Source organism: Scyliorhinus canicula, chromosome 9 (genome assembly GCF_902713615.1).
Source record: "Scyliorhinus canicula chromosome 9, sScyCan1.1, whole genome shotgun sequence".
NCBI lineage: Eukaryota > Metazoa > Chordata > Chondrichthyes > Carcharhiniformes > Scyliorhinidae > Scyliorhinus > Scyliorhinus canicula.
The window spans coordinates 82,485,152-82,756,739 of NC_052154.1; the positions used below are offsets into that span (position 1 = coordinate 82,485,152).

General features: G+C 49.2%; 2 protein-coding genes and 2 pseudogenes across 6 annotated transcripts; 1 reads left to right on the top strand and 3 right to left on the bottom strand.

The window, feature by feature from the left end:
* Nucleotides 1-2,801: 2,801 nt before the first annotated feature.
* LOC119971487 (F-box/LRR-repeat protein 2-like) lies at nucleotides 2,802-33,982 on the top strand. Of its 4 annotated transcripts, XM_038807068.1 has the most exons (8): nucleotides 2,802-3,006; nucleotides 5,814-6,035; nucleotides 18,729-18,830; nucleotides 20,215-21,195; nucleotides 21,807-22,022; nucleotides 23,948-24,088; nucleotides 27,022-27,239; nucleotides 29,222-33,981. In XM_038807068.1, exons 2-8 carry the CDS (start codon nucleotides 6,003-6,005, stop codon nucleotides 29,403-29,405), a joined length of 1,875 nt encoding a protein of 624 aa, XP_038662996.1. In that variant the 5' UTR covers nucleotides 2,802-3,006; nucleotides 5,814-6,002; the 3' UTR covers nucleotides 29,406-33,981. The 4 variants fall into 4 exon arrangements, with proteins under 4 accessions (XP_038662996.1, XP_038662998.1, XP_038662999.1 ...); XM_038807070.1 differs by lacking the exon at nucleotides 23,948-24,088 and having other exon boundaries at nucleotides 29,222-33,982; XM_038807071.1 differs by lacking the exon at nucleotides 21,807-22,022 and having other exon boundaries at nucleotides 29,222-33,982.
* Nucleotides 11,213-11,425, bottom strand: LOC119972051 (annotated as a pseudogene).
* Nucleotides 33,983-35,201: 1,219 nt separating the features above from the next.
* On the bottom strand, nucleotides 35,202-242,386 carry elmo3 (engulfment and cell motility 3). Of its 2 annotated transcripts, XM_038807072.1 has the most exons (21): nucleotides 242,218-242,386; nucleotides 188,365-188,496; nucleotides 186,682-186,722; nucleotides 175,929-176,001; nucleotides 173,234-173,284; nucleotides 162,997-163,166; nucleotides 151,078-151,177; nucleotides 126,790-126,941; nucleotides 123,698-123,776; nucleotides 122,542-122,592; nucleotides 121,326-121,448; nucleotides 98,878-99,009; nucleotides 94,775-94,879; nucleotides 91,893-92,001; nucleotides 86,353-86,489; nucleotides 67,745-67,908; nucleotides 59,830-59,942; nucleotides 47,248-47,352; nucleotides 44,728-44,810; nucleotides 40,817-40,897; nucleotides 35,202-40,130 (listed from the first exon to the last, which is right to left on the bottom strand). In XM_038807072.1, the coding sequence occupies exons 2-21, from the start codon at nucleotides 188,440-188,442 to the stop codon at nucleotides 39,918-39,920; spliced, it is 2,160 nt and encodes a 719-aa protein (XP_038663000.1). In that variant the 5' UTR covers nucleotides 188,443-188,496; nucleotides 242,218-242,386; the 3' UTR covers nucleotides 35,202-39,917. The 2 variants fall into 2 exon arrangements, with proteins under 2 accessions (XP_038663000.1, XP_038663001.1); XM_038807073.1 differs by lacking the exons at nucleotides 86,353-86,489; nucleotides 91,893-92,001; nucleotides 94,775-94,879; ... (10 more) ...; nucleotides 188,365-188,496; nucleotides 242,218-242,386 and adding an exon at nucleotides 82,127-82,578.
* On the bottom strand, nucleotides 102,146-102,625 carry LOC119972000 (annotated as a pseudogene).
* Nucleotides 242,387-271,588: the final 29,202 nt, after the last annotated feature.

The following is a 271,588-nucleotide window of genomic DNA, read 5'->3' on the forward strand; positions in this document are numbered from 1 at the left end:
TGGCTGGGTTTATTAAATTGGAGAGGATGAAATTTGCCTTAAGGGGATCTTCAGGCGGTGGCAGCCGTTCCTAGACTTCCTGGCGGAGTGTTAGGAGATGGTCAGCAGCAGCAGCAGCCCGGGGGGTTCATGTTTGGTTGAGGATTTACTATTGTTTACTGGTTAACGTTTATTTGTTTATCTATGCACTTTTGTTCTTGTTGTTTTATTATCTGTGTAAAGGGGCAGGGGGGGTTCTATTTTTCCTTTCTGTTATTTATAATATGTGAAAAGTTTGAATAAAAATTATTTAAAAAAAAGAAAAGGAACTGTGGAAAGCTACACCAACAGGACTGGAGTGACCCAATGGATAGAGGATTTGTAGAAGTGTGTCTTGCTGATGATAATCATACCCTTGAAACCTGAAGGTGAAAGCTTTTTGGAAAAAAAACCTTTTTATTTTTCCAATTAAGGGGCAATTTAGTGTGGCCAATCCACCTACCCTGCACATCTTTGTGTTGTGGGGGTGAGACCCACGTAGACACGGGGAGAATGTGTAAACTCCACATGGACAGTGGCCCGGGCCTGGGATCACACCCGGGCCCTCGGTATCGTGAGGTAGCAGTGCTAACCACTGTGCCATCCTTCTGAAGATGAAAGTTGTTGTCAGATTGCGCTCTTGACCCATTCTACACAAATAAAGAACAGCACATTGTGAAATTGTGTAATGCCATACATACTGCCAGGGAATGCTTGCAGTATTGTTACATGTGTCTTTGTTGTATTGACTATTTAATGTGAAATTTACATTTTAATTTGTAGTTAATTCATGTTAAATTTGCATTGCTTCTGCTTTGAGTTCAAGTCAAAGCTACAAAAAGTGTAATCTCGCTGGCAATTTGTTCACTAGCAACATCCTGGGGTTACCATTAATCGGAAACTGAAGTGGACTTGCCAAATTACTACTGTGGCTACCAGAGCAAATCAAAGGCTAGGAGCGGAATTCTCCCATCGGGAGACAAACAACCGACGCCGGAGTGAAACCCGGAGTGTTTCACTCCGGCGTCGGAGGCTGCTCCTCGCCCCCTATTCCCCCCCCCCCCGGGGGGGGGCTAGGAGTGGCGGCGCGTGAATCTCAGGCGGCGGGCCTTGACGCTTGCGTCAAAGCAGCGCGCCGGGAATGACGCGGCCAGCGTAGCCTAAGTGACGTCAGCCGCGCATGTGCGGTTGCTGTCTTCCCCTCCGCTGACCCGCAATACATGGCGGCTTGATCTTGCGGGGCTGCGGAGGGAAAAGAGTGCGTCTTTTAGAGATGCCGGCCCGACGATCGGTGGGCACCAATCGTGGGCCAGACATCTCCTGGGTACGTGGTGCTCGATCCTCCCTCTGCCCCCCCACAGGCCCCACAGAGGTCGCGCGCTGTTCACGCCGGCAGCGACCAGGTGTGGTTGGCGCTGGCATGAACCGGTCGGGTTCGGCAGGCCACTCGGCCCATCCGGGCCGGAGAATCACCGAGCGGCGATTCTCCGAGCGGCCTGTCGAAAAACGCGACACGTCATTTTGGGGGGGGGGGGGGGGGGGGGGAGGAGAATCGTGGGGGGTGCCAGGGCGGCGTGTCGTGATTCGCCCGGCCCTCCCGCGATTCTCCCACCCGGCGTGGTGTGCGGAGAATCACGCCCTAGGAATCCAACGGCAACTAACTCACCTCCTGACCCTCCCTTTGGATTGTGGGAGGAAACCGGAGCACCCAGAGGAAACACATGCAGACACAGGGCGAATGTGTAAACTCCAGTCACCCAAAGCCGGAATTGAACCCGGGTCCCTGGCGCTATGAGGCAACAATATTATCCACTGTGCCACCGTGCCAGCCAAACAGCCTTCCCCAACCCATTTTAAATATTTTTATATCCGGTGAATACAAATGTTCAAAGACTATTTTAAAAATATCCTGATTTTCTTTTCCAGGGTGCCACACAACAGTGTCCTGGAGATTGATCTTCAATGCCTGGACACTTCAGGACAATCCTGGAAGGTTTGCAACCTCATGCTCGATTGATTTCCTCCCATTGAACCGTGGAGCATCGAGAATCTTCCGGGGTGGAACATTCCAAAGATTCCCAACCCTTTGAGTGAGTGAAGTAATTCCTCCTCATCTCAGTCCTAAATGACCAATCCCTAATCCTGCGACTGTGGGGCAGCACGGTGGCTCACTGGGTTAGCACTGTGGCCTCACGGTGCCAAGGTCCTAGGTTTGATCCCGGCTCTGGGTCACTGTCTGTGTGGAGTTTGCACATTCTCCCCGTGTTTGTGTGTGTTTTGCCCCCACAACCCAAAGATGTGCACAGTAGGTGAATTGGCCATGTTAAATTGCCCAAAAATTGAAAAAATTAATTGGAGAATCTAAATTTTTAAAAAATCCTGCGACTGTGAGTTTCAGGGTTGGAAGACTGCAATAATTAATTAACTGATTGAACAGTGGGGTTCTTTGCCAGCAGTTGATTGTAATAAAAGCAGAGGAACAGGCTTTCACTGATCAGGGTTGGCATTCTGGTTTGATAACGTTAGCGCTTTACCAACATGGCTGCAAGTAGCACGATACGCATGCGTCCCATTACGAACATGGACACCCGCTCATCCTCTCCCGCACTGAAAGCAGACGGTCCTTTATCAACATGTCTGCTCCTGCCGTCACCTGTAGGACGTTACGCCTGCGCTTCATTCAACATGGCTGCGAACCGCCACCTGTAGCACTGTACGCATTACCAATATGGCCACCCGGTTTTCACCACGCACTTTATCCTTTATCAACATGGCCGGTCTGCTGTCACCTGTAGCAGCGTTCCCGTTTACGAACACGCCCCCCCGTTTTAATCTGCAGCAGAGTGCTTTGAGCTCCTTTACCAACATGGCCACAGAGCTGCGGGGCGCAGGCGCGGATAAACAGCAACCCCCGGTGTGCATAGCGGCAGACCCAGCGCTGTCATCACCATGGTTACGATGGGGCAGCGAGAAGAGGTTAAGAGGGAGGTACGATGCGAGCCAAAGTACATTGGCAGGGAAAGGAAACTGTCTCTCTGAGTTTCAGAGAGTGTTCACGTAGAGGAAATTATTCATACTGAAGCTGTAGTTTAGACAGGCTCAATATGAGAAGAGTAACAAGACATAAGCCAGTGTGTTCCAGCATCACTGCGTGACCCAGAGACATGTATGGCCAAGCCAGAGCTGGCCACAGTAACTGGATGTGGTGGTAATACAGGGGCACAGATTGCATAAGTATCAGAGCGTGGTTATAATGCAGAGAGGTCAATGAAACACACAGGTGGAGGTGCAGTGAGGTTTAAACCAGGCATTGTCAAACTCGGGGGCGCGACCCGTGGGTGGGTCGCGGGCGGGTGTCGGGAGGGTCGTGGAGCCGTCCGTCGTTGTGCTCCCGATCACGCAAATCTGCGCGCAGCAGCCGGCTGTTAATAACACCTGCTGCAAGCGGCCTTCAAAATGGCCCTGAACATGAAAAAAAATGCGGCCACGCTGCGCATGCATGCCAGATCATCGGCGTGCATGTGCATGTGCTGCCAATGATCGGGCACACATACGCAGTACGGCCGCTTTTTTAAAAAACGGTCGCAGATTTTTTTTTACAAGTTCGGGGGGCTTTTATTTGATAAAATGTTACAGGAAAAAATGCAGAACTTTGGACAGTTGGAGACTCCATACTTTCCGACACCGGAAGGCTTCACCTTCATCCAACAGATTCCATTGGAGGAGCATGTACGAGGGCCAAAGGGACCCAAATCCATCTCCTCCATTTTTGTCCAGTAAGAAGTCTTACAACACCAGGTTAAAGTCCAACAGGTTTGTTTCAAACACGAGCTTTCGGAGCGCAGCTCCTTCCTCAGGTGAATGGAGAGGTATGATCCAGAAACATTTATATAGACAAAGTCAGAGATGCCGGACAATGCTTGGAATGCGAGCATTTGCAGGTAATCAAATCATTACAGATTCAGAGAGAGGGATAATCACAGGTTAAAGAGGTGTGAATTGTCTCAAGCCAGAACAGTTGGTGGAATTTTGCAAGTCCAGGCCAGATGGTGGGGGGTGGATGTAATGCGACATGAATCCAAGTTCCTGGTTGAGGCCGCAGTCATGCGTGCGGAACTTAGCTATAAGTTTTTGCTCGGCAATTCTGCGTTGTCGTGTGTCCTGAAGGCTGCCTTGAAGAACGCTTACCCGGAGATCAGAGGCTTAATGCCCTTGACTGCTGAAGTGTTCCCCGACTGGAAGGGAACATTCCTGCCTGGTGATTGTCGCACGGTGCCCGTTCATTCGTTGTCGCAGTGTCTGCATGGTCTCGCCAATGTACCACGCTTCGGGGCATCCTTTCCTGCAGCGTAAGAGGTAGATTACATTGGTCGAGTCGCACGAGTATGTGCCGCGTACCTGGTGGGTGGTGTTACCACGTGTAATGGTGGTATCCAAGTCGATGATCTGGCATGTCTTGCAGAGATTGCCCTGGCAGGGTTGTGTGGTGTCGTGGTCGCTGTTCTGAAGGCTGGGTAATTTGCTGCAAACAATGGTTTGTTTGAGGTTGCGCGGTTGTTTGAAGGCCAGTAGTGGGGGTGTGGGGATGACCTTGGTAAGATGTTCATCTTCATTGATGATGTGTTGAAGGCTGCGAAGAAGATGTCGTAGTTTCTCCGCCCCAGGAAAGTACTGGACGACGAAGGGTACTCTGTCAGTGGTGTCCCGTGTTTGTCTTCTGAGAAGGTCGGTGCGGTTTTTTGCTGTGGCGCGTTGGAACTGTCGATCGATGAGTCGAGCGCCATATCCCGTTCGTATGAGGGCATCTTTCAGCATCTGTAGGTGTCTTTTACGCTCCTCCTCATCTGAGCAGATACTGTGTATATGGAGGGCTTGTCCATAGGGAATGGCTTCTTTAATGTGTTTTGGGTGAAAGCTGTAGAAGTGGAGCATCGTGAGGTTGTCTGTGGGCTTGCGGTAAAGCGAAGTGCTGAGGTGACCGTCCTTGATGGAGATGAGTGTGTCCAAGAATGCAACAGAATTTGGAGAATAGTCCATGGTGTGTCTGATGGTGGGATGGAATTTATTGATCTCATTGTGTAGTCGTTTTAGTGATTCTTCGCTGTGGGTCCAAAAGAAAAACATTTCATCGATGTATCTGGTGTATAACTTCGGTTGAAAGTTCTGTGCGGTGAGGAAGTCTTGTTCAAACTTGTGCATGAAGATGTTGGCATATTGAGGTGCGAATTTGGTCCATTTTTGTCAGCAGCAAACAAGGTAAGAGAAAATGGTGGTCCGCGCAGGTCGTCCGGCGTGGGTCCTGCAGGTCGGCCGGGTTGGGTCCCGAAGGTTGGCCAGTTGGTAAAAATGGGTCCCCGGAAAAAAGTTTGAGGAACACTGGTTTAAACCCCCACCTCACCCAGACTTACAGAGACGAATATGTGACTGAGGTCCATACAGAGTGTGAGGAAGGAGGGATATTCAAAAAAGGAGGGAGTGGGTGTTAGGTGGTGGTATACCTATCCCTTGCTGAGTGAAGAATACATAAGTATGTGCTAGAGTTTGATTCACAGCAAGCACCAGTTGATATTCAGGGCTGGGTGTGTGAAATGTCCATATTATGGTAATTTGAACAATGGAAATAAACAGTCAACTGTGCAAATGTAGATTATGTTCCCAGCATGTAATGTATTTTTTTGAGTTTTAAAACGTATGAGTTAAATACAAGTCTGCCGATAGGAGCGACTTGATACAATTAATTAAAAAGTAGCAGAGCTCATTGCTTATACATGATTTTTAAAATTCCCTTTCTCTAGAATGTCGGGACCAATACACAATTAAATCTGGTAACAATATGTGCAAGAGTGGAGGAGTAGTTTCAGCAACTGTGCAAGCCAGGGTAGGCCCATTGGGCTGTTCAACTGTAGACTTAACTTGGCTGTGGATTATACAGAGGGAGGTTTGTGTTGAACTTGGAATCAAATGCTACAAAGTCATATGATAAAATGGAGAAGGAGGCACCAAATTTACCTGTAGAGGTAAGGCTATTTTATTTAATTGTTCTTTTAATTGGATTTATCTTACAAATTTGTGCCTACCATGCCATTAGCTCCAGACTTGACTATTGAATACTTTCCTGGCTGGCCTCCCATCCTGCACCCTTTAAACTTGAGCTCATCTGAAGATCTGCAAAAAGTCCCGTTCACTCATCATCCTTTTCCTTGCTGACCTAGCTTGGTTCCCAGCCAGGCAATGCCTTGATTTTAAAATTCTTGTTCTTGTTGGATTTTGTACTTTGTTTATTGTCACATGTACCGAGGTACAGTGAAAAGTATTTTTCTGCGAGCAGCTCAACAGATCATTAAGTACATGAAATAAAAGCAAATATATAATAGGGCAACACAAGGTACACAATGTAAGTACATAACACCGGCATCGGGTGAAACATACAGGGGTGTTGTGTTAATGAGGTCAGTCTATAAGAGGGCTGCTTTGGAGTCTGGTAACAGCGGGGAAGAAGCTGTTTTTGAGTCTGTTCATGCGTGTTCTCAGACTTTTCTATCTCCTGCCCGATGGAAGAACTTTGCTTGTTTTCAAAGCACACTATTAGTTTTACTATATCATAGATGCATATAAGTGGCAGTTGCTCCTTTCTTTTGTTATGGTCCCTGACCAGACCCGGGGACATTGGGAGAAATCCAGTTAGCGTTCAAAGTAGATACAGATTGAGATTCAAGACATTTTCTTTTGGAATAATCCTCAATATTTGACGGGTTTGGAACAACAAAAACAAACGTTATATAAATTCAGAAATCTAAAAGAATTTACAGTATCTATTTTATACTCGAACAATCATGGTGAGTGTTCACCACCTGGGGTGGCCACTGCCCAACACAAAATGGAAGATTACAAAGAATGCAGGGAAAATGGACATGTTGCAAAAGTAAGCAGCTTGCAAAAGCGCTTGTGTATTCTGACTGCTGCAGAAACCAGACAGCCCTGTGAAAAAAAACAAGTTAGCATACTAATGAGGCGATACCCGCTGATTCCCAGGTACAATGGAAACAAGTTAACTCAAATCGCTACATTGAATAGAAGTCCAAAACATTAAGCCCCAAGAACCGCCCAGTGATCGAGGGACTGACCCGTTATTGGGGAAATTCAAATCAATCGATTGGGAAGAGACCCAATCGATTGCGAGTGTATAGAGGGTCCGCCCAGGTGGGCGCGAGACCCTGGGAGAGGTATAAGACAGAGACCCCGATCCCAGCTCGCTCTCTTGACCAGCTCCTCTTAGCCAGCGCTCTCCTTGACCACCGTTGCAGCAGAGGACCTTGAGAAGGGGAGGCCTGGTCAGCAGCCGCCATCAAGTCAGTGTCATACAACGCATGCTACGAGAGTAGACACTCCTGACCCCTTTAGTCCCCACCGACCGGAAGCCTGCGGATCCAGGACAAAGCTAGAGCCCGTTGTTCCCTGATCCGGCAGTTCCCTTATCCAGATAAGTATTTGGCCTGTTAGTGATAGGATTAGCCTAGTCTTGTAATTTTATATGCACAATTAGTAGATAACTGTATTATAATAACTGTATTATAATAAACGTGTCTTGTTTGAACTTACTAACTGGTGTATGGAGTTATTGGTCTGAACTTGAACTTGAAACTTGTGGCGGTATCTTAACGATACCTGGCGACTCTAGAGCTAAGGAACGAAACAGAGCCAAATTGAGTGTAAAGCACACTCACCCAGAACGAGCAACAGATGCATGTGAATAAACAGACAAACTGTGGTCAAACACACCACAATACAGAATAAATGACAGATGCAACCAAGAGAGAGTCCATGTATTTCTTAAGAACCAATCCGGTAGCAGAAACACCAAGTCAAACAATCTCATTGAAACTCTGTCTCACGAGGGATTCTCAGCTTCAGCTTTGAAGATCTCTGAGCAGCACGGTGGCGCAGTGGGTAGCACTGCAGCCTCTCAGCGCCAAGGTCCCAGGTTCGATCCCGGCTGTGGGTCACTGTCCGAGTGGAGTTTGCACATTCTCCCCGTGTTTGCGTGGGTTTCGCCCCACAACCGAAAGATGTTCAGGCCAGGTGGATTAGCCACACTAAATTGCCCCTTAATTGGAAAAATGAATTGGGTACTCTAAATTTATAAAAAAAACAATTTGAAGATCTCTCTTTGGTACTCTCTCCAAAAGTCGCTCCCACTCGGACGGCTTTAACAATGGACCACCTCACAGGGTTTTAATATTTCCCTTTGAGATTCTTTCTCTCTAGATTTCTGAGTACACTCAAACTTTAGCTTACAAGCACACTTTTTGACCTCTATGGTTGTGCTAATCAGGATTCAACTGCTCCAAAGGGGTACATCCAACACCCTCTTTACTGAAAGTCTGCTCCCTGCAGCTCGTTGTTTAACTTAACTGGGACTTGGGGCCGGCGCGGTGGCGTAGTGGTTAGCACTGCTGCCAGTGGCACTGAGGACCCGGGTTCAATCATGGCCCCGGTCACTGTCTGTGTGGAGTTTGCACATACTCCCCGTGTCTGCGTGGGTTTCACCCCCACAACCCAAAGATGTGTAGGTTAGGTGGATTGGCCACACTAAATTACCTCTTAATTGGAAAAAAATAATTGGGTACTCTAAATTTATTTAAAAAAAACTTAACTGGGACTTGTTTCTGACCCTTTTTGTCTTGTGACCCTTGTTGGCTGGCAATCTGCCTCAAGAAGATCACTGATCCTTAAACTCATCTGGGGACATATCAAAACACTCCCAGAGGTGCCCACCATCGTCAGTGGGCAGGATCCAATGTAAGAAGCATTGGAACATCCTGTACCTTAAATGTTACAATGCTCACAGATTTCTAAATCATGCAGATCATTGGCTTTCATGATACTTTGCTGGAGCATGTATTCCTTTTTTTGAAAATAAATTTAGAATACCCAATATTTTTTTCCTGCTCCCTTAGAGTTGTTGCCTCTGACTTGGAGTGTTGCTTCTCGCCAGGTTTGCCGAGTTGACGGTTTTTCACGTGTGCGCGCCTCGTTGGTCAGTGTGAGCAGGCTTGTCACACCCTGGAGGGATGAGTTTGAGCATGCCTGCACGCCAAGGGGCAGCAAGGGGTTGAACCTTACTGGATTGTACCAAGGGAAACTTGGCTACCACTTGATTTCCTCATCTCATTGCTCTGTCTGAAGCTGAGATCTTGATAAACTACAGACCAATTCAGGTATAAATCAGGCATGGTAGATGCTAGGGTGGCACGTGGTGCAGTGGTTAGCACTGGGACTGCATCGCTGAGGACCTGGGTTTGAATCCCAGCCTTGGGACACTGTCCGTGTGGAGTTTGCACATTCTCCCTGTGTCTGCCTGGGCTTCACCCCCACAACCCAAAGATGTGCAAGTTAGGTGGATTGGCCATGCTAAATTGTCCCTTAATTGGTAAAAAAATAATAATAATTGGGTACTCTAAATTAAAAAAAAAAGGCCTGGTGGATGCAGTGCTGTATCTTTACTTGTTCATCTTTTACGCAGAACATCTTTTACACATGACGTGGGCAGCACGGTCGCATAGTGGTTAGCACAATTGCTTCACAGCTCCAGGGTTCCAGGTTCGATTCCCGGCTTGGGTCACTGTCTGTGCGGAGTCTGCACATTTTCCTTGTGTCTGCGTGGGTTTCCTCCAGGTGCTTCGGTTTCCTCCCACAGTCCAAAGATGTGCAGGTTAGGTGGATTGGCCATGATAAATTGCCCTTAGTGTCCGAAAAAAAAAAAGGTTAATGGGGGTTGTAGAGTTACTGGTATAGGGTGGATACGTGGGCTTGAGTAGGGTGATCATTGCTCGGCACAACATCGAGGGCCGAAGGGCCTGTTCTGTGCTGTACTGTTCTAAATTCTAAATTGTCCAAAATTGCCCTTAGTGTTGGGTGGGGTTACTGAGTTATGGGGATGGGGGGGGGGGGGGGGGGGGGGCCTTGGGTAGGGTGCTCTTTCCAAGAGTCGGTGCAGACTTGATGGGCCGAATGGCCTCCTTCTGCACTGTAAATTCTATGAAACTCTTCCAAACAGTTCTGTTCTAATATCTCTGAATCCTCAAAGAGTGCCCACTCTGCCAAGGTGTGGATTTGTTTTGGGTTTTGAGGCTTGACAAACCTAATGATTCTCTTTACCTTCGGGTGAACATTGGTTATCTCTCTACAAGATGCTGTGTAGCTGCATCTGACACCGCCTTGCATTGACATCCCTGTACACAAATATTTCCCAGCTGCAAATTGGATGTGGGAGAAGGTCGAGGATGCTGTTAGTGTGGAAGGTCAATTGCTAACCTCTGCCACTCCCAGCGGGAGACAGTTTGGGCTATGTAGTTAATTTCAGTGTGTACATAATCTGTCGTGGATCTCAGTTGACTGCAAGCTCAACCTGCACTCGGTTGCTCTCATGATGTTCGTTGAGTAGATTCACACATAAGGAATAAGCACCTGAGTTGCTGGTGATCTTTGTAACTCAGTTATTTGCTGCAGTGTACTTTGGCACATTATAATGTGAAGCTTCCTCCACTCATTCTGTTGGACCTTGCTGACACACTGAATTTCCAACATTTGCAGGTTTAATAACATAAATTTTGCTGGGTTTTCTAAAATGTATTTAAGACACAAATGAGTGTTAATGCTGGTTGTGTTTTACAATTACATTTGACAACTCCCTTTGGTTTAGCTGGTTTAGCACACAGGGTAAAATATCTGGCTTTGAAAGCAGACCAAGGCAGGCCAGCAGCACGGTTCAATTCCCGTACCTGCCTCCCCGAACAGGCACCGGAATGTGGCGACTAGGGGCTTTTCACAGTAACTTCATTTGAAGCCTACTTGTGACAATAAGCAACTTTCATTTCATTTCATTAAGTATCAGCATTAGCAGGTACTGGTGGTACCAAAGGTGCATTTGCATTTCAACCCACATCCGAGGAGTTGTCATTTATTTCCATTGTCTCATCCATCAGGGAAAGTAGGAAAAAGAAGCAAAAATAGTTATAAGTGATCTATAGTTTGTATTGTTAAATATTAGAAATAAGGTATTAATTTCAGTTGGTTTAACTTAGTATTTTTGTGCAGGATAGGGTACGACTCTAGTTAGATTTATGTTAGACAAAGGTGTTAGCCTATGTGTTTTTTTGGTTTCAGTTGAAACTGTTTCTATTCTTTTTACAAAAAACATTATTCCTTTCTCAGAGTTACAAAGCCCAAACATAGAGTGATAGAGGCAAACCCTAACCAACTCCTTTTTTGGTCCAAAAGTCAATTCAAATTCAAATTTAATCCAATTCATGGTCCCCACAGGAGCGACATACCAGATCCAAGCTGACAAGAATAGGCGTTACACCTGATCTCACACTTGATCTTAGCCAAAAGGCCGAGAAGCAATGTTTCCATTGATCTGAGAGAGAATTTACGACATGTAAAGTAGATATGAGCTTGGGGAAAGAATGAGATATTGCTTAACAGCCAGGGGCCACTTTAAGTGAAAATACCTTTTTAAGTTTAGTTTTAATTGGAAGCCAGAGTAGAAGGAGCTTAGCAGTGTGAAAAGGAACATCTCTCACAGCTTTGCCAGAAGAAAAGTCATACAATGAAATATGGGGAAATAAAACAAATGCCAGAAATCTAAAGAACAGGTAGTTAAGGAACCCAGAGAAATTTAGAACATTTCCAGGAAGTCTGAAGTTAAAGGAATAGAAACTGGAATTGGAACGGAGCTCTATTTTAAAAAATATAAATTTAGTGTACCCAATTCATTTTTTCCAATTAAGGGGCAATTTAGTGTGGCCAATTCACCTACCCTGCACATCTTTGGGTTGTGGGGGCGAAACCCATGCAAACACGGGGAGAATGTGCAAACTCCACCCAGAGAGTGACCCAGAGCTAGGATCGAACCTGGGACCTCGGCGCCGTGAGGTAGCAGGGCTAACTCACTGTGCCACGGAACAGAGCACTATCGATTGAAGTAACAGGCAGAGCTAAGAAAGAGTTGCAAGTGAGAAGCCGGAAGAATATCTGATGTGATTCTAAGGTTGAGGCCTTCGTAGGCAGTAATCTCTTCAGAATGTGAGGTGTTGAACCGTCTGTTGGTTTGGATCTTCATGCTGGACCACTCAGGTTGGATTCTCAGGCTGTGGGACAAGCTTCAATTTGTGTTGAGCTGAGCCTTACCCTCGGAAGATGAAGTTCCAGGTCTGCTCAGATTCTAATATGTGGTCAGCTTCAGCAGACCCACCAACAGTTTGTCTTTGTTAAACACAATATCAGTCCAGCAGTTTTCACAAGGCCTTCTAGTGGTCTGGTACCTTTAATGGAACAGGAATCCGGAAAGTTCCCCAGAGCTATGTTCAGGCTTTGAATTCTCACTAACTGCTCTGTTTACCTGAAGGGAGTCCGGATACAATTTGAGAGAGAATTCCACCTCTTCTGGGACAGAGATTCAAAAGGATTCTGCTTAGCTCTGCAGCTCCAAACAAAACCGAAACCAAAAAACACAGAAAGGCACCCAGCAGGGAATTCCAAAATAAAAAGCACCAAACCCTGCCGAGGTTCTGCTTAGCCCCAGGATTGCAATGGAGTTCATTGGTTGCTAGTGAAGTCCATCAAAATGATATCACAGGTTATGCCACATAACATACTGATTCAAGGGAGCTGAGTGGTCAGTCCAAATAGCAGTTTGCATTGGAGGTGGGGCGGGAGGGTGAGTTTCAGCTCAGAATTAAAGGTCTGGAATGTTGCATGACAGGAGTTTTTTAAAAACACGAAACAGACAAGGATTTAATACATTCCTTACACTGTTCCTTCAGTGTTGCTGGGTCAAGGTCCTAGAATCCCTATAGTGCAGAAGAAGGCCATTCAATCCAATGAGTCCGCATCGACCCTCCGAAAGACCACCCTGCCTAGACTCACTCCCCCACCCTATCCCAGAACCCCCGCACATTCATCATGGCCAATCTCCCTAAACCGCACATCTTTGGATTGTGGGAGGAAACTGTAGCACCCGGACGAAACCCAGGCAGACACAAGGAGAAAGTGCAAATTTCACACAGTCACCCAACGCTGGATAACTCCCACCCAAACAGGATTGTGAGTGTACTTATTCCAGATGGATTACAGTGGTTCATGAAGGCAGCTCACCACCACCGTCTCAAGGTCAATTAGGGATGGACAACTACAGCAACATCAGGAACCCATGGAAGAAATAAAAAAGGCAATCAATTTAGATTAAAAACATGAGGGAAAAGATAGAGGAGAAATATTCATTGTAATAATAATAGATTTGGTGGAGGGATGTGATTCAATGAAGCATTGGCTGTGATATATCTTGATATTCCAACTCCACTGTGCATGGACTTAAAAATCACAACATGCCCAGCTTTTTTCACACCGCTCCGTAAAATAGATGTTATGCCTGGTCAGATATTTGAACAGAGGAGCCAGCATTTATTGAATTAAATATGTTAGATTGGCAATTCTTTTTCAGTTTCAGATGCATTTAAATTCCCCTTTTCCAGGTCAAGTTCTGAAAAATGTTTGTCAGCCTTTTCTGTGCCAATTAGGCACTGGATACTGCAAAGGCAATAGGTCCTGACAATATTCCAGCAATAGTCCTCAAGACCTGCACTCCAGAACTTACAGTGCACCTAGCCAAGCTGTTCCAGTACAGCCACAATACTGGCATCTACCCGGCAATGTGGAAAATTGCCCAGGTATGTTCTATACACACAAAATAGGACAAATCCTGTTGTGTTATGTACTCTGGGATAACACAGGCTGCAACTCAATGCAACTTTGACCAAAAGATACTCCAGACTTTGAAGTAAGTTCAATGTGATTTATTGAACCATTAGGACTGTTCTCTATGAGTTCGACTCCTGCTAATCTTGCTATAGTAACTCAGTCTAACTAACCAGTCTGCTCTAAGCCATGCGGTGGGTGTGATGCTTCTGATCTATCCCTGTCCTACTCTCTAAGTAGGTTGCCTGTGGAAAGAGACAGAGCATGTGTGCCCTGTCCTTGTATATGGGTTGTGTAATGCCCCCTTGTGGTAGTGTCACCTCTGGGTGTCTTGACTGCCCATTGGTCATGTCCTATTCTATGTGTTCATTAGCTATATGTCTGCATGCCATGACGTCTCTGGTGTTCCCTCTATTGTTTACTTAGTTGTAGTGTATTTACATTAACCCCTTGTTTATTTCCAGTGATGCATATCACCACAAATCCAACCCGACCAATTATTGCTCTATTAATCTACTCTCCATCATCAGTGAAGTGATGGAAGGGGTCATCAATAGTGCTATCAAGCAATACTTACTTAGCAATAACCTGTTCACTGATGCTCAGTTTGTGTTCTGCCAGGATCACTCAGCTCCTGACCTCATTACAGCTTTGGTTCAAACATGTGCAAAAGAGCAGAATGGCAGAGTTGAGGTTAGAGTGATGACCCTTGACATCAATGCAGCATTACATCGCGTATGGCATCAAAACCTTGCAGAAGAGACAATGGGAATGAGGGGGGAAACTCTCCGATGGTTGGAGTCATAGTTTTTTTAAAATTTAGAGTGTGTGGTGAATCATAATAGCATAATTCACACTGTTATCACACATGTTGTACCATGCCTCTGTAAGCTCGGCACACGAGCAGTTGCGCGGCTCTGCCCCTAGGGGGAGGTGTACTGGGAATGTACGGAAGTTTGTACTGGGCTCCACCCGTGGCTCCGCCCATGAGTCCTCCCCCCCCCACTGGTTGTATAAAGCTTGGCAGTCGGAGCCTGCCTGCCAGTTCATCTAGAGTTCATCTCATCACAGGCAGGCTCTTTTGTAAGACGATTAAAACCACTGTTCACTTCTAACCATGTGTTGCGTGAATTGATGGTCTTATCAGAGTGCCCGATTCATTTCTTTCAATTAAGGGGCAATTTAGCGTGGCAAATCCACCTAGTCTGCACATCTTTGGATTGGGGGGGGAGATGAAATGCACGCAAACACGGGAGACTGTGCAAACTCCACACGAACAGTGACCCACAGCCGGGATCGAACCTGAGACCTCAGCAGCGTGAGGCGGCAGTGCTAATCCACAGCACCACCGTGCTTCCCATTAGAGTCATAGTTAGCACAAAGGAAGATTGTTGGAGGTCAATCATCTCAGTTCCAGGACATCACTGCGTCAGCTCCTCCGGTTAGTGCCCTAGGCCCAACCATCTTCAGCTGATTCATCAATGAGATGTTTGTTGATGGTTCACGCAGCACCATTCATGAATCCTCAGATACTGAAACAGTTCATGTCAAAATGCAGCAAGACCTCGACAATATCCAGACTTGGACTAACAAGTGGCATGTAACATTTGTGCCACACAAGTGTCTGGCATGACCACCTCCAACAAGTAAGTACAGTAAAGTTGCCATAGTTCCAGATGACCATAGGCTGCTTTCTCCTTAGAGAGGGAGAGCTGACTGGTGGTGATTTAACCTGAGGATCATCACACCTTAGGCGAGTGGCAGAGATGAGAAGGCAGGGCCTTCATGAATAACCTCAGCCGGTACAGGAATTGAGCCCGTGCTGTTAGTCTTGCTGTGCATCATGAACCAACTGAACTAAACCGGCCGCCCAGACAATGACCATCTCCAACATGAGAGGATGTAACCAACATCCTGAGAGGTTACCATTGACTAGAAACTGAATGGGGTTGCATGTGGTTCGCACTGCTGCCTCACGGCGCTGAGGTTTGATCTTGGGGCCCTGGGTCACTGTCTGCGTGCAGTTTGCACATTCTCCCCGTGTCCGCGTGAGTGTCACCCGACAACCCAAAGATGTGCCGGGTAAGTGGAGTGGCCACGCTAAATTGCCCCTTAATTGAAAAAAAATAATTGGATACTCTAAATTTGAAAATAAATAAATAAAAAGGCCAGACACTGAACTGGACTAACCATATAGTGGCAGCATTGTGTATCATCTACAAGATGCACTGTAGGAACTCGCCAAGGCTCCTTAGACAGCACCTTCCAAGCCCATAACCACTACCCTCTAGAAGGATAAGGACAGCAGATACCTGGGAACACCACAGCTGCAAGTTCCCCTCCATTTCGTTCACCACCCCGACTTGGAAATATATCTCCTTTCCTTCACTGCCACTGGGTCAAACTCCTGGATCTCCTTCCCTAACAGCACATAGACTACATCGGTTCTAGAAGGCAACTCACCACCACCTTCTCAAGGGCAAGTAGGGATTGGTAATAAATGCTGGCCTAGCCAGTGATGCCCACATCCAATGAATGTATAAAAAAAGGTTATCTGTCTGAAGATGAAGAAACTGTAAATCAGCAACAAGCTGCCGTGTAAAGGATAATATTCAGAAGCCTTGGGTCAGCTCCAGTTTGCATTGGACAATCATGCAGTTTTCATTATTATTTTCTGTCTTCCAAGGAGCACCAGTTAATCATTATATCTGGTCACTTATTACATCATGATCACAGGATCATTATATCTGTTTGCTTCTCCCATTTAATCAATTTGCCAGTTCTTACCTTTTTTTAAAATAAATTTAGAGTACCAATTTCTTTTTTCAATTAAGGAGCAACTGAGCATGGCAAAATATCTGTGTGGAGTTTGTACATTCTCTCCGTGGGTTTCACCCCCACAACACAAAGATGTGCATGGTAGGTGGATTGGCCACGCTAAATTGCCCCTTAATTGGAAAAAATTAATTGGGTACTCTAAATTTATTTTTAAAAAAAGATCGAGAGGAGACCTGATTAGGGTGTTCATAATTATGAGGAACCTAGATGGGGTAAGGAGAAAGAAACTGTTCCCGTTGATGGAGGGCCGAGATCCAGTGGGCACCGATTTAAGATGATTGGCAAAAGAAGCAACAATAACGTGAGGAAAATCTCTTTACGCAGAAAGTGGTTAGTATCTGGAATGCACTGATTGAGAGGGTGCTGGGGGTAGATTCAATCACGGCGCTTAAAGAAACAGACCAGGTACCTGATTTACTTTGGACATGCAGTGAAGAATGGTAATGTCATTAACAAAGTTTTTGTGGAAGTGTTACTGCCAGGACAATTGCTAACCATAGGACACAGATCTCCTCCCACCCCAGCCCAATTGATTGGTTAACACACACATACCAAGAATGGAACCTGAGATTCCCAGATCCAAAGGAATAGCTGCTCCATGAGGGTAGTTCACATGCCCCCTCAGCTGCCAGGGGATGATGGAATACTCTCCAATTGGCTGAATGAGTCCGGCTTCAAAACCTCCCAAGACGCTCAACATCATTGAAGACTGGCACCCCGTCTACCACCTTTGACATTCAATCCCTTTATCATGGCACGGTGGTACAGTGGTTAGCACTGTTGCCTCGCAGCGCCAGAGCCACAAGTTCAGTTCCAGCCTTGGGTGACTGTCTGTATGGAGTTTGCTCATTCTTCCCGATTCTGTGTGGGTTTCCTCTGGGTGCTCTGGTTTCCTCCCACAGTCATTTGGAGGGTCGGTGCAGACTTAATGGGAATTCTAGGGATTCTATGGAATCACCGATGCACAATGGCAGCAGTTTGCACCATCTACAATATGAACTGCAGGATAGCACCTTCCAACCCATGGGGCGGAATTCTCCGACTCCCCGGGGGCCCCCGCCGTGTCCTGACTTCTCCGCCCCCCCCGAGATTCGGCGGGGGCGGAAATTGTGCGTGCCGGTCGGCGGGTCCCGCGCGGCGATTCTCCGGCCCGTGATGGGCCGAAGTCCCGCCGCTGACAGGCCTCTCCCGACCTGACCGGCGGGATTGGCGGGCTCCGGGGTCCTGGGGGGGGGGGGCACGGGGCGATCTGACTTCGGGGGGTGCCCCCACGGTGGCCTGGCCCGCGATAGGGGCCCACCGATCGGCGGGCGGGCCTGTGCCGTGGGGGTACTCTTTTTCTTCCGGAAGAGACCCACTCCCCTGCGCATGCGCCGGTATGATGTCAGCAGCCGCTGACGCACCGATGCATGCTCGAACTTACGCCGGCTGGCGAAGTCCTTTCGGCCCCGGCTGACATGGCGCCAAAGGCCGTTCACGCCAGCTGGCGGAGTGGGAACTACTCCGGCGCGGGCCTAGCCCCTCAAAGTGAGGGCTTGGCCCCTAAAGGTGCGGAATTCTCCGCACCTTTGGGGCGGCCTGACACCGGAGTGGTTCACGCCACTCCGACACGCCGGGACCCCCCGCCCCGCTGGGTAGGGGAGAATCCCGACCCTGGTCTCTGCCGCCTAGAAGGTCAAGGGCAGCAGCTACAGAGGAACACCACCACCTGCAAGTTTCCCACTAAACCACACACCATCCTGACTTGGAACTATAGCACTTTTCCTTCAGTGTCGCTGGGTCAGAGTCCTGGAGATCCCTCCTGAACAGCACTGTGGATGTACCTACAATTGTCTACTTTGGTTCAACAAGGTGGTTCATGACCACCTTCTCTAGGGCATTTAAGGATGTTTGCCACATGTACATAGTGTGTGTACCGATTGCACAAGGATGCACCAATCATGTTGTCTGGACATAATACTCTGTTGAAAATGATGGCTGCAAGTTCTCCCTCTCCATATGAAAAATGGTTTCTTAAACAGTTTTTAAGAAGGGTTGTAGGTACCCTGAAATCCTACTCAATATAACATTAAAAAAAATAATAGCACCAATCTCTACTGTTCTTCTCTGAACAGGTGATCTCCTACATCCTGCATTTCCTCTCCACATCTGATAGGAAGGAGGCTTCATTGGTGAATAGAGCCTGGTATGCTGCCTCTCTGGACCAAAGTCTGCAGGTAACTCCCTTTTAAAAATAAAACACAATTTAGATTTCTATTTAATATTCTCCTCCTGAAGGCACTGACTCTTTCAGGACTACTATTCCATGAGCAGCAGTTAGATAGGGATATCTTGCCAAAGTCACCTTGAGTGTTGGAAGGTCTTTCAAACAAGATGACCTGACCTCACCCTCACTTGTTCTGCAGATGTCTCCAGTTCCCAGGAAGGGTCATTAGCTGGCAATCTGCATTGGGAATGCTGGCTGATTTTGTCCCCTTTGTCCTAAGGTATAATGCATGGACAATTCTAATCAGTCCTGCTGCTACCTCACCACTGATCAGATAGCTTATCACCAGCATCCACTCCAGTTGTACTCTTCATGTTTGGGAATGTTCAGGAAGACCCGGGGAGTGGGAATCGAGGAATTAACTATATGGCGCATTGTGGTCAGAGAGAAAGGAGAAACTGTATTCCAGGTGGAGTAACCCAGTGCTAGGCATAGAGAGCAGGACGGTGTTGGGGGATGGGGGAAGTGTTGGACCATGTTGTGAGATGGGGGAGGACAGTAGTGCAAACCCAGTTGGGCGAAGATAAGAGTGCAGAACCCTGGGCAGCACGGTGCCGCAATGGTTAGCACTGCTGCCTCATGGCGCCGAGGTCCCAGGTTCAATCTCGGCTCTGGGTCACTGTCCGTGTGGAGTTGCACATTCTCCCTGTGTTTGCGTGGGTTTTGCCGTCACAACCCAAAGATATTCAGGCTAGGTAGGTTGGCCACGCTAAATTGCCCCTTAATTGGATAAAATGAATTGGGTACTCTAAATTTATAAAATAAAGAGTGTAGAACCCTTTATGGGGTGGGGGTGTGTGATGGAAGGGTGAGAGTGCGGGACTGAGTCATGCAGTGGGGAGGGGTGTGGGATTGCAGTACCATGTTGGGGATAGGAGGTGGGTCGGATTTCAGGACTGTGTCATGGGGTGGGGAGAGGTGCAAGTATGGGAGTGTGTCGGGGTTAGTTTGATTGCGGCACTGTGTTGGCGGTAGGGTGAGGATCGGATTTCAGGACTGTATCATGGGATGGGAGTTGGGGAGTGAGGAACTGTGTTGGGGTAGGGGGAGCATGGTTTGCGGGGCTATGTTGGGAGTTTGGGGGAGGGTGTGTGTGTGTGACTGTCAAGGGGTAGGTCAGCCATTGCTACCTGGAGACCCCTTGGAAATGAAAGGGCGATAAAGATCGGCCCCACCCTTGGTTATAAAGCCCCATACAGATATAGGTTATTTTTGTTTCTTTGAAAATAAGATACCTGACATTACCTAGTTTGAAGTACTGCCTGGAATTAGAAGGGATAGTACTTATCCAAGATGGCTAGGTTATCTGACTATTGTTTGCTTTTTGCGTACAGAAAAATGTCTTCTATCACCTCCAAGGAACATCCGATTCCCTTGAGTTCATCAGAGACTTGGGGCAGAGGCAGGCTTCCTGTGTGGCTCTGAGTGACCTCGATGCATCAGCTACTTCAAAGATGGTCGTACAGAACATTGCGCTCCACCTGGCCCCACATCTGAAAAAACTCTTCCTGCGGGACAGCAACATCACTGAGAGCTCCTTCATGGCCCTGGTTCCATCCTGCCGCAACCTAAGGGGCCTTGACCTCAGTGGCTGCAACAGCCTTTTCCTGCCTGGCACCTTGCTGTCAACGGAAGAGAGCAAAGCAAGAACAGCCAAAGCACTGGTGGACCTCCGTGAGCTCAATCTCTCCAACCTCCGGTACCTCTCTGACTTAATCTTCAATCGACTTACTGAATGCACCCCCAAACTCCAAATGCTGGCTCTTGCTGCCTGCCCCATTGCCTTTGAGTTTGATCCCTACCGAGGATTAAAAATGTACAATTCTACCGGTATGCTGACGCTGAACAGCATCCTGAGTTTGCTATGCAAACAGGCTGCCACACTGAAGTGCTTAAATTTCAGCCGGACCAGCATCACGAGCGAAGCAATACAGTCAGTCGTCCAAGTGACTGGGCTACATCTGGAGGTGTTGCTGCTTCGGCATTGCAAGGACTTGACGGACGATGCAGTCTGTGCCATCTGCATGTGCCAGCCGGGGCTCACCACCCTGGATCTCACCGGCTGTGCCGAGCTGACCAACAGATCTGTCTCAGCAGTAACGGGTCTGCCATACCTGGAACATCTATTCTTGGGCAAAATCAGACTCCTGACAGATAACGGGTTGAAGAACCTGTCAACCATCCCAACCCTGCAGACGCTAGACTTGTCTGAGTGCTACCAAGTTAGTGGTCTTGAACTGGTCAAGGGCTTCGTCTTGCCACAGGCCAGGGCGAGTTTAGTGAGTCTCAACTTCAGCTGCTGCACCATGGTGAAAGTAAGTCACTCTACAATGTTACTCGCGCTATACTGAATGCCAGAAAAATAGCCCCAAAATTTCTAGATTGTTGCGGGTTAATATGATCATGGCATATGAGCAATGAGCTAATTTTACCATGACTTTTCAGCCCTTTTGTTTTGTGATACCAAGTTCCAGCAGAAGTGGGAGATGGGTGCCTTTTTTTGCGCTTGGTTACCCAGTGAAGGCTGTCAGTAACCATGATTGTATGGTGATAGTGCCTCTACAGTGACATTGGGTGGGAAATTCCAGGATTTTCACCCAGTGGTAATAAAGGAACGGCAATGTATGTCCAAGTTTGGGGTCTCTATTTATCTCTCCTCGTCTTTCCAGGTCAGTGAAATTGAAGCGGCAAATAACTGGCACTGAACAGCGATTTGACCTTGGAGTGCCTCACATTTTTACCTTAAACTACTTCTTTCCAAAGAAGTACAAATGTGTTTTACGCTCTGGTAATAATAGATTAAAATGGCAAGCGTAATTTCTAACCAGGCATCAAATTTACAGCAGTGAGTATAAATCTCATTGACCTCTTGTTGGTATTAGGTGATATTATTGCTCACTCTTGTGTTCATTTTAAACTTTTGTAGGATAGCTGTGTTTTCTCAATGGGGACGATCCTATGTGAGAGCCTGCAGGTGCTGGACCTCACCTCCTGTGTGTACATCACCGATTTCAGTGTCTGCGTCATCACCAACTACCTCAAGGGTCTGACAACACTGCGTCTTGGCTGGTGTAAGGAGATCACGGACAAGGGGCTGCTTGGATTGAACATAGCTAACAACAACCGCCAACTGGGCATGAAGGTCTTTTAGTCGCTAGTAAATCTATTGCGGCCCCACATGTGAGAGCCAGTCTTTACACACAACTTTGATAGACGCTGTGCTCAAGCTAGCAGCCCGGGCTGCCGAGTGGCGGCTAATGGGTGCTTCTTGAACTTTAGTGCAAAAAACATACATTTATCCCTTCGCTTCCGGCTTTCCAAGTATTCTGTCTGACATTGTCGATTTCTAGATTTTCACTCCCTTCTTTTCACACTCTTCCTGCCTCTGCATATTTTCTTTTCTTGCATGGAACAAAGAAAGACTTCTTGTAAAACTGAAAGCAAACCAGGAACATTTTAAATTCAACATTAGACATTTGAATCGGGCATCAATACTCGGAAAATCCACCACATCATCAGGGAAATCTAATATGAAGAAAATCATAGAGATGCACTTAGAAAAGCATAGTATGATCAGACACAAACAACATGGTTTTACGAAAGGGAAATTGTGTTTAACAAATTTGTTTAGCGTTATCGCTGATGCAACTAGTTGGGTCGATAAAGAGAAACCATTAAATGCAGTGTACCTGGATTTCCAAACGACATTCGATAAGGCACCACTCAAAAGGTTGATGTACACGATACGGTTTCATGGAGTAGGGGGTAATGTGTTAGCGTGGATAGAGGACTGGTTAATGGACAGAAGGCAGCGTGGGAATAATCAGGGCATTTTCAAATTGGCAGGCTGTGACCAGTGGAGTGTAGCAAGGATCAGTGCTGGGGCCTCCTCCGTTTATAATCTATGTTAATGACTGGATGAAGAGACAGACAGTTGTGTATCTAATTTTGCTGACGATACAAAGCTAGATTGGAATGTAAGCTGTGAGAGGGCCGCAAAGAGATATAGACAGGTTATGTGAATGGAAAACAAAGTGATGGATGGAGTATAATGTGGGGAAATGTGAAGTTATTCACCTTGGTCTTAAGAATCATAAAGCAGAATATTTAAAAAAGATGTGAAGTTTTTAAGCGTGGATATCCAGATAGACTTTTGTGTCTCCCCATTGATGAAAGGATAGAATTATATTGGGGGCACTAGTGAAAGATGCCAAATAAATTGGGTCTGTATTCTCTATAGTTTAGAAGAATAGGAGGTGATAGCATTGAAACATACAAGATTCTTAAAGTGCTTGACCGAGTAGGTGCCAAGAGGTTGTTCCCTGGCTGAGGAATCGAGATCACGCTGGGCGGCAAGGTAGCACAGTGGTTAGTGCCATTGCTTCACAGCTCCAGGGTCCCAGGTTCGATTCTCAGCTTGGGTCACTGTCTGTGCGGAGTCTGCACGTTCTTGCCGTGTCTGCGTGGGTTTCCTCCGGGTGCTCCGGTGTCCTTCCACATTACAAAGATGTGCAGGTTAGGTGGATTGGCCATGCTAAATTATCCTTAGTGTCCAAAAACGGTTAGGTCAGGTTACTGGGTTACAGGGATAGGGTGGAGATGTGGGCTTAATTAGGGTGCTCTTTCCAAGGGCCGATGCAGACTTGATGGGCTGAATGGCCTCCGTCTGCACTGTAAATTCTATTCTATTAATGGTGCTTAGAAGATTGATCTTGCTACCACAAAGAGGTGGTTGAAGTGAGTAGTGTAGATGAGACGAAGCTAGATATATACACGAGGTAGAAGGCGTCAGAAGATTATATGGATAGGGTGAGGTGAAGCAGTGTTGGCTCGCGTGGACAATTAACACCGGAATAAACCCGTTGGGCTGAATGGCCTGTTTCTCTGCTGTAAATTTTATGTAATTCTAAGTAATCTTAACATGTTTGAACATGCTGATTGAATGAAACTTAGAAGAGTGACACTGTCCAACATGTTACTTTTATCCCCCTCTTTCTAAGGTGATAATGAGCCAATGTTTAGCTGAACCTTAACTAACTGAAACTTTTTGCTTCTCCCAAATATCAGGATGAAAAGCCCCAGATTACAACAGAATCTGACATGGAGCCTTCCAAAGAGAAAGAAGGAGCTTCGCTTAAAACGTTGACATGTCTTAAGGAGCTCTGTTTGACCGCATGTACAAAACTAACAGATGCCAGCATAACCAGGGTACTCTACGCAGGGCACTGTTGAGGGTGTGATGTATATCCGTGTAGAATGGATATATGGGAGAATGGAATAGAGTTGATAAAATAATTTCTCCCTGATAATTATCAGGGAAGCTTGCAACACCGAAGGCCATTCAACCCATCGTAGCTGTGCTAGCTCGTTGAAACAAATATCCTAATTAGACCCAATCCCTTAACCTTTTTCACAGATCTGCAATATTTTTCAAACACCTGTACATGTCCAATTCAGTTTTCAAAGTTATTATTGAATCTGCCGCCACCACTCTCTCAGGCAATGCATTCTGGGTCAATATCTGCTGTTCTCCCCAACTTCCCTCTGCTTTTGATAGTTAGCTTAAATGTTCTTGGCTCACCAACCCTCTTGTTGCTGCAAACAATTTTCATCCATCCATTCTCAAAACGTTTCATGGTTTTTAATGTCTCGATTGGACAGAATATAAAACCAGCAAAGGATAACTGATCAAATAATAAGGGAGAAAGTAGAATCTGAGAGAAAGCTAGCTAGAAACATAAAAACAGTATGAGTTTCTAATCTACAGGTATTTAAAAAGGAAAGGGTAACATGATGGAAATAACAAAATGGCAGGTGCCACACTAAATTGCCCCTTAGGCGCGATCTACTGACCACTTGACGCCCGAACGGGAGCATAGCTTGGCCGGCAGATGCCGGGGAGCCCTCCTGCACACTTCCCTTTTTAAAAAATACATTTAGAGTACCCAACTATTTCTTTCCAATTAAGGGGCAATTTAGTGCAGCCAGTCCACCTACCCTGCACATCTTTGAGTTGAGGGGGTGAGACTCATGCAGACACGGGGAGAATGTGCAAACTTCACATGGACAGTGACCCGGGGCCGGGATCGAAGCAGGGTCCTTGGCACCGTGAGGCAGCAGTGTCAACCACTGCGCCACCGTGCTGCCCTTCCCGCAGGCTTCCTGACAGCCAGTAAGTCTTGCAAGATCTACCCAAGTTTCGTGAGGTGTCCCGATCAGGAGCACGCCCACAACGGGCGGGACCAAACTTTGCACAGATAAGTAGGTTTAAAACCCATTTAGGGGTGCTGACCCAGGACCTATTGGGCTCCCGGCAGCTACCTGCCTCCGCAGGGAGACCCCAGCTGTGCGCCATTCAGTACTGGTCCACACAAGCGTGGACCAGGCGGAACGGCACCCGGGGTGTCTCTTCGAACGTGGGCACCTCAGCACTGTCAGGCTGGCACCTTGGCATTGGGGGGGGGGTTGGGGTAAGCACATGTCTGTGGGGTTGCCATTGTCCATGGGTGAGGGAACAAGCCCACCACCCTTTCAAAATGGTGGCCTGATCTCTGATGAACCGGTTTGGCCAGCTCCCCAATGATGAAAATAATTCTCAGTGTGGGCTGGACCTAGGAGAAACTCCCCATGGCCTGTAAAAGTGACTAAAGGTGCTCTTGCTTGAGCAAAACAGGCAACGAGATGGAGGTTGGGGATGAGGAACAGGTCGCCACCTCCGAGGATGAGAAGGACGAGGGTGATGAGGTGGTGCCGGACCAGCAGGGGCTGGAGGATGAGCCCAGGGAGTATCTGGAGGCTGCAGGAAAGGCGGCAGCAGCAAGGGTCTGGCAAGCCTGGAGGGCCAGGGAAGCCCTCCCACTCACCCAATTCACATAGGACGTGGCCTGGTCCATCAGTGCTAACTCACCCACCACCCACCCCTATTTCCCACCCTCCCAGGCTATCTGTCACATCACTTCAGGATGCTGGGTCTGTGTCGGCACCATCAGCAGATCATGGCGAGGGCAGGGGAGTGATGATAACCCGCAGAGAGCTGAGTGCCAGCCTCAATCTATGCCATAGTCGGACCCCAGCCTGTCCACTGAGTGCTCGCTCACACCCATCATTGCACATGGTGTGCCCAGTGGGGGGTAGATGCCTGGAGAGATGGGTTAAGAGTTTGCAGGTCGGACCGCATTGCGGGCGAAGGTGACAGAGGCATCATACTGGTTGTGCACAAGGGTGTTTAATGTGTAATATAATTTCCCAATCTCCTGATGGTGACGCGCCCCCCATATCCTCCCCCTCACTCCCTATCTACGCCCCCCTCCCCCAATGCTCTCAGTGATCCTCGATGTGCTTTTCCTTGCTAGCTCTACTGCTACGTCTAGGTGTGTCCCCAAGATGCCCATCAGAGATGAAGGCAACCAGCTGCTTACCTCGTCCCGTGGCCTTCGTTGCCCCTGGCGGACATCCTCTGGGGGCTGTGGGGCCAAAGGCGCACTTGTTGGCGGCACATACACAGCCGTGGATTGGCCGTGCTAAGTTGCTCTTTAGTGCCCAAATGGTTAATTGGGGTTGCAGGGTAACAGGGACAAGGTGGGGGAGTGGGCGTGGTGGGGTGTTCTTTCAGAGGGCTGGTTCAGACTTGATGAGCCAAATGGCCTCCTTCTGCACTGTAGGGATTCTATGACATCTATGCAATCAGGGTAGACCCAACTCATGGTGCCTAATGAAGTTGAAGTTCTGCCGTGCGCAGCAATAGTTGGCGCTCAGCATTCAGAAATTCTAATTTGAGAAGGTGCCCTTACATAACCAAAACCAGCTGGCATTCCTCAATGCATACAGATCCTTTTGTGTCTGGCAGAAGCAGGTTGCAGTGGTGTGGGAGAGTCCCATGCATATACCATGACCAGCACCAGAGAATGATAACAAATGAGAAAAGACTTTGCTGACCAGTATTGTGACATAATTGCCAGGCGATTGTTGTCGGTTTAGTATGTAGCTGAGGAGAAGCATATAGGCAGGAAACTGGATATCCATCTCCTCTCCAGACCCTGGGAAAGGGTGGAAGCAAATAATTTAGGGAAAGATGTGCAACATTAAACAAAAAAAGATTTTTATCTGGCCTGGCACGAGCTCTTTTTCAATTGCTTCTCTAGGAAATCCGCTTTCAGGAACTAAAGACCTTGACGCTGAGCATGGTCCGCGAGATAACAGACGAGAGTGTCATCTCCATTGCAGCACACTGCCGTAGCCTGGAGGGACTGGCCCTTAACCACTGTGCCCACTTGACTGACCAAGGGATGATTGCTGCTGCATGCCACATGAAGAGGCTGACAAATCTCGAAATCTCCTGCTGTGATAAAATCACCAACCAGTAAGTAACTTGCTTTGAAGTAAAATGAAGTATTTGGGACTCTGCCGTACCAAATTGAGGTCGGACTCCATTTATACCAAAATAAAATCAAATTACTGAGGATAGTGGAATCTGAAAGAAAACGGAAAATGCTGGGCAATCTCAGCAGGTCTGACAGCATCTGTGGAGAGAGAAGGGCCCGGGGGGGTGATGGGGGTTACACGAGAAGCAGCGGGGCTAGATAGAGAGCCAGCTGTGGAGATTGACAAAGATGTTGTGGACAAAGGGAATGTAAATGTGTTGATCATGGCTAAGAACGGGGCTGATAGTGGCACACTAAGAGTCCAGAATGTGTTCATGGCAGAACAAAGGTCAGCAGTGTCAGTGTCAAAGGACAACTTGGAACAGGGAACAGTTGCCCTGGTGGGCTTCGGGGGGGGGGGGGGGGGGGGGGGGAATGGTGAGGAAAAAAGGATCGATGGAAGAAATGAAAATGAATTGATAGAAATAAAAATGGGGTGAAGGTGGGGGAGAGAGTTCACAGTCTGAAGTTGTTGAACCCAATGTTCCATTTATGCCATATTCGGGTTCTAAAGGCCATGGGTGTACAGGGCAACGGGGTTCGTTGTGGCCTGCTTGGTTACCTTCTTGAACAGAATGTTCAGTCCCAACTCCAAACATTTGAGCACAAAGTTTAGACTGACTGACACTTCCAATACACTATTGGGGGAATGCTTCACTGTCTGAGACACTTACTTCTGTTTGAATGAGACATTAAATCTCCCCAATGGATGCAAGCAGAGCAGGAGAGTTCTTCCTGGTATTTTGAGCAAAATCTATCCCTTAACCTCCAACACGTTAAAAATGGCAATTATAGGGCAGCACGGTGGCACAGTGGTTAGCATTGCTGCCTACGGCGCTGAGGACCCAGGTTCGAATCCCGGCTCTGGGTCACTGTCCGTGTGGAGTTTGTACATTCTCCCCGTGTCTGCGTGGGTTTCACCCCCACAACCCAAAAGATGTGCAGGATAGGTAGATTGGCCACTCTAAATTGCCCCTTAATTGGAAAAAATAATTGGGTTCTCTAAATTTAAAAACAAAATGGCAATTATCTGATCACAATTTTGTTGTTTGTGGGATCTTTCTGTGTGCAGTTTGGCTGTTGCGCTACTGACAGTGAAGTATTTTGGGATGTCCTGAGGCCAAGAAAAGTGCTATATAAATGTAAATATTTTATTCCTGCATTTAAGCAGACTTTTTCTTCAACATTGTCGTTTCCACATTTTTCGCAGCACGGTTTCCTAGTCTCTTTGATAAGTAGCTCAGGAAAGTCACAGATTCAGGCCCAGCCTGTGCAGAGTAAGCCTGTGTCGGCCACGATGGCAAGTAAGGGTGCCAACAGTTTGACTCAGCATCACTAAGTCAAGGCAGTGTAAAATCATCCATGGTACCTGCTTCAGACCCCAAGCTGACAACCTCCTTTCTCATGTGTCTCACGGGACAGTGTCTCCTCCTTTTCTCCCCTCTCCCTCTCCCACTTCTGAGCCAAATAATGTGAGGCAAAGCTTCTGCACAAACAGTGATCATTGGAGAGCCACTGGGGCCACTGGGGCTAAAACCCAGAGAGAGTGTGGGGTGAAGGGGAAATCATAATTGTTTCTAATCTGCCTGTTTCCACTCGTGGATCAGTCCAAAACTATGAAACATTAAACGTAAGATAATCATTCATAAATGCAGTCAGGGATTCATGAGAAACTCCTTTAACCAGAGACTGGTGACAGTGAGCTAGAATATGAAACTGTTGAGGCAGAGAGCATGGATATATTTGGGCAAGGAAGATTCAGCACAAAAGGATTTTCTGGTAACTGGATGGGCGTGGGCGGATGCTCGTCCAATGCAAGAACTCTGGTTTGGACCTTTTGAGATTGTTTGTGTGCTGTTAAGTTGGTGTAAATCTATACCTGTGATTGTCATATCCCCATCACACTGCCTCTCATCCCCAGGGCTCTGGAGGTTCTCATGCAGCAGTGCAAGTGGCTGAGGAGTCTGGATGTCTCCATGTGCGGAGGGCTGCTGATTGCAGACATTGAGCGGCTCCAGCATTTTCATCCCAGACTTACCAGCGTAAAGGCTAAGTACATGGGGGTGTGGACCTGTGTCCCAGACTCCTTAAATGAGACTGGATGAAGAATTATATGTGTGGACCCTGAAGGACATAGTTCAGAATCTTCTTGCAGCCAAAACCAGGCTCTGAAATGCTGACTGAGTGCTGTGACTCATGAATTTAAATTGAACAATTCAAGACTCAACATTCAGCTCTTCATTTTTGCTTCTGTACAGCTAATGTATCGTTGAAGTTACTTTAACATACATGACTTGGGTTTGATGAAGTAAGATACGATGAGGCTTATGTGAAGCAGAGTGAGAAATCATTGTGTTCCACTAAAACCTTGTGCCTTTATTCTGTCCCGAATATGTACAATGTGACCAGAGTTTACTATGTGATACTCTATGTAAAAGAGTCCTTTTGACATCTCTAACATGCCTCAAGAAATGACCGTAATCACTTCCAGGTATGTTTTTTTATTTTACTCTCCATTTTCTTCCCAACCCTCCTGAATATAATGATTTCCTTCCCAGGTTATACTGCCTCATGTGGTTGTGATGATTTTGATGGTGAATGCCAGACTCTTCACCTGTGAGGGGCATCGCGATGGTTCCCAATATACATGCTGCCTAACATATGTCCATGCACTGCCACCAGGATTTATGTGGTAGTGAGGAGGACTGTTATCTGGCTTTCCTTTTCTTCCTTATTCTCATTCCACCCTAAGGGCCAATAACACCTAGTCAACAACACTTTGTTTTTTTTATATAGAAAACACCGGATCTCAGCATAACCTCACCTCATCTGCCAGATCCATTATTTTATAGCTCCTGATTGTTTCTTCCCTCACAGTTCTCAGCTTTTCTTCATACTTGCTGGAAGAATGGGGAGTTGGCTTCAGACCCTGGTGGACATTAACCCTGCCAACCATCACAGTGTCCCACAGAGATGGTACTGTACACTGGCACCATCACAGTGTCCCACAGAGATGGTGATGTACACTGGCACCATCACAGTGTCCCACAGAGATGGTGATGTACACTGGCAGACATCACAGTGTCCCATGGAGATGGTACTGTACACTGGCACCATCACAGTGTCCCACAGAGATGGTACTGTACACTGGCAGACATCACAGTGTCCCACAGAGATGGTGATGTACACTGGCACCATCACAGTGTCCCACTGAGATGGTGATGTACACTGGCACTCATCACAGTGTCCCACTGAGATGGTGATGTACACTGGCACTCATCACAGTGTCCCACAGAGATGGTGATGTACACTGGCACCATCACAATGTCCCACAGAGATGGTACTGTACACTGGCACCATCACAGTGTCCCACAGAGATGGTGATGGACACTGGCAGACATCACAGTGTCCCACAGAGATGGTGATGTACACTGGCACCATCACAGTGTCCCACAGAGATGGTGATGTACACTGGCAGACATCACAGTATCCCACAGAGATGGTGATGTACACTGGCACCATCACAGTGTCCCACAGAGATGGTGATGTGCACTGGCACCATCACAGTGTCTCACAGAGATGGTGATGTACACTGGCACCATCACAGTGTCCCACAGAGATGGTGATGTGCACTGGCACCATCACAGTGTCTCACAGAGATGGTGATGTACACTGGCACCATCACAGTGTCCCACAGAGATGGTGATGTACACTGGCAGACATCACAGTGTTCCACAGAGATGGTGATGTACACTGGCAGACATCACAGTGTCCCACTGAGATGGTGATGTACACTGGCACCATCACAGTGTCCCACAGAGATGGTGCTGTCCACTGGCAGACATCACAGTGTCCCATGGAGATGGTGCTGCCCACTGGCAGACACCGCAGTGCCCCATAGAGATGGTACTGTACACTGACAGACATCACAGTGTCCCACTGAGATGGTACTGTACACTGGCACCCATCACAGTGTCCCACAGAGATGGTACTGTACACTGGCACCATCACAGTGTCCCACAGAGATGGTGATGTACACTGGCAGACATCACAGTGTCCCACAGAGATGGTGATGTCCACTGGCAGACATCACAGTGTCCCACAGAGATGGTGATGTCCACTGGCAGACATCACAGTGTCCCACAGAGATGGTACTGTACACTGGCACCATCACAGTGTCCCACAGAGATGGTACTGTGCACTGGCACTCATCACAGTGTCCCACAGAGATGATATTGTACACTGGCAGACATCACAGTGTCCCACAGAGATGGTACTGTACACTGGCAGACATCACAGTGTCCCGCAGAGATGATGCTGTACACTGGCAGACATCACAGTGTCCCACAGAGATGGTGCTGTACACTGGCACCATCACAGTGTCCCACAGAGATGGTGATGTACACTGGCAGACATCACAGTGTCCCACAGAGATGGTGATGTACACTGGCACCATCACAGTGTCCCACAGAGATGGTGCTGTACACTGGCACCATCACAGTGTCCCACAGAGATGGTGATGTACACTGGCAGACATCATAGTGTCCCACAGAGATGGTGATGGACACTGGCAGACATCACAGTGTCCCACAGAGATGGTGATGTACACTGGCACCATCACAGTGTCCCACTAAGATGGTGATGTACACTGGCAGACATCACAGTGTCCCACAGAGATGGTGATGTACACTGGCAGACATCACAGTGTCCCACTGAGATGGTGCTGTACACTGGCACCATCACAGTGTCCCACAGAGATGGTACTGTGCACTGGCACTCATCACAGTGTCCCACAGAGATGGCATTGTACACTGGCACTCATCACAGTGTCCCACAGAGATGGTGATGTACACTGGCAGACATCACAGTGTCCCACAGAGATGGTGCTGTACACTGGCACCATCACAGTGTCCCACAGAGATGGTGATGTACACTGGCACCATCACAGTGTCCCACAGAGATGGTGATGTCCACTGGCAGACATCACAGTGTCCCACAGAGATGGTACTGTACACTGGCACCATCACAGTGTCCCACTGAGATGGTGATGTACACTGGCAGACATCACAGTGTCCCACAGAGATGGTACTGTGCACTGGCACCATCACAGTGTCCCACAGAGATGGTACTGTACACTGGCAGACATCACAGTGTCCCACAGAGATGATGCTGTACACTGGCAGACATCACAGTGTCCCACAGAGATGGTACTGTGCACTGGCACCATCACAGTGTCCCACAGAGATGGTACTGTACACTGGCACCATCACAGTGTCCCACAGAGATGCTGCTGTTCACTGGCAGACATCAGTGTCCCACAGAGATGGTGATGTACACTGGCACCCATCACAGTGTCCCACAGAGATGGTACTGTACACTGGCACCATCACAGTGTCCCACAGAGATGGTGATGTACACTGGCAGACATCACAGTGTCCCACAGAGATGGTGCTGTACACTGGCACCATCACAGTGTCCGGCAGAGATGGTGCTGTTCACTGGCAGACATTAGTGTCCCACTGAGATGGTGATGTACACTGGCACCATCACAGTGTCCCACAGAGATGGTGATGTACACTGGCAGACATCACAGTGTCCCACAGAGATGGTGATGTACACTGGCACCATCACAGTGTCCCACAGAGATTGTGCTGTACACTGGCAGACATCACAGTGCCCCACAGATACGGTGATGTACACTGGCAGACATCACAGTGTCCCACAGAGATGGTGATGTACACTGGCAGACATCGCAGTGAAATGGAGCGGAAAGCAAAAACATAACAGAATTAGTTTTAAAAGCATTTCCTTTGAGTAAGTTTCAGCAATGGATTATATTGCTGAATATAACAGTCCCAGGTCCTGTTGAACGTTTCTTTATTATTTTGGGTATGTAAAGAGGAGCTTAATGAACAGAGCCTGGGTTCTCACATTATGACCCCCCCCCCCCACATTCTGAGTGTGTCCAGCCTTCACAAATTGTATAATCAGACCTGCTAGCCCATATTTCAGAAGTATTCGGTGCTGTGATGGAAGGCTCCTCTCGTTAGTAAAAGCTGCTATTAGTTCCTGACTATAAGCAGCCAAACCCACTTCAAGCCATCTCTTAGATTGACCCTACTCCCTGCCATGGAAATGGGTGACTAACTTGTACAGCGTTCAACATTCAATTTCCACCCCCTGCAGAATTAGATTCATGTCAGGTCAGAGTATGGATGATACCTATTGACCCGAGTGTAGAGAGACCAGGAATAATTAGAGTTCCTGATTAGCTGCCCAATCTGTAATACTGCATGTAGTCAAACATCTAACTGACTGCCTAGCTGGCTGTTAATAGAGAATAGCCACTTAGACAAGATATTGGAAGTCAATGGGCAGCCAGAGGCTACATCAGTATTGAGAAAAATAGTTTAAAAATAGCTGTTTTCTAAATACAAACAGTGGCATTTGAAATGCTTAAAACCTGCATTTTATTTAGTGTCATGAGATTCCCTGCAGCCAGTTGTCTGGCTCAATACTGTATATATTTTGGTTTGCATTGTAGCTCTGTTAGCAGCTATGTTTTGCAAATTTAATTGTGTTATTATTTAAATTTTAGAAGGATTGTATTAATGCTATTGAAGATTTGGTTCTGTTCTGTTCACAATGGTAAATTAAATAAAAGTTGTAAAAAGCTTGAGAGTCCGATTTGTGTTTGTGTTCTGAATGAGTCTGATTTGGGTTTTCTGAATGAGTGAGGGCAACTAGTGATGGGCAATAAATGCTGGCCTCGCCAGTAATGCCCACATCCTGTAAATGAATGATAAAAAAAATCCAAGGCTGCAATTCAGCCCGGGTCCTGTGACCTTGCTGCCCATTTGGTAGTCTAGTTCCTCGTATTTCACCTCTGTAACTCACATTAGTAACGAACACCAGTCTGCATTCTCAGCTGTGACCAATGATATGCTTCTCCGGGCAGCACGGTGTCCAGTGCTTAGCACTGCTGCCTCATGGTGCTGAGGACCCGGGTTCAATCCTGGCTCCTGGTCACTGTCCGTGTGGCGTTTGCACATTCTCCCCTTGTTGTGGTTTCACCCCCACAATCCAAAGATGAGCAGTGTAGGTGGATTGGCCACACTGAATTGCCCCTTATTTGGAAAAAAATAATTGGGTACTCTAAATTTTAAAAAAATGATGTGCTTCTCCACTGTTGTGATTTTTCGGAATGTGCTGATAAATCAGCTGGTAGGACGACTTGAATGAAACCCGTTACATGCATGAAGTGAACGGATTGTCAGCTGGGAATACTGCACATCAGGCCATGGGATAGAGTTCGTACCTTCCCACAAAGTACTTAGCTAGTGGCTCACTTCTCCAATGTGTTCCCATTTTGTGCAGCCCGATGAGCTCCTTTTATTACATCCAAAATGAGCAGCAGGAATTGAGGAGTGCAGCGACCGGAGGGATTTTCAGGGATGGGGTAGGGTGAGGCCCTGCTGGGATTCAAACACAAGGATATAAATTTTAAAATGGAGGTGTTGCCAATGTAAGCCAGTGAGCATAGGGGAGAGAGGGAGGGTGGTGTCTCTCTCTCCCATTCCATCATTAAGGGGCAATTTAGTGCGGCCAATTCACCTACCTTGCATACCTTGTTTGTGGGGGTGAGAACCACGCAGACATGGGGGGAATGTACAAACTCCACATGGACAGTGACCCGGGGCTGGGATTGAACACAGGTCCTCAGCGCCATGAGGCCGCAATGTCAACCACTGTGCCACTGTGCTGGCATTCAAATTGTCAAGTGGGAAATTTCTCATCCCGAAGTGAGGGGCTGCCAAATGAGGTGGGGTGGGTGCAATCATCTGTAATTATACCAAGTTGGCACAAGCTTCATCCCACTTGCAACCAAACACAACCATAAATACTGTGGGAGGTTTATTGTGACACTGAGTGCAGTCCTTACAAAAGAGGCATATTTTATTGTGAATCAGCACTCCGGCTGGATGGTTAGTGCAGTGTAAGAGCTATTGCTGACTGCTCAATTCACAGCAGAAAGATGGGCATCTTTTTTTCATAGATTTCTCATAAAACATGTTACGTTTTTTTTAATACAAATATGTACACAAAAACCCAAAGCAGTAGTGTCATTGTAAATAAATTAACCAGTACCGGCTCCTGGAGTTTGATCCAGTGTATGTCTACGGCTGTATACACTGTCAGAAAACATCCTGTAACTGTTAGCAGTTCCAATTCGCAGAGGATGAGGATTAGCCACAGGAACAGCCTCTTGCCACTGCGAGACTGCATCATCTTTACAGACACACGTCGAGATGCTCATCTTTTTTGGCACTGCCATCAGTCTCTGAAAGTTCCTTATTCCCCCTTTACCCTCCATTTCAAAGGCCTCTCAGCTCCAGGGGCTGCAGGTGTCCCTTTGCACACTTGCCTGATCAGCCTAGGCTAGTGAACATGGCAGGCTGCACTGTCCTGGTTTAAAAGCACACACATCACAGGAGTCCTTGGAGATTCTGTTTGATGCAGTACCCCTTTCAGGAACTGCATTTTAATTCATCCCGCAGTCCGTTGATTTAGTTTATTCTGTTCATCAAAAGAAGCACACACCAGAAGTGGTGAATGAATGCAAATCCCCCTCTGAAGGCTTGAGTGTATAATCCAGCTAACTCTCCAGTGCAGTACTGAGGGAGTGCTGCAGTTGCTATTGAGCCAGGGTTCCCCGCTGACCTCTCAGGTGGGTGTAAATAGTGCTATTCCGAAGAAGAGCAGGAAAGTTCTCCCTGCTGTCCTGGTCAATATTCATCGCTCAATCAACATCACTGAAAACACGATGATCACATTTATCTCACTGTTGTTTATGGGGTCTTGCCGTGCACAAATTAGGTGCTGCGTTTCCCCCATTACAACAGTGCCTTGAAAAGTGCTCCTTTGGTCGTAGTCGCTTTGAGACATACAGTGATCATGAAATGTGCTACATCAATGCCAAGTCTTTCTTTATCCATCACCTTGCACTCAAAGTAACCTTGTCACCCAACATGACATCTTGTGCAAGATTCAGCAAACCCAACACCTCCCGCAAAATTCCGCACTTGATTCTGCCCACAATATTTGATCAAGTCAGGTACTACACAGTGTAACTCCACCAGAACGAAGCCGGGCTTAAGAGGGTTCATTTGCACATATTGGTTCCATAAACATGGCTTGTGTGCTTTGAACATCAACAGTTGACAAGTAATCTGACTGAGTGTCTAAAACGTTAAAAGGATTCGATAGGGAAACTTGTTCTTCTGAAGAACTGAGTGTCTAAAATGTTAAAAGGATTAATAGAGAAACTCGTTCTTCTGAAGAACAAGAGAAAGATAATCTTAACATTAAAATCAGGAAACAATTTTTTGCACATGCCAGGGGAAATGTGAAGATGCTCCCACCACCCCATCCTAAACCCAAAAGATAAAGGGTATCAAGGATAAGAAAAGTTAGATGGATCAGATGTGCACCAATTGATTAGGGAGGGGGAGGGCAACAGGATTGAGCAGCTGAATGGGTTACTCCAGTCTTTATGTTCCTCTTGTTTCAGTGGATGCTGAATCCCATTGCTTTGCTTTGTCTTTGAATGTTTCCCATTACCCTCTGACAACAATTGCTCACCACAAAATAAAGGGAGCTTCACTGCTTTGTTTCTCCATGGATGTGTCTCACAAGCCTCCACTTTAGCCTCCACGTGAGCAAAATGACTCGCACATGCCCAATTCCCAGCCATCAACCTCTCTGACTTGAGGCACCACTTACTTCAGCTAAGTATTTCAACCAAGTAGCCCTTCAGTTAGCTTTCAACTGCAAATGGCGCCTGGGATGATCATAATTTTGATTTCGCCCAATATCCATCACACACAAAAGCACCAAACTATGACCGCGGATACTTTTCAGCAGAGATCACTAAAGATCAATTCAAGAGCTTAAACTCCGTCCTCTTCCCTCTCCACAGCCCAGTGGACAATGAGGCCTTTTATAGCCATTTTCACTTGATTAGGTCCAGCAAACTAGGCCCTTTACTGTCCTGGGTAGCTGAATAATCAGCTGGATCCATTAATAAACAAAATGTGTGGAAATAATGACTGCAGATCTTCAGTCTTGTACGAAGTGGTGCAACTTAGGTGACTAGCCCCCCCCCCCCCCCCCTCCCTGGCACCATAGCAACTGACCGAGTATTGATACTGGGCCAGTTAATACATGGATACAGGCTGGTTTTCCCACCCTCTACACACCATTGTCAGAATGCTGAGTTTTTAAAAAAAATCACAAGATAAAGTTCTGTACAAATGTCAGAGAGTTGGCAATATCTTAAATATGTAACAAACTGTGCACTTTAACAAATATCTGAAGCAAATGAAAACAAATTGCAAAGGGAATATATTCTTCCACGTTTCCCTTGGTGCACTCGAAGAATGCTTTTCCTTTTGGATTTTCTTCCCCTTCCTCTCTCTCATTGACCTATATTGGGATTATGGCTATAGATATCTTATTGGAGGGCTCAATTGCTCTCAATTTAAACTCAATAGTTTTTTTATTTGTTCTCAGGATGTAGATGTTGCTGCATTTATGGGCCACCCCTAATTTCCCATGAGAAGTTGGTGGTTGGCTTCCCTCTTAAACTGCTGCAATATGCACATATTTTGCTTTCGCCCGGAATTACAATCTGCCACCATTTGAAGAAGGATCATAGAAAATAGGAATAGGAGGAGGCCATTCAGCCCTTCGAGCCTGCTCCACCATTCATTATTATCATGGCTGATCATCCAACTCATTCGCCGAATCCCACCTTCCCCCAATACCATTTGATCCTCTTCGCCTCAAGAGCAGGAAGCCCCTTCCCTCCAGCGCACCCATACATTAGGGTTGGTTGAGGCCAATCATACTTTTAAGGCGGAGGTAATTGGATTCTTGACAAGCAAGGAGGGTGAAAGGTAATTGGGGAGGGGGGGGGGGGAAGGGGTTCAGGCAGGACTGTGTTGAGGGCCTGAGTGACCCATTCCTGCTCCTAATTCATATCTTCATATATATGCTTGTGGTGGCCCAAATGAAGTCCCCAGTCAAGGTCAATTAAAGTCAGCGCAGACCCTTCTGGCCTGAACGACCTGCTGCTATCCTAGTCTCTACCAATATCCAAAAGGGGGAAAGCTGAAGATTGGCTCAAAACCTGTTACCGAACCTAACTCGACACAAAACCAAGGAAATACTGTCGGTAGAGAGCAAATAGATCAACTATTGTATTCCTTCAAAACTGACTTGTGTTTGAGATCATATACAACCATGGACAGCCCACTTGAATAGATCCACCTCCTCGTCTCAGCCTCATTGTTTAACTGAACTATCCACCCATTGGCAAATCAAGGCTTCACATCTGGTTCACTTGCTCACTCACGTCATATTCATTTCACTGCAGGGAAGGCAAGTTTATGCCCTAATGTTTATGTAACTCATTCGGCCACAGGCTAATGAGATCAATGGAAACTTTAAGTGTAAAAATGTAAAACATGTGGAACTTCCCAGTGACGCGTCACGCAGAGGAGTACCATTGGTCGATTGGTGGGCAAGATTATAATTTCTGCCAGATGACCTTGACAGAAGAGTTGAGCTGCCGGTCCAGGAAGGAACCCACTGCCGCCCCATCACCCCCTTCCCACGATGCCTTCTACTCATTGCCACAGTTGTATCAGCCCCTCCCCCGAGTCCAGGTAAAATTCAGGGCACTAACGGGCAACATCACAATCCCAGCAGGCAGACAAATTCAGTCGTTTTGTGAAATACTCCTGCCTCCTTACATGTTCTGTGAATGGAGAACGTGAGAAGAATAACAGTCAATACCAGCTCTGTCAGCCAGTCCCCGGCAGTGGGGGCTGTGCCCACATGAGACTCCAGGATAGTTGGAGTTTGCTGTTAGTGGCCATGACTGAATGGGTGGAACATGCACAGTTGGGATGGGTGTAGGGGGTGGGAGTGGGCAGTCTATAAACAATCAAGGATTAATCAAGGTGTTAACGTAAATCTGCCAACACTTTCTCTCTCACTCTGGGCGGCTGCAATGATCCCAGCTTCACAACCTCCCTTCGAACAATTGTAGTGAGAGTAACATAGGGCTAATGCTGCAGTTCAATGACCTTTGGTGGGTGAAAGGTCACCAGCCATGCAAACGTCACTGGTCCAATTAGTCGCTCCTAACTTGCTTTCTTCACAGATGCTGCCTGACCCTGTGGAATGTTTCCTCCATTTTCTGATTCAGATTTCCTTCCTCTCTCGGGGATCGATCAGTTCTTGTGAGCTGACCTCCACCCATCCATCGCCCCATCAACCCTGCCCACCAAAAATTCCCCAGTAGAATCAGGGCTCTTATCCCCATGGCAATTGCCAGCTGGTGTGCACCACAGCATCCTCTCTTCAGTACCATTGTTTCTTTTAGAATATTGCACATGAAAAGTACTTGAGTCACTGCCTGTGTAGAAAACCTATTTTGTACATGCCAACGTATAAAACCCACAATGTCCCCTCTCCACCGACCCCCCCCCCCCCTTGCCAAAACCCGAGGAAGTGCTGGCACATTTCAATGTGACTGGGTCCGGATCCATTCAGTGCTCAGTGTGGCTGAAGTCATAGCAGAAGTTGTAGTTACTGGGTGCACTGGGGACTGGCGGGGCAGCATCTGGGATGGGGATGTTCTCCAGGTCCAGAAGCCGCAGTTTGACCTCCATGGAGAGCAGGATCTCCAGCTCACTTTTGGTCTGCTCGCTGTTTAGCTCCTTTCCCAGCAGGACATTCAGGCCATCAGTCCAGAGACAGAACTGGAGGGAGAGGGAGAGAGAGAGAGAGAGAGAAGTAAAACGCTGTCATTTAATGAGGAAAATTCAAATCATTTTAGGATTCAATAGAGCTTAACCTGTTAACCAAACAGCTAACTAGATGGTGAGAACTTAATTGAATCATAGTACAGGGCATAATTTGGCTCCAGGGTCAAGGGTTGCGGGAACATTCAATTGGATTGGATTTGTTTATTGTCACATGTACCGAGGTACAGTGAAAAGTATTTTCCTGTGAGCAGCTCAACAGATCATTAAGTACATGAAAAGAAATGAAAAGAAAAGAAAATAACATAACTGAAAAGAGGATCTGTTAGGGAGAGCTCGCAGAGAGTCGCCACGCTCCGGCGCCATCTTGTTGCAGATTCGTAGCGCCTTTCCCATTCTTCCTGCCAAAAAGCATCACTTTCCACTTTGCCGTGTTAAATACATCTGCCCTGTCCTGTGTCTGGTCATTTTCCCAGTCCATGTTCACCTGCAGACTGGGATTATCCTCTGCAATACTATATTTTCGTATGTCTTTCCTGTGATACATTAAAAATAAATAAATGATGATAATCTGGTTTGCACTGATCCTTTCGAACAGTAGCTCCACATTCACAGACTGTGGCCCACATGGACTACACCCCCCTCCCCTCCCTTGTCACAGGGAGGGTGCCAGTGCCACTCACATCATATTTGGTTGGCGCGATAAAGTTCAGCGAGTAGTCCTCAGCGTCATACAGGATGGAGAAGGCCAGATCCAGCACCTCCTAGGAACAGAAAGGAGTTCCGGTTAGTTTCAAAATAAAAACAAGGGAAGAGCGAGAAAAGGGGAAGGGGAAAAGGGGACATAGGAACAGAAGATGTAGCAGAAATATGCAGCAGTCTGTCAGCACTGGAACAGACAGATTACTATTTGCAATGGAGACTTGGGTGACTGGAGGGCATCACCATCATGAAGACAGAGGACAGGGGTCAGCAGTTTAAAGGTCATTGGCCAGAGGTCACACAACAACCTCTGGTTGCCACAGTCCACAAAGGATGTTGCAGTTAGTGAAAAGATATGCAAGTGAGCAAAGAGATTGCATAGAATCCTTACAATGCAGAAGGGGGCCATTCAATCAACGAGTCTGCACCGACCTTCTGAAAAAGCACCCCACCTAGGCACACTCCCTCGCCTATCCCTGTAACCCCACCTAACCTGCACATCTTTGGACTGTGGGAGTAAACCAGAGCACCCGGAGGAAACTCTCGCAGACACAGGGAAAAGGTGCAAACTTCACACAGTCACCCTAGATAGGAATTGAACATGGGTCCCTGGAGCTGCAAGGCAGCAGTGCTAACCACAGTGCCACCCTATAGATTGATTGAGAGATTGGTTTAAGGGAAGCAATTATATAAATTGAGCATGTTCTCAATGGAAAAGAGAGGTGGAGAGGTAACACAATTGATGGTTTTTGATTCTAAAGATATTAGATAATGTTGAACAGAAGGCTCAGAGAACACAGCCAGAATTTGAAGGGGTAAATATAAAATCAATCTGTAGGAACAATATTGCAATGAGTGAGAGCCGTTCATCTATGGACCGAGGCCCTTTGGGAGATAGTGATTCTTAGTTTTGATTCATTCAAATGTACGCTGGGTGGAATTCTTTCAGAAAATAACATTTTAGATTTAGATTTATTGTCACGTGTACAGAGGTACAGTGAAAAGTATTATTCTCGGGCAGCATGGTGGCGCAGTGGTTAACCCTGCTGCCTCACGGCACCGAGGTCCCAGGTTCGATGCCGGCTCTGGGTCACTGTCTGTGTGGAGTTTGCACATTCTCCCCGTGTTTGCGTAGGTTTCGCCCCCACAACCCAAAGATCTGGAGGGTAGGTGGATTGGCCATGTTAAATTGCCCCTTAATTGGAAAAAATGAATTACGTAATCTAAATTTAAAAACAAGACACAGCAAGAGACAAACAGGGAAAACTCTGCAATGAAGACGTAAATGTTACAGATACACAGCAGCTCCCTCCGTCCACTGGAAGGTGAAGACCATGTGGGGATCTCTTTCTCCTCCTAAGGGCCAGCCCAGGATCTGCAGGGGTGGGCTGGGAATGAACTGATAAGAACCCAGGTTGAGGGTCGTCAGAGTTCCTTACGGAGCTTCTGGACTAATTACTCACCCATGAGAAGTCTGTTTTTTATCTCCAAAATCTAAGTGGGCGGGATTCTCCGAGCCTCCGTGCCGAAATTGCAAACAGCGCGGGGGCGGATAATGGGCGCTTACGCCAAAATCTGGTTCAACACCGCTCCCGCGATTCTCCGGGGAATCACCGCGAATCGCGCACGTGAATCACCGCGAATCGTGGTCTACGCGGCACGAGTAGCGGGCCATTGACAGAGTCCCCCCCCCCCGCGATTCTCCCAGGAAAGCTGGCCGAGTTCCCGACGGCGTGGTTCTAACCACGTTTCGCCTCTCGGGAAAGGCTGGTGGCAGCTGCGGACTCAGTTCGCGGCCGCCCTGGTGGGGCGGGGGGGGGGGGGGGGCTCACAGATGGCCAGGGAACCGAATGGGCGGCACCAATCCCTGGGCATGCGCGGTCTCAAGGGGACCGACTTTGTTCAACATGGTCTGCCATGTCACATGGAGCGGCCGGCGCAGGCTGCTGGCGTGCGCATGGACGGACTCCCGACTGGAAGTGCAGGGCCACATATACACAGCCGGAACTGCGAGGAGCAATCCGGGGTCCTGCTAGCCCCCTGTAGGCACGAGAATCACTCTGGACTTTCTTAAGGCAAATGCAGAGTGAAACACCCACGTTTTGACGCTGGATTGGGGACATAGCTCTATTATTGGAGAATCCCGCCCAGAGCCTCTGACTTCTGAGGTGGAGCAGTCAGTTATTAATCATGCAGCTTAGTTAACTTGAATTGGCAGCATCGCAAACATCAGGACCCCAGCCATGATCAGCTGTGATGTCCATCCCTGCCCTGCTCCTCTTCCCTAGGATCCCGCAGATACAGGCCTATGTATAGCCAATCACTGAGCAAGACCTGTAATCCAAATGGATGCATATGGGTCTTCGATGTAAATTCTTTGTGTGATCAGGAAAGATTCATGGCACTTATTCAAAGGGGGGAGGGACTCCTCCTGATGTCCTGGTCAATATTTCCCCTTCATTGGCACCAAAACAGATGGTATGGTCATATCTCACCTCTGAGTGAGGAGGATCTGGGTACAGGTCCTACTTCAAAGACCTGACCACATAATCCAGGCTGACACTCCAATGCAGTATTATGGGAATGCTGCACTGTCAGAGGGGATATCTGTTGGATGAGAAATGAAACCAAAACACATCTGCCCTCACGGGTAGATGAAGAAGATCCAAGAGATCAAAGACGACCAAGGGAGATATTCCCAGAGACCCTGCCAACGGTTATCCCTCAACCAATATCACTGAATATAGATAGTTTTATCCCCATCACAATACTGTTAACGGGATCTTGCTGCGCATGCATTGGCTGCTGAATTTCCACATTACAATGAAAATATAAATTGCAATTAATTGACTGTTTAGTGGTATTAGACGTCCTGAAATCACAAAAGGTGCTATATAAATGCAAGTCTTCACATCACAATTGAAAAAAAAAGACACACAGGACAAGCCAGCATTTATTGTCCGCCCCTAATTGCCCTTTAGAAAGTGGTGGCGAGCCCTGAATCCACAGTGCTGTTATGGAGTTCCAGGATTTCGACCCAGCGACAGCAAAGGTTCAGAGATATATTTCCAAGTCAAGATGGTTAATGATTTAGAGGGGAATTTGCTGGTGGTGAGGTCCCCATGTCCTTGTCCTTCTACGTGCTAGTGGTCATGGGTTTGTAAGGTGCCGTCGAAGGAGCCTTGGTGAGTTCTTACTGCGCATCTTGTAGATGGAAAACTCTGCTGCCACAGTGGTCAATGGTGGAGTGAGTGAGTGTTTAAATTGATGGATAGAGTGGCAATCAAGTGGGTTGCTTTTCCCTGGATGATATTGAGCTTCTTCAGTGTCGCTGGAGCTGTACTCATCCAAAAAAGTGGAGAGTATCCCATCAAGATCAAAGGGAGATGGTTAAATTCTTTCTTGTTGCAGATGATCAGTTCCTAGCACTTGAATTTTATTTTTAAAAATTTAGAGTACCCAATTAATTTTCTCCAATTAAGGGGCAATTTAGTGTGGCCAATCCACCCACTCTGCACATCTTTTCAGGTTGTGGGGGTGAGACCCACGCAGACACGGTGAGAATGTGCACACTTCACATGGACAGTGACCTGGGGCTGCGATCGAACCCGGGTCCTCGGCGCCATGAGACAGCACTGCTAACCACTGCCGTGCTGCCCCCCCCCCCCCCCCCAGGGTTTTCTTTTTATCCTGAAGCCACTCGAACATTCCGACAGTGTCAACACTTCAGCCATTTTGAGGCACCATGGAGCTTCCTGTCACAGCTTGCCGGATTCATTCAGGGTGGCTCAAAGGGTGTCTGTCCGTCAGCATGGTTGTTCTAGGGGTGGGAGATGGGTCACGTTCCAACAGGTCTTTGCGATACCTGTGCTTCCTCCCCCCCTGTACTCACCCGGTTCTGTTTCAGGGTGCTCTTCTCCTTCATATGGGGACAATCCTTTCCAGTCACCAGAGCCTTAATATCAGCCACAGGAACTGCAAGGGAGGCAGAGTGTTTAATCAGCTGGTGCTGCTGTTCAGAATTTACCCATTCTGTCTATCCCACCCCAAAATCTAACCCAAGGTCTCAGGCATGTTTACTGATTCTGGTGTCCCATCTGTGTCCCATGTCACAGGCCTCTAGCTGGAATCTGGCCTAAAAGCAATCAGAATCAAAGAGTGATACAGTAAAGGAGGCTATTTTGCCCATCATGCTTGAGCCAGTTCATTGAGTTGTCCAATTCATCCCACTCCCTTGCTCTTTTCCCATTGCCCTGTCATTTTTTTCCCTTAAGAATTTACCCAATTCCATTTTAAACGTTACTACCAAATCTGCTTTATCACCCTTTTATGCAGTGCATTGCAGATCACAACAACCTTTTTTTTTCTTTCTTTTAAAAAAATAAATTTAGAGTGCCCAATTCATTTTTTCCAAGGGACAATTTAGTGTGGCCAATCCACCTATCCTGCACAACTTTGGGTTGTGGGGGCGTAACCCAATGGGCAAACTCCACACGGACAGTGATCCAGAGCCGGGATCGAAACTGGGACCTCGCCGCCGTGAGGAAACAGGGCTAATCCACTGAGCCACCGTGCTGCCCATACAACAACCTTTTTTAATTAATTGGATGTGGCTGTCACTGGCTGGGCCAGCATTTTTTGCTCAACACTAATTGCAGATTTGCCCTTGAACTGAATGGTTTGTTAGATAATTTTAAGAGTCAACTTTAAGAGTCATCTGCTGTGGCAGATTTCCTTCCCGAAAGGATATTAGTCAATCAGTTGTGTTTTTACGACAATTGCCAATGGTTTCAGAGTCGTCACTAGACTTTTAATTCCAGAGTTTTACTGAATTCAAATTTCACCATCTGCTGTGGCAGGATTCAAATTTAAGTCCCCATGGCATAACCCTGGATCTTGGGATTACTAGTTCAGTGATAATACCACCACACCAGCTGCTGAGTAGAAAATTGCTTCCTCATAGTTAAAGGGTCACTATTTTCCCAAAACAATTCGAGAGGAAAGATGTGAAATATTGCATCATCATTTCAGTATCCAAGTCACCACACTATCCTGGACCTCAGATGCCATCATGAGGTCTACAATCGGTGATGTCACCAATTGGTGATGACACCAACGTATTAGCTGCCTATAATGTCACAAATTGGTGATGCCATCATGATGTCTATAATCAGTGATGTCACCAATTGGTGATGTCACCAATGTGTTGCCTGCCTGTGATGTCACTGATCGGTGATGTCATCAATGTGTTGCTTGCCAACCTGTGATGTCACAAATTGGTAATGTCATCAATGTGTTGCCTGTCTATGATGCCACCAATCGGTGAAGTCATCAATGTGTCACACGTCCAAGATGTTACCATTGTGACATGGATATGGAATTGGTCAGGACAAAGAGGAGGCAATGGATTTCTAATCCAATTGGCAACAGATAAGAGACCAGGGCCGGGATTCTCCCCTACCCGGCGGGGCGGGGGATCCCGCCGTGTTGGAGTGGCGTGAACCACTCTGGCGTCGGGCTGCCCCAAAGGTCTCCGCACCTTTAGGGGCCAAGCCCTCACATTGAGGGGCTAGGCCCATGCCAGCCGGGGCCGATAGGACTTCGCCGGCCGGCGTAAATCCGCACATGCTCCAGAGCGTCAGCGGCTGCTGACGTCATCCCGGTGCATGCGCAGGGGAGGGGGTCACTTCCGTCTCCGCCATGGTGAAGATCATGGCGAAGGCGGAAGAAAAAGAGTGCCCCCACGGCACAGGCCCGCCCGCCGATCGGTGGACCCCGATCGCGGGCCAGGCCACCGTGGGGGCATCCCCCGGGGTGAGATCTCCCTGCGCAGCCCCCAGGACCCCGGAGCCCGCCCGCGCCGCCTGCTCCCACCAGTAAGGTAGGTGGTTTAATCCACGCCGGTGGGAGAGGCTTGTCAATGGCGGGACATCAGCCCATCGCGGGCCAGAGAATCGCCGCGGGGGGCCCGCCGACTGGCGGGGCTCCCGCCCCCGCCGAATCCCGGGTGGCGGAGAATTCGGGACATGGCGGGGGCAGGATTGACGCTGGCCCCGGGCAGGGGGGTCTGAGAATCCCGCCCCCGGTCACCTAGTGAATTACTCTGGAATACAGTGACTGTTGCCTTTAGATTTTCAACATCTACTGGTCCGTGTCTGAGTTAATGCTCCATAAAGCCTTTCCCTACACATTTCTCCCCTCACTCTAACAGCATATCCTTCTAGTCCTCTCTCAATAATTTAGGATCCTCGCCTTAAAGCAATCCATGCTATTCGCTGCAACCATTCTGCATTGTAGCAAGTTCCACATTCTAACTGTTCATCTCAACGAAAATAAATGTATTTCATAATTAGATTTTAAGGAGAGCCAACGATGGAATTTATTTCTGGAATAGTCCGGGAGCAATACGCACTCTTCTCCTGCAGGCATTCGATGGTTGGATTGTCACCTCCTTCCTCCACATCTCCATAGTGAAGAACCTTGTGATTGGGCGACAGGCGACAGTACCACAGCTTGTCTGTCAGATTAAACACAGTAAAACATTAACCTTTTGCACCTCTGCTGCAATCCTCATTAAAAGCCCCTTGGGCCACTGGTAGCATCCCATTTGATACCCAAGTTAGCCGGGGTTAACCCTGGAACGGATTTCACATGGGCTCCACTCGAGTACCCATCAAATGGCCAGCCTGCATCACATCGTGTTTACAACGCAGAAACAGGCCATTCAGCCCATCTGTTTATGTCTCACCCAAAGCATTCTTTACCCCAGAGGGTTGTGGAAGCTCAATCATCAAGCATCTTCCAAACAGAAACCAATAGATTTCTGGGTACTAATCACATCGAGGGATAGGAGAATAGTGGGGCCAAATGGCAGATGTAGCTGTTCAGCCATGATCTGTTTGATTGGCAGAGGAGGCTCGATGGGCTGAATGGCCTCCTCCTGTTCCAAAGCCTCCTCCTACAATATTGCATCTCACAATCAGCTTTTCCTTCTATTTCTTTCTCCCTCGTGTACATAATTAGTTTTCCCTAAATGTATCTATTCACCAAATATTCCCTGTGGTAGCAAGTTCCACATTCTCACCACTGTTTTAAATGAAGAACGTTTCTTGAATAATAATAATAATAGCTTATTGTCACAAGTAGGCATCAATGAAGTTACTATGAAAAGCCCCTAGTCGCCACATTCCGGCACCTGTTCAGGGAGGCTGGTACGGGAATTGAATCCACGCTGCTGCCTTGTTCTGCATTATAAGCAAGCTGTTTAGCCCTCGTGCTAAACCAGCCCTTAGTGACCATCTTATTTTGATGGCCTCTGATTCTGTTCTCCCCCACGGGTGCAATAGCTTCCTTACATCAAACCTTTTCATAATCGTCACAACTTCATGGGCCGGCACGGTGGCACAGTGGTTAGCACTGCTGCCTCACAGCGCCAGGGACCTGGGTTCAATTCAGGCCTTGGGTGACTATATGGAGTTTGCACATTCTCCCCATGCCTGCTTGGGTTTCCTCCGGTAGCTCTGGTTTCTTCCCACAGTTCAAAGATGTGTAGGTTAGGTGGGGTTACAAGGGAATAGGGTGCTCTTTCAGAGGGTCGGTGCAGAATAGATGGGCCAAATGGCCTCTTTCTGCATTGTAGGAATTCTATGATTCAATGATTCTATCAGGTCACCCCTCATAAGGAAGGCAAATGGAATATTGGCCTTTATTTCAAATGGAATGGAGTGTAAAAATAGTGAAGTCTTGCTAAAACATTACACTTGTTAGACCTCACCTGGAATACTGTGAACAGGTTTGATCCCCTTATCTAAGGAACAATATACTGGCATTGGAGGCAGCCCAGAGAAGGGTCACTAGGTTGGTCCCAGGTATGAAGGGATTTTCTTATGAGGAGAGGTTGAGTAGGTTGGGTCTGTACTCAATGGAGTTTAAAAGAATGAGAGGCCACTTTATTGAAAAATATAGATTCTCAGGGGGCTTGACTGGATAGATGCTGATAAGTTGTTTCCTCTTCTGGGACAGTCTGAGACTAGAGGGCATAATCTTAGAGTAAGGGGTTTCCCATTTAAGACACAAATAAGGAGGAATTTCTTCTCTCAAGAGGGTAATGAACCTGTGGAATTCTTTACCGTAGAGGGCTGTAGAGGCTGGGTCGTTAAGTATGTTCAAGGCTGAGATAGACAGATTTTTAATCAGGAAGGGAATCAAGGGTTACGGGGATAAGGTGGGAAAGTGGAGTTGAGGATTATCATTTCTGATTAGTCATGACCTCGTTGAATGGTGGAGCAGAGGCGAGGGGCCGAATGGCCTACTTCTTATGGTCTCTTTGCTGGGGAATTGAGCCTCTGCCTGTCTAACCTTTTCTGACAGATAGAACCCAGTTATGGCCAGAGCTCTGACATTCTATCCGTGGTCAAGCCAACCCCCACCTGATGTGCAGCTTGCCCCTGACTAAACTGATTGACCCCTCCCAAACCAGCCTCGACATTGAATCTTCCTGGCTCATTGTGTTTCAACAAATTGGCAGCAACGGATCTAAATCCCTTATGGTCAAACACCTCGAGCCGATGCAGGTTGGCGTGCAGTGGCAGCTGCTGTAGGCAAGGTTCAAAATGGGTGATTTACAGCCTGTTTGCAGCAGGTCTGCCAATTCCAATTAAATCCGATTGCATTAACACCGGGATGGAAATTAAAAAGTGCCTAAACTAGGTCCAACGACACACGCTTTCAATGAGACACCACAGCTTTCAAAGGCCAAGGCTTAGATTTTCAATTTAATCACATTGATCTCTCCTTGACCCCAGCCCTCCCCCACACCCCTCGAGGGTTATAGTGTCGTACATTAGTTTTGCTCTCTAATCTATCACTTCACAGCAATGAAATGCTGTCAGGGGGAAGCAGTGAACAGCCATAAATGTTGCCGCCCCCCCCCCCCCCCCCCCCCCCCACACACACACACACTGTCAGGGCTATATATTTCCTCTGTGCAAACTACTCGTCAGTTTTACCACAACACCTTCTCCGCAGGAGACCACACATCTGACCTTTAACCTTAGCCGTTAACTACGTCAAAGCTCAAAGGCAGGCAGCAGCAGAAAGTCACATGGGTGGGGCCAGCCCTTTAAATATAACACCTCAGGCTTAATCATAGAACATAGAACAGTACAGCACAGAACAGGCCCTTCGGCCCTCGATGTTGTGCCGAGCAATGATCACCCTACTCAAACCCACGTATCCACCCTATACCCGTAACCCAACAACCCCCCCTTAACCTTACTTTTAGGACACTACGGGCAATTTAGCATGGCCAATCCACCAAACCCGCACATCTTTGGACTGTGGGAGGAAACCGGAGCACCCGGAGGAAACCCACGCACACACGGGGAGGACGTGCAGACTCCGCACAGACAGTGACCCAGCTGGGAACCGAACCTGGGACCCTGGAGCTGTGAAGCATTTATGCTAACCACCATGCTACCGTGCTGCCCATTATCATAATCATACCATAATCATAACCATTAAAACCCATCGTCCGATATACATGGGTTGATACCATCATTCTCCTGCAATCCCACAACCCTCTGAGGGAGCGGAGTTTTGCTAATTAATCAATTTACCACCAGTGCCTTCAGCCGCTGAGGCCCCAAGCCCTAGAATATCTTCCCTGCACCTCTTTGCCTCTCCAGCTCACTTTCCTACTTTAAGACACTTGTTAAAACCTACTATTTTTACTAGGCGTCTGGCAATCTGACCTAATATTTATGTGGCTGAGTGTCAAATGTTGTTTTTCACCTGTCAAGTATCTTTGGGTGTTTTATTTCATTAAAGGTGCTATTTCAATGTAAGTTGTTGTTGTTCTCTCCAACACGTTAACTGTGTGAGCTGCCCCTTCACAGGTGGCTTTACTCGAAGTTTTCCCAACTCCTTCCTGTCACATTCCCAGATTTCTTCCTTCCCTGCCCAAAGGTGTTGCCTCTCCCTGGGCACAATCCACTCCATCTCACCCAAGTACCCATTTGTCAGTTGTGACTCTGGGCGGAACTTTCCTATGGATAGTCCAACATGAGGTGCATTAACCGTGGGCAGCCATTGATAGTGGGAACCTTAGAACATAGAACATAGAACAGTACAGCACAGAACAGGCCCTTCGGCCCTCAATGTTGTGCCGAGCCATGATCACCCTTCTCAAACCCACGTATCCACCCTATACCCGTAACCCAACAACCCCTCCTTAACATTACTTTTGAGGACACTACGGGCAATTTAGCATGGCCAATCCACCTAACCCGCACATCTTTGGACTGTGGGAGGAAACCGGAGCACCCGGAGGAAACCCACGCAGACACGGGGAGGACGTGCAGACTCCGCACAGACAGTGACCCAGCCGGGAATCGAACCTGGGACCCTGGAGCTGTGAAGCATTTATGCTAACCACCATGCTACCCTGCTGCCCCTGTGTAACCCTTGTGTAACTGTTTTCTCTCTCTCTAACCCAGGGACACTAAAAGTTCAACTGTTGCCAGCAAAAGCACACTCCCTGAAATCAATAGAAATCTAGAGGTGAGAGAGGAGAATGAGCCAGAGCCCAAGTCAGAGTCAGTGCCTGAGCCAGGGTCATGTTGAGAATCAGGGTCAGAAGCGGTTCCAGAGCCAGGGTCAGACCCGGTTCCAGGGCTGGGGACAGAGCCGGGGTTAGGGTCAGAGCCAGGGTTAGGGACAGAGCCAGGGTTAGGGACAGAGCCAGGGTTAGGGACAGAGATAGGGTTAGGGACAGAGCCAGGGTTAGGGACAGAGCCAGCCAGGGTTAGGGACAGAGCCAGGGTTAGGGTCAGAGCCAGGGTTAGGGTCAGAGCCAGGGTTAGGGACAGAGCCAGGGTTAGGGACAGAGCCAGGGTTAGGGTCAGAGCCAGGGTTAGGGACAGAGCCAGGGTTAGGGACAGAGCCAGGGATAGGGACAGAGCCAGGGTTAGGGACAGAGCCAGGGTTAGGGACAGAGCCAGGGTTAGGGTCGGAGCCAGGGTTAGGGTCGGAGCCAGGGACAGAGCCAGGGTTAGGGACAGAGCCAGGGTTAGGGACAGAGCCAGGGTTAGGGACAGAGCCAGGGTTAGGGTCGGAGCCAGGGTTAGGGTCGGAGCCAGGGTTAGGGTCGGAGCCAGGGTTAGGGTCGGAGCCAGGGTTAGGGTCGGAGCCAGGGTTAGGGACGGAGCCAGGGTTAGGGTCGGAGCCAGGGTTAGGGACGGAGCCAGGGTTAGGGACGGAGCCAGGGTTAGGGACGGAGCCAGGGTTAGGGACAGAGCCAGGGTTAGGGTCGGAGCCAGGGTTAGGGTCGGAGCCAGGGTTAGGGACGGAGCCAGGGTTAGGGACAGAGCCAGGGTTAGGGACAGAGCCAGGGACAGAGCCAGGGTTAGGGTCAGAGCCAGGGTTAGGGTCAGAGCCAGGGTTAGGGTCAGAGCCAGGGTTAGGGTCAGAGCCAGGGTTAGGGTCAGAGCCAGGGTTAGGGTCAGAGCCAGGGCTAGGGTCCGAGCCAGGGTTAGGGTCCGAGCCAGGGTTAGGGTCCGAGCCAGGGTTAGGGTCCGAGCCAGGGTTAGGGTCAGAGCCAGGGTTAGGGACAGAGCCAGGGTTAGGGACAGAGATAGGGTTAGGGACAGAGCCAGGGTTAGGGACAGAGCCAGGGTTAGGGACAGAGCCAGGGTTAGGGTCAGAGCCTGGGTTAGGGTCAGAGCCTGGGTTAGGGTCAGAGCCAGGGTTAGGGACAGAGCCAGCCAGGGTTAGGGACAGAGCCAGGGTTAGGGACAGAGCCAGGGTTAGGGACAGAGCAAGGGACAGAGCCAGGGTTAGGGACAGAGCCAGGGTTAGGGACAGAGCCAGGGTTAGGGACAGAGCCAGGGTTAGGGTCAGAGCCAGGGCTAGGGACAGAGCCAGGGCTAGGGACAGAGCCAGGATTAGGGTCAGAGCCAGGGTTAGGGACAGAGCCAGGGTTAGGGTCAGAGCCAGGGTTAGGGACAGAGCCAGGGTTAGGGTCAGAGCCAGGGTTAGGGTCAGAGCCAGGGTTAGGGACAGAGCCAGGGTTAGGGACAGAGCCAGGGTTAGGGACAGAGCCAGGGACAGAGCCAGGGTTAGGGTCAGAGCCAGGGTTAGGGTCAGAGCCAGGGTTAGGGTCAGAGCCAGGGTTAGGGTCAGAGCCAGGGTTAGGGTCAGAGCCAGGGTTAGGGTCAGAGCCAGGGTTAGGGTCAGAGCCAGGGACAGAGCCAAGGTTAGGGTCAGAGCCAGGGTTAGGGTCAGAGCCAGGGTTAGGGTCAGAGCCAGGGTTAGGGTCAGAGCCAGGGACAGAGCCAAGGTTAGGGTCAGAGCCAGGGTTAGGGTCAGAGCCAGGGTTAGGGACAGAGCCAGGGTTAGGGTCAGAGCCAGGGACAGAGCCAGGGTTAGGGTCAGAGCCAGGTACAGCGCCAGGGTTAGGGTCAGAGCCAGGGTTAGGGTCAGAGCCAGGGTTAGGGACAGAGCCAGAAACAGAGCCAAGGTTAGGGACAGAGCCAGGGTTAGGGACAGAGCCAGGGTTAGGGACAGAGCCAGGGTTAGGGTCAGAGCCAGGGTTAGGGACAGAGCCAGGGTTAGGGACAGAGCCAGGGTTAGGGACAGAGCCAGGGTTAGGGTCAGAGGCAGCGTTAGGGTCAGAGCCAGGGTTAGGGACAGAGCCAGGGTTAGGGACAGAGCCAGGGTTAGGGTCAGAGCCAGGGTTAGGGACAGAGCCAGGGTTAGGGTCAGAGGCAGCGTTAGGGACAGAGCCAGGGTTAGGGACAGAGCCAGGGTTAGGGACAGAGCCAGGGTTAGGGTCAGAGCCAGGTTTAGGGTCAGAGCCAGGGCTAGGGACAGAGCCAGGGTTAGGGTCAGAGCCAGGGACAGAGCCAGGGTTAGGGTCAGAGCCAGGGTTAGGGACAGAGCCAGGGTTAGGGACAGAGCCAGGGTTAGGGTCAGAGCCAGGTTTAGGGTCAGAGCCAGGGTTAGGGACAGAGCCAGGGATAGGGACAGAGCCAGGGCTAGGGACAGAGCCAGGGTTAGGGTCAGAGCCAGGGACAGAGCCAGGGTTAGGGTCAGAGCCAGGGTTAGGGACAGAGCCAGGGTTAGGGTCAGAGCCAGGGACAGAGCCTGGGTTAGGGTCAGAGCCAGGGTTAGGGTCAGAGCCAGGGTTAGGGACAGAGCCAGGGTTAGGGTCAGAGGCAGGGTTAGGGACAGAGCCAGGGTTAGGGACAGAGCCAGGGTTAGGGACAGAGCCAGGGTTAGGGTCAGAGCCAGGGTTAGGGTCAGAGCCAGGTTTAGGGTCAGAGCCAGGGCTAGGGACAGAGCCAGGGTTAGGGTCAGAGCCAGGGACAGAGCCAGGGTTAGGGTCAGAGCCAGGGTTAGGGTCAGAGCCAGGGTTAGGGACAGAGCCAGGGTTAGGGACAGAGCCAGGGTTAGGGACAGAGCCAGGGTTAGGGACAGAGCCAGGGTTAGGGTCAGAGGCAGCGTTAGGGTCAGAGCCAGGGTTAGGGACAGAGCCAGGGTTAGGGTCAGAGCCAGGGTTAGGGACAGAGCCAGGGTTAGGGACAGAGCCAGGGTTAGGGACAGAGCCAGGGTTAGGGACAGAGCCAGGGTTAGGGACAGAGCCAGGGTTAGGGTCAGAGGCAGCGTTAGGGACAGAGCCAGGGTTAGGGACAGAGCCAGGGTTAGGGACAGAGCCAGGGTTAGGGTCAGAGGCAGCGTTAGGGACAGAGCCAGGGTTAGGGACAGAGCCAGGGTTAGGGTCAGAGCCAGGTTTAGGGTCAGAGCCAGGGCTAGGGACAGAGCCAGGGTTAGGGTCAGAGCCAGGGACAGAGCCAGGGTTAGGGTCAGAGCCAGGGTTAGGGACAGAGCCAGGGTTAGGGTCAGAGCCAGGGACAGAGCCTGGGTTAGGGTCAGAGCCAGGGTTAGGGTCAGAGCCAGGGTTAGGGACAGAGCCAGGGTTAGGGACAGAGCCAGCCAGGGTTAGGGACAGAGCCAGCCAGGGTTAGGGACAGAGCCAGCCAGGGTTAGGGACAGAGCCAGGGTTAGGGTCAGAGCCAGGGTTAGGGTCAGAGCCAGGGTTAGGGTCAGAGCCAGGGTTAGGGTCAGAGCCAGGGTTAGGGACAGAGCCAGGGTTAGGGACAGAGCCAGGGTTAGGGACAGAGCCAGGGTTAGGGTCAGAGGCAGGGTTAGGGACAGAGCCAGGGCTAGGGTAGAGCCAGGGTTAGGGACAGAGCCAGGGTTAGGGACAGAGCCAGGGTTAGGGACAGAGCCAGGGTTAGGGTCAGAGCCAGGTTTAGGGTCAGAGCCAGGTTTAGGGTCAGAGCCAGGGCTAGGGACAGAGCCAGGGTTAGGGTCAGAGCCAGGGACAGAGCCAGGGTTAGGGTCAGAGCCAGGGTTAGGGTCAGAGCCAGGGTTAGGGTCAGAGCCAGGGTTAGGGACAGAGCCAGGGTTAGGGTCAGAGCCAGGGACAGAGCCTGGGTTAGGGTCAGAGCCAGGGTTAGGGACAGAGCCAGGGTTAGGGACAGAGCCAGGGTTAGGGTCAGAGGCAGGGTTAGGGTCAGAGCCAGGGTTAGGGTCAGAGCCAGAGTTAGGGTCAGAGCCAGGGTTAGGGACAGAGCCAGGGTTGGGGACAGAGCCAGGGTTAGGGACAGAGCCAGGGACAGAGCGAAGGTTAGGGTCAGAGCCAGGGTTAGGGTCAGAGGCAGCGTTAGGGACAGAGCCAGGGACAGAGCCAGGGTTAGGGTCAGAGCCAGGGTTAGGGTCAGAGCCAGGGTTAGGGTCAGAGCCAGGGTTAGGGTCAGAGCCAGAGTTAGGGTCAGAGCCAGGGTTAGGGACAGAGCCAGGGTTGGGGACAGAGCCAGGGTTAGGGACAGAGCCAGGGACAGAGCGAAGGTTAGGGTCAGAGCCAGGGTTAGGGTCAGAGGCAGCGTTAGGGACAGAGCCAGGGACAGAGCCAGGGTTAGGGTCAGAGCCAGGGTTAGGGTCAGACCCAGGGTTAGGGTCAGAGGCAGCGTTAGGGACAGAGCCAGGGTTAGGGACAGAGCCAGGGTTAGGGACAGAGCCGGGGTTCGGGACAGAGCCAGGGTTAGGGACGGAGCCAGGGTTAGGGACAGAGCCAGGGTTAGGGACAGAGCAAGGGACAGAGCCAGGGTTAGGGACAGAGCCAGGGTTAGGGACAGAGCCAGGGTTAGGGACAGAGCCAGGGTTAGGGTCAGAGCCAGGGCTAGGGACAGAGCCAGGGCTAGGGACAGAGCCAGGATTAGGGTCAGAGCCAGGGTTAGGGACAGAGCCAGGGTTAGGGTCAGAGCCAGGGTTAGGGACAGAGCCAGGGTTAGGGTCAGAGCCAGGGTTAGGGTCAGAGCCAGGGTTAGGGACAGAGCCAGGGTTAGGGACAGAGCCAGGGTTAGGGACAGAGCCAGGGACAGAGCCAGGGTTAGGGTCAGAGCCAGGGTTAGGGTCAGAGCCAGGGTTAGGGTCAGAGCCAGGGTTAGGGTCAGAGCCAGGGTTAGGGTCAGAGCCAGGGTTAGGGTCAGAGCCAGGGTTAGGGTCAGAGCCAGGGACAGAGCCAAGGTTAGGGTCAGAGCCAGGGTTAGGGTCAGAGCCAGGGTTAGGGACAGAGCCAGGGTTAGGGTCAGAGCCAGGGTTAGGGACAGAGCCAGGGTTAGGGTCAGAGCCAGGGTTAGGGTCAGAGCCAGGGTTAGGGTCAGAGCCAGGGTTAGGGTCAGAGCCAGGGACAGAGCCAAGGTTAGGGTCAGAGCCAGGGTTAGGGTCAGAGCCAGGGTTAGGGACAGAGCCAGGGTTAGGGTCAGAGCCAGGGACAGAGCCAGGGTTAGGGTCAGAGCCAGGTACAGCGCCAGGGTTAGGGTCAGAGCCAGGGTTAGGGTCAGAGCCAGGGTTAGGGACAGAGCCAGAAACAGAGCCAGGGTTAGGGACAGAGCCAGGGTTAGGGACAGAGCCAGGGTTAGGGACAGAGCCAGGGTTAGGGTCAGAGCCAGGGTTAGGGACAGAGCCAGGGTTAGGGACAGAGCCAGGGTTAGGGACAGAGCCAGGGTTAGGGTCAGAGGCAGCGTTAGGGTCAGAGCCAGGGTTAGGGACAGAGCCAGGGTTAGGGACAGAGCCAGGGTTAGGGTCAGAGCCAGGGTTAGGGACAGAGCCAGGGTTAGGGTCAGAGGCAGCGTTAGGGACAGAGCCAGGGTTAGGGACAGAGCCAGGGTTAGGGACAGAGCCAGGGTTAGGGTCAGAGCCAGGTTTAGGGTCAGAGCCAGGGCTAGGGACAGAGCCAGGGTTAGGGTCAGAGCCAGGGACAGAGCCAGGGTTAGGGTCAGAGCCAGGGTTAGGGACAGAGCCAGGGTTAGGGACAGAGCCAGGGTTAGGGTCAGAGCCAGGTTTAGGGTCAGAGCCAGGGTTAGGGACAGAGCCAGGGTTAGGGTCAGAGCCAGGGACAGAGCCAGGGTTAGGGTCAGAGCCAGGTACAGCGCCAGGGTTAGGGTCAGAGCCAGGGTTAGGGTCAGAGCCAGGGTTAGGGACAGAGCCAGAAACAGAGCCAGGGTTAGGGACAGAGCCAGGGTTAGGGACAGAGCCAGGGTTAGGGACAGAGCCAGGGTTAGGGACAGAGCCAGGGATAGGGACAGAGCCAGGGCTAGGGACAGAGCCAGGGTTAGGGTCAGAGCCAGGGACAGAGCCAGGGTTAGGGTCAGAGCCAGGGTTAGGGACAGAGCCAGGGTTAGGGTCAGAGCCAGGGACAGAGCCTGGGTTAGGGTCAGAGCCAGGGTTAGGGTCAGAGCCAGGGTTAGGGACAGAGCCAGGGTTAGGGTCAGAGGCAGGGTTAGGGACAGAGCCAGGGTTAGGGACAGAGCCAGGGTTAGGGACAGAGCCAGGGTTAGGGTCAGAGCCAGGTTTAGGGTCAGAGCCAGGTTTAGGGTCAGAGCCAGGGCTAGGGACAGAGCCAGGGTTAGGGTCAGAGCCAGGGACAGAGCCAGGGTTAGGGTCAGAGCCAGGGTTAGGGTCAGAGCCAGGGTTAGGGACAGAGCCAGGGTTAGGGACAGAGCCAGGGTTAGGGACAGAGCCAGGGTTAGGGACAGAGCCAGGGTTAGGGTCAGAGGCAGCGTTAGGGTCAGAGCCAGGGTTAGGGACAGAGCCAGGGTTAGGGTCAGAGCCAGGGTTAGGGACAGAGCCAGGGTTAGGGACAGAGCCAGGGTTAGGGACAGAGCCAGGGTTAGGGACAGAGCCAGGGTTAGGGACAGAGCCAGGGTTAGGGTCAGAGGCAGCGTTAGGGACAGAGCCAGGGTTAGGGACAGAGCCAGGGTTAGGGACAGAGCCAGGGTTAGGGTCAGAGGCAGCGTTAGGGACAGAGCCAGGGTTAGGGACAGAGCCAGGGTTAGGGTCAGAGCCAGGTTTAGGGTCAGAGCCAGGGCTAGGGACAGAGCCAGGGTTAGGGTCAGAGCCAGGGACAGAGCCAGGGTTAGGGTCAGAGCCAGGGTTAGGGACAGAGCCAGGGTTAGGGTCAGAGCCAGGGACAGAGCCTGGGTTAGGGTCAGAGCCAGGGTTAAGGTCAGAGCCAGGGTTAGGGACAGAGCCAGGGTTAGGGACAGAGCCAGCCAGGGTTAGGGACAGAGCCAGCCAGGGTTAGGGACAGAGCCAGCCAGGGTTAGGGACAGAGCCAGGGTTAGGGTCAGAGCCAGGGTTAGGGTCAGAGCCAGGGTTAGGGTCAGAGCCAGGGTTAGGGTCAGAGCCAGGGTTAGGGACAGAGCCAGGGTTAGGGACAGAGCCAGGGTTAGGGACAGAGCCAGGGTTAGGGTCAGAGGCAGGGTTAGGGACAGAGCCAGGGCTAGGGTAGAGCCAGGGTTAGGGACAGAGCCAGGGTTAGGGACAGAGCCAGGGTTAGGGACAGAGCCAGGGACAGAGCCAGGGTTAGGGTCAGAGCCAGGTTTAGGGTCAGAGCCAGGTTTAGGGTCAGAGCCAGGGCTAGGGACAGAGCCAGGGTTAGGGTCAGAGCCAGGGACAGAGCCAGGGTTAGGGTCAGAGCCAGGGTTAGGGTCAGAGCCAGGGTTAGGGTCAGAGCCAGGGTTAGGGACAGAGCCAGGGTTAGGGTCAGAGCCAGGGACAGAGCCTGGGTTAGGGTCAGAGCCAGGGTTAGGGACAGAGCCAGGGTTAGGGACAGAGCCAGGGTTAGGGTCAGAGGCAGGGTTAGGGTCAGAGCCAGGGTTAGGGTCAGAGCCAGAGTTAGGGTCAGAGCCAGGGTTAGGGACAGAGCCAGGGTTGGGGACAGAGCCAGGGTTAGGGACAGAGCCAGGGACAGAGCGAAGGTTAGGGTCAGAGCCAGGGTTAGGGTCAGAGGCAGCGTTAGGGACAGAGCCAGGGACAGAGCCAGGGTTAGGGTCAGAGCCAGGGTTAGGGTCAGAGCCAGGGTTAGGGTCAGAGCCAGGGTTAGGGTCAGAGCCAGAGTTAGGGTCAGAGCCAGGGTTAGGGACAGAGCCAGGGTTGGGGACAGAGCCAGGGTTAGGGACAGAGCCAGGGACAGAGCGAAGGTTAGGGTCAGAGCCAGGGTTAGGGTCAGAGGCAGCGTTAGGGACAGAGCCAGGGACAGAGCCAGGGTTAGGGTCAGAGCCAGGGTTAGGGTCAGACCCAGGGTTAGGGTCAGAGGCAGCGTTAGGGACAGAGCCAGGGTTAGGGACAGAGCCAGGGTTAGGGACAGAGCCGGGGTTCGGGACAGAGCCGGGGTTAGGGACAGAGCCGGGGTTAGGGACAGAGCCGGGGTTAGGGACAGAGCCAGGGTTAGGGTCAGAGCCAGGGTTAGGGTCAGAGCCAGTGTTAGGGTCAGAACCAGGGTTAGGGTCAGAGCCAGGGACAGAGCCAGGGTTAGGGTCAGAGCCGGGGTTAGGGTCAGGGCCAAGGTTATGATGAGTAAGAGGGAGATAAAGAGCCTAAGAATGAACAGGTCACCGCTAGCTGGCCTGTCAGTTCTGTGAGGATCTACCTTGGCGTCTCCGACTGCTGATTTTACGGAAGAGCGTCCCGTCACACAGGCGGTTGAGCCGCTGCTGTTTGATCAGTTCCATCAGCTCTGGCTTCAGCCTCTCTCTCAACTCCCTGCGTGATAGAAGAGATGCGTGTTAATAGCTTCTACAGACCCGTGAGAGCATGATACAAACATTTTTTTCTTAGCACCATACAAACATGCGTGCACATAAACATGGAGACACGCAAAGATGTACACATGAACATAAGTGTACACCTACCGGCACTAAGGAAAACCCATGAACTAAAGTTAACTTCCTCACTGGGGTTAAATGTTGCTTCAATATTTTTTTTTATTGAAGTGAAATTTGGAGTGACTTCTGGTTATGGCCATGAGGTGAACAGTCACACACAAGGTGGTTCCTGCTTCCGGATTCGATTTTGTCCCTTTTTGCCTGTTTAACAGGTGTTGTTTGGAGAGAAAAGTGGTGCAAGTAGAAAGCTTTGGTTCCTCCTCTGATTTGGAAGGCCCTCATGTCGCAGGACAGGAGAAAATGCGAAGGACCCTGTGCCATCCTTACCCAGGAGTTAACAAACACAGACAAGTGGTCTCTGATGACCTGGCGAAGGTGATTGAGGTGGGGGCGGAAGTCAGTCGCATAACTTTGGACAGGGTGGAACAACGGCTGGAGGTACATAGAACATAGAACATAGAACAGTACAGCACAGAACAGGCCCTTCGGCCCTCGATGTTGTGCCGAGCAATGATCACCCTACTCAAACCCACGTATCCACCCTATACCCATTACCCAACAATCCCCCCATTAACCTTACACTACGGGCAATTTAGCATGGCCAATCCACCTAACCCGCACATCTTTGGACTGTGGGAGGAAACCGGAGCACCCGGAGGAAACCCACGCACACACAGGGAGGACGTGCAGACTCCGCACAGACAGTGACCCAGCTGGGAATCAAACCTGGGACCCTGGAGCTGTGAAGCATTTATGCTAGCCACCATGCTACCGTGCTGCCACTACAGGGCTCGACAATCAGAATTTCATAAGTCTCCATGAGATTCCCCCCTCGTTCATCTGAACTCTAGCGAGAACAGGACAGGGGGAGACGGTCACTGAGCGGCAGCACGGTAGCACAGTGGTTAGCACTGTTGTTTCACAGCGCCAGTGTTCCAGGCTCAACTCCCAGCTTGGGCCACTGTCTATGCGGAGTCTGCACGTTCTCCCCGTGTCTGCATGGGTTTCCTCCAGGTGCTCCGGTTTCCTCCCACAAGACGTGCTGTTATGTAATTTGGACATTCTGAATTCTCCCTCTGTGTACCCGAGTGTATGCGCCAGAGTGTGGCGACTAGAGGCTTCACCCAGTAACTTCATTGCAGTGTTAATGTAAGCTTACTTGTGACAATAAAGATTATTAAAAACAAGCATAGTGATCGGATTGCCTCTTCGGAGGCACAGGTGGTGTTGTTGGCAGAGAGGCAGAAGATATTGAAGACCAAGGTGGATGATCTAAAGAATTGCTCCAGACACCAGAATTTGAGGATCGTCGGGCTGCCGGAGGGGAGAGAAGGAACGAGTGCCACAGAGCATGTGGCAAAAATGTTTAAAAAGCTGGTGGGAAGGAGGTCTTGGCGACCCCTCCCCAAGTTAGTTGGGCCCACCGGGCGTTGAGACAGGTCTGGGGACGTGCCACAGACGATTAGGGTATGACTCCACAGATACTTGGATAAGGAAAGGATCCTGAGGCAGGCGAAGGACATAATCTAGATTTGAGGACCATCCTTTTTTAAAAAAAATTTAGATTACCCAATTATTTTTTCCAATTAAGGGGCAATTTAGCGTGGCCAATCCACCTACTCTGCACATTTTTGGGTTGTGGGGGCGAAACCCACGCAGCCACGGGGAGAATGTGCAAACTCCACACGGACAGTGACCCAGAGCCGGGATCGAACCTGGGACTTCAGCACCGTGAGGCGGTTGTGCTAACCACTAGGCCACCGTGCTGCCCATTTGAGGACCATCCTATCGGAATTTATCAGGATGTCGGGACAGAGCTGACAAAAACACGTGCAGGGTTTAATGAGGCCAAGGCAGCTCCTTACAAGAGCAAAGTGCATATTGGAGTCGTGTACCAGCCTCGCCTCCGGGTCATGTTCAAAGATCGGGACTTTTCCTTCTGGAAATGACTTCAAAAAGAAGCATGGATTGTAGGAGAAATGTTTTTTTTATATAAATCTTTTTATTGGCATTTCCCATATTTATATACAGTGTAGGAGAAATGTTATTGATTACACCGGATTGTTGTTTTAAAAAAAAATGTGTTTTGCTATTTCTTTGCCTTCTATGATGGGGTGTAGATTAATTTGTTCTTAATCGAGGACAAAAGTTCGGCACAACATCGTGGGCCGAAGTGCCTGTTCCGTGCTGTATTTTCTATGCTCTATGTTCTTTCTAGATTTGTGGTTTGTTGTTTTTTAAAAAATGTGTTTTGCTATTTCTTTGCCTTCTTTCTGGATTTGTGGTTTTGTTTGTTTTTTTCTTTTACCCTACTGGTGGGAATGTTTGGGAGAGGGATTGCGTGTGGGTTTGTGCGCTTTTTTCTTCCCTGAAATGTGTGATATTTAAGACGGGTTCGGGTATGGAGGCTTTTTGATGATCATTGTGTTATAATCCTGATTTTCCCCCAAGCAGGGGGGGGGGGGGTCACCCTGCCAGCAATCACGCTTGTTACCGTGAGCAAAGTGGGGGAGAGAGCTGTAGCTAGTTACCAGGGGGTGGAAGGGGGGGGGGGGGGGGGGGGGGGGGGGGTGTTGCTGCGGTAACAAGCCAAGGTTGGTTGGGTTTTCTTTGTTAGGGGTGGGTGTGGGGCTTGTTGGAGCTGGGTGGGTTGTTTGTTTGGTGCTTGGGAGGGGGGTGGGTAGATTGCCGATGATGAATGTTTCTTTGTTTATGTACTGCTCTGAGGGTGTGGGGTGAAGGTGGCCGTCTTGTGTGTGCCTGCAACTGGTGTCGGCTGGGGTCCTGGTGGACTTCCTTGTGGGTGGGATGTGGATGGTCATAGTAGAGGGGTTACATGGAACATGCGGGGGTTAAATGGGCCAGTTAGGGTGCACTTGACCAGACACGTATGAGTATGGACGGCACGGTAGCACAGTGGCTAGCACTGTTGCTTCACAGCACCAGGACCCCAGGTTCGAGTTCCAACTTTGTTCACTGTCTGTGCGGAGTCTGCACGTTCTCCCCGTGTTGGTGTAGGTTTTCTCCGGGTGCTCCGGTTTCCTCTCAAGTCCTGAAAGACGTACTTGTCAGGTGAATTGGACATTCTGAATTCTCCCTCTGTGTACCCGAACAGGTACCGGAGTGTGGCGACTAGGGGATTTTCACAGTAACTTCATTGCAGTGTTAATGCAAGTCTACTTGTGACACTAATAAAGATTATTATGATGAGTGGGTTCTTTCCGGGTGTAGAGGAGAGGTCTGAGCGTTGTTCAAGGGGGGCGACAAACCCCTCACACATGTTTGGGCCTTGCCCTAAATTGGTGAAATTCTGGGCTTCCTTCTTCAAAACAATGTTGGAGATTTTGGGAGTTACAGTGGAGCCGTAGCCAATGGTGGGGATCTTCGGAGTGTCAGACTTGCCGGGGCTGCAGCACGGGAAGAAGACTGGTGACTTGGCCTTCCGCTTCTTAATAAGGCTTCGGCAAAGTTGGGGGATTTGTCGGAATTCCTGAATTTGGAAAAGATAAAGTATGCTGTTCATTACTTTTTTAAAGGAGCTAGTTGTCATCAGCAATTAGGGTGGGCTTGGAGGGGGAGGGGATGGGAGGATTCTGGGTAAATACAGGATAGATGGGGCTGAATTATGGGGATATTTTTATTAAAATGTTATAAATTTGTTTGACCATTTTGTATGTTATAATTGAAAATCTTTCAAATAAAAATAGTGAAAATGTGGAATTTAATACCAACATGCATATGGATTAAGAGCAGGAGTAGGCCATTCAGCCTGTTGAGCCTGTTCCACCATTCAATAAGATCATGGGCGCAGTTTTCCGGCTATGCAGCGCCCGAAAAGTAGCTCACTGTGGCGCAGCATGGCCGATAGAAGCCAAAAGCTCCTGGGATCTACCTGGCTCGCAATGCTGCAATGTAAATCTTGCCCATTGTTAGCAAATTTACACATTAAAATGAGACAGCTAGTCTCACTTTAATGTGTAGATTCCCGAGTTACCCAAAGCGTGGGATCTTTTGTCCGGTGAGTGCCGTTCAGCACTGGTCTCCAAAAATAGGGCCCAGTTGGAATGGCACTCATGGAGATCTCTAGGTGCATGCCCTCTGGGCAGGGAGATACCCTGGCAGTGCTGGTGCCACCTGGGCACCTTGGCAGTGCCACCCGAGTACTAGTGTGGCACTGTGAGGGTGCCCGGGTGTTACTGCCAGCTGCCATTGGCACTGCCAAGATGCCAAACTGGCATTTGTGTGTGCTGATGATCGGGCTGGGGTGCCCTGCATGGGTTTCCGGTGGGGGCTCGGAGATTGGGACGTTGTTTTCAAATTGCATCCAGCTGCACTGAGGAGATCCGGTGAGCGGAGATCCGGTGAGTGGAGATCCGGTGAGTGGAGATCCGGTGAGCGGAGCTCCTCAGTGCACAAAACGGGGCCATGTGCGGCCTCGGCCGCGTGTTACCCGCTGAGTCCCCTATCAAATGCGAGTGGCGTTTTATAGTCTTGTGTTTCTCCGTACTACGAGCCCCATAGTTGATCTGATTGGGTCTTCATCTCTACAAAATCTGGGTAGGAGATGAACACAGAAGACCTCCTTGTAGATGCAGTTGTAGAGCGTTACAACACAACTTGCTCTCACCAAGTAGTTGAATCGCTGGATTCATTGTGAAAGGACATGTAAAGCAATTTTGCCTACACTGTCCTAAATGTCACATCCTACTGCACCGCTCATGTCATCTGCCTGTGAATCTATGGAGATAATGAACAACTTTACTTTAAAATAAACAATGGCATATGGACAATTTACCACAATCCGAGGTGGAGTTCATGGGGTCAGGTGACCTTTTGGGATTTCTGCTCAGACATGGACTAACTCATGTCTCTGGAAAGTCATTAAATTGTAAATGGCCATATGTAGAGGACCCTCTTTTGGAAAGACATTCAAAGTGCAAGTCCGTTTATGGAATTTACAGCTCCTTTCGTTTGGATATTTACAGAAGCTCAAAAACAATTGTACTGCCCCCCTCCCACACCTCTACCCAAGACACCTGCCCATTCACTCCCATTGTATACAATCCCAACGGACTAAACACCTTCCCATTCACTCTCACTGTAAACAATCCCAACAGACTAAACACCTTCCCATTCACTTTCACTGTAAACAATCCCAACGGACTAAACCCCTTCCCATTCACTCCCATTGTACACAATCCCAACGGACTAAACCCCTTCCCATTCACTCTCACTGTAAACAATCCCAACGGACTAAACCCCTTCCCATTCACTCCCACTGTACGCAATCCCAACGGACTAAACCCCTTCCCATTCACTCTCACTGTAAACAATCCCAATGGACTAAACCCCTTCCCATTCACTCCCACTGTACGCATTCCCAATGGACTAAACCCCTTCCCATTCACTCTCACTGTAAACAATCCCAATGGACTAAACCCCTTCCCATTCACTCCCACTGTACGCAATCCCAACGGACTAAACCCCTTCCCATTCACTCTCACTGTAAACAATCCCAACGGACTAAACCCCTTCCCATTCACTCTCACTGTAAACAATCCCAACGGACTAAACCCCTTCCTCTTCACTCTCACTGTACACAATCCCAATGAACTAAACCCCTTCCCATTTACTCCCACTGTGCATAATGCCAACGGACTAAACCCCTTCCCATTCACTCTCACTGCAAACAATCCCAACGGACTAAACCCCTTCCCATTCACTCTCACTGCAAACAATCCCAACGGACTAAACCCTTTCCCGTTCACTCCCGTAATGATTCTAAAGGATCTCTTTACTTCCAATTTATTCCTATTACGGGGAATTCCAATGGATGAAACCCCTTCCCATTAACTCACTGCAATAAATCTCAATGGATCAAACTTTCTCCCATTGCGTTCATTATACCAATCACTTCCCATTCCCTCTCACAGTCAAGAATTCCAATGGATTAAAAACATTCCCATTTTCACTTACTATTTGGATTCCTGATAGGCTCAACTTGTTCGAATGATCCCCGGTACTGAGAGCCCAGTCATGAAGTGTGAGCTAAACCGAAACTGGTTCTGACTGTCCATCGGCATATGGACACCATCTACCAGGGAGGTACTAGGTAGTAATAGGGAGCAGGAACCCTGTGATTTGTTCTCTCTCTAACGTAGCACAGGATAATGTAAAAATAATCAAATATAATTTGAGGGATTTAGCAGAGTAACACAAACTTTGTCTATTGGGTCAAACAGCTCAGACTCAACATAATGAAATGACTCACTGATGTTCTCGATTATTCTCCAGTCACCACTTGTTTTGGCTCCAGAAGAATGTAGACTCAATATCAGGGGTGTGAAAGGTCTGGTACATTCTTGCCCCAAGAGCATGATGGAATATAGACACTAGGATATGGAGCATATGATTTGGAGCGCAGTTTGGGGTCGTTGAATCTCGGGAGAGGCTTCTTCCGAGACTTGCAATGCATGAGACGTCTCCCGAGATTCAACCAAATCTTGCGGACGTCGTGATCTGGATCTCACCTCTGCTGGGCGAAATTCAGATCAGCATATTTAAATGAGCCGCTCCTGATCCTCAAATGTGGACCATGCATAACAGTAGCTGGGGCTTTCCCAGGCCATTGGAGACCCCTGGGTGGTTGGGGACAGGGCAGGATGGTGCCCTGGCTCTCCCTCTGTCAGGGTGGCACTGCCAGGCTGGCAGGAGCAGTGCCAGGGTGCTACTGTGGCAGTGCCAGGGTACCCAGGTTCCAGGGCGGTACGGCCAAGATCAGGACCTGAGGGGGGCCATGCCCATGAAAAGGGAGGATGAGGGGGGTTTTGAAGGGGACTCATAAAAGTTCGGGGTGGGGTGGTTAAGGACAGGGGTCCTGAATTGAGGGGGGAAACCCGAAAGAGGTTTGCCTGAAAATGGAGAGGGGACCTCAGCGACCCCATAGTGGGATGTCCTCACTTGGGACATTGTGGGAAAATGCCCAAGTGTGAGGAGGGTGACATTGCCTGTGGACGGGGAAATGTGGGGAACCCTCAAGCTCACTTAGAGATCGAGACACTCTTTCAAAATGGTCGCCCAGTCTTGCCGGCAAGATCAGCTCTCCGCCATTGAAGACATTTCTAAGTGCGGGCTTGATGGGGAGAAACTCTCCAAGGCCCAAAAACATGATTTTGTGACGTTGAATAGTGGTGTGAATCTCACCAAAATGAGAAACACCCCACCAAACTCACCCACAACGACACTTAGACATTTTTTGATTGAATTTTGCCTGTGTTCTTATATAAGGAGCAAAATAAAAATGGCTGTCAAGGGATGTGGTGCAAGATAGGTAAAAGGTCAGTCATGATCTCATTGAATGGCAGATCTGGCTCGAGAGTCAATGGCGTCCTCCTGGCTCTTAATGTGATTGAACAGAATTGTGTTCGGTTTTTTCAGTGTTGAGTTTGATGGTTTGAAAGCTCTTCTGGCCGTGGTTCCACCTTCATAGACACCAGCCGGTGCCCAACCCACGACCTAACAATGACGGGATTATAAAACCAGAAAGTGCCAACAAAGTTTGGAGAGGCATTTGTTTTTTCCCGGCACGTTTAGAGGCAGGCCAATGTGAGCTCCAAGTGGTTCAAATCTAGTTACAAAACCCATTTCACGTTATATCTAACAGCTATATCAAGGCCTTACAGGACTGGTGGTGCCAGGGTCTCCTCCTGGTGCATCCTTTCAGTCTGCCGCAGTTTGAGGATCTCACTGTAGTTCAAAGCGTTCACCTTGTTGCGGAAGAGCTCGAGGGAGGTGGGTTTGGAGGCCAACGTTCGCGTGATCTGCTCCCGTACCACCTGCATAACCTGGAACAGAAAGCACAAGAGCACAGCTCACAACCCGTCGGGCCTTTCAACAAGTGGATGTCTCCCTCCCCTTCTCTCAGTTCTTGGGGTATTGCTCACGAATTGCCCACATTCCTCAGGGTACTTACCCACTTAGCCACAGTTACACCAAACTGCCCGACCGCTCTGGGTATACTGCTTCATGCAGCAACGAGGGAGTAATGTCCTGTCAGTGGTCATAGAGTCTTAGAGGTCCACTACACAGAAAAGACCCTTCAGCCCATTGCGTCTGGCCTGTCAAAATCAACCACCTAACTATTCTAATCCCATTTTCCAGTACTTGGCCCGTAGCCTTGTATGCCTTGGGATTACAAGTGCCTGTCTAAATACTTAAATGTTGTGAGGGTCTCTGACTTCCACCACCCTCTGGGTGAAAAAGCTTTTTCTCACATCCCCTCTAAACTTCCTGTCCCTGCCCTTAAATCTATGCACGTTTATCATTAATCTCTCCAACATGGGGAAAGGTTACTTCCTGTCTACTCTATCTATGCACCTCATAATTTTATACCTCTCAATCATGTGCCCCCTCAGTCTCCTCTGCTCCAAGGAAAACAATCCCAGTCTATCCAATCTCTCTTCAGAACTGAAACTCTCCAGCCCAGGCAACATCCCGATAAATCTCCTCGGCACCCTTTCCAGTGCTATCACTTCCCTCCTTTAATGTGGATTCCAGAACTGCGCACAATACTGTAGCTATGGCCTGACCAGCATGTTCCACAGTTCCAGCATAACCTCCCTATTCTTAAACTCTGTGCCTTGGCTAATAAAGCAAGTGTACCAAATGTCTTCTTTTTTATTAAATTAAGGGGCAATTTAGTGTGGCCAGTCGATGTACCCTGCACATCTTTGGGTTGTGGAGGTGAAACCCTACCATATGCCTTCTTAACTACTTTATCCATCTGCCCTGCTCTCTTAAACAAACATGCAAACCAAGGTCCCTCTGATCATCAGTGCATCCCAGGTTCCTGCCGTTTATTATATATTCCCTTGCCTTGTTTGTCCTGCCCAAATGCATCACCTCACACTTATCTGGATTGAATTCCATTTGCCATTGATCAGCCCATCTATAACCTCCTGTAATGTAAAGCTGTGCTCGTGACTATTTACCACCACACCAATTTTCATATCGTCCGCAAACTTACTGATCAACCCTCCTACATTCAAGTCTAAATCATTTATATAAACCACAAACAGCAATGGCCCCAACATTGAACCCTGTGGGACCCCACTGGACACAGGCGTCCAGTCAGAAAAACACCCCTGAACTATCGCCCTCTGCTTCCTACCACTCAGCCAATTCTGGATCCAATTTGCCAAATTTCCTTGGGTCCCATGGGCTCTTAACTTCAATATCAGTCTCCCATGTGGGACCTTGGCAAAGGTCTTGCTGAAGTCCAGGCAGACTACGTTAAATGCATTTCCCTCATCTCCACACCTGGTCACCTCTTTGAAAATTTCTGTCAAGTTGGTCAGGCATGACCTCCCCTTAACAAAACTACGCTAACTGTTTTTGATTAATCCCTGCCTCTCCAAATGCAGATTCATTCTTCTCCCAGAATTACTTCCAATAGTTTCCCCACCACTGATATTAGACTGACTGGCTGTAGTTTCCTGGTTTATCTCGTCCTCCCTTCTTGAATAATGGTATCACATCGGCTATCCTCTAGTCCTCTGGCACCTCTCCTGTGGCCAGAGAGGAATTGAAAGTTATTGTCAGCGCCCCTGATATTTCCTCATTGCCTTACTCAACAGCTGGGATACATTTGATCTGGCCCTGGAAGTTTATCTATTTTTTTTTTTACACCTGGTAACCCACTCAGAACCTCCTCTCTGTTTATGTTAATTTCTTCAATTTTATCTTAGTCCTTCTCCCCGATTTCTATACTCACACTGTCCTTCTCCCCAGTGAACACTGAACCAAAATATTTAGGACCCTGCCTATATCCCCAGCTTCACACACACACATTACTACTGTGGTCCTGAAATGTAGTGCAGAAGGGGACAGAAGTAAACGGGGTCTTTAGGGACTTTTACGAGGGATTGTACCGGTCGGAACCTCCGAGGGGGAGAGAGGGGATGGAGAGCTTCATGAACAGGCTATGTTTCCCAAGGGTTCAAGAGAGGCTGGTTGAGGGGCTGGGGGCGCCGATAGAGTTGGAGGAGCTAGTCAGGGGGATCGGGCAAATGCAGTCAGGTAAGGCCCCGGGGCCGGACGGGTTCCCGGCAGAATTTTACAAAAAATATGCGGACCTGGTGGGTCCCCTGCTGGTGCGAACTTTCAATGAGGCGTGGGAGGGGGGGGCTTTGCCCTCGACGATGTCGCGGGCACTGATCTCTTTGATCCTAAAACGGGATAAGGACCCCTTGCAGTGCGGATCATATAGGCCTATTTCACTCCTTAACGTAGACGCTAAGTTGCTGGCGAAGATCCTGGCTACCAGGATAGAGGATTGTGTGCCAGAGGTAATTCATGAAGATCAGACAGGGTTTGTCAAGGGGCGGCAGCTCAACACGAATGTGCGGAGACTGCTCAATGTTATCATGATGCCGGCAGTGGAGGGGGAGGCGGAGATAGTGGTGGCGCTGGATGCAGAGAAGGCGTTTGATAGAGTTGAGTGGGGGTACCTATGGGAGGTGCTGGAGAGGTTTGGATTTGGGGAGGGATTCATCAAATGGGTGAGGCTGCTTTACGCGGCGCCGATGGCGAGTGTAGTCACAAATGGAAGGAGATCGGAGTATTTTAGGCTTTATCGTCGACCAGGCAGGGGTGTCCCCTGTCCCCCCTGCTCTTTGCACTGGCGATTGAACCGCTGGCCATGGCGTTGAGGGAGTCAGGGAAGTGGAGGGGTCTGGTGCGGGGGGGGGGGGAGGAGCACCGGGTATCGCTGTATGCAGACGACCTGCTGTTATATGTGGCGGACCCAGAGGGGGGAATGCCGGGGGTGATGGAACTGTTAGCGGAATTTGGGGGCTTCTCGGGCTATAAGCTGAACTTAGGAAAGAGCGAGGTATTTGTAGTGCACCCGGGAGATCAGGAGGAGGGAATTGGGAGGCTCCCCTTCAGGAGGGCAGTGAAGAGTTTCAGGTACCTGGGGGTGCAGGTGGCCAGGAGTTGGGGGGCTCTTCATAAGCTTAACTTCACCAGACTAGTGGAACAGATGGAGGAGGAATTTAAAAGGTGGGACATGGTGCCGCTATCGCTGGCGGGCAGAGTGCAATCCGTCAAAATGACGGTTCTCCCGAGGTTCTTGTTCCTCTTCCAGTGCTTGCCCATCTTTATCCCTAGGGCCTTTTTTAAAAGGGTGACCAGCAGCATCATGGGATTTGTTTGGGCGCATGGCACCCCGAGGGTGAAGAGGGTCTTCTTGGAGCGGAGTAGGGATGGGGGGGGGCTGGCGTTGCCCAACCTCTCGGGGTATTACTGGGCGGCCAACGTGTCGATGGTGCGTAAGTGGGTGATGGAGGGGGAGGGGGCAGCATGGAAACGAATGGAGAGAGCGTCCTGTGGGGATACAAGCCTGGGGGCCCTGGTAACGGCGCCGTGGCCGCTCCCTCCCACGAGGTATACCACGAGTCCGGTGGTGGCGGCTACCCTCAAGATTTGGGGGCAGTGGAGGCGACATAGGGGAGAAGTGGGGGGCTCGATGGAGGCTCCGTTAAGGGGGAACCATAGGTTCGTCCCGGGGAACATGGATGGGGGATTTCGGGGATGGTATAGAACGGGCATTAGACAGCTGAAGGACCTGTTTATCGACGGAAGGTTTGCGAGCCTGGGGGAGTTGGAAGAGAAATTTGGGCTCCCGCCGGGAAACATGTTTAGATATCTGCAGGTAAAGGCATTTGCTAGACGGCAGGTGGAGGGATTCCCTGCGCTCCCCGCGAAGGGGGTGAGTGACAGGGTGCTCTCGGGGGTCTGGGTCGGGGAGGGGAAGATATCCGATATCTACAAGCTTACGCAGGAGAAGGAAGAGGCGTCAGTAGAGGAGCTGAAAACGAAGTGGGAGGGGGAACTGGGGGAACAGATCGAAGACGGGACATGGGCTGATGCCCTGGAGAGGGTAAATTCTTCCTCCTCGTGTGCGCGGCTTAGCCTCATCCAATTCAAGGTGCTGCATAGGGCCCACATGACTGGGACGAGGATGAGTAGGTTCTTTGGGGGTGAAGATAGGTGTGCCAGGTGCTCGGGGAGTCCAGCGAACCATGCCCATATGTTCTGGGCATGCCCGGCATTGGAGGAGTTCTGGAAGGGGGTGGCGAGGACGGTGTCAAGGGTGGTGGGATCCAGGGTCAAGCCAGGATGGGGACTCGCGATCTTTGGGGTTGGGGTAGAGCCGGGAGTGCAGGAGGCGAAAGAGGCCGGTGTGCTGGCCTTTGCGTCCCTAGTAGCCCGGCGAAGGATTTTGCTACAGTGGAAGGACGCGAGGCCCCCAAGCGTGGAGACCTGGATCAATGACATGGCGGGCTTCATTAAGCTTGAGAAGGTTAAATTCGCCCTGAGAGGATCGGTGCAAGGGTTCTTTAAACGGTGGCAACCTTTCCTCGACTTTCTGGCTCAACGATAGGGTACAGGGACAGTAGCAGCAGCAACCCGGGGGGGGGGGGGGGGGGGGGGGGGGGGCGTTGATTATGTTAGCTTATTTTATTTAAATTTGATTTATCTAATTTTAATTTATGGTTAAGTTCTCTTGTTTGGGGGGGGGGGGGGAATGTGATACATGTGATGTTACGGTATGGGGGGAATTGTGGGTGTTATGGGGCTGTTAGATGCATATTACTGCTTTTTGCTATACTTTTTGTTATATTTTCTGCAAAAAATTCCAATAAAAAAATTAAAAAAAAAAAAACAAACTACTGTGGTCCTTAATGGGCCCTGCTCTTTCCCTAGTTAGCCTTGAACCTTTAATATAGGGGCTTTAATATAGGGGCTTTTCACAGTAACTTCGTTGAAGCCTACTCGTGACAATAAGCGATTTTCATTTCATTTTCATTTCACATTTGCAAAATAACAAGATTTTCCCTCATTTTACCTGCCATTATCCTTTTATGCCCCCCATTTACTCTCCTTTTTTAAGTTCCCTCTTGGTCATTCTATACTCCTCTAGGGCTTCTGCAGTTTTGAGCCCTCGATATCTGCCATAAGTCTCTCTCTTTCTCTTTATACAATGCTGTATATCCCTCGATATCCAGGGTTCACCGCATTTGTTGGGGCCACCCTTTTTCTTGATTGGTGGGCCGTGTTCTCTCCCTATTTCCTTCTTGAATGCACCCCACTGCTCTGTCACAGAATTACATAAAAATCTTGGCTCCCAGTCCACTCTGGCCAAATCATAATTGATCTTATTAAAATCAGCCTCTCCCAAGTTTCAAACTTTGATTTCAGTTCCGTCCTTGTCCTTTTCCATAACAATCTTGAATCTAACGGAGTTGTAATCACGGTCTGAAAAATGCTCCCCCAATGATACTTCAACCATTTGGCCAGCTTCCTTACCGAAAATTAAGTCCTCGATCACCCTCCTATCTTGTAGGACCTTCTACCTACTGGCTTAAAACATTCTCCTGGATGCATTTTAAGAATTCTTCTCCCTCTGAACCTTTCAAACTGTGGGCGCGATCCTATTACCATGCTGCGCCTGAATGTCAAACTGTGGGCGCGATCCTATTACCATGCTGCGCCTGAATGTCAAACTGTGGGCGCGATTCAATTGCCATGCTGAGCCTGAATGCCAGCTCACCTAGGTGCAACGTGGTCAATAGAAGGTGGGAGACCACGCCCCCGGAATCTACCCCGGGGTAGCAATGCATCGTGAGATCCAACGCAATCTCGCGAGACGTTGCAATGTAAATCCCGTCCATTGTGACAGAGACCGGAGGTTCAATTGCTGGCAGAGTCCAGACGTGGCAGCACCATGGATGCTGGTTGTTGAGAGTTGAGATGGCATGCGGGTGAGGTTGGTGGGAGGTGAGCCGCAGAGCGTAGCAAATGGGTGGCACGGTAGCACAGTGGCTAGCACTGTTGCTTCACAGCGCTAGGGTCCTGGGTTCGATTCCCGGCTTGGGTCACTGTCTGCGCAGAGTCTGCATGTTCTCCCTGTGTCTGTGTGGGTTTCCTCCGGGTGCTCCGGTTTCCTCCCACAAGTCCCGAAAGATGTGCTGTTATTGGACATTGTGAATTTTCCCTCTGTGACCCGAGCAGGTGCCAGAATGTGGCGACTAGGGACTTTTCACAGTAACTTCATTGCAGTGTTAACGTAAGCATACTTGTGACAATAAAGATTATTATTATAAGAATTGGAGCTGCTTTGGGAAGCAGGTTGATTGGAGAAGGGAGAAGAGAAAAGTACCAGGATGTGGAAGGAGTCCGAGAAGACAGAGATCTTCGTGCCATTGAAACACTGTTTACATCAGGAGGAGGCTACTCTACCCATCAAATTGGTGCTAGAACAATCTAAAACTAATTCCATAGCACTGTCCCATCCTCTTGCTTAAAATGCCCACCGAACATTTGCTTAAAACGATGATTTCTGCCTCAAATAATGCTTTTTGTAAGGTATACCTTGCTCCAACAGCTCGCTGCAAAGAAAATGGTGCAGAGTGATGAAGCAATAAATGTCAGATCAATTTGGAGAGAGTCCAAAATGGAAGTATATCAAACCACTGCTCTCCAAAGAGAAGTTTTAACTGGTTGGCACAGAGTATACGATGAGATCAGAAACATGAAACAAGACCAGGTTAAAGAACTCTCAGGCTCAAATCCTTCTGCGCTCGGGTACAAATGTTATACCCTCCCTAAAGACAAGTCAAGCAAAACTCCATTTGCTCCATTCAAGAGCTGTTACCTTCACATGGCTTGGCTCCCAGTCGATCAGGCACCATCTGTTCCCTGTATACAGCTCCATCAGTGAATGCCCCCAGGCACTCCCACATCACCAGAAGATGATTAAAAGCTTACAAATTGAGGTCACCTCTATTATGTGGCAGACCGAGCAACACAATTCCTGATAAAAAAATATTTGGGATTTTGGAATGTTTGCAGTAGCATAGTCCAGATGTTTGCTCACTTTCATAGTGGAGGACAGGAGCTCAGGTGTTAGCGTTAGTCTTGGTTAACCACTGGGCGGGCAGCGCTCTTTTTGAGTCAGAAGGTTAAGGGTTCGACTACCATGCCAGATATTTGAGCACGCAATTAGTGCTCGATTGAGGGATTGCCGCAGCATCCGAGGTGCCACATTTGGATCCTCAGCGCCGTGAGACAGCAGTGTTAAACATTGCCCAACCGTGCCGCCCTGTGGACACGAAAGATATTGAGACCACCGTCTCAAATTCAGGGCCCAGTCCCCAAAGTGGGCCAGTATTCCTGTGTGAACCTAGGCTGTGGGTTCACTCACTGAGCAGCGGAATGTGGGTGGTGGTGTGGGGTGCGCAATACAGCTGACCCCTGCCCTGGCTGGAGGCTCACCTGCTGGACTCTTTCAAGCAGGGGTCGTGACCTAGCAAACTGATGTGAAAACTATGATGTCTCCATGCCCCTCGCTCACTGTCAGGGCACTGCAGCTAATTGTAACACTCCTACTATCACTCCTGTTGAGATTGAAATACGGACAGGGGAACCCGGGGCCTTCTTGATCTGTATGGCTTAATCCCCATTTACCATTATCATCACCAACGGACAGAAACAACAGGGTGGAGGCACGGTGAGGGAGGCAGGGAGACCTGGGTGAAGGGGCAAGAGGCAGTGTGAAGAGTTGGGGGAAAAATAGGGGAACAGTGAGACTTGTGCAAAGGTTGGGGGACGTCGAGAGGGTTGATCAACATTTTCAACAAAATGTTGATCTCATCAGCCCCACGCCAAGTAAAGGTTGACAGTGCTGAGCAACAGTAACTGTCTGGGACATCCTGATCAATGGTCAATGTAATGATATGTATAATCTAAGGAGAGTAAAGGGTTAACAAGATGATGTTAATGCATATCAACACTCGATGGAATCACTAAGTAGTCTTATAAATGGCTGTGTCTCGAGGCATTCTGGGAGAAGCTGTTGGAGACGTTGACGTAGAAGGATAGTGTGAAGTTCGGTTAGAGTGTAGGTTATATATTAGAGTGATAATTAATTACTGTATCAATACTATTATTTTGTTACCTTTTACTCAGTAGAGTGTGCAAACCAATTTAAGTAGTGTAAAATAAACTAGTTTTGATTTAAACATATAGCTTTATGTTCTTTGTCAACACTACAACTTTGGCTATCTTGGAGAACAATACAAGGAACATAACATGCAACCAGTAGTGGACAGCCATAACAGTCAATGCAGAGGAAAAGCACAAGAAATTGGAAAATGAAGTGATAGCGTGTCAGGACATGTGCCCAAACATTATTAATCTGTCGATTGCTAAATAAGTGTGCTTTTTTATTAATTGCTGCTGGTTCAGTTGTGGTTGGTGGAGGGGTGAAATTAGCCTGGCATTGTGATTCACCCGAATTAATTAACCAAACTACTCTATAAATATCAGCCTTTTCAAAGTGAAAAATACAGATTTTGAACCCAATCCCTAGGCTGCTGGTGGCTGGCAGTGAGGGGCCCGGCAGTCAGAGGCTGGGGGCAAGATCGGGTGGGATTCCCTTTTTCACTGCACTCTCGTTGTAACTGCTTCTTTTCATGTGTCATGTAAGAGGCAAAAGGGGATTTTTAATTGTTAACAAACAAAAGCCCCTAAAATGCCCATGACAAGTGTAACAAAAAGAGGGTTTGGCAAAGATTTTTATCTTGCCACTGGTGCGAGGGGAAGGGTTTCAGATTCCTGGGACATTGGGCCCAGTTCTGGGGGAGGTGGGGTCAGCACAAACTGGACGGGCTACACCTGGGCAGGACTCGGACTTATGTCGTCGGGGGGAGTATTTACCAGAGTGGTTGTGGAGGGTTGAAATTAAAATGGCAGAGAGATGAACATCTATGCAAACGTCAGAGGAGGGGGGAAGTACAGACAAGAACAAAAGACAGAAAGGAGAAGAAGAAAAGTGATAGGCAGAGAAATCAAGGGCCAGAAATGAAACAGGTCCACAGTGAAAAATAGTGGGAACAGGACAAGGAATGTTAAAAAGACAAACCTTAAGGCTTTCTGCCTTGATATGTGGAGCATTCACAATAAAGTGGATGAATTAATCTCGAACAGGTATGACATAGTCCCGATTACGGAGACATGAATGCAGGGTGACTGGGATTGGGAACTGAACATTTAGAGGTATTCAGTATTTAGGAAGCACAGACAAAAAGGAAAAGGTGTTGGGGTTGCATTGCTGGTTAAAGATGAAATTAACTCAATAGTGAGGAAGGATAATAGCTCTGACCATGTGGAATCTGTATGGGTACACCTTCCCAAGGGCAAGTAGGGACGACTAATCAATGCTGGTCTAGCCAGTAATGTTAACATCTCGCGAAAGAATAATAATAATCTTTATTAGTGTCATAAGTAGGTTGACAGTAGCGCTGCAATGAAGTTACTGTGAAAGGCCCCTAGTCGCCACACAACGGCACCTGTTCGGGTACACTGAGGGAGAATTCAGAATGTCCAATTCACCGAACAAGCACATCTTTCGGCACTTGTGGGAGGAAACCGGAGCACAAGTCGAAAATCCATGCGGACACAGGGAGAACGTGCAGACTCCGCACAGACAGTGACCAAAGCCTGGAATCGACAAATGAAACAACTTGCATAGTGGGCAACATGGCGGCAGAGTGGTTAGCACTGCTGCCTCACAGCACCAGGGACCCGGGTTCAAATTCAACCTTGAGTGACTGTCTATGTGGAGTCTCTACATTTTCCTGGTATCTGTGTAGGTTTCCTCTGGGTGCTCCAGTTTCCTCCCACAGCCCAAAGATCTGCAGGTTAGGTGGATTGGCCATGCTAAATTGTCCCCCAGTGTCCAAAATGTTAGATCGGGTTACAGGGATGGGGTGGGGGCATGGGCCAAGATGGGGATCTTTTTCAGAGGGTCAGTGCAGACTCAATGGGCCAAATGGCACTGTAGGGATTCTATGATGTATGGTGTCTTTCACATTGTAAAACTCCAATGCAAGTCAGTGAGCACTGGCATGCTGAGTGAATGGGACTTGATGTAGCAGAGTTTTAGATGTGACTAACATTGTAGTAACGTCCACAACAGCCTTGATGAACACCATTCTCAGGTTGTACATGTGGTGATATGCATCACTGTAAATACACAAGGGGTTAATGTAAATACATGTAGACTAGATAGACGCTAGAGGGAGCACCAGAGACATGACACACAGGCATTCAACCAATAGGTCAGTTAGATAGGACACGACCAATGGGCATTCAAGAAACACACAAGAGGTGACACTACCACAGGGGGGCATTACACCAACCCATATATAAGGGCACAGCACACATGATCTTCCTCTTTCCAGTGGAGACGCTAGTGTGTACACAGGGTTGATTGAAACACATCACACCCACCACGTGGATTGCAGCAGACTGGTTCGTCAGTCTGAGTAGCTCTAGCAGGATTACCAGGAGAGTCTAATCCAAGTAGGAGAATTGTTAACAGTTTAATAAATGTGTTAAAGCTATCTCCAAGTCTGAACCTTCCTTTGTCAGAGTGCAGATCAAGGAAGCAGCTTATGCTATGTCAAGAGCATATCAAAACATGGCACCAGTGTGTGACTGTTAAATCCATATAGTTACAATTCAGCGAACAGTGACAACCAGCGACGGCACCCAGGCAAGATGATGTTCGTGATTCCGGTTCCACAGCAGCTCAGGTACCAAGGCAATCTCAGTGAAAACTGGCGTGCGTTCAGGCAGAGATTTGAGATCTACCTGGTAGCGTCTGACCTAAATGGCGTGGCGGATGCAGAGAAAATAAAGCTTCTACATACCATCGCGGGTCCAGAAGCAGCTGAAATCTTCCAGACCTTCAAATACTCAAAGGAGCAAAACAAGAGCGACTTCCAGGCAGTCCTGGACAAATTCCAGAAATTCTGCGAGGAAGATACTAGAAAAAAAAGTAAAAGAGGCGCCAAAACTCACCACGAGGTAGGCTTGCAGCAACAAACGGCAGTTTTGATTTGCAGCCATCTTGGAAAAGGTGCTGCACATGTGCAGTTGCGCGAAGAGCGCACGAGCAGCCGCACATGCGCAATTGTGAAAAAGGCTCCAAGTAAAGGAACAGCGATCTGCGCATGTCCAATCGCTTCCTCCGACCTACGTCACAAACGTCATTACGTCAGAGGCCCCGGACCACGCCCACTTAAGGGGAGATGTCCCAAAACACAAAAAAAAGTTTGAAAGCTGTAAAACTCGATTCTTTCACCTGGAACAACAGCACAATGCCTGAAATTCGACCAGTAGCTGAAAGTAACCTCCGCAGAACCCTGCAACATGCAGTAAGCACCGGCCTAGAAGGTGATATGGTCTTGGAAGACAACAACTCAGACGAAGATTTCATCTTGGGAGGTGGCTACCCCAGTGCCAAATCCGAACCGCAACTAGAGATGTTGTACTTTGAAGACCCCGATGACGAGTTCTTCGGATTGGGGAATCCTGAGCCCAGCATATATGACATCCCAACTCGTGAGTGCAGGATTATGCTGCGACCTGACGCCAAGAGACAGAGAGCGGTACAAGCCCACAGAGAGCGGCCTGCTGCCACACAGAGAGTGGTCCACGCACCATGAAGAGTCCCCGACTCCACACAGAGTGGTCCGCGCTCCACGAAAGGTCCCAGCCTCCACACAAAAAGCAATGAAAGACTCCACAGTGAGACAACTGCATGTCTTCACACAGAAAGTGACTCCAGTGACACAAGCCTCCACAGTGCGCTCGTGGACAGCCTCCATGATAGAAGCAACGCGCGACCCCAGAGCGCAGTCCTTGCATGAACAAGAAGTGATGACAGTCTCCACAGCGAGACCAATGCACGATTCCACACAGTGAGCGCTGCAAGACTCCACAGAGGGAGTGATACAAGCCTCCACAGCGAGCTCGTGGACAGACTCCACGATGGAAGGAACGCAAGACTCCAGAGCGCAGTCCTTGCATGAAGAAGACCATGAGGGTCTAGCAACCTCCTCTGAGAAATAAGCAGCAGACGGTGCAGGTCTACCATGCTCCAGTGAACAACAAACCGACTATGGCAGTCCACCCAGATTGTTTGAGCCACCAGAAGAAGACTCTGACAGTCTACCCAGCTCAAGTGAATGACAAGAAGACACTGAGGCTCTACCCACTGTATGTGAGACAAGTGACGACGTCATCCCACTTCCCATACAAGATGTGCAATGTGACAGACCTCAGCTAGTGTGTACAGAGGCACTCGACAATCACAGTGAGACTACTGGTGACTCGGGTGACACCACGTTACTTCAAACCTCATTTGCTCGAGCCTCTCCACAAGCAAATGCATTCCTGACTGTTTTGACCCTGGACGGGGAGCATCACGAAACTTCAGAAGATTCAAGTGAACCTGAAATGACTCCAGACGGGAAGCGGCAAGAAGCCCCGAAACTGACTCAGGTGAAACAGACCAAACTCCAGACGGGGAGCATCGACAATCCAAAGCTGATTCAAGTAAGCCGGACATGACTCCTGACAGGGAGCGACACGTAGACTAGATAGACACTAGAAGTAGCAGAGACATGACACACAGACATTCAACCAATAGGTCAGTTAGATAGGACACGACCAATGGGCATTCATGATACACGCAGAGGTGGCACTACCACAGGGGGGCATTACACCAACCCATATATAATGACACAGCACACATGATTGTCCTCTTTCCAGTGGAGACACTTAGTGAGTGTACAGGGTTGATTGAAACACATCACACCCACCACGTGGATTGTAGCAGACTGGTTAGATAGTCTGTGTAGCTATAGCAGGATTAACAGGAGAGTCGAATCCAAGTAGGAGAATCGTTGACAGATTAATAAATGTGTTAAAGCTACCTCCAAGTCTGAACCTTCCTTTGTCAGAGTGCACATCAAGGAAGCAGCTTATGCTACGTCAAGAGCAGAACAAAACAGTACATTTTACAGGAACAGAGATTTCAAGGTAGTGTTCTTTGCTTGAAATGTCTCCTCCATAATTTTCTATATATGTACTCATTTGAGTTTAGAAGAATGAAAGGGGACCTTATTGAGACATATATTATTCTCAGGGGTTTGACAGGGTACATGCTGAGAGGATGTTTCCTCATGTGGGGGGAGTCTGGGACCAGAGGGCAAGATCTCAGTGTCAGGGGTCACCCATTTCGGACAGAGATGAGGAGAAATTTCTTCTCTCAGAGGGTAGTGAACCTGTAGAATTCTTTACTGCAGAGGGCTGTAGAAGTTGGGTGTTAGGTATGTTCAAGGCTGGAGGCACGGTGACGTAGTGGTCAGCACTACTGTCTCACGGTGCTGAGGACCCGGATCAATGTCCATGTGGAGTTTGCACATTCTCCTCTTGTTTGTGTGGGTTTCACCCCAACAACAGAAAGATGTGCAGGCTAGGTGGATTGGCCACGCTAAATTGCCCTTAATTGCCTCTAAATTTAAAAAAAGATATGTTCAAGGCTGAGATAGACAGATTTTAAAATTGGTATGGGAATCGAGGGATAAGGGGATAAGGCGGGAAAGTGGAATTGAGGATTATATCAGATTAGTCATAATCTCATTTAACGGTGGAGCAGCCTCGATGGGCCAAATGGCCTACTTCTGCTCCAACGTCATCTGGTCTTATTGCTTAGAGCCCCTCCATCTGCCAGCTTGTCTGTTGACATAATCGAGATGGGGAGACCCAATTGGATTCCAACAGGGTCTCAACTCTGCGGATGGGCCTAGTTACTGCAATCCGCATCATGAGGACCATTAAAGATTTGTAAGATCCCGGATAAGAAAAGATACACCAAGATACGCTAGCTCCTGCTGCGTCCAGCAAATAATTGTATTAGCTGTGAGAATGGAGGTGCTCGGTTCAAAGGACGTGATGAACTACCTAGGAATAAAGAGCTGGATCATTTTCTGTCTGTTAAGGGTGTTCCATTCACACTTTCCAAGTTGCCACCTGCAAACACAGTTAAACTTCCAGGCTTTGCATTTTCTCCCTGTTCCTGGCTAAATCAGGTTTCTGAGGCACTGACCCATTCAGAAAGGGAGCAACAGCAAATGATGTCCTTACCTTAGAGAAGCTCAGCCAGAGCCAGCATCGTCTGCAGCTGTCCACAGTCAACCCAAACTGTGCGGAAAAATACTCACAACTGCCAAATGCCAGCAACAACCAGCAACTCACCCAATTCATAGAGAGCGCTCATCTAAACACCTCATAAATCTGATCCATAGTGAAGAGAAAGCACAACTTTTCCCCTTTGTACAGCTCCAACACTGACCCTCACTCTCTCACTGATTCTCTCCTTCCCTCACTGACCCCCTCTCGCACTGACCCTTTCTTGCCCACACTGATCCCCTTTCTCTTCCACACTGACCCCTCTCACACTGACCCTTTATTGCCCACACTGATCCCCTTTCTCTTCCACACTGACCCCTCTCACACTGACCCTTTCTTGCCCACACCGATCCCCTTTCTCTCTTCCACACCGATCCCCTCTCCCACACTGATCCCCTCTCTCTTCCACATTGACTCCCTCACTCTGACCCTCTATCTCTCCCCCACACACTGACCCTCTCTCTCTCCCACTGACCCTCTCTCTCTCCCCCACTGACCCCCTTTCTCCCTCCCACACCGACCCTCTCTCTCCCTCCCACACCGACCCACTCACTCCCTCCCACACTGTCCCTCTCTTTCTCAGTCTCTCCCGCTCCCACTCATCCTCTCTCTCCTCCTCCCTCACACTGACTGTCTCTCTCCCACACTGACTGAACGCTATCAGCTCTCCAACACTGACTCTCTCTCTCTCTCCCCCTACACACACACACTCAGTGCTGCCCACTACATGAGCTCAATGAAATAACTCATTAGATAGTTATATGCTCAGAGTGGAGGGAGAATACAAAGGTCAGCCCACAAGTGAGGCCTTGGCTAAATAATGACAACTGCTTTGTTAGCATTGGTCTGCTTGGGGGTGAAATTTGGCGGACTAGGCCCTGCCATGATACCAGGCTGTATTTCAAAGGTTTTTAACCCTTTAATGTTCCCTCCTCTTCAATTCTGAACAATAAGTTAAACGGGCATTGCACTGTAAGAGATTCATTTTTTGAAAACAAATTTAGGGTACCCAATTATTTCTTTTTCCAATTAAGGGGCAATTTAGTCTGGCCAATCCACCTAGCCTGAATATCTTTGGGTTGTGGGGGTTAAACCCTCGCAAACACGGGGAGAATGTGCAAACTCCACACTGAGAGTGACCCAGAGCCGGGATCGAACCCGCGTCCTCAGCACTGCGAGGTAGCAGTGCTAACCACTGCACCACCATGCTGCTGAAATTCATTTTAACCCATTGTGTACCAGATCTTTTGGAGGTCGACCATTTGCTAATCTCCCTACTGCTCTGAAGATGCTGACAACTATGGTGCGGGTTCTGTACGTTAAAGCTGCCCCTGAAAGCACCTCACCTAAGAGGCCTGCCAATAGGCCGAGCACCTTTAAATATGATTCCTCATTGTCAAATTACCTCAGTTCTCTTGGGCCCTCAAGCCAGGGTCACGATTATTATGGGGAGCAGGAACTTCAGGTTGTCAGCAGTGATCCAGTTTCAAGCGCTCTCGCCCAAGTCTAGAGACTGTGGCTTTAACTTCCAACTCCAGAAACCCGAGCACTCCAGACCGTCATTTAAATTAATTCCTGATGGGAGTGCTACATGGTCAGACCTTCCGTCTTCTGGATAAGACTTTACACCGAGGTATTGTCTGCCCTCGCAAGTGGACTTACAAGATCAAATGGGGAGGAGGATAACTCCACGGGGCTCCGGTCAATATTTTTCCTTCACCTAACATCGCTAAAAACAGATGATCAGGTAATTAGCAGATTGCTGTCTGTGGGATCTTGCTGTGTACAAATCGGCTGCTGCATTTTCCTGCATTAAAAAACTGACTGCACTTCCAAAAGTACTCCATAGGCTTTTGGACGTCTTGTGTTCGTGAAAGTCACCATGTAAATGGGAATTTTTCCTCCCGCATATCCCTTTCCCCATCTATTTATGTCAAACTTCAAGAATCCCCATCGCGCTCCTGATTTTAATCTGCATAGAAAATATCAACTGAACAATCTTAGATTGTAAAATTGTTAAACAAAAGAGGGTGTGAGACAGTCATTACTGATTTGAGACAGTGAGGAACTAACAGCTGGCAGTCTTTCTCCAATAGTAATTCGCCTCCACTTGACCACAAGGCTTATTTAGCCTTGACTCGCTCATAGGACCAGGGTCAAGCCCAGAGGAAACGCTCAACTCCACCTTCATAACAAAATATCATAATTGTGCTCCAGATCCCACACGAGCTGCGAGCAATGCCACAGGATATCCGCCAGCATTTCCAACTCATTTGTTGATTGACAAAAGTGCAGCAAAAGTGACTTGCTTCGGAAGAGGATCACAGCCGTAAGAATGATAGCGCCGTTCATGGGAGAGGTTTGTAATCGGGAAACCATCGCCCCTATTATTGGGCCCATGGAATGAAGGCAGAGTGGGCGATATAATGGGTTCAGGGTCTGATCCACCACTTTACCTCTCAAATGGTGAGATGAAAATCCTCCAAGCTCTTCCCTGATGTTATTCATGGATTTTAGAGGGGGCGCTCTTGGGAATGTAAGAGATTGAACGGCCGTTGGTGGGTTTCATAACGGTAACATCCGACCCATCGCCAATTTAAACAACTGATAACTGACGGTGTCCAGATGATGGCGGCATTCCCCTCCTTGACCTTACTGTCCTTGAACACTGGGAGTCGTTTACTGTTGAGTGAAGTGACTGATGAGGAGAACGTGTGCATCCTCCCGTCTCTCACTCCGAAAGGAACATCCGTAACTCACCACCATTCACGTCCAGCGTCATTCAATGCCCCGGATGGCTGAGCAGTTTGGCAGAAAGTAAAATGAAATCTTCCTGGGCAGCAGTTCATTAATTTCTCTGCAGTGACTCACACCACGCAGGCTGTGCTGACACAAGCACATTCAAAGCACAATAGGGCCTGGTACTATCCAATCAGGCCTCGGCCTAACCCTTCTGTCTCAAACCTCTAGCACAGGGAATATGTCACCCATTCACTAGAGGTTTAAGTCAATAAACCCCAGCGTTTACATGCCAGAAAAGCAAAACCTGTTTATTTTAAAAATCCATTTCAAATGAACAAAAACAAATTGAAGCAGATACCCTCAGTCACCATAGCGATGTGTTCCGAGTGCCTTCCCCATGCATGGCCTGGATTAATACAGATACTCCAAGGTTCAGCAAAGCATATTCATCGAGTCCCTGATTTGTCCAATGTCTGACCTGGGCTCAATTAATTGACCTTGCCCGCCAGGCAATAAAGGCAGCTTTGTTTTCACTGCTGAGGCTTGTGCAGCAATAGGATTGGACTCCGCCGAGTTTCCTCTAGGGTTGAATAGCTGGCACTCACCGTCTCCCTTGAGTTCACAGGTTCAAGGGCGGAGGCTCCAGAAGGTGATGGGAACCTCCAGGGTGCTCACAGCTCAGCCCAAGGAAAGGTGGCCCTGTAGAAAGTGAGGCTGAGGTAACTCATTCATTTTCCAGCAGGGATGTGACCAGGATAAACACAGCACCCAGTTGGCTACAGTGTGGCAACATTGCCCCTAATTTCTCCTGCCTCCCTGACCCACCCCTCAGCAGAGCGGGAACAAATGCCAGGGTGAGAACAATTAATACAGTACAGGCTTGGGATCAGACAGCAATGGGCTATTGACAATAAAACATCTGTCAGAGGTTTGCCTCCTGATGTCCACAGGTTAATCCTGGATCCAAAATCATCAGCTTGGGCAGTGCTGAACCACATCCATGACATGTCCACCGACACTCATCTGTTTAGCCTTTCAGGTGGTGAATAAGAGTTTGACTGAGGTTTGGGAGTCCTCCAGGTACCTACAAGTCAGTACCACAGCAGGGCCACAGGGCAGAACCAGTGGGCAAAGGAATGAAAACAAAATACACCTTTCCAAGTAGGTTTAGCACCTGCCTGGCTCTGTATTGAGACTGTTCAGTGTTTGACTGGACTCTCTGAGAGTCACTTTTTGCCATGACCATTCACTCTATGCACCAATTCAATCATAGTATGTTACGGTTATAGCGCTGGAGGAGGCCATTTGGCCCATCATGCCTGTACTAGACTTTTGAAAAAAAAAATGCATTCCTGCTCTTTAACCCTGCACATGTTTCTGTACCCCCCCCCCCCCCCCCCCCCCCCCCCCCCCACCAAAGTGTAATTTGGAGGTGTTACCTTGTCAAAGTCCTCCTGTGTGGCTCGCATCTCTTTCCATGTCTTGTTCAGCAGCAGGATGCAGATGCAGAAGAACTCCTCAAAAACCCTGTCCTGGGCAAAGAACATGGGGTAGAAGTCCTGTCCTGTCTCTGAAGCTGCAAAGGAGAAGCAGAGATATTTTAGGAAGGCAACAACATGGACACTTAAAGCTCCACTCTTTATGATGTCTTACTTTTAGCTCTTGTGAACACTGTATGGAGACATTATTCGATAAGGTAGCAGCAACTCAATGTAAAATGATAGCCCACCTTAAACGGAGTTCTGTCCACTTAACAAAGAGGAATCTAAAGAGAAAAGTTTGGTTGCTAATTCTGATGGTAATGGCTGGGGACTACAGCTATCCTGTGGCGATGGAACACCTTAAACCTTGACCTTGTAGGATTGGAGTCTGAATCCAGCTAACCTGTCTGCTGGAGTCAGGATCCCAGGGTCGAACAGGAGTAGCCATTTAACCCCTGGAGTATGTTCCGCCATTTCAATTAGATCGTGATTGATCTGTCACATTGTCTCTTTGCCTCATGTCTGTTTAACACCAGTGCATAATAAAAATCTCTCATCTTGTTGGAACCAACAATTCTACGGACACGTGCTTGTAGGATTAGAATAGCGGTTTTAATATACTCACAACAGAGCCAGCCGGTTAGCCATTGAACTTTCGGTGAACTGGCCGGCTGACCATGTTGCACTGAGCTTTTATACAGGAGCTTCCGGGGGAGGAGTCCTGGGCAGAGCCAAGGGAGAAGCCCCATACAACTCGAGCATTCCCAGAGCTACTCCCCCTGGAGGACAGGTAGTGCAACTGCACTTACAATACAGACACATGTATATACAGATTACAATCCGGTGTGAATCACATTCACCACACATCTCAGATTGAACTAGGATCAATTGATATTTGTGAAAGAGAGTTTGAAAGTTCCACCATACTCTGTAGGTACATGCGTTTCCCAATTTCATTCCTGAAAGATCATGCTTTGTTTGGATTTGAGGAGATTGTGGCAACAGACTGGGACCTATAACATTCTAGACTGATGTCAGAGAATGCTGGGAGCCACCTCACAAAACACAAATTCCCTCAGTTCTGTCGCTGGCTTCAAATTCCTGTACAGGACTCGGCTCCCTGTCAACACCCCCTGCAAATTGATTTCCATACTGCCTGGCCTGCTCATTTCATTGCATGGTACCTGTGGTGATATGCATCACTGTAAATACACAAGGGGTTAATGTAAATACACTCAGCAGCGGCCCTAGGGTTGCTGGCGCCCCGGGCAAGCTGAACTTCGGCGCCCTTACAAGTGCCAATTTTAAAGGCCTCCAGCGCTGTGCTCCATCACCTTTCCCCGCTGCGGATAGCCTTTTCCTGCTCCCCTTGGCGGTCCTCCTCCCCCCAAGGACCCTCCGTGCAGCCACTGCCTCACACAGACACTGAGCAGCCGCCAGCGGCTGAACCAGACCGGCAGGCGGCCGAGGCCAATCAACATGGCGGCCGCACAGGGGGCGGGGCTGGGGCCGGGGCTGAAGGAGCACCCCACGTGACTCCGGACTGCGCGTGGGCAGCTACTGAGCATGCGTAGCTGCCATCAAGCGGAGGCAACATGTTGCAAATGCGCAGATCGTCCTTAGAATCTTACAACCTCAGTACTGATGGCCCCCTAGCACATGGCGCCCCGGGCGACTGCCCGAGTTGCCGGTACCTTGAGCCGGCCCTGAATACACTACAACTAAGTAAACACTAGAGGGAGCACCGGAGATATAACGACATGCAGACATACTGCTAATGAACACATAGAATAGGACACGACCAATGGGCAGTCAAGACACCCAGAGGTGACACTACCACAACGGGGCATTACAAAACCTATATATAAAAGGACAGGGCACACATGCTCTTTCTCTCTTTCCACAGGCGACACTTAGAGAGGACGGGGCAGATCAGAAGCATCACACCCACCATGTGGCTTAGAGCAGACTGGTTAGTTAGATTGAGTTATTATAGTAAGATTAGCAGGAGAGTTGAACTCAAGTAGGAGAATTATTAACTGTTTAATAAATGTGTTAAACCTATCTCCAAGTATGAACCTTCCTTTGTCAGAACATACATCAAGGAAGCTGCTTATGCTACATGAAGAAGCAAAACACAACAGTACCGTCTGGATTACTGAGGTGGAGGTGGTAGCGTAGTGGTATTGTCACTGGACTAGTAATCCAGGAACCCGAGGGTAATGATCTGGGGACCTGGGCTCGAATCCCACCATAGCGGATGGTGAAATTTGAAGTCAAAGAGAAACTAATTTCTCTTAGGAGAGCATGGTAGCACAGTGGCTTCACAGCGCCAGGGTCCCAGGTTCGATTCCCCGCTGGGTCACTATCTGTGCGGAGTCTGCACGTTCTCCCCGTGTATGCATGGGTTTCCTCCGGGTGCTCCGGTTTCCTCCCACAGTCCAAAGATGTACAGGTTAGTTGGATTTGCCATGCTAAATTGCCCTTAATGCCCCAAAAAAGGTTAGGAGGGGTTATTGGGTTACAGGGATAGGGTGGAAGTGAGGGCTTAAGTGGGTCGGTGCAGACTCAATGGGCCGAATGGCCTCCTTCTGCACTGTATGTGTATGTTCCAATGATGACTATGAAACCATTGCCTATTCTTGTGGAAGAAAAACCCCATCTGGTTCTTCAGGGAAGGAAATCTGCCGCCCTTACCTGGTCTGGCCTACATGTGATTCTACCACAATGTGGTTGACTCTTAACTGCCCTCTGAAATGGTCTAGCAAGCCACTCAGTTCAAGGACAATTAAGGATGGGCAACAAATGCTGGCCCAGCCAATGATGTCCAGATCCCGTGAATGAATAAAAATAAAGCACACACATCTTACAGGAAGATAGCTCACCTTTAAACAAATATATGACCAAATTACACTTGGAGAGGCTGCAGGGATGGCTAGTGGGGAAATGGGACTGTCATGTTAGATTAAGGCGTACTCTTCTAAATTTGGGATTAGGGTTTACCTTGAAGAGCTCATAGGGAACTTAACTCTGTACCTAACACGAGCAGCATTTGTACTCCTTGGCCTGGGCATGCTTGATGCCAACACTTGGATGTGAAAAAAAACGGAAGCATAGGTGCAGGAGTGGGCTATTCAGCCCCTCGAGCCTGCACCACAATTTAATGAGACCAGGGCTGATCTGTGACCTAACTCCATATTCCTGCCTTTGGCCCATATCCCTTAATATCTTTGCTTAACAAAAGATTATCTATCTCAGATTTAAAATTAACAGCTGATCTAGCGTCAATTGCCATTTGTGAAAGAGAGTTCCAACCTCTACCATCCTGTGTGCTTGGATTCCTGATACCTCTCCTGAATAGCTGGCCCTAATGTTTCGCATTTTTTACGACCCCCTGGCGCCACCAGCGATTCTGCCCCTCCCCCCCCCCCCCACCCCCCCCCCACCCCCGGCTCGGACAAATCGCCGCTCGCCGTTTTTCACAGCAAACGGCAATTCTCCGAGCCCGATGGGCCAAGCGGTCGGCCCTACACGCCCGTTTCACCACGGCAGCAACATTCGTGAAACGGGCGCCAGATGCCTGTTTGGGGCATCTAGGGACCCAATTTGGATGGGAGCACCGCGACTCTGCTCGGGAGCGTCCAAAACAGACGCACTCTTTCCGTTCCGCCGCGCGGCAAGACCAAGCCGCCACGTCTTGCCGGGCGGCGGAGGAGAAAGACGGCACCTCGCATGCGTGGGTTCGTGTCGTCTGTGCGCTGATGTCATCCGCGCATGCGTGGGTTGGAACCGGCAACCCGCGCATGCGCGGATGACATCAGAAAAGCGCCATTTCCGCGTCATTTCCAGCGCGACGAGGTCGCAGCCGGGAACAACGGGGGTCCGCTCCTAGCCCCCCGGGTGGGGGTGAATTAGGTGCGGGGAGCGGGCCCCGAGGCCATCGTGAAGCTCGGCCGATTTCACGACGGCCATCCCGATTTTTATCGGGAGCGGAGAATTCCGCCCAAAATATTTTTGTTGGCATTTTTGATTTTATATACAGTTGCATTTTATGTATGTTATTCTGCAGTATATTAGATTCTTTGTACCTATTTACATTTTATCACCATCTGTCTCGATGCCCCCCGCCGCCTGAGTCCCCCCTTGGTATCCTCCCTGACCGCTCGGGGTGGTGCCCCTTTTACTTCCGCTCTTGCCCTCCTCCTACCCCCTTGTTCCCTTTGTTCCCCTCCTGTTCCTTCCTGATTCCCGCCCCTCCCCCTGGGTTGTGTATTCCTGTCAGTCCTCTTCTAATCTTTTTCTTTTCTTCCTTTCTAGTTATTGTTGGCCTTGAAGTCCTGGAACTGCCCTCATGCTTTGAGGAAGCCTCCCCCGACTGTCGGATGGTGTGTTTCATCTTCTTCAAGTGGAGAAATTCCGCCAGGTCAGCGAGCCAGTCTGCAGCTGTGGGTGGTGCTGCTGATCGTCAGCCGAGCAGGATTCTCCGGCATGCGATTAGGGAAGCGAAAGCAAGGGCTTTGGCCCCCTTCCCCACGTGTAGCTCTGGCTGCTCCGATACCCCGAAGATTGCCACTATTGGGCATGGCTTCACCCTCACCCCCACAACCTTGGACATTGCCTCAGAGAATGCCTCAGAGAAGGCTGTCCAGAACCCGACAAGTCTGGGGCAGGCCCAGAACGTGTGGGCGTGGTTGGCCGGGCCTCTCTTTAAAATTTTTTTTTTTTTTAATTTAGAGCACCCAATTCATTTTTTTTTCCAATTAAGGGGCAATTTAGCGTGACCAATCCACCTACACTGCACATCTTTTGGGTTGTGGGATGAAACCCACGCAAATACGAGGAGAATGTGTAAACTCCACACGGACAGACCTGGGATTGAACCTGGGACCTCGGCACCGTGAGGCACCAATGATAAGCACTGTGCCACTGTGCTGCCCTGTGCCAGGCCTCTCTGGCACCATTCACATTTGTCCTCCACCTCCGGGTGGAACATATTCATTCGGGTTGCTGTTAATATCTTGAAGACTTCGATCAGGTTATATTTCCCAGCACTGAAAGCCTCCTCCATTCCCTTGGACATTCACCTTAAGTTAGTTTTGATTTTCCTATTTAACCAAATGCTAAGCTAGTGATGGATTGCATGGATGTTACTTTTCTATTCCTGAAGGTAAAGATTTCCCCACCAATATATCTGTTGGTTCAGCTGTTACACATGAAGCTGCGTAACAAGAAAAAGGTCTCTGGCCTACCAGGCCCATGCCTTTCACAGTTGCCAAGTCAACCAGTTCAATTCTTGGGAGGGCAAAACTTCCCTTTGAGCGCTCCCGGCCCAGCCCCAGAATTTACCCAACATGCATTCTTCTCCTCACACGAGGTGCATTCCACGGCAAACTCCTCCAATGTCCCAAGGATGATTATTCTTCCTTTCTTGCTTTGGATAAATATCCGTCACCTCTTTACAGTAACTAACAGCAACACAGGGTCTTTGGTAAACTTACGTGGGTCTCCGATCTTCAGTATCTCACAGAGGATTATGGTGAGCTGAATGCTCCCACGGCCGAATGGACATTCGTGCTTGTCTTCACGGCTGCTGTTCTCAAGGACAAACTGTCAAGGAGAAAGAGAGAATGTTTTTCCCTGAATTTTGCAACTCTCTCCACTTCTCCAGAAAGCATTGGTGATGGCTCTATACGTTGGCCTCATTTCAGTGTCTGAACCAGGAGACCATTCTTGATATTTCATAACACAATGTTGTTCTGAACATACAAACAAACCTACACACAGGCCACGCACGCGTGTGCTTGCACACACACACAAGTTTTATTGAATAGTCATTTTTTTTTTTTAAATTTAGATTACCCAATAATTTTTTCCAATTAAGGGGCAATTTAGTGTGGCCAATCCACCTACTCTGCACATTTTTGTGTTGTGGGGGCGAAACCCACGCAGACACGGGGAGAATGTGCAAACTCCACACGGACAGTGACCCAGAGCCGGAATCGAACCTGAGACCTCAGCGCCGTGAGGCGGTTGTGCTAACCACTAGGCCACCGTGCTGCCCTTATTGAATAGTCATAAGGAGAAAGGGGCCATTGGGCATGATTTGATGGCCATGCTGTGCTCTTAAAGCAGCTCGCCATGTATCCGATAGAAGTTGTGAGACACCATCCCGGGATCTACCCGGCTTGCAAAGCCACGTGAGATTGCATTAGATCTCGCAAGACGTTGTCAATGTAAATCCTGCCCATTGTGGGCGAGATCACCTTTTTTAGCAAATCTGCATATTAGTCAGTGGGGTTGGAGGGGGGGGGGGGGTGGTTACCTTGGTGATCTATGGGAGAATTGTTAACGAGGATATGGTGTCTCTGGAGGGGGTTATGGTCAAGTGGCAGGAGGAGCTGGGGGTGGCACTGCAGGAGTTGGGGTGTGAGGTGCTGCGTAGCTGAATGCCTCAATCTCGTGCGCAAGACTGGGGTTAATGCAGCTAAAGGTGCACAGAGAGCACCTGACAAAGTCAAAGATGAGCTGATTGTTTGAGTGGAGGGTGTGTGTGAGCGGTGTGGTTGGGGCCCCGACAATCACGTACACTTGTTCTAGTCCTGCCCGAAGTCGGAGAAATTTTGGAGGTTGTTCTTCAGCACCATGTTGCCGATCTTGCACGTGGATTTAGAGCCCCTCTCTGGGGGCCATATTTGAGGTGTCGGACTTGCCAGAGTTGCAGACAGAGTGGGGGCAGATGTTTTGTCCTTCGTCTCGTTGATCGCTCGCAGGCTGGTCCTGTTGGGGTGGAGGTCAGTTTCTCCATCCTGTGCCTGGGTGTGACTGGGGGATTCAATGGAGTTATCGTACTTGGAAAACGCTAGGGTGGAGAAGAGGTGACGAGGTGGGGAGGTTGGTTAGGGTGTCAGTTTTACTTTGTAATGTGAGTTTTAAATGTTAAAATGTTAAAAACCTGAATAAAAATACATTTAAAAAATCTGCATATTAAAGCAAGACAGCTAGTCTCACTTTAATGTGCAGATTCCAGACATACCCGAGGCGTAGGATCTATTTCCTTCGTATTGGAGACCTCGGAGGAGCACCATTCAGTTCTGGGCTCCACAAATAGGCACCAGACCGAATGGCACGCATGAGGATGTCCCAGGGGATTGGAGGCCCCCCAGGTGTATGCACTTTGGGCAGGGTGGCAGTGCCACCTTGGTGCCAGCCTGGTGGTACTGAGGAGCTAGGCTGGCATTTTTTGTGTTGTGGCGATCTGGCCGGGGGTGCCCAGTGTGGGGTGCCCAGTGTGGGGTGGGGGGGGGGACGGGGAGATGGTTGGGTACCTCCAGAGAGAGGTTGGGATGCCATTTTTAAATAGCACCCGATCTCTTGCTGCAATGGTGAGTTCCGGCGGGAGGAGCTCCCCAGTACACAAAATGAGGCTATGTGCGGCCTTGGTTGCGGGTTCCCTGCTGAGGCCTCCTATCGAACGCGAGTGCCATTTTATGGTGCGTTTCTCAGCACTGCAAGCACTGGGAAACACGCGGCTAAACGCACTCACTATGGGACTATTGCAGGCAAACGTAACAGCCCCCCCAGTGGTCTGGCAGACACCAGCAACTTCCGACCAACAACAAAAAAGTTGGGAATGGGGTCTAGTCCCCTCGTGCTCTGCAGGCCTCAGAATCGCGCTATATAGTTCTTTGAAAAACTGACCTCTTGACTGAGCTGAGAGACAGAGAAGTGTGAGATGGAGAATTGCTCCAAGTAATGCCATTTATTCAGTCGACCTGCACCAAATTGTGAAGGATCAGATCATTATCATCAGTCTACAAGGCCTCTAACCAGTTTGCCTCAGAAACGGAGAACCTTCTACATCCAGTGAAGGATTGTGATGAAGCAATAAACTTTTTTTCTGTGAGGCGAGTGTAGTTTTATTTCTCAGAGCCCGACCGGGTTGAATGCCCAACATTCTGCCATCGTTTTCCTGCTCCAATGTTCATCCTCATTCCCCTCCTCTCCCATTCTCTGCCCCAATGAGAATTCTGTGCACATACTCTGTCTACCCCAAACATCCCCATTATTCACCAACCCAATGGCAGGCACGGGTGAAGGGGGATTGGCAACAAGAAACTCCGGCCTATTCCCATCCCCGTCCAACTGGTTGGTAATCCTCAGTTAGGTTGTCTCCCACAACGGTGCATAAAAAATTCATCCATGTTTCCTCATGTGCCCAACACCCTTCTTGCATAGCGATAATTGCTTTTAATCCTACCTCCTACACTTTAAGGAAAAGGTTCCCTCTCAAATGGAAAGCAACGCAGCTGACTCAGAGTGGCAGTCTAAGACTTAAACAGTGTCAGCTGCTGGTTCTGACAGTGGGAGGGTGCCAACTTACCCGGTTATAGGCATCAGAGTGGTGTGAGGCAAAGTAGATCATGTTATCCAGAGGCAGCAACCCAGGAGGTGTTCGACTGAAGTCTAAGGAGGGATTGGCATTGTTCTGGAGGAGGAGCAGACAACAGATTTACTGGGAGGAAACTGGTTGCATGAAGATATTCCTCGCTCGCGTGCTCTCTGTCCCCTGAAAGGCCTGCATCCTGTCGCAGTGCAGCCTTCACTTGGGCAGGACTGGAACCGATGTCCTAGGGGGGGTGTTTTCTAGAGCTGTTGGGGAGGGTTTAAACTAATGTGGCAGGGGGATGGGAACCAATGCTGGAAGTTGGAAGGTAGTAAAACAGGGACAGAAACAAAAGGAAGTAAGGGGAAAAGTGCAAGGCAGAGAAGACATAGTCAGAAATCCATAAGGGCGACAGTACAAGGTACAGTGACTGAGGGGAGCACAGTGAATAGGCCCAGTAATAACAAAAGGAATAAAACTGGAGATGTTAAGATTCAAAACAGAGGTAAAAAAACCAACATAAGTGTACTTTACCTGAATGCTCGTAGTATTCGGAATAAAGTAAATGAGTTGGTGGCACAAATCATCGTGAAGGACTATGATTTAGTGGCCATTACGGAAACATGGTTAAAGGATGGTCACGACTGGGAGTTAAATATCCGAGGGTATCAAACTATTCGGAAGGACAGAGTGGATGGTAAGGGAGGTGGTGTTGCTCTGTTATTTAAGGATGACATCCGGGCAATAGTAAGGGATGACATCGGTGCTATGGAGGATAAGGTTGAATCCATTTGGGTGGAAATCAGGAATAGTAAGGCGAAAAAGTCACTGATAGGAGTAGTCTATCGGCCACCAAATAGTAACGAGATGGTGGGGCAGGCAATAAACAAAGAAATAACTGATGCATGTAGAAATGGTACAGCAGTTATCATGGGGGATTTTAATCTACATGTCGATTGGTTTAACCAGGTCGGTCAAGGCAACCGTGAGGAGGAGTTTATAGAATGTATCCGCGATAGTTTCCTAGAACAGTATGTAATGGAACCTACGAGGGAACAAGCGGTCCTAGATCTTGTCCTGTGTAATGAGACAGGATTGATTCATGATCTCATAGTTAGGGATCCTCTCGGAAGGAGCGATCACAATATGGTGGAATTTAAAATACAGATGGAGGGTGAGAAAGTAAAATCAAATACTAGTGTTTTGTGTTTAAACAAAGGAGATTACAAGGGGATGAGAGAAGAACTAGCTAAGGTAGACTGGGAGCTAAGACTCTATGGTGGAACAGTTGAGGAACAGTGGAGAACCTTCCAAGCGATTTTTCACAGTGCTCAGCAAAGGTTTATACCAACAAAAAGGAAGGACGGAAGAAAGAGGGAAAATCGACCGTGGATATCTAAGGAAATAAGGGAGAGTATCAAATTGAAGGAAAAAGCATATAAAGTGGCAAAGATTGCTGGGAGATTAGAGGACTGGGAAATCTTTAGGGGGCAACAGAAAGCTACTAAAAAAGCTATAAAGAAGAGTAAAATAGAGTATGAGAGTAAACTTGCTCAGAATATAAAAACAGACAGTAAAAGTTTTTACAAATATATAAGACAAAAAAGAGTGGCTAAGGTAAATATTGGTCCTTTAGAGGATGAGAAGGGAGTTTTAATAATGGGAAATGAGGAAATGGCTGAGGAACTGAACAGGTTTTTTGGGTCGGTCTTCACAGTGGAAGACACAAATAACATGCCAGTGACTGATAGAAATGAGGCTATGACAGGTGAGGACCTTGAGACGATTGTTATCACTAAGGAGGGAGTGATGGGCAAGCTAATGGGGCTAAAGGTAGACAAGTCTCCTGGCCCTGATGGAATGCATCCCAGAGTGCTAAAAGAGATGGCTAGGGAAATTGCAGATGCACTGGTGATAATTTACCGAAATTCACTAGACTCTGGGGTGGTCCCGGTGGATTGGAAATTAGCAAACGTGACGCCACTGTTTAAAAAAGGAGGTAGGCAGAAAGCAGGAAATTATAGGCCAGTGAGTTTAACTTCGGTAATAGGGAAGATGCTGGAATCTATCATCAAGGAAGAAATTGCGAGGCATCTGGATAGAAATTGTCCCATTGGGCAGACGCAGCATGGGTTCGTAAAAGGCAGGTCGTGCCTAACTAATTTAGTGGAATTTTTTGAGGACATTACCAGTGCAGTAGATAACGGGGAGCCGATGGATGTGGTATATCTGGATTTCCAGAAAGCCTTTGACAAGGTGCCACACAAAAGGTTGCTGCATAAGATAAAGATGCATGGCATTAAGGGTAAAGTAGTAGCATGGATAGAGGATTGGTTAATTAATAGAAAGCAAAGAGTTGGGATAAATGGGTGTTTCTCTGGTTGGCAATCAGTAGCTAGTGGTGTCCCTCAGGGATCCGTGTTGGGCCCACAATTGTTCACAATTTACATTGATGATTTGGAGTTGGGGACCAAGGGCAATGTGTCCAAGTTTGCAGATGACACTAAGATGAGTGGTAAAGCGAAAAGTGCAGAGGATACTGGAAGTCTGCAGAGGGATTTGGATAGGTTAAGTGAATGGGCTCGGGTCTGGCAGATGGAATACAATGTTGACAAATGTGAGGTTATCCATTTTGGTAGGAATAACAGCAAACGGGATTATTATTTAAACGATAAAATATTAAAGCATGCCGCTGTTCAGAGAGACTTGGGTGTGCTAGTGCATGAGTCACAGAAGGTTGGTTTACAAGTGCAACAGGTGATTAAGAAGGCAAATGGAATTTTGTCCTTCATTGCTAGAGGGATGGAGTTTAAGACTAGGGAGGTTATGTTGCAATTGTATAAGGTGTTAGTGCGGCCACACCTGGAGTATTGTGTTCAGTTTTGGTCTCCTTACTTGAGAAAGGACGTACTGGCGCTGGAGGGTGTGCAGAGGAGATTCACTAGGTTAATCCCAGAGCTGAAGGGGTTGGATTATGAGGAGAGGTTGAGTAGACTGGGACTATACTCGTTGGAATTTAGAAGGATGAGGGGGGATCTTATAGAAACATTTAAAATTATGAAGGGAATAGATAGGATAGATGCGGGCAGGTTGTTTCCACTGGCGGGTGACAGCAGAACTAGGGGGCATAGCCTCAAAATAAGGGGAAGTAGATTTAGAACTGAGTTTAGGAGGAACTTCTTCACCCAAAGGGTTGTGAATCTATGGAATTCCTTGCCCAGTGAAGCAGTTGAGGCTCCTTCATTACATGTTTTTAAGGTAAAGATAGATAGTTTTTTGAAGAATAAAGGGATTAAGGGTTATGGTGTTCGGGCCGGAAAGTGGAGCTGAGTCCACAAAAGATCAGCCATGATCTCATTGAATGGCGGAGCAGGCTCGAGGGGCCAGATGGCCTACTCCTGCTCCTAGTTCTTATGTTCACAGGAGATTGTCCCGCTGCTGTGAGCCTGGACAGTCAGTTCCACCCAGACCGCAAGAGGCCACACAGTCCTTGCTGCCATCACACAACTTCACTGTTCAGTGTCTGGTCCAATAACTCACTACCAGACATGGCAAAACAAAGGTTATGGGTCAAGTGTTAGTGCTGAACCAATGGTACTTCATTCAATACATTTCAGTCTCACTGTACAGTGCAAACACAGAAATTTTGCTGCTCATTTACTGGCCAGATATTAATGTGGCCCCTCAGCAGAATTTAACAAAAGAATACATTCCAATCATTAAACAACATGGAAATAGTGATTCAACTAAATTGACCAAGCAGTTTTAATTTGCTGTGAAGAAGGTGGATTTGAGGAATCTTAATGAATAAACAGTAATGTTTTAACTGCCAGCAACACATTTCGGATAGGACTTAACTGCAACCCAACTTGGGCAAAATGGAGCAAAATGGCTGGAATATAGACAGGACAGAAAACCAACCACTTTTCCTTTGCTTGGGGGACATGATGTTGTAAGGATTTGACCAAAATCAAATTGCACCAGAGTCTCAATCCATAAGGAGATTATTCAATTTAATTGGTGGAAGTCACCCAGTTAGATGAGAGTCCTCAGGCAACACACGCTCCCCTTAAAAAAGAGAAAGAGATGCTCAAACTCACGGGGAAACCAAGCTTCCTGAACTCTCTGGCACACAAAGACTTTCGTCGGTCCGTGTTAAAGTTCCCGGTCAAGGTGTCAGCATCGGATTCGAAGGCAGCTTGGCGCAGACTGTGCACCATTTCCCTTTGCTCCTAAAAGGGAAAGAGACAACCATGAAGAAAGTGGAAATTAAGCATGGATCAATAAAGCATTGCAGGTCATTAGTAAAGCTAGGATTGGCGGCGGTGGGACGGGACAGCGGAGTGGGGGTGGGTCAGACATCGGAGTGGGAGCTGACAGTTGCGCATTGTTTTCTCCATGGCAACACTCTGGCCAGTCAGAGTCAACTCACCAACCAATCAGCACCTTTTTCTCTTGTAGTACAAGTTGATCATTTGAAATTTGTTAGTCTTGCATTTGTCCTGATGAGTAAGGGATGAAAAGCTTCAGCAACATGTCTCTTTTTTCAGCAATTTTCAAGTTCTGGACCAGGGAGATGCAACAATCCAGGTGAGGCCAACTCAGTATTTTGTTTAAATTTAAAAAAAATTTAGCGTACCCAATTATTTTTTCCAATTAAGGGGCAATTTAGTGTGGCCAATCCACCTACCCTGCACATCTTTTGGGTTGTGGGGGCGAAACCCACGCAGACACGGGGAGAATGTGCAAAACCCACACGGACAGTGACCAAGGGCCAGGATTCGAACCCGGGTCCTCAGTGCCGTAGGCAACAGTGCTAACCACTGTGCTACCGTGCTGCCTCCAATTCAGTATTTTAGGCAGGTTTATCATAACTTCCTTATACCTCCAGCCCTGCACACACCCACTGCACCCCCCTCCCCCACCACCTTTACTGTCTTTCTGCTTTCCTTCCCACCAGAGTGAGGCATTTCACACTTCTCTGCCTCAGATTTCAACTGCCATTTGTCTGTCTATGCCCCCAGATTGATTTTTAAAAAAAATTTAGAGTACCAATTCTTTTTTTTCAATTAAGGGGCAATTTTAACGTGGCCAATCCACCTACCCTGCACATCGTTTTGAGTTGTGGAGGTGAGACCCACGCAGACATGGGGAGAATGTGCAAACTCCACGCGGACAGTGACCCGGAGCTGGGATTGAACCCAGGTCCTCGGCGCCTGAAGCAGCAGTGCGAACCACTGCTCCATCGTGCCACTCAATTGCCAGATTGATAGCTGGCACTGTTTTGCTCTGTGCAGCCTGGTCAGATCTAGTACAGATCAGAACTGCCTTGAATAACTAGACCAGGACGAGAGTTTCCATATTTGAATTTAATTAGTGGCCCTGCTTGTACGTCTCTGATGATTGGCTATCTGACATCTTCAGCCTTCCAATGCCTGGCCAGCTTCTTGGGAAGCAAAACAATGTTACCACAGCCCCAGAGCCCCATAGGCTGTTCTCACCTTTGAGAGCCGACTGGTGGTGATTTAGCCTGAGGGCCACCACACCTCAGGTGAGGCAAGATTGAGAAGGTGCGGCCTTCACGAATAACTTCAGCCAGTACAGTAATTGAAGCCACGCTTGTTGGCATTGCTCCAAGCAACTGTGTGCGTGCGTGCACATGTAGAAGTGAAGGGGAGTGAGAGACAATTCCATGGATCTCTGGAGGTTCGCAAGTCACTGAATTACTGCTTTCCAGACTGAATCCAATTGGATGCTCATGACCATTATTGGACGATTTGATGGAAATGATTTGCTCAGCACATTTTACAGATGCTTAAGACGTGCGAGATGTTGGTGCAATGATTTTGAGCAGTTCGAAGGGAAATAGAAAAATGATGTCATTGCGACTGTAGGAGGCTCCTGAATGCAGGAAGGGAGATTGTAAGGTGGGGACATGCAATGATTGTCTAAAGTGTAAATTGTTTAATCGACCTGAAGGCCACTGCACCGAATTGCAAGCACCTTCACTACCAACTGATCTCTTGCATTCTCACACACTGACTGCTATCGAAAGACAGTCCTGGAGTCCTGTATTTCCCAACCTGGGCTGTGGCTGTCCAAACACAAATCACTGGACACTCCCAGTGCAACCACCCAATTGACAGCTGCATTCCAATGAGTCCACAGCTCTGCTGAATTGACACATCCCTTAAAATTGAATGAGGCAAGCAAACTGAGCACAGCAAACAGTGGGTATCATCGAAGCCCATGGGATTAAAAGACAGTGGCAATGTGCAGATGATGTTGGCTGCATGACAGAAGCACGGGACTGGTGGTGAACGCTTGTTTTTCAGACTGGATGTGGCAGACAGAAATATCGCCGGGGATCCGTATTAGGCTCACTGCTCTAGTTCATTTTTATTAAGGATATGCATTTGGGAGACATGATTCCAAAGTCTGACAAAAAATTTGGCAACGTGACAAACAGTGAAGAAGATTCAAACAGACTTCAGGTGAACGTAGGCTGATGCATTGGGCAGACACATGACGGATTAGATTGAAGCAGGCAGGAATGGAGAGAGGCCTGGTGTGGGGGCATGTAAACAAATATTTGAACTGGCAGGACAAGTTGAGAAAGCTGCTAAAAAGCGTACGGGATCCTTGAATACAAAATCAATTATGCTAATCTTTTACAAACCACTGTTTAGACCTCAACATACGACTGTGTGCAAAAGTGAATGGGTTATCCGAAGGTAAGGTGAGCAATCCCTTTATACAGTTCAATATGGAACGTCAACATAAACGCTGCAGTCACATTAGCGAACATATTTAGGAGGGATGTAATTTTTTTCTTAAGCTATGTGGAAAGATCAGATAGGCTGCTGTTTTTTTTTATAAATTTAGATTACCCAATTATTTTTTCCAATTAAGGGGCAATTTAGCGTGGCCAATCCACCTACTCTGCACATTTTTGGGTTGTGGGGGCGAAACCCACGGGCTGCTGTTGAACAGAGGAGGCTGAGGGGAGATTTAATTGAGGGTCCTGGATAGAGTGGAGGGAAAGGACCTGTTTCCCTTAGCAGAGAATGTAGTCTAAGTCAGGGTCTGATATGCACAGAGTTAATGTGCAACTGAGCACAGGACCACCCACACGGTGATGTAAGAAGACACATGACCCAAATCTAGGGTCAGTGCGGTGTTGACCAGTGACCTGTTGAGAGTTAGACACGGAGATTGCTCCATGCCTGCACCCTTCACTGTGTACATCATTACAAGTAGCCAATAAAGATTTGCTGTTAACGTACAGAAGACTACAAAGTCTTCTTTAAAAGACACACACTGTAACCAACACCATTACAACAGAAGGGTAAATTATCAGGGCACAGATTAAAAGTAATTCCGTACACCACACTTTAAAAAATTTTTTAAATTTAGATTTATTTTACAATTGCATATCTTTCCATTGGGAAACCAGGCAAGATGGTTGAAAAGAAACATTCTTGTGCCATTATTTTTTATTAAGCTTTTTCCTTCACAGTCCAATTGCTCTACATATGACGGCTTGGTAATCAGAGACTCCAGTGCCTTCGCCACCTGCTCGGGGTTCAAATTATCCAACAGTACATTTCTCTCTCTCCCAAACTCATATCGAGCCCAGGCTTTAGACTGTACACCGGCACATTCTCAGAATAGAATAGGAAATTCTGGATTAACCTTGTTCAATGCCACATAGTGCTGCTCGATGAAATCCCTGGTACCCTGGCTGGCCGTCGAGCTCTGACACAGGTGGATGCGGACCTCCCGCAGTTTTTTGCTGAGTTTGGAGCCAATGCCTCTCACCACTGCACCCGCCGTGGCAGCCGCCATCTTCCCGTACACCGCATTTTAGAAAGTTGTCAAGCTCTCAGAGATGATACAGAAGAGATTTATCGAATGGCACCAGGGAAGAGGGGATTTCAGTCACATGGAGACAGGCGGAAAAGCACAAATCATTCTCCTTAGAATCATAGAATAGTAATAGTGCAGAAGGAGACATTGCAGCAGAGAAAGTTTATGGGAGATTTAAAAGTGGCGTTCAAAGTTATGAAGGGTTTACATGGAGTGGTGAAGGACAACGTGCTTCCAGTGGCAGAAAGGGGACACAGCTTAAGATAATTGGCAAAAGAGCCAGATGTAAGTTGAGGAGAATTGCTATCCAGAGAGTTGTTGTCATCTAGAATGCCCAGCTGCCTGAAAGAGTGCTAGAAAAAGATTCAATATTCCACTCCAGCATAACATGCTACGCTTAATACTCATTTATTTATGTTCCATGCTCTCATTATTTTATTCTTAGCCTTCATAAAACCATAACCAACACAATCCATTTTATATCATTTTCCTTCTCGGTGTCCTATCATAAATATTGGGCTGGATTCTCCGATTCTGGGGCTATGTGCTCATGCCGGTGTCGGAATGGTGGCGTTTTTTCCCTGTTTTGCTGGGGGCTATGTAGCCACTGTAGCCACCTAAAATGGACACTGAACCAAACAAAATGGAGAATCGCTAAGACTGTAGGGAAAAACAGTTTAGCAAAGACAAACAGCCTGCAAACACTCATTAGCATTTTGCAAGCAGCAAAACCAGTTTCTGGCCAGGTGGAAGATCTCCAACCAAAGGTGATAATGGCAGAACGTTCTACATACTAATGAGGCAGTCCAGATCTAGGCACACACAATGGCAACATTTGCGTTTGAATAAGATACTTTAAGTGGATGTCCAGACAGAGCGGCACCAGAAGTATCCACTATAGAAACCGCCCCCACCATCGAGAAAGACCCTTACATTGGAGGAATTCAAAAGATATCGATTGGAAGCTATCCAATCGATACCTAGAGGTAAAGCCCGCCCAAGAAGAGGGAAGGACATTGGGGACCCCTATAAATATAGACCCCCACACATGGTCCTGTCTGTTGTTTCGTGCTCCGGCCCTGACCAAGAACTTGAACCTGTATCCTGACTCCAGCCGTTGAGCACCAGCCGCCGAACCGTAAGTGCCAATACGACACTCGCTACGCGAACCAAGCCCGCTAGACCCCCAGTGACCAGCACGCTTTCTGAAGGTTGCAGCCCAAGACCGGGACGAAGGCCTCGCTCCCTGACCTTGCCTGTTCCTGTGTAGTTAAGTATTCTGTTTGCTTAGTTTAGTCGTAGCTTAGTCCCTTAGTGTGTGCATGCGTATTTATTATAATTGTATAATAAATATTGATCGTTTGGAACTTACTAATCGGTGTATCGTTTTATTACTTTGAACTTGACCTTGAGATATATGTGAGTTGTCTATATGGCAACTGGCGACTCCTGAGCTGAAAAATACATAAGACAGAGCCTAGTGGTGTTAAGCACACGGCCTTTAACACAGGCAAGTTAATACACCCCAATAAACGCGTTTTACACTCATAGCAAAACGTGCAACATTTAGTGGCGACTTCCTGACGGGACACGGTTACAAGTGGTACCCCCACTCCGTCGAGGACCCTGAAATTTGAATTGGAAATCTGGTAAAGAAAACGGAAAGAAATCACAAATATTCAAGGTGTTCAAAGCAATAAGCGTAATTCGGAAGTGTGTTTAGTGCATGCGTACTAACAGGGTTGTAAGGAAAACCTGAAAGCATTTTTGTTGCGACAAACTTTCGGTAGTTTTGTGAACGGAACATAGCGTAAGCCTTACCCGTTTCGTGAGACATAACCTCAACACCCCCTGTTCCTAAATTTAAAAGTGAGTCAGAGAAAATGGCCATGCAGGCAATGGAACGTCTCATGAACCCAGAACGGTTTGTGGTCGCAGCGACCAGCAGCAGTAGCAGGGTAGGTCAGTGTCCCATGTGGGAGCTGGAACTCCGCAAATATCTGCAAGGAAAGGGATGGCCCCTTTGGAAAGAGTTTTGTTTGAATGAGGAGACAGGTCCCGGAAGTATAAGACATACTTGGTGGGAGAACCTCTCTCAAATTCACAAGAAAAACATGAGTAAAGCACGTAAGCCGATGGCGATTGTGTCCTGTTTGGCACAATTGCGAGGCACAGAGGAGGTCGTTCAGACGCTCCGGGCAGAATTAGAAGAACGGAATAGAATGAGTAAAGTGGATGTCAGGGACATCGAAAAGGAAAATATGGATCTAAGAGGGAAGTTGGCAGAGAAAGGTAGAGAGGTGGATGATGCCAAGAGGGCACATCAGTCTTGTCTAGCCCATCTCAGCAGTTCCCAGACCCAGTACGAAAAGGCCTATCAGGATGTGCAACGTGCCGTCCTGATAAGAGAAGAATCAGAGAAGCAGGTAGAGGCTTTGCAGAGGCAATGCTCTGACCTTAAAGCAGCTTTGAGAGCACTCCATGCTGCAACCACAGAACAAAGGCAAAGTACAGTAGATCACGCGAAATGCAGGAAACAGATTGCAGAGCTGCAATCGCTGCTTTCGGTGCAAAATGGGTTTCAAAGCACCTTTGGAACCCAGTTAGATGAGGAGAATGCCCCAGACTGGAAAGAGTTAAGTGAGACAGCGCAGCGTTATGTTCAGGGAACATGTGCGCCAGCAGCGCAGCAGAAGAGGCAAGCACCCCAACCCCCTACAGATCAGCTCCTCACCATTCCAATGAACCCAGTCACCACCCAGAGAAAAGCGACCATAGACGGCGCACCCGATATAACTTACACCACCCCCTTAACGGTAACCCAACTCAGGGACGCGTGTGAGAAGATCACTCCGTTTCTCCCCACCGCAGACCCCCACCAGTTTTTCGCTAAGGTAAAACAACAGGCTACCATGTACGGCCTGGACGAGAGAGAGCAGGTCAAACTCACAGTTCTGAGTTTGGACCAATCGGTTGTAGCAGCCCTCCCCGACCCACAGAATGTTGGCGGAGGAACCCTAGAGGAAATGCACACCTCCATTTTAGATGCCATAGGGTATAATCGAGGTGACCCCGTAGAAGGACTGAATAAGTGCCGGCAGAAGAAATCCGAGCACCCCACAGCATTCGCCGGAAGGCTGTGGATCCATTTTAATGCAGTATTTGGCGATTTAAATAGAGCCCATTTGAACCGCGAAAACATGGTTAAATGGACGCGCACCATAATTTCACATGCAACAGAAGCAGGACAGAGCGCTTGCAACAGCTATGACCCCTCAGAGGAAGCCCATAATGAGAAGTGGGTCCTGAAAAGATTGTCCCGCGCTTGGGAGTAATCAGTTCAGGGCAAGAGTAGAGTTCAATCCCCAGAAGAAGCTCAGGCTGCAGCAGACATACAGGCAGTGAGAGAGCACCAAAAACCCGCATGGGTGAATGAGGGAAAGAGCAGCCCTCCACAGAAGTCGCAGGAATGCTACAACTGTGGACAGTTAGGGCATTGGGCAAAAGAATGTAATGGACCCCAGAGATCACAGAGAGGCCAGCAGACAGGCACTCTGAATCGGAATAAAACAAAACCGATCCATAGTATAGGGATACAGTCAGGACAGACCGATATGGAAGGAACGGACTGACGGTGTTCGGGCTCCCCCACTTGGGTCTGTGACACACTATGGGATCCATCAGGAAGACCGGTAGTCACGGCAAAGTTAAGAGGGAAGCCCATAGAGTTACTTTGGGACACAGGAGGCTCCCGCACCACAATTAACTCCACCACCACGGCACACACAGACACGTGGCCGACCACCTCCACCATCACACTTAGCGGGTTCACCGGACACTCGCAGCAGGGACACATTACAGCACCCGTAGCAATCCAGCTAGGGAACATTTCCACCAAACACCCCGTTGTTCTAGTAAATCTTCCCCGGACAGCAGAACACATCCTAGGGATAGACTTTATGAATGCCCATAGCCTGTCGTTCGACCCAGTGAACCAGTGTGTCTGGCGAATGGCAAGATCGGACAGAGCACCCGCTACTCTCACAGTAGGAGAGTACGCTAACAGGATTAGTGCAGTAGGAGAATACTCATTTGACCCGACTACACTAAACACGGACAGACAAGTTAAGGCAGTACTGAATAAACACAGGACAGCATTTGCCAGTCACCGGCATGACTGCGGCAGAATGGCTGGACAAATTCACGTTACCGGACCTGACCCCAGACCACAAAAACAATATAGATTTCCCCTAGAAGCAGAGGTAGAAATAGAGAAAGTGATAGGTAGCTTATTGGAGCAAGGTGTGCTTAGAACAGTAGCCTTGACCAATAATGCCCCTATTTGGCCAGTGAGAAAGCCCGACGGATCATGGCGTCTGACCATTGATTATCGGGAACTCAATAAAGTAACCCCAGCAGTAGCCCCCACGGTAGCAACAAGTCCCGAGACCATGCTCAAGCAGGGACTCAACTCCAAATATTTCACGGTTTTGGACATTAGCAATGGCTTCTGGTCAATCCCATTGGCAAAGGCGTGCCAGTACAAATTTGCCTTCACTTTTAAAACACGACAGTATACGTGGACATGCCTTCCACAAGGATTCCACAATTCCCCCTCCATTTTCCACCGACAGTTGGCGAATGGCTTAGAAACATTTTCCCGCCCCGAATGTCTGGTACAGTATGTAGACGACCTACTACTGCAGACAGACACAAAGGCAGAGCACATTACGCTTCTGGCCGAACTCCTGGAACTTTTAACCGAGATTGGATGTAAAGTTAACCCAAGAAAGGCCCAGATTTTGGAAAGTAAAGTGATGTATTTGGGAACAGTCATCACACACGGCAAACGCGAGATCGAATTCAAAAGAATTGATTCAATTGTCAAATTGCCCCTTCCCCAGAATGTTTCAGCCCTCCGGTCGTTTTTAGGACTGGTTGGTTATTGTCGGAACCACATCGACGGATTCGCGACAAAAGCCGCCCCACTCTCAGACCTCCTTAAGAAAGGAGCCCCCTGGGAATGGCTTCCGCAGCATACAGAGGCTGTGGAAGAGTTAAAGAAAGCCCTTAGCGCAGCACCCGCGCTACAAGTCCCAGACCAACTCTCCCCATATGCAATAGAGGTAGCGAGCACAGATCTGACCCTCTCGGCCGTGTTACTTCAGGAACGGCACGAGCAGCTAAGACCAGTGGCTTATGCCTCCTGACTGTTAGACCCAGTTGAACAAGGATTTTCAGCCTGCGAGAGGCACCTCCTTGCTGTCTTCTGGGCAGTGCAATATTTTTCGTACATTACCGGACTCAACCCCACCACCATTTTGACCGAGCACACCCCCACACAGTTACTCCTAGACGGTCGACTGAAGGACGGTTCAGTTAGCCAGATTAGGGCAGCTAGGTGGACACTACTTTTACAAGGACGGGACATTACAGTAAAACGGACCCGCACACACACATTTTTAGCCGACAACCTCCAATACCCAGGACAGCCCCATGAATGTGAAATTGTAGCCCCCTTACATAACACAGGACCCTTTATAGCAAAGACACCCCCCAGGAAGATAGGGAACCCAAAACAAAGCCCCCAACCCACAGACACGTGTGGACCACTGAGGATTTACGTAGACGGTTCATCCACAGTTTTAGAAGGTGAGCGTATCACAGGATGCGGCATCTATGTGGAGGACGCGCAGGGGCGCGCTCTCGAAGAGATAGCTTTAAAATTACACTTAGGCGCGCAGGCAGCAGAGCTCGCGGCCATAGCTTATATAGTGGACCACCCCGATTCTTTCCCCAGCCCAGCGGACATATATTCGGACAGTTTATATGTCTGCAATAGTTTAACCGATTTTCTGCCCCTGTGGAGGACACGAGGTTTTGTCTCCGCAGATGGGAAACCCCTTCCATCAGCCCCTTTACTCAAGCACATTTTGGAGAAAGCGAAGGACAGGACCTTCGGCATCATCAAAGTAAGAAGCCACCATAGGTCATCCCCCCCCTGGGAATGTAAAAGCCGACGCACTGGCTAAGGCAGGTTCCAGGCGAGGACACTTATGGACACCCCCAGCTAGCGCACCAGCTAGCGCCCCTGTGAGCGCAGTCCAAATCTCACAGACCAGTATTAAAGATTTAGTCGCCGCACAAAAGCAGGATGAGGATCTCAGGGAGATTTTCAAAGGCAACTTTGTGCCACAGTATGATAAATTCAGACACGCACTGACCACACATGAGGGTGTGATCATAAAGGATCAGCTTTATGTGGTCCCGCAGCAGGACAGAAATGAAATGATTGCTTTGTTCCATGATGGACACGGGCACCAAGGGACCGACGCAACCACGAGGCACCTCAGGCAGCTCTGTTGGTGGCCTAACCTAAGGACAGATGTAGGTCACTACATCGAGAATTGCCTTATTTGCGCCCAGAATAACCCGGAGAGGTATTCTAAAAAGGCACAACTTCGGCATACTCGACCAGTTAATGGCCCCTGGACAAACCTCCAGATCGACTTTATAGGACCATTGCCCCCTTGTAGGAATGGCTATAAATACGTTCTGGTGGTCATCGATACCTTTACCAAATGGGTAGAGGCATTCCCCTCGAGAACGAATACAGCTAAGACAGCTGCAAAGATCCTGACCCACCACATCTTCACGAGATGGGGTTTACCCCGTAGCATTGATTCGGACCAGGGATCTCACTTTACAGGACGGGTCATGAAGAACGTCCTGACAATATTTGGAATCAAACAAAATTTTCATATTGCGTATCACCCACAGTCCAGCGGGATTGTAGAGCGCATGAATCGGACCCTAAAATCTACGCTTAGAAAAATGGTTCAAGAGAACAACTCCACATGGGATTCAGTGCTCCCATTTGCATTAATGTTCATTAGAAATACAGTTTCTACTTCCACAGGATACACACCACACACACTCATGACCGGACGCCCTATGAAAGGTACAGAATTCCTTTTAGGACTGGACATGACTAGCCCCGAAGTGACGGCCCTCACACACGAAAAGACGGTTAAAGACTTGGTTGAGACTGTGAGGTCTGCACAGATTGCAGCCGCAGTTCAGCTAGGGAAACGCCGTAAACAACGCACAGCTTGTTTTAACAAGACCGTACACCCCACAGAATTCCAGGTTGGGCAACAGGTAATGCTATCTGTATACAACCCCAGCAGTTTTTTGGCACCAAAATATTCCGGACCATACTCAATTTCGGATAAAATTAGCCCCTCAGTCTATAGGATAAAATATCCTAATGGTAAGACCGCGTGGTTCCATATCAACCAGTTAAAGGCATATGGAACACAGGCCAACCATGCACACCATGTCCTGCTAGACGCAGCATAACACCTCACCCCACCCACTAGAGACACGTTTCCACCATCCCCCTCACAGACCAGTTCTTCATCGGACTCGCCCACGACTCCGCCCACTGACCACGACAGACCACGCCCCGAAACGCCCACAAGCTGCCGCGGCAGAGACAGCGATGCAGACACTGACTCTGAGGACAGCCACAGCACACCACACTACAGCCCACATAGCAGCGACTATGACCCCGACTACAGTGACCCAATGGAAGTCACTTACATTAAAAACCCAGACCCACCACCCGACCCCGACGACCCCTACAATACCCATTCACTTTTGGACCCAACACTCTGGCACAGGGACAATTCGTACCGACTTGTCCGCAACGATGAAAGTGACCCCCGGTCACACAATTCAAAAATATCATGCCTGATCCACACAAGGGTGTGGGATCCGGGAGAGCAGGACGACACGGTGTCTGAATCCCGATACGGCAACCCCTTTGTGACCCTGTTCACAGAGACAGAGGAAAAGTGAGGTGTCCAGATGATGTAAAATAGGAATCGTTTGAGGGAAGCGATGTCCTTTCTGATGGAACCTGCACGTATGTTTGTCTATCGTTTTATGTTTGTTTGTCTTTCAGGAATGTAAATGGTTCAGTTGGAGGATGGACATCTTCTTTTCAGCTGAAAAGATTGTGACCACCTCACACACACGTTAGCTTGTCCGCCGATACCTTTGAGAACTTCAGTTCCCAAACCCGTTTGATTGGAGATCTTTTCAAGTTGTAAGGCTTGTGACCGCCTTACACACACAATAGTTTATCTGCAGATACGTCTGAGAACTTCTATGGTGAGCAGCTCCCCTTATCGTCTGAAATGTCTGAAGCCCAGCTCATTTCCCAAAAGGAGCATCTTGGCTCCTCCATTGTTTTTAGGTGCCCCTCTATTCGGCGAATAGAGGCTGCAAATCCATGGTTAACACATTCTTACCCGTTTAATCCAGGTTACTCAGGCAGTGGACAAACGGCACTGAGGACCCGCCCTGTCTGAGAACCCACTTTGGTCAGCCAAGCTCGGGTATGGCACAGCACCGCCAGGGGCCTCACGGTAGCATGGTGGTTAGCATCAATGCTTCACAGCGCCAGGGTCCCAGGTTCGATTCCCGGCTGGGTCACTGTCTGTGTGGAGTCTGCACGTCCTCCCTGTGTGTGCGTGGGTTTCCTCCGGGTGCTCCGGTTTCCTCCCACAGTCCAAAGATGTGCGGGTTAGGTGGATTGGCCATGCTAAATTGCCCGTAGTGTAAGATTAATGGGGGGATTGTTGGGTTACGGGTATATAGGTTACGTGGGTTTAAGTAGGGTGATCATTGCTCGGCACAACATCGAGGGCCGAAGGGCCTGTTCTGTGCTGTACTGTTCTATGTAAGCACGCCCTACCCGGGGATCCCATCCAACTCGTACCCGTAGTGGCCCATACGCAACCCATTCGACCTTTCATTTCAAATTTGTTTTCATTTTCGTTAGGCAGCCCTTAGGCCGCCATCCCACATGCTATTTACATCCAGGAACATTCGGATGGTAAATGAGCAAAGCCTGCGAGACGGCTCGCAGGAGGAGAGTTGTTAGGTGTATTGTGTTCATTAAATTCGCTTTTGAAAAAAAAAATGAGGGGAGTCACAGGGTGTGACTTGGCCAGTCATTTTTAATGGGTCAATTGGAATTGAAAGACAGATACACTAACAAGTACGGATATTAAGCTGTATTGACAGATACTGTGCTTGATCCCATAGCTTTCGAAGGACGAAACAGGGACCACAGCAAGGATCGGCCATACAGGAGGAAGAAAGAAGGAAGAACAAGTTGAAGATGATGGAAGCTCACCTATTGCTTTTAAATGTTATATTTGTATGTGTGGAAGCAAGACACGTTTCCCCCACAACCCCCACCGTAAATGTTTCACTTACAGCAACTCCCCAGTGCTCAGCTCTGATCAGTGAGGTTCAGACCTGGTGCACAAAATTTATGACATGGTACTCCATGTCATACGTGATTGAATCACTGCTAGTGATTGCGATCCTCGCCATACTTGTACAGACCCTCAGGTTGAGGAAGTGGAAGAGGAGAGCCTCCCGTTCCTGCCCCTCAACCGTCTATGGAGTTCAATCTCCTATCTTCGGCTTTCACCAATCCCCCCAGCCCATAAATGAATAAAGCACTGTGTAATGAATAAAGAAATGTACCCATGTATTATATTGTCCTGAACTCGACTGCCGAGTCAGGAAATGTTATGTGATGTGGTATGAATGGATGAGGTTTAGTCTGTAAGGAAATGTTTAAGTTAAGTTAAGGATAATTGTGATAGGTAGAGGTTCCCGTTTGTGGTAATGCATGTCCCCTTTGACATAGCGCCAAGTAGAGATGTAAGGTAAAAAATTTTTCTTCCCATAATTAAGGACAGAGTAGACGCTCAGGAGCTTGCCGAGGTCAGGGAACACAAAGAAGGCAACCCAGATGCACTCAAGGCAACGTACATAGGTGATCCTTCACAATATTTTGATTGTGAGGATCACAAGGAGGGAATGTAGCCACTGTAGCCACCTAAAATGGACACTGAACCAAACAAAATGGAGAATCGCTAAGACTGTAGGGAAAAACAGTTTAGCAAAGGCAAACAGCCTGCAAACACTCATTAGCATTTTGCAAGCAGCAAAACCAGTTTCTGGCCAGGTGGAAGATCTCCAACCAAAGGTGATAATGGCAGAACGTTCTACATACTAATGAGGCAGTCCAGATCTAGGCACACACAATGGCAACATTTGGGTTTGAATAAGATACTTTAAGTGGATGTCCAGACAGAGCGGCACCAGAAGTATCCACTATAGAAACCGCCCCCACCATCGAGAAAGACCCTTACATTGGAGGAATTCAAAAGATATCGATTGGAAGCTATCCAATCGATACCTAGAGGTAAAGCCCGCCCAAGAAGAGGGAAGGACATTGGGGACCCCTATAAATATAGACCCCCACACATGGGGGTCTGTTGTTTCGTGCTCCGGCCCTGACCAAGAACTTGAACCTGTATCCTGACTCCAGCCGTTGAGCACAAGCCGCCGAACCGTAAGTGCCAATACGACGCTCGCTACGCGAACCAAGCCCGCTAGACCCCCAGTGACCAGCACGCTTTCTGAAGGTTGCAGCCCAAGACCAGGACGAAGGCCTCGCTCCCTGACCTTGCCTGTTCCTGTGTAGTTAAGTATTCTGTTTGCTTAGTTTAGTCGTAGCTTAGTCCCTTAGTGTGTGCATGCGTATTTATTATAATTGTATAATAAATATTGATCGTTTGGAACTTACTAATCGGTGTATCGTTTTATTACTTTGAACTTGACCTTGGAATATATGTGAGTTGTCTATATGGCAACTGGCGACTCCTGAGCTGAAAAATACATAAGACAGAGCCTAGTGGTGTTAAGCACACGGCCTTTAACACAGGCAAGTTAATACACCCCAATAAACGCGTTTTACACTCATAGCAAAACGTGCAACAGCTAGCAGGACGACAGTATAGAGCACCTGGCTCTAGCTGCCGATATGCCCCAGAGAATTGGCGGGTCCGTGGCTGCGCATACGCATGGCGGCGGCCTGTAGCGGCCGCACTGTGCTACACGGCGGCGGTCGCTTGTGGACCCGGCACGCAAAACAGCCCCCCCTCCGGCCGGCTCACGCACCCCGGAACCCCCCCCACACAGTGCCCCCAGCCCTGAATAATGTCCCCCCCCACCCACAGATCGGCCCTCTCCCGGCTGTGGAGGCGCTGGACTGAGTCCGCAGCTGCCATACCGAGTTCCCGACGGGTGAGACCACACATGTTCCACGCCATCAGGAACTCGGCCGGTCGGGGGCGGAGCATAGGGGGGGCGGGCCGCAGGCAACGTCCTGTGGTCGTTGATACATGGCGCGACGTACTCCTAGAGTACGCTGCATTGGAGAGTGCCGCCCCCGATTCGGTCGGGAACTCGGATTCTACGGTTGGTCGCTGAACACGATTTTTTTGTGGGCTGGTGAAAAACCCAGTGTGGGAAAACGGCATGTGGCTAGACGCAATAGGAGGCAAGTGCACCATCAAGTCGACTTCACAGGAGATACTGTGAAAGAGAAGCAGGGCACTGAATAACACTTTTGGACTAAGGGGCAAGGAAAAGTGGAGGGGGAATAATTGGCAAATCAGGGGCGAAATTCTCCCCTACACTGCGGGGCGGGGGGGCCCCGACGTAGCGGAGTGGCGCCAACCACTCCAGTGTCGGGCCTCCCTAAAGGTGCGGAGAACCGCACCTTTAGGGGCCAAGCCCTCACATTGAGGGGCTAGGCCCGCGGCGGAGCAGTTGGCACCACACCGACTGGCGCCAAAACCGGCAACAACGGCCTTTGACGCCCGCCTTCGCCTTTGACGCCGGTTCGCGCATGCGCCGGTGCGTTAGCTGCCGCTGACGTCACCACCGGCACATGCACGCTGGGGGATTCTCTTCTGCCTCCGCCATGGTGGAGGCCGTGGCGGCGGCGGAAGAAAAAGAGTGCCCCCATGGCACTGGCCCGCTCGCCGATCGGTGGGCCCCGATTGGGGGCCTGGCCACCGTGGGGGCGTATCCCGGGGTCCGATCGCCCCGCGTCCCCCCCAGGACCCTGGGGGTCCGCTCGTGCCGTCGATCTCGCCAGCACAGAGGTGGTTCAAACCATGGTGACGGGAGAGGCCTCTCAGTGGCGGGACTTCGGCCCATCTGGGCCGGAGAATAACGGCAGCACAGAAACCCGTAGCCTCCCGCCGGCCCCCACCATTCTCCGAGGTGGGCGGCTGGATTGGCGGCACGCCGACTTTTTGCGGGTGGGAGAATCTTGGACATGGCGGGGTGGGATTTTCAGCGGCCCCGGGCGATTCGTCGACCCTGCTGGGGGTCGGAGAATTTCGCCCCAGATCTCTCACTTGGGAGTTTCTATTTCCTGTTCCGTGCCCGGTTAGGAAGGGTCCTGCCATTTTTAGATTACTTAAATGGAACAGACACTTTTTGGGAGGCCATTCTTGTGCCACCGCTTTGAAAGAGCTTGGGCGGCTCGGTTTCATAGTGGTTAGCACTGTTGCCTCACAGCACCAGGGATCTGGGTTCAATTCTGGCCTTGGGTGACTGTCTGTGTGGAGTTTGCACCTTCTCCCCGTGTCGGCATGGGTTTCCTCCGGGTGCTCCGGTTTCCTCCCACAGTCCAAAGATGTGCAGGTTAGGTGGGGCTGTTTTGGAGATCATGGTGAGGTAAGATTAAGCTAAACTGGACCATCGTGAACCAACTTGTTGATTTTTTGAACGGTCTTCAACCACTTCTGAGAAAGTATGAGAAGGTATTTGAGGAGTCACTTGTATCCATGGCTGGGGTCAGAGTGAAACTCAAGATAAAGGCAGACAGCGTGCCTAAGTGTTTGAAAGCATGTACTGTAACCTTATGGCATTTGGTTTAAGTGGAAGAAGAATCAGAGAGGTTACTGAAGACAGGAGTCATTGAGCCTGTTACCACCAGCGATTGGGCAACCCCAATCATCCCAGTTTTAAAGAAGAATGGTTCAGTACGAATATGTGGAGATTTCAAAAAGGACCATTAACCCTATATGTGCTGATCAGTGCCCTTTGCCACTTATCGAAGATCTGTTTGTAGATCCCTCAGGTGGCCAAAGATTTAGCATAACTGATCTCTCTCGAGCCTATCTGCAAATGAACGTAGCTATTGAGTCTCAACCATTACTACTAGTAATCTTTATTGCCACAAGTAGGCTTACATCAACACTGCAATGAAGGTACTGTGAAAATTCCCTAGTTGTCACACTCTGGTGCCTGTTCGGTTACACAGAGGAAGAATTCCGAATGCCCAAATTACCTAACAGCATGTCTTTGGGGATTTGTGGGAGGAAACCGGAGCACCCGGAGGAAACCCACGGAGGCACAGGGAGAACGTGCAGACACCGCACAGACAATGACCCAAGCCGGGAATTGAACATGGGACCCTGGTGCTGTGAACGTGCAGTACTAACTACTGTGCTACCATGCTGACCATAGTAACACACACAGGTCTGTTTCGGTATCGGAGGCTTCCGTTCCGGATAACGCAGCACCGGCTCTCTTCCAACGATCTACGGATCAGATCGTAAGTAGGCTGTCGGGTGTACAGTGCTACCTGGACAACATTTTGATTACCGCTTCTATCTGATGTAGACCATGTAAAGAACCTAGAAGCTACTCTTGCAAGGCTGCAACTACATAATCTCAGGATCAAGAAAGAGAAGTGTGAATTTTAAAAATCTTTTATTCACTATCTTGGACACATAATTTTCAAAGACTGTCTTCACAAAGAACTTAAGAAGATGCAGGAGATCATGGATGCTCCCAAGGCTGCAGAACGTGACTCAGTTAAGATCACATCTAGGATTATTAAATGACTATGAAAGGTTTGTACCGCATTTAGCAAAAAGGCTGAAGCCTTTGCACACATTGGTTTGTAACAAACAAGCTTGGCTCTGGACGTAAGATTGTGAAGACGTTTACCAAAATAAATTACAGGAATTGGAGTTATTGGTCCATTATCACCCAAAACTGAAGCTGCAACTGGCTCGTGAGACATCACCCTTTGGGGTTGGAGCAGTTATCTCGCGTATAGTGCCTTCAGGTGAAGAGCTTCCAGGATGTTGACTTGGACCGAGTCCAATTATGCTCAACTTGAGAAAGAAGCTCTCAGCATTATTTTTGGTATTCAAAAGGTTCCACCAGTGTTTATAGTTGATTACAGCATTGGGTGTTAATCTTGTCGACACATGATCATGTCATTGAATATGGTAGGTCTGAACAGCACGTGAACACAAACAATTTGTCTAGACCGGCGCTGCAAGATCAACAAGACCAAAAGTTCAGCATGAATCTGATCACCAGGTCAACCACATATTCTTTCTGTCTCACGTGGAAAATATTCTGGTAAGATCTTCTCAGGTGCGGATATTTACCCAAACAGATCCAGTGATGGGGAAGGTGTTGGATATGTTCAAAATGGCAGAGTTGATGGAACAAAATGGAATATTGTTGTGGGGTATTAGAGTAATCTTTCTGCCGTGTCTATGAAGTACAATCCTGGAACAGCTGTACGAGGGCCATCCCGGTGTATTTAGAATGAAGGAGTTGGTGGGAAGCTACTTCTAGGGGCCTGGGTTGGATGCCCAAATAGATGAGAAGGTGGGGTTCTACTAGTCATGCATTACGTTGAGAAACGTACTTTCACTACAACCGTTGCATCCATGGAAATAGCCTACCAGACCACTGCAAAGATTTAATGTCAATTATGGGGAACCAGTTGAAGGACATGTTTTTGGTCATGGTTGATGACTCGAAGTGGCCAGAGGTTGCCATCATGAAATTGACAACTACGGAACAGACTACAGAAAGGCTCGATGAGGAATTTGCAAGATCCAGGCGACCTGTATAACTTGGGCAATAACAGTACTCGGTTCACATCAGCTGCATTTGAGGACCATCTGAAAGCTTGTGGCACTCGCCATGTCAAATCTGCCCCCTACCATCAAGCTACCAATGGCTCAGCTGAACATTTCATACAATTGCTCAAGCATGCAGTGAAGGTTTCAAGGGATAAAAGCTCTCTACCTAAATGTGTCAATAGCTTTCCAATGGATATACAGAAACACTGCTCATTCAACAACACAAAGCTTGCCGGCTATACTGATGTTCCAAAGAAAACTACACACACAGTTTGACCTTTTAACTCCCCCTTCAACTTCAGAGATAGTCAGGTAACAACATCAGATGCAAGGGGTTAGAAGGGAACAACATTCCAAAAGCAGAGCCTTTCATTGTGGGAATGTGTTCTTGCGAGAAACGTCACCTCAAGCAACAAACAGATTCTAGCAATTGTATTTCCGATTTCATATACTGCACAATCGGACGATGAAGGAGTTTGGTGTCAGCATGCTGACCAATTATTGTCTGTGTGTAATGAGAGTACAGAATCTGTACCAGATGTTTCCACCATTGAGTGGCCCAGCTTGAGGACTACAACTGCCCACATTATGGTATCTGTTGCGACAGAAGCATCCATTCAGCAGAAGACAGTTCTGGAGTTGGTTTCACGAGACAGAACACCGACCGGTGTACAGGAAGACATTCCTCGTATCTCTAAGAGCCAAGCTCCTGAACGTTGTGTTCTGCCATAATGAGACAGATATCCACCCAAGAGACTGTCTTACTAATGCACATATGTAGCCACAACATAACAATGTTAGTTACGGCATGTTTTGGATCTGTGGAAAAGGTGTATTCAAGCTCGATGTGTGCCACCTCTGATTCTTTCTCCTTGTGGCTACAACAAAAAACATAACAGTTCCCTTGGCCTCCAAATCATGGAATTCCCTCCCTAATGCTCTCCACTTTGACAATCCTTAACATTGATCTCTTTGATCAAACCTTTGGTCATCTGTCCCAAAATCATGTCATAATATCCACTCATGTATATAATGAGGTGCAGACAGGCAGTGATTGACATACAGGACGACCAGTAAGCACACAGCACAGTGCAGCCAATCACCAGCGAGGACACTACCACTATAAAGCCAGAGGGCACTGGGTTTCCCGCTCTCTCTGGACCCAGCCACTGAGACAGTCAGAGTCCACGAGCTAGCAAGTGCAAACACCATGCGGTAGCTAGTAAGCCTGGTCAGACTAATACAAGGTCTCCAGTCAGTTCAGTATAGTGTGGACCCACAGCTGAACATGTATATCAGTTCTATCGTTGAATAAAACAGTGTTGGATTTTCTCCAGTGTTAGACATCTGCTTCCAGCTTCCCTGCATCAAGTGCAGTCCACATCGAATCAGCCTGCCTAACACATCAATCATCTCATGTGGTTCTGAGTTGTATTTTATTCCATAGTGCCTCTGTGAATTCCCTGGGCGCATTTTATGTTAAGGATACTCTGTAGCTCCAGTTAATGTTGTATTTTTGTGGAATTCTTTAGCCTGGCTGGCACAGGCAATCTGGCTAAGCTTGCAGACTCTCACAGTGATCCTGTGGGTGCTGCCATGGGATAATATCTTTCAGTCTATTCCCTGAAGCTCACTGGAAGCCAAGTGTGCCCGCGCACACTCATCTCACCACAACCCACGCACACGCCTTTCTTCTTATTGCTTGGGTATATGATGTTACCTGGGTAAGATGCCAATTCCCAATGGGCAGGCTGCCACAGCTGGGGCATGCCGCTGTTCATGGTTCTTGGGACCACTTGATCCAGGACGTCTCAGCTACCACTGGGAGCTGGGCCGTCGCTTCCACTGGCTGACTCGATTGGGACATTGGAAGGCCCTGGACAGGGGTCTTGGGAGGAGGCGCCTGGCTGCTGTTTCCTCTGGAAACAGCAACTCTGGGTTGAGTATGGGTGGGCCGGGGGGTGGTGCGAGGGTGGTTGAGTTCCCGGTTACCGTTTCCTAGGCCCGGATTCCTTGTCATCAGGATCCAAGCTGCAGCCTGTCTGTATTGAGGTCCAAAACATTATTTGAGGGCAGCACGGTAGCATAGTGGTTAGCACAAATGCTTCACAGCTCCAGGGTCCCAGGTTCGAATCCTGGCTTGGGTCACTGTCTGTGTGGAGTCTGCTCCGGTTTCCTCCCACAGTCCAAAGATGTGCAGGTTAGGTGAATTGGCCAGGCTAAATTGCCCTCAGGGTCCACATTGCCCTTAGTGTTAGGTGGGGTTACTGGGTTACGGGGATAGGGTGGAGGTATGGGCTTGGGTAGGGTGCTCTTTCCATTAGCCGGTGCAGACTTGATGGGCTGAATGGCCTCCTTCTGCACTGTAAATTCTATAAAATTCTATGAAATTATGTAAAGGCTGTGTGTGGAGATTAAACATAATAAATGCGATGGGAGATGAGACAGATGATCACTGGAGATTACAGATAGTATATAGCCTGCTGTATATTAAAATCTGTGGATGACATCATTAACACAGGCACTGAAACCGTGCATAGGCGCGACATGCGTCCTCTGCAAATAAAGCATTATCAAATAGTCAACTTTTACTTCTAAATTACTGATTTTTTCAAAAACAACACATGCTCCTAAAATTTAAAAAAAATAATAAATTTAGAATACTCAATTAATTTTTTTTCCAATTAAGGGGAAATTTAGTGTGGCCAATCCACCTATCCTGCACATCTTTTGGGTTGTGGGGGCGAAACCCACACAAACGTGAGGTAATGCATTTTGGTAGGTCTAACATAGAGGGGAAATATGCTGTAAATGGTAAAACTCTTCGGAATATAGAAAGTCAGAGAGATCTGGGCGTGCAGGTCGCTACAGTTGTATAGAAACTTGGTAAGACCGTATTTGGAATATTGCGCACAATTCTGGTCGCCACACTACCAGAAGGATGTGGAGGCTTTGTAGAGGGTGCAGAGGAGATTTACCAGGATGTTGCCTGGTCCAGAATGTGGAGAGGTTGAATAGCATCGGACTGTTTTCATTAGAAAGATGGAGGTTGAGAGGTGACCTGATAGAGGTCTACAAGATTATGAGGGTATGGATAGAGTGGATGGGCAGGCACTCTTTCCAAGGGAGGAGGGGGTCAGTCACCAGGGGGCATAGGTTGAAGGTCCATGGGGCAAAGTTTAGAGGAGATATGCGAGCCAGGTTTTTTACTCAGAGGGTGTTGAATGCCTGGAACGCATTGCCTGGGGAGGTTGTGGAAGCAGATACATTAGCGGCGTTCAAAAGGCATCTTGACAAACATATGGATGGGATGGATATAGAGGGATACGGCACAAGGAAGTGCTGAGGTTTTGGCAAAGGTTGGTATCATGACCGGTACAGGCTTGGAGGGCCAAAGGGCCTGTTCCTGTGCTGTATTGTTCTTTGTTCTTAAACACGGGGAGAATGTGCAGACTCCACACGGACAGTGACCCAGAGCCGGGATCGAACATGGGACCTCAGCGCCGTGAGGCCACAGTGCTAACCACTGCGCCACCGAACTGTCTTGTTCCTAATATTTAGTCCAATATATGTTTTCAAATTCTCAAGAGCTGAGCTAAACTAATAATGGCATTTGGTGGACAAACAGATGTTTCATCTTGTCCAAAACCATAATTAGAAGGGAGTCACCAATAAATCATTTCAGAGAAACAATTGGGGTGGTGAGAGTGCAGAGCTCGAGACCCCACAGAATAGCTGAGGCAATCAATATAAATAATTAACATGGCCTATAATTAACATAGATGCCTTTCAAGCTCAGATGCTTGGTTGCCAATCCCTGGATAGCTCACATTTACCTGGTTGTAAGGGTCCATTGGAATCCTCATCCTGGGCTCAAGCAGGTTGAGGGAAATGGACTGTAGAACGTACAAGTAATGTGCCATCTCATCCCGCATTGCAGCAGAACTCAGGATAATGTTCTATTGAAAGGGAACAATATGCATCAAATCAGTGCTCCGATGAAAGTGAATACAGTCACCATTGTTTCCAAGGTATCATAGGCTCTGCCACAAAAAGTGTTATCCGAACATTCAGTGCTACTCTTTCATTCCTAACGACTGATAAAAGAGAATCCTCATGACAGAGAGAGGATGCTGTTAGAAGCTATTCATGCAATGTGGAGAGTCACCTCAAACCTATAAGGCAATCGGTTCAGTTGCACTGCCTACCTAAACTACCAAATTAATAAATCTGTTCCTGACCAATCTTCTTGGTATATTCACATGGTGACCTGCAACAGATTTTTATCCACCTCCCTGTCCAGTGTTTCCTAACAGTATATTGTTTGAGATAGCCATGATGTGGAGGTGCCGGCGTTGGACTGGGGTGAGCACACTGTCTGAGATAGGAGATCCCATCTAACAGGACTGTCTAAGCCCTAGTCCCTTCCAACAGGACTGTCCAATCCCATTCCCGTTGAAAAAATGTTTTTTTTAAGAGTACCCAATTATTTTGTTTCTCCAATTAAGGGACAATTTAGCGAGGCCAATCCACCTAACCTGCACATCTTTGGGTTGTGGGGGTGAAACCCATGCAGACATGGGGAAAATGTGCAAACACCACATGGACAGTGACCCAGGGCTGGGATTCAAACCTGGGTCCTCAGCACCATTGTCCCAGTGCTAATCACTGAGCCACATGCCGCCCATCCCATTCAACTTTGATAAGATTGTCCAATCACGCATCCCCTTTAAAAGCAAATGCTGGAATCTGAAACCAAAACAGAAAATGTTAGACAATCTCAGCAGGTCTGACAGCATCTGTGGAGAGAGAAGGGAGCTAACATTTTGAGTCTTGTTAGCTCCTTTCTCTCTCTACTGATGCTGTTGGATCTGCTGAGATTTCCAGCATTTCAGTTTTTTTGTCCCCTCTGATAGGGTTGCCCAATCCTACGTGCCTTCCCCCGCCCGGTAAGACTGTCCAATCCTGTATCCCTTCTGATAAGATCGTCTAATCCCATATCTGCTCGGACAACGTTGCCCAGTTCGTGTAATGAATTTGAGTGAGCCTCACCTTGAAAATGTATTGCCGGAGGTTCCTTTTGCTGAGGAACTCCATTGTTTCCTAATCGAAGGAAAGAAATAAACACAAACTTTGAAATTGCGCAGGAATAGATTCTTGACAATACACAAGGTTGATTTCTGAAAGAGAATGAGATTTATTCCGCAGTTTGACAGAATTAAAATATCGCACTGCTGAGGAATTGTAAATTCCAAAGTAATGTTATTCACTCCAGGTTGCTTCACAATCTTCTCTTCCAGACCTTCTCCCTCCAATAATAGGACAGTCCAATACCATAAGTTTTCTGGCAAGGTGATCCAGCGCCAAGGATAGAACATGCAATTGGCCCAGTCTATATCGATCAGCACCACACAGTCACAGCCACTGCATAGAAACTGCTGACTGCTGGGGAAGTGTTAGAGAATGAGCTCCTTGGGTCCACCGGGGCACCAATCATACCGTTCAGATTTGAATTCTGACAGGATAATTTTTCTCAGAATAGATCTTTTAAGGGCAGCACGGTAGCATTGTGGATAGCACAATTGCTTCACAGCTCCAGGGTTCCAAGTTCAATTTCGACTTGGGTCACTGTCTGTGTGGAGTCTGCACATCCTCCCCATGACTGCGTGGGTTTCCTCCGGGTACTCCAGTTTCCTCCCACAGTCCAAAGATGTGCAGGTTGGGTGGATTGGCTATGAAAAATTGCCCGTAGTGTCCAAATTTCTATGATTAACCTATGACAAAAGTTTGGCGCAACATCGTGGGCCGAAGGGCCTGTTCTGTGCTGTATTTCTCTATATAAAGATCCCAGTGCCATATTTTCTTTTTTTTTTAAATCGCTTATTGTCACGAGTAGGCTTCAATTAAGTTACTGTGAAAAGCCCCTAGTCGCCACATTCTGGCGCCTGTTTGGAGAGGCCGGTACATGGTGAGATACAGAGTAAACATGTCTTATTCACCATCAATACACCTCAACTCCCGAGTGCAGACTACTCCAGTGATGTAACATTGTGCCTGCCAACATCACTTGCTCATGTGGGTTCCATGTCAATGTCCAGTAGTGTGACTTTGTGTTGAACTATGAACTGTATTGTGGCACTGAGTTTGTGAGGAGTGATATACCCACATCGAGGGGGCCCAGTGCTAGTGCTGAAATTTGAAATATTACCTTCCTCTCATCATCCTTTGAACTCAGGAGCAAGGCAATAATCAGAGCCATTGCTTTCGTCTGGATCATTTGGTTTGTCCTGTAGAGAAAAGAAAGGCAGGAATCACACGCAGAGCTGATACCCAGCAACACCAGCTGATGGGCAGATACCCAGCAACACTAACCAGCCCAGTGTGTGCGTGGGTTTCCTCCGGGTGCTCCGGTTTCCTCCCACAGTCACAAAGATTCGATGGGCCGAATGGCCTCCTTCTGCACTGTAAATTCTATGATTCTATGATGAATGGGCAGATACACAGCAACACTAACCAATGGGCAGATACCCAGCAACACCAGTCAATGGGCAGATACCCAGCAACACCAGCCAGTGGACAGATACCCAGCAACACCAGCCAATGGGCAGATACCCAGCAATACCAGCCAATGGGCAGATACCCAGCAACACCAGCCAATGGGCAGATACCCAGCAATACCAGCCAATAGGCAGATACCCAGCAACACCAGCCAATGGGCAGATACCCAGCAATACCAGCCAATGGGCAGATACCCAGCAACACTAACCAATGGGCAGATACCCAGCAATACCAGCCAATGGGCAGATACCCAGCAATACCAGCCAATGGACAGATACCCAGCAATACCAGCCAATGGGCAGATACCCAGCAATACCAGCCAATAGGCACATACCCAGCAACACCAGCCAATGGGCAGATACCCAGCAACACCAGCCAATGGGCAGATACCCAGCAATACCAGTCAATGGGCAGATACCCAGCAACACCAGCCAATGGGCAGATATGCAGCAACACCAGCCAATTGGCAGATACCCAGCAATACCAGCCAATGGACAGATACCCAGCAATACCAGTCAAAGGGCAGATACCCAGCAATACCAGCCAATGGGCAGATACCCAGCAATACTAGCCAATGGGCAGATACCCAGCAACACCAGCCAATGGGCAGATACCCAGCAACACCAGCCAATGGGCAGATACCCAGCAATACCAGCCAATGGGCAGATACCCAGCAATACCAGCCAATGGGCAGATAAGCAGCAACACCAGCCAATTGGCAGATACCCAGCAATACCAGCCAATGCGCAGATACCCAGCAATACCAGCCAATGGGCAGATACCCAGCAACACCAGCCAATGGGCAGATACCCAGCAACACCAGCCAATTGGCAGATACCCAGCAACACCAGCCAATGGGCAGATATGCAGCAACACCAGCCAATGGGCAGATACCCAGCAATACCAGCCAATGGGCAGATACCCAGCAATACCAGTCAATGGGCAGATGCCCAGCAATACCAGCCAATGGGCAGATACCCAGCAACACCAGCCAATGGGCAGATACCCAGCAACACCAGCCAATGGGCAGATACCCAGCAATACCAGCCAGTGGGCAGATACCCAGCAATACCAGCCAGTGGGCAGATACCCAGCAACACCAGCCAGTGGGCAGATACCCAGCAACACCAGCCAGTGGGCAGATACCCAGTAACACCAGCCAATGGGCAGATGCCAAGTAACACCAGCCAATGGACAGATACCCAGCAATACCAGCCAATGGGCAGATGCCAAGTAACACCAGCCAGTGGGCAGATACCCAGCAACACCAGACAATGGGCAGATGCCAAGTAACACCAGCCAATGCACTGTGAGACAACAGCATCACCCATGGGCAGACAACCGACAACATTTCCCAATGGGAAGATATCTGCCAGCATCATGCAAGAGGATAGTTACTCCTAATTGAAATAGCTGTGACAATATGGGACTTGCTAACACATAGGAGTGGTTGATATGATTAACACAGATACCCTTATGGGGAACATGGGTGTGGTAGTCGGTATTAGGGGTACCTAGGTTGATGCTGTAAGATCATTGGTGTGGGAGGTACCTGAGACAGTAAGATCATTGGTGAATACTGCCTGCTGGTTTCGCCCAGTAAGGTGGAGTATAAGAGTCTGTGTCTCCCTAGCTGCTGCATTCTGTACCTGCCTTCAATTGTACTCCAATCCCGCTTCGAGAGTTATTGATCGTGCATCAATGGGTAACAACATAAAGATGAGAGGATGGATGTATTGACTAGCTAATGGCTGGAAAGTGAGGGAGTTAAACCTCCAGGAATACATTTAAACACAGTTGGCAACACTATAGCCAATATTTTAACAAACTAGGGCGGCAGAGTGATGCAGCGGTTAGCACTGCTGCCTCACGGCACCGAGGACCCCGGTTCAATCCTGGCCCCGGGTCACTGTCCATGTGGAGGCTGCACTGTCTCCCCGTGTCTGCATGGGCTTCTTTTGGGTGCTCCAGTTTCCTCCCACACTCCAAAGATGGCAGGTCAGGTGGGTTGGCCAAGCTAAATTGCCCTTTTGTGTCCAAAAGGTTAGTTGGGGTTACTGGGTTACGGGGATAGGATGGTGGCCTGGGTTTAAGTGAGATGCTCTTTCCAAGGGCCGGTGCAGACACGATGGGCAGAATGACCTCCTTACACTATAAATTCTATGATAATTGCCCCTTAATTGGGAAAGAAAATTTAAAAACAAAGACTATTAAAACAAACTGCATGCAATCTCCAAGCAGATTTTTAAAAAACAGGCACAGTATGGGCAACTGAAGAGAAGACAACTCGAGTAATTAATAGACCATCTCTTAACTCAACAGGAAGGGTGAGTTTGTTTTGTTGTTGAGATAACAAAGTGATCTCTAGCCTGGCAAACATTACTGACAGCCACAGAGCAATTTCAGCTCAGGTACTGGGGTATTTTATTGATTTTGTTCTACTTGACACGGGGCAATAATTCACAACCATTTTCAGGTAGGCCCAAGAGCACTATAGAAAATGACGGAAAAGGTTATCCATCTACTGCCTCGATAGGATCTTAGGGGCGGCGGGGAGGGAAATAAACAGAGATTGTGCAAGTCTTCAAGCATACAAGAACAGGCACAGATACGTGAATGTAAGTTGTATGCACTCAAGTATGTAAGAGAGTTTGAAGTTTTGTGTCTGCATTAGATAAGGCTCCAAAAAATGGGAGCTGGCCCCTGAGGCAGGTGCACTCTTCAGGCCTGACTGTTACTTACACCTGTAGGTGAGAGATGAGTCTGTCCAGAGGAACATCGATCTTAACCAGTTGGAACAGGTGGCTGCTGCTGAGCACCATACTCTCCAGAATGGCCAGGGACAACTGCTGGATCGATGCATCCATCGCAGACTTGTTCACAAAACCTGCAATCTACATACAAAAGCAGACAGATACACAACAGGTCAATAAGTTAGTGTCCTTTCAATGTCTATGCGTTATCCTTTTAACTTATTTTTGTTAGTAAGTAACGTGCATATGGAAGCTGAAACAATTTACAATTTGAATGCCAAATGTTAGCATAAAATAGTCCCAGGGAAGTAACAGCCATCTACGCTGTCCCCATCAAACACTCCCAGAAAAGGTGCAGCATGGGGTTAGATATAGAGTAAAGCTCCCTCCACACTGTCCCCATCAAACATTCCAAGGACAGGTACAGCACGGGGTTAGATGCAGAGTAAAGTCCCTGCTACACTGTCCCCATCAAACACTCCCAAGACAGGTACAGCATGGGGATAGATACAGAGCAAAGCTTCCTCTACACTGTCCCCATCAAACACTCCCAGGACAGGTGTGGTGAATGTGATTCACACCGGATTATAATCTGTATATACGTGTGTCTCTATTGTAAGTGCAGTTGCACTACCTGACCACCAGGGGGAGTAGCTCTGGGAATGCTCGAGAATTGTACTGGGCTTCTCCCTTGGTTCCGCCCAGGACTCCTCCCCCGGGAGCTGCTGTATAAAGATCAGTGCCACATGGTCAGCCGGCCAGTTCACCGAAAGTTCAATGGCTAACCGGCTGGCTCTGTTGTGAGTATATTAAAACCGCTATTCTAATCCTACAAGCACGTGTCCGTAGAATTGTTGGTTCCAACAACAGGTACAGCACGGTACTAGATGCAGAGTAAAGTCCCCGCTGCACTGTCCCCATCAAACATGCCCAGGGCTTGTACAGCATGGGGTTAGATACAAAGTAAAGCCCACTCTACACTGTCCCCAACAAAAATTCCCAGGACAGGTGCGGCACAGGGTTAGATACAGAGTAAAGCTCCCTATACACTGTACCCATCAAACGCTCCCAGGACAGGTATAGCACAGGGTTAGATATAGAGTAAAACTGCTTTGACATTGTTCCCATCAAACATTCCCAGGGCTTGTACAGCACGGGGTTAGATACAGAGTAAAGCTCCTACACTGTCCCCATCAAACACACTCAGATACAGCATGGGGTTAGATACAGAGTAAAACTCCCTCTACACAGTCTCAATCAAACACTCCCAAGGCAAGTACTGCATGGCATTAGATAAAGAGTAAAGCTTCCTCTGCAGTGTCACGATAAATACACCCAGGGCAGGTGCATCATGGGAACAGGTATAGCACAGGGTTAGATACAGTGTGTAGCTCCCTCTACACTGTCCTCTCAAACACTCCCAGTCCAGGAACAGCAGAGGCTAGATCCACAGTAAAGCTTCCTCTGCACTGTCACAACAATGATAAGACAATAAGGTGTAGGAGCAGAAGCATAATATTCAGCTCATTGAATCTGCTCCGCCATTGATGGGATAATCTCCACTCCACCCTCCCACTTTGTCGCCATAACCCTCGCTTCTCCTCCTGATCAAACATTTGTCTCAGCCTTTTTTTTAAACTAACAATTTTATTGAGGTATTTTAGGCATATAGAAAAAGTGACTGTGGTGGTATGGATATGAGCACTGCCATTGGTGCAGAGCACTGGCTTCCCATTGGCTCTGGCTGGTCATGTGCCTCTCGTCCGATTGGTTGGGACTAGTCATGTGACTGCTCTCCAATTGGTCGAGCGGCAAGTAGGCCCCACCTCCGAGGTGGGGTATAAGTACCCAGAGTTCCCGGCGGTCGGTCATTCTCTGTAGTCGGCCACCGGGCTAACAACTAGCTGATTAAAGCCACAGTTCGGATCCTAAATGTGTCTTGAGTCGAATTGATGGTACATCAGTGACATTATACAGTACAAAAAAAAAAGAAGTCAAGACACAAATAAACATAGTGCAAACCACGGCTCTGTTCACGCACGGCCGTGCCTCAATATTCCCCTTCTGTGGTTAGCATCAATGCTTCACAGCTCCAGGGTCCCAGGTTCGATTCCCGGCTGGGTCACTGTCTGTGTGGAGTCTGCACGTCCTCCCTGTGTGTGCGTGGGTTTCCTCCGGGTGCTCCGGTTTCCTCCCACAGTCCAAAGATGTGCGGGTTAGGTGGATTGGCCATGCTAAATTGCCCGTAGTGTAAGGTTAATGGGGGGATTGTTGGGTTACGGGTATACGGGTTACGTGGGTTTAAGTAGGGTGATCATTGCTCGGCACAACATCGAGGGCCGAAGGGCCTGTTCTGTGCTGTACTGTTCTATGTTCTATGTTTACTCTACTCTATCCGAGCCCCCCCCACACCCCCCGCTGACGCTTACTCCTCTGCGAAGAAGTCAATAAATGGCTGCCACCTTCGGGCGAACCCTAATAGCGAACCTCTCAAGGCGAACTTGACTTTCTCCAGGCCAAGAAAGCTCGCCATGTCCGATAGCCATACAACAGCCCTCGGGGGCTTTGAGTCCCTCCATGCTAACCGTATGCGTCGCCGGGCTACCAGGGAAGCAAACGCCAGAACGTCGGCCTCTCTCTCTTCCTGGACTCCCAGATCCTCTGAAACCCCAAAGTTGCCACCTCAGGGCTCATTACCACCCCAGTTTTCAATACCCGGGACATGACATCTGCGACTCCCTGCCAATACCTCCTGAGTTCAGGGCACGACCAGGACATGTGTACGTGGTTAGCCGGCCCTCCGGCGCATCTAGCACACTTGCCCTCCAGCCCGAAGAACCTGATCATCCGGGCCCCCGTCATGTGGGCCCAGTGCACGACCTTAAACTGGATCAGGCTGAGCCTGGCGCATGTTGTGGTCATGTTTACTCTGCTCAGGGCTTCTGCCCAGATACCGTCCTCCATCTCCCCGCCGAGCTCCTCTTCCCACTTAAGCTTCAGGTCCTCGGTCTGCGTATCCTCAGCTCCCATTAGTTCCTTGTAGACGTCTGAGACTCTAGCCTCTCCCACCTCTCCCCTAGAAACTACCCTGTCCTGCCTCCCCTTCGGTGGGAGACGTGGGAAGGACGGCACCAGTCTGCGTATAAAATCCCGCACCTGTAAGTATCTAAAGTCATTCCCTCTCACCAGCACAAACTTCTCCTCCAGCGCCCTCATGCTCAGAAAGCTCCCTTCCAGGAACAGATCCCCCTTCCTTACAATCCCCGTCCTCCTCCACAGTCAATACCCCTGTCCATGTTCCCCGAGGCAAATCGGTGGTTGCCGCAGATTGGGGTCCACACCGATGCTCTTACATCCCCCACATGCCTCCTCCACTGGCCCCAGATCCGAAGAGCCGCCACCACTATCGGGCTGGTGGAGTACCGTGCCGGCGGAAGCGGCAGAGGCGCCGTGACCAGGGCTGCCAAGCTAGTGCCCCTGCACGAAGCAGCCTCCATCCGCTCCCAAACCGACCCCGCACCCACCATCCATTTCCTTATCATCACTATGTTGGCTGCCCAGTAATAGTTGCTGAAGTTCGGCAACGCCAGCCCCCCTTCTTCTCTGTTCCTTTCAAGCATCACCCTCTTCACCCGCGGGGACTTTCCCGCCCATACAAATCCCAGAGAAATTTTATGCAGCCTCTTAAAGAAGGACCGCGGGATAAAGATGGAGAGACACTGAAAAACAAACAAGAACCGCGGGCGAATAGTCACCTTAATAGTCTGCACCCTCCCCGCCAATGACAGCGGGAACACATCCCACCTCCGGAACTCCTCCCTCACTCTTTCCACCAGTCGGGACAGGTTGAGCTTGTGCAACTTGCCCCAGTCCCGTGTCACCTGAATCCCCAGATATCGGAAATTCTCCCCCACTAACCTGAACGGCAACCCCTTCAGCCTACTCTCCTGAATTACGAACATCTCGCTCTGAGCCATGTTCAATTTATATCCTGAGAACAGGCCAAATTCCCTCAGGATTTCCATAATACCGCCCATCCCCACCATTGGGTCTGATATATATAACAGCAGATCGTCTACGTATAACGAGATTCTATGTTCCACTCCCCTGCCGGACCAGCCCTTTCGAGCCCCGAAGCTCTCAGTGCAATTGCCAGCGGCTCTATGGCCAGCGCAAACAGTAGAGGGGAGAGAGGGCAGCTCTGTCTTGTCCTACGGTGCAGTCTAAAGTAGTCCGATGTCATTCTGTTCATCCTTACACTCGCCTCCGGGACCTGATATAATAGCCTAACCCAGTTGATGAACCCCGTCCCGAACCCGAACCGTCCTAGTACCTCCTGTGGTGAATCACAATCTAGTAATTCACACTGTGTTATATTGTATGTGTTGTGTTCTTGTAAGCTCTTGTAAACCGAACAGCATATGGAGCTCACCGTCAGAGATGTGTACGTGGCAGGGCTCAGGTCAAACTATGTGTGCCAGTGGTTACTTGAAAAAGGGGCCCAGAATTTAGAGGACACGGTAGAATTGGCTACCACCATGGAGGTCTCGTTCCACAGCCTCACCTCGTTCCCCGCGGACCAAGCGACCCCATTCTGGGCCCCTGACCAACGACTATCCCAGGCCTGCGCCGTGCGGCCACCCACACACTTCGCAGCCCCAGTGTGCCATTTTTGCGGACAGCCCTAGCACCCACGGCTACACTGCCCGGGTAGTTGCGCGGCACTGCCCATAGGGGGAGATGAGGAGTTTGTACTGGGCTCCACCCATGGCTCTACCCATGGTTCCGCCCATGGCTCCTCCCACTAACCGGAAGTATAAAGCTTTGCAGTTGTGAGTCTGCCTGCCAGTTCACGTCGACGCAGGCAGGCCCTGTTGTAAGACTATTAAAACCACTGTTCACTTCCAACCACGTGTCTTGTGAATTGATGGTCACATCAATTTAATAGTCTTAGGAAACTTGAAGAAAACGACAATGGAATCAGCCCTCAAACCTGATCGACTAGAACTCGACCCGCAGGCTGCAGAGACTAAATACATTTTTCAACAGTGGCTCCGATGTTTCAAGGCCTACCTGGCTGAATCAAGCACATCAGAAAAAACAGAGGAGCAGAAACTCAGTCTACTGCACGCAAGGGAGAGCCCCCGTATATCTACTCAACTTAACAGTACTACCTCGTATACGGGGGCCCTAGCCATGCTAGATCGAATGTACGTGAGGCCCATCAACGAGGTCTACGCGCACCACATTTTTACGACCCGCCGCCAGCGCCCCGCGGAGTCATTGGTTGAATTCCTGCGGGAATTAAAGACTTTAGCTCGGGACTGTAATTACCAAGCTGTATCAGCCGAACCGCATATGGAGCTCACCCGCAACGCGACCTGCAGCAGCTGTGGTCGCAAAGGACACTATGCCCGGGTCTGCCTGGCGAAGAAATCCCCCTCTCCTAACCCTCCCGCAGCCCAGAGCACTCGTTCCCAAAACTCGCAGGCCCGCAGGTCCCGAAATGCTGCGGCCTGTACTCCGACTCCGCCCCCACCCGACACATGAGACTCATGGGGGCCGCCATCTTGGCAACCCCCCTCCACGCGGCCGGCCACGTGCGACCCATGTGGGCCGCCATCTTGGGCGCCATCTTCCTCGCCGCCCGCCACGTGCGATCCACGGGGGCGGCCATCTTGGGATCCATCCTCTTCAAATTCAGAAACGCACCTCGACGACTACGAACTCAGAGGACAGTCATCACGGGGCCACTCCAGCACAGCTGATCGAGCCACCGACTACCCGCAACTCAGTGCGGTCACGTTGGACCAGTCACGTCCAAAGCATCTCCGCAACTCCATGATGACCGTTAAAATCAACCGGTACAGGACACCGTGCCTCTTTGATTCCCCGGGAGCACCGAGAGCTTCGTACACCCAGATCTGTAAGACGCTGTTCGCTCCCTATTTTCCCTGCACGGCAAACTATCTCCCTTGCTTCGGGCTCACACTCCGTTCACCTCCAAGGGCGCACCGTCGCGACCCTAACGATCCAGGGCACTAGCTACGTTAACTTTCAGCTATACGTGCTCCCTGAACTCTGCGCCCCACTCTTACTGGGACTCGACTTCCAGTGCAACCTCAAAAGCCTCACACTCAGCTTCGGCGGACCCCTGCCTCCACTCACTATCTGCAGCCTCGCTACGCTAAAAATCGACCCCCCTCCACTCTTTGCTAACCTCACTCCGGACTGCAAACCCGTAGCCACTCGCAGCAGGCGATACAGCCTGCAGGACAGGGTGTTTATTAGAACCGAGGTCCATAGGCTTCTACGTGAGGGGATCATAGAGGCCAGTAATAGCCCCTGGAGAGCTCAGGTGGTGGTCGTCAAGACTGGGGAAAATTCCGAATGGTTGTGGACTATTACGTTTAGAAAGTACACATTCAGATTGGTCGAGGGGTGTGGCCCTTTGAAATCGATTGCGATGCGTTCAAAGGGCCGGGAGGTCTTTACCAGGTGGGCCCTGTCTGGTCTATAGAAGTCGGTCCGCAATCCAAACCGCAATCCAAACCATTAATCAGTTTACGCTCCTCGATGCGTACCCCCCTCCCCAGGATTGCAGACATGGTGAATCAGATCGCCCATTATAAAGTCTTCTCCACGGTGGATCTGAAGTCTACACGGCGTTCGAGGCAGCGCCGGCCCTAGGGTTGCTGGCGCCCCGGGCAAGCTGAACTTCGGCGCCCTTCGGGGGGGCGGGGGGGGCCGAGGCGGAGGCCGAGGCGGGGGGGGGGGGGGGGCGGAGGCGGGGGTGGCCGAGGCGGAGGCGGGGGGGCGAGCCCGAGGCGGAGGCGGGGGGGGCGAGCCCGAGGCGGGGGGGGCGGGCCCGAGGCGGAGGGGGCGGGCCCGAGGCGCGGGGGTGGGCCCGAGAGCGGCGGACGGAGGGGGGTTCGGAGGGGGCCGCCCTAGGGGAGGGCGGCCACCGCGCATGCGCTGATTGGCACCGGCCCAACTGCGCATGCGAGGGACCCGAGTCTCTGGCGCCCCCTAGCACATGGCGCCCCGGGCGACTGCCCGAGTTGCCGGTGCCTTGGGCCGGCCCTGGTTCGAGGCCAACGGCCGCCTCTTCCACTTCCTCCGGGTTCCCTTTGGCGTCACTAATGGGGTCTCGGTGTTCCAACGAGAAATGGACCGAATGGTGGACCAGTACGGGCTGCGGCACACGTTTCCGTACCTGGATAATGTCATAATCTGCGGCCATGATCAGCAGGACCACGACGCTAACTTCCATCAATTTCTCCAGACTGCCCAGAAACTCAACCTCACATACAACACGGAGAAATGCGTTTTCCGCACAACCAGGCTAGCCATCCTCGGCTATGTCGTGGAAAACGGAGTTCTGGATCCCGACCCGGACCGTATGCAACTCCCTCTCCCTCATTGTCCCAGGGCCCTCAAAAGGTGCCTGGGGGTTTTCTCATATTATGCCCAGTGGGTCCCTCAGTATGCAGACAAAGCCCGGCCACTATTTAAGGCCACTCTCTTTCCTCTATCAGATGAGGCTCGCCTGGCCTTCACCTGCATCAAGGAGGACATCGCCAAAGCGGCCATGCGGGCGGTGGATGAATCCGTCCATTTTCAGGTTGAGAGCGATGCCTCAGAGGTAGCTCTCGCAGCCACTCTAAATCAGGCAGGGAGACCAGTCGCCTTTTTCTCCCGAACCCTCTCCGCTTCGGAACTTCGACACTCCTCGGTCGAAAAGGAAGCGCAAGCCATCGTGGAAGCTATACGACACTGGAGGCACTACCTCGCAGGTAGGAGGTTCACCCTCATCACCGACCAAAGATCGGTTGCTTTTATGTTTGACAACTCACAAAGGGGCAAAATTAAAAACGATAAGAACCTACGGTGGAGGATCGAACTCTCCACCTACAAGTACGATATTATGTACCGACCGGGGAAGCTCAACGAGCCCTCAGATGCCCTGTCCCGCGGCACGTGTGCCAGTGCGCAAGACGACCGCCTGAAAGCTATCCACAATGACCTCTGCCACCCGGGGGTCACCCGGCTCGCGCACTACGTCAAGGCCCGAGATCTGCCTTTCTCCACCGAGGAAGTAAAAGCCATCACCAGGGATTGCGGACCGACTTCTATAGACCAGACAGGGCCCACCTGGTAAAGGCCTCCCGGCCCTTTGAACGCATCGCAATCGATTTCAAAGGGCCACTCCCCTCGACCAATCGGAATGTGTACTTTCTAAACGTAATAGACGAGTTCTCCCGCTTCCCCTTTGCCATCCCGTGCCCCGATATGACCTCCCACGCAGTCATCAGAGCTCTGCACAGTATCTTCACCCTATTTGGTTTCCCCAGCTACGTACACAGCGACAGGGGTTCGTCCTTTATGAGCGACGAGCTGCGTCAGTACCTGCTCGACAAGGGCATCGCCTCGAGCAGGACTACCAGCTACAACCCCAGGGGGGAAGGGCAGGTGGAGAGGGAGAACGTGACGGTCTGGAAGACCGTCCTACTGACCCTCCGGTCCAGGAAGTTCCCGACCTCCCATTGACAGGAGATCCTCCCCGACACGCTCCATGCTATTAGGTCCCTCCTATGCACAGCCACCAACCAGACCCCTCACGAGCGGCTATTTGTTTTTTCCAGGGGCACTACCACGGGGGTTTCGCTCCCAGCTTGGTTGAAGACACCGGGCCCGGTTCTCCTCAGGAAGCACGTCCGGACCCACAAAACTGACCCACTCGTGGAGAGAGTGCTCCTACTCCACTCGAACCATCAATATGCGTTCATCGAATACCCTGACGGCCGTCAGGACACTGTTTCACTCCAGGACCTGGCGCGTACAGGTTCCAGCTCCGACACTACTACCGCCGAGGTACCCCTCACACTACACCCCACCCAACCCCCGCTCCCGGTGCCCCCACGCCTGCAGGTTCACTGCCCGTGCTCCGCGCCCTCGTGCCAGTGGTTTTCCGGCGCTCCCCGTCACCAGTCGAACCAGTCGGGTACGAAGTTCAGACCGAATCACCCCCCGGAGTCCGCCATGGTACCCTCGCCACCAGAAAACGCTGCAACCCCGGTGCTTCGCAGATCTCTGAGGATGACTCGACCGCCGGACCGACTCAATTTGTAGACCCATCACCGCCGCTGGACTTGACTTTTTTACAGGGGGTGAATGTGGTGAATCACAATCTAGTAATTCACACTGTTATATTGTATGTAATTTGTTCTTGTAAGCTCGGTATACGAGCAGTTGCGCGGCTCTGCCCATAGGGGGAGATGAGGAGTTGGACTGGGCTCCACCCCTGGCTCCTCCCACTAACCGGAAGTATAAAGCTTTGCAGTCGTGAGCCTGCCTGCCAGTTCATCTCGTCGCAGGCAGGCTCTGTTGTAAGAGTATTAAAACCACTGTTTGCTTCCAACTACGTGTCTTGTGAATTGATGGTCACATCACCTCCCACAGATAATCCTAATCGACCCGGTCAAAAGTCTTTTCAGCATCCATGGCTACCACTATCTCTACCTCCCTACTCTCCGGGGGGCATCATAATCACATTGAGCAGCCTTCTTAGGTTGGCCACCAGCTGCCTCCCCTTTACAAACCCGGTTTGGTTCTCCACAATTACATCCGGTACACAGTCCTCAATTCTGGTCGCCAAGATTTTGGCCAGTAACTTGGCGTCTACGTTGATCAAAGAGATTGGCCTGTATGACCCACAAGCCTCCGGGTCCTTATCCCATTTCAGAATACGCGAGATAGTGGCCTGCGACGTCGTCGGGGGTAAACTCCCTCTGTCTCTTGCCTCGTTAAAGACCCTGACCAGCACCGGCCCCACTATCCCAGCAAATATTTTGTAAAACTCCACCGGATACCCGTCCGGCCCCGGGGCTTTGGCAAATGCATGACCCTTCAGGCCCCCCAGTACCTCTTCAATCCTGACCAGGGCCCCCAGTCCGTCCACCAACCCCCTCCCCATTCTTGGGAAGTCAGTCCGTCCAGGAATCGCCTCATCCCCCCCAGTTCCCTGGGAGGTTCCGAAGTGTACAGCTTCCTATAAAAGTCTCTAAAGACCTTGTTCAGCCCTGCTGGATCACCCACTAGATTACCCTCCTCCATCCACTAACCTCCCTATTTCCCTAGCCGCTTCCCTCTTCCTTAGTTGTTGTGCAAGCATTCTACTGGCCTTCTGCCCATGCTCATAAATCACGCCTTTTACCTTTCTAAGCTGCTCTACAGCCTTGCCTGTAGTCAGCACCCCAAATTCGGCCTGCAGCCTCTGTCGGTTCCTGAGTAACTCTGGCCTCGGGGATTCCACGTAACTCCTGTCCGTCCGTAGAATTTCCTTAATCAGTCGGTCCGTCTCTGCCCTATCTGTCCTGTCCCTGTACGCCCGGATTGAAATCAGCTCCCCTCTCACCACTGCCTTCAGTGCCTCCCAGAGCACCGCTGCCGAGACTTTTCCAGTATCGTTCACCTGCAGGTAATTCTGCATGCATTTCCTCAGCCTCTCACACACCACCTCGTCCGCGAGTAATCCAACTTCCAGCCTCCATGGTGGGCGCTGAAAGCTGTCCTTACAAAACAGTAGGTCTACCCAGTGTAGAGCATGGTCCGATATGGCAATTGCCGAGTATTCTGCCCCCACCATTCCGGCCAGCAGGTCCCTACTTACAACAAAGTAGTCAATTTGGGAATACATCTTGTGGACGTGGGAGTAGTACGTGAACTCCCTCACCGTCGGCCGGCTAAATCTCCACGGATCTGCTCCCCCAGTTTGCTCCATGAACCCTCTAAGTTCCTTTGCCATTGCTGGCAACCTGCCCATTCTTGAACATGATTGGTCCAGGCTCGGGTCCAGGACTGTATTAAAGTCCCCGCCCATGATCAGCTTACGCGAATCCAAGTCAGTGATCTTCCCTAGCATCCTCCTAATAAAATCCACATCGTCCCAATTAGGGGCATACACACTGACCAGGACTACTCTCACCCCTTCGAGCCTCCCCTCACCATAACAAACCTGCCACCCCCATCCACGACTGTGCCCTGCGCCTCAAATTGCACCCTTTTATTAATCAGGATCGCAACCCTCCTCGTCTTAGAATCAAGCCCCAAATGAAAGACCTGACGGTCCCTGCCCTTCCTTAACCTAACCTGGTCTGCCACTTTCAGGTGCGTCTCCTGCAGCATGTCTATGTCCGCCTTCAGAACCCGCAGATGCGCAAAATCACGCGCCCTCTTTGCTGGCCCGTTTAACCCTCTAACATTCCAGGTGATCAGCCTGGTTGGGGGGCACTTCGCCCCCCCCTTTGCCAATCTGCCATCCCCTTTCCTTGGCCAGCCCCCCCCAGCCATGTGCCGCGTTTCATCTGGCCCGCCTCCTGACCGGCACCACCCATGACCTCCTGCCATGCGCAGTTTTCATCGCCGTCAGCAGAACGACTCCTCCCCCTCCCCCCACAACATCCCATCACCCAACTCCTGCTCTAATCTAACTATATGCACACCCCCCACCTTGGCTTCCGTTCACTGGCCCCATTCAGCTAGCCTGGGGCTCCCAGCCTCGGCACCAGCGCGTCTCCCACACATTGTTCCCAGTCACCCCTCCCCCGACCCATTCATACCACTTCCCCAGATCAGCCCTATTAAGCAAACACTTTATACAAGTCATAAACAACCCCCACAATAGCACAATTCAAGTTAAACAAGTCAAAAAAAAGAGGTAAGAAATAACAGGCACTCTCAGTCCTTCCCATACAGACACAGAAAAGATTGCACAAAGTTCCCCTGAAGCATCCCTCTTAACCCAACCCTTTTCACTGTTTTCTTTATTATTTTCCCCCCAGCAAAGCTCTAACTAAACAAACAGCCCAGAAAGGAAACTTTCAGGTAAACCACGCAAAAAAAAACACATCCCTACCACCTTCCAACCCCTAAAAAGGTTGAAAAAAGAAACGACAAAAACGGACACAAACATACAGGCAATTTTCAAAACAGGAGAGATACCACATATACTTAAAGGCTCTAACATGAGTCCAAACGCCCTCAGCTCAGGGCCAGCCCTGGCTTCTTAACAAAGTCCATCGCCTCTTCGGGTTCCTCGAAATAGTGGTGCTGATCCTCATACGTAACCCACAGTCGCGCCGGAAAAAGCAGCCCGAATTTCACCTTGTTTTTGCCCATTGCAGCACCCGTTCCTTGTCCAGGTACCTGTGAAAGCGTACCGCCATCGCTCGTGGGGGACACCCTAGTTGCGGCTGCCTCACCTGCACTCTGTGTGCCCTGTCCACCACCTGCGGGCGTTGAAACACCTCTTTCCCCAGCAACTTCTGAAACATACCCTCCACATACGCGGCAGTGTCCGGCCCCTCTGCCCCCTCCGGGAGGGCCACGATTCTCACGTTCTGCTGAAGAGATCTATTGTCCAGGTCCTCCAGCCTTTCCAGAAGCACTTTTTGCTGGTCCTTCAACCTCCGAATCTCCACATCCGCCACCGTTTGAAAGTCAGCCTGCTCCTCCACTGACTTCTCCAACTGCTGGAGCTTCTCAGCCTGATCATCCAGCCTTTTTTCCATCCGGTCAATCGACTTCTGTAGCGGCTCCAATTTGTCACGCTTCAGAGCCAAAAAGCCCTCCTGCATAGTCTGCAGCAGCTGCTCCGTTGTGGGCTGGACTGTCGGCACCTTGCTGTGAACACCAGCCATGCTGGTCCCTCTCACAGCCTCCACTGTGCCCTGACTCGACCACTTCTTTTGTTTATGGTGCCTCCGGTTTCTTAGGTCCATACAATTCTGTATGGGTCCTGTGCCTGAGTACTATTGCTTTCCAGTTCCGCTCAAAAGCGCAAAGAAGTCGGGGGAAAAGGTCCAAAAGTCCGACCGAGACATGAGCCACCAAATGTGCGACCTACTCCATCATAGCCGCCACCAGAAGTCCCATTTGTCTCAGCCTTGAACATACTTAATGACCGAGCCTCTACAGCTCTCTGCAGTAAAGAATTCCACAGATTCACTACCCCGAGAGAAACAAATTCCTCACCTCCTCAGTTCAACTGCAGAAAAGTCCTCCAACTGCATCAGGAGCTTGCAGGGTGAGAAGCAAATTGTTAACAGCTTCATTCGCATTGCTGTTTCTTAGAGGCCGAGTAAATTGGGATTATAGTCTCTGGATTTTAGAAGAATCCATAGAATCTCTACAGTGCATTATTTCATTTCATTAGGAGGCCATTCGACCCATCGAGTTTGCACCAATCCTCTGATAAAGCACCCTATCTATGCCTCTCCCACCCTATCCCCGTAACCCTACAAGGAGCATCGGGGCATCCTGCCCTTGTGAAAGGTGCCGTGTCAATCCATGTCATTCCATTCAGATAATTCTGCTCAAAATATCCTCGGGTCCGCACATCATTTGGATCCGTGCAATTACAATCGTACAAACAGACAAATTAGAAGTAGGCCACTCGGCCCCTCGATCCTGCTCCGCCACTCAAGATCCTAGCTGATGTAATTGTAACTTCAGCCCCACATTCCTGCCAACCACCGATAATCTTTCACCCCTTGTTAATCAAGAATCTATCTAGCTCTGCCTTAAAGGTATCTAAAGATTCTGCTTCCACTGCCTTTGGAGGAACAGAATCCTCAAGAGAAAAAATGTCTCCTCATCTCTGCCCTCAATGAGTTAGTCCTTAAACAGCGAACTTTAGTTTCAGATTTCCCCCACAAGAGGAAACATCCTCTCCACATCCACTCTGTCAATACCTCCTCAGCAATGCCAGCAGCATGGCACCCCCCCCCCCCCCCACCCCCCCCCCGATTGTGGCAGCGCTGGACACAGTCTGCAGCCGCCACGCCAGGTTCATGAAAACTTAAAAACATTTTTTTTTTAAATTAAAAGAGTACCCAATTAATTTTTTTACAATTAAGGGACAATTTAGCATGTTCAATCCACCTACCTTGCACATCTTTGGGTTGTGGGGGTGAAACCCACACAAACACGGGGAGAATGTGCAAAACTCCACACGGACAGTGACCCAGAGCCGGGAACGAACCTGGGACCCCGGCGCCGTGAGACTGCAGTGCTACCACTGCGCCACCGTGCTGCCCTAGGTTCATGAAAACTGAGAGCAGACGTGCCCTGCGCAGTCGGGAACTCGGTGCATCGGGGGCGGAGCATCGGGGGAGGTCCTTCAAGTAACTTCCTGAGGCCATCCCAACGATGTGTGGCGTACTCCTCGATTATGCCGTTTTGGGGGGGAAAATCGCATGCGGGGGTCGGGGTGGCGTGGCATGATTTGCGCAGCGCCCCAGTGATTTACCCACCCGGCGGGGGGGGGAAGAATCCCACCCAACTTCTCTTTTATGAAACCATGCTGACTCTACTTGATTAGATTGTTATTTTCCAAATGTGCTGCTACTTCTAATAATTGATTCCAACATTTTTTCAACAACTAGATATTAGGCTAATCGGCCTATAGTTGCCAGCTTTGTGCCCTTCTCCCATATTTGCAGCCTTGAGGAGCTTTTCACAGTACCTTCATTGAAGCCTACTTGTGACAATAAGCAATTATTATTATTAAACACTTTAAATTGTCTGTCAGCATGCCAAGTTCAAAGATCTGTGAGATGAAGGTAGAAATATTCCCTTGAATGTGGTGGAATCCTTTGAAGTGTATATTTCACAGTCAACGTCATTGCCTTTAAAGTACTGAAGCCACTCTGCAAGCTTAGAAGCCCAAATGTTTTGGACTGCATTGTTGACATTCAGTTTCATGGACTATTGCCATTTCAAAGTATTTTGATTGACAGGTCCAGGCAGCTTCAAAGGGAGGATTGTTTTTTTATTATACAGCTCTGCAGCAGTCCATCAGCTCTCAAGCACTTCCTCTTTTGAGCAGCTGTTTTTCTAACTGCAGTTATTCCCTTTGTTCTGGAGAGCTTTGTAGAAAGAGAAGGTGCTCTGCGTCCTTTCTCTGTACCGTAAACTTTATTTACAAGAGGGCTTTTGAAATATCTCTGCAATCACAAAATGTCTGCATGCATGCACACAGCTCAGCTTCTAATAGCTTCTGTGTTGTCTGTTTACTTTGCTCAGAATCCACACCCAGGTTCAAACAATCAAACATAGTCAGCATAGATAAGTTACTAGATCCACACAATCAAACACCACACAAGATCAAGCACCACACAGTGGAAAAGAATGGTTGTGATGCTCCCCCTGGTTAAATAAACCCTCAGTCTCAATTCACACGTGATGTGTGATTGCGTTGGGGGAGTTTTCAAAAAATAAATTTAGATTGCCCAATTATTTTTTCGAATTAAGGGGCAATTTAGCGTGGCCAATCCACCTATTCTGCACATTTTTGGGTTGTGGGGGCGAAACCCACGCAGACACGGGGAGGCGTTGGAGGAGTTAATGAAATGAAATGAATGAATGAAGATGAATGAAAATTGCTTATTGTCACAAGTAGGCTTCAAATGAAGTTACTGTGAAAAGCCTTTAGTCGCCACATTCCGGCGCCTGTTCGGGGAGGCTGTTATGGGAATTGAACCGTGCTGCTGGCCTGCCTTGGTCCGTTTTCAAGGCCAGCCATTTAACCCTGTGCTATATGCCAGTGCTGACAGATTTGTTCCAAAGTAAAGGGACACGGCTGCTAGCTGAGGTCAGTTCACTCAGCACGGTAACACAGTGGTTAGCACTGTGTCTTCACAGCGCCAGGGTCCCAGGTTCGATTCCCCGCTGGGTCACTGTCTATGCGGAGTCTGCAGGTTCTCCCCATGTCTGCGTGGGTTTCCTCCGGGTGCTCCAGTTTCCTCCCACAAGTCCAAAGACGTGCAGGTTAGGTGGATTGGCCATGATAAATTGCCCTTAGTGATCAAAAAAGGTTAGAAGGGGTTATTGGGTTACAGGGATAGGGTGGGTGTGAGGGCTTAAATGGGTCGGTGCGGACTTGATGGGCCGAATGGCCTCCTTCTGCACTTTATGTTCTATATTCACAGCGCCAGGGTCCCAGGTTCGATTCCCCGCTGGGTCACTGTGCGGTGTCTGCACGTTCTCCCCATTTCTGTGTGGGCTTCCTCCGGGTGCTCCGGTTTCCTCCCACAGTCCAAAGATGTGCAGGTTAGGTGGATTGGGATTGATAACTTGCCCTTAGTGTCCAAAAAAGGTTAGGTGGGATTATTCGGTAACGGGGATAGGTTGGAAGTGTGGGCTTAAATGGGGTGCTCTTTCCAAGGGCCGGTGCAGACTGGCCTCCTGCACTGTAAATCCTATGATTCTATAGCACAGACCAGGCCATAATAGCTCATGGTCACAACAGGAGGCCCAGTTACTATCAATGGGTCTCTTTGAATCACCAGAATGGTTAGAAGATGGATATCCACAGGACAAAAAGAACCTCAAGTGTTTAGGCCAGTGTTCTTCAAAATCGGGGGTGCGACCCGCGGGTGGATGGCGGGCGCGTGTCGCAAGGGGTCGTGGAGCCGTTGTCCGCGACGCTCCGGATCGCACAAATCCCCGCCCAGCAGCCGACTTTTCATAATGCCGGCTGCAAGCGGCCGCGAACATGTTTTTAAAAAAAATTCGGCCGCAGTGCGCATGCGCGCCGATAATCGGGCATGCTTGCGCAGTGCGGCCGCTATTTTTTTAAACGGTTGCAGCTTTTTGCTTTACAAGTTCTGTAGTGGTTTTTATTCATTTATTCATTGATTTTATTCATTTTTTTAAAAAAACAAGTACGGGGGGTGGGATTCAGAACTTTGGACAGATGGAGACTCCATACTTTCTGATACCAGAAGGCTTCACCTTCATCCAACAGGTTCCATTGGAGGAACGTGTACGAGGGCCAAAGGGACCCAAAACCATTTCCTCCATTTTTGTCAGTAGCAAACAAGGTAAGAGAAAATGGTGGGTCGCGCAGGTCGGCCGACGTGGGTCGCGAAGGTCGACTGGCGTGGGTCGTGAACGTAGGCCGGCGTGGGTCGTGAACGTAGGCCGGCGTGGGTCGTGAACGTAGGCCGGCGTGGGTCGTGAACGTAGGCCGGCGTGGGCCGCGAAGGTTGGCCAGTTAGTAAAATTGGGTCCCCGGAAAAACAATTTGAAGAACACTGGTTTAGGCAGCGGTGGATCAGGTTTCCAGCTGGATCCACTGAGAACTGACAAGCTGCAGTTTTCTAATGAGGAGTTACAAGCTCACCAAGTTATGTGGTTACAGCAGTAACCAATGCTAAACCAGAGGTGTAGCCTATTGCAAGATGGCAGTGATTGCCCTGACTCGCCCATCTAGTGATCTCCCTGACTCGCCCATCTAGTGATCTCCCTGACTCGCCCATCTAGTGATCTCCCTGACCCCCTCCATCTAGTGATCTCCCTAATCCCCTCCATCTAGTGATCTCCCCGACCCCCCCAATCTAGTGATCTCCCTGACCCCCTCCATCTAGTGATCTCCCTGACCCCCCCATCTAGTGATCTCCCCGACCCCCCCAAATCTAGTGATCTCCCTGACCCCCTCCATCTAGTGATCTCCCTGACCCCCTCCATCTAGTGATCTCCCTGACCCCCTCCATCTAGTGATCTCCCTGACCCCCATCTAGTGATCTCCCTGACCCCCCCATCTAGTGATCTCCCTGACCCCCCATCTAGTGATCTCCCTGACTCCCCCATCTAGTGAGCTCCCTGATCCCCCATCTAGTGATCTCCCTGACCTCCCCATCTAGTGATCTCCCTGACCTCCCCATCTAGTGATCTCCCTGACCCTCCCCATCTAGTGATCTCCCTGACTCCCCCATCTAGTGAGCTCCCTGATCCCCCATCTAGATCTCCCTGACTCCTTCATCTAGTGATCCCCCTGACCCCCCATCTAGTGATCTCCCTGATCCCCCATCTAGTGATCTCCCTGACTCCCCATCTAGTGATCTCCCTGATCCCCCATCTAGATCTCCCTGACCCCCATCTAGTGATCTCCCTGATCCCCCATCTAGTGATCTCCCTGACTCCCCCATCTAGTGATCTCCCTGATCCCCCATCTAGATCTCCCTGATCCCCCATCTAGATCTCCCTGACTCCTTCATCTAGTGATCCCCCTGACCCCCCATCTAGTGATCTCCCTGATCCCCCATCTAGTGATCTCCCTGACTCCCCATCTAGTGATCTCCCTGATCCCCCATCTAGATCTCCCTGACCCCCATCTAGTGATCTCCCTGATCCCCCATCTAGATCTCCCTGATCCCCCATCTAGATCTCCCTGATCCCCCATCTAGTGATCTCCCTGATCCCCCATCTAGTGAGCTCCCTGACCCCCCCCCCATCTAGTGAGCTTCCTGACCCCCCCATCTAGTGATCTCCCTGACCCCCCCATCTAGTGAGCTCCCTGATCCCCCATCTAGTGATCTCCCTGACCCTGCTCCATCTAGTGATATCCCTGACCCCCCCATCTAGTGATCTCCCTGATCCCCCATCTAGTGATCTCCTTGACCCCCCATCTAGAGATCTCCCTGACCCCCCCATCTAGTGATCTCCCCGACCCCCCCCAATCTAGTGATCTCCCTGACCCCCCCCCATCTAGTGATCTCCCTAACCCCCCATCTAGTATCTCCCTGACACCCCATTTCGTGATCTCCCCGACACCCCATCTAGTATCTCCCTGACACCCCCATCTAGTGATCTCCCTGATCCCCCATCTAGTATCTCCCTGACACCCCATCTAGTGATCTCCCTGACCCCGCTCCATCTAGTGATCTCCCTGATCCCCCATCTAGTATCTCCCTGACTCCCCGATCTAGTGATCTCCCTGACCCCCCCATCTAGTGATCTCCCTGACCCCCCCATCTAGTGATCTCCCGACCCTGCTCCATCTAGTGATCTCCCTGACCCCCCCATCTAGTGATCTCCCTGATCCCCCATCTAGTGATCTCCCTGACCTCCCCATCTAGTGATCTCCCTGACTACCCCATATAGTGAGCTCCCTGACCCCCCATCTAGTGATCTCCACGACCCCCCCAAATCTAGTGATCTCCCTGACCCCCTCCATCTAGTGATCTCCCTGACCCCCTCCATCTAGTGATCTCCCTGACCCCCATCTAGTGATCTCCCTGACCCCCCCATCTAGTGATCTCCCTGACCCCCCCATCTAGTGATCTCCCTGACTCCCCCATCTAGTGAGCTCCCTGATCCCCCATCTAGTGATCTCCCTGACCCCCCCCCATCTAGTGATTTCCCTGACCCCCCCCCATCTAGTGATCTCCCTGACCTCCCCATCTAGTGAGCTCCCTGATCCCCCATCTAGTGATCTCCCTGACCTCCCCATCTAGTGATCTCCCTGACCTCCCCATCTAGTGATCTCCCTGACTCCCCCATCTAGTGAGCTCCCTGATCCCCCATCTAGATCTCCCTGACTCCTTCATCTAGTGATCTCCCTGACCCCCCATCTAGTGATCTCCCTGATCCCCCATCTAGTGATCTCCCTGACTCCCCATCTAGTGATCTCCCTGATCCCCCATCTAGATCTCCCTGACCCCCATCTAGTGATCTCCCTGATCCCCCATCTAGTGATCTCCCTGACTCCCCCATCTAGTGATCTCCCTGATCCCCCATCTAGATCTCCCTGATCCCCCATCTAGTGATCTCCCTGATCCCCCATCTAGTGAGCTCCCTGACCCCCCCCCCCATCTAGTGAGCTCCCTGACCCCCCCCCCATCTAGTGATCTCCCTGACCCCCCATCTAGTGAGCTCCCTGATCCCCCATCTAGTGATCTCCCTGACCCTGCTCCATCTAGTGATATCCCTGACCCCCCCCATCTAGTGATCTCCTTGATCCCCCATCTAGTGATCTCCTTGACCCCCCATCTAGTGATCTCCCTGACCCCCCCATCTAGTGATCTCCCCGACCCCCCCAATCTAGTGATCTCCCTGACCCCCCCCATCTAGTGATCTCCCTAACCCCCATCTAGTATCTCCCTGACACCCCATCTCGTGATCTCCCCGACACCCCATCTAGTATCTCCCTGACACCCCCATCTAGTGATCTCCCTGATCCCCCATCTAGTATCTCCCTGACACCCCATCTAGTGATCTCCCTGACCCCGCTCCATCTAGTGATCTCCCTGATCCCCCATCTAGTATCTCCCTGACTCCCCCATCTAGTGATCTCCCTGACCCCCCATCTAGTGATCTCCCTGACCCCCCCATCTAGTGATCTCCCTGACCTCCCCATCTAGTGATCTCCCTGACTCCCCCATATAGTGAGCTCCCTGACCCCCCATCTAATGATCTCCCTGACCCCCCCATCTAGTGATCTCCCCGACCCCCCCAATCTAGTGATCTCCCTGACCCCCCATCTAGTGATCTCCCTGACCCCCCCATCTAGTGATCTCCCTGACCCCCCCATCTAGTGATCTCCCTGATCCCCCATCTAGTGATCTCCCTGACCCCCCATCTAGTGATCTCCTCGACCCCCCCATCTAGTGATCTCCCTGACCCCCCCCAATCTAGTGATCTCCCTGACCCTGCTCCATCTAGTGATCTCCCTGATCCCCCATCTAGTGATCTCCCTGACCCCCCATCTAGTGATCTCCCTGAACCCCCCATCTAGTGATCTCCCTGACCCCCCCCCCCAATCTAGTGATCTCCCTGACCCTGCTCCATCTAGTGATCTCCCTGACCCCCCATCTAGTGATCTCCCTGACCCCCCCCCCCCCAATCTAGTGATCTCCCTGACCCTGCTCCATCTAGTGATCTCCCTGACCCCGCTCCATCTAGTGAGCTCCCTCACTCCCCCATCTCGTGGTCTCGCTGACTCCCCCATCTCGTGATCTCCCTGAGCCCCCATCTAGTGATCTCCCTGACCCCCCCATCTAGTGAGCTCCCTGACCCCCCATCTGGTGAGTTCCCTGAACCCCCCATCTAGTGATCTCCCTGACCCCACTCCATCTAGTGATCCCTCTGACTCCCCCATCTAGTGACCTCCCTGACCCCCCATCTAGTGATCTCCCTGACCCCGCTCCATCTAGTGATCTCGCTGACCCCCCATCTAGTGATATCCCTGAACCCCCCATCTAGTGATCTCCCTGACCCCACTCCATCTAGTGATCCCTCTGACTCCCCCATCTAGTGACCTCCCTGACCCCCCATCTAGTGATCTCCCTGACCCCGCTCCATCTAGTGATCTCGCTGACTCCCCCATCTAGTGATCTCGCTGACTCCCCATCTAGTGAGCTCCCTGACCCCCCCATCTAGTGATCTCCCTGACTCCCCCATCTAGTGATCTCGCTGATACTCCCCATCTCGTGAGCTCCCTGACCCCCCCCATCTAGTGATCTCCCTGACCCCCCATCTAGTGTGCTCCCTGACCCCCCATCTAGTGATCTCCCTGAGCCCCCATCTAGTGATCTCCCTGACCCCCCATCTAGTGAGCTCCCTGACCCCCCCATCTAGTGATCTCCCTGATACCCGCCATCTAGTGATCTCCCTGAGCCCCCATCTAGTGATCTCCCTGACCCCCCCCCATCTAGTGATCTCCCTGACCCCGCTCCATCTAGTGATCTCCCTGATCCACCATCTAGCATTTCCCTGACACTCCCATCTAGTATCTCCCTGACACCCCCATCTAGTGATCTCCCTGACCCCCCATCTAGTGATCTCCCTGACCCCCATCTAGTGAGCTGCCTGACCCCCCCCATCTAGTGATCTCCCTGAGCCCCCATCTAATGAGCTCCCTGACCCCCATCTAGTGAGTCCCTGACCCCCTCATCTAGTGATCTCCCCGAGCCCCCATCTAATGAGCTCCCTGACCCCCCATCTAGTGATCTCCCTGATGCCCCCCCATCTAGTGATTCCCTGACTCCCCATCTAGTGACTCCCTGACCCCCCCATCTAGTGATCTCCCTGATACCCCATCTAGTGATCTCCCTGATACCCCCCATCTAGTGATCTCCCTGATACCCCCATCTAGTGAGCTCCCTGACTCCCCATCTAGTGATCTCCCTGATACCTCCCATCTAGTGATCTCCCTGATTCCCCCATCTAGTGATCTCCCTGACCCCCCCCATCTAGTGATCTCCCTGATACCTGCCATCTCGTGATCTCCCTGAGCCCCCATCTAGTGATCTCCCTGACCCCCCCCATCTTGTGATCTCCCTGACCCCCCCATCTAGTGATCTCCCTGACCCCCCCCCCCCATCTAGTGATCTCCCTGACCCTGCTCTATCTAGTGATCTCCCTGATCCACCATCTAGCATCTCCCTGACACTCCCATCTAGTATCTCCCTGATCCTCCATCTAGTGATCTCCCTGACCCCCCATCTAGTGATCTCCCTGACCCCCCCATCTAGTGAGCTCCCTGACCCCCCCATCTAGTGATCTCCCTGACCCCCCATCTAATGAGCTCCCTGACTCCCCATCTAGTGAGCTCCCTGACCCCCCCCATCTAGTGATCTCCCTGATACCCCCCATCTAGTGAGTCCCTGACCCCCCATCTAGTGATCTCCCTGACCCCCCATCTAGTGATCTCCCTGACCCCCCCATCTAGTGTTCTCCCTGACCCCCCATCTAGTGAGCTCCCTGACCCCCCCATCTAGTGATCTCCCTGACTCCCCCATCTAGTGATCTCCCTGACTCCCCCATCTAGTGATCTCCCTGATACCCCCATCTAGTGATCTCCCTGACTCCCCCATCTAGTGAGCTCCCTGACTCCCCCCCCCCATCTAGTGATCTCCCTGATACCCCCCATCTAGTGATCTCCCTGAGCCCCCATCTAGTGATCTCCCTGATACCCCCCATCTAGTGATCTCCCTGACCCCACTCCATCTAGTGAGCTCCCTGACCCCCCATCTAGTGATCTCCCTGACTCCCCTCATCTAGCAATCCTCCTGACGCACCCCCCCCCACCTAATACTCTGACTGACCGCCCACCCATTTCGCGATTTCCCTAAGCCCCCCCCAGCAAGTGATCTCCCTAACCGTCTCCCCGCAACCTAGTGATCGCGCTGAACCCACTCTGTCTAGTGACCACTGTAGCCACCTAAGATGGACACTGGGCTAACAAAATGGAGAACTGCTAAGACTGTAGGGAGAAAACAGTTTTAGCCAGGACAAGCAGTCTGCAAAGGCTAATTAGCATTCTGCACGTAACAAAACTAGTTTATGGCCAGGTGGAAGATCTCAACCAAAGGTGCAAATAGCAAAACGCTTTGCATAGTAATGAGGCAATCCAGATCTGGGCACACACAATAGCAACATTTGGGTTTGAATGGATACTTTGAGTGGACGCCCAGACGAAACGGCACCAGAAGTATCCATCACAAAAAACCCTAGAGACCGCCCCACCCATCGAGAAGAGACCCTCAGATTGGGGGATTTGTAAGACATCGATTGGGAACTAACCCAATCGATACATGGCAGGTAACGGCCCGCCCCGAAAAGGCACGGACATTGGGGGCCCTATAAAGATAGACCCCGCACATGGTTCTGTCTGTTTTTGTGCTCCGGCTTGGACTGCTGTTTTGACTCCGGCCCAGATCTGCTGTTGTATCCTGACTCCGACTCCAGCCGTTGATCCTGTCTCCCATCACCAGCCGTTGAGCACCAGCCATCGTTCAGTAAGTGCCAAAACGATGCTCGCTACGTGAACCCGGCATTACTTATACAGTATTCGACTATTAGTGAACAGAAGGTGCAGCCCAGAAAGGAACAAAGGCCTTGTCCCCTGACCTTGCTGGTTCCTACTTAGATAAGTATTTAGTCGTTTAATAGTAGAAATAAGTATTAGTCTTTAGCGTGTGCATGCGTATTTATTATATTTGTATAATAAATATTGATCGCTTGAACTTACTGATCGGTGTATAGTTTTATTACTTTGAACCTGACCTTGAAATACTTGTGAGGTGTCTATATACGGCACCTGGCGACTCCGAGCTGAAAATACACACACAGAGCTGTAGCAGTGTTAAGCACACGGCCTTTAAACGGAGGCGTGTTAATACACTCCAATAAACGCGTAATACACTCAAGTAAAACGTGCAACACCACCTCTCAACATCGGCATCCAGTCATCTCCCCGTCTCACAGACAATCGGAACCTGTTCATAGGATTCAAACAGGTTGTTGATGCCAAAGCCAATGCGCAGGACTTTTCTTTATGAAGCCCGTTTATTGACTTCCTCAGTTTCAGAGCACTCCTACCACTCAACCTGGTGTCCTAGCTGTGGCCTATTCATACACATTCAAAGATCAACCCTATCACCCATTGCTCTTAATCTTAACAATGTCATTGACAATAACAGAACCAAACCTTTTTAATGAAAACCTGGGTGAGGGTTTCCCAGGAAACGACGCCATGTTCCATCAGCTCAATGAATGCATTCAGGGTGTGGGCCAAAGTCTCGCCAGTGCTGAAAATACACAAGAAACAACCACTTTGTTACTTGGGGTGTTCATCAGATTGGGTAACTTGAACAAAGGCTGAAGGAAAAAAGGAAGTAGGTCAGAAAGATTCAAAAGATAAAAAGTCAGAAATCCCTGAAGAAAGAGAGGAGTTCCATTTATATCGCATTTATTTCTTGACCATTTGGACGTCCCAAAGCTCTTTATCAATGACAACTTTTTGTCGTAACTAAGACCCACAGCAGCCTACTTGCTCACAAGTATCACAAACTGCAATTTGATTGTGGTGAATGTATTATGACAGCCATTCACCACTGTATTGCATTGTATGATGTTGTTGCCCTTGTGGGCTCCACCTATGGACCATTGTATTGTATTACACCACTTTGTATCATGTTGATGCCCTTGTAGGCTCTGTCCCTGGCTCCGCCCCCTTGAGGGGAGGTATATAGATCTGCTGCCCTGCAGGTGGCTCTCAGTGCAGAGCAGTCGCAGGCAGGCACAGTTCTAGCTGATTAAAGCCACAGTTCACTTCAACTCCCGTCTCTTGTGGTTTGATGGTCGCATCAATTTAATCAGCTACAACATCGCGATAGAAGCAGCCCTCAAACCTGACCGACTGGAACTCGACCCACAGGCAGCTTAAGCCAAATGGATTTTTTCGCACTGGCTCCGATGTTTCGAGGCCTACCTCGCCGCCTTCTCCTCGCCCTCCGTCACCGACGAACAGAAGCTGAGCCTCCTCCATGCCCGGGTGAGCCATCAAATCTCTGTGCAGATCGAGGAAGCGACCACATACGCAGATGCGGTCACGATCCTAAAGCGGCAATACGTGAGGCCAGTGAACGAAGTGTACGCGCGGCATCTCCTCACCACTCACCGACAACGCCCCCGGGAATCGCTGGAGGACTACCTACGCAACCTGAAAGTACTCGCGCGAAGCTGCAACTACAAGGCCGTCACAGCCTCACAACACGTGGAACCCGCCATCCGGGACGCCTATGTGGCTGGAGTCCGGTCCAACTACGTCAGACAGCGTCTGCTCGAGAAGGGCGCCCTCGACCTAGAAGAAACGATAAAATTAGCCACCTTGCTAGAAGTAGCGTTTCAGAGCCTCAACGCTTTCTCCTCTGACCACGCGACACCCTCGTGGACACCCGACCAGAGATTACCCCAGGCCTGTGCCGCGCGGCTGCCCGCCCAATCTGGGGGGCTACCCTGCTGTTTCTGCGGCCAGCACCGGTACTCCAGGCAGCGTTGCCTGTCTCGGAACGCAAACTGTAGTGACTGCGGCAAGAAAGGACACTTTGTCAAGGTCCGCCTGGCCAGGTCCAAGTCCTCCAAATCACAGGCCAGACTCTCAGACTCACAGGCTCGCAGACCCTGCAGCGTGGCTGCGTGCCTGCTGACTCCGCCCCCTTTTGGACGCGTCACCCGCCTCGTGTTGTCCGTGGGGGCAGCCATCACTGACTCTACACAACACGTGTGACTCACGGGAGCCGCCATCTTGGCCGCCGTCTCCCACGTGGCCTACCATGGGCGACTCATGGGGGCCGCCATCTTCATCGCCGCCCGACACGTGCGACTGACTGGGGCCACCATCTTCAATGCCGCCCAACACGTGCGACCGATGGGGGCCGCCATCTTGGGACCACACCATCACCTCGGACCACGCCGGCTACCCACAACTCGCGTGGTCACCCTCGACCAGTCACGCCCAAAGCACCTCCGGAACTCCATGATGATCGTCCGGGTCAATGGGCACGCAACGCCTTGCCTGTTTGACTTGCACTTCAAACAATCTCCCTCGCTTCCAGATTGCACTCAGTGCAGATTTGGGGGGTATGTCAACTGTCGCGAACCTCGTGATACAGGGCGTCAAAAACGCAAACTTTAAACTATATGTACTCCCCGATCTCTGCGCTCCTCTTCTGTTGGGACTGGACTTCCACTGCAACCTCAGGTGCCTGACCCTAAAGTTCGGCGGGATCTCTATCCCCTCTCACTGTTTGTAGCCTCGCGACCCTGAAGGTCAACCCTCCCCCTACTCTTTGCATATCTCACTGCCGACTGTAAGCCAGTCGCCACCAGGATCAGGCGGTACAGTATCCAGGACAAGACTTTTATCAGGTCCGAGGTCCTGACTCTTGCTCAGGTGGTGGTCGTCAGGACCGGGGTAAAGAACAGGATGGTTGTAGATTACAGCCAGACCATAAACCGGTACACGCACCTTGATGCGTACCCCTCCCCCGGATAGCGGACATGGTGAATCAGATCGCACACTACCGGGTGTTCTCCACGGTGGATCTGAAGTCCGCATACCACCAGCTCCCAATCCGCCCGGAAGATCGACACTACATGGCTTTTAAGGCAGATGGCCGCCTCTTCCACTTCCTCCAGGTCACCTTCGGCATCACCAACGGGGTCTCGGTTTTCCACAGAACGATGGACCGAATGGTGGACCAGTACGGGCTGCGGGCCACATTTCCGTACTTGGACAACGTCACCATCTGCAGCCACGACCAGCAAGACCACGATGCCAAACTTCAGAAGTTTCTCCAAACCGCCCAAGCCCTCAACCTAACTTATAACAAGGAGAAATGCATTTTCCGTACAACCAGACTAGCTATCCTCAGCTATTTCATGGAAAACGGAGTCCTCGGGCCCAACCCTGACCGTATGTGCCCCCTCCTGCAACTCCCCCTCCCCCACAGACCCAAGGCCCTGAAAAGATGCTTCGGGTCTTTTCCTATTATGCCCAGTGGGTCCCCAACTATGCGGACAAAGCCCGCCCACTGATCAAAGCCACCATCTTCCCACCGGCGGCTGAGACCCGCCAGGCATTCAGCCGCATCAAGGCGGATATTGCCAAAGCTGCAATGCATGTGGTAGATGAGTCCATCCCTTTCCAGGTGGAGAGCGACGCGTCAGAAGTCGCCCTCGCTGCTACCCTTAATCAGGCAGGCAGGCCCGTAGCCTTTTTCTCCCGAACCCTCAACGCCTCCGAGATTCAACACTCCTCAGTCGAAAATGAAGCTCAAGCCATTGTGGAAGCTGTACGGCACTGGAGGCACTACCTCGCTGGTGGGAGGCTTACACTCATCACCGACCAACGGTCGGTAGCCTTCATGTTCGACAACACAGAGCGGGGCAAGATCAGGAATTATAAAATCTTGAGGTGAAGGATCGAACTCTCCACCTATAATTACGATACTGTGTATCGTCCTGGGAAGCTCAATGAGCCTCCAGATACCCTGGCCTGCGGCACATGCACCAGAGTGCAAGATGACCGACTCCGGGCCATCCACAACGACCTCTGCCACCTGGGGGTCACCCGGCTTTTCCACTACATCAAGGCCTGAAACCTGCCCTGTCCACCGAGGTCAGGGCCATGACCAGGGACTGCCAAATCTGTGCGGAGTGTAAGTCGCACTTCTATCAACCAGATAAGCCCACCTGGTGAAGGCACACCCGGCCCTTTGAGCGCCTCAGTATCGATTTCAAAGGGCACCTCCCCTCTACCAACAGCAATATGTATTTCCTTAACATCGTTGATGAGTACTCCCGCTTCCCCTTCGCAATCCCTTGCCCCGACATGACCGCGGCCACTGTCATTAAGGCCCCACATAGTACCTTCACCTTGTTCGGTTTCCCCACTTACGTCCACAGTGACCGGGGCTCCTCGTTTATGAGCAACGAACTGCGTCAGTACCTGCTCGGTAAGGGCATCGCCTCAAGCAGAACTACCAGTTACAACCCCCGGGGAAACGGACAGGTGGAGAGGGAGAATGCAACGGTATGGAAGGCCGTCCTCCTGGCCCTACGGTCAAGGAATCTCCCACTGTAGGAGTTTCCCACTGGCAGGAGGTCCTCCCTGACGCGCTCCACTCCATTAGGTCACTTCTTTGCACAGCCACGAACGAGACCCCTCATGACCGTCTATTTGTTTTCCCGAGGAAATCCACCTCCGGGGTCTCACTACCGGGGCCTGTACTCCTCCAAAAACATGTGAGGAGCCATAAGTCCGACCCCCTGGTCGAGTGGGTCCAGCTCCTTCACGCCAACCCCCAGTATGCCTGCGTGGCGCACCACAACGGCCGACAAGATACAGTCTCCCTCTGGGATCTGGCACCCGCAGGATCCTCTACGACCATCACCTACCCCCCAACCTAAACCAAACAGCCCTGCATGGCCTCCACCCCCCTCCCCCCATTACCGACCCGACAGGGATGAAGCTCCAGAAGCCACGCTCCAGGAGTCCACACCTGTGCCCACATCAACGAGTTCAACACCCGTGCCCGCACCAACGAGTTCAACACGCGTGCCCGCAGCAAAACCAGAACTTAGGCGATAGCAGCGCACGATCAGGGCACTGGACAGACTCAACCTGCGAGCCACTTCACCCCCTCTGGACTTCAATTTTTTAACAGGGGGTGAATGTGGTGAATGTATTATAACAGCCATTCACCACTGTATTGCATTGTACTATGTTGTTGCCCTTGTGGGCTCCACCTATGGATCATTGTATTGTATTACACCATTTTGTATCAGGTTGGTACCCTTGTGGGCTCTGTCCCTGGCTCCGCCCCCTTGAGGGGAGGTATATAGAGCTGCTGCCCTGCAGGCGGCTCTCAGTGCAGAGCAGTCACAGGCAGGTACAGTTCTAACTCCCCGTTTCGTGTGGATTGATGGTCGCATCAGTGAGGAACTGTTTTTTCGAGTGGTATGTGCCAAAGGAATAATGATTATATAGGGCACTGACAGAGTGTCCCTTTTCTTCAGCATCCACCCGTGAGGGCAGGCTGGAGCGTGGTTTTAATGTTTCATTTGAAAGACAGCATGTACATTATCCCATTATCAAAAGTAGAGAAGTGTTGTTGCCATTGTATAGGGTGTTGGTGAGAACACATCTGGAATATTGTGTTCAGTTTTGGTCTCCTTATTTGAGGAAGGATGTGGTGGCATTGGAGGCAGTTCAGAGGAGGTTCACCAGATTGATTCCGGGAATGAAGGGGTTGGCGTATGAGGACAGCTTAAACATTTTATTGAGGTATTTTTGGTATTGTAACAACAACACAATAAACAATGTACATGAAACTATAAACATAGTGCAAAAGCCGTCTCCCTCCCTTACAGGTCCCACCTTTATTAATCCCCTACTCTAAGATAAACTAAACCTCATCCCCCTCTTCTGCTGACGATTAATTTCCCGCGAAGAAGTCGACGAACGGTTGTCACCTCCGGGTGAACCCTAACAGTGACCCTCTCAAGGCGAACTTGATTTTCTCCAAACAGAGAAATCTAGCCATGTCCGATAGCCAGGTCTCTGACATTGGGGGCTTTGAGTCCCTCCAAGCTAATAGTATCCGTCTCCGGGCTACCAGGGAAGCAGGGAAGCAAAGGCTTAGAACGTCTTCCTCTTTCTCCTCCTGGATTCCCGGGTCTTCCGACACTCCGAAAATCGCCACCTCTGGACTTTGTTTTTAACACCGTGGACACGACATCTGCAAACCCCTGCCAAAATCCCCTAAGCTTTAGACATGTGCAGAACCTGTGGACATGGTTTGCTGGTCCTCCCGCACATTTTGCGCACCTGTCTTCCACCCCAAAGAACCTGCTCATCTGGGCCACTGTCATGTGAGCCTGATGAACAACCTTAAATTGTATCAGGCTGAACCTGGCACACGTTGCGGACACGCAACTCTACTCAACACGTCAGCCCATAGACCATCCTCTATCTCACCTCCCAGCTCCTCCTCCCATTTACGCTTCAGCTCCTCGGTCTGCGTCTCCTCTGACACAATAAGTTCTTTGTAAATGTTAGAGACACTCCCTTCTCCTACGCACCTCTGGAAACTACCCTGTCCTGAATCCCCCTTAGTGGTAGGAGTGGGAAGGTTGACACCTGTTTATGTAGGAAGTCCGGAACCTGCAGATACCTGAATTAGTTTCCCCTCGCCAACCCAAACTTCTCTTCCAGCGCCCTCATACTCGGAAAGCTCCCCTCGATAAACATATCCCCCATCCTCTCAATTCCTGCTCTCTGCCATATCCGGAACCCCATCCATACTTCCCGGGGCAAACCGGTGATTATTACAGATTGGGGACCAGACCGATGCTCCCTCTGCTCCCACACGTCTCCTCCATTGCCCCCAGACTCTCAGGGCTGCCACCACTAAGGGGCTGGTGGAGTACCATGCCAGCTGGAATGGCAGAGGCGCCATTACCAACGCCCCCAAACTGGTGCCCTTGCATGAAGCCGCCTCCATACACTCCCATGCCGACCCCTCCCCCACCCACCCACTTCCTGAGCATGGCTACATTCGCCGCCCAGTAATAATTAAAATTTGGCAGCGCCAACCCGCCCTCACCCGACTCCGCTTAAGCATTACCTTCCTTACCCACGGGGTCTTGCCCGCCCAAACAAAGCCAGTGATCACTTTGTTGACCCGTTTAAAAAAAGGACCGCGGAATAAAGATGGGGAGACACTGAAATACAAACAGGAATCTCGGGAGGACCGTCATCTTCACCGTCTGCACCCTCCTGGCCAGTGACAACGGAAGCGCGTCCCATCTCCAAAATCATCCTTCATTTGGTCTACTAGCTGGGCCTGATTTAATTTATGCAGCCGGTCCAATTCCCGTGCCACTTGAATGCCCAGGTACCTAAAGCTTCCCCCTACTTATCTAAACGGCAGCTCTCCCAATCGCCTCTCCTGTCCCCTCGCCTTGTCCGCAAACATCTCACTTTTCCCCACATTTAGCTTATACCCCGAAAATCCTCATGATTTCTTCCATCCCCTCTATTGGGTCCGATACACACAGAAGCAGGTCGCCTGCATAAAGCGAGACTCCCCCCCCCCCCCCCCCATCCTATTCATCCGTACGCTTGCCACAGGAGCCTGATTAAGCAACCTGACCCAGTCAATAAAGCCCCGCCCAATCCGAACCATCCCAGTACCTCCCACAGATAATCCCATTCTACCCGATCAAAAGCCTTTTCTGCATCCATTGCAATCACTACCTCCACCTCCTTACCTTCCGGGGCATCATGATCACGTTGAACAACCTTCTTACATTGGCCACCAACTGCCTACCCTTAACAAACCCCGTTTGGTCCTCGCCAATAATTCTGCCGGCCTTCTCTCCATGCTCATAGATCCCCCCCCCCCCCCAATGCCTTTCTCAGCTGCTCCACCGCCCTCTCTGTGGTTAACAAACCGAACTCCGCCTGTAGCCTGCATGGTTCCCTTAAAAGCCCTGCCACTGGGGTCTCCGCATACCTCCTATCGATCTGCAGTATCTCCTTTACCAGTCAGTCCGTCTCTGCCCTGTCTACCTTCTCCCTATGGGCCCATATCGAGGTCAGCTCCCCTCCTACCACCGCCTTCAGTGCTTCCCAGACCACCGCTGCTGAAATTTCCCTCGTGTCGTTGACCGCAAGTAGTTCTGAATACATTTCCTCAGCCGCTCGCACACCCCATCGTCAGCCAAAAGTCCCACATCTAACCTCCATTGCGGGCGCTGGTTACTGTCATTAGTAAACTGCAGATCAACCCAGTGTGGAGCATGGTCTGAGATTGTGTCCACCACCCCTGCCAGTAAAGCCCTGCTCAAAATAAAGAAATCAATCCGGGAGTACACTTTATGCACGTGTGGGTAGAAGGAGAACTCCTTCACCCTCGGCTGCCCAAATCTCCATGGATCCATCTCCCCATCTGCTCCATTAACCCTTTCAGTTCCCTTGCTATTGCTGGCACCCTGGCCATTTTTGAGCTTGACCGGTTCAAGCCAGGGTCAATAACTGTGTTGCTGTCATGACCAACCTCTGCAAGTCCATGTCCGGTATCTTCCCCAGCATCCTCTTTATAAACTCAACATCATCCCAATTTGCGCATACACATTTACTAATACCACCTGCACCCCCTCCAGTTTCATACTGACTATAATGTACCGACCTCCCACATCCAAAACTATTCTTCCGCTTCAAACACCACCCACTTATTGATCAGGATTGCGACCCCTCTCGTCTTTGAGTCATGTCCCGAGTGAAAGACCTGACTGACCCAGCCTTTCCTCAATCTAATCTGGTCAGTTACTCTAAGGTGCATCTCCTGCAACATTACCACGCCCGCCTTCAGTCCCCTAAGATGCGCGAACACACGTGCCCTCTTGACCTGCCCATTTAACTCTCGAACATTCCAGGTGATCAGCCTAGTTGGGGGGCTCATTGTCCCCCACTTCGCCGATCAGCCATCCCCTATTTTGGGCCTGGCTCCAGCCCATGCTCCGCACCTCCACCGGTCCGCCCCCAACCTCCTCTCTGCCCCTTAACCCATGTCCCTCCCTCATCAGCAGAACATTTCCCCCTCCCCCCTAGTAAGAAACCTCTGTAACCCAACTCCTTCAATAAACAAAACTATGCGCACCCCACTGCACCTCCTTGAGCTAGCCCGTCCAGCTAGCTTGGTGGCCCCCATCCCTGGCGCCGGATTGTCTCCCACCTATTGTTCCCCCCTCGCTCATACAATCATACTCCAACATCAAAGAATCCACACACAATTGCCCGACAGAAAAACACCAAGATCTAAACAAGCACACCTCCATCCCCCAACAGTGCAAATGAAAACCTTAACTCACTCAGCTCTACCGCTGGTCCCAAATCAATGCAAAAGGCATTACAAACAGCTTCCACAAAACGAAAAAAAGAGAAACTTTTTTCTTTTAACAAAAGAACAGTAAAACAAAAAAAAAAACAAGAATATTGCAGCAAAGTTCAAAAGTTCTCAGTCCACCACAAGTCCTTTCCTTTTCGCGAAGTCCAGCGCGTCCTCAGGTGACGCAAAATAAAAGTGCTGTTCCTCGTGCGTGACCCAGAGACGGGCCAGATACAACAGCCCAAACTTTACCTTTTTCTTAAAAAGGATCGACCTAATCTGGTTGAACCCTGCTCTTCTCCTGGCCACCTCCACACTCAGGTCTTGGTAAACTCGCAGGATACAGTTGTCCCACTGACAGCTCCGTATCTGCTTGGCCCACTGTAGAATGCGCTCCTTATCCAAGTACCTGTGGAATCTCACCACCATTGTCCTTGGGGGGGTCTCCCATTTATGGCTTCCTCGTGAGCGCTCTGTGAGCCCTGTCCACCTCCAAGGGTCGGGAGAATGTCCCCTCCCCCAGCAGCTTCTCAAATATACCTGCTATGTATGCCCCAGCGTCTGCTCCTTCGGACCCCTCCGGGAGCCTAACGATTCTGAAGTTCTGCCGGCGGGACTATGCTCTAGGTCCTCCACCTTCTCCAGGAGCCTTTTCTGTTGGTCTCTCAGCATCCACACCTCCAACTCCACCGCAGTTTGGTGTTTCTCCTCAGTCATCAGTATTACAATTCAAATCCGGTAAAAAATCGGGGGAAAAAGGTCCAAAAGTCCGACCAGAGCGGGAGCCACCAAATGTGCGACTTACTCCTTCATAGCCGCCACCGCCTGCATGGTCTATTTAACTCCTTTGTGAACTAGCTATAAGATACTGTGTAACTCCTACAGCACAGATAGAGGCAATCTGAGCCGGGATTACCGCTGCTAGTGAGGACAGAGTATTTGGCGCTCAGCCAAATCTCCGATTCACCGCAATGGGAGTGGAGAAGCCCATTGCCGTGAACGGACCATAAATCCCTGGTGCTTCAACTCCGCACAAGTCTCCTCCCACCCCAACTTCACCTTTGACCTATTAACATGCGTTTCCTCTCCTTTCTCCCTCATTGACTGATCATCTACAGAAACAGCGGCCGGTTTAGCTCAGTTGGCTGGACAGCTGGTTTGCGATGCAGAACAAAGCCAACAGTGTGGGTTCAATTCCCGTACCGGCTGAGTTTATTCATGAAGACCTGCCTTCTCAATGTTGCCCCTCACCTGAGGTGCGGTGATCCTCAGGTTAAATCCCCACCAGGTGGGGCAGCATGGTGGCGCTTGTTAGCACTGCTGCCTCATTGCACCAAGGACCTGGGTTCGATCCGGGTCCCGGGTCACTGACTGTGTCGAGTTTGCACATTTCCCCTGTGTTTGCGTGGGTCTCACTCCCACAACACAAAAATATGTGCAGTATAGGTGAATTGGCCATGCAAAATTGCCCCTTAATTGGAAAAAAACGAGTTGGGTGCTTTAAATGTATAAAATCACCACCAGTTAGCTCTCCCCCTCAGAGGGGAAAGCAGCCTCTGGTGATCTGTGACTATGGTGACTTTACTTACTTACAGTAACGTTACGAGGCCTTGCGGAACAGTGGTAGTGCCCCTACTGCTGGACCAGAAGCTCTGGGTTTGAGTCCAAAGCCAGGAATTGTAGGCCATGAAAGGAACATTCAACACGGTTCAACAGACCGCTAATCAGCTCAGGAATCCTTTCCCCACTCTCCCCCAAAAGGGTAAAAAAAAACAGTATATAGGTGTGAAGATACGTCAACAACAACAGCACATTGCTCGCCTGCAACTATCCCATTGTGAGTTCCACCTTTTAACTAGCAAAAGAGGTTTCTTTTGAATTATTAGGTGTTTATTTTACACGTGTGACCCTTAGTCTGGATTCACCCACACTCTCTCTATTTCTTTTTTATTTAATTTAAAATTTTTTTTAGATTACCCAATTATTTTTTCCAATTATGGGACAATTTAGTGTGGCCAATCCACCTACCTTGCACATCTTTGGTTGTGGGGGAAAAACCCACGCAGACACAGGGATAATGTGCAAACTCCACATGGACAGTGACCCAGGGCCGGGATCGAACCTGGGACCTCAGCACCGTGAGGCAGCTGTGCTAACCACTAGGTCACCGTACTGCCCCACTCTCTCTATTTCAACTCTCTAAATTCTGACATAATTTCAACAACCATCTATCACGACATCTCTCGGCCTTCTCTTTACTAGGGAAAAGAGCCCCGGTCTGTTCCATCAAACCGACTTCAACAGCCACCTGTTATTGCTTATTCTTGGTGACTGACAACCAACGGACAAGGAAGTTGGGTGTTTGATGCCAAATTGATTACCGCTGCTAGCGAGGAGCGACTAATTGGGTTCACTCTTTTCCACGATAACCTTGCATTCAAAGTCTCACTTCAACCCCGATTTGTGCTTGTGAAAACCGATCTGGATTCGAATCTTGGCAAGCACGTTGGTCACATTGCCATTTTTAACTGAGAAGTTCAAAGAGTAAACAGGTTCATGGGTGACTTTCCCTCCGCGACACCTTCTCAGCAATACTGTGTCCCACTGACATGGTAACCGCACAGGCTAATTAATGGAATTGCCCTGAGCTCGGGGCAGGATACAATGGTACTCCGGTGTCAGCCTTGGCTTAGCGGGTGGCTCGCTCACCCCCTCGGAACCACAAGGTTGTGGGGGTTCAAGCCCTATTCCAGGGTGCAAACACTAGGCCGGTACCCCATTGTGGTACTGAGGGAGTGCTGCGCTCTTAAAGGTATCATCGCTCAGAGGAGACGTTAAACTGAAGCCCCCTCTGCTGGTCCAGGCAAATGGGCTATTTTGCACGAACAGTGGAGATCTCCCGGGTGTCGTTAACCAATCCTGCTGCCAATAGCGATAAGAGAGATGAAGCGGTCATCACCACATTGGCTGTTTGTGGGAGCTTACTGTGCACAAATTGGCCCTCACATTCCTACCTTACAACAGCCAACGAGCTTCAAACATCACTCTATTGGGTGCAAAGCACCTTGTAATCTCCTGAGAAGGTCAGTGATATAAATAAAAATCCTCTTCCGTTCCCTGTCCTGCGAGCACTGAGAATGTCTAGTCATGGAGTCAAACTTCCTACTCACTCATTGCCATTCTCCACAATGTGGACCAACACAGCGATCCCGTCCTTACTGATGAACTCCTGGGCGAAGGTGATGTCCTTGGAGAGAACGGCCAGTCCCTTCAGTGAATCAGAACGCACGTCGTAGTTACCGCTCTGGATGCCAGTGTAGAGATTCTCAGCTTCTCGACCCTGGGGCAGGAACAGAAACAGATGAAGAGCCAACTTTTACAATTTACCAAGGGACCCATGAAAAATCATCGGGGATTATTTATTTATTAAATTTTTTTTTTTTTTTTTTTTAAAGAGTGCCCAATTCATTTTTTCCAATTAAGGGGCAATTTAGTGTGGCCAATCCACCTACCCTGCACATGTTTGGGTTGTGGGGGTGAAAACCATGCAAACACGGGGAGAATGTGCAAACTCCACACAGACAGTGACCCAGAGCCGGGATCGAACCTGGGACCTCGGCACCGTGAGGCAACAGGGCTAATCCACTGTGCTGCCCAGGATTGCAGGATTATTGAGGGAGCAGAGTCAGAATGGATACTCAGATGTGTGTGTGTGTGCGCGCTTGTAGGTCTATTCATCCGTAGAAGCATCTCTGGCTACTGGAACATTCAAACATCACCTCTGTGCTTTCTGACCTGTTCCTACCCCAACAATGCCTTAAATTTAAAATTTTCATCCTAGAGATCAAATCCCTCCATGGTCTCTCTCTCCTCTTGATGTCTGTAGCCTTCTCCAGCCCCAGCACCCTCCGGGATATCTGTGTTCCTCCAATTATGGCCTCTTCTGGCACCCCCAAACCTCCTGAACAAACCCAGCTGTTAGTCGTACCTCTAGCTGCAGAGGCCTGAATTGTTGAGATTTTCTCCCATGGCCCCCATCTCCCCCTTTCTGCTGCTCAGTAAAATCTACCCCTCTTTCACTGAAATGTTTGGGCACTGATGCACAATCAATGGACACGAAACGTAGGTGAAGTCCAAACGAAAGGCTTTAATTAGCAAGAAGTGGACCCGGCAGCAGACGTACAGGAGAATGGCTGGCTGCCGGGGAACACGGGTTCTTATACCCCGCCTCATAGGCGGAGCTACCTTCCTCTTAGCCAATCGGGCTAAGAGGCACACAATACCTGGGCCAATGGGCAGCGAGTCCTCTGCACCAATGGCAGCTCACACTCATAGGTACCGTAATACCCTTAGTCATACTATCACAGGCACATGTTCTCATAGTTCCTCAAGCGACTTGGCGTCGAATTCTGTTTGATAATGCTCGTGTGAAATGGCCTTGAGATATTTTATGAGGCTGAAGGTACATTATAAATGATAATAAAAAATATAAATACAAGTTATTGCTGAACTAGACAGATTTGAAACTGTCACACTCCTGAAATCAATAAACTTCATGGAATGTGGGCTCGCGATGTTGTCCATCTCTGATTGCCCTTTGAACCGAGTGGTTAGCCGGGCCTTTTCAGAGGACAGTTAAGAGTCAACCACATTGCTGTGGGTCTGCAGTCACATGTGGGCCAGTCTAGGTAAGGCCGACAGGCTTCCCTCCCTAAAGGACATTAGCGAATCCAGATTTATGAATTGATGTTAAAATTCCACCATCGGGGCAGCACGGTGGCCTGGTGGTTAGCACAACCGCCTCACGGCGCTGAGGTCCCAGGTTCGATCCCGGCTCTGGTGTCCGTGTGGAGTTTGCACATTCTCCCCGTGTCTGCGTGGGTTTCGCCCCCACAACCCAAAAATGTGCAGAGTAGGAGGATTGGCCACGCTAAATTGCCCCTTAATTGGAAAAATAATTGGGTAATCCAAAATAAAAAATAAAAAATTCCACCATCTGCCATGGTGGGAATCGAACACACATCCTCGGATATGTAGCCTGGGCCATTGGATTGCTAGTCCTCTGACATTTCCACTACCTCTGTATTTTAAAAGGGGCCTCACAGTAACTCAGAAACAAGGACAGGGATTTCCTGTCACGCCTGCAGCTGGTGGGATGGTAGATATGACAGACCGGTTAGGCAGGAATTTCCAGTCCTAGGGAGGGCAGGACTGGAAAATCCCAGCCTAGGACTTGATATTTTCTCAATGGTAGAAAGTTAAATCGGATGCAGAGAACTGCTGTAGGCCCCAAGGAATAGTTGTTTTCTACACTTCAGCCACACCCCCCATCCTGCCCACCACATTTACCTCCCACCTCCGGCTGTTCCTGACCCTTGCCTCGAGTACCTTGCCCACATGCCCAGCCACAGGCTACACTGATCACCACTTTCAATTGAAATGAACCTTTAATAAAACTTTGACGGTCAGATATGATCTAACGGTTTACCTCTTTCATCACGCCCACCTTTCCCGTGGCTGGTCACTTGTGCATCACCCTTTTAAAACGTATGCATTTTTGAAGGAGTGGGGACCACTTCTCTTAAAGCAGTGCCCTGCTGGCACCCTTGCAGCTCTCAGTCTTGCTGATCAGTAACTGAGATGGATGATGCTGGATCCGTGGTAAAGAGGGTTCTTCTGCTCCATATTCCCTTTGCCATTGGATGGCACAGTGGTTAGCACTGCTGTCTCACAGCGCCAGGCACCCAGATTCAATACCATTCATGGGTAACTGTGTGGAGTTTGCATGTTCTCCCCGTGTCAGCGTGGGTTTCCTTCGGGTGCTCTGGTTTTCACCCACATTCCAATGATGTGCAGGTTAGGTGAATTGGCTGTGCTAAATTGCTCCCCAGTGTCCAAAGCTGAGGTGGGAATACAGGAATAGGGCCGGGCATGGGCCTGGGTAGGATGCTCTTTAGGAGGGTCGGTGCAGATGGGCTGAATGGCCTCCTTCTTCGCTGTAGGGATTCTATGATATAATAAACTTTGGAAATATTCCCCGATTATGTGCAACTGGGGTTTTGGCCAAATTTCCTCCACGGTTAGGCCAATGGAGGCAGAGAAGCCCTGAAGACACACACTACACTACCGCCCCTCCCCCCCCCAACCCGCATCATCCCAGCTACCCGACAACTCGTGGTCCCCACTACTTGAAAAAACAATTACCCTTTTAAAAGGGGCAATATTTATTTTGCAAACGTTTATTTTTACCCTGGAGTGAGGGGCGATCTGACTGAAATATTTAAGATTCTGAAGAGATGTGACAGGGTGGATGTGGAGAGGATGTTCCTCTTGTGGGAGAGACTAGAACTAAGCCATGGGGTACGGGCCTCTGGCACGGAGTCTGCCCCTGTTGCTCAGAAGGGAAGGGGGGAAAGGAGTAGAACATTAGTAATTGGGGACTCAATAGTCAGGGGCACAGATAGGAGATTTTGTGGGAGCGAGAGAGACTCACGTTTGGTATGTTGCCTCCCAGGTGCAAGGGTACGTGATGTCTCGGATCGTGTTTTCCGGGTCCTTAAGGGGGAGGGGGAGCAGCCCCAAGTCGTAGTCCACATTGGCACTAACGACATAGGTAGGAAAGGGGACAAGGATGTCAGGCAGGCCTTTCGGGAGCTAGGATGGAAGCTCAGAGCGAGAACAAACAGAGTTGTTATCTCTGGGTTGTTGCCCGTGCCACGTGATAGTGAGATGAGGAATAGGGAGAGAGAGCAATTAAACACGTGGCTACAGGGATGGTGCAGGCGGGAGGGATTCAGATTTCTGGATAACTGGGGCTCTTTCTGGGGAAGGTGGGACCTCTATAGACAGGATGGTCTACACCTGAACCTGAGGGGCACCAATATCCTGGGGGGGAGATTTGTTAGTGCTCTTTGGGGGGGTTTAAACTAATTCAGCAGGGGCATGGGAACCTGGATTGTAGTTTTGGGGTACGGGAGATTGAGAGTATAGCGGTCAGGAGCACAGATTTGACTTCGCAGGAGGGTGCCAGTGTACAGGTAGGTGGTTTGAAGTGTGTCTACTTCAATGCCAGGAGTATACGAAATAAGGTAGGGGAACTGGCAGCATGGGTTGGTACCTGGGACTTCGATGTTGTGGCCATTTCAGAGACATGGATAGAGCAGGGACAGGAATGGTTGTTGCAGGTTCCGGGGTTTAGGTGTTTTAGTAAGCTCAGAGAAGGGGGCAAAAGAGGGGGAGGTGTGGCGCTGCTAGTCAAGGACAGTATTACGGTGGCGGAAAGGATGCTAGATGGGGACTCTTCTTCCGAGGTAGTATGGGCTGAGGTTAGAAACAGGAAAGGAGAGGTCACCCTGTTGGGAGTTTTCTATAGGCCACCTAATAGTTCTAGGGATGTAGAGGAAAGGATGGCGAAGATGATTCTGGAAAAGAGCGAAAGTAACAGGGTAGTTGTTATGGGAGACTTTAACTTTCCAAATATTGACTGGAAAAGATATAGTTCGAGTACATTAGATGGGTCGTTCTTTGTACAATGTGTGCAGGAGGGTTTCCTGACACAATATGTTGACAGGCCAACAAGAGGCGAGGCCACATTGGATTTGGTTTTGGGTAATGAACCAGGCCAGGTGTTAGATCTGGAGGTAGGTGAGCACTTTGGAAACAGTGACCACAATTCGGTGACCTTTACGTTAGTGATGGAAAGGGATAAGTATACCCCGCAGGGCAAGAGTTATAGCTGGGGGAAGGGCAATTATGATGCCATTAGACATGACTTAGGATGTGTTGGTTGGAGAAGTAGGCTGCAAGGGTTGGGCACACTGGATATGTGGAGCTTGTTCAAGGAACAGCTATTGCATGTTCTTGATAAGTACGTACCAGTCAGGCAGGGAGGAAGGGGTCGAGCGAGGGAACCGTGGTTTACCAAAGAAGTGGAATCTCTTGTTAAGAGGAAGAAGGAGGCCTATGTGAAGATGAGGCGTGAAGTTTCAGTTGGGGCGCTTGATAGTTACAAGGAAGCGAGGAAGGATCTAAAGAGAGAGCTGAGACGAGCAAGGAGGGGACATGAGAAGTCTTTGGCAGATAGGATCAAGGAAAACCCAAAAGCTTTCTATAGGTATGTCAGGAATAAAAGAATGACTAGGGTAAGAGTAGGGCCAGTCAAGGACAGTGGTGGGAAGTTGTGTGTGGAGGCTGAGGAGATAAGCGAGATACTAAATGAATACTTTTCGTCAGTATTCACTCAAGAAAAAGATAATATTGTAGAGGAGAATGCTGAGACCCAGGCTATTAGAATAGATGGCATTGAGGTGCGTAGGGAAGAAGTGTTGGCAATTCTGGACAAGGTGAAAATAGATAAGTCCCCGGGGCCGGATGGGATTTATCCTAGGATTCTCTGGGAAGCCAGGGAAGAGATTGCTGAGCCTTTGGCTTTGATTTTTAGGTCATCGTTGGCTACAGGAATAGTGCCAGAGGACTGGAGGATAGCAAATGTGGTCCCTTTGTTCAAGAAGGGGAGTAGAGATAACCCCGGTAACTATAGGCCGGTGAGCCTAACGTCTGTGGTGGGTAAAGTTTTGGAGAGGATTATAAAAGATACGATTTATAATCACCTAGATAGGAATAATATGATTAGGGACAGTCAGCATGGTTTTGTGAAGGGTAGGTCATGCCTCACAAACCTTATCGAGTTCTTTGAGAAGGTGACTGAACAGGTAGACGAGGGTAGAGCAGTTGATGTGGTGTATATGGATTTCAGTAAAGCGTTTGATAAGGTTCCCCACGGTCGGCTATTGCAGAAAATACGGAGGCTGGGGATTGAGGGTGATTTAGAGATGTGGATCAGAAATTGGCTAGTTGAAAGAAGACAGAGAGTGGTAGTTGATGGGAAATGTTCAGAATGGAGTTCAGTTACGAGTGGCGTACCACAAGGATCTGTTCTGGGGCCGTTGCTGTTTGTCATTTTTATAAATGACCTAGAGGAGGGCGCGGAAGGATGGGTGAGTAAATTTGCTGATGACACTAAAGTCGGTGGAGTTGTAGACAGTGCGGAAGGATGTTGCAGGTTACAGAGGGACATAGATAAGCTGCAGAGCTGGGCTGAGAGGTGGCAAATGGAGTTTAATGTGGAGAAGTGTGAGGTGATTCACTTTGGAAAGAATAACAGAAATGTGGAATATTTGGCTAATGGTAAAATTCTTGGTAGTGTGGATGAGCAGAGGGATCTCGGTGTCCATGTACATAGATCCCTGAAAGTTGCCACCCAGGTTGATAGGGTTGTGAAGAAGGCCTATGGTGTGTTGGCCTTTATTGGTAGAGGGATTGAGTTCCGGAGCCATGAGGTCATGTTGCAGTTGTACAAAACTCTAGTACGGCCGCATTTGGAGTATTGCGTACAGTTCTGGTCGCCTCATTATAGGAAGGACGTGGAAGCTTTGGAACGGGTGCAGAGGAGATTTACCAGGATGTTGCCTGGTATGGAGGGAAAATCTTATGAGGAAAGGCTGATGGACTTGAGGTTGTTTTCGTTAGAGAGAAGAAGGTTAAGAGGTGACTTAATAGAGGCATACAAAATGATCAGAGGGTTAGATAGGGTGGACAGCGAGAGCCTTCTCCCGCGGATGGAGGTGGCTAGCACGAGGGGACATAGCCTTAAATTGAGGGGTAATAGATATAGGACAGAGGTCAGAGGTGGGTTTTTTACGCAAAGAGTGGTGAGGCCGTGGAATGCCCTACCTGCAACAGTAGTGAACTCGCCAACATTGGGGGCATTTAAAAGTTTATTGGATAAGCATATGGATGATAAGGGCATAGTGTAGGTTAGATGGCCTTTAGATTTTTTCCATGTCGGTGCAACATCGAGGGCCGAAGGGCCTGTACTGCGCTGTATCGTTCTATGTTCTATGTTCTATGTTCTAGGGTGACACCGTTTAAAAAGTAAGAGATTTTCCACTTGGGATGGAAGTGAGGAGAATGTTTTTCTCTCATGGTGGTTGAGAGTCTGTGGGACTCTCTGCCCCTGAGAACATTGGAGGCTGGGACACTGAATATTTTTACAGCAGGGACAGATAGATCCTAGTCTGCTGAGGGAGTGAGAGGGTATTTGAGGTCGGCAGAAAAGTGAAATTGAAGCCACAGTCAGTTCAGCCATGAATGGTGGGGCAGGCCCCAGGAACTGAATGGCTCACCCTTGCACTATTAGAGGGAGAGAAAGCGTACATTGCCCCTTAAAAAAACCTATATACTATAAACGTATACATTTAAATATATTTGTATATATATATGTGTTTGTGTATATATGTGTGTGTGTGAATAATGCACAGACTGTATTTGGTACACTGCATGCTCTCTGATGCAGCTACCCACTTCGGGCCCCACTCCAGAACTTTTTACTTCATTGTTTTCAGTTATTTGCCCATTTTCCTTTTGAAATCTATCCTGGGGCAGCACGGTGGGCCAATGGCTAGCACTGCTGCGGACGGCTTTGAGGATCTGGGTCACTGTGTGGAGTTTGCACGTTCTCCCCGTGTTTGCGTGGGTTTCACCCCACAACCCAAAAATGTGCAGGTTAAGTGGATTGGCCACGCTAAATTGCCCCTTAATTGGATACTGTAAATTTATTTTTAAAAAGCCATCCTGGATTCCAATCCCAGTTTCTGGTCTGGCTTTCCTTTTTAAAAAAAATTCATTTATGGGATTTGGTTTTGCCAGCATTTATTGCCCATCCCTACTTGCCCTCCAGAAACTGGCAGTGAAGGTGGTGGTCCTAACATCCCATTCCATAGAACAGAATCGTTCATAACTTCTCTCTGTTCCGTCTGGCGTCCGGTACTATATTTATATGCCTTGGTTATAAATTCTTTTTAAGGGCAGCATGGTGGCGCAGTGGGCAGCACAGCTGCCTCACGGCGCCGAGGTCCCAGGTTCGATCCCGGCTCTGGGTCACTGTACATTTGGAGATTGCTCATTCGCCCCGTGTTTGCGTGGGTTTCACCCCCACAACCTAAAGATGTGCAGGGAAGGTGGACTGGCCACGCTAAATTGCGCCTTAATTGGAAAAAATGAATTGGGCACTCTAAATTTCTTTTAAAAAAAAATATTTTTAATGCGTTGCTGAGTACCGCTCAAACACAAAAAAAAGACCATACGAGTACAGTTGACTTTAAAAGCAAAGATGCCGGCACTGGAGGAGTTCTGGAAGGGGGTGGCGAGGACGGTGTCGAGGGTGGTGGGATCCAGGGTCAAGCCAGGGTGGGGACTCGCGATTTTTGGGGTTGGGGTGGAGCCGGGAGTGCAGGAGGCGAAAGAGGCCGGTGTGCTGGCCTTTGCGTCCCTAGTAGCCCGGCGAAGGATCTTGCTACAATGGAAGGATGCGAGGCCCCCAAGCGTGGAGACCTGGATCAATGACATGGCGGGTTTCATTAAGCTCGAGAAGGTCAAATTCGCCCTGAGAGGGTTGGTACAAGGGTTCTTTAGGCGGTGGCAACCTTTTCTCGACTTTCTGGCTCAACGATAGGGTACCGGGACAGTAGCAGCAGCAACCCGGGGGGGAGGGGGGAAGGGGGAGGGAAAAGGGGGGTAGGCGGTCAATGACTATGTTTGTTTATTTAATTTTAATTTATTTTTAAGTTCTTTTGTTGTTCATTGGGGTTGGGGGGTGGGGGGATGGGATACATATGGTCTGGGGGTGTTACAGTTATTATGGGTTATTTTGTTGCATTTCATTGCTTGTCGTTATTTTTTATATTTTCTGTAAAAAATTCCAATAAAAATTATATTTAAAAAAAAAGCAAAGATGCCTTTACCATCACTAAGTTTAGGTAAACAGTGAGAGAAAGGGTTTATCTACCAAGTGGGCAGTACCTCGAGCGAACACCAGGAGGCTCACTACAGACATTAACAGGGCTCTGTGCTCAGACCTGTCACCGGCAGAAGAAGACGCAAATTGTATGTAGTCAGGGACTTCTCCAGGGACGGGAGGCAGCTACTGTGGGGCGAATGACCGTGGTAATCCCCTCACGCCCAGTTCCTGAGAGCCCCACCCACCAGCTGCAGGAGACAGCGAGCAAGATGGGAAAAGCGGGAGAATTGCTGAGAGAGCAGGAGTTGCTGCAATGACTCAAAGCCCCATTGGAAAGCAGCGGTGAGAGTGTGAGGAGGACACCATGTCAGCCAACCCTCTCCCTGCCGATGTGGAGGGTGGGTTGTTGGCAGGTGCAAGCTCCCGAAACCCCACATCTAGAATTCGACCGTTCCCTTCATTGACAGGACAGAGAATATTCAAACACATTTTCATTAAGATTCTCCCCGGGTTCAGTGGCTACAGATTCTAGGCAACAATAACCTGTATTTATCTACCATCTTTAACATCCATCACCAGATACTTCACAGGAGTGTTAACAAACATAAAATCTATACAGACCAATATAAGGAGACATCAAGACAGATGACCATGAGCTAATTTATTGAGAATGGCTTAAAGGAGAGAGGAAAAGAGAGTGGGAGAGAGAGACGGAGAGAGAGACTGATTTACAGAGATGGGGAGGGATGAGTTGGAAACAAGGATAAGAGTTTTAAAATTGGGGTGTTCCTTAACCAGGAGCCACTGTAGGTCATACAAGCCAGAACTAGAGCTCAGCTCAGTCCATGACTCTCAGGAAGCGGCTTCAACAGGCCTCAATATCAACAGGACCAGACATGCTGAGCAAACAACCAAATAGCTCACCACCTGGACCTGCATTTGAAGCGAAGGCTAGCTGATACACAAATATAGGATGGTGGAAGATAGGAGGTAGTCAAGGACTCCCAGATGGAGTCTCTCCTGAGGTAGGTGCTGAGCAGGTCAGGTGGGATCCTGACGAAACGTGGACTGTTACTCGATAATCTGTGGCAATGAGGGTGTCCCCTGTGCTCACTGGCATAGTCTCCTCGTACGACCCTGATCCGACAACTTGTTTCTAAAGTTCTCATCCCTCTACCTCACACCTTTGGTTCTCTGTAAGCTCCTCCAGAGCCATAACCCGCGAAGATATCGGCACTCCTCTAATTCTGTCTTCCCCCAATTCCATCACTGCTTCCTTCAGCTGCCTACGCCCCAAGCTCTGGAATTCCCTCCATGTCTCGCTCTTCTCCTTTAAGACGCTTCTCAAAATCTACCTCTTTGGTCACCTGACCTGGGACTCAGTGCCCTGCCTTGTTTGACAATGTTTCAGTGAAGTACCTCTTTATGCTTTGCTATGTTGAAAGCGTTGCAGGAATTGAAGATTTTAATGCTTTCCATATCTGGAGAAAATGTGAAAAGGGTGCGATAGAGGCAGATGAACGGGGTTGATGGTTGTAAAGGACATTTCTTTTATATTCTAGACTTTATAATCTTGGTAAAAGGCAATGGTCCCGCCATGGGGCACTTACAGGGGCTGTAGTCAGGCGCAATATACTGCCATTCTTAATTTCGTGTCGATTCTGTAACAAATTAAAAAGACGGTTATTAAGTTCTGTGAGTGACAGTCGCACATTCCCCCACATGCACCCCTTCCTTTCCCCAGTATCACTAGGCCAGTACCTTCAAAATCCTCACATCGATGTAAGGGGCCTTCCTGATAATTCCCTTATTTCCCCTTTCTCTTATTTTGTCGTTATTATTTTTGATCCATGGATGATTAATGGAAACATATCTTTAAGTCAAGCAGCAAAGAGAATGAGGAAACAACACTCTGCTAGTTAAATAGGGGCTTCAGACTTTTCAGCACCAGAGAGAGGAGCTGGGACTCGGTTTGATTGATTGGCTTGGGGGGGTAGTGAATTGACCCAGAAGGCCGTACTCTGCCCGGTAGCAGGTGGTGATTGGATCCTGTCCCGTTTTTTTAGAGTCCCAAGGAGCTCAGTTTGACTTCTGGACACAGAAAGACAACAACCTGCTTTTCCACCCTCGCCCAGAAAGACCGAGTACTGTATTCCTGAAGCTGCAGAGAGCCTGGATGAATGAATAAATCTGCAGGAAAACTATTACAGCCTGCTAGAAAAGACCAGGACTCTGCTCTCACTCCAGAAAGACTGTGAATGCTGCATTCCTGACATTACAGAATGAACCGACAGTAAAAATCTCGAACTGAAAGAGGTTTGAACAGGAGTAAAGCACTGGAAACACTAATCTGAAACAACATACTCTTTTTCTCGTTTACTTATATTTTTCCACCCGTTTCGTCCCCTCTGTGTTTGTCTGTCGTGTGTGTGTGGGTGTGTGTAATATATATATATAGGGTTGAGGGGTGGGGAAGAGTTATAACGGGGGAAATTAGGAATTAAAAAATAGTTAACCAGTTGTAATGGCTGCAGATTTAATTATAATTTCTGTTATAAATAAACAGTGATTGTGTTTAAACTTACAAACCTGGTGACTGTAATTATTGGACAGCCAAGGGCCAGAGACTTCAGATATTTTTCTAAGAATTATTGGTTAATTTACTTGTGATATGACTCCAGAACAGGTGGGGCTGGAAGTGACCGTGCACTAGCCCAGGATGTCGTAACACAGATCACCAGCCCAAACAAGGCACAATGCTTCACCATTGGTCTGGGGGCAGGGACTGGGATTGCTTTAGAGTGCCTGTATACTGAGCTGGGCTTGACGGCTAAATGCATCAGGGTAAACCAGGCAGAGACTTCCTCCTCCCAACCTGTCCCAACCCACCCCAGCCTGCCCCACCCTCACACCGTGGTTTTCCATTGGGGTCCTTTGGGCCATCCATAAAGGCTGGTGCAGTGATCGTCTGACACCGTGCAACTTTCACAGTTCTCCACTCAGGGCGAATAACCTGGACCTTCAACACAAAGATGCCCAGTTCACCCAATAAGCATCAAGTCCGGAGCAAGCATCAATACTCAAGTGGAGGAAATCTTCTTCAGATTGACACAAGCCCAGGTTGACACCCCCCACTTACTTCCTCATGGGCCTACAATGTTTTTCCTCTTCAAATACTTCAAAAATCCCCTTTTGATAGCTCCTATTGAATTGACAACCTTTCAGCCACACGTTCCAGATCACAACAACTCGCTGTGAATAAATATTCTCATTTCCTGCTCTGCCTCTCTTACCAATTTATCTTAAATCATTAAAACTCCCCTCAACCTTCTCCGTTTTAAAGAAGAATAACCTTAGCTTCTCCAGTCTCTCCACATAACTGGAGCCTCTCATCCCTGGTGCCATTCGAGTAAATCTCCTCTGCATCCTCTTGACAGCCTTCTGAAACTGTAGTGCTCAGATCTAAACACAAAACTCCAGCTGAGGCCTAACCAGCGTTCTATAAAGGTTTAGCATACCTTCCTTACCAATGGTGCATAAATTTCTGAGCATGGTTGAAAACAAGGCCCCCTCACTGTCTTCCAACCATTGCTCAGTCACTCACTACTGCAGCTGAGCTCCAGAAAGGTACACAGTCCTGTATTCCCAGAACCTGACCAAAACATCCATGGAACCTTCACCCCCACTTACAACCCTGCATAAGCCTTGGAAGCCTTGAAGAAGTCTCCATTATTAACAGAGAATCCATACACCTGCCCTTCAAGACCGTTCTGGGGCGGCATTGTGGCGCAGTGGTTAGCACGGCGCTGAGGACCCGGATTCAATCCCGGCCCCGGGTCACTCTCCTTGTGGAGTTTGTATATTCGCCTAGTGTCTCGCCCCCACAACCCAAAAGGATGTGCAGGCTAGGTGAATTGGACACGCTAAGTTGCCCCTTAATTGGAAAAAAAAAGAATTGGATACACTAACTTTATTTTTTTTTAAATTCAAGAATGTTCTGCTCACTAGTGTACATCACTGCACTCCACAGACAGAACACTCGCCCCTCACATTTAATGCATTGTTTGGAAGGGGATATGAACCAGGGATAGGAGTGTCGTCACCATTTTGGAGAGGGGTTGACCATCGACATGCCACATTCTCGCTGTGACATCATTTGCAAGGTTGCACGTGGTGACAGCTCAATGTGTGATGCTGAACTTCCATCAGTGAGGTTCGGAGTGTGAAAGCCTCCCTTCCCTTTCACCTCCCCCCCCCCCCCCCCCCCCCCCCCCCCCCACCATGCAGGTAACCATGCCAACTGACCGTCTCGGTGATGTAGGTTTGTATCCCATCGGTGTACTGCAGAGCGTATTGATCCGGGTTACTCTTGTTCCATCTAAATGTGGAGGAGAAACAAGATTATTCTACATTTCAACATCCTATCTAACCTTTTTTTTAAAAATGAATTTAGAGTATCCAATTCATTTTTTTTTTCAATGATGGGGCAATTTAGTGTGGCCAATCCACCTAACCTGCACATGTTTGGTTTGTGGGGGTGAAACCCACGCAAACACGGGGAGAATGTGCAAACTCCACACGGACAGTGACCCCGAACCAGGATTGAACCTGGGACCATGGCGCTGTGAGGCAGCAATGCTAACCACTGCGCCACCGTGCAGCCTTTCTATCTAACCTTTAACGGGCATGTAGTGAATTAATTAGCAACAGCTCCACCCATTATTCATCTATTACACTGCCACAAGACATAGGAGCAGAAATAGGCCATTCGGCCCATTGTGTCTGCTCCTCCATTCAATGAGATTATAACTAGTGCAGCCCAAAGCAGGGTAGCTCGATCACTGTGCTGCCGGCCAATGACCAGCCACCTGCACCGCCGCGAAACATGGGGCTGGAGGCGGAGAAAGTCCCGCCCCAGATATCTCAGTCTGGCGATGAGAGTGGGACTGTGGATTACCCTAGCCAAACAAATTTGTGTGGGAGAAGCTTCCCGCAGGGGAACGGTGAGGGTTTTTGCTGTGAAATAGGCTTAAAAATCCGGTTATAAGAGAAAGGCTGTTTGTCCATGGGGGCTCGCTGACCTCTGAAGATAACGGCATGGGCAGGCATTATTGGACAACTAGAAGGGCATTGCTGTGACCGCCAGTATGTGAAGTGTCTCGAGGTGTATTTCATTGATTTTTTAAAAATAAATTTAGAGTGCCCAATTCATTTTCTCCAATTAAGGAGCAATTTAGCGTGGCCAATCCACCTACATTGAACATCTTTGGATTATGGGGGCAAAGTCCACGCAGACACGGGGAGAATGTGCAAACTCCACACGGACAGTGACCCAGAGCCGGGATCGAACCTGGGACCTCAGCGCGTGAGGTAACAGTGCTAACCACTGTGCCACCGTGCTGCCTGTATATTTCACTGATAATAATATCCTCGATGTTCTCCTGTTAATCTGGCTCTTCATCGGACAGTGCGGGGGGGGGGGGGGGGGGGGTGCAGTATTTCTGACTGAAAGACAGGCAGCTGTCAGACATTTTGTGTAAACTTGAGCAGCATTCTAATCCCGAGCTATTGGAAGATTCTAGAAAGCCATCGGTTTGCCCAGTAGAGGACATTGGGGAGTTGATCGTGGCTCAGAAAACGCCGTCCATTCATTGTCATTTTGAAGAATGGTGAGAGAGAAGAACTGCTTTGCAGCAGTTTTGAAAAGGTGAAAGGCATTCGCAGCAAGTTCATGACATTGCTAAAGTTAACTATCGATGCAGGTTACCAAGCAGCCGTCTCCATGGACGCAGCGGAACGTGACTGGTGAGAAGTTAGGTAGCACGGTAGCATGGTGGTTAGCATAAATGCTTCACAGCTCCAGGGTCCCAGGTTCGATTCCCGGCTGGGTCACTGTCTGTGTGGAGTCTGCACGTCCTCCCCGTGTGTGCGTGGGTTTCCTCCGGGTGCTCCGGTTTCCTCCCACAGTCCAAAGATGTGCGGGTTAGGTGGATTGGCCATGATAAATTGCCCTTAGTGTCCTAAAAAATAAGGTTAATGGGGGGGTTGTTGGGTTAAGGGTATGGGGTGGATATGTGGGTTTGAGTAGGGTGATCGTTGCTCGGCACAACATCGAGGGCCGAAGGGCCTGTTCTGTGCTGTACTGTTCTATGTTCTATGTTCTAAGTTCAAGTTAAAAAGCATCTGTTGTCTGTAGTTGCGTTGAGGGTCCCGATGATGACAGCCAGCAGGGGCAGTGGTACAACAAGGTCTTGTTACTGCCGCTTAGGCCAACATAGGGCACTGAATTGATGATGCAAGTCTGCAGTCAGTCCATTCTGACAAACAATCTATGGGCTGGAAGCATTCACTCAGTTTCTCTGTTGATAGATGCTGACAGACCTGCGGCGTCATTCCAGCTTCCCATGCTCTGGTTTCAAATTCCATCATCTGCTGCATTGTGCTTATTTTCCCTGCGCACAGAATTGTTTATTTCTGAAGGTAAAGCGTTACAGCTGCATGAAGAGGGTCAAGGCTTGTGGGGAGAAGGTGAATAGAGAGAATGTGGGCAGTCATTGCAAACGGCAGTTCGATGAGAACCAGATAGTCCGAAACACAGGATTGTCGGCCGGAAATTCGCCGCACATTGTAGTCCATGCAGCGTTGGATGGAGCTCAGGTAAACATGGAGTTTGACATGGACACAGTTGTCCGAGAGGTCCCTGAATCACTGTACCTTGACGAGTTTTGTCAACTTCAGCATTGAGCAATCGCACATTGAATTACAAGTTATGGAGGAGAGTGCCATCCTATCGTTGGAAGTACACTGGTTCCAATCACAAGCAAGAAGCAATGTGCAAGCCACACCCAGAATATCTCTGAGCCTAGATCCTTTACTGCAGTAAATTCAGACCAAATTTGGCAAACATAATGCATTTGAAGTGATGGGAGAGCCCAGCACATCGGGGCAAAAGTCGAGGCTGAAGCATTCGCAACAGTCTTCAGCCAGACTTGCCAAGTAGATGATCCATCTCGGTCTCCTCCGGTGGTCCCCTCTATCACACACTTCAGCCAATTCTATTCAATCCACGTGATATCAGGAAGCGGCTGAAGGCTATAGGCCTTGACAATATTCCGGCAATAGCCCGCATCCCTCGCCAAGCTGTTCCAGAACACTGGCATCTACCCGGCAATGTGCTACTGCCAGCGTCACTCAGCTCCTGACCTCATTACAGCCTTCATTCAAACATGGACAAAGGAGCTGAACTATAGAGGCGAGGTGAGAGCGACTGTCTTTGACATCAAGGCAGCATTTGACAGAGTATGGCGTCAAGGAGCCCTAGCAAAACTAGAGTCACTGGGAATCAGGGGGAAAAACCCTGCTAGTTAGAGTCATACCGGGCACAAAGGGAAATGGTTCTTAGAGGTCAGTCATCTCAGTTACAGGACATCACTGCAGGAGTTCCTCAGGGTCCTAGGTCCAAACATCTTCAGCTGCTTCATCAATGACCTTCCCCCCATCACAAGGTCAAAAGTGGGGATTTTCACAGATAACTGCACAATGTTCAGCATCACTCACGACTCCTGACACTGAAGCACAGTGATTAGCGCTAGGGACCTGGGTTCGATTCCCGGCTTGGATCACTGTCTGTGCTGAGTCTGTACGTTCTCCCAGAGTCTGCATGGGTTTCCTCCGGGTGCTCCGGTTTCCTCCCACAGTCCAAAGATGTGCTAAATTACCCTTAGTGTTCAAAAAGGTTAGGTGGGATTACTGGGTTACGGGGAGAGGGTGGAGATGTGAGCTTGGGTAGGGTGCTCTTTCCAAGGGCCGATGCAGACTCGATGGGCCGAATGGCCTCCTTCTGCACTGTAATTTCTATGATCTATGAACAAGACCCGGACAATATCGAAGCTTGGACTGACAAGTGGCAAGTTACATTCACACCACACAAGGGCCAGGTAATGACCATCTCCAATAGGGGAGAATCAGACCATTGCCCCAAGACATTTAATGGCATTACCATCAGTAAATCCTCACTATCAACATCCTGGGGGTTACCATTGACCAGAAACTGAACCAACTGAAACAAGACTGCTACCATCCAGAGGGACAAGAGCAGCAGATACCTGGGAACCCCACTTCCTGGGGGTTCCCCTCCAAGTCACTCACCATCCAGACTTGGAAAAATCCTTTGCTGACGCTGGGTCAAAATCCTGGGATTTCCTCCTTAACAGCACTGAGTGTACCTACACTTAAGGGACTGGAGTGGTTCAAGAAGGCACTTTCTCAAGTCAATTAAGGGTGGGCCTAACCACCGACACTCACATCCATTAAATTAATTTTTAAAAATGTTTTTAAAGTCTGTTGAACAGACTCTTTACGAGGGGTGTTCTGTAGAATTGGAGAAAGGAGTGTGACAAAGTCTGTACATCTCGATGTGTCCAAACAGGTTCAGTCAGCATGTGATGCCTCTCTGTTCGGAGCAGGTGCTGCGATCTCTCAGGTGTCAGACGATAGTGAGGAAAGACCGACCGTATTTACCTCACGGACCCTCAGTTCCAGTGAGTGAAATTATATTTAGATAGAAGATGAAGCATTGTCCTCGATTTCAGGAGTAAGAAAATTTCATTACTACTTGTCTGGTCATAAACCGATCATTAGCCACTGATGGCTATATTGAATGCAAAGTGTCCAGGCCCACTTCAGCTGCAGCCTGAATGAAGCGATGGGCTTCGATTTTGTCTGCTTATCAGTACAACATTAAATAAATACAATCGGAAGATCACTGTATTGCCGATGCAACGTCTAGTTTACCACTCCCATCTGAGGCAAAGCCCAACAGGGAAGATATATTTTTTTTCTTTACACACGAAGATGAGTAGCTGAATTGATGAGTTTCCAATCACAGCAGATAACGTTGGAGGAACAACTTGCAGGAACCCTGTATTGACAAAGGTATACGAATGACTATATTGCAAAAGGGTGGTCAACGCAGATTCTGGATTTAGAAATCAGGCCTTCTTTGACGCGTATGAATGAATTATCTGTTGATAACTGTTGTGTTACGCGGGGAACTAGAGTTGTTATTCTTGTACGGTGCAGGTCGCAGTTGCTATGTCATGTTCATGACCAACATATTACTGATTGTGACAGTCTGGCGACAAGCTATCTTTGGTGACCATGGTTAGATAACGACATGGAAGACACAGCGAAACAGTGCAGAGGATGTCAAACTGTAGAAAAGTCATCCCCATCGGTACCTTTGCAACCATGGAAATGGCCAACGAGAGTGTGGCAAAGGCTGCATCTAGATTTTGCGGAGTTTGAAAGGCTATTCATGGCGACAAGCAGCCAGAGTGGGTTGAGGGGGTCTCCGATGAATTAAACAACTCGCAAAACCGTAGATATTTTGTGCAGCTTGTTTGCTGTTGTGGGTTTCCGGAGAAAATTTCATCTGGCAATGGGCTTCCATTTTGTTCAGAATAGTCTGTAAAATTCAGAAACACGAACAGGGTAAAGCACACAGGAGTTGTACCCTATCATCCTGCTTCAAATGGAGCAGCAGAGTGCACGGTACACGTTGTTGAGTGTGCTCTTGTTAAACAAATGCGAGATACAAATTGGAACAAACATCAGTGGTCACTGAATCACAAACTGGTGATTCTTTTGTTTATGTATTGTAACACACCTCACACTACTGCTGGCAGAACACCGGCTGAATTGTTTCTTAGAAAACAGCCTAGAACAAGGTTTTCATTGCTGAAGCACAGTTTGTGGAAGAGCAATAACTCAGGCAGAAAGAGAGTTGGTGTGATAGAAAGAAGTCCGAAGTTGTACCAGAAGGTTAAAGTGAAAGTTAAGTGGTTGAAGTGCACACTGAAAGCCATGAAAATATGTGGCCCTTGTGCACATTTGGTCAACATGTTTGGGAGTGGAAAAATTAGATTTGGACATATAGATCATGATTTATATTCAGAAGTTTCACAAAGAAGAATGAAGCTGGGCGGCACGGTGGCACAGTGGTTAGCAATGCTGCCTCACAGCGCCAGGGACCCGGGTTCAATTCCGGTCTTGGGTGACTGTTAGTGTGGAAATTGTACTTTCTCCCCATGTCTGCTCTGATTTCCTCCCGCAGTCCAAAGATGGAGGTACAGTGGATTCTAAATTGCCCCTTAGGGTCTAAAGGTCAGTTGGGGTTACAAGGATAGGGCACAGGCCTGGGTTGTGGTGTTCTTTCAGAGGGTTGGTGCGGACTCGATTGGCCGAGTGGTCTCCTTCTGCACTGTAGAGATTCTGTGAAATAAGTCTGATGGATTGGATAGTTGGGATATGGGCAGAGCACCAACAGGGTGTGCCTGAAACTGGTTCAGACGGAGTAAGGATCAAACTGGCACGTCTGATTAAGTGGAAAATTCAACCAAAGGCCAAAAGTAAAAATCAGTCTCTGTTGGGGAAAACATCACCTGAGACTGAAGCCCAGATGGGTTCAGGTTCTTCCCCATGTTCTGGAAATTTGGGTGAATAAAGGAGGAATCCTCTCAGGAATAGAAAATCAGAGGGTAGCACGGTAGCGCAGTGGTTAGCACTGCTTCATGGCGCCGGGGTCCCAGGTTCGATCCCGGCTCGGTTCACTGTCCGTGTGGAGTTTGCACATTCTCCCCGTGCTTGCGTGGGTTTTGCCCCCACAACCCAAAAGATGTGCAGGGTAGGTTAATTAGAATTAATTGGGTATTCTCAATTTAATTTTTAAAAATGGAGTAGGAAATCAGTGGTTAAGTTGGATTTGTAAATACGTGAAAAATGTATATATGTTGTGTGCAATTTGAACATTGTGTACTTTAGTATTAAGCAGCGGGGAGCGCAATAGTGACCTCTTGTGGCCATTTGTGTCTGTATGTTATTAAATCAAAACTAGAATAAACTAGTTTTTCAGTTGGCTACTTTGACCTCCATGTGTGGCACCCGGTCTCTTTTCTGTCCTGCAGATATCACAACAGGAACATATATGACTACCGTAAAGCTGGCAACAGAGGAGAGGGGGAGGGAAAGAGGATACATGTTAACAGCCAGCACTGACACGATGGACTGAATGCCCTTTTAAACACTAAGTTTTGCTAACATGTACAGCAGACATAACAGTACCACAGAATACATGTCAACAAGTATTCCAAATGAGGGGCAGCACAGTGGCGCAGTGGTTAGCACTGCTGCCTCACGGCACCGAGGTCCCAGGTTCGATCCCGGCCCTGCTTCACTGTCCGTACAGAGTTTGCACATTCTCCCCGTGTTTGCGTGGGTTTTCCCCACAATCCAAAAGATGTGCAGGGTAGGTGGATTGGCCATGCTAAATTGCCCCATAAATGGAAAAAATGAATTGGCTAACTATTAATTCCAATGAGAGCCATTGTTGTAAAATAGCAGCAGCTGGGTTGGGGAAAGTGACTTGTCATCCAGCAAGGAGGCACATCCATGCCCATGGATGGCAAAGTGTTTACCTCTAATCTCATTAGGTGTACCAGTTACTGGTACCAGGTGCAGAGGGAGCTGCAGATCAGGACCTCTCGAGTCCTCAGGGAACAATGATTTTTTCCCGCCTTATTTACTTGAAGCCCTGTTCACATGACTTGAGTTCAAGGAGAGTGTGGTGAATGTAACTTAGTAATTCACACTGTATTTACCAATACTATTGTAAGCGCAGTAGCGTTATCCGACCACTAGGGGAGTAGCTCTGGGAATGCTCAGGGGTTTGTACAGGGCTCCACCCTTGGCTCCGCCGACGACTCCTCCCCTAGACTGCTGTATAAATAACCGTGTCCAGAGCCAGCCTGCAGTTCATCGAGAGTTCAATGGGTAACAGGCTGGCTCTGTAGTAAGTAGATTAAAACCACTGTTCATATCTTAAAGCACGTGTCTTGTGAATTGATGGTTCCATCAGAGAGGCAGTCAGAGAAACCCCACACCTCCCTCTACCCTGCAATGGGAGGCAGGTGCAGGATCTTCTGACTGCCCATGTTGAACCCGTGTCCCCAGCATTAGCCTGGGCTTTTGAATGATGGGACCAATTATCAGAGCCTCCTACAACTCAAAATTCCCAATGTTACTAACTGGCCTACTCCCGAATGGCTAATCACTTGCTGTTTTATGAAAGAACAAAGAACAGTACAGCACAGGAACAGGCCCTTCGGCCCTCCAAGCTTGTGCTGATCATGATGCCTGTCTAAACTAAAACCTTCTGCACTTCGGAGGTTCGTACTTGACCCTTGAGAAGTTTAAGTTTGAACTGAGGGGAAGCTCGGAGGGGTTCTACAAGTTATGGTCATTATTTATTATGCACTTTCAAGAACTGGATAACATCGAATATTAGTTGGGGGGGGTGGGGTTGGGGCTGGTGTATATTAAGGAGGACTATGGGTAATCTCGGATTCCTTTTTGTCATTTGTTTGTGCAAACATGCGGGCTGATGTTTGGGGGTTGGTGGGAGGATGGGATCGTTGTTATTGTTTTGGGGATTGACATATCTGTTGCTGATTATTGTTTATTGTTGGTGGGTGTAAATTCGGGAGAAAATGTGAAAAAGGAGAATAAAAATATTTAAAAAAAAAAGAAAAACAAGTATTCCAAACGAAACATTCTAATCTCAAGCTCCAGAAAGGACTGAGCGAGCTAGATTTATGATCAATCAGTGCTGCTGCTAGTTTAATCTCAGACAGCCAGAGTGAGATGATCTAACACAGCACAGACTGAACAGGAGACAGCAAGAGAGAGAGCGAAAGCGTGAGAGAGAGCGAAAGCGTGAGAGGGAAAGTGGGAAAGCAAGAGAGAGAGAAAGCGAGAGACAGCGCGCGACAGAGAGAGAGCGCGCGAGAGAGAAATGAAAAATGAAATGAAAATCGCTTATTGTCACGAGTAGGCTTCAATGAAGTTACTGTGAAAAGCCCCCAGTCGCCACATTCCGGCGCCTGTCCGGGGAGGCTGGTACGGGAATCGAACCATGCTGCTGGCCTGCCATGGTCTGCTTTAAAAGCCAGCGATTTAGCCCGGTGAGCTAAACCAGAGAGAGAGCGTGCGAGAGTGAGAGAGTGAGCGCGAGAGCGCGAGAGAGAGAGAGCGCGAAAGAGAGAGAGAGCGCGAAAGAGAGAGAGAGAGCGCGAAAGAGAGAGAGAGCACGAGAGAGAGAGAGAGCACGAAAGAGAGAGAGAGCACGAGAGAGAGAGAGAGAGCACGAGAGAGAGAGAGAGAGCACGAGAGAGAGAGAGAGAGAGAGAGAGGGCGAGAGAGAGAGCGCAAGAGAGAGCGCGAGAGAGAGAGCGCGAGAGAGAGAGCGCGAGAGAGAGAGCGCGAGAGAGAGAGCGCGAGAGAGAGAGCGCGAGAGAGAGAGCACGAGAGAGAGAGCACGAGAGAGAGAGCACGAGAGAGAGAGCACGAGAGAGAGAGAGCACGAGAGAGAGAGCACGAGAGAGAGAGCGTGAATTAGGGAGGAGGAAAAACAAGAAAAATTGAGACAGAGAGAATGAGAGAGAGAGAGCGCGCGAGAAAAAGAGAGCAATAAAGCATGAGAGTGAGCAAGTGAGAGTCAAAGAAAGAGAATTAGGGAGGAGGGAGGACGAGGAAGAGGAATCCAAAAAGGAGATAACAGGGAGAGAAGGCGAAAAAGAGAGAGGGCAAAGGAGTAATGGGGAGAACAAGAGAGGGAGGATGGATAGATAGAGGTGGAAAAAAAGAGGAAGGGAGGGGGTAAAAGAGGGAACAAAAGTAAATGGGGTGAGAGAGCGAGAGAGAGAGAGAGAGAGAGAATGATAAATTATTTTTACTGATCTTGATGGAGTGCAAATATTGACCTGGTCATTGGTGTGAACTCCTCTATTCGAAAAGCAGCATATATTGAGACAGGCAGGAACTCAGTTTAAAATCTCAAAGACAACATACCCACCAATACCATCAGCCAAGATTTCATACTCGAGTCTCTGGAGTGGGATTTGAACCCAATCTTCTGTCTCAGGAGTAAGAATGCTGCCCATTGATCCATGGTTGACTGGAGAGTCTCAATTGACTAATATAATAAACTAATTGCACTATGAGGTTCTGGTTTGTAATCAATATTTAAAACAGTCAAAAATAGATCCTAGCATTGTCCAATCTTTGAGACATTCGTGTGGTCTATCAGACTATTCAACCAACACTTGGCTATATTTCGCTGCCCAAATATGCACCGGCCTAGTGAAATGAGCCGCTGGACTAGAAACATTAATTTAACACTTGCCAACTTAACGTCAACTCTTCTTTCTGGGTCACTGAGAGTGGGTGTAAAATTGGGCCCAGTGTGTCAACGATTGTGTTCAAGCAGCCATTCCCTCCAGCATGTGCAGGATGCTCCATCTGTGGATTTCCTGAGGTACACCACTGTGTATTTATACCATAGGGAATGAAGTGGATTTTCAGCTTCAGCACTGGGCTCATGGTTTCTTTATTACAATAGATCATCCCCTTTACTCAGTGGCCAGTTGGATTATCTCAAAGATCCTCAAACCTCTCACTGAGTCACGTCGTTCTCCGTTACATTGCTTTGAGGTAGAAAGGTTAAGGGTCGAGCACCACAGAACAGGTCAGCCACAAGGGTCAACAGAATAGGGGAGTAGACAACGCAAATCAACAATGTCACTGGACGAGTAATCCAGCGGCCCAAGTTACTGCTTTGGAGATGTGGGTTCAAATCTCACCACGGATAAGGCTCAGGCTGGACTGCTATTCTTTGCGGTCTTGCAAATTAGGAAAAAGGAGGACCAAAATTACTTTAGCAGGGACAAAATTTTGGAGAGTATGAACTTAACCGTTGATCCCTCTAAGCTAGCAACTGGATGGCTCTGGTTTCCTCCCACAGTCCAAAGATGTGCAGGACAGGTGAAGGATAGGGTGGGGGAGTGGGCCTAGGTTTGGTGCTCTTTTGGAGGGTTTGTGCAGACATGATGGGCTGAATGGCCTCCTTATGCATTATAGGGATTCTATGGAAGCATTATGAAAAGAGCATTCTGGCTACATGATCCCTGGAGTTTGGTTCCTCAGGAGAGCGAGGGTTACTTACACGTCACAGACTTCCTTCAGGACGGTTGATAGAGGCTTTTTCTGTGCGAATCACAAAAGGAAAGATACATTTGGTTAGCCCATAAAGGAACAGCAGTGAACGAGACATGTCGCACAGGAGATATGTGGCCTCACAGGAAGGCTTGTCATAGCTCAGCCCAATCCTGTTCCCTCAGACAACATCCAAACATACAGCATTTCTGGCCAGATTTTCATCCATCTAGGCATCAAATTCTGGAGTTCCCTCTGTAAATCTCCATCTCTTTACCTCTCTGTCCTCCTCCCCAGCGCTCCTTAAAACCTACCTCTTTGGCTAAGTCCCAATGGGGTTTTCTATTTCTCATAAATTCTACAGCACTTGCAGATTGCCAGGTTTCTTTTTGGATCCCTCTTCCTCATCCTCCCTCCTCCCTAATTCTCTTTCTTTGACTCTCAGTTGCTCACTCTCATGCTTTATTGCTCTCTTTTTCTCGCGCGCTCTCTCTCTCTCTCTCACATTCTCTCTCTCAATTTTTCTTGTTTTTCCTCCTCCCTAATTCACGCTCTCTCTCTCACGCTCTCTCTCTCTTCATACGTACCCCTTGGCCAGGATCCCTCTCTAATGTTGTCTCTCAAGAGTTCTTCCTGGGTTTCTGACCCCAAGATGGTTTCTAGACTTACAGCCTCCTTTATACAGTTTAACAAACACCAAAAGATTGCTGCTGTGTTAATTCCGATGAAGCATTTTTCCACCAGGCAAAGAAGTTAATTATGTTGAGGTCCTTTGACGTCCAAGACCATCAAACATAGGAGCAGAATCAGGCCATTTAGCCCATCGAGTCTGCTCCACCATTTATCATGGCTGACATGGCTTGCTCTGGCAGTTGTAACATATTCTTTCAGACCTTTAAGAAGATTCAGTGGATATCCCTGGATGAGGCTTTGCATTTTTAATGAATTTTTGTAGCCAGTTCTTGAGATATAAATCTGAAAAGGTTCGAAGGCTTTTAAACTCAATGTAAAGGGTTGAAACAGAAATGTACTTTTAAAACAGATGTGCTTAAAATTTGGAATATTGTGGACGTTTGTGACAACTTCCAAAGACCGAAGGGTGCCCATTTAGGAATCCTGGAAAATCCCCACACATTTCACTCCAAAATAAATCAGATATTTCAATATTTTCCAAGCTGGAACATGGGGGACATTGATGAGGAATCAGTAAATTTGGAGGTAGCTGTGTACACCATTGTCAAATCAGTCACATCATTTGTCAAATCAGTTAGCCACAGACTTCCCAAAGTGCTTGAACCAGTTTTGAGAAGCACAATGCCTGTGGCCTTGGGTGCTATTTAAAACAACTTAAAGCAATAATAGGCTTCGCTACAGTCTGGGCGTCCTCATGCTCACCCTCTGAACTTTGATTCAGAGAATCCTTTAGCATGGGAGGCCTTTCAGCCCTTTTGCATCTGTGTCAGCTCTATCCAACTCGCCCCACTCCCTCTCTCTTTCACCGTAGCCCTGATTCTGAAACATTCTCGCACAATTAGTCCCCAATTTGTCTCAAACCCTTCACCCCTGGCTATCCCCAGGCCGAGGTGATCTCCACCCAGATAACTCGAAGGAAGAATGAACAAATTCACTGCGATTTCCCTGATGCAGGTGCCTTACTGAGACAACCTGCCTGCCACTGGTAGGTTCTTCTTACCTGGTCAAGGTCGATCAGTTGGGGATAGGCCCCAGGCATCTGCACTGCAATCTTCACAATATCTTTGGCTGGAGGCATGATGGTTCCGTCTGTTGAGGTCGTGGGGCCGGCTTACCTCACCAGACTGGGAACCTGCACAATACAAGAATAAACAAAGGGTAAGTTCGACGGAAAATTCAAATGATTCATCTTAAATGGTTAAATGTTCCTTCCTTTCCTTTGCCTGACTTCCCAAAACTTCCAGTCATCCTGATTTAAGTACGATGAGATTTAGAGGTCCAGATGTAGATTGGGCTGCAAAAGGAGGAAAGGCCACAGAACTGTATAGGCCGAAGTAGTTGACAAGGAGGCAGGCACACTAGTTATTTGATACAGAGGGGAAGAAAATAATTGGAGAAGGAAATTTAAAAAAAATGTAGCAGGTATGTTGGATTCAATACTTTCCTTGGTCGATTAAAAGAATTCTGTAAAGAAATAATTCCCTTGTTCCCTGCAGGTGAGCAAGCCTCGGACCCAGTGGCGGACTGGCCAGGGTGTCATCTTGCCCGATGGCAAGTGGGCCCCTGATGAAGTGGGCCCCCTATGTCAAATAAAAATGCAATAAAGAAACAAACACAGACAACTGTTTTAGTAATAAAAAGGAATAAGAAAAAAAAAGAGAACAGGACACAAATAAGCAGTGCATGAAAAGGAACGAAGCAGGGGAGGTAGTGGAAGGATGTGGAATAGGGGGGCCCGGGTCGGGCATAATTAAGGAAATTCCATGTTTTCAGCAAGAGTGTGTGAATTTAAAGATAAAGTTACAATTCGTGATTTGAGATGGTCTGCAACTTCAAAGGATATCAAGCAGTAGTCTTGGTTCAGCCGGTACATCGGTCCGGGGCCCGGAGAGCCAAGAAGGGGCCCGTGAATCTCTGAAGGGCCCTTAAAAATTATAATTAATTAGATAAATAAATCTCCAACTTCTTTCCTGAGATTTGTATTCTAACTTAATAAAATATAATTGTTTTTAAAAAGAGCAATACCAAATAAAAATGCAATAAAGAAACAAACAAATAATCACTCAGTGTATGAAGGAACGAAGCAGTGTTAAACGGATGTGAAAAGGAGTGGAGGGGTGGCGCTGGTTCACCCGGGTCGGACATAGTTGGAAATCCACGTTTTCAGCAAGAGTGTGTGAATTTAAAGATAAAGTTACAGTTCGTGATTTGAGATGGTCGGCAACTTGAAAGGATATCAAGCAATACATAGGGTCGCGAGGTCACCGAAAAGGAGAAGCGGTACCGTTGACCGTGAATCATGAGGTCAAAGATATTGAAGTGATAAGCCATGATCGGTAAACTCAAAGGGTTGCGACTTGTAACACTACACTGCTATCAAACTGGACATGTTAACTTTGGTCGTGGGACCATTCTTAATGTCTTACTATAGTCGGACCAAACTTCTAAGTTTCAACAGTTGTCTCAGTTGCTTGCTGGTGTGAAGACTGGACAGTGGATTGTCTCCTCTTCTGAAGCTGCATAGGCCACAGTAGTATTGACTAATGAACATAGCCTATTGAAGTGTAAGTAAGTTATTTTATATTGTTTATCAAGTAGGGGTTTATCTGGCATTCCTTCAAGTTATTCCTGCAATCATCAATATACATTTTTCCCAATGTGGGCTATTTTTAATTAAGTTTTTATTTCAGGAATATTACCCCTACCAGCATGGAAAAGGAAAAGCATAAATCTGGGTCACTAAAACGCAAAGAACAAAAAGAAGCAGAAAGGAAGGAATCAGCCAAGCGATGCAGGCCTATTACAGAGTTTATAATGCCACAAGCACAATCCACATCAATATCCAGTTCTGCAACAAATAATCAAGAAGCAAGAAACAATGCTCATGGTGATGATGCAATAACATACGAGTTACAAGAACAGAGAAGAGCTACTTTGAATGTAGAGACAAATACAAGTGCATCCATTACTAATCAACCCAGGCCCAATATTTCTTTTGGCTTCCTTGTTCCGGTATCTGTACTGCCTGTAGTTGCAACATCTGAACACATAGCTTCAACTAGTGACAGGGAATCAGATATTCCTTCAAGCATAAATGACTTGGTTTCTGAAGCACATCCTGTAAATGAACCTACTCAAGAAAATGAAAGATCAATTACTGGAATCTTCCAATATCCATCATGAGCAAAGCTAAAACAGTTTTTTGCTGAACATCCACTTCAGCCACTTGATGATCTGCCATTTGATGCTCGTTTGTATGAGAGGAAAATTATGAATGATTCAGTCCCAAGAAAATGGCTAACATATAACAAAGAAAATAGATGCTTATATTGTTCATACTGCTTAGCCTTTGAGTTTCCCAACACTTGTAATCCATCACCCTTTGTACGTGGCTTTAGTGACTACAGCCGTATTAGCCAGAGCTTGACTTTACATGAATCGACAACAACACATGTCAGAAATGCTCAGCAATATATCAGTGTGGTTAATGATGGCACCTTAGATAATTTTTTTGCAGCATCACTAATTAAAAGGAAAGAAGAAGTTTTGAAGCAGAGAAGTATTGTCATGAGGATTATAGACATCATAAAGATGTTAGGCAAGCAAGCACTTCCTTTTCGAGGTCACAGAAATGAATCGGCCTACACTCTAGATAATGAGGTTCTGAATCATGGCAATTTTTTAGCTACAGTGCAGTTGATGGCAAAATATTACCCCATTATGGCAGCTCACGTTTCTGCAGTGCAAAACAAGTCTAAACAAAGTATCAAACGATTAGAGCAACAAGGAAAGGCTCAAAGTAAAGGCCGTGGTAGACTTGTTACATACCTGAGTAAAACAACTATAAACATGTTAATCAAAATTATGAAGAATATGATACAAGAAAGAATTAGTCATGAAGTTTCTCAAGCAAAATATTATTCTATTCAGGTTGATTCAACACAAGATAATTCATCCATCGATCAGTTTAGCATTATTATTCGGTATGTGCTTAAAGGTATTATCTGTGAGCAACTACTTTCAGTTGTGCCAAGTAATGATGGTACAGGACAGAGACTTTTTGATCTATTGATTGAAACATTACAGCATCTTAAAATTGACCCCCAAAAATGTTTATCTGATAGCACAGATGGCGCTGCAAGCTACCATGGCCAGTATAATGGTTTACAAAGTAAAATTGCTGATGTGGCTGATCAACATGTTCATATATGGTGCTATGCCTATGTCTTGAATTTGGTGATAACTGAAACAACAAAATGTTGTATGCCTGCAGTTTCTTTTTTCAATTTGCTCCAGAATATACCAACTTTTGTGAAAGCATCATACAAGAAAATGGCTTTATGGATAGAAGTTGTTGGAAAACATCTAGGACAAGAAAAAATGAAACGATTAAAGCTAATTGGTGAGACCAGATGGTCAGGAAAATCCAATGCAGCAACAACTATATTTGGACGTTTTGATGATGCCGCTGCCAGTACTTTCGTAAATCTATTGACATGCTTATCAATGATACAAGATTCAGAAAAGTTTGATGCAAAAACAAAACATGAAGCAAATGTTTTACTTCAAACTCTTCTAAAGTTTGAAACCATATTGACAGCATTTACTTACTTGTATATATTTGAAACTCCAACCCCGTTATCAAGTTATCTACAGACAAGTGGTTTAGATATGTTTACTGCATGGAGTTTGGTAGATTCAGCTACAACAAAGTTGAAGGAACAGACAAGAACATTTGATAACGTTCACAGCAAGGCTTTGGAATTTGTAAATAAATGTAATGACAGGATTTCACAGATGAATATGGATAAAAATCAAACATTGGAAATTGATGCGTTGGAAACAGCATTGCCAGTTAAGAGGCAGAGGGAGAAGAAAAGAATGACAGATGAGCTTATTGATGATGAAAGAAATTCCTCAGATTCTCTAGCTGATTTTCGAGTAGATGTGTTTAACCTAATAATGGATCGCATTGTCCAGTCACTAGAATCACGCTTTGTACAACACAAACATAGAACATAGAACAGTACAGCACAGAACAGGCCCTTCGGCCCTCAATGTTGTGCCGAGCCATGATCACCCTACTCAAACCCACGTATCTACCCTATACCCGTAACCCAACAACCCCCCCTTAACCTTACTTTTATTAGGACACTACGGGCAATTTAGCATGGCCAATCCACCTAACCCGCACATCTTTGGACTGTGGGAGGAAACCGGAGCACCCGGAGGAAACCCACGCACACAGGGGGAGGACGTGCAGACTCCACACAGACAGTGACCCAGCCGGGAATCGAACCTGGGACCCTGGAGCTGTGAAGCATTTATGCTAACCACCATGCTACCCTGCTGCCCCTAACAGTTGTATAAAGATTTGTCCTGCTTGGACCCAGCAAAGTTTAAAACTATTGCAGAGAAGGGCCTTAAAGATGAAGCATTGGAAGGTATTATTAAGCTGTTTCCACAAATCAGCAAAGATCAAGTAATATTGGAATTGTTTTCTTTTGCTTCAAACTTTGATGTATTAAAGCTATTGCTTAATGATGGTGAGAATATGGATTCCAGTTGCAACAATTGTAAAATTTGCAGCACTTGCCCATTGTGTGTACTAAAAATTCTGGCATCCAACAGACTTCATGACAAGGCATATGATAACCTTTATGAACTTTATAAAGTCATCTGCGCACTATCAGTTACTCAAGTCCAATGTGAGAGGACATTTTCAAAGCTAAAGATCATAAAGACAAGGTTAAGAAATTCGCTGTCTGAGGAGAATTTGGAATCATACATGTTGCTATCCATTGAAAAGGAATTGTTAGATGAATTGGATGCAGAAGCAATTATTGGCAGATTTGCACAATCATCTAGCGAACACAAATGATTGCTCTTAATATAGTGGACTGCATGCAATGCTCTATTGTGCTTTTGAACTATCTGTTAATGTGTAAATTGTGCAGTAAACTATTTAAAAATTTCAACCAATTACTTAAAATGAAAAAAATTAATAAAAAATTCAATTATAACATTCTGTATTTACATTTGGTATCTACTGCCAGTAATATGTACAGTACATGTACACTGTAATTAGTAAGAAATACACATTTTTTCCACAAACATTTTGATTGTACCCTTTTTTCCATATGTATTTTTTGAAAATTTTATTTATTCGTTATGAAAATTAAATGATAGCATTGTAGTTGTGGGTGGGCCCCCTTTGTCTCCTGGCAACCAATAATTTTAGACCCAGTTCGCCACTGCTCGGACCCGAGTATAGTCTAACAAATCCTTTCATTACTTTAAAAGTCTCTTTTAGGTCACCTCTCAGCCTTCATTCTTCTCGAGAAAAGAGAGGCAGAGTTTTCTGACATATATAGGAATAACAGGAAGACAGAGTACTGGGCTAATGGGAAGATTCTTGGTAGTGTGGATGAGCAGAGAGATCTCGGTGTCCATGTACATAGATCCCTGAAAGTTGTCACCCAGGTTGAGAGGGTTGTTAAGAAGGTGTGAAAAATGAAAATCGCTTATTGTCACGAGTAGGCTTCAATGAAGTTACTGTGAAAAGCCCCTAGTCGCCACATTCCGGCATCTGTCCGGGGAGGCTGGTACTGGAATTGAACCATGCTGCTGGCCTGCTTTAAAAGCCAGCGATTTAGTCCAGTGAGCTAAACCAGCCCCAGTGTTAGCTTTTATTGGTAGAGGGATTGAGTTTCGGAGCCATGAGGTCATGTTGCAGCTGTACAAAACTCTGGTGCGGCCGCATTTGGAATATTGCGTGCAATTCTGGTCGCCGCATTATAGGAAGGATGTGGAAGCAGTGGAAAGGGTGCAGAGGAGATTTACCAGAATGTTGCCTGGTATGGAGGGAAGATCTTATGAGGGAAGGCTGAGGGATTTGAGGCTGTTTTCGTTAGAGAGAAGAAGGTTAAGCGGTGACTTAATTGAGGCATACAAGATGATCAGAGGATTAGATAGGGTGAACAGTGAGAGCCTTTTTCCTCGGATGGTGATGTCTAGCATGAGGGGACATGTCTTTAAATTGAGGGGAGATAGATACAGGACAGATGTCAGGGGCAGGTTCTTTACTCAGAGAGTAGTAAGGCCTTGGAATGCCCTGCCTGCAACAGTAGTGGACTCACCAACACTAAGGGCATTCAAATGGTCATTGGATAGACATATGGACGATAAGAGAATAGTGTAGATGGGCTTTATAGTGGTTTCACAGGTCGGCGCAACATCGAGGGCCGAAGGGCCTGTACTGCGCTGTAATGTTCTATGTTCTATATATAGATACACATTTTAGGTATTATCCTTGTAAATTCTCCCCATGGCCTCGATCCTTTTTTTTTATATCAGTGTCCAGAATTGCACACTGTAGTCTAAATGTAGTTTCACCAAGGGTTGATGCCGGTTTAGTATAACTTCCCTATTTTTCAATTCTATCCCTTTAGATATAAAGCCCGGTGCATGGTTTGCTTTTCACAATGGCCTTGTTACCCTGTGACGCAACCTTTTGAGACTGATGGTATTTGTACTCGGAGATCCCTTTCTACCCACCGGGACTGGTACCTTCCAAGTCATAAGTGACCTCGGCAAATTTTCTGATGTTCATCATGGAATTTACAGTGCAGAAAGGGGCCATTCAACCCATCGAGTCTGCACCGGCCCTTGGAAAGAGCACCCTACTAAGCCCACGACTCCACCCTATCCCCGTAACCCAGTAACCAGACCTAACCCTTTTGGACACTAAGGGTGAATTTAGCATGGCCAATTCACCTAACCTGCACGTCTTTTGGACTGTGCAGAATTGAATTTCAAGTGAAAGAAAATTGGGCTTGTCCCCTCAGGAAAATCTCCATTGATTACTTGGAGGTTTTCCCATTCAAAATGGGGTCCCCCGGGAAAATAGTCCATTGTGGTTCCAGGCTGCAACAGCAGGGGCTTGGGAGTGAAAAAATGAGGAAGCCGACAGCCAGGAAGGGATTCGGACTGAGCACTTTCTGTTAAAGAGGTCGTACCGCTGAGCAATTTGTGACCAGGAAGATCACTGATGTGAGCTGTTTTAACTGACTTGAGCGAGAAAAGGATACACAGCACAGAAGGAAGCCATTCAACCCATCATTGCCTATGCTAGCTCCAAGAATGAGTTATCCACTCAATTCCAGTCACCTGTTTTTTCTCCATATCCCTCCAACATTTCTCCCTGTCAAGTATTTATCAAATTTTCTTTGGAGAATTACTGCTCAACCCTGCTTTTACCTGCATTCTGGTATTCCAAGTCACAATTCGCTGTGTAAAAACATGTTTCCTCATATCGCCTCCAGCTCTTTTTCTTGCAGATCACTGGTATCCTAATCCTTAAATCCTCTGGTTACCAACGCTTCTGTCGCACGAAACAATTTCTCCTCATTTACTCTATCCCAATCATCATGATTTGCACATTTACGTCAAATCTCCTCTTAACCATCTCTGATTGAAGGAGAACAATCTTAGTTTCTCTAGTCTCTCCACAGAACAGAAGTCTTCCATTTCTTGCACCATTCAAGTAAATCGCCCCATGCGCCCCACCCAAGGCCTCGACATCCTTCACAAACTATGGCACCCAGAACAGAACACAATACTCCAGCTGAGGCCTAAGCAGTGTTTTCTTAAGAATGCACAGCAAGGATTGCGATGCCCATCTTACGAACGCCACTGGGCACCTATGCCTTTACAATAGCCTTCAGGGTCTCCCGTTACAGGACGCTACATAAATGTACGTGTTGTTGGATGCCCCTGCTGTGTTTCAGTGGACAGATCACAAGTGGCATGATCAGCTCCCAAACACAGTTTAAGCCTGACTTTGTGACAACCCGATTCCCTCAGTCTTATATCTGACTGATTGAGCACAACACGTCACAACTCTCTTTTGCTCTGATGATCGCACTCAGCAGAATCCCATCTGCAAAGCGCCTCACACCACATCCTCTAGCCTTCCCACTGTAGTTATAAAGATGGTTGAAAGCTGGACATTCTTTACTCCTCATACACAATGGTCTGACTCAAATTCTCTGATGGGATGTGGGCGTCAGCGTTTTTTGCCCTACCCTAATTGCCCTTGAACTGACAGGCTTGCTAGGCCATTTCAGAGGGTATTTTAAGAGTCAACCACATTGTTGTGGGTCTGGAGTCACATGTAGGCCAGACCAGGTAAGGACAGCAGATTTCCTTCCCTCAAGGACATTAGTGAACCAGATGGGTTTTTACAACAATCGGCCATAGTTTTTCCACAGTCACCATTACTAGCTTCATATTTCAGGTTTTCTTTTTAATTAATTGAATTTAAATTCCACCAGCTGCCATAATGGGATTTGAACCCGTGTCCCCAGCATTAGCCTGGGCCTTTGAATGACGGGACCAATTATCAGAGCCTCCGACAACTCAAAATTCCCAATGTTACTAACTGGCCTACTCCCGAATGGCTAATCACTTGCTGTTTTATGAATGAACAAAGAACAGTACTGCACAGGAACAGGCCCTTCCTTCGGCCCTCCAAGCCTGTGCTGATCATGATGCCTATCTAAACTAAAACCTTCTGCACTTCGGAGGTCCCCATCTCTCTATTCCCATCCCATTTGTATATTCGTCAAGATGCCTCTTAAACGTCGTTATCGTATCTGCTTCCACCACCTCCAGCAAGTTCCAGGCAGTCGTCCCCTTCGGAGTACAAAATCTGCCTCGCACATCTCCTCCAAACTTTCCCCCTCGCACCTTAAACCTATGTCCCCTAGTAATTGACTTTCCATCCTGGGGAAAAGGCGTTTGACTATCCACTCTGTCCATGCCACTCAGTTTTGTAAACCTCTATCAGGTCGCCTCTCTCACGCCATTGTTCCAGTGAAAACAATCCGAGTTTATCCAACTTCTCCTCATAGCTAATATACTCCAGGCCAGGCAACATCCTGGTAAACCTCTTCTGTACCCACTCCAAAGCCTCCAGATCCTTCTGGTAATGCGGCAACCAGTATTTGGGTTTGTAGTTCGTAAAGAGTTTGAAATGTATGCCACTTCCTGTACATAGTCTTAGCTTCTCACTGCCATGACTGTTGGTCATGCATTTGAAAGATTTGACGCTACTATAGATTCCGGTGTGGACATTCAGTTTTGCTGGATTGATGCTCACCATGCCAGAGAAGTCCACCTGAACAAGGCCTGTCTTCCAATGAGAGCCACCATGTTGTAAAATAGCAGCAGCTGGGTTGGGGAAAGTAACTTGTCATCCAGCAAGGAGGCACATCCATGCCATGGATGGCAAAGAGTTTACCTCTAATCTCATTAGGTGTACCAGTCACTGGTACCAGGTGCAGAGGGAGCTGCAGATCAGGACCTCCCAAGTCCTCAGGGAACAATGATTTTTCCCCCCTTATTTACCTGAAGCCCCATTCGCAGGGGGACATGATGGAGTTTAAGAAAGGGCAGTCAGAGAAAACCCTACACCTCCCTCTACCCTGCAATGGAAGGCAGGTGCAGGATCTTCTGACTGCCCATGACAGGTTGCCATCATAGCCACCTTAGCAGCCCTGATGAAATCGCACCTAAGCGAGTGGCTCAGGCTAGGATCACAGCCTCTGAATTTTAAGGGCCTAGGAGTCCATTTTGTGACACAAAAAGCTAACCAGATTCTGGCGAGCTTCGTGTGTTCCAAATAAACTTCAACATGAACACAACAGAGCTCCCTACATTACAGAGGAATACAGATAACTATGGTGAAGACTTGTGCTCCAGAACTAGCCACACCCCTAGCCAAGCTGTTCCAGTACAGTTACAACACTGGCATCTAACTCGCATCAATCTGACCAATAGGGCAGCACAATGGCATAGTGCTGCCTCACTCCGCCGAGGACCCGGGTTCAATCCCTGCCCTGGGTCACTGTCCGTGTGGAGTTTGCACATTCTCCCTGTGTCTGCGTGGGTCTCACCCCCACAACCCAAAATGATGTGCAAAGTAGGTGGATTGGCCACGCTGAACTGACCCTTAATTGGAAAAAAATAAGTGGGTACTCTAAATCTATCCAGCCAATATAGAAAATTTCCCAGCCAATCAGCAATCTATCTGTTCACTCTCAATCATAAATATAGTGATGGAAGATGTTGCTGACAGTACTAACAATCAGCAATAAGCTGCTCACTGATGTGCTGTTTGGGTTCCGCCAGGGTCACTCAACTTCTGACCTCATTACAGTCTTGGTTCAAACAGGGACAAAATGCCAGAGGTGAGGTGCTTAACGTCGACACTGCACTTGACCAAGTGCGACATCAAGGAGCCCTAGATTAACTGAAATCACTGGGAATCAGGGGTAAAACACTCCATTAGTTGGGGTCATATCCACCACAGAGGAAGATGGTTGTGATTGTTGAAGGTCAATCATCTCAGCTCAAGGACATCACTGCAGGAATTCCTCAGGGTGGTATCCTCGGCCCAACCATCTTCAGCTGCTTTATCAATGACCCTCCCTTCATCACAAGGTCAGAAGTTGGGATGTTCGCTGATGATTGCATTGTAGCAACTCACCAAGCCCTGTTGAACACCTTGCAAATCTACGACCCTTCCACCACCACCTGCAAGTTCCCCACGTTCCCCTTCACGTCACTCTTGACTTTGAAATCAATCGCCGTCACTTCAGCGTCGCTGGGTAAAAATCCTGGAACTCCCTCCATAAAAGTTCCAACAACACTCCAGAACACACTACAACATCGAAAACAAAGCAGCCCATTTGATTGGCACCTCATCCATAAACATTCAACCCCTCTACCAACGATGCACAATAGCAGTTGTATGTTCCATCGACAAAATGCACTGCAGGAACACAACAAGCCTTCTTAGGCAATACCTACCATTACCATCTAGAACAGGGGTGGGCAAACTACGGCCCGCCAAAGGTCTTTATGCGGCCCACCAAGATCAAGTCATTAAAAAAATTTTTTTTTAAAAAAAACTTTTTATTTTATTTATTTATTATAAGGTTAATGGGGGGGGGGGGCTGTTGGGTTACTGGTATAGGGTGGATACGTTGACTTGAGTAGGGTGATCATTGCTCGGCACAACATCGAGGGCCGAAGGGCCTGTTCTGTGCTGTACTGTTCTATGTTCTATGTTCTATGCGAGGCGCCCAGAATCATAACCGGGTGAAGCGCCATTTTTGAAAAGTAGAGAAAAAGAGGGCTAAAGGCAGGATGCCGCCGGGGGAAGCGCTGAGGTGTATGCCGCACGCTAATTGGTTACAACCGGGACTATTAATTAATATACTATGCGGCCCTTTAAAATTGTGAATTTCTAAATGTGGCCCTTGCACGGAAAGGTTTGCCCACCCCTGATCTAGAAGGACAAGTGCAGCAGAAAGCTGGGAACACACAACCTGGATATTTCCCTCCAGGTCACTCTCCATCCTGATTTGGAAATATATCATCGTTCCTTCACTGTCACTGGGTCACAATCCTGGAATTCCCTCTCTAATAGCACTGTGGGTGTACCTACACCTCAGGGACTACAGCAGTTTAAGGCGACTGCTCACCACCACCTTCTAAAAGGCAGTTAGGGATGGATGGGCTTGCCAGTGATATGTACTACCCATGAACGAATAGCAAAAACGAAGAGAGCGATTACAGGTAGTCTTTTCTCTTGGGTACTACTGGAAGCGGAGTTCTCCACTGCCCGAGACTGGGTTCCAGATGTGGAAGGATGAGATCATCATGATCTCATTCACAAGCCCCTTGCACCACTGCTGTGTCTTTAGCTTCCCAGGTTCCACACATTGACTCCCTCCCTAAGCATCGCCACCTCTCGCCTCTTTCAGAAATTACATGAAATCCACATCTTCGACTAGCCTATTGGTCACCCTGCCTAATACCCCTTTCAACAACTTGATGCCCATTTGTTTTGATTATGCCACTTTGAAGAGCCTCGAGATGTTTAGAGATGCAACATAAATACATATTGTGCAGCTGCATGGTGGCGCAGTGGTTAGCACTGCTGCCTCACGGTGCCGAGGACCCGGGTTCGATCCTGGCCCTGGGTCACTGTCCGTGTGAAGTTTGCACATTCTCCCATGTCTCTGTGGGTCTCATCCCCACAACCCAAAGATGTGTAGGGTAGGTGGATTGGTCGTGCTAAATTGCTCCTTAATTGGAAAAATTAAAAATAAATAAATACAAGTCGTTGGTAAGGGCAGAGAGCATGTGAGACTCCAAATGAATGAAATCAAACTTTTTGCTTATCTGGGGATGAAAGAGTTTGTTGGCCAATGTACTCAGGAGGCAGCTGGGATCTTTGCCAGCAGTGATGGGCGGAGATGAATCAGGAATGTGAGGGAAGCTCTGTGACCAGACATGTCCCATCATATTCTGAAAGGTCACAGTATCTGTTCCACCTTCCCATACACAAGGCAGCCAATTAACACTTCGCGTGCTGAAAAATTCTCCCTGCAATGTAAGAAATAGCGACAGGACAACAAGCAATGGGAGGCAAATATAGGAGCTGCGGAGAAAGAGGTAAAGAGGATAGGTTATGAGGCAGTGTTGGAGGAACAGAGAGAGAGAGAGAGAGTGCAAGCAAGAACTTAAGTGAGTGAGAGAGGAAAAGACAGGAAAAAGAGGGAACAATTGAGAGTGTGAGGGCGAGAGAGAGGAGAAGGCTACAGAAAAAGTAAGAAAGAGAGAATGAGGTGAGGAAAGAGAGTGAGCAAGATGTGGGAGAGAGGTGAGTGTAAAGCAAAGAGGGAGGGAGTGAGTGAGAACAAGAGAGAGAGGAAGAAAGGGAGAGAGAGTGAGAAAGATGTGGGAGAGACACGAGGAAAGAAACGGGAAGGAGAAGACAGAAAGGAGGGAGGGAGGGAGAAGAGAGAAAGGGAGAAGAGAGAAAGGAGGTGGGGGAAAGAGAGAGAAAGGAGGTAGGGGAAGGAGAGAGAAAGGAGGTAGGGGAAGAGAGAGAAAGAAGGAAGGGTGGGGGAAGAGAAAGTAGCGGGGGTGGGGGGGGGGGGGGGGAGAGAGAGAGAGAGAGAGATCTTTTAAAGAATGGGCGATTAACATATTATTGAAAAAGTCACCCAGAATTGTACTGAGAAATTCATCTTCAATTTATCTCAGTAATTCCACTTGAAACAAGTAACAAGAGGAATTTCTTTCCACGAGTCGTTGGATACGTTTGGTATGACTTGCTGGATGCAGCAGGAGTGCTCCACACTGGGTATGTTTACAGACAGCTGGCTGATAAGAGGAAATCTCCGCATTCTGGGAGAACACACTTCGACAGGCCTGTAAGAACAAGCTGTCTCTTCTCTGTTCTCCACCCCTATTACTGACTGTTCCTGTCTCTCTCTCACACACACACACACTGCCTTCTCTTGAGCCAGCAAATCGTGAAAATAAGTAGTTTGAAGAAAAGCTGATTATTTATTATCCTCAAGTCGCTCAGAGTAAGAGAAACCTCATCCAGCCACAAGACAACACAGGTAAAGCACAACAAGCCAAACCAGCTGCTACCCACCAAAGAACATGTGTTCAGAGGCTTCACGTGTCTCGGATGCAACGTATGTTTAATGGTGTAAAAGTACAATAATGACCCCAACTGTCCTTAGCTACTGATGGTGCCGCTCCCCCCAAACCCCACCAGTGCCCTCTCAGTGATCCTCAATTTCCTAGCCGTCCGTGCCCTCCCACTATGTCCAGGTGTTTCCCCAGGATGCACAGAGGTGGAAGCAGTCTGCTGCCTATTGTGTCCTGTGGCCTTTGATGCCCCCGAAGGCGTCCTCTGGAGAGCTTGGGGCTGGAGGGACCCTGGCCTACTTGCCGGTGGCACATGCCATGGCATGCCACCCTGTTCCACACGTTGACCGCGAGACATACCTGTCAGAGGGGTGGGGGTGGGGGGGGGGGGGGGGTGGACTCTGGAGGGCTAGTGACCACTGTCGTCTCCCTGTAGGGGGATTCCGGGTCGGCCTCCAGTGCTCCTTCCTCCCCATCGGTGCCTAGTGTTCACCTTGGGACGGAGGGGCAGCTGGATTGGGCTCTGGCTGCCGCTGCCTCACCTGTCTCTGCCAGCCCTGACGGCTCCCCAATGTTCGCACGTGGTGTCGATGCCCTCAGGTGAGACATTGAACTGAGCCCCCTCCCCTCCCCCACCGCTGTTCTCTCAGGCTGACGTGAAGGATCTCATGGGAATACTTCAAATGAAGAGCAGGTGGGATCTCCCCCATCCCATCCTCATCGGTGTCTGGGACAATAATCTTTCCCCAGCTAAACAAGACAGATTATCAGAGAGCTGTTTTTGGGCACTTGCTGTGGTTCCTACATCACAATAATGGCCAAGGGCAACACGGTGGCAAAGTGGTTAGCACTGCTTCCTCATGGCATCGAGGGCCCGGATTCAATCCCGGCTCTGGGTCACTGTCCGTGTGGAGTTTCCACATTCTCCCTGTGTCTGCGTGGGTTTCACCTCCACAACCCAAAGATGTGCAGGATAGCTGGATTGGTAATAACAAATTATCCCTTAATTAGAAAAAAAGAATTGGGCACTCTGAATATATATATATATTTTAAATTACAACAATGACCACACTTACATTTGACTGTCGAGAGCATTCAGATCCCAGACCAGATCCCAGACCAGACCCCAACAGTTCCGAGGATATGGGACAGAAACCCCAATTTTAAAAAAAAATTTGTTAAGTGTGTGAGGGAAGGATATTTGGCTCCAGGAGTGAATCCACACACAATGCAGTTCAAATGCAACTTATAAATAAAACAGGTTACTTGAGAGAGTGACACAGAGAGAGAGACACAGAGAGAGAGACACACAGAGAGAAAGACACAGAGAGAAAGACACAGAGAGACAGAGACAGAGACAGAGACAGAGAGAGAGAGAGAGAGAGAGAGAGAGAGAGAGACACAGAGACACAGAGACAGAGACAGACACAGAGAGAGAGAGAGAGAGAGACACACACAGAGAGACACAGAGATAGAGAGAGAGAGACACACACACACAGATAGAGACTCCCCGAACAGGCACCGGACTAGGTGGTGACTAGGGGCTTTTCACAGTAACCTCATTGAAGCCTACTTGTGACTATAAGCGATTATTATCTACCTTCCAGGGAATCTCTAGCAATTAAGCAACACCCCATTAGCCATCTCTCTGCAAACAAGTAAATGGTTAAAATCAATCATTACCTCACCTTTTATGACTCCTTAATTACAGCTTTAGTAGACATACTGCCTGTATGTATTTTAAACCAGAGTTTTTAAATAATATTACGGCCACAAATTGAAAATGCAATAAACATCAATTTTTAAATGCATCACAAAATATAAAACCAGCTACTGTGGACGGCTCAACAGTATTGACTAATGTGGTACTGGGCCACACAGAATGCAGGCATTAGCCAATATGGTACCTTGGGCCTGTTCCAGCACAATGTTTTTTAAAAATTAATTCATGGGATGTGGGTGTTGCCGGCTGGGCCAGAATTTATTGCGCATCCCTACCTACCCTTAAACTGAGTGGCTTGCTAGGTCATTTCAGAGGGCATTTAAGCATCACCCACAATGTTGTTTTGTTCTGAAGTCACATGAAGGTCAGAACCGGTAAGGATGGCAGATTCCCTTCCCTAAAGGACATTTGGATTTTGACAACAATCAACATTGTAATCATTATACTTTTAGTTCCAGATGACAGCACGGTGGAACAAGGGTGCCTCAAAGCACCCGGGACCAAGGGTTCGATTCCAGCCTTGGGTGACTGTGTGGAGTTTGCATGTCCTCCCAGTGTCCGCGTGGGTTTCCTCCGAGTGCTCCAGTTTCCTCCCTTTCCAGTTCAAAGATGTGCAGGTTGGATGGATTGGCCATGATCGTATGCGTGAAGTCACGGGGATAGGGCGGGAGAGCGGGTCTAGATAGAGTGCTCGTTTGGAGGGCTGGTGCAGACTTGATGGACTGAATGGCCTCCTTCTGCACTGTAAGGAGTCCACAGAGTTTATGTTTATTTTAATGAGTTTAAATTCCACCATCTGTTGTGGTGTGATTTGAACCCGGATTCCCGCCCCGCATTACTGTATATTACTAGTCCAGTGACAACACTATGCCATTACCTCACCATAAACAATATGAATGGAGTAGTGATGGAGGTCAGCATAATCTGATAAAGGTACAAGCTATTTTATCCTCAGTTCTCGATTACAGCTCTCTGTCCTCAGGCAGGTAGATAGAATACCAGTTTATTGGAAAATTGTCAATGAAAAATGACCAAAAAAAAGAAAAATTAACATTCATAATAGTGGCAGACAATCATTAAAACATAAACCAAGAAAAGAATTGCAAAATTCTGAACATGCATAAAAATTAATTACAATCTATTGCAAAATGCACGGTCTACCTAATTTGCAGAATAGAAATGAAAGGGCTATTGCACTCTGCGTAGTCTGTAAATCACGAATTGCCAGGTTAGGCTCACCAAATTCTCAATTATTTCCAAACTATATTTGTACTTGCTATGTACTCAAATTACGCAAACACTTTTTTCCAGAATAATTAATCTATTTCTCTTATGGCACGATTTGAAAGACCCTCGTTACCTTGGAGAGGATCTGCAGTGGGATTCATGGCACTAATACCCTTATCTAACAAAGCTCTATTGATCTTAGCTGTGGATTTTTCACTTGACCCACCCTCACTCGCATTGTTTTCCTGGGGGCAGGGGAGGGAAGGCGTTCCTGATTTCTACTGCAGAGACACCAGGTTTTACTTTCTCATTTGTGTATTGGCTGCTATAAAGGAGAATTGCAGATGAAATGATGGAATTAAGCTCAGCCCTCCTGCAGTGAGGAAGAAGAAAATCCGCCATAAAATTGCCATGGATGTACCAAAACTAGAAAACTAAGGGCTTCCTGTAAATGCTAACACTTTCCCGGGACATCAAGTAGTTACAAACACATTCTGCCTTTAAATACCGACACACTCCCGGGGACACCCTGTAAATACTGACACAAGGGGGTTTGGGTCTTCTGAACCTGATGTATTACTACTGGGAGGCGAATGTGGAGAAGGTGCGGAGCTGGGTCAGAGGGGTTGATTCCCAGTGGGTCAGAATGGAGGAGAGTTTGTGCAGGGATTGGGACTGAAAGCGCTAGCAACAGCACTGTTCCCGATGGCCCCGGGGAAATACTCAGCGAGTCCGGTAATAATAGCTTCATTGAGAATTTGGAGGCAGTTTCGCCAACACTTCGGGTTGGAGGCATGGTCAAGGGAAATGCCGATTCGGGAGAACCACAGATTTGAGCCAGGGAGGTGGGATGGAAATATTCGGAAATGGGAGGAGGAAGGGATTAAGACACTAAAAGATTTGTTTCTTAGGGGTCAGTTTGCAGGATTGAAGGAGCTGGAAACAAAGTATAGGCTGGAGCAGGGGGAAATGTTTAGATACATGCAGGTTTGAGATTTTACCAGAAAGGAGATACAGAGCTTCCCGGAGGAGCCGGCCTCCACATTGCTGGACGAGGTGCTGACGTCAGGGGGACTGGAAAAGGGGGTAGTGTCGGCGGTTTACAGAGCTGTTTTGGAAGAGGAGAAGGCACCACAGGAAGGGATCAAAGCAAAGTGGGAGGAAGAGTTGGGAGAGGATATGGAGGAGGGGTTCTAGTGTGAGGTGCGCCGGAGAGTGAATGCCTCCACCTCGTGCACAAGGTTGGGGCTGATACAGCTGAAGGTGGTGTACAGAGCACACCTCACGAGGGCGAGGATGAGCCGATTCTTTGAAGGAGTTGAAGATGTGTCTGAACGTTGCGGAGGGAGGTGGGGGCGGGGGGGGGGGGGCGCTAATCACGTTCATATGTTTTGGTCCTGTCCAAAGCTAGAGGATTACTGGAAGGAGGTTTTTAGGGTAATCTCTAAAGTGGTGCACGTGAAACTGGACCCGGGCCCCCAGGAGGCCATATTCGGGGTGTTGGACCAGCCAGGGCTGGAAGCAGACGCAGAGGCAGGGCCGGCCCAAGGCACCGGCAACTCGGGCAGTCGCCCGGGGCGCCATGTGCTAGGGGGCGCCAGAGACTCGGGTCCCGCGCATGCGCAGTTGGGCCGGTGCCAACCAGCGCATGCGTGGTGGCCGCCCTCCCCCAGGGCGGCCCCCTCCGCCCCGCCCCCTCCGTCCCGCCCCCTCCGTCCCCCCCCCCCTCGGCCCGCCCCCGCCCCCCCTCCTCGGCCCGCCCCCGGTCCCGCCCCCCCCCGAAGGGCGCCGAAGTTCAGCTTGCCCGGGGCACCAGCAACCCTAGGGCCGGCGCTGCGCAGAGGCAGATGTTGTAGCCTTCACCTCGTTGATCTCCCGAAGCCTGATCCTGTTGGGGTGGAGGTCAACCTCTCCACCCTGTGCCTTGTTGGAATTCTTGACTCTTGAGAAGGTTAAGTTTGAACAGAGGGGAAGGATGGAGGGGTTCGACAATTCATGGGCATTATTCATTATGCACTTTCAAGAACTGGATAACGTCGAACATTAGTTTGGGGGGGGGGGGTGGATGAGAGGGGGGCTGTGTGTGTTAATGGTGACTATGGGTGATTCCTGATTCCTTTTTGTCATTTTTTCGTGTGAACATGCGGGCTAATGTTTGGGGTTTGGTGAGAGGATGGGATCGTTGTTATTGATATGGGGTTTGATGTATTTGTTACTGATTATTGTTTATTGTTGGTGGGTGTAAATGTGGGAGAAAATGTGAAAAAAGAGAATAAAAAAATATTTTTTAAAAAGTAAATTCTGACACAGTCCTGGGGACTCCCTGTAAATACCGACACACTCCCGAGTGATGTGTTGGGCTGGCTGGGTCGATGTGGACTGCACTTGATGCAGTGTAGCGAGAGACAGACTTCCAACACTTGATGAGATGCAACACGATTTTATTTAACATCTAAACTATAATACATGTTCAACTGTGGGTTGACACTATGCTGACTTGACTGGAGACCTAGTACTAGCCTGACCAGACTAACTGGCTACCACATAGTGTTTGCACTGGCTAGCTCACGAACTCTGACTGTCTCAGAGGCTGGGTCCCGAGAGAGCGGGAAAACTGGTGCCCTCTGGCTTTATAGTGGTCGTGTCCTGTCTGGTGATTGGCTGCTCTGTTCTGTATGCTTACTGGTCATCCTGTGTGTCAATCACTGCCTGTCTACACTCCATTACATACATAGATGTATATTATGACATCTCGCCCCCTTTTTACAGTGTTTGTGTTCAGATAATAAATAGTAAGGTGCATGTGCGTGTGTACGTGTATATGTGCGTGACTATATACAGAATGTGTTAAAATTATCTCATATACATAGGAAGGTGTCGCTAGTGCAGATATAGGGCAGATGAAACAGTCAAAAACAATATTTACAGAGGTCAAAACGATGAAGTAACAAAATTGTGGAAAAGTTCAGTCTATAAGTTTAGACTTTGTGGCGGGCGACGAATTCTGGTTGACCGAACGAGCACTTGGCCCTTTTGAGTGGGAGGCCGTGCTCATAGATTCTGTCGAATACCTGCTTTAGGCAATCGATGTGTTCTTGAGGAGTTGTGGACCAGATGATGACATAGTCAATATACACGTGCACCCCCCCCCCCCGATACCCTCCATCATCTGTTCCATGATGCAGTGAAATACCTCTGAGGCAGAGAGGATGCCAAAAGGCATCCGGTTGTAGCAGTAGCGACCGAACGGGATGTTGAATGTGCACAACTTGCGACTGGATGCGTCCAGCTGTATTTGCCAGAATCCTCTTGGAGGTGTCCAGCTTCGTAAAGAATTTGGCATGAGCCATCTCGCTGGTCAACTCTTCTCGTTTTGGTATCGGGTAATGTTCCCTCATGATGTTGCGATTTAGATCTTTGGGGTCGATGCAGATCCGAAGCTCCCCTGACGGTTTCTTGATGCAGACCATGGAGCTGACCCAGTCGGTGGGTTCTGTGACCGTTGATATGATGCCCTGGTCCTGCAGGTCCTGCAGGTCCTGCAACTGCTGCTTGAGGCGATCCTTGAGGGGTGCCGGCACCCGACGCAGTGCGTGAACCACAGGGGTGGCGTTTGGTTTGAGCAGGATTTTGTATCGGTATGGGAGTGTGCCCATTCCATCGAATACGCTGTGGTACTGCATGATGATGTCATCAATTTCAGCTTGGAAGTTTTCATCAGGCGAGGACGTTGCCTGTGACGATGACATGGTGTGGACTCGCTGAACTAGGTTCAGGAGTTTGCAGGCCCGAGACCGAGCAGGGATGCTCTGTCAGGTCCTACGATCTCAAACCGCAGCGTCGCTTTAAATGATTTATTGGACACTCTGAGTTGGCACGAGCCACTGGCAGCTATGGCATTGCCATTGTAGTCAAGGAGCTGGCAGGCCGGTGGAAGAATGCTAGGTTTGACGCGGATGCTGTCGAGATCGGATTTCGAGATGAGGTTCGCCGATGCGCCGGTGACCACCTTGAACCGGATGCGAGCCTTGTTATCTGTGAGGACAGCACACCACTCGTCATCGGGATCCATGCTGAGGATCGGGAGGTGCTTCACTATCTTGGGGAAAGGCAGCGCATGCTTCGTAATAATGCCCACCCGGTATGGGGATTTGAGGCACACAGCCCCAGGATCTGTTGGGCTGTCGGGGTCGGAGTCTGGCGCGGCCTGCTGTATGGAACGGACGCTTCTGCGCCGTGGCTGGGATCGCTGGCTGCTGGGCAGTGGAGCAGATCTGCAAAGGGCTGTGTAGTGGCTAAGCGTGCCACACTGTAGATACTGTCGTGATTTTGCCGGACATTGCCGCTTTAAATGGGCAGAGCCACAATTCGGACACATCATGACGCCAACGTCAGCGCGTTCCATGCGCCAACGCGCAGTGCGGTTGAACAACGTACGCACCTGCGCAGGCTGATCTTCTGCCTCGCCGTCCCCTTGGTCGCGGCGCGCATGGGTCCGGGAAAAGTGCGCGAAATGGCCACTCTCATCGACCTGTAGGCCCTGCGTTTGTGCGATGGCCTGTTCCCATTTCGCCTCGTGGGAGGTTTGCTTTGCCGTTTCTGCCACTCTGATGCTGGAGTACCGATTGTTAGTACGTTCGTGGAGAATGCACGTTTCGATGGCGATGGTGAGGGTGAGCTGCTTGACTTTCAGGAGCTGCTGGTGAAGGGAATCGGAGTGGACCCCGAAAACGATCTGATCCCGGATCATGGAATCAGTTGTGGTGTCATAATTACATGACTGTGCGAGGATGCAGAGATGGGTCAAAAAGGACTGAAAAGGTTCATCCTTACTCTGAAGCCTCTGCTGGAAAAGGTTCCGTTCAAAGCTCTCATTCACCTCAATGTCGCAGTGGCTGTTGAACTTCAGCAGGACTGTTTTAAATTTCGTCTTGTCTTCGCCTTCAGCGAATGTAAGGGAGTTGTAGATGTGGATGGCTTGATCCCAGACTGTGGAGAGGAATAGTGCGATCTTCCTGGCATCCAATGCGGCTTCGAGGTCGGTGGCTTCGAGATAGAGTTGGAACCATTGTTTGAAGATCTTCCAATTTGCACCGAGGTTGCCGGCGATGCGGAGCTGCGGAGGAGGGCGGACGTTTTCCATGTCACCGGATGGCTGTTTGCTGGTCAACGCTGATTCACTCAAGGTAGGTCCGTCAAATTTCAGCATCCAAATCTGGTACCATGATGTGTTAGGCAGGCTGGGTCGACGTGGACTGCACTTGATGCAGTGTAGCGAGAGACAGACTTCCAACACTTGATGAGATGCAACACGATTTTATTTAACATCTAAACTATTATACATGTTCAACTGTGGGTTGACACTATGCTGACTTGACTGGAGACCTAGTACTAGCCTGACCAGACTTACTAGCTACCACATGGTGTTTGTACTGGCTAGCTCACGAACTCTGACTGTCTCAGAGGCTGGGTCCAGAGAGCAGGAAAACTGGTGCCCTCTGGCTTTATAGTGGTCGTGTCCTGTCTGGTGATTGGCTGCTCCGTTCTGTGCGCTTACTGGTCATCCTGTGTGTCAATCACTGCCTGTCTGCACTCCATTATATACATAGGATGTATATTATGACACCGGGAACACTCTGTAAATACCGACACACTCCCGGGGACACCCTGTAAATACTGACACACTCCCAGGAACACCCTGTAAATACCGACACACCCCCGGGGTCACCCTGTCAATACTGACACACTCCCGGGGACACCCTGTAAATACGGACACACTCCCACGGACACCCTGTAAATACTTTTTTTTTTTTATAAATGTTTTTTTATTGAGTTTTCATATTTTATATATGACAAATTACAAGTTATTAGAGAGAGAGAAAAAAAAAGGAAAACACAAAAATTTAACATGAATATTTACAGGTAAGCATCTTCATAACAATAATTGTGGCCGCCCCCTTTAGCCAGCATACATATTTTACATTCCCCAATATGGCCGAGGCACATGTTTATAGGCATTTATTTATAGTTTGGTTTTGGGCCTTGGCTTGCCATCAAACCCCCATACCGAGCCCGTAGCCCCCCCCCCCCCCCCCCCCCCCCCCCCGGCTACCTTCCCCTGATTCCCGCCCATTTTCCCCTGGTTCTTGGCCACCCGACTATTCTTCCTCATGTACGTTGGCCACAAACAGGTCCCGGAACAGTTGCATGAATGGCTCCCACGTTCTGTGGAAGCCATTGTCCGACCCTCGGATGGCGAATTTGATTTTCTCCATTTGGAGAGATTCCGAGAGGTCGGACAGCCAGTCTGCAGCTCTGGGTGGTGCTGCTGACCGCCAGCCAAACAGGATTCTACGGCGGGCAATCAGGGAGGCAAAGGCAAGTGCGTCCGCCCTCCTCCCCAGGAATAGATCTGGCTGGTCTGAAACCCCGAAGACCGCCACTATCGGGCATGGCTCCACCCTCACCCCCACCACTTTGGACATAGCCTTGAAGAAGGCTGTCCAGTACTCCACAAGTCTGGGGCAAGACCAGAACATGTGGGCGTGGTTGGCCGGGCCTCTCTGGCACCGCTCACATTTGTCCTCCACCTCCGGGAAGAACCTACTCATACGGTTTCTCGTTAAGTGGGCTCTATGTACCACTTTTAGTTGCGTCAGGCTGAGCCTTGCGCACGTGGAGGTGGAGTTGACCCTATGCAGTGCTTCGCTCCAGAGTCCCCACCCTATCTCCATCCCCAGGTCGTCCTCCCATTTCCTTCTTGTTGCGTCCAGTACGGTGTCGTCCCTATCTACCAGTCGGTCATACATGTCACTACAGTTCCCTTTCTCTAGGATACTTGCGTCCAGTAGGTCTTCCAGTAGTGTCTGTCGTGGCGGTTGTGGGTACGTCCTTGTCTCCTTTCGTAGGAAGTTTTTGAGCTGCAGGTACCGTAGCTCGTTCCCCCCAGCTAGCTGAAATTTCTCTGTCAGTTCGTCCAGTGTTGCGATCCTGTCGTCCATGTATAGGTCCCTGACTGTCAGTGTCCCCCCGTCCTTCCTCCACCTTTTGAAGGTGGCGTCAGTCAGTGCTGGTTTGAACCTATGGTTGTTGCAGATGGGAGCCTTGTCCGACATTTTGTACAGGCCAAATTGCTGCCGCAGTTGGTTCCAGGATTGGAGGGTGGCTGTCACCACTGGGCTGGTGGAGTGTTTTTTGGGTGGGGATGGGAGTGCTGCCGTGGCGAGGGCCCGGAGGGAGGTTCCCATGAAGGAGGCCTCCTCCGCACGCACCCACTCGGCTTCTGGCTCCTGGATCCATCCCCTTACTCGCTCGGCTGTTGCCGCCCAGTGGTAGAATTGTAGATTCGGGAGGGCTAGCCCCCCCCTGGATTTTGTTTTTTTGTATGACCTTCTTTGGGATCCTAGCATTTTTACCCCCCCATACGAACGCCATGATATGTTTGTCCAGCGCTTTGAAAAAGGCCTTGGGGATGTAGATCGGAATGGATCTAAACAGGAAAAGAAACCTGGGCAGTACGTTCATTTTGATCGTCTGGACTCTCCCCGCGAGGGAGAGCGTGAGTGTGTTCCATCTTTGCAGGTCCTTTTTAACTTCCTCCGTCAGGCTGGTGAGGTTCCATTTGTGGATCCCTTTCCAGTCATGGGCTATTTGGATCCCCAAGTAGCGGAATTTATTTTGGGCTTGTTTGAACGGCAGCCCCTTTAGTGCTGCCCCCCCCCCCCCCCCCTTTGCGGGTGTACTGGGAAGATCTCACTTTTGCTCATGTTGAGTTTGTAGCCCGAGAAGGCTCCAAACTCTTTCAGGAGCGCTATGATTCCGTCCATGCTGCTTTGTGGGTCCGAGATATAGAGGAGCAGATCATCCGCATAGAGTGAGACTCTGTGCTCTCTACCTCCCCTTCGGATCCCCCTCCAATTTTTTGCTGCCCTGAGCGCGATTGCTAGCGTTTCGATTGCTAGTGCGAACAGCAGCGGGGACAGTGGGCATCCTTGTCTGGTGCCCCTGTGCAGCTGGAAGTATTGGGAGTTGGTATTGTTGGTCCGTACACTCGCCATGGGAGCGTTGTATAGGAGCTTTACCCAAGCGGTGAACCCTGTTCCAAGCCCGAACCGCTCCAGTACCTCTATGAGGTATTTCCATTCGACTCTGTCGAAGGCCTTTTCTGCGTCCAGGGAGACGATCACCTCTTGTGTTCTCTCCCCGGAGGGGGTCATTATCACGTTCAGCAGGCGCCTGATGTTCGCGGTAAGCTGTCTACCTTTGACGAAGCCCGTCTGGTCCTCTGTGACCACCTCAGGTACACAGTCTTCTAGCCTTTTGGCTAGGATTTTGGCCAGTATTTTGGCGTCTGCGTTCAGCAGAGATATGGGTCTGTATGACCCACATTCCGTTGGGTCTTTGTCTTTCTTAGGTATCAGCGAGATTGAGGCCTGTGCTAACGTGGGTGGCAGTGTGCCCCTAGCTAGCGAGTCTGTGAACATCTCCCGCAGGTGCGGGGCCAGCGCTGTCGCGAATTTTTTGTAGAAGTCCGCCGGGAATCCGTCCGGTCCCGGCGCCTTCCCCGTCTGCATGGAGCTAATGCTCTCCATGATCTCTCCCAGTGCTAGTGGTGCTTCCACCCTGTAAATACTGACACACTCCCGGGGACACCCTGTAAATACCGACACACTCCTGGGGACACCCAGTAAATACTGACACACTCCCGGGAACACCCTGTAAATACTGACACAGTGCAGGGACTCCCTGTAAATACTGACTCACTCCCGGGGACACCCTGTAAATACTGACACACTCCCGGGGACACCCTGTAAATACCGACACACTCCCGGGGACACCCAGTAAATACTGACACATCCCCGGGGACACCCTGTAAATACTGACACACTCCCGGGGACACCCTGTAAATACCGACACACCCCGGGGACACCCTGTCAATACTGACACACTCCCGGGAACACCCTGTCAATACTGACACACTCCCGGCAACACCCTGTAAATACTGACACACTCCCGGGGTCACCCTGTAAATACTGACACACTCCCGGGGACACCCTGTAAATACTGACACACTCCCGAGGACACTCTGTAAATACTGACTCACTCCCGGGGACTCCCTGTCAATACTGACTCACTCCCGGGAACACCCTGGAAATACTGACACATCCCCGGGGACACACCCTGTAAATACTGACACACTCCCGGGGACACCCTGTAAATACTGACACACTCCCGGGAACACCCTGTAAATACCGACACACTCCCGGGAACACCCTGTAAATACTGACACACTCCTGGGGTCACCCTGTAAATACTGACACACTCCCGGGGACACCCTGTAAATACTGACACACTCCCGGGGACACACTGTAAATACTGACACACTCCCACGGACACCCTGTAAATACTGACACACTCCCGAGGACACACTGTAAATACTGACTCACTCCCGGGGACTCCCTGTAAATACTGACACACTCCTGGGGACACCCTGTAAATACGGACACATCCCCGGGGTCACCCTGTAAATACTGACACACTCCCGGGGACTCCCTGTAAATACTGACACACTCCCGAGGACACCCTGTAAATACTGACACACTCCCGGGGACACCCTGTAAATACTGACACACTCCCGGGGACACCCTGTAAATACTGACACACTCCCGGGGTCACCCTGTAAATACCGACACACCCGGGGACACCCTGTAAATACTGACACACTCCCACGGACACCCTGTAAATACTGACACACTCCCGGGGACACCCTGTAAATACTGACACACTCCCGGGAACACCCTGTAAATACCGACACACTCCCGGGGACACCCTGTAAATACTGACACACTCCTGGGGACACACTGTAAATACTGACACACTCCCGGGGACACCCTGTAAATACCGACACACTCCCGGGGACACCCTGTAAATACCGACACACTCCCACGGACACCCTGTAAATACTGACACACTCCCACGGACACCCTGTAAATACTGATACACTCCCGGGGACACACTGTAAATACTGACACACTCCCACGGACACCCTGTAAATACGGACACATCCCCGGGGACACCCTGTAAATACTGACACACTCCCGGGGACACCCTGTAAATACTGACACACTCCCGGGGACACCCTGTAAATACTGACACACTCCCGGGGACACCCTGTAAATACTGACACACTCCCACGGACACCCTGTAAATACGGACACATCCCCGGGGACACCCTGTAAATACTGACACACTCCCGGGGACACCCTGTAAATACTGACACACTCCCGGGGACACCCTGTAAATACTGACACACTCCCGGGGACACCCTGTAAATACTGACACACTCCCGGGGTCACCCTGTAAATACTGACACACTCCCGGGAACACCCTGTAAATACTGACTCACTCCCGGGGACTCCCTGTAAATACTGACACACTCCCGGGAACACCCTGTAAATACTGACACACTCCCGGGGTCACCCTGTAAATACTGACACACTCCCGAGGACACTCTGTAAATACTGACTCACTCCCGGGGACTCCCTGTAAATACTGACACACTCCCGGGGACACCCAGTAAATACTGACTCACTCCCGGGGTCACTCTGTAAATACTGACACACTCCCGGGAACACCCTGTAAATACTGACACACTCCCGGGGTCACCCTGTAAATACTGACACACTCCCGGGGACACCCTGTAAATACTGACTCACTCCCGGGGACACCCTGTAAATACTGACACACTCCCGGGGTCACCCTGTAAATACTGACTCACTCCCGGGGTCACTCTGTAAATACTGACACACTCCCGGGAACACCCTGTAAATACTGACTCACTCCCGGGGTCACTCTGTAAATACTGACACACTCCCGGGGACACCCTGTAAATACTGACACACTCCCGGGAACACCCTGTAAATACTGACACACTCCCGGGAACACCCTGTAAATACTGACACACTCCTGGGGTCACCCTGTAAATACTGACACACCCGGGGACACCCTGTAAATACTTTAAAAAAAAATTTAGAGTAGCCAATTATTTTTATTTTCCACTTAAGGGGCAATTTAACGTGGCCAATCCACCTAACCAGCACATCTTTGGGTCGTGGGGGTGAAACCCACGCAGACATGGGGAGAATGTGCAAACTCCACACGGACAGTATCTCAGGGGAGAGATTCGAACCCAGATCCTCAGTGCCACAGACCTAGTTATAAACACTACGCCACGTGCCATCACACCCTGTAAATATTGACATGTTCCCGGGATCACCCTGTAAATACGGACACATCCTCGGAGTCACTCTGTAAATACTTACACACTCCCAGGAACATCCTGTAAATACTAACACACTCCCAGCGGGACACCCTGTAAAGACTGGCACACACCCGGAGACGTCCTGTAAAGACTGACACATTTCCAGGGAAAGTATTGACACACTCCCAGGAGCCTTTAGGAAATATTTGCACCTCCTGCGACATCAGTTCTGACTTCCAGCAGTGTCCACTAGCCATTGTACAATTGCTCACCCATTGCATAAATTGTTTTAATGCACCAAATGTATAGCAAAGGGTTAACTCCAATAAGAGCAGAGTCAGCATGTGCAAAAGAAGTTATATCGCAGTGTTGCTACTCACTGGAGAGGATGGCTGAATAGTATCCCAGAGGGCAGCTCTTGCTGTATGTTAATCTCATTTAACCAGCTAACATATAATTGCTTCTCAGCCTTTTGGTTAAGGTGAGTGCAAGGTCAGGTGTAATGCCTGGATCTGGTATGTCTCTCTTGTGAGTTGGATTCAATTTGAATTGGTTTTTGGAGCAGGCAAGGAGCTGGATTAAGGATTTGCCCCTGCCCACACTCTGAGCTCTGGCTTTGTAACTCTGACAAATTAATAAGAAAAGAAATTTAAAAAAAGAAATGATTTTTTGATCCAGACCATTGCTTCTAACAAGATTTCTTTTGAATAAGAAGCTTAAGGGATTTCAGCTCATGATAATAGATGGTGGTAGCGGTGACTGTGCCAACCGCAGAATGGTATAAAACAGCAGCAAAAGCCTCGAGTGAAGCCCAGCAACAGTGCAGCTCAGCGGGTGAAGAACTTCAGGCCCAACCCAGTGACCAAACCAGAGACCACAGGGTAATGCCAGCACCCAGTGACTGGCAGGACAAGCAACACAGAAAAAAACTGCCTCGGACCGGATGAGCAATAGCTACTACTTGGCTCATAGCAGAATCTTCCCAAAATATTGAGGGTCCTGGTGAAAATGTTTTCCCCGACACTGCAGTGCCTCGGGCCTTGCAATGAAAGAGAATAAAGGTCAGGTTAGCACTTTGTTATATGTTGTTGGGAGCATAGCAGACGACGTGCTGGCCAGACAGGGGGTGAATGAAGAGAGAGTCTCCCACGAGGATATCATTGCAGCCTTTGACTCATACTTCAGTCTCTGCCAAAATATTGTTATTGAGGGGGTGAAGTTTAACTGGTGCAATCAAAAATCGGGTGAAAAGATTGAGCATTCATCAATGAATTCTGCTGCCTCGGTGAAAATAGTGAGTTCATAACATGAAAAACCAACTTGATCAGAGAGATAGAAGAGTCATTGGCATTTTTTTTTAAATTTAGAGTGTCCAATTATTTTTTTCCAATTAAGGGCAATGTAGCTATCATGCACATCTTTGGGTTGTGGGGGTGAAACCCATGCGGACACGGGGAGAATGTGCAAACTCCACATGGACAGTGAGCCAGGGCTGGGATTGAACCAGAGTCCTCAGCGCTAACCACTGTGCCACCGTGCCACCCCGATTCACTGGCATTTTAGATGAAAATCTCTCCGACTCCGTCGAAATTTAAGCAAAGTTGTACAACTGTCCAGACAGGCTGAACAAGGCTTTGTTCCAGTTGTGCAATTAGTGGTTTGCTAAACTGAAAATACAATGAGGCAGTCACCGGGAAATGCCCTGAAAAGGCAACAGCCGCCATTTTCCAATGCCCCCGCTATGGCAGGAGGAAGGTCTATAGGGAGGAGAGATGCCCTGCCGGTATTGTTGAGTACCATAGAATCGTCTCCAGCGAGATCTCTTCGAGAAAAAGTAGTCAACGAATCCCTCAACAAACCCATGATAACAGAGCAACAGGAGTAACATGCCAGTTAGTCAATTTAATAATAATATTTATGGAGACTGAATGGAGCTTAAGGACAGGAGGCCATTCAGCCCCTTGATTTCATTCAGGCATTCAGTTAGATTGTGGCTGATCTGCACCTCAACTCCATTTGCCGATCTTGGTTTCATGTCACTTAAAACCAGGCTGAACAAAAATCTCCTGAGGATCAAGACAGCTTTGGCGGAGAATGAATTCCTGTTGCCAGGTGAACTGGGCTCAGATGACTTTGGCTGCATGCTGTGGCTTGTCGTCTGCCCAAAGAATGCCCACTGAGAGGATTGAGGCTGAGGAGGCCAATCCCAGCTCTCGTAGAATAACAAGAGATAACGCTTTCATCAGCAGAGTCTGGTGAGGGAGGGGAAGCCCAAAGAAATCGCACCAGAGAGAACTCTACATCTGCAGCCTTGGTGCAAGTGTCAAAGGCAACAAAAGTCAAACACTGTCCTTAAAATGAAGAAGGGGTTTGATAGGCAAGACAGACTGGAGAGGTTGGAAATATTCTCCTTGGAGAGAAGGCTAAGAGCAGATTCGACAGAGGTGTTCAAAATCGTGAGGGGCGGGACAGAGTAGATAGGGAGAAACTGTCCCTGCTCATAAGAGGATCAATAACAAGGGTGGCATGGTAGCACAGTGGTTAGCACTGTTGCTTCACAGCGGCAGGGACCCGGATTCGATTCCCGGCTTGGCTCACTGTCTGTGCGGAGTCTGCACGTTCTCCCCGTGTCTGCGTGGGTTTCCTCGGGGGGCTCCGGTTTCCTCCCACAATTCTCGAAAGACGTGCTGTTAGGTAATTTGGACATTCTGAATTCTCCCTCTGTGACCCGAATAGGCGCCGGAATGTGGCAACGAGGGGATTTTCACAGTAACTTCATTGCAGTGTTAATGTAAGCCTACTTGTGACACTAATAAAGATTATTATTAAGAGAGTACAGATTTAAAGTGATTTGCAAAAGAAGTGAATGTGATGTGAGAAAAAGACCTTTTCACCCAACAAGTGGTTTTGGATCTGGAATGCGCTGCCTGGAAGTGTGGGGGAGCCAGGTTCAATCGAGGCATTGAAGAGAGCATTTCATGATTACTTGAATAGAAACAATGTACAGGGGTACGCGGAAAAGGCAGGAGAATGGCACTAAACTCCACACAGACAATGACCCAGGGCCAGGATGGAACGTGGAACTTCAGCGCTGTGAGGCGACAGTGCTAACCACTGTGCCACCGTGAGGGGGTCACAAATATAACAAGCATGGATAAATCTAGTAAGGAATTCAGGACAAATTTCTCTCTCAGAGAGACTGATCAGAATGAGGAACCCACGACCACAGTACAAGTGATTAACATAAACCCATTTAAAGGTGGACATAAACCCATTTAAAGGCAAGGGAGATGAGGGCGACAATGAAGGAGGAAGGAACAGAAGGAGATATTGATAGGATGAGAAGATAAGTGGTTTGTGTGAGCAATGGCTGCGTCTAACGGCCTGTTCTGTGAGGTAAAATTCAAGGTTACCCAAGTGTAAAACATGAAGCTGCCAACAGACAATATTGGCATGGGGTCCTCCTAAACTCTGCTGCCCAGTCCTTATTTGTACCAGGTCTACTCATTAGCCTGATACTCACTCAGCTATACTGGTTCCCAGTTTTTAAAAATAAATTTAGAGTACCCAATTCATTTTTTTCAATGAAGGGGCAATTTAGCGTGTGCAATCCACCTACCCTACTCATCTTTGGGTTGTGGGGGTGAAACCCACGCAAACACGGGGAGAATGTGCAAACTCCACACAGACAGTGACCCAGAGCCGGGATCGAACCTGGGAGTACTGGTTCCCGGTTAAGCAACATCTCAATGTTAATACTTGTACCCTTGTTTCCTTAGACAGCACCTTCCAAGCCTGTGACTACCATCCAGAAGGACATGGGCAGCAGACACATGGGAACACCACCACCTGTCAAAGTTCCCTCCAAGTCACTCACTATCCTGACTTGGAAATATATCACCATTTCCTCACAATGGCCTGCTCAAATTCCTGGGATTCCATGCCTACCAGCGCTCTGGGCATACCTACACCACATAGGCTGCTGCGGTTCAAGGAGGCGGCTCACCAGCACCTTCTCAAGGGCAATTAGGAATGGGCAACAAATGTTGGCCTAGCCAGCTATGTCCACATCCCGTGAAGGAAGAAAAAAGTAAATCTCTCCACGGCCTCGCTGTAATATCTGTGGTCTCTCCAGCCCCAGAACCCGCAAAGATTTCTCCACTTGCCTAATTCTGGTCTCTTGAGCATGTAACAATTAAATACTCCACTACTGCCAGTTATTGCTTCAGCTACCTGGTTCCAATGGAATACCAAGAGATCTCATTAGAGGTGATCCCACGACATTGCGCAAACCAGACAGGGCATGGCCACCTTTCTGGCACAGCTGAGATATTGGAAAATGGTTGGTGCCTATTCAGGTTGTCCCCTCGTTTGCTGCACTTACAGTTTTGCAACATTCTCCACCTCACGTTCCCTCTTTTTCCATCTCCTCCTTTAAGGCACTCCTTCAAAACTGAGCAAAGCATTTAGCAATCTGCTTTACTCTCAATGTAGGTGGCTCCGTGACAGATTCTGTTTTATAACACTCCTGTGAAGCATCTTGCAATGTTTTATGACACGAATGGCTAAGTAAGTACACATTGCTGTTGCAACAATCACCATAGTGACAGTTCTACAGCCGACACCGTGACTCAGCCGGACCGGAGGGACATGGGGAGCCATGTTGTTTTGCTGTGTACTTGCCTTCAGAATGGAAGAATGGGGGCCCTCAGCCTGTGTACACGCAACTCCTTTTACCAGATCCAAATGACATGAGTCATCAAAATAAATTTCTGTTTCACAGACAAAATGCCCAATTTGTACCTCGGCCCACTTAATCCACCCCTGCTGGGCCGGAATTTAAATGAGGATCATTGAGTGGAGCCGAGAACTTCTGAATGCAATCTTTTTTTTCAAACTTCAATCTCTTGTTAAGAAAATCTAGGTGAAGGGCCAAGGACCCCACAGCAGGACACAATCAAAGGCTAAACAAGCGCAGAGGAGGAGACAAGGTGAAACGGGAAGTGGTCAGTCGACAACAAGATTTTGAAGGCCTGTGGATTGTCAGAGGGAGGGTGGGGGGGGGGGGGGGGGGGAGGGGGAGATATGGCAAAGAACAGCACAGAGAAACAGGTTGTGGATAACAACAGCACATGTGTTCAAGGGGCAGATTGTCCCAGCTTGGGGAGGTTAAAAAGAACAGAAGAGGAAAGGCAATGATATGTAAAAGACCAGAGGTAACATCCAGGTGCACCTGCACCCAGGGTGTTGTGGGACACTCCGAGCCACAGGAGGGACAGGGATATACAGCGATTTTACACGTAAAATATTGTCACTGGTCGCGACTGTGATTGACTGAGGTGGATTGTGCTAAATAGAGCAGACTCTCTTCACAATGGACAAGGTAGACATTTAAACAGTGTCAAATGTCTGCCCATTTGTTTTCTATTAAAAGGAGATGACAGTTCACTGAATGGGCTCCTATGAATGGGAGGGTTAGTTCACTAAGTGGGGAGAAGTTTAAACCTCGTTCTCTACTTTAAATTCAGGGCAGTGTTATTTTTGGGAGTGTGCAGATGCTCCAGTCCCTGCTTCCCGCCATTGATGAGCAAACTACAATCACAGCAAAATGAGCCATCTCCCACAGAGAGACCTTCAACAACAACAATAATTTTGTTTTTGTACAGCACCTGGGATGCAGGAAAATGTCCCACAATGCTGCACAGGACCCACCATCAAACAAAATCTGACGCTGAGGCACATCAGACAGATCGCCAGACATTTGGACAAAGGGTTTAATGCACTGCACATTAAATAATACAATCAAATGTTGCCACAGTCCCAGAGGACCATGGGCTGCTCTCCCCTCTGGATAGACCACTTGGGCCGAATGGCTTCTTTCTGTGCTGTCAGACCCGAGTATGTAAAGGAGACTCTCAAAAGATGGAAAGAGGGAAAGAGGGAATTCACGAGCTTAGGCCTTGGTAGATGAAGGCATGGCCATCAATGGTGGAACTTGTTATTCAGGGATACGCAAAGGCTATACGAGGGACGCAGCTAGCTCAGAGGGCAGAAGGTTAGGGAGATAGGACAGGGCAAGGCCATGGACGTTTTGAATACAAGGTTGAGAATTTTCAAATAGAGGCTTTGTTAACCTGCTGACAGCATAGGTCGCTGAGCACAGGAGCAAAAAATGAATGGAATCTGGTGTAAACAAGGACAAAGGCAGCAAAACCTTAGATTGCCTCATGTTTACGGATGGTAGAACATGGGAGCCCAGCCAGGAGAACATTCCAATGGGAACAAGGGCATGGATGAGGGCTTCCGCAGCTGATATGTTGAGGCAGAGGCGGAGCTAGATACTCTTGCAGAGGTGGAAATAATTAGTCCTAATGTTAGATATGTGATCAGAAGCTCAGCGAAGTCAGATATGACAGCGGGGTTGCAGACAGTCTGGTTTAGCTTTAGGCAATTGTCAGGGAGAGGGATAGAGTTGGTAGCTAAGGAACAGAGTTTGGAGCAGGGACTGAACCACTATGGCTTCAAGCTTCACAATATTTGATTGAAGGAAACCTCTGTGTATCCAGCACTGGCAGAGACATTGGAGGGATGGAGAGTGGTGGTGGTGTGGGAGAGCTTTGTCAGTGTATCGAGCTGTAAGGTTGGGTCGTTGAGCAGAATGGCCTATTTCTGTTCCTACATCTTATGGTCTTATGTATAGGTAGAAAAAGGGCAGCACGGTGGCTTAGTTGTTTGCACAGCTGCCTTGCGGCGCTGAGGTCCCAGGTTTGATCCCGGCTCTGGGTCACTGTCCGTGTGGAGTTTGCACATTCTCCCAGTGTCTGCGTGGGTTCCGCCCCCACAACACAAAAAAATGTGCAGAGTAGATGGATTGGCCATGCTAAATTGCCCCTTAATTGGAAAAAATAATTGGGTAATCTAAATTTTTTTTTAAAAAATGCATAGGTAGAAACTGGTGCTGTGATTCTGGATGATGGCATCGAGAGGCAACATGTAAGTGAGAAATAGAAGAGGCAAGGGATATTTAATTGGAGTCACCAGAGGTAACGGGGCAGGAGCCGGTTATTGTCTGGTTATGACTGCTTTGATAACAGACTAAGTGCTTTTGTAGAGTCGGTATGGTTCAGCTCTCCAGTGAACATCACTGCTGAACATTTTTTTGTGGGGGGGGGGGGGGGGGGGGGGGGGTTGAGGGGAGTGCTGACCTCCTGATGTCTGCACCTTGCAGACGTGGTAGGGAGCTGCTCATTGTCTTGAGGAAGCAGCAATTCTATGGGAACAATGGTCAAAACGGAAGAGAAAGCAGAACTGCTTACTGGTTTTTCTGTCACATACAGTGGCTCCAGGAGCCATCTGATAGCAAAAGCCAGAGGCTGCTCTTTGGAAAAACGTTGCAAGGAGTCTCAAAATATATCAAGATTTTCCACCCAACTCTATCCTGCCCAAGAAAACTTGTCATCGAAAATGGGACAGAGGGAAGATTTATTTATGTCAATCACGACTCAGTTAGTAGTACTCTCACCTCCTATTCTGAAAGTCCCACAGCAGAAACCTCAGCACAAATTCTAAGCTGACAATCCAGTATCATACTGAGGGGGTGCTGCCATGTCAGAGAAGCTGCCTTTAAGCGTAGACGTTAATTGTGGCGCCCCCTGCCCTCTCGCAGAATTAAAAGATCCAATGGCATTATTCAAAGAATCTCCCCCACCTTCCTGGGCGATATTTTTCTCTCAATCCATATCGAAAAGCTATCGCCATTTTCACTTTGCTGTTTGTGGGATCATGCTGTGTTTCCTACAGTGACCACATTGCAAAAATACTTCATTGGCCGTCAAGCACTTGGGGATGATCTAAAGTCATGAAAGGCGTTAGAGAAATGCTGGTAATTTTTAAAAAATCCATGAGGGAATGAGGTGGAGAGTCGGGGCCTGTTGTGGTTACGAGGAGACATCTCCACGATTAAAATGGGAGCTAAAAATGGAGACCAGGTAAATGAGGAAGTACCAGTTGGGTGATGCCAGTTTGGGTTTTCATAGAGGAAGCAGAGTGGGAGGGAGATTGGGCATTCCACTTGCCAGAATTTCAAAACAAACAATGAGACAAAGCAGGACCAAGAGTCAATGGTCTTCATTTCAACACAGGAAGGATTTAGGATGTAATTCTTTGCGTGCTCGTATCTACAGCTGCCTGATAAACACTGCTAACAAGTTCACTATTGCTCCAAATATCTTTGGTGGTGTATTTGTAGAAGATACGAACGCACAATTGGGATTTGTGGGTGCTTCACAGGAAATTTCCTTTACTTAATCACGGAAAACTTAATAAGTGTTTTGTAGACAAATGCACAAATCATTCCTGACATAATACAATTCCATGAATTGGATGGCCTGTTGATTTTTTGGTCACGTTGATAGAGGGAGGAAATGAGCTGGAATGCCAGAATATTGTCCGGTTATCCTTCTGATAAGCATGGCTTACATAGACGTTAGCTGCACATATGGGGACAGATAGAATTGTATAATACCTCCAGCAAAAGGCAGCACCTCTGCTATTGAGCAGTATGTACCATCAACAAGATGTACTGCAGGAACACACCAAGGCTCCGTTGACAGCCCCTTCCAAACCCATGACATCGACCATCTAGGAGGGACAGGGGCATCAAATAAATGACAATACCGCCACCTGCAAGTTCGCCTCTAAGTCACTCACTGTCCTGACTTGGAAATATATCGCCGTTCTTTCACTGTCGCTGGGGCAACATCCTGGAACTCCCTCCCTAACAGCACGATGGATGTACCTACACCACAAGCGATTCACGAAGACAGCTTACCGCCACCTTCTCAAGGGTAATTAGGGATGGGCAATAAATGCTGGCCTGGCCAGTGATACCCACATCCTGTGAAATAGCCCAGATCCACAACCTCTCGACTCAGAAGATAAGTGGACCAAGCTGGCGCCAAGAGGGAAGCGAGCTAGAGGCTGGGATTAAACGTCGCGGGTGGGATTCTCCGTTACTGAGACTAAGTGTTGACACTAACACAGAATTTGTGGACTTTCACGAAAGAACTGGCGCCACACCTGGACCGATTCTGCTACTATTATGGGGCTAGCACCAGTGACGCGTGGATCACAATTCATTCCAATGAAAAACAATGTGGGATTCATCAGATCCATGATTGACACTCAGGAGGCTGACAAGCTGCAGCCCCACATACACACAGCACTCCCCACACACAGTCATCCCGGCCAACAAGATGGCACTGGTTGTGCTGGAGCGCACCCATACAGCTGATGGGTCGGCTGAGGCCAGAGGGCACCGAGAGAGGTGGGGGGGGGTGCCCTTTGGGGACACCTATACAACACCAGTGGGCTGGTAGTGGCATGTGCAGCTGTATGTCTGCCTTGCCAGCTGCGGCAATGGTGTTTCATGCCCGTGCAGCCCGACCCCACAGCCCACCTCCTGGCCACACCCCACTACTCCCCCGGCCCTGGCAGAAGCCCTCTGGCCAGCAGCACAACTGTCAGCAAACTCTGGCGATGTTGGGCACTTTCCGTACTCCCTCAGCAGCCACGACGCCGGTTTCACAATTTTTAAAAGCACAAGTGAACACCGCCATCGGGAACTTGGCCCTTTGAAGGTGGAACATCGTGGAGGCCCCAGGGAATACCGGGTCGGGCCCGCTAATGACATGCAAACGGTGTTTACTGCACGTGTATTCCAGAACACATTGATGCCGCTGTCGAGATGATGAAGAATTGTGATTTGGCGTCAAATTGGTGCCTGTCGTGATTTGGGCGTCGGAACCTATTCTCTGGCTAATCGCCTTTCCCGATTTCGGCGTTGGCCAACAGAGAATTGCGCCCCACATTTTTGGATTTCAGGTCAATGGAATAACATGGAATCAAATCACAACATACTGAGAGAGGCCAGCTAGCCCATCACACCTATTCTGGATCAGCCCCACTTCTCTTGCACTCTCCCCAAACATACATTTTGTTCTTGCTCCATTACCCTGTAAACGATCCCTTTTTAACTATGATTTTCCCCTATTCATTGGATGTGGGCGTGGCTGGCCAGCATTTGTTGTTCATTCCTATTAGGCCATTTCAGAGGGCATTTTAAGAGTCACCCACATTGGGTCTGCAGGCCAGACCAGGTAATGATGGCAGATTTCCTTCTCTAAAGCATTTAGTGAACCAGATGGATCTTCATTAAACTTTCAATTCCAGATTTTTTAAAATTGAATTCAAATTTCATCATCTGATGTGGTGAGTTCGGGTGACGCTGACATATCACCCGCCACCCCTATCTGACCATTTATTTTGATGGTTCACATTAAGTCTTATCCCACCAGATCATAAACTATGAAAAAAATGTTTCACTTTCTCTCGGATTCCTATCTCTCTGGCGTCTGGATACTGACTCTTCTGCAACTGAAAGCAGTTTTCATCTTACTTGAGCAAAACCCTATCATATTTCAACAGCTCCACCAAGTTTGCCCCTTAACCTCCTCTGCTCTAAGGAGTACAAGCCCAGCCTCTCCACATTGACTGAAGTCTCTAATCTCTGGTCCCATCCTAGTGAACCTCCTCTATACCCTGACATACTTCTGGATGTCTGGTGCCAAACATTATCCTCACGGACGATTTGTTAATGTTTTAGCATAAATTTTTTTGCTTTTGTTCCGAGACCCATGAAAGGCGCTATACAAATGCTGAAATGCCAAATCTCCCTCTTGCTCTGCTTCCTTTATAAAACATGGATTCGGAAATAGTTTGGGCCTTCCAATTTATCCTACTACCTGCAAATATTGGTGTGCACACATCCCACGTTTCTCTGCTCCTCTGGATTCACCAACAATGTACCGGATTTAATGTGTTTACATTTAACATCCCTTCACAGATTCGGTGAGTCGGTTGACATCCAGTAAACATGCAATGTGGAATATTATAAATTTGAGGAGCATTATGATCAATACCTTTTTTAAAATCATAATATAAAAATAAAAATAAATTTGCTTAAACTGTGTATGACAGGCAGCCAGTGTTGTATCACTTGTATCAATTTACTGCCCGTGACAGTTTCTAATCTTCGGGTCTGTTGTTTTGCTCTCCTCCCTGGAAGCCATTAGTTATGAAGATGTACGATGAACTTTCAACAGCAGACGACCTCGCAGGCTCTATTCTGACACACCGTCCACAACCCTCCTCGTCTCGGAGATTGAAAAAAAAAGTAGGCCTCTGTCCAGGTCAGCGACACACTTTCAAACATCCCAGATGGAGTCCAGCTGAACACTCCATCTTCCATTTATCTTGCTCAACTTGGCAGCAACTCCTAACTTATGACCTCTACCACCTAGAAGGACTAGCAGATACATGGGAACACCACCAGCTGCAAGTTGTCTTCACTGCCACTGGATCAAAATCGTCCACTTCCCCTTCTAACAGCACTGTGGGTGAACCACACGGTTCAACACAACACCACTTCTCAATGATGGGCAATGAAGGCTGGTCTTGCTAGTCATGCCCACACCCCATGAATAAATTCTGTGCAAAAAAGTTGCATCATTCAAAAGAAACAATAGGTGGCACAGTGGTTAGCACTGCTGCCTCACAGCGCCAGGGACCCCGGTTTGATTATGACCTTGGGTGACTGTGTGGTGCTCCAGGTGCTCTGGTTTCCTGCCGCAGTCGAGAGATGTGCAGGTTTGGTAGATTGGCTGTTATAAATTGCCCCTTAGTGTGTCCAAATTTGTGCACAGGTTAGATGAGGTTATGGGGATAGGGCGGGGGAGTGAATCTAGAAAGGGTGCTATTTCAGAAGGTCCAAATGGCCTCCATCTGCACTGTAGGGATTCTATCCGTTCTTCCAGTTACCTGTTGTCAGCCTCAAGATATGTCTCGCTTCCAGAAGATCACACTCCCCTGGAGAAACTTGATCAAGAACCAAACATTTAAGAGCATACTGGAACATCTGCCAGTGAGCGGTAGGGAACTGCACACCATCAACCTCACATTTCTCCTACCGGTCACCCAACTGGAACACCTACAGCCTTCCCATCATAGTACTTCAACATTACTGAAGTAGGAGCATTTCCCTCTCAAGGACTGAACTGTTAGAAGGGGTCGGTCCATCCCCAACTTCTCAAAAGTGGGCAAGAAATATCAGCCTTGACAACACTTCCTGCACAGACACATAAACACACCCGGTAACACAACTGGTCTCTGCTGCTGTTTAACACCCACGCGAGGAATGGTCTCGATTTTAAGTCCATGCTGTTCCCATATCGCTTCATAACCATTTCTTTCCCCCATCTCTCCACCTTATTGTAAAACGTTGACATTGTCCCGCTCACTCCGATAGTTTTTTCCATATCCGCGCAACACTCTGGCCTTCTCACACTCTGTCCTAAATCTTGCACATGTAATCTACCCAGCAAGTCCGCTTTTGTACTAGACTCGTCAAACCACTGGAAACAGTATGTTTAGCTGAGCTGCCGCATCCTGAGAACAAACGGATTTTATTTAATTCTTTCAGGGGGTGTGGGCTTCGCTGACGAGGCCAGCATTTATTGCCCTTCCCTAATTGCCCTTGAGAAGGTGGTGAGCTGCCTTTTTGAACCTTGATGTGGAGATGCCGCTGTTGGACTGGGGTGGGCACAGTAAGAAGTCTTACCACATCAGGTTAAGGTCCAACAGGTTTGTTTGGAGTCACTAGCTTTCAGAGCGTAGCTCCTTCATCAGATGAGTGAAAAAGTGCGTTCCACAAACTCATATATAGACAAAGTCAATGACGCAAGATGATACTTTGAATGCGAGTCTTTGCAGATAATTAAGACTTGAACCGCTGCAGTCTATGTGGTATTAGGTACACCCACAGTGCTGTTAGGGAGGGAGTTCCAGGAAATTGATCCAGCGACAATGAAGGAACGACCAATATATTTCCAAGTCAGGATAGCGAGTGGATTGAAGGGTAACTTTCAAGTGATTGTGTTGCCAGTGATCTGCTGCCCTTGTCCTTCTACGTAGTGGCGTTCACAGGCTTGGAAGGTGCCTTGGTGAGTTGCTGTAGTGCATCTTGTAGATGGTACACACTGCTGCCACTGTTCATTGGTGGTGGAGGGATTGAATGTTTAAGTGGTGGATTGGGTGTCAATCAAGCAGACTGCTTTGTCCTGGAGAGTGTTAAGTGTCTTGAGTGCTGTTGGAGCAGCAGTCATCCAGGAAAGTGGAGAGTAGTCCATCAGACTCAGTGCCTTATAGATGATAACTGTAAGAAGTTTTACAACACCAGGTTAAAGTCCAACATGTTTGTTTCAAATACTAGCTTTCGGAGCACTGCTCCTTCCGGACCCACGACAACGCAGAATCGCCGAGCAGAAACCTATAGCCAGGTTCCGCACACATGAGTGCGGCCTCAACCGGGACCTGGGATTCATGTTGCATTACATTCGTCCCCCACCATCTGGCCTGGGCTTGCAAAATCCTACCAACTGTCCTGGCTTGAGACAATTCACACCTCTTTAACCCGGGGTTACCCCTGTCTCTGGATCTATAAAGATTCAATTCCCTGTAAATGCTCGCATTCTAAGCATTGTCTGGCATCTTTGGATTTGTCTATATATGTTTCTGGAACAAACCTCTTCATTCACCGGAGGAAGGAGCAGTGCTCCGAAAGCTAGTGTTTGAATCAAACATGTTGGACTTTAACCTGGTGTTGCAAGACTTCTTACTGTGCTCACCCCAGTCCAACGCCGGCATCTCCACATTATAGATGATAGACAGGCTTTGGGGAGTCAGGAGGGGAGTTATTTACTGCAGAATTCCCAGTCTGTGATCTGCCCTTGCACCCACAATATTACTATGGCTAGTCAGTTTGGTTTCTGGTCAATGGTCGCACCCAGGATGCTGATGGTGGGGGATTCAGCGATGGTAATGCCATTGAATGTCAAAGCAAGATAATTAGATTCTCACTTGTTGGAGATGGTCACTACCTGGCGCTCGTGGAGCACAAATGTTACTTGCCATTTATCAGTCCACTGTCTTGAATGTCGTCCACTGCATATGGACTCAAACTGGCTCAGTATCCAAGGAGTCACGAATGGTACTGAATGTGATTGATCATCAGTGAACATCCTCACTGCTGACCTTTTGCTGGAAGGAAGGTCATTGATGAAGCAGCTGAAGATGGTTGGGCCTCATACACTGCCCTGAGGAACTACAGCAGTGATGTCCTGGAGCTGAGATGGTTGACCTTCAACAATCACAACCATCTTCCTTTGGGCCAGGTATGACTCCCAACCAGTTGAGAGATTTCCTCGATTCCCATCGACAGTTTTGCTCGGGTACCTCAATGTCAAGGGCAGTCACCCTCGCCTCTGGAGTTCAGCCTTTTTGTCCATGTTTGGAGTAAAGTTTTAATGAGGTCAGGAGCTGGGTGACCTTGGGAGCGTCACGGAGAAGGTTATTACTGAGATTGGCGCTGTCAATAACCCTTTCAATAACTTTACTGACAATTGAGAGTAGACTGATGACAGGGTAATTGGCCAGATTGGATTTGGTGAGCTGCCCCCCCTACCCCTACAGTGCAGCTGTGACTACACTTCAGAAGTACGTCTTTGGCTGTAAAGACTTAATGGAATCGAGAAAGGAGCTATACAAATATAAGTTCTGCTGTTTGTGTACAGACCACACCTGGCAATTTTCCACATTTCCGGGTAAATTCCGATGTTGTAGCTGTACTGGAACAGCTTGGTTCGGGGTGTGGCAAGATCTGAAATACATGTCTTCAGTACAATTGCCAGAATATTGTCAGGGCCCACAGCCTTTGCAGTATCCAGTGCCTTCAGCAGTCTCTTGATACCTGGGGGAGTGAATTGAATCGGCTGAAAACTGACAGTGGTGGAGGAGACCTCAGAAATAAATCAATCAATCATCATGGGTGACCCTAATTTCTAAGTAGGTTTTCACAGAGGCTGAGGCGAAACAGTGATTTCAACCAAGGAGCCTTCCCATCCATCACTCTTACACTGTAAAATGAGCTCGCTGCCTGTAACCTGGGGACATGAAGCTCTGGTTCAAAGTGCTGGCTGTGCTTTGAAGGTATTGATTGGTGTCTATGTATTTAACGCTGGGCTCATGTCTTACAGAACCGGAATGACGATAAAGAGCTTTTCTGAGCCCCAGGGCAAACTTTGGTCAACGCTTCATCCTCCTTGCTGCCCATTTCGAATTCTGCACGAGGTCATGGGAACTATCTGCTTAGAAAGAAATAGCTAATGTTTGTGTCGTACCTTTGTCACCTCATCAGGCCTTTCTAGCCAACAGTACTTCTGAATTGTTGTCAGGGCTATAAATACAGGAACAGTTGACAGCACAAGCTCCAACAGCCAGCAATGGGATTGTGAAAAGGTTATCTTGTTTTACACTTGGGTTTTATAGAACATAGAACAGTACAGCACAGAACAGGCCCTTCGGCCCTCAATGTTGTGCCGAGCCATGATCACCCTACTCAAACCCACATATCCACCCTATACCGCAACCCAACAATCACCCCCCTTAACCTTACTTTTATTAGGACACTACGGGCAATTTAGCATGGCCAATCCACCTAACCCGCACATCTTTGGACTGTGGGAGGAAACCGGAGCACCCGGAGGAAACCCACGCACACAGGGGGGGGACGTGCAGACTCCACACAGACAGTGACCCAGCCGGGAATCGAACCTGGGACCCTGGAGCTGTGAAGCATTTATGCTAACCACCATGCTACCGTGCTGCCCCTAATAGCTAATGTTTGTGTCGTACCTTTGTCACCTCATCAGGCCTTTCTAGCCAACAGTACTTCTGAATTGTTGTCAGGGCTATAAATACAGGAACAGTTGACAGCACAAGCTCCAACAGCCAGCAATGAGATTGTGAAAAGGTTATCTTGTTTTACACTCGGGTTTTGTGAAAACATTGGCCAGGACACCAGGGGTAACTCTCCTACTCTTCGAAATTATGCCAGCGGGACCTTCCACATCCAACTCAGAGGCCAGACAGGCCCGCCACCAAAACACTGCCCCTCTAATCGGGGGCTTTGGGACTTGAGAACGAAATAGGAGCTCGAGTGGGCCATTCGGCCCTTCAGAGTTGCCCTGCCCACCAGTAAGATTATGGCTGACTTTCTTCCTCATGGGTGTGACTGGGGAATGCCACCATTAGATTACCCAATTATTTTTTCCAATTAAGGGGCAATTTAGCTTGGCCAATCTACCTACTCTGCATATTTTTGGGTTGTGGGGGCGAAACCCACGCAGACACGGGGAGAATGTGCAAACTCCACACGGACAGTGACCCAGAGCCAGGATCGAACCTGGGACCTCAGCGCCGTGAGGCAGCTGTGCTAACCACTAGGCCACCGTGCTGCCCGGGAATGCCACCATGAATGCTAAATGGGGAAAGCAGTTTGAAAATTCCTTTCAGGGGTATGATGTGTTCATCACAGGCTCGCCTTTCCTCGTCAAGCAACGGGGTCAGCTGTCGAGCCGCACACAGTGCTGACAGAATTACTGCAATCTGGGAACTCCCTCCCCAACAGCACTGTGGGTGTACCTACACCATATGGACTGCAGCGGTACAAGAAGGCAGCTCACCACCCCCTTCTCAAGGAAATTTAGGGATGGGCAATAAATACTTGCCTCGCCAACGACACCCACATCCTGTGAACAAATAAATAAAGTGTTCAGTGCCAGGGACCATTTCAGTCACAGACCTGAGCTTTCCTTTAAAATAAACTAATAAATGAATTGAAGGAATTTAAATAGAAATGGCTGCAAAACTTCAGCAGGTCTGGCATCATCTGTGGAGAGGGAAAAACAGAGTGAACGTTTCGAGTCCGCATGACTCTTGCGCAGGGTAAGTGGACTCTCCTGTGAAGAGTCTTATGAAGTCGTTAACGTCGATTCTCTTTTCTCTCTCCACAGACGCTGCCAGACCTGCTGAGGTTTGGCAGCCTTTTCAGCTTTTATTTCGGATTCCCAGCAGCTGCAGTATTTTACTTTTATCATAATTAAAGAACCACGCTTGACCTACTATTGAATCACTTGCAGCAAGACAGTTCCTGGTCCAGTCCTTGTGTCCATGAAGAGTTAGCTACTATCTTGCAACCATTCAAGAACACTGCATTCCTGCCTCCTGGCGCATGTTCTGACTTCCTGTGACACCTCCCACAATGGGCGCCCCACCTTCAACTGTCCAGACCGCGAGTCCTGAAATTTCTCCTGTACACCATCTTGATTAAAACTATCCTTGAAACCACTTGCGTGACCCAAGTGTTTGGTCACCCATCTTTTTTGCTAACATTATGGGCGGTATGGTGGCACAGTAGTTAGCACTGCAGCCTCACAGCATCGGGTTCGATTCTGACCTTGGGCGACTTGTGTGGCGTTTGCACGATCTCCCTGTGCCTCTGTGGGTTTCCTCCGGGTGCTCTGGTTTCCTCCCGCAGTCCAAAGATGTGCAGGTTAGGTCGACTTGCTATGCTAAAATTGCCCTGTAGTGTGCCCAAAGATTAGGTGGGGTTACGGGGGGAGGGCTGGGCTGAATGCCTCGGGTGCTCTTTCGCAGGGTATTTGCCGAATGACCTCCTTCTGCACTGTACGGGTTCTATGATTCCATGATTGACACGGAAAGGGAACTGTCACCAGGGTCATTATCATCTTCACCCAAGGATGGTGCACAATATGCCATTCTCCACTAGGAGCGCTGTCGAACCGGAATTCTCAGACTATTTTAAGCAGGAGTCGGATAGCAGCTAATAGAATTTGGGAAGTTAGCAGGAGTGTGGTTCTAATGAAGAGAAACATGTCCACATACTGCAAAGCCTATGCTTCACCAGATATTCGATTTGAAAGAAGGCTAATGTTCCCCTCTGAGTTTAATTTCAGAAGGCAAGTCGGTCTTCTGAAATTCCTTCGAAGTCATTGGAACCTTCTCGAGTGTCTTCTGACAATACTCCAGTGAAGAACTATTCTTGCGGTACCCTTCCTCCTAACCCTCAGGAAACTAGCAGTGTTTTATTAGTTACTACTTCCTCATTTTGCTAATCCTTGCCCTTGCTTTCATTAACGATAGTTGCTTTCTGAATGACACATAATTCCAATTCTTCCTTAAATTAAAAAATTTTTTTTACACGTATTTTTAAACAGCTCCTCTACTCTTCGTCTTTTCCCCTGCCTTGCGAATAGGGGTCAGAGATATATTCCTGTGCCTTTTCTGCGTGATGGCGGGCTTGGCACAGACTGAATGGTGCCTGCTTGCTTTCCTTTGCTGTCCATTAGAAGAAATGACCAGTGAGGGATGGACATGTTTGAACAGCTGTGGACATCACCCACTACACCCACATCCGAGGACAAACACAGAGATATCACTGATATCCCTCACAAATGGACACAGAGATATCACTCAGAACGACCAACATCAGTGAAATGTCACTGATATCCCTCACAATGGACAAACAGAGATATTACTGATGTCTCTCAGAATGAACGTCAGGGAGATATCATGGATATCCCTCATGATGGACAAACACGGAGATATCATGGATATCCCTCATGATGGACAAACACGGAGATATCACGGATATCCCTGACAATGGGCAAACACAGGGAGATATCACGGCTATCCCTGACAATGGGCAAACACAGGGAGACATCACTGATATCCCTCACAATGGACAAACACAGGGAGATATCACGGATATCGCTCACAATGGACAAACACAGGGAGATATCACGGATATGAAATGAAAAAATGAAATGAAAATCGCTTATTGTCACGAGTAGGCTTCAATGAAGTTACTGTGAAAAGCCCCTAGTCGCCACATTCCGGCGCCTGTCCGGGGAGGCTGGTACGGGAATCGAACCGTGCTGCTGGCCTGCTTGGTCTGCTTTAAAAGCCAGCGATTTAGCCTTGTGAGCTAAACCAGCCCACATATCGCTCACAATGGACAAACACAGGGAGATATCACGGATATCACTCACAATGGACAAACACAGGGAGATATCACGGATATCCCTGACAATGGGCAAACACAGGGAGATATCACGGATATCCCTGACAATGGACAAACACAGGGAGATATCATGGATATCCCTCACAATGGACAAACACAGGGAGATATCACGGCTATCCCTAACAATGGACAAACACAGGGAGATATCACGGATATCCCTCACAATGGAAAAACACGGAGATATCACAGCTATCCCTGACAATGGGCAAACACAGGGAGACATCACTGTATCCCTCACAATGGACAAACACAGGGAGATATCACGGATATCCCTGACAATGGACAAACACAGGGAGATATCACGGATATCGCTGACACTGGACAAACACGGGGAGATATCACGGATATCCCTGACAATGGATAAACACAGGGAAATATCACGGATATCCCTCACAATGGACAAACACAGGGAGATATCACGGATATCGCTCACACTGGACAAACACGGGGAGATATCATGGATATCTCTGACACAGAACAAACACAGAGACATCACTGATATTTCTCACAATGGACAAACACAGACATATCACGGATATCGCTGACACTGGACAAACACAGGGAGATATCATGGATATCCCTCACAATGGACAAACACAGGGAGATATCACGGATATCCCTGACAATGGACAAACACAGGGAGATATCACGGCTATCCCTGACAATGGACAAACACAGGGAGATATCACGGATATCCCTGACAATGGACAAACACAGGGAGATATCACGGCTATCCCTGACAATGGACAAACACAGGGAGATATCACGGCTATCCCTGACAATGGACAAACACAGGGAGATATCACGGATATCCCTGACAATGGACAAACACAGGGAGATATCACGGCTATCCCTGACAATGGACAAACACAGGGAGATATCACGGCTATCCCTGACAATGGACAAACACAGGGAGATATCACGGATATCCCTCACATTGGACAAACACAGGGAGATATCCCTCACAATGGACAAACACAGGGAGATATCACGGATATCGCTCACAATGGACAAACACAGGGAGATATCACGGATATCGCTCACAATGGGCAAACACAGGGAGATATCACGGATATCGCTCACAATGGGCAAACACAGGGAGATATCACGGATATCGCTCACAATGGACAAACACAGGGAGATATCACGGATATCGCTCACAATGGACAAACACAGGGAGATATCACGGATATCGCTCACAATGGACAAACACAGGGAGATATCACGGATATCGCTCACAATGGGCAAACACAGGGAGAAATCACGGATATCCCTCACAATGGACAAACACGGAGATATCACGGATATCCCTGACAATGGACAAACACAGGGAGATATCATGGATATCCCTCACAATGGACAAACACAGGGAGATATCACGGCTATCCCTCACAATGGACAAACACGGAGATATCACGGATATCGCTCACAATGGACAAACACAGGGAGATATCACGGATATCCCTCACAATGGACAAACACGGAGATATCACGGATATCGCTCACAATGGACAAACACAGGGAGATATCACGGATATCGCTCACAATGGACAAACACAGGGAGATATCACGGATATCCCTCACAATGGACAAACACAGGGAGATATCACGGATATCGCTCACAATGGACAAACACAGGGAGATATCACGGATATCGCTCACAATGGGCAAACACAGGGAGATATCACGGATATCCCTCACAATGGACAAACACAGGGAGATATCACGGATATCGCTCACAATGGGCAAACACAGGGAGATATCACGGATATCCCTAACAATGGACAAACACAGGGAGACATCACGGATATCCCTCACAATGGACAAACACAGGGAGATATCACGGATATCGCTCACAATGGACAAACACAGGGAGATATAACGGATATCGCTCACAATGGACAAACACAGGGAGATATCACGGATATCCCTCACAATGGACAAACACAGGGAGATATCACGGATATCCCACACAATGGACAAACACAGGGAGATATCACGGATATCCCTGACACTGGACAAACACAGGGAGACATCACTGTATCCCTCACAATGGACAAACACAGGGAGATATCACGGCTATCCCTGACAATGGGCAAACACAGGGAGATATCACGGATATCCCTAACAATGGACAAACACAGGGAGATATCACGGATATCCCTCACAATGGACAAACACAGGGAGATATCACGGATATCCCTCACAATGGACAAACACAGGGAGACATCACTGTATCCCTCACAATGGACAAACACAGGGAGATATCACGGATATCCCTCACAATGGACAAACACAGGGAAATATCACGGATATCCCACACAATGGGCAAACACAGGGAAATATCACGGATATCCCACACAATGGGCAAACACAGAGATATCATGGATATCCCTCACAATGGACAAACACAGGGAAATATCAGTGATATCCCACACCACTGGTTAGACTCTGGGAGATATTAGCATTGTCCATAACTTCAGGTCAGATACAAGTCATTGCTTGTGTTCTTATGTGAAATTGGCCTCATTGTCACCAAAACACTGATATTGCCGAGTGCCCACAATGAACCAGATATCTGTAATTGGAACAGTGCACATTGTGCCCAGGCAGTAAATAAGATCCAGAAAAGGAAGAAAATAAACTCCGGACACCAAACAGGGGTAGGGGAAGGGGCAGGGGAAGGGGAAGGGGCAGAGGGAGGAGGGGGTGGAAAGGGGCAGGGGAAGGAGGGGGTGGAAAGGGGCAAGGGAAGGAGGGGGAAAGGGGACGAGGGAGGAGGGGGAAAGGGGCAGAGGGAGGAGGGGGTGGAAAGGGGCAGAGGAAGGAGGGGTGGAAAGGGACAGAGGGAGGAGGGGGAAAGGGGCAGGGGAAGGAGGGGGAAAGGGGCAGAGGGAGGAGGGGGAAAGGGGCAGAGGGAGGAGGGGGAAAGGGGCAGAGGGAGGAGGGGGAAAGGGGCAGAGGGAGGAGGGGGAAAGGGGCAGAGGGAGGAGGGGGAAAGGGGCAGAGGGAGGAGGGGGAAAGGGGCAGAGGGAGGAGGGGGTGGAAAGGGGCAGAGGAAGGAGGGGGTGAGGGGGTAAAGGGGCAGAGGAAGGAGGGGATGGAAAGGGGCAGAGGAAGGAGGGGTGGAAAGGGGCAGAGGGAGGAGGGGGTGAGGGGGTAAAGGGGCAGAGGAAGGCGGAGGTGGAAAGAGGCAGAGGGAGGAGGAGGTGGAAAGAGGCAGAGGGAGGAGGGGGTGAGGGGTTAAAGGGGCAGAGGAAGAAGGGGTAAAGCGCAGAGGAAGGAGGGGGTGGAAAGAGGCAGAGGAAGGAGGGGGTGAGGTGGTAAAAGGGCAGAGGAAGGAGGGGGTGGAAAGGGGCAGAGGAAGGAGGGGGTGGAAAGGGGCAGAGGAAGGAGGGGGTGGAAAGGGGCAGAGGAAGGAGGGGGTGGAAAGGGGCAGAGGAAGGAGGGGGTGGAAAGGGGCAGTGGAAGGAGGGTGTGGAAAGGGGCAGAGGGAGGAGGGGGTGGAAAGGGGCAGAGGGAGGAGGGGGTGGAAAGGGGCAGAGGGAGGAGGGGGTGGAAAGGGGCAGGGGAAGGAGGGGGTGGAAAGGGGCAGAGGAAGGAGGGGTGGAAAGGGGCAGAGGGAGGAGGGTGTGGAAAGGGCAGAGGGAGGAGGGGGTGGAGAGGGGCAGGGGAAGGAGGGGGAAAGGGGCAGAGGGAGGAGGGGGTTTAAAGAGGCAGAGGAAGGAGGGGGAAAGGGGCAGAGGAAGGAGGGGGTGGAAAGGGGCAATGGAAGGAGGGGGTGGAAAGGGGCAGAGGGAGGAGGGGGTGGAAAGGGGCAGAGGGAGGAGGGGGTGGAAAGGGGCAGAGAGAGGAGGGGGTGGAAAGGGGCAGAGAGAGGAGGGGGTGGAAAGGGGCAGAGGGAGGAGGGGGTGGAAAGGGGCAGAGGGAGGAGGGGGTTTAAAGAGGCAGAGGAAGGAGAGGAAAAGGGGCAGAGGAAGGAGGGGGTGGAAAGGGGCAATGGAAGGAGGGGGTGGAAAGGGGCAGAGGGAGGAGGGGGTGGAAAGGGGCAGAGGAAGGAGGGGGTGGAAAGGGGCAGAGGAAGGAGGGGGTGGAAAGGGGCAATGGAAGGAGGGGGTGGAAAGGGGCAGAGGGAGGAGGGGAAAGGGGCAGTGGAAGGAGGGGGTGGAAAGGGGCAGAGGGAGGAGGGGTGGAAAGGGGCAGGGGAAGGAGGGGGTGGAAAGGGGCAGAGGGAGGAGGGGGTGGAAAGGGGCAGAGGGAGGAGGGGGTGGAAAGGGGCAGAGGGAGGAGGGGGTTGAAAGATGCAGAGGAAGGAGGGGGAAAGGGGCAGAGGAAGGAGGGGGTGGAAAGAGGCAGAGGGAGGAGGGGGTGGAAAGAGGCAGAGGGAGGAGGGGGTGGAAAGGGGCAGAGGGAGGAGGGGGTGGAAAGGGGCAGAGGGAGGAGGGGGTGGAAAGGGGCAGAGGGAGGAGGGGGTGGAAAGGGGCAGAGGGAGGAGGGGGAAAGGGGCAGAGGAGGGGGTGAGGAAGGAGTGTGGAATGGATTGGAATGGGATGGGGTGTAAGGGGGAAGAGATGAGTTGGAGGTAGGGTAAGAGAGGCAGGGAGCTGGGTGGGATGTTGCAGACTGTGAACATAGAACTGTACAGCACAGTACAGGCCCTTCAGCCCACGATGTTGTGCCGACCATTTATCCTAATCTAAAATCAACCTAACCTACACCCCTTCAATTTACTGCTGTCCACGTGCTTGTCTAAGAGTCGCTTAAATGTCCCTAATGACTCTGACTCCACCACCTCTGCTGGCAGTGCATTCCACACACCCACCACTCTCTGTGTGAAGAACCTACCTCTGACATCTCCCCTATACCTTCCTCCAATCACCTTAAAATTATGTCCCCTCGTGACAGCCATTTCCACCCTGGGGAAAAGTCTCTGGCTATCCACTCTATCCATGCCTCTCATCACCTTGTACACCTCTATCAAGTCACCTCTCTGCCGTTTTCTCACCTCCAGTGAGAAAAGCCCTAGCTACCTCAACTTCCTTCATAAGACATACCTTCCAGTCCAGGCAGCATCCTGGTAAATCTCCTCTGTACCCTCTCCAAAGCATCCACATCCTTCCTATAATGAGGCAACCAGAACTGGACACAATATTCCAAGTGTGGTCTAACTAGGGTTTTATAAAGCTGCAGCAAAACCTCATGGCTCTTAAACTCAATCCCCCTGTTAATGAAAGCCAACACCATATGCCTTGTTAACAACACTTCTTTAAAAATAAATTTAGAGTACCCAATTTATTTTTTCCAATTTCCCCAAGAAAAATTGTTCCCACTTTATGCTCCTCAGCTCCTGTCTAATGGCAGTATAATTTCCCCATCCCAATTAAATACCTTCCCATACTGTCTGTTCCTATCCCTCTCCTTGACTATGGTAAAGGTAAAGGAGTTGTGGTCACTGTTACCGAAATGCTCTCCCACCGAGACATCTGACACTTGGCCTGGTTTGTTGCCGAGCACCAAGTCCAATATGGCCTTCCCCCTAGTCAGCCTAGCTACATATTGAGTCAGGAATCCTTCCTGTACACACCTGACAAAATCTGCTCCATCTAAACCATTTGCACTAAGGAGGTTCCAGTCAATATTAGGAAAGTTGAAGTCACCCATGACAACTCAACATTACTTCTGCACTTTTCCAAGATCTGCCGCCGCCCAATCTGTTCCTCTATCTCTCTGCTGCTATTGGGGGGTCTATAGAAAACTCCCAATAAAGTGACTGCTCCTTTCGTGTTTCTGACTTCCACCCATACTGACTCAGTAGCCAAGCCCACCTCAACTACCTCCCTTTCTGCAGCTGTGGTGCACTTCCTAATTACAATGCCACTCTCCCTCCTCATTTTCCTCCCTCGCTATTCTTCTGAAAACATCTAAACTCCGGAACATCTAACAACCATTCCTGCCCCTGTGAAATCCATGTCTCTGTCATGGCCACAACATCGTAGTTCCAAGTACTGATCCATGCTCTAAATTCATATCCCTTATTCCTGACACTCCTTGCATTGAAACAGACCCACTTTGACCCATTCCACTGAGGGCAACTTTGCCCTATCAACTGTCTATCCTTTCTCACAGACTTGCTGCATACTATTTCTGCCTGTTCAATAGCTACCCTATCCTCTGATCCATAGCTCTGGTTCCCATCCCCTTGCCAAACTAGTTTAAACCCTTGCAAAGAGCTCTAGCAAACCTCCCACCCAGGATATTGGTGTCCCTCCAGTTTAGGTGCAATCCGTCCTTCATGTACAGGTCCCACCTTCCCCAGAAAAAGTCTGGATGGACAGCTGCCAGTGGATAGGGAGGGAAACAGACCAGCTCACACCCATCCTGTATAAACAAGCACCTTGAAATTAGAGTACACAATCAGTAAAAAAGAGATTACTGAGTGACTAACACCTGAAATATTACCAGTGACCTGCCAGTACAAGGGACCACCATATTTAAATACAAATCTTTCAAACAAGACCTTGCCCTTCCCAGATTCCACATCCTGGACTCGATATTCCATATGATCCCGCAGACAGAATGTAGTCCCAATCCAGCTCTCAAAACGCAATTATTTGAGTAATAGTCACACAAGAACGGGCATTGACAGAGAAATTAATGGCTCAAGAGAGACGAGTGTTAAAAAAAAATACTTTTCATAACTTGTTTAAAAAGTTTTACAGCTCAGAAGAAACTTTCCCAAAGTTAGGATTCTTAAGAAAATGTTTGGGCAGCGCCCACCTGGAAGTAACCTGATCCCAATTTCCAATCTATAATTCCTGACCCAGTCTCACTCACACACACATACACACTCTCTCTCAATCGCCGCCTTCATTTAGAAGAAGTTAAGTCCTCTGAGCAAGCAAAGTGAAACAGTGATTTGCGCTGCCCCCAGGTACAACTTTTTCTCTCTCCACCCGATTCCCAGGCCGTGTCTGACCCTCTTTCATCTCCTCCTGATCCGATTCAAGACCCATTTAAACTCTGGCTTCCAGAACCCCCCCCCCCCCAAAGGAGTGAAGTTTCTTACCGGATTCAGCACAGACCGAGAGAAGTGCGGAAAGGCAGCCAGCGGTGCAGGCAAGGACGGGAAAAGTTTGTCAATAAGTTTGGAGCCCAGATACTGCAGGGAATTAAGTCCTCCCGGGACTGGCACTCGGCTTCCGGGTTAGAAACTGACACAGGCCAACTCCTCCCGCAGGAAACTGAGCGAGTGTCAGGCACTGGGGGAGACCCAACACACACACACACACACACATACTCTGACCCAAACTTACTGTCACACACACACAGGAGCTCTCAGCTGTGTCTGGAGAGAGAGAGGAAACAGACAAATCTAACCACAACCACACACACAATTAAAAAAAAAATCATTTTTGAGGGATGTGAGCAACGCTGGCTAAGCCAGCATTTATTACCCATATCTAATTGTCCCAGAGACGGTGGGGGTGAGCTGCCTTCTTGAACCGCTGCAGTACAAGTGGTGTAGGTACAGCCACAGTGCTGTTAGGGAGGGGGTTCCAGGATTATGACCCAGCGACAGTGAAGGAGGGGGCGATATATTTCCACATCAGGGTGGTAACTTGGAGGGGAACTTCAGGGGCTGGGTGTTCCCAGGTATCTGCTGCACTTGTACTTCTAGTTAGTAATGGTGGTAGTTTTCGAAGGTGCTGTTGAAGGAAACTTGGTGAGTTCCTGCAGTGCATCTTGTAGATGGTGCTTCGGTGGAGGGTTTGAATGTTTGTGGAAGGGTGATGCGACCATCAATTCAACCAGAGACACGAGTTGGAGTAAACTGTGGCTTTAATCGGCTTACAACTGAGCCTGCCTGCGACTGTGCTGAACTGAAGGCGGACTCGCAGGACCGCAGCTCTTATACTTCCTGAAGGGGGCGGAGCCCTGTACATGCTCTTCATCTCCCCCTGTGGGCCGAGCCGCGCAATGGCTCACAGATGGAGCCCACAGGGACACAGTAATGTACAAAGTGAATTATAGTGGTTACACATTCACCACATTCACCCCCTGTTAAATAAAATCAAGTCCAGCCGGGGTGACGTCTTTACAAGTTCAGTCAGTCCGGCGCCCGAATCGTGCGTTGCGACTGACGAAGCACTGGTGTCGCAGCCGTTTCGGATGGCTGTGGAAGGATGTTCGATGCGGGTCCGGGGGTGGACTCCGGGGATGGTTCTTCCTGAGCTTCATTCCTGCGAACCGGTGTGTCAGGTGGAAGGGAGCGTGGGAAGCAAATAGGCGCAGGGGCACAGGGCCTGGAAAGTCGGGTGGGGTGTAGTGTGGGAGGTACATCGGCGGTAGTGGTAGTAGAGCCTGCGGGTACCAGGTCCCGGAGGGAAACTGTGTCCTGTCGGCCATCGGGGTGTTCAACAAACGCGTAGCGGGGGTTCGAGTGCAGGAGTTGGACCCTCTCTACCAGGGGGTCGGTCTTATGTGTCCGAACATGTTTTCGGAGGAGGACAGGGCCCGGTATCCTCAACCAGGATGGAAGCGAGACCCCCGTAGTAGTTCCCCTAGGGAAGGCAAATAGGCGATCATGAGGAGTCAGATTTGTGGCCGTACAAAGGAGGGACCTAAAAGCATGGAGCGCATCGGGGAGGACCTCCTGCCAGTGGGAGGTCGGGAGATTCCTGGACTGTAGGATCAGTAGGACGGTCTTCCAGACCGTCGTGTTCTCCCTCTCCACCTGCCCGTTCCCCCTGGGGTTATAGCTGGTAGTCCTGCTTGAGGCAATGCCCTTACTGAGCAGGTACTGACACAGTTCGTCGCTCATGAAGGATGAACCCCTGTCGCTGTGGACATAGTTAGGGAAACCGAACAGGGTGAAGACACTGTGCAGGGCTCTAATAACTGTAAGGGAGGTCATATCAGGGCATGGGATGGCAAACGGGAAATGGGAGAGTTCATCTATAACATTGAGGAAATAAATGTTGCAATTAGTTGAAGGGAGGGGCCCTTTGAAATCGATGCTCAGGTGTTCAAAGGGCTGGGTTGCCTTTACCAGGTGGGCCTTGTCTAGTCTATAGAAGTGCGGTTTACACTCCGCGCAGATAGAGCAATTCCTGGCGACGGCTTTAACCTCCTCAGTGGAGAAGGGCAGGTTGCGGACCTTGATGTAATGGGTGAGCCGGGTGACCCCCGGATGGCAGAGGTCGTTGTGGATCGCCTGAAGACAGTAATCAAACACAATCCGGAGCTTTTCCACGGTTTTGAAGACCACCACCTGAGCTCTCCAGGGGCTGTTACTGGCCTCTATGACTCCTTCACGCAACAGGCGCCAGACTTCAGATCTGATGAACACCCTGTCCTGCAGACTATACCTCCTGCTACGAGTGGCCACTGGCTTGCAGTTGGCGGTGAGGTTAGCGAAGAGTGGAGGTGGGGGGGGGGGGGGGGGGGGGGGGGGGGGGTCGACTTTCAGGGTCGCTAGGCTGCATATAATGAGTGGAGGCAAGGGCCCGCAGAAGCTGAGTGTGAGGCTCCTGAGGTTACACTGGAAACCAGTCCTAAGAGGAGCGGGGCGCAGAGGTCTGGGAGCACGTACAATTTGAAATTTGTATAATTGGCACCCTGTATCGTTAGAGTCGCTGAGGTGCACCCTTGTATTTGGACTGAGTGCGACCCCGAGGTGAGATAAATTTTTTGCCGCGTTGGGAATACCGGGAGCGAACAGCGCCCTACCAGCTCCAGGTGAACAAAGCTCTCGGTGCTCCCGGAGTCGAAGAGGAATGCGTCTCATGGCCGTTGATCCGGACGGCCATCATGGAGCTTTCGAGGTGCTTGGGCTGCGACTGGTCCAAGGTGACGGCGCTGAGTTGAGGGTAGACGGCGGCGTGGGCGGCAATGCTGGAGTGGCCCCGCGATGACTGTTCGAGTTGGGTAGCGGGTGATGGCCAAGATGGCGGCCCCCGTTGATCGCACTTGGCGGGTGGCGAGGAAGATGACATCCAAGATGGCCACCCCCATGGAACGCACATGGCGGGCGGCGAGGAAGATGGCGTCCAAGATGGCCGCCCCCGTGGATCGCACGTGGTGGGCGGCAAAAAAGATGGTGTCCAAAATGGCGGCCCCCATGGATCGCACGTGGCCGCGTGGGGGAGGATGGCTAAGATGGCGGGCCCCGTGAGTCGCACATGTTGTGCAGAGGTGGAGTCGGCAGACACGCTGCCACGTTACGGGGTCTGCGGGCCTGAGAGTGAGAGGAGCGAGTGTTCGAGTTGGGGTTCGAGTTTTTGTATTTGGCCAGGCAGACCTTAGCGAAGTGCCCTTTTCGCACGCAGCTGCTGCAGGTCGCATTGCGGGCCGGGCATTGCTGTCGGGGTGTTGGGGCTGGCCGCAAATATGGCACGATAGTCCTCCGTGGTGGGCGGGTGGCCGCGCGGCGCAGGCCTGGGGCAGCCTTTGGTCGGGGGTCCACGATGGGGCCGGGAACGCAGTTAGGCTTTGGAAAGTGACCTCTAACGAGGTTGCCAGTTTTACCATGTCCTCCAGGTCCTGGGCCCCTTTCTCTAGAAGACGCTGCCACACATAATTTGATCGGACCCCCACAATGCACACATCTCGGACGGCGAGTTCCATGTGCTGAGAGGCTGTCATGGCCTGGAAGTTACAGTCGCGTGCTAGGGCTTCGAGGTTGCGTGGATAGTCATCTAGCGACTCCCTAGGGCGCTGGTGACGAGTTGTGAAGATGTGTCGCACATAGACTTCGTTCACGGGCCGCACGTACAGGCGGTCGAGTATCGCGAGGGCCTCGGTGTAAGAGTCAGCTTCATTAAGTTGAATAGAAATACGATGGCTCACCCGTGCATGGAGAAGACTTACTTTCTGTTCATCTGTAACAGAGGAGGTCGTCGACACAGCCAGGTAGGCCTTGAAGCACCGAAGCCAATGCAAAAAAATTTCCTTCGCCTCTGCGGCCTGTGGATCGAGTTCCAGTCGGTCAGGTTTGAGGGCTGATTCCATAGTAGTTCTTTAAGCCGATTAAATTGATGCGACCATCAATTCAACCAGAGACACGAGTTGGAGTAAACTGTGCCTTTAATCGGCTTACAACTGAGCCTGCCTGCGACTGTGCTGAACTGAAGGCGGACTCGCAGGACCGCAGTACTTATACTTCTTGAAGGGGGCGGAGCCGAGGGTGGAGCCCTGTACATGCTCCTCATCTCCACCTGTGGGCAGAGCCGCGCAACGGCTCACAGATGGAGCCCACAGGGACACAGTAACGTACAGTGTGAATTATAGTGGTTACACATTAACCACAAAAGGGGAGCAATCAAACAGGCGGCTTTGTCCTGAATGGTGTCGAGCTTCTTGAGTGTTGTTGGAGCTGCACTCATCCAGGCAAGTGGAGGGTATTCCATTAGACACCTGACTTGGGCCTTGTAGATGGTGGACAGGCTTTGGGGGGTCAAGAGGTGAGTTACTCACCACAGGATTCCTAGCCTTTGACCTGCTCTTGTTACCACAGGATTTATACAGCTAGTCCAGTTCAGTTTGTCGTCAATGGTAACCCCAGGATGTTGATAGTGGGGGATTCAGTGATGGTAATGCAATCGAATGTATAGGGGAGATGGTTTGGTTCGTTCTTATTGCAGATGGTCATTGCCTGGCACTTGTGTGGCGCGAATGTCACTTGTCACTAGTCCGCCCAAACCTGGATAGTGTCCAGGTGTTGCTGAATTTGCACGTGGACTACTTCAGTGTCTGAGGAGTTGCGAATGGTGCTGAACATTGCGCAATCATCAGGGAGTATCTCCACATCTGACCTTATGTTGGAAGGAAGGTCATTGATGAAGCAGCTGAAGATAGTCGGGTCCAGGTCACTACCCTGAGGAACTTCTTGTTAGGATCCTCGACGAGACCCAACTTATAATTTGTATAATTGTGAAGAAAGGATGCTTCACCCCAGGCGTGATGACTCTGCCCTCTGGGTATCTTTTATGTTAAAACAAACTTTATTTTCAACACAAAATCAATCACATTAGCAACAAGGTAACAGCCTTCCAGTTAACAGTTCAAACAGTTCTTAAATAAACAGAAAATATTTAACTTGCTCCCTAAACATGCAATTATACATTCTAATTAAACAAACCAATATAGTTCAAAGGTTACTTATAAATAAAGTTGACAATCAGGTTTCTCAGTGCAAAGACCTTGGAGAGAACATAGCAAGCTGCAGATTTGTCTTATCAGGCTAAAATCCTATAGCAAGCTGCAAAATTCCAGGCAGACCTTGCCCCACCTCTTAATTACATCTTAAGGCATCCTTCAGTCTCCTCCCACTAAGATGCTCCAGGACTTGTTTATCCAGGACTAAGCACCATCCTTCTTAAATTACTTACACCCCATGGATCCTCCAAAATCCAAACAATGTTCCGTTAGCCATCTATCTGTAAACAAGTAAATATTAAAATAAATAATTATCTCACCTTTATGACCCCTTAATCACTGTTTTAGCAGACATACTGCCTGCATGTATTTTAATAACATTACTGCAACAAATCTAAAAATAATATATAACAACTTCCTACATTAATCACACCTCCCCCTTAAAAAAAAATGAACCAGCAATATGAAAAGATGCCTTCATTTTCCAAAGTCTTTACAACTTTAAATAAGGGAGCAACACGTATTTTAGCTATTCTCTTCCTTTTTATGTACTTGGAGAAGCATTTACTGTCTGTTTTTATATTTAAAAAAAAAAAATTTTATTCAAGTTTTTCAATAACAAATTTTCTCCCTACAATTTAAAACAAGCAAGGCGTGTTTCCACACCAACAGAAGAAAATAACTCACCCCCCAAAATAAATAATAACAAAAAACCAACAGCAATACAAGAAAGAAGAAAATAACAACATAGCAAACCCACCGCCGCAAAAACAAACCCCCTAACCATCCCCAAACCCACCCCCCTGCCCCCCCAAGTTGCTGCGGAGACCGACCACTCTCTACCCCTTCGCCAGGAAGTCGAGAAAGGGCTGCCACGGCCGAAAGAACCCCTGTACCGACTCCCTCAGGGCAAACTTCATCCTCTCCAACTTGATGATCCCAGCCATGTCGTTGATCTAGGGGGTTGCGTATCTCTCCAATGTAACAGAATCCTGCTCCGGGCTACTAGAGTCGCAAAGGCCAGAATGCCGGCCTCTCTCGCCTCCTGCACTCCCGGCTCCGAAGCTACCCCAAAGATCGCGAGCCCCCAGCCCGGCCTGACCCTAGACCCAACCACTTCCGACAAAGTCCCCGCCACCCTCTTCCAAAACCCCTCCAGAGCCGGACATGCCCAAAACATATGGGTGTGGTTCGCCGGGCCACCCCGAACACCTCCCACACCTGTCTTCCCCTCCAAAGAACCGGCTCATCCTGGCCCCTGTCATGTGAGCCCTATGCAGCACCTTCAGCTGAATTAGGCTGAGCCGTGCTCAAGAGGAGGAGGAATTCACCCTCTCCAGGGCGTCCGACCACCTTCCATCTTCAATCTCTTCCCCTAACTCTTCCTCCCACTTCGCTTTGAGCTCTTCTACTGAGGCCTCCTCCTCCTCCTGCATCAGTTGGTAAATAGCCGAGATCTTCCCCTCACCGACCCACATCCCCGAAAGCACCCTGTCCTGCACCCCCCTTGGCGGCAGCCGCGGAAACTCCGCCACCTGCCTCTTAACAAATGCCCTGACCTGCATATACCTGAAAGCGTTCCCAGGGGGAAGGTTCCACTTCCCCTCCAGCTCCTCCAGAGTCGCAAACTTCCCATCCAGGAAGAGGTCCCCAAAACTGTCTGATGCCTGCTCTGTGCCAACTCCCAAATCCCCCACCCGTTCTCCCCGGCGCAAAACGGTGATTGCCCCGTATCGGGGCCCAAACTGAAGCCTTCACTTCCCCCCATGCCGCCTCCACTGTCCCCAGATTTTGAGGGACGCAACCACCACCGGCCTCGTAGAGTACTTTGCTGGGGGGAGTGGAAGTGGGGCCGTCACCAAAGCCTCCAGACTCGTACCCGCACAGGACGCCACCTCCAATCTCTTCCATGCGTCACCCTCCCCTTCCGTCACCCACCTGCGAATCATCGCCACGTTCGCCACCCAATAATATCCACACAGGTTGGGCAGCGCCAGGCCCCCTACCTCCCTTCTTCGCTCCAAGAATACCCTCCTTACTCTCGGGGCCTTCCGCGCCCACACGAACCCCAGAATCGACTTATTCACCATTCTGAAAAAATCCTTTGGGATCAAAATGGGGAGGCACTGGAAAAGAAACAAAAACCTCGGGAGCACCGTCACCTTAATCGACTGGACCCTGCCCGCCAACGAAAGCGGTAGCGCGTCCCACCTCCTAAACTCCTCCTCCATCTCCCCCACCAGCCTCGAAAAGTTAGCCTATGCATGGCCTCCCAGGTCCTAGCCACCTGGACCCCAAGATACCTAAAGCTCCTCTCAGCCCTCTTCAATGGGAGTTCCCCTATCTCCCTCTCCTGATCCCCCGGGTGCAGGACAAACAGCTCACTTTTCTCCACATTGAGCTTATATCCCGAAAAGTCCCCAAACTCAAGTATCCTCAGCACCTCTGGCATCCCCTCAGCCGGATCCGCGACATATAACAGCAGATGATCTGCGTACAGCGACAACCGGTGTTATTCTCACCCCCCGCACAATCCCCCTCCAACTCTTTGAGTCCCTCAGCGCCATGGCCAGGGGCTCAATTGCTAACGCGAAGAGCAGGGGAGACAAGGGGCACCCCTGCCTCGTCCCCCCTGGAAAGCCGAAAGTCCGCCGACCTCCTCCCATTCGTCACCACACTCGCCACCGGGGAACTGTACAGCAACCTCACCCAGCTAATGAACCCCTCACCAAACCCAAACCTCCGCAACACCTCCCACAGGTAACTCCACTCCACCCTATCAAAAGCTTTCTCCGCATCCATAGAAGCCACTATTTCTGACTCCCCAGCCGCCAGCGCCATCATCATAACATTCAGGAGCCTCCGCACGTTGGCATTCAATTGTCTCCCCTTTACAAACCCCGTTTGGTCCTCGTGAATCACCGTCGGGACCACATCCTCCACCCTCCTGGACAGCACCTTTGCCAACAACTTGACATCTACGTTAAGGAGCGAGATCGGCCTATAAGACCCACACTGAAGGGGATCCTTGTCCTGCTTCAGGAGCAAAGAGATAATTGCCCTGGACATCGTCAGGGGCAGAGCCCCCCCTCCTGGCCTCATTCAGGGTCCTCACAAGCAGCGGGCCCAGCAAATCTGAAAATCTCTTGTAAAATTCCACCGGGAGCCCGTCAGGCCGCGGCGCTTTCCCTGTCTGCATGCTTCCCAACGTCTCAACCAGCTCTTCCAACTCGATTGGGGCCCCCAATCCCTCCACCCGCTCGTCCCCTTCTCTTGGGAACTCAGGCCTATCCAAAAAGCGGTCCATCCCGCCTGCTTCCCTGGGGGGCACCGCCCCCGGTACAGCCCCTCATAGAAGGATCTGAACACCGCATTGATGTCCTTTCCACCCCACACCAAGTTCCCTCCTGCATCCGTGGCTCCCCCAATTTCTCTAGCTGCCTCCCGCTTCCGGAGCTGGTGAGCCAACATCCGACTTGCCTTCTCCCCGTACTCATACACCGCCCCATACACCGCCCCCTGTGCCCTCCTCCACTGCGCCTCTGCCTTCCGGGTGGTTAAAATGTCAAATTCCGCTTGGAGATTGCGCCGCTTCCTCAAAAGCCCCTCCTCCGGGGTGTCTGAATATCTCCTATCCACCCTGACCATCTCCTCCACCAGCCTCTCCCTCTCGGCCCTCTCCCCCCTCTCCCTGTGCGCCCGAATAGATATCAGCTCCCCTCTGACTACTGCCTTTCGCGCTTCCCAAACCACCCCAACCTGCACCTCCCCGTTATCATTGGTTTCTAGATACCCCTCTATACCCCTACGGATCCGCCCGCACACTTCCTCCTTCGCCAAAAGCCCCACATCCAACCTCCACAGCGGGCGCTGATCCTTCCCCTCTCCCAGCTCCAGATCCATTAAATGTGGGGCATGATCAGAAATGGCTATCTCCGAATACTTCGCCACCACTACTCTCGCTTTTAGCGCCCTGCTAAGCACAAAAAAGTCAATCCGGGAGTACGCCTTATGAACATGGGAGAAAAAGGAGAACTCCCTACCCTCCCGGCCTCAAAAACCTCCAAGGGTCCACCCCTCCCATCTGATCCATGAACCCCCTCAGCACCGAGGCCGCTGCCGGCCTCCTGCCCGTCCTAGGCTTCGAGCGATCCAGAGCCGGATCCAGCACCGTTAAAGTCCCCCACCCAGAATCAATCCCCCTGTCTCCCGGTCCGGGATCAGGCCCAGCATTCGCCGCATGAAGCCCGCATCATCCCAGTTGGGGGCATAAACATTAACCAAGACCACCCGCTCCCCCTGAAGTCTCCCACTCACCATCACATATCGACCTGCACTATCCGCCACCACTTTGGATGCGACGAACAACAGGCTCTTACCCACCAAAATTGCCACCCCACAGTTCTTCGCATCAAGCCCCGAGTGAAACATCTGTCCCACCCAACTCTTTCTTAGCCTCACCTAATCCGTAACCCTGAGGTGCGTCTCCTGGAGCATAGCCCCATCCGCTCCCAACCCCCTCAAGTGAGCCAAGACCCGGGATCGCTTCACCGGACCATTCAGCCCCCTCACGTTCCATGTGACCAGCCGAACCCGGGGGGGGGGCCATTCCCCTCCCCCTACGCTGATCAGCCATAGCTCTTCCTCAACCCGCCACGCGCCCAGGGAACCCCCCAAGCCCGCTCCCCACGGCGGCAGACCCCCCTCCCAACCCCCCCCCCCCCTTCACCATCCGTTCCCTCACAGTCCCTGCAGCAACAACCCGGTACCTCCTCCCCTCTTCCTCCCCCACAAACCCCCCCCCCCCCCCCCACCCCCAAGCTAGGGCCCCCCTAGCTGCTTTGCCCCTAACATTGTGCTTCCGTGAGTCAGCTGACTTCTGCTGACCCCGGCTACTCCCGCCATAACCACGACCCCCCCCCCCCCGAAGCAACACAGCCACCAATCCCTCCCTACCAGCGCCAGCCCCGCCCCTCCGGCGCGGGAATAAAGCCCGAGCTTCCACCCCGAGCTCCGCCCCTCAACCCAACACATGGGAAAAAGACGGACACATGACCCATCGGGACCCCAAACTACTCCCCAACCCACCAGTGGACAAAACAAAAAAAAACACCACAGTAAATAAACAACAGCCCAGAAAACAACCCCGAAAAAACCAAAATAGTGAAAACGAACAGGCAACATCAATCAGCAAACACAGCCAATATAAACGACAGGATACCCAGGAGGGCAAAGCTTCCAAACAAAGTACATTTTTCCCCAGCCCCCCAGTCCTCAGTTTGAGTCCAAGTTCTCTGCCTGGACAAAAGCTCAGGCCTCCTCCGGAGAGACAAAATAGAGCTGCCGGTCCTTGTAAGTGACCCAGAGGCGAGCCGGCTGTAGAAGGCCAAACTTCACCCCCTTCCTATGAAGCACTCCCTTCGCTCGATTGAAGCCAGCCCTTCTCTTCGCCACCTCCGCGCTCCAGTCCTGATAAATCCTAACGTCCGTGTTCTCCCATCTGCTGCTCCTCTCCTTCGCCCATCTCAACACGCACTCCCGGTGAAAGCGGACCAGTACCGCCCTGGGCAGCTCGTTCGGCCTCGGCTTCCGCTGCAGCACTCGATGGGCGCCCTCCAGCTCCAGGGGACCACAAAACGACCCCGCACCACATAGGCCCCCAAATTCGAGCCTTCCAGCCCCTCCGAGAGGCCCAAAAGCTGTAGATTCTTCCGGCGGGAGCGGTTCTCCATCTCCTCCATCCTCGCCAGCCATTTCTTGTGCAGCGCCTCATGCGATTCCACTTTCACTGCCAGGCCCAAAAGCTCATCCTCGTTGTCCGAAGCCTTTTGCTGCAGCTGCCGAATCTCCACGGCCTGGGCCGTCTGAGTCGCCACCAGCTTGTCCAGCGAGGCCTTAAACGTCTCCAAGATCTCAGCTTTAAGCTCCTTGAAGGAGCGCTGAAGCAGCTCCTGCAGCTCCCGCGCCCACTGCTGCCCCACTGCTGCCACGCTGCTGCTGCTTCCCCGCCCGCCGCCATCTTGCCTTTTCTGCCTCTCGCCTTCGTCTGCTGTAGAGCCGACTTTTGGACCGCTCCACAGCGAGTCCAGTCCATCCACCAGTCGCTGGGCACTCTGGCTGTGTTTCCCCCCGGGGAAAAGTTAAAAAATGCGCCGTTGCGGGCTCTTAAAAGAGCCCGAAAGTCCAAAAAAAACAGGAGCTGCCGAACGTGCGGCTTAGCTCCGCATCGCCGCCACCGGAAGTCCTTTTTTATATTTTTTGGTAGTATACTCTCATTTTATTTTCTCCCTTCTAATATTGTTAGGCATCATAGGTCATAGAATTTACAGTGCAGAAGGAGGCCATTCGGCCTATCGAGTCTGCACCGGCCCTTACAAAGCCCACGTATCTACCCTATCCCCATAACCCCCACTTAACCTTTTTGGACACTTAAGGGCAATTTAGCATGGCCATTTCACCTAACCTGCACATCTTTAGACTGTAGGAGGAAACTGGATCACCCGGAGGAAACCCGCGCAGACACGGGGAAAACTTGCAGACTCCGCACAGCCGGGAATCAAACCTAGGACCCTGGAGCTGTGAAGCAACTATGTAACCACTCTGCTGCCCCACCTTTTCTGATTTCCTAAATGTTCCTATTTGTCTGGCTTGCCACTAGCAAAAATATAAAAACATAAGATCTCGGAGCAGGATAAGGCAGTTTACCCCCCCTCCCCCCAAGCTTCCATTCAGTACCACCATGGTTAATATTTGCAGCATCACAGACTATTTCTTTCATTTTGATAGCATCTTTAACTCCTTAGTTAGTCATGTTTGCTGCATCCTGTTTATATTGGTGCATGGATTTGTAAGTGTGATTAGATTAGATTCCAGTCTGTAACTCACTCCCGGGTATCCAATATTCTGCACATAAACCATCTGAACCCCTCGATTAGATTCCGGTCTGTAACTCTCTCCCGGGTATCCAATATTCTATATATAAACCATCTGAACCCCTCGATTAGTTTCCAGTCTGTAACTCATTCCCGGCTATCCATGAATCTATATATAAACCATCTGAACCCCTCGATTAGATTCCAGTCTGTAACTCACTCCCGGGTATTCATTATTCTATATATAAACCATCTGAACCCCTCGATTAGATTCAGTCTGTAACTCACTCCCGGATATCCATTATTCTATATATAAACCATCTGAACCCCTCGATTAAATTCCAGTCTGTAACTCACACCCGGGTATCCATTATTCTATATATAAACCATCTGAACCCCTCGATTAGATTCCAGTCTGTAACTCACTCTCGGGTATCCATTATTCTATATATAAACCATTTGAACCCCTCGATTAGATTCCAGTCTGTAACTCACTCCTGGATATCCATTATTCTATATATAAACCATCTGAAACCCCTCGATTAGATTCCAGTCTGTAACTCACTCCTGGATATCCATTATTCTATATATAAACCATTTGAACCCCTCGATTAGATTCCAGTCTGTAACTCACTCCTGGATATCCATTATTCTATATATAAACCATCTGAACCCCTCGATTAAATTCCAGTCTGTAACTCACACCCGGGTATCCATTATTCTATATATAAACCATCTGAACCCCTCGATTAAATTCCAGTCTGTAACTCACACCCGGGTATCCATTATTCTATATATAAACCATTTGAACCCCTCGATTAGATTCCAGTCTGTAACTCACTCTCGGGTAACCATTCTTCTACATATAATCCATCTGAACCCCTCGATTAGATTCTAGTCTGTAATTCACTCTTGGGTAACCATTATTCTGTATATAAACCATCTGTACACCACAGAGGAGCTGCGCACTGTTTACTGGAGTTGTACACAGAGGAGCTTCACACTGTATTAGGGAGTTGTACACCACAGAGGAGCTGCACGCTGTATACTGGAGTTGTACACAGAGGAGCTGCACACTGTATACTGGAGTTGTACACAGAGGAGCTGCACACTGTATACAGGTATTGTACACAGAGGAGCTGCACACTGTATACAGGAGTTGTACACAGAGGAGCTGCACACTGTATACTGGAGTTGTACACAGGTCTGCACACTGTATACAGGAGTTGCACAGAGGGGAGTTGCACACTGTATACAGGAGTTGTACACAGGGGAGCTACACATTGTATACAGGAGTTGTGCTCCACAGGGGACAAGTTGAGCACCAGCACCAAGAGGTGGCCAAGCTCTGTATTGCACCCTCACTGAAAGGCTCAAAACGTTAAAATAGTCGTCATTAATTGTCACCCAAACACGTGAAACCCCATCAGTAATATTCTTGCAACCAATTATTCAATTTCCTTTTGTAGTTTTGTATTTATCAAGAACATTTATTCAAATCTGACTTTCTCCTTTTATTGAAGATTCTGTGATGGATCGCTCTTTCTCTGTCCACAGCCTCCAGTATCCTCAAACGTTGTAGCCATTCCTCTGCTATAAGCATGGGTAGAAGGTGTTGTGGGCATATTCAGCTATAAAGGCATCACAATCCAGACAAATACTTGCCTTACCTGAAATGTGGGACACAGGGATCGGGATTCTCCAAGCCTCTCCAGCGAATTCGCGTTCGGCACAAGGGCACCGCTCGCACGATGGGACTGGAGAATCGCCGCGAATCACGCGGGCGGGTAGGGGGCCATTGGCAGAGGCCCCCACGACGATTTTCCAAATGTAATCCAATTTGGGATTACGTTTGGTATGTTGCCTCCCAGGTGCAAGGGTACGTGATGTCTCGGATCGTGTTTTCCGGGTCCTTAAGGGGGAGGGGGAGCAGCCCCAAGTCGTAGTCCACATTGGCACTAACGACATAGGTAGGAAAGGGGACAAGGATGTCAGGCAGGCCTTTAGGGAGCTAGGATGGAAGCTCAGAGCGAGAACAAACAGAGTTGTTATCTCTGGGTTGTTGCCCGTGCCACGTGATAGTGAGATGAGGAATAGGGAGAGAGAGCAATTAAACACGTGGCTACAGGGATGGTGCAGGAGGGAGGGATTCAGATTCCTGGATAACTGGGACTCTTTCTGGGGAAGGTGGGACCTCTATAGACAGGATGGTCTACATCTGAACCTGAGGGGCACCAATATCCTGGGGGGGAGATTTGTTAGTGCTCTTTGGGGGGGTTTAAACTAATTCAGCAGGGGCATGGGAACCTGGATTGTAGTTTTGGGGGTACGGGAGATTGAGAGTATAGAGGTCAGGAGCACAGATTTGACTTCGCAGGAGGGTGCCAGTGTTCAGGTAGGTGGTTTGAAGTGTGTCTACTTCAATGCCAGGAGTATACGAAATAAGGTAGGGGAACTGGCAGCATGGGTTGGTACCTGGGACTTCGATGTTGTGGCCATTTCAGAGACATGGATAGAGCAGGGACAGGAATGGTTGTTGCAGGTTCCGGGGTTTAGGTGTTTTAGTAAGCTCAGAAAAGGGGGCAAAAGAGGGGGAGGTGTGGCGCTGCTAGTCAAGGACAGTATTACGGTGGCGGAAAGGATGCTAGATGGGGACTCTTCTTCCGAGGTAGTATGGGCTGAGGTTAGAAACAGGAAAGGAGAGGTCACCCTGTTGGGAGTTTTCTATAGGCCACCTAATAGTTCTAGGGATGTAGAGGAAAGGATGGCGAAGATGATTCTGGAAAAGAGCGAAAGTAACAGGGTAGTTGTTATGGGAGACTTTAACTTTCCAAATATTGACTGGAAAAGATATAGTTCGAGTACATTAGATGAGTCGTTCTTTGTACAATGTGTGCAGGAGGGTTTCCTGACACATATGTTGACAGGCCAACAAGAGGCGAGGCCACATTGGATTTGGTTTTGGGTAATGAACCAGGCCAGGTGTTAGATCTGGAGGTAGGTGAGCACTTGGAAACAGCGACCACAATTCGGTGACCTTTACGTTAGTGATGGAAAGGGATAAGTATACCCCGCAGGGCAAGAGTTATAGCTGGGGGAAGGGCAATTATGATGCCATTAGACATGACTTAGGATGTGTAGGTTGGAGAAGTAGGCTGCAAGGTTTGGGCACACTGGATATGTGGAGCTTGTTCAAGGAACAGCTATTGCATGTTCTTGATAAGTACGTACCAGTCAGGCAGGGAGGAAGGGGTCGAGCAAGGGAACCGTGGTTTACCAAAGAAGTGGAATCTCTTGTTAAGAGGAAGAAGGAGGCCTATGTGAAGATGAGGCGTGAAGTTTCAGTTGGGGCGCTTGATAGTTACAAGGAAGCGAGGAAGGATCTAAAGAGAGAGCTAAGACGAGCAAGGAGGGACATGAGAAGTCTTGGCAGGTAGGATCAAGGAAAACCCAAAAGCTTTCTATAGGTATGTCAGGAATAAAAGAATGACTAGGGTAAGAGTAGGGCCAGTCAAGGACAGTGGTGGGAAGTTGTGTGTGGAGGCTGAGGAGATAAGCGAGATACTAAATGAATACTTTTCGTCAGTATTCACTCAGGAAAAAGATAATATTGTGGAGGAGAATGCTGAGACCCAGGCTATTAGAATAGATGGCATTGAGGTGCGTAGGGAAGAAGTGTTGGCAATTCTGGACAATGTGAAAATAGATAAGTCCCCGAGGCCTGATGGGATTTATCCTAGGATTCTCTGGGAAGCCAGGGAAGAGATTGCTGAGCCTTTGGCTTTGATTTTTAGGTCATCATTGGCTACAGGAATAGTGCCAGACTGGAGGGTAGGTCATGCCTCACAAACCTTATCGAGTTCTTTGAGAAGGTGACTGAACAGGTAGACGAGGGTAGAGCAGTTGATGTGGTGTATATGGATTTCAGTAAAGCGTTTGATAAGGTTCCCCACGGTCGGCTATTGCAGAAAATACGGAGGCTGGGGATTTAGGGTGATTTAGAGATGTGGATCAGAAATTGGCTAGTTGAAAGAAGACAGAGAGTGGTAGTTGATGGGAAATGTTCAGAATGGAGTTCAGTTACGAGTGGCGTACCACAAGGATCTGTTCTGGGGCCGTTGCTGTTTGTCATTTTATAAATGACCTAGAGGAGGGCGCAGAAGGATGGGTGAGTAAATTTGCAGACGACACTAAAGTCGGTGGAGTTGTAGACAGTGCGGAAGGATGTTGCAGGTTATAGAGGGACATAGATAAGCTGCAGAGCTGGGCTGAGAGGTGGCAAACGGAGTTTAATGTGGAGAAGTGTGAGGTGATTCACTTTGGAAAGAATAACAGGAATGCGGAATATTTGGCTAATGGTAAAATTCTTGGTAGTGTGGATGAGCAGAGGGATCTCGGTGTCCATGTACATAGATCCCTGAAAGTTGCCACCCAGGTTGATAGGGTTGTGAAGAAGGCCTATGGTGTGTTGGCCTTTATTGGTAGAGGGATTGAGTTCAAGAGCCATGAGGTCATGTTGCAGTTGTACAAAACTCTAGTACGGCCGCATTTGGAGTATTGCGTACAGTTCTGGTCGCCTCATTATAGGAAGGACGTGGAAGTTTTGGAACGGGTGCAGAGGAGATTTACCAGGATGTTGCCTGGTATGGAGGGAAAATCTTATGAGGAAAGGCTGGTGGACTTGAGGTTGTTTTCGTTAGAGAGAAGAAGGTTAAGAGGTGACTTAATAGAGGCATACAAAATGATCAGAGGGTTAGATAGGGTGGACAGCGAGAGCCTTCTCCCGCGGATGGAGGTGGCTAGCACGAGGGGACATAGCCTTAAATTGAGGGGTAATAGATATAGGATAGAGGTGGGTTTTTTACGCAATGCCCTACCTGCAACAGTAGTGAACTCGCCAACATTGAGGGCATTTAAAAGTTTATTGGATAAGCATATGGATGATAATGGCATAGTGTAGGTTAGATGGCCTTTAGTTTTTTTTCCATGTCGGTGCAACATCGAGGGCCGAAGGACCTGTACTGCGCTGTATCGTTCTATGTTCTATGTTCTATGTAACTGGCCGAGTTCCTGACAGCCTGGTTCACCCATGGCCCCACCCGTCGGGAACTCAGCGGGGTGGCTGTGGACTCAGTCCACGGCCTCCCTAGTGGGGGGCGGGGGATGATTCACGGGGGAGGGCGCTGGCCTCACAGACAGCCAGGCTATCGATTGGGGGCCACCAATCCGCAGGGCGCATGTGATCTCGGGAGGGCCTATCTTTTGATGGCGGTCCGCAGTGTGGGGGTGGCTTGGATGAGATGGTCAACATGTTTCAGAAAGGGAGACGGATTCTCCCACCATCTCTCCCTCTCGTTAGACCTGGATCACATTCTCCATTCCCCTTAAGACTCATATCACATACCCCTTCCCCATCCTCTCAAACCACATCTCACTCTTGGAAATGGTGCCTGATTCAGGTGCATTAACATCACATGTTGGCAGCAAATAATCTCTTCCCCAGGATATTCCCCAATTGCATTTTTGTTCATAGGTCCTGGGCATTGCAGGTAAGGCCCGCACCAGTTATCCATCTCTAACAATCCTCCAGAAGGTGGTGACGAGTCACCAGTCTATTTTTTAAAAACCATTTTATTAAGGCATTTAGGTTTTTATAACAATAAAAGGTACAAATATAAATATAAACGTACTTCAGTGTGTAACACATCCCGCCATCTCCCACTGTTCCCACCTAATCTAGACTCCCCCCTATCCCCCGTTCTCCCTAACTCCCCACCCTCCCTTACTGAATTGAATCTGCTTAGTTTAGTTTTCTCCAACAAAGTCGATAAACGGCTGCCACTTCCGGGCGAACCCTAACGTTGATCCTCTCAGGGCGAACTTAATTTTCTCACGAGTGAGAAACCCGGCCTCGTCACTAACCCATTCCCCTGATTTTGGGGGCTTAGAGTCCCTCCATGCTAGTGATATCTGTCTCCGGGCTACCAAGGAGGCAAAGGCCAAAACGCCAGCCTCCCTCGCCCCCTGGCTTCCCAGGTCTTCTGGCGCTCCAAAGATCACCACCTCTGGACTGGGTGCCAGCCTCGTTTTTAGTACCGTGGACATGACATCCGCAAATCCTTACCAGAATCCCCTTAGCTTTGGACATCCCCACAATATGTGTACATGGTTTGGGGGCCCTCCCGCGCACCTCACACACCTGTCCTCTACCCCAAAAAAAACCTGCTCATCCAGGCCACCGTCATGTGTTCCCGGTGAACCACCTTTGATTGTATCAGGCTGAGCCTGGCACATGAGGACGTGTTGACTCTGCCCAGAGCATCCCCCCCCCCCCCCCCCCCCCCCCCCCCAAGGCCCGCCTCTAACTCCTTTTAACCAGCTCATCTTCTCATTAACACCTCTCTGGGTTTCCTCCCACTCCATAAGTTCTTCATAGATTTCCAATACCTTCCCCTCCCCCACCCCCATTTTAGAAACTACCTTGTCCTGTATCCCACGAGTCACCAGTTTTGGCTCTACACGAGCATGATACAACAATATATAACACAGAGCCACATGGGAAATATCAGGTCAGATTGGGAAAAAAAAACTTGGTCAAAGAGCTAGGAACATCTACAGGAGGAAGGTGTGGTGGAGACAGGTAGGGAGGGAATTTCAGGGTTAAAGGCCTCTGCAAATGAAGGCACAGCCACCAATAGTGAAGCAATTAAAACCAGGATGTTCAAGAGGCCAGAATTGGAGAATTGAACTGTTAGAGTTCTTTGAAGAGATAACAAATAGGTTAGACCAAGGAGAGCCAATGGATGTTATCTATCTTGACTTCCAAAAGGCCTTTGACAAGGTGCCTCACGGGAGACTGCTGAGTAAAATAAGGGCCCATGGTATTCGAGGCAAGGTACTAACATGGATTGATGATTGGCTGTCAGACAGAAGGCAGAGAGTTGGGATAAAAGGTTCTTTTTCGGAATGGCAACCGGTGACAAGTGGTGTCCCTCAGGGTTCAGTGTTGGGGCCACAGCTGTTCTCTTTATATATTAACGATCTAGATGACGGGACTGGGGGCATTCTGGCCAAGTTTGCCGATGATACAAAGATAGGTGGAGGGGCAGGTAGTATTGAGGAGGTGGGGAGGCTACAGAAAGATTTAGACAGTTTAGGAGAATGGTCCAAGAAGTGGCTGATGAAATTCAACGTGGGCAAGTGCGAGGTCTTGCACTTTGGAAAAAAGAATAGAGGCATGGACTATTTTCTAAACGGTGACAAAATTCATAATGCTAAAGTGCAAAGGGACTTGGGAGTCCTAGTCCAGGATTCTCTAAAGGTAAACTTGCAGGTTGAGTCCGTAATTAAGAAAGCAAATGTAATGTTGTCATTTATCTCAAGAGGCTTGGAATATAAAAGCAGGGATGTACTTCTGAGGCTTTATAAAGCACTAGTTAGGCCCCATTTAGAATACTGTGAGCAATTTTGGGCCACACACCTCAGGAAGGACATACTGGCACTGGAGCGGGTCCAGCGGAGATTCACACGGATGATCCCAGGAATGGTAGGCCTAACATACGATGAACGTCTGAGGATCGTGGGATTATATTCATTGGGGTTTAGGAGGTTGAGGGGAGATCTAATAGAAACTTACAAGATAATGAAAGACTTGGATAGGATGGACGTAGGGAAGTTGTTTCCATTAGCAGGGGAGACTAGGACGCGGGGGCACAGCCTTAGAATAAAAGGGAGTCACTTTAGAACAGAGATGAGGAGAAATTTCTTCAGCCAGAGAGTGGTAGGTCTGTGGAATTCATTGCCACAGAGGGCGGTGGAGGCCGGTACGTTGAGTGTCTTTAAGACAGAAACTGATAAATTCTTGATTTCTCGAGGAATTAAGGGCTATGGGGAGAGAGAGAGCGGGTAAATGGAGTTGAAATCAACCATGATTGAATGGTGGAGTGGACTCGATGGGCCGAATGGCCTTACTTCCGCTCCTATGTCTTATGGAATAGAGAGCAGGGTTGTGGAGTTGGCAATGTTTTAAAATCATGATTCATTTATGGGGCGTGGGCATCGCAGACCAGCATTTATTGCCCATCCCTAGTTGTCCTTGAGAAGGTGGTGGTGAGTTGCTGTCTTAGAATCATAAAGCTCCTGCAGTGCAGGAGGCCATTCGGCACGTTGAGTCTAGGCTGGCCCGCTGAAAGGGCACCCTCCCTAGGTTCACAACACTTTCCTGTCCCTGTAACCCCAAAACCTCAACCAACCTTTTGGACAGAAAGGGGCAATTTAGCACGGCCAATCAACCTAACCTGCACATCTTTGGACAGGGGGAGGAAACCGGAGCACCCGGAGGAAACCCACGCAGACACGGGGAGGACGTGCAGACTCCGCACAGGCACCCAAGGCCAGAATTGAACGCGGGTCCCTGGTGCCGAGAGGCAGTGCTAACCACTGTGCCACCATGCCGAACCGTTCCAGTCCATGTGGTGTAGGTACATCATTGTGCTGTTCAGGAGTTCCAGGGTTTTGACCGAGTGATAGTGAAGAAACGGTGAACTATTTCCAAGTCAGGGTGGTGTGTGACCTGGAGGGGAACATCTAGGAGGTGGTGTTCCACTTGGAGATTACAAAGAAAGAGGGAGGTGAGTTAATGAAATTTGAAAACAAGGATGAAATTCTAAAATCAAGACGTTGCGTGACCAGGAGTCGGCGTAGCCAAGGGGCGATAGGGGGACAGGACGTGGGTGTCAGAGATTTGGATGACCTTAAGTTTAAAGGTTAGAATGTGGGAGGTGAGCCACGAGAACATTGGAACAATTGAGGGGAGAGTTTACAGTGGCATGGATGAGTGCGAGTGCAGGAGGCGAGTGGATTGGAGACAAGCAGCACAATGTTACGGAGGTAAAAATAGGCAGCTGCAGTGATTGCATGAATACTAGACTGTTTTACTGAAGGAAATTTGTTGATCCCCTCCTTGATGTTAAAGTATTTCTCATGTGGAATTATTCAATGAGAGGATTTGAATTGAGTGAGGGGGGGGGGGGGGGGGGGGGGGAAGGAAGAGGAAAAGAGAGGGGATAGTGCGAGCACTGAACCCAGAAACGTGCGAGTGCCTGTGTGCTCACTGAATCTGGGAGTGAGTGTGAGCGTTCACCGAACTCGGGAGTGTGAGCGTTCACCAACCCGGAAGAGTGTGAGCGTGAGCGTTCAGTGAACCTGGGAAGTGAGCGTTCACTGAACCCGGGAGTGAGTGTGAGCGTTCACTGAACCCGGGAGTGAGTGTGAGCGTTCAGTGAACTCGGGACGTGAGCGTGAGCGTTCAGTGAACCCGGGAGTGAGCATGAGCGATCAGTGAACTTGGGAGTGTGAGCGTTCAGTGAACCGGGAAGTGAGCGTGAGTGATCAGTGAACTTGGGAGTGTGAGCGTTCAGTGAACTCGGGAGTGAGTGTGAGCGTTCAGTGAACCCGGGAGTGAGTGTGAGCGATCAGTGATCTCGGGAGTGTGAGCGTTCAGTGAACCCGGGAGTGAGTGTGAGCGTTCAGTGAACTCGGGAGATGTGAGTGTGAGCGTTCAGTGAACCCGGGAGTGAGTGTGAGCGTTCAGTGAACCCGGGAGTGAGTGTGAGCGATCAGTGAACTTGGGAGTGTGGAGCGTTCAGTGAACCGGGAGTGAGTGTGAGCGTCAGTGAACCCGGGATGGTGAGTGTGAGCGTTCAGTGAACCCGGGAGTGAGTGTGAGCGTTCAGTGAACCCGGGAGTGAGTGTGAGCGATCAGTGATCTCGGGAGTGTGAGCGTTCAGTGAACCCGGGAGTGAGTGTGAGCGTTCAGTGAACTCGGGAGTGAGTGTGAGCGTTCAGTGAACCCGGGAGTGAGTGTGAGCGATCAGTGAACTTGGGAGTGTGAGCGTTCAGTGAACCCGGGCGTGAGTGTGAGCGTTCAGTGAACCCGGGATGTGAGTGTGAGCGTTCAGTGAACCCGGGAGTGAGTGTGAGCGTTCAGTGAACTCGGGAGTGAGTGTGAGCGATCGGTGAACTCGGGATGTGAGTGTGAGCGTTCGGTGAACCCGGGAGTGAGTGTGAGCTTTCAGTGAACTCGGGAGTGAGTGTGAGCGTTCAGTGAACCCGGGATGTGAGCGTGAGCGTTCAGTGAACCCGGGAGTGAGCGTGAGCATTCAGTGAACCCGGGAGTGAGCGTGAGTGATCAGTGAACTCGGGAGTGTGAGCTTTCAGTGAACTCGGGAGTGAGTGTGAGCGTTCAGTGAACCTGGGATGTGAGCGTTCAGTGAACCCGGCAGTGAGTGTGAGCGTTCAGTGAACCCGGGAGTGAGTGTGAGCGTTCAGTGAACCCGGGAGTGAGTGTGAGCGTTCAGTGAACTCGGGAGTGAGTGTGAGCGATCGGTGAACTCGGGAGTGAGTGTGAGCGTTCAGTGAACCCGGGAGTGAGTGTGAGCGTTCAGTGAACCGGGACGTGAGTGTGAGCGCTCAGTGATCTCGGGAGTGTGGAGCGTTCAGTGAACCGGGAGTGAGTGTGATCGTTCAGTGACTCGGGAGTGAGTGTGAGCGTTCAGTGAACCGGGAGGTGAGTGTGAGCGTTCAGTGAACCCCGGGACGTGAGCGTGAGCGATCGGTGAACTCGGGAGTGGTGAGCGTTCAGTGAACTCGGGAGTGAGTGTGAGCGTTCAGTGAACCCGGGAGTGAGTGTGAGCGTTCAGTGAACCCGGGGAGTGAGTGTGAGCGTTCAGTGAACTCGGGAGTGAGTGTGAGCGTTCAGTGAACTCGGGAGTGAGTGTGAGCGTTCAGTGAACTCGGGAGTGAGTGTGAGCGTTCAGTGAACTCGGGAGTGAGTGTGAGCGATCGGTGAACTCGGGGTGTGAGCGTTCAGTGAACTCGGGAGTGAGTTTGAGCGTTCAGTGAACTCGGGAGTGAGTGTGAGCGTTCATTGAACCTGGGATGTGAGCGTTCACTGAACCCGGGAGTGAGTGTGAGCGTTCAGTGAACTCGGGAGTGAGTGTGAGCGTTCAGTGAACTCGTGAGTGAGTGTGAGCATTCAGTGAACACATGAGTGAGTGTGAGCGTTCAGTGAACTCGGGAGTGAATGTGAGCGTTCAGTGAACCCTGGAGTGAGCGTGAGCGTTCAGTGAATTCGGAAGTGAGTGTGAGCGTTCTGTGAATTCGGAAGTGAGTGTGAGCGTTCACTGAACTCGGGAGTGTGAGCGTTCTGTGAACCCTGGAGTGAGTGTGAGAGTTCAGTGAACCCGGGAGTGTGAGCTTTCAGTGAACTCGGGAGTGAGTTGCGAGTGTTCAGTGAACTCGTGAGTGAGTGTGAGCGTTCAGTGAACTCGGGAGTGTGAGCTTTCAGTGAACTCGGGAGTGAGTGTGAGCGTTCAGTGAACCCGGGAGTGAGTGTGAGCGTTCCGTGAACCGGGAGTGAGCTGTGAGCGATCGGTGAACTCGGGAGTGTGAGCGTTCAGTGAACTCGGGAGTGAGTGTGAGCGTTCTGTGAACCCTGGAGTGAGTGTGAGAGTTCAGTGAACCCGGGAGTGTGAGCTTTCAGTGAACTCGGGAGTGAGTGCGAGTGTTCAGTGAACTCGTGAGTGAGTGTGAGCGTTCAGTGAACTCGGGAGTGAGAGCTTTCAGTGAACTCGGGAGTGAGTGTGAGCGTTCAGTGAACCCGGGAGTGAGTGTGAGCGTTCCGTGAACTCAGGAGTGTGAACTTCGGCAGCTGCCAGACAGTGATTGGATCAAATTACACTTTGTACAGAACACATTGGGGGGGAATATCGTCCTCACCTATCCTGTCCATGATAATAAGAAGCATTCGTTTGGAGAAAGGAGATATTTATCTTTGAACCAACATGGCTGAAATAGAGGGATAGAGAAAATGCTGGAAATAGTTCTGGGCAGCGCGGTAGCACAATTGCTTCAAAGTGCCAGGGACCCGGGTCTGATTCCCGGTTTGCGTCACTGTTTGTACGGAGTCTGGACGCTCTCCCAGTGTCTACGGGGTTTCCTCCGGATGCTCCGGTTTCCTCCCACAGTCCACAAATGTGCAGGTTAGGTGGATTGGCCATGCTAATTTGCCCTTAGTGTCCAAAAAAAGGTTATGTGTGGTTACTGGGATAGAGTGGAGGCTCAAGTAGGCTTCTCTTTACAAGGGCCAGTGCAGACTTGATGGGCCGAATGGCCTCCTTCTGCCCTGGTAAATTCTATGATTCTACACTCAGTTGGTCACATCGCACATGTGCTGTTTCAGTTGGCAACACCAGGTCACCAGTTACAGGAAATTTAACATTCCCACTTAACTGCAAAACTATCGCAAACTATACACACAAAGCACACATGGTCCTATTTGAATTGATTGGATTAGCCAGTCCCATCCCTCATCAGTCTGCACACTGGGTCAAAACAAACTCAGCTGTACTGTCAGCAAACGTGGGTTTTTTGAAAATTGAAAGCATCTTGTTATCACGATTCCACGGTGAATGTTATGGTCAAGCAGCACTTCATCCACCCGATCGACAAAGAGATATAACGGTGACGCAAATCTGACCCACAGAACCGCCAATCGTGAAAACCGATTCTCGCTGATTGTTGTCGAGTCGGATCTCCATTTTGAAAGAAGCAGACCTCATCCAAAGACTGGATCCCTGGCAGATAAAGGACAAGCCGAGGGCTGAAACATCCCGAGATAAAGTATTGACCGCTTGTCAGACATCCAGTCAAATACAAAAAAAGAATGAGAACACAGGGCAAGGGATGAAGACAGGATTGTCCAAAACATTTGTACGGGAATGAACCTGCTGCTGACCTTTGAGGCGGGTGTTATTGTCGCATTGGTATCACGACGAATGAGCATGGAAATTTATGAGAGGCTAGGGTTCTTTGGAGCAGCCTTGAGCTTGGGTGTGGCAGGGTTGGGGTGTGGGGTTCATCTACCTGTATTTAGGGAAGTGCAGCGATCAATACTGGACTGAGGTGAGAGAGCGCCTGTGAGCGCCCCAAGGAACAAGCCTCACTCACACAGTCCCAGTAGAAATGAAACCCTTGTGAGCAGTTCTGGTCTCCTTATTCAAAGGATGGCAAGGCGTTGGACGCTGTTCAGAAGTTTGCTATTTTGATATCTGGAATGAGCAGGTTGTCCTATGAGGAAAGTTTGGACAGACTGGGCCGTTTTCACTCGAGTGTAGAAGAGTGATGGGTGACGAGTCCAGAACCAGGGGCGGTTTTAAAATTGGTGGTCACCCTTTTAAGACAGAAGTGATTTTTACTCTCCCCCGAGGGTTAGCACTGTTGCTTCACAGCGGCAGGAACCCGGGTTCGATTCCCGGCTTGTGTCACTGTCTGTGTGGAGTCTGCACGTTCTCCCAGTGTCTGCGTGGGTTTCCTCCGGGTGCTCCGGTTTCCTCCCACAAGTCCCGAAAGATGTGCTGTTAGGTGAATTGGACATTCTGAATTCTCCGTGTGTACCCGAACAGGCGACTAGGGGATTTTCACAGTTATTTAATTGCAGTGTTATTGTAAGCCTACTTGTTACACTAATAAAGATCATCACTTTGGAAATTTCTGCTTCAGCGGGTTCGCTGAATGGTCGAGGTAGATAGATTCCCTTATCCAAGAATCTAAGGTTATCATGGGAAGGCTGGGGAGGGGGGAATAAATAGGTATATGGACTTCGAAGCATAACAGAACAGCCATGATCTTAGCGCATGGCAGAGCAGGCTCGAGGGGCTGAATGGCCTACCTCACTCCTATTTTGGATGTCCGTTTGTTCACACCAGGCCTGCCAACCCACCCAGTAACAAAATGCCCATTTCAGCCGTGGATCCAGAGATGTTCAATTGCCAGACTTCCGGAAATAAAACTCCCGACACAAGCGGGGGGGGGGGAAACGATTAATTTGGAAAAAGAAAATGGAATTTTATTAAGATACTGTACAATTCCCAAAATGCACTGCAGTTAACACAGCGACAGTACAAGGAAGAGCTGCAACAGGAGGGGCATTGGTGAGGACACACATTCATTGGCACAAAAACAACCAATGAAGTAAAAAAAAACAGCTCGTCAAAACAAAAATTATAAAAAAGGGAAAACAAAAAGCACAATTACAATTTAAGTTGAGGAAAAACTGTAGGTAAACACACGAGAATAAAGTTGCGATCAAACGCAAAAGTGACTTTCCTCAACGGACTTATTCACTATTAAAATACAAGGAAAATAATATATAAATTCTTCCTTTGCAAAGCCACTGTCTACAATGAAATGACCATCTTTTGTCTTATGATACAATATAAACATCTGATTTCTCTAAGTGCTATGTTGAGATGAATGTCAATTTATGAAAGGTTGTAAATTGTATAATAACTGGCAAGTTCTGTGTTCAAACCTCTCCCGCGCACAATAAGTACAAAAATAATTTTTATTTTGAGAACCAAATAAAAAGTGTTATCTTACATCCCGCCGTCGCAGGACGCCACCCATAAAACCCTAACTACCCAAAAACCATTAGAACAATTCAAAACCAAAACACCAAGGAAGGGTGCTGGAAAACACACAGCAGGTCAGGCAACAACTGATAGCATCTCACCGTAAAACTGTTTGCAGCTCTGATGAAAGGTCATTGTCTCAAAACGTCAACTCTGCTCTCTCGGTCTTGGCACACACAGAGAGAGAGAGAGAAAGAGAAAGAGACAGCTGCCGGACCTGATGAGTATTTCCAGCATTTTCTGTTATTGTTAAAAACAATCTGACCGTCTTTAGCTAAAAATATTAAGGGGGGGAAGCGGACAATAGCATTTGCGGGAAAACTCAAAAAACAGTGAGGCAGTAGATTTGTGACGCAGGCACCAGACAGAACTGGACGTGTTTCTGGAGATGGAGGGGCAAGGTGCGAGGATTCCTCCCACCACTCAACCCTGTGGGGACCTTAATTCTCCCAATGCCAAGAGGTGATGACAACCCTCTCACTCCCCTTAATTTTCAGCGAAATGCCCTTTCTTCTGAGGAAACGACCTAATTTTATTTATACAAAACCACCCCCCGACCTCATTTTTAGTTCAAATAACGAACCAAAGGCCAGTGGCAGGTCCAGGACACGGAGGCCTTAAGTGGGCCTGCATTTTGGGCCAATTTGGACGATTCCGCCCCTCTCAGCCTCGGTTGAGTCATCTTTTACAGGGTGTCCTTTGGGCTTGGAGGACACAACGTGAACAAAGCCTTTTACATTCAAGCGAAATGCAGCCTTCAAACTAATCTCCCTTTTGAAGTCTTCCCCGTTAGGCCTCGAAACTGCCCACAACTGTAGCAGGACTTCTTCACCCATCCCTTTGAAAATATCATTAAATTAAAACCAATACAAATCTCAAGACACTGAGACTCATTATCCTCTTTCCCTGAAAGTTAGACTGGAAACAAGATGTGAAGGATGAGAACAGGCAACCACCCCCTCCCCAACAAACACACAGCACCAATTCTGAACAGTCAGCCTAGACGCAACAGCATTTCAGATATAAATGGCCTTTCCTCAAACCAAGTCCTGGGTTATTATTCGTGTTTGAATCCCCCCCACCAAGCAGTGCAGCTTTCACACTGTGATACTTTAAAACAGTAGAACATCTAGGTTAAGAGAGGTGTGGTATATGGGGAATTTAGATGCTCTGGTAACGGTGGGCGTGTGATCAATGAAGAATGCCTACAGGTTCAGTCTCTGCAGTTAAATCAGGCTCCAGATTAGAGTGTTAATCACAAGGAACAAACTGGACAGTAACATGGTCGTACCTTGACAACAATTAAACTTAGCCAAGGGTGTAGGACAAATAGTAGGTGCATGAAAGCAGCAAGATTCCAAATATTGCAAGAGACGAGGTAGATGAGGGCAGTGATTAGTTGGGAAGAATAGGAAGGATTTATTACGGGGAAGAGTGAGCTGCCCCATAACGAGGAAACAGTAACTACAGGAGACAATGGAGGTTAGTCTCGTGTTGCACTGAGGGATGATGGGGAGAAGTTCAAAGAGTCTCTCCACATCCAGGGAGCGTTCAAAACTTGGGTGCATATCAGTCTCTTAGGAGAGTTGCACAACTATCAGGAGCGAGAGAGGGAGGGACTGAGTTCCCGGGAAGGACTTTAAACTAAAGGAGGTGGATCAAGCCTTTCAATTAGGCCTCAGTTTGGAGTATGGTGTCCAATTGACGACACCACACCTCAGCAAGGTGAAGATTCGGAGGATGTAGAGATTTACTATAATGATATCAGGGATATGATACTCCAGAGTTTAAAATAAGAGAAAGTTAAGGGGGATTCAATTAAGTGTTCAAAATGAGGAGATATTTTATCAGTTTAGAGAGAGAAACTGTTTCCAATTTGCAGGACTGTTGGGAAGGCCCAAGATTTAAGGTGATTGACAGAAGAGGTAGAGGGCATTTTTTTTCTTTACACGGTAAATTGTGGTGATCTGCAACATGCCGTTGGAAAGGATGGTGGAAACAGATTCACTAGGAACTGTCAAAAGGGAACTGAAGGTATAGCTGAAGGGGAAACCATTCTTGGGCCATGGAGAAAGTACAGGCAACTGGAACTCAGTTAATAGATCGTCCAAAGAGCTGGCACAGGCAAGAGGGGCCAAATAGCCTCCTTCTGAAAGAACAAAAGACGCAAAGGACAAACATCCGAGGTGAACGGAGATCCCAAAGTTCATCACCAGCAAGATTCCAGACTGAGATTTGAACACAAACTACAAGCCACTGATGTTCATTAAATCAATGTGTTGATAAAACAGGAGGCTGGTTCAGCTTAGTTTGCTGGATGGCTGGTTCGTGTTGCAGAACGAGGACAACAGCATGGGTTCAACTCCCGTACCGGCTGAGGTTATTTATGAAGGCCTTACCTTCTCAACCTTGCTCCTCACCCGAGGTGTGGTGATCCTCAGGTTAAATCTCGACCACTCAGCTTTACCCCTCAAAAGGGAAAAGCAGCCTATGGTCATCTGGAACTATGGAGACTTTACTTTAAATAGAACATAGAACAGTACAGCACAGAACAGGCCCTTCGGCCCTCGATGTTGTGCCGAGCAATGATCACCCTACTTAAACCCACGTAACCAGTATACCCGTAACCCAACAATCCCCCCATTAACCTTACACTACGGGCAATTTAGCATGGCCAATCCACCTAACCCGCACATCTTTGGACTGTGGGAGGAAACCGGAGCACCTGGAGGAAACCCACGCACACACGGGGAGGACGTGCAGACTCCACACAGACAGTGACCCAGCCGGGAATCGAACCTGGGACCCTGGAGCTGTGAAGCATTGATGCTAACCACCATGCTACCGTGAGGCCCCCTGTGGGGTGATGTTTTGAATGATGAACAGAGCCAGGCCATCACAGGAAGGTAGTTCTGTACTAAATGACCAGAGGTGTGAC

Bases quoted from the DNA above. Each gene is read 5' to 3' on its own strand.
- elmo3 (XM_038807072.1), bottom strand. From the start codon at position 188,442: ATGCCTCCAGCCAAAGATATTGTGAAGATTGCAGTGCAGATGCCTGGG. The intron at 176,002-186,681 runs GTAAGTAACCCT...CTCCACATTTAG, and splicing joins CTGAAGGAAGTCTGTGACGT to ATGGAACAAGAGTAACCCGG. The intron at 126,942-151,077 runs GTTTGGTTCTGT...TTTTGTATGTAG, and splicing joins CCCAGGTTTTCATTAAAAAG to ATTGCAGGTTTTGTGAACAA.
- LOC119971487 (XM_038807068.1), top strand. From the start codon at position 6,003: ATGGAGAAGGAGGCACCAAATTTACCTGTAGAG. The intron at 6,036-18,728 runs GTAAGGCTATTT...TTCTCTGAACAG, and splicing joins CACCAAATTTACCTGTAGAG to GTGATCTCCTACATCCTGCA. The intron at 18,831-20,214 runs GTAACTCCCTTT...TTTTGCGTACAG, and splicing joins CTCTGGACCAAAGTCTGCAG to AAAAATGTCTTCTATCACCT.